At 36.4% G+C, this 288,358-nt stretch overlaps 2 protein-coding genes across 2 annotated transcripts; both read right to left on the reverse strand.

Moving 5' to 3' along the window:
• Positions 1-8,370: 8,370 nt before the first annotated feature.
• Positions 8,371-11,608, reverse strand: LOC148043590 (uncharacterized). Its single transcript, XM_087725476.1, has one exon. The coding sequence runs from the start codon at positions 10,500-10,502 to the stop codon at positions 8,853-8,855; it is 1,650 nt and encodes a 549-aa protein (XP_087581602.1). The 5' UTR covers positions 10,503-11,608; the 3' UTR covers positions 8,371-8,852.
• A 16,364-nt stretch (positions 11,609-27,972) lies between these two features.
• Positions 27,973-172,988, reverse strand: NYAP2 (neuronal tyrosine-phosphorylated phosphoinositide-3-kinase adaptor 2). Its single transcript, XM_014054690.2, has 7 exons — positions 171,708-172,988; positions 163,580-163,802; positions 93,139-93,440; positions 71,029-72,126; positions 60,786-60,995; positions 52,322-52,425; positions 27,973-32,054 (listed from the first exon to the last, which is right to left on the reverse strand). The coding sequence occupies exons 2-7, from the start codon at positions 163,783-163,785 to the stop codon at positions 31,827-31,829; spliced, it is 2,148 nt and encodes a 715-aa protein (XP_013910165.2). The 5' UTR covers positions 163,786-163,802; positions 171,708-172,988; the 3' UTR covers positions 27,973-31,826.
• Between the last annotated feature and the right edge of the window lie 115,370 nt (positions 172,989-288,358).

The following is a 288,358-nucleotide window of genomic DNA, read 5'->3' on the forward strand; positions in this document are numbered from 1 at the left end:
AGACATCTTCTTGGGGGTCTAATTCTCACTAGATATCAGTCCATCAGCCTGATGATGCTAAGCCTTCTCCCTTTTCCATTATTGAGTGCTAGCAAGTACTACTGCTTTCATACACCATACATTTTCCCCTTTTGAGGTTTACCCTACTGAATCATTAGGAAGCTAATTCACATGCTTTTCTTGTTCATAAGGTAGAGTCTAGGAAAGGAAAATAATGCTTCATCTCATAAAAAGTGAATGACTTCCATCCTAAGTGTTAACAAGAAATTATTTTTTAATTCCACAGCTTGTTTTTTTTATGATGTTCCTACTTTTAAAGCCAATGAATAGTTATATAGATGTGCTGTTCAACAGCTTTTTTGCTTTCAAAACTCATGATGAAGGACCTATTGTTACAAAGTTAGTAAGATAATTATAGTAGTTGAGATTTGTTTCCTTAGATACATAACAGAACCCAAACATTTTGGTTGCAATTTTGTGGCCATGGCTTCAGAGTTATATTTGATTAAAAATGCAGTGCTGCTGGATTGCTTCGAGCCAGGGAGTGCCTGATATCACTAAAAACTGCTTAGAAGTGCTACTAAGTATTATTACAACATATTCTATTTAAAGGGATATTTAATGTCAACTATAAACCTAATACCATATATCACTTACAATATCTCTGGTGGCCAGAACAGAAAAAATTGCCTTATCTGGTATCAATCAAAAACTAAATTAGTGGGGAGAGAGGAGGGGGGGAAGGAAGGGAGGGAAGGCGGGAGAGGGAGAGAGGGAGAGAGAGAAAGAGAGAGAAATATTAAGTACTTTAGAAAGCAAAGCTATTGTGATGAGGAAGGTGCATATTTATCTTTACTGCAGCAACAATTTAAAAAAATAACCCTAGCTGAAAGACTTCTTTCACTTTCTAAATTTTCCAAAGAAAATCAGTATTAAAAGGATCCCTTGCTCTGAAGGATTACAGAGCAAGGATAGATAACTCAAAGTAGAAAAAAATCTTAGCAAGTGTTGAAGAACTACTATGTATTCATCAAGATATAATAGATTTTTTTTAAAAAAAATCATCCTATGGCTTATTTTATTTGGATGTCAGGAGCTGCCTGCAAACTATATGCAAAATCTTAGAAACCACAGTTTTGATATACTTAAAAGCATGAAAAGGGGTATAAGTGACTGGTTAGATACTCAGCTGTTATTCCTGACTTTGGTCTAAGAACACCCTTAATTTTCCATTTACAATAAATATTAAATTGCCTCATTTTAATGCTAGACTATGTGTTTTTAATGTGAGAGGTAGTGAGAACAAGAAAACACATTTGCATAGTATGTCTGGAAAGTCAAGAAAACAGTTGTAGGACTGGATTAGACATGCCTTATTAATGGGTAGACTATTGTGCTTGCTAATACTGGAATTGTTGCAAGTTCATAACATCTGCCTTGCAGGAGAGGTGGTTTTTTTAAAATCACAGTCACCTAAGGCCACCAGTCTTCCCTCCACTTCTTAATTTCCTTTTAATTAGGGGTGTCATGCATCACCCTGGGCTGGATGCATGATGTGCAGGTCACACCCACCCCAGCTCTGCAAAGGGCAAAGAGGTTGTGATACATCACATGATGGCAATAGGACTTCATGAATTTGACACCCATGCTCTAAATCCTCCTTCTCCTGAACAATCCAAATTTCAAACTGTATAGGAATATTTTAAGTTATTTTTTCAAGATTGGTAGTATTTTTTTAACCAAAATCAGTCGTTAATGTTTCAGAATACAAGGATTATTTTTTTATAGATGTCTCATTTTATTTAATTGTACATTCCCCAGAACCACTTCATGTGATGTTGATGGCCATTAAAAAAAGATTATTATTATGAGTGGTTGCACAGCCAGCCAGATGTTAAAACTGGATTTGGCATTTTTAATCCATCTATTCAGTCCTTCCCAAGGACCTAGGAGAAACCAATGTTGTTTGATGATGGGAAAGATATAGGTTGTAAGCTGTTCTAGGTAAACCTGCCTTTTGCAATTAACTGATGGAGATTTTCTCAATGTGATAGTGTTCAAGTGGTGCTCCAGTTACTTACTAAATATATAGGGGATTTTGCATGGGATAAAATCATATAGGATATGTGCTTATATGAATGTATATCATTATATAAACTGAATACAAAAAAGCACGTAGTGAAGAACTATGCTTCCAAGACCTACTGTATATATGATACCAACCACTAGCATGGAGTGACACTGATTTGCACATTCTTAACAAAAAACATATTGTTAAAGTTATTAATATGAATTGACCAATAGATTGTTTAATATGTGTTTGCTATTGATGAAAAGAATGCTCCTAGACTTATTTAAAGTTGTAATTTGGTGAATACCTTAATTAACTACACCTATATTTTGTTAATGATAGCCTTCTGTTCAATAATGCTGAAAACTAACAAAAATGAATTACAGAAAATCATGAATTGGAGATCAACAACAGTTTCAATACCTTTCCAACTGTTTCCATGAAGGTAGATGTAAGAGGAATATAAGAAGAAATTTGAGTATGACTTGATTGGAGAACATTTGGACATTTTCATGTTGTATTCAAAAGCAAAATACCAACCTGCTTAAATAGGAAACTGTTTAATGAGGATACAGCACCTGTGCTGGCATATGGTAGCAAAACATCAATGTTAAACACAAAAACGATACAGACATTGAAAGATACAGAAATAAGTAAGGAACAGCAAATGATTCTTTAGATCAGCAAATGCAATATGACATAAAAAGCTGTAGGGGTATGCAGCTCTCTCTGTATGTGAGAGAGAGGGGAGAGAGAGAGAGAAGAGAGGGAGGGGAGGGAGGAGGAGGGAGGGAGGGAGGGAGAGAGAGCTAGCTTCCAACAGATAGGAGTATGCAACATAATGAAGAGTGTAGCGCACAGAATTGGCAGTTGGCTGGTCACACCATAAATAGATCAATGCTGGACAGTAACAATCTTCATTGGATACCAATTGACCTTAAAAAACTCAGAAAAAGCTCAAATAAATACTGGGTGGGTGAGTATTAATGGGAAAAGACTTGCAGTGTATCAAAATAGTTGGAAAATAAGCTTGGAGTTTCACCGCTATTGCAAACCGGAAAATAGCTGCAGAAGCAATTCCAATTGCGGTGGTGACAGAATACAATTCTTAGGTGGAGTAATGTTCCTTATAAGTATTCTGTATTTCTGATCTCTGGATTTTATTGGTCACTTGCTCTGGTCATTTCTATAGAATGCCCAAAGGATACATTAAGTTTTTGTGAGCACAATTTAATTGAGATCAACTACTCTACCTAACCTTGTTCTCTCTAACCAGCTCTGTCTGTGCAATCAATGTTTTACAGACACTGTATTTATAATCTCCCTACCCATCTTAATTTTTCTACTTAATTTTCAGGACAAAACTTTCAATTTGAGTTCTAGGTCATGTACTATTTGTGCTCTCTGCTTTCCCCTCAAAGCATATTATATAAACAAGAAAAAAAGGTTTTAATTTCTCTTTTTACAAAATTGTTTCTATAAAATTTCCATTTGCACTATGGCAGAGTTTTAGAATAATCCATTGGAACCAGACCTTCTTGTCCATCTCTCATTGAACTACAGCCCAACTTTTCCTCCTGTTCTCTGTGAACCATAGAACTAGCAAAGCTACATTTTCCCTCCTAACTTTTCAACTTTTCAACCTTTTTTTCTGGTGACTCTTTTACCTCAGGGCTAGTTTTCTCAATAGTATAGGATTGTTTTCTTATGAGAACATTAGTGCAGTTTCACAGAACTGTTTTTTAATGCCTGGCAATCATCACAGCAGATATCCCTTTGTTTAGTCTTCTCAGTTTTCTTAACCAATTGTGGAACTGTGCATATGGAACAAACCATACTGTTCCATCTTATTTCCAGGTACAGATCATGACTTCAGATCATTTTCCTCTGAGGACTTTTATTCTTTCTTCCATCTTATTTTTATTCTATTCTAAAGTTTCTACTATTCTAACCTTGATTGTCTCATTATCAGAGTTCCAAATAGTATTCAAAAGTAAATTAGAGTCCAAGGCAAAGTATTGCTCAAAGTTCCAATTTATTAAGAGAGCCATGTTGGCACATCTGGGAAAACCCAAATCTGAAAGCTTCCTGGTTTTCCCCACCTAGATTAAAGTTCAAGATCTTGCCCACACACTCACAAGTCCATTATATGGTCCAATCTTCCACTGCCACACTATCAGTTCCACCCATCCAGTTCCGGTCAGGTGCAGAGGTATGACGACAAAGGATGACCTTGGCTTTCTAGAAAGAATTTTGTTATGGCTATATCTTATCTCACTCCTACAACCCCCCCTCCCATTTTGCCATAATAGAAAATGCATATTAGAATAATATAAAGTGTGGCAGGCCAAAGATCCAAAAGAAAAGATGGCTATAGGCCTATATTATTATGAGTTATTGTGATTTTAAATTTATTTTTATAAGTCATCTTTAGTTATGATTCTTCTGTTTATAATTGGTTCTTATCTTGACCTTCTTGTTTGCTCTTGACCCATTAAGACATGGATTTCTATGCAATCTTAGTCTTCATTGCATCTTAGTAGAATCAATAGAACTCTCTCATATTCTGTTCTTCAGGTTTTAGCCTGAAATTGGTCTCTTATTTAATAGGGGTTGTCAACCAAATTAATCTCCTTGGACATTCCAACAGAAGAAAAAGATTTCAGTACCATTGTTATACAAGCAACATGTCAGAGTGCTTCATTTTGCATTTTATCTTTACATACACACCATAAAGAAATAGAAGTGTAATGGTTTTTTTAAGAAACAAGTTGAAAATTGCATTTAAAAACTATATTTAAAAAGTTTGAATAGTTGTCTTAATTTTTTATTAAAGGAAGAGCTTGATCATATTTTTGAACCACAAAGAATAAACGATTTCCAGAATAATAGCCAAAGAATCAGGAGGCAACTTAAAAACTAATAAATGACTGATGATTGGGTATGGGTTTTTTTTATTCCTGTTTTTTTGTCCACTGACTCTGTAAGCAGGAGAACGCAGAGAAATCTGACACTTCTAGGATATGTCTATTGTATTTTAACCAATAGATGAATGAATTAATTCATCTGATCATTTCAGATGAATTTGTCCTATTCTTTGCATACATACATCCCCCTTCATTCCTTTTAGAAATAATGTGCTCATTTAATTTCTCTAATGGTTCAGAGATCTTCTGTATTTAAATATATGATGGCAACAGATGGTACTGTCTCTATGCATATTTAGCTGCTAAGTGAACAGGGAGAAGCATAAGTCTTGATGAACTCTGCTTGCTTGCTTTTTGAACAACTGGAAAATAGATCCCAACATAATGGGAACTTTGGCATCTTATTTGTGAAACAGTTGAACAATTGGAAATTATTCCAAGCACTTAGCTAATTTGGTGTTGTGACAGTGATGTTTGATAAATTGAAATGCAATTAGGTAATTCACGAATAAAAAAACCCCTCTACTTGTTTTATAAGATGTTTCAGCATTTTTCAAAATAGCCCAAACAGATTTTTAGTGGGTTACTAGTGTTTTAAAATTTTCCTATGTTTTTTTACAGTAAAGACAGCTCAACCTCTCTTGGGTTTAAGATAGCATCTTTAAAGGGCATTGTGTACTTAGCTGACACAAATAAAATATTTTAATTACACTAATAAGAATTTAAATTTTGTTTCATGCTCCATAATGTTAAATTTGGCATGCTGCAGAGAGGAATCTGCACAATAGGTTTTTCTATAATTCATTTAGACTGTTATGTTCATGTCAGTTTGACCTTGTAAAGAACACATTGTACTTTGAGAGTCTAAAAATGACATTCTAAGCAAATGTTCCTGCCTACAAACTCTTTCTATAACTTTAGTTTATAATTTGTTACACTGCAAAAGAAAGGAAAAGCTAAGGCCTAGTGTCTCTCTGACACATAATTTTGCCCTGTAGCACATACACAAAAAGACTAGTTTTGAAAAAAAAATGCCTATGGATAGAAATATGTACATCCTGTGCATTAGACAAGACAATTGTTTGGTAGTCAGGAAACATGGTTAAATATTCTAGAGAGAAAGCAGTGACCTGTGAAGTTGGCAAAGCTTTCTCATGGATATAGAAGAGGTCTAGATTTTCTGGTGTTTAGGGTGGATTGGAGATTTTCTCTGAATTTTGAATGGCATTAAGTTTTATTTTAAGGCTTACTGCACAATTTTTATAACTTTCCTAACTCAGAATAGCATAAAATCAGCAATTATGCTCTGAAATGCAGTGGTACAGTAGGCAAGAACTCTGAAAAAAGGTAAAATGTAATCCTAATGCTATTGGTTTTATCACCTGTGCCTTACCTGGTCATTATAAAAAATATTAACATCTTTCTGTGTTGTCTCCAAATATTAAGTCTCAGTCTGTCATATATTGATATACACTATTTGGACATCCCATTATATAGTAAAATAACTCATAAACCCCACATTGTTCATATTTCATATTTAAAATATATTACATATAAATACAGTGCTCATTAGCATGTTAATCAAGATTAGTTTGAGTTTCAAAACATATAAATAAAGATTCATATCTTTTCATAGAATTTGTATTCTTTTAATATTTATTTAAAAACTATTAAAATACTTTTAATACTGTACCAACAATATTAAAAAAATATTTTTAACAAATCCTAATGCATTTTGATCTTGAAAAAAATGATAAGATTCCAGTTTAAAGTAGTAAAATATGTGTATGATTATTTAAAAAAGAAAACAGTAAGCTTCAAGTACTGTTCATTTATTTCCTACATACAGTATATTGATAAAAAGTAAATATATTTACTAAACTTTACTTAAATTTACTTAAAATTTCTAAGATAAATATTATAATGGCTAACATGGAAATTTACAAACCCTTTAGATCCAAAATATATTAAACCTAAAATACTTTCTTTTATTTACAAAACATAGATGTTTGATTAAAAAAAGTCAGCCCATAAAAAATGTGACTTTTTCATCAGATGTCAAAATAACAATTATGTAACACTTGTCTGATGACATCACCATGCATGTGTCATCACTTCAACATTTTCAGAATTTACTGTGAATGCCATTGTTTAAAATGTGTTGTTTCAACAATTAGAACATTGTTTTGAGTTTAAAAGAGCTTCCTTTGAAGATCAAAACACCTGTTTCAAACTCAGAACGGAGTTATTTCAAATTTGAAATACTTCCAGGGTGGTGAGAACAACCTGTTATAAGCACGAAGAAGTGTTTTGAACTTGAAATGGAATATTTGGAATATCAAACATTTAAATTTAAGATGGTTTATCCATTTCTACTTTAATGGGCTTCCCAGAGAATGGCCCAATTTTTACCCTTCATCCAGGGGTGGGGTTCAGCTGGCATTATTGCTGGTTCACTCGTGTGCATGTTTCACTCGTGTGGGCACTTCGCACATGCTGGATGCAAGTTATACGCACATGCATCGTTCAATGGAAATTGTTCTGTGCGTGTCCAGAACTAAAAAAAAAGATGGCAGTGGTGATGGCGGTGACCAGAGAACCAGTTCGGGAGTGTGGCCAGCCTGGGTAGCTGCTAGTTCTGTGACCCAGGCCAGCATACCACTACCGGTTCGGCCGAACTTGTAGGAACCCACCTCTGTCTTCATCTATACCAGTATGGTAATGGAGTTGCTGGGAAAAATAAGAAAAATAATAACACTTTCCATCCTAACTAAGCCCAACTATTTGCTTTCTCTGATGCTATTAAAACTATCCCATTACTATTAAGAATGCTTGCAATATATATCTCACATTTAATAAAACCTGGATTTAACTTCATTTACTGGTGAAAACATTTCCATGGATTTCAGGATGTCGTGTACAGTTAAAATTATTCATCTTCCCTTTATAATTCAGTTGTAACTTTCATATGTATAGTCTTTATTATAAAAAGTACAATGAAAAGTATATTTTTGAAAGTCAAGAATGTAATTTAGCAATTTAAACACCTGCAGAATAGCATGTGTCAAGCAAAAAAAAATGCATCCTATGTTTCTGAAGCTTAGTGTCGCCAGTTTTCTATAAACCTAGGGTAAGTAGTCATATAAAGACTTTTTTTCAATCATGGCAATAAGAAACAGACATGGCAGATGTGAGAAACAAGACATATCCTAAGAATATATCAACCATGTGGAAAATAGAACTGATGGCCAGACACACACAGGAAAAAGTGATCATAAATAGAATGAAGGCTTTGAGAGATAACTCTGCGGCTTTTTCACACTTCTGATGGGCCGCTCATGCTTGTAGCTGAATGGGAAGAAGAAACACCGGACAAATCCTTCTTGTGATGAACTCTGGCCCCGAGCAATGCCCGGGAGGCTTTTTTATTAGTCCCAAACAAAGGAAAGGTGTATACAATATTACATCAACAGGCACATGACTAAATAGTCCAATGATAAATATACAGCGTGGCAAAAAGCTTCGTCTCTGGGCAAAAGAGGGGGTGCGTGGCAAGGGGGGCTGCTTCTTCCCCCCGGCAGGAGAAGAGAGATAAGGAATAGGGAGGGGGAAGGGAGGAAAGTGAGCAGCTCCGCATTCCTGCCTTTGAAGTGCTAACTGCTACTTTGAAGTGCTAACTGCTAGATAAATGCTGGTACAGAAAGGCACACTAATTAATCAAGAATGTTTTTGTTAGTATCCATCTTTGGCCTATATTTTCCAGACAGCCTTGGCCGTCCTATATACAGAAATAGCAATGGGTCTCAACATCTCCTCATTTTTGTTTTAAAATGAGAAGGAGGAAAGCAAACATATCAAAATGCAGATTCTTCATCATCACTGGTTATAGCAAACACCTTTACAAACGAATTGTTGTCCAACTCATGGTCGTCCTCAGCGTCCAGAAGGGACTTAGTTTCGTGGATAAGCACGTTCTTCCTAGCTGAGGAAAAAAGGCCTTTGAATAGCTGAAATAGGGAGGGTAGGCATTGAATGCAGCAGCAAAGGGACACCAGCACTACTATAATACATATAATGGAGGAAAAAATGCTTCTTAACCAGGAGCCATCCGGTAGCCAGGACCACAGACCATCCCACCAGGCTGGCAGGACGTCTTCTCGAATCTGGGAAGCCAACTCCTTTAAGGAACTGATCTGATGCTTAACCAAGTGAGAGGTGTCTGACAGGTTAAAACAACACATGTTTTTGACAGATTCACAGCCTAGATGATGTACCAGTAACAGAAAATCAATGGCAGCACGGTTGTCTAAGACAGCATGTCTGATCTCTGCCTGTTCCATATTCAAGGCAGCTATGGCTGCAGATGTGATGTTTATAGTTTTTGCAAGGGAACAGGCAATGCGATGGGCTGTCCTGTGGTTATGCATTGCTAATGCCGGGACACCAACTATAGAGGTAGCAAGGGAAAGATATTCAGCCTCGTTAAAAAGATTAATTGAGCTGTCACATGTTTCATCAAGGACTACCGACCTCTGTGGTCGTGAAGTGAGGTCCTGTTTGGTTGGTAGAACCGCAGTGAGGCGACTCAGACAGCAACGTGTATCTGATAGATTAGCAGGTATGTAATTAAAAGTTTTTTGACCACATGTGAAAAACCAACCAGCAGGAAGCAGAACGTGAGCCCGGTTATAGGAAATGTTCTCGTAGGTGGAACAGTTGGCAGGAAAGATTCCCGTGGGCATACAGGATTGTGTGAGAGAAGCAGTACAATTTTGAATGCGTGCACATGTAACGTTGGGTCCACTAGCTACAAAGGGTGTGGTGAGAGACATGGCATCAGCTGGGAGCCGTCTTGTGAAAGGGCCCCACACCATAGAGTCACCGTAATTAACTTCCTTCCTTTTTTTAAACATTGCTAGCTGGGTGTCTTTTAAAATAACAGAAAGAGGTGTGCAAACTGGTATTAAACAATTCCCTAATAACATGTTCAGGTCCACAGCTTCGCTTAGGCAAAAATTGGATACGTTTGCCTGTTCTGCCAAACGCATCCACAGGTTGTATGTCATTCGAGTGTGCAGACTGTGAGAAGCAGCTGACCTTTTCACCCTGTGTGTGAGAGATCTAGTAGGCACATATAATGGTTCCTGTAACTTGTAAGAGGCACGATGGGAAATTTCACAGCGTATAAAAAGTGCAAGCAATACTAAAACTATGCCACACAGTGAAAAAATAACATAATGATATGAGAAAGTTCTAAAACTAAAAGGTTTCATACACTCCTGCCACCGCGACAGGGGATAACCTGGAGGTCTTCTTCGAAATAAGGGACATCCTTCTGGTGGTGAATACGGTGGAGGGTGTCCTTCCCCGTTTTCCTGGTCGGGGCAGGAAACAGCCTCTGTGTTCTCATATGGTGGAGGGTGTCCTGGCCTGTTCTCCAGGTCAGGCCAGGAGGCAACCTCCACAAGCTGTACCTCATTTGGGGACTGACGGACGATCGCCATCCCTGGAAGTGTGTGGTGGTGATTTAGGAAGAAAAGGTCTTACGTGTCTTCCTGGCACCCAGAGCACCTTGTCTTTTAGTTGAATGGCAGCGTAGCCCCGTCCCCAAGTGATCAGGTCAGCAGGTCCTCGCCACGTCAGGTCAGGCAGGCAGCGATAGTAGACAGGTGGACGGGGGGTGTCTGCAGTAGGTGGAGCTGCAAAATGACGAGTCGCTGCTGAGGATGGTGGGCTGCCGGTAAGATTTTAAAAATTCAGGGTATAAAGGCAGAGGTTAAGCGTGTCTTGCACTGCTGGGAGGCCAGGGGGCATTTTTCCCCTATTGCCAATATATCTGTCCAGGGCATGTTTTAATGTCTGGTTGGCGCGCTCAGCCAACGCCTGACCCTGGCTGTTATAAGGAATGCCAAATTTATGTACAATGCCCCATTGGTTACAAAAGGCAGCGAAGGCTGCACTTGTGTAAGCAGGGCCATTGTCTGTTTTTAATTCTTTTGGGCGTCCCAGCGATGCAAAGGTCCGAATACAATGATTAATAACATGTTTGGTGGCTTCGCCCCTTTGGGGGGATGCCATAATGTAGCCTGAATACGTGTCAATGGAAACATGTAAATTTTTCCAAGGGGCAAATTGAGGATATTGAGTAATATCCATTTGCCAAATCTGGCAACACTCTGTCCCCCTGGGGTTTACCCCCATAGGGAGAGAGTTTGCATGCTGGCTACAGGAAGGGCACTGCTGAATAATAGCAGAAGCCTCATTTGCAGTAATGCCAAATTGTTTCATGAGCGCTTTCTTGTTCTGATGAAAGTAAGAATGACTCTCCCATGGAGTGGGAGCTGTCAAGGTTAAAAGAGAAGAAGAGTTGGCAGCAGCCGCTGCTGCAGTGTCGGCCACATCATTGCCTTCCTGGAGAGGCCCAGGGAAGGGCTGATGGCTTCGAATGTGGGAAACATGAAAAAAGTGGGTGCGGGCAGAAATTAACTTCTGCAAAGATAAAAAGAGCGAGAGTAATTGTGGTTCCAATGAGGGAGAAAGATAGGCCTCATAAATTGATTTCACAATCTGAGTTACATAGAGGCTATCCAAAATCAAGTTAAAGGGTGTATTTGGAAAAGTTGAAAAAGCCAGAATGGAGGCAGCAAGCTCCGCACGCTGTGCAGAAGTCTGCGGGGGGGTGATTTTTGTACACCACTGACCATTCTCCTGCCAGGCACAAGCACCATAGGTTTTGCTTCCGTCAGCAAAAATAGTCATGGCCTGAGGAAGTGGGAGGGGGGAATATGGAGTGTGCCATTGCAGGGGAACAGTTTTCAAAAGAGCCAATCTTGGGTCAGGGGGTGCATGGCAAGAAATCTCACCTGGCCAGTCAGCGAGTGCAAATTGAAGGTTTTCCGAATTAGCAAGTAAGGTCTCCCAAGTTGATAAAGAACAAGGGACAAAAATTGTGGAAGGTTCAATTCCTGCCAACAATTTTGTTCTGACACGGGCTTTTGTAATTAGAGCTGCAAAAAGTGCAGGTTTCTGAGAAATTGTGGATTTTGGGGTGTGAGACAAATGTACCCATTCAATAATTAATAATTTTGAAGTTTTTTGTACCACGGCTCCTGTTGGGAGTCCAAGAGTGTTACATATAATGAAAGCTAAGGGGGTGTTATCCTGAAAACGATCCACCCAAATTTGTGAAAGGGCCTCATTTACCTCTTTTAAAATTTGCTGATGTGTTTCATCTAATTTAATAACATCTGCAGGGTTTTTGCCCATTGTTAATGCAGAAAACAATGGAGCCAATTGAGGGGTTGTGAGCCCCATATATGGGCGTGCCCAATTAATGGAGCCCAAATATTGCTGTAACTGTACTAATGTGGGAGTGTGTGGCAAGTCCAATTTTGGCATTGCAGGTGCAGCATGAGAGGCCAAAAGCTTATGACCCAGATATGAAAAAGGTTGTGCTGTTTGAACCTTTTCTGGAGCTATGTGCAGGCCATTTTTATGGAGAAGATTAGTTAAAAATGGTAATGTTGCTAAAACCGTGCCTGGGGGCCCACATGCTGCCACCAAGATGTCATCCATAAAGTGGTAAATTAAAAAGTGAGGATGTGCCGTCCGATACGGCTGCAAAGTTTTGTCTACAAAATATTGACACAAGGTGGGGCTGTTGAGCATTCCCTGAGGCAGGACTGTCCATTGAAAGCGAGAAGCAGGTTTGGAGTTGTTAAATTCTGGGACAATAAAAGCAAACAGTTTGCGATCTTTTTCATGGAGTGGTATAGAAAAAAAGGCATCTTTTAAATCAATAATCATGAGATCCCACCCTTGGGGAATCAAATTTGGATTGGGGAGGCCGCACTGCAGCGCTCCCATGGGTTGGAGAATTTTATTAACAGCCCTCAAATCATGCAAAAAACGCCATTTACCAGATTTCTTTTTTATGACAAACACAGGAGTAATATAAAGGCTGTGGGATATCTCTTTCCTCTTTCTCTCTTCTCTTTCTGTCTCTCTCATACTCTTTCTCTTTGTCTCTTTCAGTCTCAGTCACTCTTTTTTCTTTCTTCCTCTCTCCCACTCTTTTATCACTTTCTCTTCACTCTCTTTTCCATTCTTCAGTCACTTTCTCTGTTACTCCCTCAAACACACACACACACAAACACACTCATGCATGCACAAAAGCATTTTTCTCCATTCCAATTCAGATCCTATAAATCAATTGCTCTGTGAAACATCTGTGAAAAAGATTCAGGTGCTCAGGCATGAAAATATCATCAAAGCAACAGAAAAGAAATCAGAAGAGTCAGTAAGAAAGGGAGAACTCCTTGAGACATGAACTCACGATGAGGAAAGACTAAGAGCGGCATCGTAGGGGGTAATGGAAGAGAGGTGGCCAGGATGACCGGAAGAAAGTAAGAAGAGCCAGGCAGATTCACGTGCCAAGAGATTGAAATAAGAAGGAAGATAAGAAACAGCCTTTTTTGTGAGGCTGGCTTAGTTTGCCGACTATGAGTCAGGTTGGAAAGCAGGCAGAAGCTTCCTCTAAAGGGATGTGATGCCGGGGAGCTTCAAAGGCTGAGGGTGACAAAGGCATGCATATAAAGGAAGAGAAAGCCTTGGATTCAAAGTGTGAATTTAGTGAAGAGGTTTCCAAATATGGCAGGGGGGGGTCCGGTCCCCCCATCATGGCCTTTTCATGAACTTTTAGGCATTCCATGACAATCTGCCAAGTAGAGAGTATTTTCGCTGGTGCCCTTGGGGGCTGGTGAAAATACTTCCCTAATTTTTCCCAAATGGCTGTTCGAATTGAGCCTTTTTCAGGGTATGAGGGACAATGTTTATAGATGTATTTGAGAAGATCAGTAAGGTCTTTTTTTGAAGGGATGGGGAAAGAGTTCCCATTGTTTTTTAAGATTAATATTGAGGATTTGGACAATTCTCTAAGTTCGAAAAGGTGTGCAACCTGAGGCTTAGAGAATTCTGCCCCCATTACTCACGAATCAGGGAGGATGCTCCGTCTGCGACGGCCGGTCCTGGTATGCAAGAGGCGTTCCTTCGCCGATGAGTAAGAGGACTCCAAATGGGACGGATTGATCAGCAATCACGTCGGAGGTCACCAGTTGCGGCTTTTTCACACTTCTGATGGGCCGCTCATGCTTGTAGCTGAATGGGAAGAAGAAACACCGGACAAATCCTTCTTGTGATGAACTCTGGCCCCGAGCAATGCCCGGGAGGCTTTTTTATTAGTCCCAAACAAAGGAAAGGTGTATACAATATTACATCAACAGGCACATGACTAAATAGTCCAATGATAAATATACAGCGTGGCAAAAAGCTTCGTCTCTGGGCAAAAGAGGGGGTGCGTGGCAAGGGGGGCTGCTTCTTCCCCCCGGCAGGAGAAGAGAGATAAGGAATAGGGAGGGGGAAGGGAGGAAAGTGAGCAGCTCCGCATTCCTGCCTTTGAAGTGCTAACTGCTACTTTGAAGTGCTAACTGCTAGATAAATGCTGGTACAGAAAGGCACACTAATTAATCAAGAATGTTTTTGTTAGTATCCATCTTTGGCCTATATTTTCCAGACAGCCTTGGCCGTCCTATATACAGAAATAGCAATGGGTCTCAACATAACTCCACATAGTTTGTTGCCTATTCATAATTTGAGTAACAGTAAATTATTTTAATCTACATTTTTTTCAGCATTTTGAAATTGAAGTTCATGAACTCAGTGAATTGCTAGAGTCATTTGTGCCATGGTATATCATGTGATGATGGATCATGCAATTGGGCTTGACAGTATTCCTGATGTTAGAGTAAAAGCAATATTGCTCTTTTCACCTACATTTCCTTTAGTTCCTGCTGATGGGAAATTCAGGCATTGTTATTCTTCTTTAGTATACCGGATAAGTAGCCAAGGATCACATGCATATATATTTCACTGCTGACTAATTGGAGGAAGAGGACATCAATGGATTCTGACATATTTTAGTCCATTAAATACAGAGCACAGGAATCTCTTTCCTATCTTTGTAGGAACGAATGCTACTTAACATATACTAAATTACATAATAAAATATAGAATATTGTTTTCAGAAAGAGTGAAATTAGAAGCTTCAGGATGCCACTTCTGATAGCATCAAATCAGCCTATTTTCACTTTTATTGCTCATTATGGGTCCTTCATGACTTTAGTTATTGAAAATCGTATGCCTTTCAACCCATTTTGGATCCTTAACTTTGAAAGCTGATTTGGGCTAGTCATGTGGAATATGGACACATATCAGAGAATGGCAAGTGAGTGAGAGTGGTGAGATATATGTTATTTGTGAATGTTAGAAATACAGTATTCAACCTAACCAGTAGCAATGGATTATCCTGCACATATTCTACTTAAGGCAGAATTTATTAGAAACAAAATGAAATGTCTTTCAAGCTTTTTTATTTTAAGCCAGATTCCTGATTTCCTTTGCTGAGAAACCACATCCAGCAGTAATTCTGGAAACCACAAGAAAACATTCAATACTGTTGCTCTGACACTCAGCTGGACAAGCTGGCAAAGCCACTGTAAAGTTGTAAATAACTAAATTTGTGGCTCATAAAATAAGTCTCCCTCCAGATGTAATGCAGAAACCACCAAATGCCTGACATTGTCTTGAGATATAAATCTCAGTTGGAGAACCATAAAAGAAATTGCTTTGAGATCATTTCTGATATAAACAACGTTGATAGTCATGATTTGCTTCAATAATATCAGTTTGCCAGAGGCATTTTATACACACACACACACACACACACACACACACACACACACACACACCACTCGCTCACAGCACTCATACATACTAATAGACAAATCAAAGGAAATATTTAAATTGTATCACATGAAATGTGAAATATAAATTCTATGCTTAATTCCCCACTCCCCAACACCATATGATGCCGTTGAAAGAGATTAATAGCAGAAAACAACTTATTTTATATGCTGTATGATTATCTTTTTAGTTTCATTTTAATATCTGTCTGTGTAAATAAAAGCAAATAAAAAAGATTCTTCTTCTTAAAGGACTGCTTATTCACACAAAACCCTTTCAGTGACATATCAGCTGTAATCTATTCCAGATTCCTGCTAGAGTAATGGGTTCATTTTCTTAGATGTTTAACCAGAAGGATGGAAGTTAATCTGATTTTCTAAAACTATGTAATTTTGATATCTGAATGCAAGAGGACAAAAATTCATTCAAAGTACAATAGTTCTCTCTCCTTTTCTTTTAAAGGCATTTCCTCTTTCCTAAAGTCTGGTTTTCAGCTATAGCCAATAGAGGAGATATCTTCTAGGTTTATGAATTCTTAGAATTGAAAAGGACCATTTAATGCCATTAACTTCAAGGACTTCCTCAGTGCTGGAATCCACTGTTAAGACATCCCTAACAGATGATTCTGTAAGCTCTTCTTGAACATATCTAAGGAAGGGAAGCTCACTGCCTTTCTTGGAAACAGATTCCACAGTTGTGCTTCTTTATTATTAGGAAACTTTCCTATTTATAGCCCTTGAGCTGTTTCTCAGACTTTACTCCCATAACAAAGGCCTGTGGCAATGGAAGCAGACTCTGAAGGGAGTCTGCTTCAAATGCTGCCAGGAAGAAAGGGTAATTTCTTTCCAGGGATTCCATTTTGCAGTGAAATTGTGGAAAAAACAATGAGGTTTCTGTGGTGTACACCTGCAGGCTGATCGCACTAACATTCAGATGTTTGTGGCTGCATGTATCACAATCAGCCACAATGGCAGCACTACTCTCATAGTGGCACCTTCAGTTATCATACTTTTTATGATTTATGGAAATATTAAGATCCCTCCAGGTTCTCCTTGGACTCTCAGCAGGCTTCAATACCATGAGCCATTGTATAGTTGTGGATCAGCTCAGGGAATTATGAATGGGCAGCACATATAAGGAAAATCTCTATAAAATGGTTTATAGGTGGTATCTGTCCCCAGCAATATGTCCCCAAACTGTTGGAAAGGTAAACAAATACCTGTCATATATTATCACATCAGGGGTGGGTTTCAGCCGGTACGCACCAGTATGGGCGTATCGGTTGGTGAAATTTAGCTTGCCTTCCCATAGCTGATCTTCTGGAGGCCCCATACCAGAACACTCTCTCTCCCCTGGCCTGCCCCCTCTGCTTGTTCCCCCTGTCCTCCCACCCAGTTGCCACTCACTCGTTCGCCCCACTGCACCGCACCAGGCTTGCCCCGCCCACCTACTTCCTTTGCCGAAGTGGAAGATTGTAGCACATGCTCCCTTCTCTTTGACAGCTGTCTCATTTCTAATGGGGGAGAGTCCATGCGTTTTTTGTTCCTCTACATGGATCCCCCCCATTAGAAACGAGGTGGCTGTCAAAGAGAAGGGAGCAGTGGGGGCCACTTGGGCTTGTCCAACAGCCAAAGAAGGAACAGGAGGAGAGGATGTGGCTGTTGGACAAGCCCACACGGCATGCACTTCCTTCTCTTTGACAGCCACCTCATTTCCAATGGAAGGGGAATCCATGCATTTTTTCACCCTCTGCATGGATTCCCCCCAATTGGAAATCAAGCAGCTGTCACACATGCACATGCACATGCACATGCACCCACTGCATATATAAGGGGGACTGGATCCGCTGGGAGGCTGGCAAAAAAGAAGCCTTTGTTTCTCTGCTGCCGCAGCTCTCAAAAAAAGGAGACGGGGATGATGGTTGGTGCTCGCTCCCTCGCCACTTTCCCTGCCAGCCACCCAGCTATGCAGGGCAGGCAGGCTGCAGCTAGTGCGCTGCGGCAGTGGCCATCATCCCTGCTTCCTTCCTCTGCGATCCACGGCAGTGAAGAAACAGCAGCTTCTTTTTTGCCAGCCTCCCAGCTGATCCAGTCATTACACATGTGCCTTGCATTGGGGCAAGCACGGTATGTCTCTCTGTGTGTGCATGTGTGTATGATGTGCGTGCCTTCCGTGGTGTGCCCAACACCTTCGGACACCCACCAGGTCACCCACCGAACGGCAGAGAAATTTGGCTTCAGCAAAAGGAAGTTTCACTACATTTTCCAAGTTCGTCATGCTTACCCGGTCACATGACTGCCAAGCCATGCCCACCCAGTTACATGACAACTGAGCCACTCCCACAAAACAGGCCACACCTACAGAATAGGTTCTAAAAAATGACCAGACAACATATAGAGTTTAAGCCAGAATTATTTTTATTAGGTATTATATCAGATGGCTATGATAAAGGGACAATATACCTAATATTACACATCTTGACCGCAGCAAGAATTGTGTATGTGCAGCAGTGGAACAGTGAAAACACTCCTTCAGAGGAAGAGACAATAAGCAAAATACTAGTCTGTGCGGAAATGGGAAAACTAACGCTAAAAATAAAAGATAAAACAGATACAGAATACTATGCTACATGGAATAAATTCAATCAATGGTTAGAAACATGAGGTAGAAGTTGGAATGTGAAAGAATCAGGATAGGTGGAGATGGAAAGACATACTATGTATGTATTATAAGGTAGGTATTAAAATGATAGATAAGTTGATATTCTAGAATATGATGGTCAGAAATAACTGAACATCACTAGCACTGTTTAAAATAGTTTATATGTTATTTTGTTTTTATCTTTGTTTCATGGCAAGTGGAATGCCAGGACAATTATGCTGCAGTCAATATATTTATATATAAATTATATATATTATGTATATGTATATGTATATGTATATGTATATGTATATGTATATGTATGTGTATGTGTATGTGTATGTGTATGTGTATGTGTATGTGTATGTGTATGTGTATGTGTATGTGTATGTGTATGTGTATGTGTATGTGTATGTGTATGTGTATGTGTATGTGTATATGTATGTATGTGTGTGTATATATATATATATATATATATATATATATATATATATATATATATATATATATATATATATATATATATATATATATATATATATATATATTAAAAGAAGAATGGGCAGCACAGTGATTTAAATAGTATTATTTTTAAAAAATCTGACTTTTATAGTTTGAAATTTTCACATGAAACATATTTCTGAGGTGTTAGTCTGGCTCCCTATAATTGAACATTATTTAAATTTAAATTCCTTAACTGTCTGTCTAGAGTCTTTTACTTTATAAATCTGCAGCATCAACAGCAGTGCACAGGTATTGTAAGATAATCTTCATGAGCTTTGCAATTTTCTATGACTGATATTGTTCAATGAATTCTGTCACATAGATTATTATGTCATATTCAGTCACAAGGCTCAGTCCAAGAACAAGTGAAATTATATCAGATTATAATATTTTCTGAAATTTGGGGAATTGGTGGAATAGTTGAAATGTTCAAACTAGATAATGGCTGCTCTCATGAAATACATCTGCTAAGGAGGTAAAAGAAAAAGTAAAGGTTCCCCTCGCACATATGTGCTGGTCATTCCCAACTCAAGGGGGAAGTGCTTATCTCTGTTTAAAAGTTGAAGAGCCAGCGCTGTCCGAAGACATCTCCCTAGTCATGTGGCTGGCATGACTAAACATTGAAGGCACACTGAACTCTGGAACACTGAACTAAAGGTGGCCCCTATTTTTCTACTTGCATTTTACATGCTTTTCAACTGTTAGGTTGACAGAAGCTGGGACAAGTAATGGGAGCTCACTCCGTTATGAAGCGCTAGGGATTTGAACCGCCGAACTGCTGACCTTTCTGATCCACAAGCTCAGCGTCTTAGCCACTTAGCCACCGCGTCCCTCTCTGCTAAGGAGAGGGACTACTATTTACAAAGTGGCAACAATGGTGATTGTCCTTAAGAAAACACTCATTTATCAGTCAATAAATTAATGAAATTGCTCTTATCCGTTTCCTATAATTCTTCCCCAAAAGTTTCCTCTCAAATTACATTCCCCCTCTTTTTTCCTGAATAGGAAGGCACCCTTCCAAATAAAGCACTGAATTGCATGTACCCATTATTTTATTTTCTAACAAACCTGTAGAATCTATAGGAAGCCCAGAGGCATTGCTTGGAATGCTAGAAACTGAGGACTTAATTTGCAATATTCCAACTTCCCACTGTTGTTTGTTTTTAGTTAAAAGACATCATTAAAAAACATTCAGTTGCGTTGGAAGCCAGGTGGACATAAAAGAAGTTATGTAGCGGCATACTGGTACCTATAGGCACTATGCTGAAAAAACCAAATGTTACTACATATATCTTTCCCTTGTGGCCCAATAATCAAAAGTAGCCATGATGCCTGTTATATTTTAACCACTCAGAGAAAACGAGAACTACTCTTTTTGGTACCCTTTAGTATCTGAAATTAAAAACTTGCAAAAATCCCAAATCACAATTCATAAAGTATGCATTGTGTGCAAATACGTATAGGAAACTGACTAGAGAATATACAATATATGCCACTACTGATATAAACCTTATGCTGGGGGTTGATATTTCCATATTGCTAAATTTATGGGGTTACATAATGAAGAGTGGCAGAATGCTTCTCTGCTGATTTTTGTAGTACTGTGGATCAGAAATAAAAAATATGAATAACAATGTTACTGACAGAGGTGAGTCTTTGCTGTAAGATATGTGGATTGTTCCGATTAGAAGATATGGGATTGTTCCGATTAGAAGATATGGGATTGTAAAATGTGTAGGAGACTGTGTAATTGGCTGGATCAGACCAGAATTCCCTTAGTAACTGCTGAAATCCTTTACTGAAATCCATATTTATGTTTCTAAATAAGGAGTTGTCACTCTTCACACACTCTTTTTTCCTTTTGACCGATTCTTCATTTTCCATAGCTATGTGGCAGGCTTTCTATAATAGTTGTACTGATTGGATTTGGCCAGTAAAGATGACTAAAAGATGCAAAGCTTTTGACTGATTTTTAAAACGAATTTTTTTTTTTGCAAACCAAATGTGAAATGTTAAGAATTCAAATGTAAGAAAGAACAAAATTCACAAATTCACAAATTGTTACATATACCTAACTAGTTAAAGAGCTTCACAAACAGTGCAATGCACCAATCTTTTCAAGCAATTTGTCACTTTTGTACTTTGTATTTAAACCATTGCTTTTTTCTAAGTAGCACTCATGAGATCTCTGAACAGCTGGTCAGCCATAAGTATAGTCCAAGTGTTTGTAACACAGAGCAATATGTACACCTTTCTACAATGGAGGCACTGCTGCTTTTTGGTGATAGTGGAGTTCTACATGCCTGGAAACGGCTCATTAAAAAAACTGTTAAAAAAAACAGTTTTTAGTTCTGTAGGAACAAAACAGGAAGTTCTAAAGATCTGTTCATAAATACAAATACCTCAGTTATAATCTTACGAAGCAACTTTGCTATTGCCACATAATGATACGTGGAAAATAACAAAAGCATACCAGGGCATTTCATTAATTGCTTCTGGATCAAAAGCAGATTTTAGCCTTTTTGTGACAGTCTTAAATAAAAAAAAAGAGCCAATACATCAAACGTTAAGTGAAGTCCAAACAAAGAAAAGCTAAAATCATTAGACATATGTGCCATTTAATTTGACATAGTCTAATATTTTATGGTTAGAACATGGAACATTGCTTTTCTTGGAAAATTTAGCATAAGGTATTATTAACACCAGGCCCTCATGGGGATGTTTATTCCAAACATGTAGAGATTTATAGTATTAACCATTAGCTCATTTGCAATCTATACATAAGAATACAAACAGATGTGGAGTTTATAAAACAAAACATCAGGAAACATTCAGAAACACAAATGACAATATTGAATTATTCAGGTCTTTTGATTGAAAATAAAAAAAATAACATTATTAATATGTTAAACGCTAAAGACAACTATAATTAGTATTAGTGGTTACTTATAAAAAATTAAACATTAACAAAATCTTTTAGCATGCCTTTACTTTGGAATCCCTAACCTTTTTTTTTTTTTGGCAGTTGGGCATTTTTAGTGTTTTGAGAGCATAGCATAGCACAAAGCTGTCATGGCTGATATTTGTTATATTGCTATGGAGAACTAGTTTGTTGGAAGTAGTTTATCAACAAAAATATTAAATTATACTCAAAACTTTGGGGTCTTAAGAATAATTTTTCAGAGATAGAAAAATATTATAATTTCAGAGAAATTGTGATTTAGGCAATCTTGGAGAAAATTATATACTCTGTTAATTGGTAGATATCACATTATTTCTGCCTTTGGAAAAGGCTTGGTGAACATTGAAAGGTTAGTCTCCTCTAAGACTTACAAAATCAGGTTGTGGTATAGTTGTATGATTTTTAATATATGTTTACTTATGTATTTTTTGCTTTTGTTTTTACATGTGAACTGTTCATTTTTATTTTATGTCTGTGTGAAAATGGATTAATAAAAAACTATTGGAAGCTCTATTATTGTATTGATTAAGTATTTATGGAAATATGCTCTGTATCAGATTCTTAAAAATGCTTAATAAATCTGTCATTGACTATTTTTGAAAGGGCTTTGTAGTAAGGGAGAAGCAAGATCATATAATGGGATCCATAAAGGTCAGGTTTGTGTCAATGTTTAAAATGTGTATGGTAATTGTTGTGTTATTTTAGGATTAAAAGCTTGAATTTGTAGACATTTGTATGAATCCCCTGTTTCTTTTCCATAACTAACTAAAGCAAAAGGCAAAAAGTTATTATCAAACTAATACATTTGAAGGAACTTTAAAAATATTATACCAGAATGATTAATTATGGCAATCTGTAATAGATGGGGAGTGATAATTATAATGCTGAAAGAAGACATTGGAGACCAAATCCTCTGTTATTTCTCAGTTATTATTAATCTATCTAGGACTGGTTGCTACAGAATTTTCATTAAAGGTAAGATTTATCTCTAGCAATTTGAGTGAGGGATCACAGACTAAGAAAGATATATCAATCCTTCATGTAATATTCTATAACTAAAGCTGTTCTCCAAAACTTAGGAGCAAATTATATGCATTATTACTTATTATTTCCTCTTACAAAAGATTCTTTCCCAAAATTAAAATTACAATGTCAACATTCTAGGTCCTTTCTTTAAAAAGGGAGAGGGTGAATTAATTTAGTACTGAAAGAAATATGTTTCATAAGGAGCATAGGAGACACAGGAAATTCTTGCATGCAACAAAAAGTATTTGTTGTGCATAAGTAGTAATAATATTAGAAAAATTTCAAAGTAGTGAGAATAGTAATATGTTTTCCTCTTCTTTCTTAGGTCTCTTTCTTGGTCCTTGTTTAGTTTCCTCAACTGTTGATAAATAGCAAATCAGCCAACCAACAACAATTGAAATGACAATCACGACAAAACTACTAATCTTTTGATGAGGCAAAGTTTAAAACTATATTCAAATCCTAGACAAATAGGATTAGGGTCACATTCAGAGATAAAACAACCTTTATTTATAAAAAGTTTCACATGGGTGTTGCTTAGTTGTTGTTGTTTCTTTGGGAATGGAAAAATGAATATGTTTATAACAGTGGCAGAATTCAAATAATTTAACAACTGGTTTTCTGCCATAATGACCAACTGGTGGGGCGTGGCTATGGTGGGTGTGGCCAACGAGTATGACAGGCAGCACTCGGCCTTCTGCACCTCCCCATGGGAGCAATAAGGGGTCATGGGTGGTGCACCCACTGCTCCCTATTTTGGGCCTAGTAGGTCTCCCTGCAGCCTCCTAGGAGCCAAAATGGGGCACGTGGGAACTCCTAGAAGGGGCGAAAAGGGGAGGGGAGGGACCAGCCAGTTATTTAACAACCAGTTCAGCCAAAGTGGTGCGAACTGGTTGAATCCCACCATTGGTTATATAGCTATGTTGCTTAAACAGAAGAAAGATCCTCTGGGATCTTTAAAATGGGAAGAAACCCATTTTAAATTTCAATGGTAGCAAAATGGTTAGCGCTAGATCAAAGCCAAGAAACCAAGAATGCAATATGTTTGTGTCTACTATTATTTATTCAAAATTTTGCCCAAAGTAATGGCTCATTTTCAAATATGTATCCAAAAAGGAGAGTTTTTGTGGAAAAGTATTTTTTTAAAAAAAAAAACCTTCTATTTGGGAAGCTTTGTCTTTTAAAGTCCATTCTCTGTACCATTTTCTTTAAAAAAATGTTATGGAAAGTTGCATAAACAATGATACATCATGAGATACTAAGAAAGACAATTAATACAGATGTTCTAGCATTTAAAAATGCATGCCAGTAAACAGTTTGCGGGTGATAAGAAGCTCAAATTGAGTTCCTTGATGGAGCACCATGGGGAAAAACTATATTAAACATAAGCTAAGATCATTGGTAGCTTATCTCTTTAACACCAACTTCATCTCTATGGCAGTATAGCTGAGGAAAATGGTTTGTAATGTTCAAATCCTGTCTGCCTTAATGCATATAATAATAATGAAAGTGGAAATCCTTGCACTTTCCAAGTTTCTGTGTTTCTGGGAGGTCAGGTAGATCATCACAATGGTGACATATAGAGATAGGTATAGTAGGAACACAGGGAAACAATATTTGTAAGTGAACCTGCTATCTGATCCTCATTACCATCTATTTGGCTGTTGGAACTTCAGGGGCCCTGGCCTCTAGCTGCTGCTTGTAAAGGCCGTTTTGTTTAGTGACAATCCTGCTTTGTATCACTGAGACCTAGCTGGGCTTAAAGAGGCAATAAAAGGGTTATGTCCCTTAGAATTATGCCCGCCTAGCTTTTAGATTTGATGACAACCAGTGGTGGGATTCAAAATTTCTTGCTATCAGTTCTGTGGGCGTGGCAAGGCTTGGTGGGCATGGCTTGATGGGCGTGGCTTGGTGGGCATGGCAGGGGAAGGATACTGCAAATCCGCAATCTCTCCTCACCCCACTAACCTGCTTTCCAGCTGCGTTCTCCTGTGCAGGGCAACAGAAGAAAATCCAGCCAATCAGCTGAGACTCGGGAGGCAGAGAATAGATGGGGGCGGAGCCAGCCAGAGGTAGTATTTTTCAGTGTCTGAACTACTCAAAATTTCTGTTACTGGTTTGTCAGAACCGGCTGAATGCCACCTCTGGTAACAACCAAAATCTTGGGGGGGGGAGGGGTGTGGAACAGTTATAGTTATCTGTGAATCTTTGAAATCTCTCATAAGCTTTCAGATAGCCATTCTGACCCTACCTTTATTAAATCTGTATAATTCTTGCCATCTTGATCTTGCCCCACTGGATGTGACTTGACATATGTATATAACAAGCCTAGTGGGTAAATTATAAATGGCCTTCCTTTACAAAAATACATTAAAGATTACATCCTAACACGTTTTATCTATATTATGACTTGGCCCCATTAGAGAACACAGCTTGAGTGCTGACATCATTCATCAGAGATCAAGGATTGAATATTTAAACTATTGCTTTTATTATAATTACACTGGTGCACAAATAAATAAACAATAAGTTATTATAAAATATTATCAAAGCACTAAAAGAAAGCAAAACTGGTTTTCAAACAACATCTTATTACTTGAAAAGTATCAAAGTACATTTAATTACATCTCACCTAAAAATAATCAAATACAAAAATGAAAAGAAATTAATATGTATTCATACTGTGTATATAGGAATGGTTAATATATGATTACAGTTATTATCTATCTACTTCATACACATTTCAGGTAAGTACCTGACATTTCTAATGAAACATGGAAAATAAGATGACATTCAGTTTTAAAGTATTGGTAAACATATTACAGTGGAATGGACATGTTATGGTTTCATTTTATTTAAAAACCCTGTCACTTATAAAGGTTGGGCCTTTGGCCCCTGTAAAAAAGAAAAACAAACAAACATTATTTAATACCATCAGTTAAAAATTAAGAAAAGAGGAGCAATAAACATACATTTGCTAATATACGTAAACACATTTTTAGTGCAAGAATTAACAAGACCTGTGACCTTACTGTGCTTTCTTGAAATCACAGTGCACTTGACACAAATTGCTACACTAGAATGCTTAGTTTTAGAAATGTAAAGCAAAGTTAAGTGCATACCAAATATTTTCCATATATACAATTAGTGTAAGCGTGTGGATAGCTATGCATGACTTAGATGTCATAGGGATTGCATATATCAATACAGCCATTTTAATGTGTTCACATTGCTAATACTGTTCAACCTCCACGCACTAAAATGGTAGAGCATAGAAAATGTTCAAATAGCATTTGGTTAGGGGGAATCCACGTTATCTCTCCAGGAGAAGCATCCTTTCAAACTTGGAACAGACATGTCTGTGTTTTCAAAAGAGGTGAATTATTTGAGCTTTTCTATTACTGACAAATATCTGAAAACTTTCAGAAACTATTTCATCATTCAGAAAATCTTTCTATGGTCCAAATGGATAAAACTACTTCTGCCTTTCTGCCATAAGTATAACTTGGAAAATCAGGACTGTTAACAGGTACGGGGCAGGGGGGAGAGAATTCCATGCAGAAGAGGCATTCATTTACCTTTTAAACTGCTTTCTTGTTCAAGATGAGCCTTCTTAGGTATGGAAATGTGTAGAAATCTCACTTCTGAATGATAACAAACAGTTATCATTCACTCACAAGATGTTTGGTGGTTCAGACCTGATCAAGTAATTCAAATATAATGTATGCAGATATGGTTTAAACTATATATTATGTTAAACTTGGGCTTTTTGATGTGGACCTAGAGTAGAAAAATAAATCAAACAGCTTGAAAGAGTTGGGACACCTTGTCTTGGGAAGAAATCAGTTCTGATTTTATTTTCAATTTTCCTAAAGTTCACAGATATGAATGCATGGGTGATTTTCAGAAACCATTAATTTGTAATTACTACACATGGAATAAGATATCATCTTCTTTGCAAGTATATCTACTGGGCAATTGCCAGCTTTGTGTGGTTTGGGGGCTCAAATAGCCCTATGACTGATGCTGATTGGATTTAAAAACTCTTAATAGGGTCAAAATAATTGAAAGAAGGAACAAAACTATGAGTGATTGATTCACAGAAAGGAAAGGGTTGGGTTACAGGTGTTATTTTTCAAATTTGAAAAAAATAATTCCAGAATTAAGTCCAAAACAAGATAATATTATGTAACTAATAAAACTTCATGAACATTGCTGTAACATTTACTTGAGTTCACCAAATTTGAATGGTCATGTGTTCCATTTGTTTTGGGAAGAGTGTAGACCTTCAAGAAGTATACCACAATATGTGGCGTCATCAGAATTGCAAGGAATTCTTGTCTATTGATGGTGCCAGTACTGAAAGTGGAGTTATTCATTTTACTTGCAATCAGAATAATGGATATGAGAATCAGGAACAAAAGAAAACTCTGCATTGTCAAAATGAAGATGAAATGTACCAGTTGAATGTTTTATTAGTAAGAAAACCTAGGTAGACTGAAGAATGCCACTTAAATACAAATGATATGCAATAATCTATTCAGGCTGTGTCTGGAGTGACAGTGATATGTAAAAAAGACATATAAGTGATAAAAGCCATATAAAATTAGTGGCTATTTTATAAACATTGATGTTACATTAGTATATGGATTTACTATAGATGAATTAGAAGAAGATGCTGAGAAATGTTATGGAAGATTGCATGAGATGCTAGTTGTAATATCAAGAAAGGCTATGACATTGCTACTAGGCAACTGCAGTGACAATGTAAAAGAAAATGAAAAATCACATGAAGTTTTCAATTGTCTCAACATAGTAAGGCAAGGAAGCTTTTTTTGTTGTTGTTTATCAGTCCCACCTACTTCAAGTACCATAAATGGAAATTCAACACACATGGATATCATTGGATGAATAACTCTGGAATAAAATAGTGTACATAATGAAGTACACTATCTAGTCCAGTGTTTCTCAACCTTGGCCACTTGAAGATGACTGGACTTCAACTCCCAGAATTCCCCAGCCAGCGAATGCTGGCTGGGGAATTCTGAGAGTTGAAGTCCAGACATCTTCAAGTGGCCAAGGTTGAGAAACACTGATCTAGTCAGCCTGGGCACTTCTAAGTGCATCTTCAAGAACAGTGCACAAGAACCAACAATGAATTATTAGTGTGACATATAAGAGCCAGATTTAAAAAATAGTATAGAGAGTTGGTGTGCCAGTAAAATATGATATGAAAAACGTTAAATCAGAATGTGAAACCAAAATTAGAAACAATTTTATTCTATTATGCAAAAGAGAAATTGGAGAACTATATGAATAAATGACACAAAGGCAAATCTATGAAACCTGTGCTTGCTGCTTCATGATGTCCATGCATGTCTTGATTTTATAAACCAAAACCACAATGTCAGTTCTTCCATTTTTGCTTGACAAAATCTTGTGTGCTTCAGAAGAGTTAGTTCTTATGGCAAAAAAGGCAGTTATCTAAAGCTGCTACTGGCACATCTGCAACCAGGTCATTTTTAGTATTATAGCATTGTAATACTATACAGAGCATTATAAATACTCTGCCAAGCAAGAACAATGCATTTTCCAGTATTCTTTTTACCTGCTTGTGTTCTATCACTGAGGAAAAATATGCATCTCAATATTCGTGTGTTGTGGACTAGGAAGTGGAAAAAGACTCTCAGGGAGCCATTCTCCATGTTGTCACTGGAGGCTCCATGGGTGAGGCGGGTGGGTTGACTGATAATACTGTAAGATTAAGAAAAAGGATGGAATGGGTGCTTGACAGGATCATTTGCAACAGGTTGGGAACAACATATGTGGTAATGGTTGAGAATATATAAACCTATCTTTTCTTCTCTGGATCAGTGAGTAAAATGGGTATATAAAGAAGAGCTGGGGACAAGCAGGAAACATGTAGAAAGGAGCCATTGGAGAGCAAGAACTTAGTTGGGAAGAAGGGAAGAGTTGAAGCTTTTTCTCTCAGGCTCAGTTCCAAGTCAGAACAAACAAAGGAGACATAATGCTCGACTTACATCTGGTTGCTCTGTGCTCAATGGATTTCTGAGTAATTGCAAATCTAGAACCAGGCCAGACTTCTTAGGACATACAGTAGGTAGACAATTTATGGCCTTCGTATAGCTCCCAGCTGTCCTCAGTATCAGGCAAGTTTGCCTACCTGTGAGGCTTGTTGGGAATCAGCAGCTTCTGCAGGACTACATGTTGTGTATTGTTTATTATACCTTTGGGGAACAAGTCCTCAGACAATTCTGTAAAGACATTCCGCATAACAAAATCTTGTGTGCTTCAGAAGAACGGATACATTTTGCAGGTTTTCCAAATAAGCTATTTCAACATTTTCTTTCTTAAGAAAATAAGAACATTTTAAAAACTTAAGTAACATTTTCGTTTTTGGAAATGAAAAATTCCTTTGATATGTCTGTAACAGTTTTCTGACATGGGTCATGAGTGCGCCTGAGCAGGTGAACTACATACCCATTTCGGTTGTTGTATATGCACAATGTGACAATATGGATTTAAACATCTGTCCCTGTGTTAATGATATTGATAAAACATAAATAATCTTGCTTAAACAACCTACTATACACACTTATAAACCGTTCACTTTTTAATATCTGATACAGAAAGCATCAATTTGGACATTAAAATATTCATTAGTTATAAAATATTTAAAAACTTTATTTTTATTTCAATCTGGAAAGAAACTACTATTGATAAAGTAATCATTGATTTCAGCAATATAGTACAAAATAACCTAGTAAAATTTTATGGATTTTTTTTTCTTTTTGGTCTTATTGTTCAGCATTTGCACTTGTGGCATGCTGTCAATATCATTTTAAACTAAAAAGCCAATATGATAATAAATTCCAATGACACTTTTTTTCTTTTCAGAGAATATAATATTCTTACAATGATTGTTAAAAGAGGACCCTTTTCATGCTGCCAAACGTTTAGAAGCATAGATAAAAATTTAAATATATAAAATATATGTGATCACATCAACTCTACAGCAATATGGATTCTTTTTAAATCTTATCCTACACAGTGCCTTCTGGAAGATACTTTAATGCACAAATCTCACCCTCTTATCCAGAATATAAACCATCTCTTTCTCCTGTTAAAACCAAGAGGCCATAATTCTTTGGTCATGACATTATAGTCTAGTAAGATGGGTGTGATGTCACAGAGGACTATGACCCAATTACAGGATCAACCAGGAATATGACATTGTGCGACTTGAGAGAAATGTGCTCTACAGATCCAACCCAAGGGTCAGATATCCCAAGATGAAGTCAACCTTTCATATTGACTTTAGTGAGACTTTACACTAACTCATTCTACCTAGACATGGAATGTAGTATCTTACAAAAGGAACATGAACATTGTGAATAGATTTTTGTTACTTTTATCTTCAATAACACAAAACAAACAAATTGTTTTAAGCTTCTAAAAATGGACAGAAAACAAATAACTCATGTGATGTACAATATTTAGTCACAGTGAACCCTGGTCTCCGCAAATCATTTCAATAGAAGAAGAAAAGTTCTCCATAAAGGTAGTACATGTACAAGACATATACATGTTTAATCATCCTAACTTATTGGCATTGCTAAAGATATTTACCCTGATCCAGTAATGTAATCTATGTCAAGAAGGCTACTTCTATGTGCAGATGCCCCTTGCATTTATCTTTATTCTAAGTAATGATCAATGTAAGTAACGATCAATGCTTTCAAGAGTCTCACGTCCAAATCCATTGGTCAATATGCAGCATTCTTGCATATTTTATGCACTGCAAAGCTAAACTAGCAAGCAGAGTTGCCAGCTAAATTATAATCTGTATGGGAAGGGTGAGGTGACTCACTTCCAGGCATCTTCTTCCTACCACTAGTTCTCTTTAAGGAAAGTGAGCACAAGGGTTGTGCAAATATTTGATTTAGAGATTTGATCTAGATGCATTTTAAATTATCTGTTCAAATAAATTTAAAATTGACTTTATTTTTGGAAATCATTTGAAACACTAAACTGGATCAAACTGACAATGTGGACTGAATCAACAATTAAAATCAGTTTTCTAATCCATGCAGCTGAACAGTGTTTGGTGGGAATGTTCCTTGTGCAGCATCTGTTTTCAAAGGTTTTTAGAGGATATCCATCAAATAGCACAATCAATTCTCCAGCCATATGAGAGAGGCTGGTGTAAGTGATTTTGCCCATCTTTCTGAATAAATCAATATTTTTGAAATCTGTAATTGACATTTTGTGTACTAACAAACACACTTTTTTTAAAAAAAAGTGCAGAATAACCACATTGAGCATCCAAGCAAATACTGTTTTATCTGCATTATTTGCACTTAGATTCTAAGACTTTTTATAGAAAATGCATCTACTGAATCCACGTGAATCTTTATTTAATGACTTCAGCCCTAGCACCAGTTTGTGTTGAATATTTTACTGTTAAACCAAAAATGTACATCCACATGCTTTTGTAAAGAGATTAAATTGGCCAGATGAGAAAATAAATATATATATGTAACACAGAAAAAAGTTAAAAGAGTACACAGTTAAAACATTTCATACATATTTGCATTATTTGAAAAAGTGTATTAACGTGGGTTTTCTTTTAAAGAGATGTGGAAAATATTTACATCTTACTCTTTTTCTTGGTCCAAAAGAATCCTCAGAAAAGGTGCATGCCTTCATTTCCGTGGGAGACATAGACTGGGGTCTGATGGAGGGTACTATTTAAGTAAGCTTTCTCCCTAGGTAGTTCTTCACCAGAATTTAGATTCTAGCAACTACCTTTCTAGAAAGGTAGTCCGACAGTGCAGTCTTCAGGAATGTATGGAAGATAATCCCCATGGGCATATCATATTGCAGTATCCCAGAAAACAGTTTGTTGCTTGGAATATGGAGGAGGGCTGTATTTCTTGGTTCCTGTGCTTTTTTTCCAACTTGGCAAGATGGGCATGCTGTCTTGTTTGCAAAGTCCTTTCTCTGATTTCTGTCGTGCCTTGATTTCTTTGCACAGACAACGTTTTTTCTCAATCATTTCCAGCATCGTATGGTCTCCATGCAACCACTGCATGCATGTCACCTATTTAAAAAAAGGCACAAGATTTAAACATGGTTGATGAATGGTATTGGCCTCTTGAGTCAAACCAGGAAACAGTTACTTGAGGAAACAAAATATTTAAAACAGTGAAATAAGATAAAGTGAAGGACAACATATAGAAAAATGATTTCAGATGTATAAATGGGTAGCTGTAATTTTCTAGTCTTCATGTCAATATTATTCTAGATTAGCCTTCCCCAAACTGAATCCTTCTGACTTCAAGTCTCATGAATCTATTGATTGTAGTACTGGGAGGTATGGTTAAAAATGAATCTAGATTGTAGTGTAGTGTAGACAAAGAATTTAATAGAGTAGAGTAGAGTAGAGTAGAGTAGAGTAGAGTAGAGTAGAGTAGAGTAGAGTAGAGTAGAGTAGAGTAGAGTAGAGTAGAGTAGAGTAGAGTAGAGTAGAATAGAATAGAATAGAATAGAATAGAATAACAGTTTTGGAAGGGACCTTGGAGGTCTTCTAGTCCAACCCCCTGCTTAGGCAGGCAGCCTTATACCATTTCAGACAAATAGTTATGTTTCAGACAAGTGATTTTACATACATACATACATACATACATACATACATACATACATACATACATACATACATACATACATACATAATTCATTATACACAAAATCTGAACTAAAATAAATAAGACTACAGGAGAGAGAATGCCTGTTTGAAAAATCTTGCACTGGAAAGAAAATGTGTGTTGCTAAACCATAATATGTTCTAAATGAGTTTGGGCAAAATATCTGCCATAGATAGAATATGATGTATTTATACATAAAAAAACAATTAACAGAATTCAGTGTTTGCTCCTAGTAGCACAGGTATCTAATTCATTTGCCAGTTATGTCAGATTAATTGTTGATATTTGTACAACCAAACAACTTATCTGAACATTTCAGGTATCACATGTATTTAATGGAGAGTTACCAAAACTTTCCTTCAAAGAGTGCCCAGCTGCAGTATAAATTATCATATGTTGTGTTAATTGGCTTAAGCGGTCCAGTTGGTCAGTGTGTATGTAACTAACAATAAGAATTATTTGTTTTTCAAAAATAAGCACACAGAATCTTCAGAATGAAAATGTATTAAACACCCACACCCCCCCCCCCAAGTAATGCTGTATATAAATATTGCTATTTACTCTGGGGATAAACTAGTAAGGTAGGACTTACCTATAGCTGCATGTGTTGCAATGAAAGTTCTCAGTTTAATATATATTTATTTTACTGTTTTTCCTGTATTGGGGTATAAATGTTTGTAATCTGAACTCCATACTGACTGGAATTTCTTTTAGGATTCTTAAGATTTTACTCTCTCCCTTTTCTCTCCCAACCATATCTTCATCTTCACCATATTAGTCATGATATTTTACCAAGGTTTTATTCTGCAAAAAAATCTATATCACAGGACAATTACACAATAATGTTAAAGCTAATTTGCTGGAACTTTGTTCCCAGTGTTGATTCCTCGATTTCCCAATTGTTTTCCTGTTATGAGCAAAACATTTCTGAGTCTTCTGACTCAGAAAGCTCTGGCTTCTGATGATTCTTGCTTGAGTTCTCAAAGTAAAGGAACAACCTACCCAAGTTTTTAAATTTCAGACACCATAATTCAAACAAGAAATTAAGTATTAGCACAAAATATTTCTTTGCTTATAGTGAAGTGTTATCTACTTATAAATATTCTCCACATTAATGCTGCAAATGCATGTAGACAGCCATATCTTAACATGTAATTTCAATCTTTTAATGTATAATTAATCAGCCAAGTTCACTGATTAGCTGATTTAATTTTATGTCCAGAATCATGCTTTTATTGCTAGTTCATTGCAATGAAATGTTACTTCATACGGTCTGAATTTCAAGGTATGATTCTTCTTTGTTATCTTCAGCAGTAAAATCATTGAAAATATGTCATAAAACAATTACCCTTCACTAGCTGTAGATAAACATGCAAACACAAAGCAACTTAAAAATATGGAGACACTTCTGGATTGTATGAAGTAAATAAACAAACACCAATTCAGAGAAAATGTGGAGTTTAGTGCAACAACCATATTTGAGTTGCAAAAATCTGGGCAATTGACAGTAAAGTGTTACAATTTTCTGTACTTCTTTGTTTAGAGTTGATGCCAACTAGAGTAACACAGAAGCCCAATAAATAAATAAATTAAATGCTTTCTCTGACTTCAAACCATAAGAATGTGCCCAGAATAATTTTTTAAATTTAGTGGTGCAGATCTCTGCATTATGTCCCAGGCATGACCTTGAGTCAGAAATGATGGAAATAGAGTATGAATAGTTACAATTAATCACTAACTAAAGTTATCTTATTTTCATGTGGGACTTGGCTTTGTGAACTCTTGATAACATTTGCCAATCATTTGTTGAAAATAAGATGTTTAGGTACTAGCCAATACTTACAGTATACAATACAACACAATAGGAGAGTTGGAATGGACCTTGGAGGTCTTCTAGTTCAACCCCCTGCCTACAATAGCAGAGTTCTACTATTCTACAATAGCAGAGTTGGAAGAGTTAGAGAAAGAGAGGGGGGAGAGATCCTTTGCATTTTCTCATAGCAGTTAATGTTGCACATTGGGTTTATACTATTGATAATTGCATGAGTACTGGAGACAACATTCTCATGCAGTTAAAAGTAGCGCACAAGAGCATTTCTCTGAATTATATTTTGGAGAAAAAATGCTAATTAGTTGATTACAATATTAGTCCTTTTATATTAATTCAGGATAGAGACATTTGCATTATAAGATGCAATAATTAAATCCTATTAGAATCCATTTTTATAAACACCTGTTATCAATAAATCAATTTGCAATTGAAATTTTAAAGACTAAATGGAATAAGGAACTTGTACAAAAATGGGAAACAGTTTTAATATTAAAAATCTAGATAGATTACAGTTTATTCAATAAAAGTTAATATTTCAGACATTAGATACCATTATGTTTGTATTAAAAAGAAATTAATAAATCCTTGTATTACTGAAGACGAATCAAGAATAACACTTCATTTGAATATTGTGTTTTTGCAATATCCTAAAATTATTGTGTTATAAGGAGGTAAAGATATAAATTAATTTGATTCTGAAGCAAAGTTTAATATTGTCAAATATTCTTTTTAGCTCTATTGACAACTGTACAATAGAAGAATTTGTATCGGAAAATGATTTGCTTATCTGAATAACGATGGCTCATCAACTACTTGAAAGAAAGTCTTCTCACTTGTAATGGTCTTTATGTGTTTGCTTGCTTGTTAAGTTTTCTTCTGTTATTGAAATGAACAAAGTATATGGGAATCGTTGGACAATATATTATCCAGTCCTTTAGGATACTAAAACTTAGCTTGGACAAGGCTGCGGATGCTCATCAAGAGAGATGCATATAACATTAAGTTTGATATCCTTTTGGTATCATAGTTTTTTTTTAACTTATTCTGTTTAATTATTCTGGATTTCAATCTCGCTTTGGAATTTTGCTGTTTGTTAAAGTTTCTAATGTGAATTTTTAACAATTTATTATGTTTCTATTTTGAATTTTTTTTAAAAAAAGATTGAAATGAAGGGAATAAAACGAAGTTTACCAGACAAGATTTTCAAATCATTTTTGTCATCTTAAAAGCAGGGTGTTTTCTTAAGTAAATTGGGGCACACTTTTTAACAAAGAAAATTTATTTTCTAAGTTATTAAAGTTGTGGTATTTGCATATGGGATGGGGATGATGACCTAATTGTCATGATATCATCACACAAATATTGTGACTTATATACTGTTCTTATTTGTACTACAAGACCATGATGCATAAGTGGATGTTTTGACATCATTATTGTTTGTCATGAATACTGCTGTTTAATGCATCATGAATTCACAGAATAACGCTGACTAGAACTGAAGCAGCTTCTTGAATGACAGGCAAAATATTTTCAAAGGAAAAAAAGTCCAATTGCTTTTTGGAGAAAGCATATTTGGGACAACCATCTCCTTGATGATGGGGAATCTCCATAGAGATTCAGTTTATAATATACTGTGTATACAATATACACTCATTTTATACATTTCATTTCCAAACTTCCTGAAAATATTTTCAGTTTTAGAATGATGTTCAAGCACTTTCCAATGTAAAATTTTGTAACATAATGACTGCTTCAGCATTCAAGAATTATCAAATTTTTCATTAATCTCTGGAATAAATCTCATTCAACTGATAGGGACTTGGGTTATGTTTCCCACATTTGAATTCCACAATTGGTTTAGTAGAATATTTTGTCACAATTTGTATTGTTCTTGGTTTCCCAAATCCATTCCTCTATGCTATTCTAAAAATTAAATAATTCAATAATCTAGAGACTACATCTAATTTTCTGAAGCAAGTCATCAACAGGATTTAATCCAGAGACGGAAGATCTTGTGCTGTTGTTATGTTTTGAATAAAGGCAAATATATTTGTCTGAGGATAATGATGCAAGATCAAATCTGGGTCAGTCGCTGGGACCAGAGATTTACTCTTCCAAGCTTCCATGGGCTCCAGCAAGAGTCTGAAAGCTTGGAAGAGTAAATCCCTGGTCCCTGTGACTGATCCATATTTGATTTTGTTATATTGTATGAATGTGCATCCGTGTTGTTACATTGTGTGTGCGCCTTTGGATGGATAGATGGATGGACGAGTAGATGGATGGATAGATGGAGGGAGGGAGAGAGAGGGATGGATGGAGGCATGGAGAGATGGATACTCCTCTTCTCTCATACCACCTATCTCACTACCTCTTTTTGTGAAGGTTTGGCCTCCTTCCAGCAAGAAAATACACGAGATTGCAATAATTGATTGCACAATTCTGAAAAACCATCAGTCTACCTGTAAAAAATCCTGAAGGACAAATAATATAATTAAAATTCACTGAATGGAAATTATTATCCTTAAAAAGTAAGTCTGCTTTATATTAGTACTGATAGTTCCTAATAAAGACTGGGAGACTTCAGAGCACTAATGTTCCCACTATGAAGTGTGATGTTACTGATTATCTGCAGGTCCAATAAGTAGAACATGGACACTGGCTGGCCAAGCTTTTATCTAGGGCCTTTTGGTGTCCTGTTGGAGGAATGAGGTGTTGAAATAAAATTACAGAAAATGCTCAGGGCAAAATATGCTGTATATCACTATGGAAACATATTAGTAGGGCAACAGCTACTTTTCTAAATAATATTTACTTAGTGAGTTACTATGGAAAGAGATAGGCTGGGGATTGTGACAAATTCCATCACATTTAGATACATTTTTGCTCAATATTGATATAGTCTACCCAAAGTGCTAAACAGTGACAAATGATCCCAAATTCAAAATTAGCTTGGTAATTATGTTTGTTTTATTATTGTTTTCATTTGGATTTGTTTTTAACTTGCCTAACAGTTTCTGAGTTTTTGGGATGTCAATACAATACAATAGCAGAGTTGGAAGGGACCTTGGAGGTCTTCTAGTCCAACCTCCTGCCTAGGCAGGAAAACCCTATACCATTTCAGATAAATGGCTCTCCAACATCTTCTTAAAGATTTTCAGTGTTGGGGCATTCACAACTTCTGGAGGCAAGCTGTTCTACTGATTAATTGTTCTAACTGTCAGGAAATTTCTCCTCAGTTCTAAGTTGCTTCTCTCCTTGATTAGTTTCCACCCATTGCTTCTTGTTCTACCCTCAGGTGCCTTGGAAAATAGTTTGACTCCCTCTTCTTTGTGGCAACCCCTAAGATGTCTATACAACTACGTTTCTTTTTCTTTTTTCATCCTGAACTGTCAGAGAAGAAAGAGGAATTACAATGGCTATCTGTTGAGGTTATCAGTGATATTCCTGAGATTATGGTTCCTTGATTTTCATGTTAAGGCATTCTTCATTTCTCCTAGTTCTTAGGAAAAGTAACAGCATGCAATCGGTTAGTCAACCACAGGTAAAATATGTAATGAAGTGTTAGCCCAATGAAGCTGAAACTAGCTTCAAGTTAAACAATGATCAGGCCAGACATTTTTTGTTTTTATTTAAAATATAAAAATGCTTAGCTATAACAATATGCTGAATTGTTTGAATAATATTTCTGTCTTTTAAATGATACAGCAAATAATTCCATAAATTACCGTATTTTCACGACCAAAAGCCGCACCGGATTATAAGCCGCAGTATCAATTAACGTTAATTTTTCAAACTTTTTCCACATATAAAGCGCACCGGGTTATAAGCCGCACGTTTCCCGACGCTTCTGGACATCTGTTGCAGTCGCGAGGAGCGGAGAAGAGCGTGAAGGTTCTTGGCGCTCCAGGAAGCCCCGAAAGCAGCTAGGAGAGGCGCACGGCTTGGTTTATCCTCCCTGGACGTCACAGCAGCAGCCCCAAGCGCACCGATCTCTGTGTTTTTCGCATCGGGGCATGCTCTTGCAGCACACCCCGATGCGAAAAACACTGAGATCGGTGAGTTTGGGGCTGCTACTGCGACATCCAGGGAGGAGAAACCAAACCGCGCGCCTCTCCCAGCTGCTTTCGGGGCTTCCTGGAGCGCCAAGAACCTTCGCGCTCTTCTCCGCTCCTCGCGACTGCAATAGATGTCCAGAAGCGGCTTTTGGGGCTAATGGGGATTGGATTTCCAGCTCGATAGCCCCTGCTGCTTCTGGACGTCTATTGCAGTTGTGAGGAGCCGAGGAGAGTGTGGAGAAGAGCGTGAAGGTTCTTGGCGCTCCAGGAAGCGGGAGAGGCACGCGGTTTGGTTTCTCCTCCCTGGACGTCGCAGCAGCAGCCCCAAGCGCACCGATCTCTGTGTTTTTCGCATCGGGGCATGCTCTTGCAGCACACCCCAATGCGAAAAACACTGAGATCGGTGAGTTTGGGGCTGCTACTGCGACATCCAGGGAGGAGAAACCAAACCGCGTGCCTCTCCTGCTTCCCGGAGCGTCAAGAACCTTCGCGCTCTTCTCCACACTCTCTTCGGCTCCTCACAACTGCAATAGACGTCCAGAAGCGGCAGGGGCTATCGAGCTGGAAATCCAATCCCCATTAGCCCCAAAAGCCGCTTCTGGACATCTATTGCAGTCTCAAGGAGCAAAGCAGCTGGGAGATCTTTTTCCACATATAAAGCGCACCGGGTTATAAGCCGCACTGCCGGTTTTGGATCAAATTTTAGGATTTTCAGTGCGGCTTATAGTCGTGAAAATACGGTATATGCTACTAAAACTGTCCTGTTTGTGTGTAACCTTTAAGCAAGCAAAACAGTGCATCATAGCGCAATTATTTTTGAACCAAGATACTTCAGAGGGGCTTATTTACAGAATACATCCAAATTCCATGATTCCCATAAAATTTGGAAAACAATTTATGGCATAAAAATTAACATAAAACATTTTATCACATAATACAAATGTCATAAAACATTTTATCATATTTGACACACAATGTCACCATTTTTTTTTCTGTGGTTAGCTCCTGATGTTTCACTCTGCCATACAGTTCAAATCAGGCTATTTTCAAGGCAGATATGTCTCTGAATATTTATCTATATTTTAAAGAACTTGAAGGTGGTCCATTAGCAGCTGTGCCACTGTGGAAAAAGTCAGTCTTCTAGTACTTGCCAGCTCTTTGGCTAGTGCGATCTGCAGCATGTCCATTCTACTCCAGCTGGTTGGATAGATTGAGGCTCTTGGGAGAATACAATCACAGGTGAGCATGACCAGGAATGCTCATCAGTGCCTCAAATACATAGCAACTACTAAGAACTTTCCCATATTATCCCAACTCATGGTAGCAATTTCCCTCTTCTTTTTAATCTACCAACTAAAACCCAATTAGTAGGTCTTTCTATGTGATAACTCTGACTATGGCTAAGGCTGACTATGGCTAAAAATGATTAAGAACAAAGCCTCGCATGGAAGCTATAAGCAGTATTAATATAAGTAGCCAGTCTTTGTCCAGGCACAGGTATTTATATAATAGCAGAATACATGATACATATTAGGGCATATTATGCACTGTGTCAAGTTATAAATTTTTATTAATGTGTGAATTGGTTTGTTATTTTTCTGTTCTGTTATCATTTGTTTAGTAATGGGATATCATAGAAATAATGTAACGTAATGAATATATACATTCTCTCAAGAAGGTGCCAAGTGAAATCCTTAGTTTGTTGTTTCTGTGCTGATTGTCTCCTGATGTCATGTGTGCTTTCTTTATCTGAAAATCTCATCAGGACTACTTTGGTCTTGCTGGTTTTAATATTTGTTTTAAATGCATGTAGGTTTTTTCTTCAGGTCATCTGAGAATATATGTGAAACACCATTCTGCAGGGAGCTTAATTGATATGGTCTGAATTTAAAGGGTTATTGTAGAGGTTTAAAAAAATAGAAAAGTAATCATATTTTAAAATTCTCATTTAAAATACACAAAGTTTTATTTTCATTGTTCAACAAGACAAAATGAAGATTATAAATTATCAAAAGTGAGTGCTGGCATCCATACTTGATTATAACTTGCATACTACATATAATGTATATGAAGAATTCAAACATTTCAATGATAGACTATGAAGAGACACATGTACATATACAGATATATAAACAAACTATACATACATACATGGGTGAATAGATATACATAATTATGGGCATACAGTATACAGACAAAGTACTATACAAGTGCCATAAGTGCAATATACTGTATAAGGCTATACAAACATTTGAGGGAATCTGATGAAATCATGATCACCATGGCAACAAGGCTAGAGCAGTCTGTGATGTAACAAAGTGATGGTGATAAAAACAGAATCTTTTCACAGTATGCTGTGTAGTGTCTCCCTCTCTCACACACAGATAAATACAGAAAATCCACTGTATTTCCATATCAAAATGATTAAAAAAAACCCTGCTGTATTTCTTAACAAAATGGAAATGTATCTGAGATGAAACAACTGATGTTCTATTTATATCATATTCTCAATTGGCTCTTTATTTTCCTTAATAAGACAGGGGACAGGGCACATGATCCCATTTTTTAAACAAGCTTCGGCTTTATATCAGTTTTTATTCTTGTGTTTTTAAATGTATGAATAATATTCTACAAAATTATTGCCCTGAGTTAAACATAAAGGTACACCAAAAAAGAAAGAAAAAAGGCACAGCATTTCAAACAGAGGTGAGAAAAAGGAATTTGTCTGAAAGCAATTCAACAATATTGTGGGAAGTCATTTATTTCTTATTTTGCTAAAAAACAACTTCAAAATGCAAGCAACCTAATTTTCAATCTTCGTTTTGTAAACGACAATACTTTAGACTGTGTAAAAGAGGAAGTCTTAAAGCATCGCTTTGCCAAAGCAAATTAAAAATGGGTAATGCACCTTAATCAGCATATTTTGATTTTTTTGGGAAAAAATGATTCCACAAATGAAAAATTTCACTTATCCAGGAAGTTAAATCTGACCTCAAATTAATCAATGAAACAATATACCTACATGGTCAACAGCAATAATCTTAATAAGCTGCAATTCTTTACACATTTATTTAGTTGAATTGAATCAATAGGACTTATTCTAAGAAGATATTCCTATAATTGCACCTTTAATTATTATACATTGTTTCAAGATTACACGTGTCTGTATATATGCATATTAGGTTATAAGTCTCCTAGCAAAGCATATATATAAACATTTATGAACAGAAAAAAAATCTAAGAAAGTGTTATTGAAATTATTTTAAGATTGTATACTTTACACAACTGTATTTAAGGTTATCTAGGGCTGCACTATAAACCATGAAGAAGAAAAAGATTGAAGAAATTGAATAAATATTGCTGAAAGGCCAACTCAGGGATTAAACATTAACTTGTTTTATGCTCTGTAGAGTTGCTACTTATGATAAAATATTATCTGTGATTCCTTGCTATATATTGTCATAGAATGTTCAATTAATTGTAACTTAAAAGAAAAAGAGACACGCCATAGATTCCAATGAATAGTTTTTCTAATAAAATAATTGATGGATTTCTGTCATTGACAAAAGGTTAGGCATAACAGGATAATTTTCTAAAAATGCTTTTAAAATATTTATTAATTGGAGGTAATGGGTAAAAATTAGCCAATATTGCTGTCCTTTTTAGTCTCCATGTATCCATTTAAAGATCTGAAAAATGGTTTATAAAACAACAAAGCTGTGAGTAAATAGGCTACCTTTACCTCATGAGGAACCTCCCTAAAAAGGTTCATGATCATATATGCCACATCTACATGCAGACAAATTATGCTACAAATATTATTGAAACTGAATTGAAGCCAGCCCACTCCCGCTCCAGGGCATAAGTTCCCTTCCATTCAGTGGCTCGGTCTTAGAATCATGTCTGTTGTGTCTCTAATTTGTTGGTTGATAAAAACTACTATCTGAAATTGATTTAAATCTTTAAATATTGTATCTTGCTGAGATTGAATAGTTAGAAGTGCAGAAGCAGAAGTTAAGGAATCACAGGATACTTACAAGTAGTTTAATAGCTATTTCTATGCATTCTTATTCTCACCCACACACCTTTTCTGTCTGCAATCTTAGGTATGTGCTGAATTCTTGTTTTCTTGTTATATTGCAATTTATACTGTACGGTTATCCCACTTCTGTCCTTCAAGAGCCCCCAAAGTTATGCTAAATATAGCAATTTTCAAAACATTTGCATTCTACTTTCTCTTGTTTCTAGTTTCTATCTGACTGGCTAATCATAAATCATTTAAGAGGCTTCTGTGGGAATTCTTATAACATTTTCACAATGCCATAGATTTGCATGTGGCCGGTCTTTTCTACCATGAAATTCTTGTTCATACCAGCTTGAAATTAGTCTCAGTTATCTTTATAATCTATATTTCCAGGTTTTCATATGATGGACAATTGCAGGTGTAATATTAGAATTCAAAGGACTTGCAATCCAAAGATACATGGGAGAAGTGTACATTATTATTTCAACAACCAAAGTAGCCCAGCTTTCTTGTGTGTGAAACTCTATTTAGTTCTTTTTTAATCATGTCCATTTAAAGATGGCAACATTCAATCGTAGTGCATTCCTCAAAATTTAATGTCTTCAACATATACAGGGAAAGGGGATAGGAAAGACTCCAAGAACAGACCAGCTGTTCATGCTATCAATCAAAATATTGGTGATGTATTTTTATGAGTTGTAGAAATTTGCTTTATTAGACCAGCTAATTGTTAAGAGGGCTCTCCTGGGACACCCAGCAACCACATCTTTATCTGCATGGCAGACAGTATTCTCTATGTGCCAATATTAGTCACACAATTCCTAGTTGTTACATAAAAGGAGAATCAGCTTATTCTATTTTAAAATGAGAAGGGAAGTAGAGGAAAGGAAATCTATGTTGACACTTTTATGAGGAAACATATCTAAATCGGGATCAGTTGAATAGAAAACTATAAGGTAGTTAAATGCTTGCTGCTGTGGTTGGAAGCAGATTTTAAAATGCTAGGTTAAAAACTAAAATTTTAGTGTACAAGCAGTTGTCTTGGGGGGGGAGTAGATAGTATTAAAAGAAAAAAGACCAATTGCTCCCTCTCGTGGTTATTCAAAATATTGTATAATATCTTCTAACATCATAGAACCTTAATTAAAATTACATTGAGATTCTGCAAAAAGGTTGGGCAGATTCTAAATTTTAAGAGCATATAATTATTATGTTAAGAGAATTTTAAGGAGCTCAATCACAAATTTATGCCTGAACTATGTCTGAAATGATAACCTTGCTTAATGGGTGGGTTCTATACATATTGCTAAGTTGTAATAAATATATATATATTTGGGTTTCTGTCGTGATGGACTCTTGTGATGAGCTGATTGACAGATAATGGAAGCTGTTAGCTTCCTCCCATAATTGGGGCTTACCAGGGGTTGTGACACTAAATATATATATATATATATATTCACAACCCCTGGTAAGCCCCAATTATGGGAGGAAGCTAACAGCTTCCATTATTTGTCAATCGGCTCATCACAAGAGTCCATCACGACAGAAACCCAATATTTTTACTGTTTCCTTTGTTACACATTTTGTGTTATATTTGTTTTTGTTATTTATCAGCACAAATATAACACAATATATATAATATACATACACACACACACACATACATACATACATGTGATTCATCATGTTATGTGGACATGTGTTTTATTGTATGTTGTGAAATGAAAATCTATATTACAGAGATCAGCAAAAATATGAAAATCCAGTCTAAAACAAAGACGATATGATGGAAATATCAAAGACGGGTATAACCAAATTCATTAATTTTTTAAAAGATATTCCAGAAAACCCACTAACTGGTTATATCAAGAAAATGTGTCATGTTGCCACAATGAATGGTGCTTTATTTAATACTGTAAGTAATAGATTGTGATATATAACTCTATGGGAATTTTTTTTCATCTTAGGTTTTATCAGAGCGACTTATTCTTTGCAGCTGTTTCACATTTTTAACCCATATTGATTCTGTTATACAGATTCTGTAGAACTATCTGTAGTACTACGGATAGTGAATTACTGTCTCTTTCCTTTTCTCTTGTCTTGACTCTCATCTTCTGACCCAACAGATTTCTCTATGAAGTTTTCTTTAGAACATTTCAGGAAGATCAGGCTATATTGATAATGAACTGATTAGGTTTTCTTCATTGCTTATGGCACCACCAAATTTCACATTTTCACTCCATATTTCTGAATATTTAAAAGAAACCATAAGCTTTTTTCATTGTTGTCTGAAGTAATAAACAAGTACAGGTAATCCTTGACTTACAATCACATAACCTTGTCATAAATATGAGTGAGTTTCCAAGCATCAGAATTCACATGACCATGGGGATGCTGCAATCGACGTAAGTGTGAAAAATGGTCGTAAGTCACTTTTCAGTGCCATTGTACTTCTGTATGGGCACTAAATGAAACTGTTTAGTTGAAGACTACCTATACTGTCTTTCTTCAGGCTACCTATTGCTTCAGCTGCAGGGATTCTCAAGTAACCAGTATTACCACCAGGCATTGTGCTGTGTGTTTGTGCTGGCAAAAGCCAATTAATCTGGGTTGCTAGAGTGAAGTCTACTTATCCTCTGTAGATATGGCTAATTATAAAATGAAAAGTAGGACAGTCACACACACCCTCTTTAGCCACTCCTTAATAAGTGCAGAAACTCCATTCATAACAATTTATTTGAAATTCTTGTCTCATTGAAGCATTTTTAAAGGAAAGTGTCTTTTATAAAATTAAATAAAAATAGGGACAAAAAAAACCCCAAGCTTATTTTTCTGCCATGAACCAGTTAAAAACATCAAAACTTAAGTTAAAGAGAAGTTGACTTATTCATTAATCCAGGTAGAAAGCTTTTGGATTCTTGATTCTTAAGGGAATGAGCTGAATCATACAAACTCAGCTACATTTATTTCAAATCCAATTTCTTTAGGTTTCTTATTTTTCAGATGTTTAGTTCATCTCCTATTTTCACATCAGTTTGCAATTCTTTCTATGCAAATGGAGATGCGTTTCTATGCATATTTCTCTTAATATGTATATGTTCACTGAAGATTTCCCTCCTAATAAAATGCCTCTTAGATATGTTTCCAATCATTCTTTTCAATCTAATTTTAGCATCTCTACCAATTTTTGCATATGTTTTTGACTGGCAAAAAGCATGCATATTCAGAATAAAAAAATTATAATTTTAAAAACTGAAAGCTGAAGTAAAAGTGAAATTGGTCAATAAGTTAAGATTTCTCATTTCCTTTCAAGGACCTCATTTTGTATTGTAAAGGACAGTTACATTTAATTTTTACAGTTATTTTTAGGCCCAGGTAGTTTTACTTCTCTTGGCATTGCTTTGCTAGAACTAGTATTTATTGAGAGCATGCGATTCTACTTGTGCGACTATTTGATAGAGATCATTGCATTAGTTCAATTTGAACTGTTGGTTGAATCATTCAAACTGGAACAATTTCTTTCATAATGATTTGGAGTATAAAAGTGCACATGGGCATGTGCAAAGAAATCCATATCAGGTCAACTCAATTTAACTCAATTTGGATACACTGAATATGAATTTAACATTTATATTTAGAATAAGCATTTTAGTTGAGAAAATTGATTCAGTATGGAGATTTAAGCTAATTTGCTTTCAACTGAAACTCCAAATCAAATATTCACACACCCCTAACAGTCATGCTGTTCAGTGAAGCATTTGACAGTTTCAGTAGCCACTGACACATATATCAATAGAATTAGAAAACAGCAGGAATGAAATTCCCTGCTGCTTTTACAAATGAATCCCACTTCCCAAAAGGCACTTACAGAATAATTCTCAAAGTGTTAAGTACTAAGTCAACCTTGGCTAAACTCAAAAAGCTATGTAGGGTCAGACATGGTTGCCATTTAAATGGAAGTCATGAGAAAGTCTTATGGTTATAGCTTTGATAAGACTCTAGAAGAAGTATTCCAGAAGATTCTGGCAAATCCCTTGCCAATAAAAACACATGCTGGACTCAATGGAGATTTTGAGTTTTAAGATCATTTTTGCTCATTTTCCCCTCCAACCCTGGCATCCTTTAGATATGTAGATTTAATTCTCAGAATTTTGGCAATGACTATGATGGCTGAGAAATTCTGCAAATATAAAGAGAGTTTAATTTTTAAGAAGCTACGCTTCTGATATGGTATAAGATTGATTCATTGAATGGGCTCATATTTCCATTGGGCATTTGGTTCCAGAAATACTGTCAGACTGGTGAAGGTCTTTAATTACTCAGTGATGGGGAAATAAAGAATCTAAAACCTCTAAAACATTGTTTTTGCTTCTTAGAAATTCCTTTCCCAATCCTGGTTGCAGTTGGTATTTTCATGTCTCTAAATTAAAAACCATTCAGTGCTTTTGTCCAGCACAATATGACTGCTAAAAGAACCTGTGCATTCAGAAGCAGAAGAATAGAGGTGCCTCCTTCTTTGAAAGTGGAGGGAGAAATAACATTTTTAAAACAGCTATAATAAAATTTGAATATGAAAGAAGTGAAAAGCCAGATAAATTATTCTCTTTAGAAAATGTGGTTTACACCTCAGAAATATGATAGGAAAAGCAGCACTATTCATGTGGATGGTGACTTTTAAATTATGATTAATGTTTAATTATATTTAGATACTCTTTAAACTTCTAGCTCAATAAATTATTCCTGTAGTACCATGGTGCTCTTGTTAGTAGCGATAGTATTGTAAACAGCTGCTTGAAAATTTAGAGTCAGTTTTATGAATCATATTCATTTCTGTAATACATTTCTCTCAATATACACATTTTCCTATCCATTTTTCTTAACAAACATGTCTTTATGCTATCCTTTTTTTCATTTGCTGCTTGTAGGTTGCTATGAATATATTACAAAATATATAGATTTTGATCCAGAAATTGCACCATAAAATTAAGGGGGAACCAAAGAATAACTATGTCCATTTTTGCATTAATTCCAAAATAAGAACTACAGCACTTTGCAATAAATTTCTCCTTATTTGATACCCCATTTGAATAGTATATGAAGTTCTTCCAAAATAAATGCAGAAAAGATCCCATGCCAAGAAATAAATATGCTTGAAAATATCAACATTAATAAATTAGGATTTGATTTTTCCTCATTTTTAGGCAAGTCTGAAATGTTGATATGTTCTGAAAATACAATAATTACAAGTTGATTGATAATATATCAAAATAAGGTGGCTGTTACTAATTAATATTATTATTTATTTAACTAATTATTTAATAGTTATAACTAACAACAAGAAAAATAAGGAAAAGCCAACGGACTTATAATACAATAAGAAAATTTCTGTCATGATCAAGATAAAGTTTTAAAGTATTAAATGACAGGACAGCAACATTTCTTATCATAATTTTATATAAGTGTGATTTATGTCATAGTGACAGGAATAATGGGATTTCTACTACAAAATACCTGGAAAAACCAAGTTGAAGAAAACTAATTTATAAAAATAAAATCCTGCACATTCGATATTTGCCATAAGATGGAGCCATTGGCCCACAACAACTATTGGAAACTCAAAAAAAAAATTACATATATTTACCAATAGCTCTAGAACGTAGACTTATATACCTCTTCACAGCAGTTTACAGCCTTTTCTAAGAAGTTTACAGACTCAGCATATTGCCCCCAACAATGCATTCTGACACTTTTGGAAACCAATCAATGATCCTTTTTGTTCATTATAATTCTGAAGTGTTTCAAAAAATAGCATAGAACTTTTTCAGTTAGGGGGTTAAATCTAGTATTAATCAGGTTCTAGGGAGACCTTTCCTAACATATATCTTTCCAGAAAAAAAATCTTTGTTCAGTTCTGAGGTGGCAAACTTCTTGAAGTGAGAGGATCTGGTTACAATGACTCACGGCCTCATAGCCATATTGTTGGGTTTGCACAATGCACTAACATGTGACAGCCTTTGAACAGAAGTTACAGTTGGTTTTTAATACAGTAGTCAACATTTTGACTGGAATTCATGGCAGGGATAATTTTACCATTTACTATTTGGTGGGCCAATACTATACGTTTTTGGATACAATTTAAGCTTATTACCTGGATGTTAGTTTCAACTTATAATGGTTCTGTATCTCTTGGTACATATCAGGCAGACCGATGATATAAGATTGCCTTAAATCAACCTGTTTGAGTACATCCCTCAGGGAGAGGCTGCTAGTAAGGTTAGTGGGTGATAAGGCCAGAAAATTTCTTCTACATAGCTCTGTCATTCTCCCCCGGATGCCAGAGTGGCCCACTTGGTGATGATCTTATAGAAATTGGTAAAAGCGTCTGAGAGTATCTTGAGACATAGACTATTCTACCATTTGTGTTTGGCGCAGCATAATTGTCACTTATCTATTTCTATTTTTGTAATATGTATATTTTAGGATGGATGTTAAGTTTTTGTTTGGTTGCTGTTATAAGTCACTGGGATTCTCTAAGAATTTGGGAGATGATGATGATGGTGATGATAATGATGCATCAGTACCCATATAATAAATCCACATCAGCATCTAGATTTGACATATGAAATTATTGATAATTACAAAGCTGGTATAAACAAAAATGCTGGAAATTATTTATATATATAATAAAAGAAAGCTAAAACAGAAGGGAGCTCAAGCACTTTTTAACTTCAAGCTTAATAATCTACAAATGTGAAGTCCAGTTAGTAAAGGAGGAAAGCTGGTTTATATGTGAATCGGTATCCCTGAATCCTTAATACTGGGTGAATGTATCAATTTGTAAGGTTTTTTTTTTTATCCCATCTAGAAATAGTGCATCTGAGTTATCATTAAAAATTTCAGATGATGGTTCATTTACGGCTATGACATTCAGACATATAAACTGGCTGTTTTAAATTAATCTATTTTTACTATTCTTAATGGATGTTATAGGCCAACCACATAAAACATAGCAACTGTAATGCTGGATCTCCTTTGAATTCCTTTCGTCCATTGCCTCTATAAATTAGTTAAAATAGGAAAGTATCTACCATTTTAAGTCTCATCATAGATTTTCAAAACAAATGTAAATCAAAAGAGGGATTATATATTGCCTTCATACTTTGGATTTAAGGAAAGACATTAATAACACTTGTGAAATAAGGCCCTGTTCCACCAGTTTTTGCTCCTATAACATGCTATTACATTATTGAATATGCTATTTCATAAGTTAACTCTTTCACTTACATAAAAATGTCATTGATATGATCTCATATCAATAAAGCTAAGTATGTCTTTTTTTTTTCCTTCATGTTGTATACATGGTTTGATGCTTCTCTGCAACTTCTGCAGATGCAGAATTTCAGCATATTGCAAATAGCCATTTTTACACTGGGTATATATTTTATTAAGTATCTATTCTATCTATCTACATCAATTGGCTACATATCCAATAAAATATATAGCAAAACACTAAAGGGATATGCTTACTGCTGTAATTTTATGGCATGACTGTTCATTTCAAAATAAGGAATGGATATGGGTGACATACCATCATGGCAGGAAGAATGTTTTACAGTAGTTATTACATATCAGGTTTAGTACAATATCACTTTGGCAGTCTGCTAAATAGATCCTGCTCCGGTCTATTCTTTCTCCCCAGATAGTTTAAATTGCCTTTTTCTATCTCTTAAAGGGATAATTTGAGGGATATTCTGCACAAGGTACAAGTTTGTAAGATAAGACTATCACATCTAAAGCATAAAACAAAACTTCACTTCAAATAGCAGAAGAGCTAATTGGGATAAAGAGATGTTCGCCTACTTCTTTTCCTGCTGTGTTAGTTTGAAGGGTTTAATGAAGAGTTTTCAAAAGTTTTGAGGACTGCAAAACATCCCAACCAAACCATTCTGTCACTTTCTTCTGCTACCTCTAGGTAGTCCTCAACATATGACCACAACTGGAACTGGAACTTCCATCACTAAAAAATGAGGTTTTAAAGTGAGTCACATTTTGTTTCTACAATCTTTTTGCTGTGATCATTAAGTGAAGCATGTGGTTGTTGGGTAAAGCTGGCTTCTCCTATTAGACTTTGCTTATTGGAAGCTTCCTGGGAAGGTCACAAATTGTGATTTTATTGTGCACTGCAACTAATGTAAATACATGCCAGTTGACAAGCACATGAATTTTTATCATGTGTTTGCAGCAATGCTGTGATAACTGGGTGAAATCATCAGTCACTTTTTTCAATGCCATTGTAACTACAAGAGATCATTAAACAAATGGTCATAAGTTGAGGTGTACTTCATTCAAATTTTCAAAACCTAGGGCAGTATTGTACTTATATGAGCTGGTGGCAAACAGACTGAAACTTGAGACACATTTGGGGAGAGAGTAACTGCTTTCTGTTATGAGCAGAGAGTCTCAAATGCACTATTTATCTACAACACATGAATATATTTATTGGGAGTAAATTACACTAGAGGGCAATATAACTGTAGAGTTGAAATGTGGACTAATATATAGAAAGATTCATAAACCACCTAGAAAAAGCAGCTGAACAATTAGATATGGTCTACAAGTCACATTAATGAATAATTGTATTGAGGAAAAAAAACCCTAAATGCTTCTTGATAAAAATTGAATGAGACAACTTTTCTTTCTCAGCATGTAAAGATTGCTTAGATAAGCTGCAGGATTTTTTTTCCTTTTTTCCCTAACAGCTCTTATTCAAAGAATTACATTTCCTTTAACGTATAATTTTTTTCAAACAGTTTGAAGACCATACGAATTTGCATACTGGCACACAGCAAAACTTGCCCAGTATCCAAATATTAAATAACATGTATTCTTCCATTGGAACCCCACTATTGAAGGAAAATACAAAAACATGTTCAAAGAACACATCAATCTCCCTGTTATTCATAGTCCATGAAAATTCCATTAATATCTAGACAGCTTATTGTAAAATCTTTGCTATTTTATAAAAACAGAATATTATGGATCAGTCCCAATACTATTATATGTGATTTAGGAGTTTCGAAGGAACAAAATTACTTCTCATAAATAGAAAACAAGCCTTTTATTAAGTTGTGTGTTTTTGAGTATGTATGTGCATGGATTTATGTGTGCATATACAGTATGTATATATGCATACACGCACAATCATGGTGTGTGTGTGTGTATATATATACACACAACACACACACAATTTTTTAAAAAAATTATTCATGCACTTATCTCAAAATGACAGAATACAAAGAGATTCAAGTTCAAACTGTGTATACAAAGTCACTGTCTAGTACAAAATGGTATAGACAAGATGCTTGAAAGAAATATACATTATATAAAACACAAATTTATAAAATGCTGCTTTTAAGCAGAATTTTTCAGAAAAGAAAATTACTTTAAAAAAAATGAAACAAGATATTCAACTAACTACATATAGAGTAAAAAAGGATACATATTCATATTACAGAATGGAGACAAATAAATGTTAAAGAAGAGACCATTGCAAAGAAAGCTTGATGCTAGAAACGATAAGATTTCTTTGCTTATGAAAGGGAGACACACACACACACATATCATAAAAACAGAAATCAAACCAAAACACTCAGAAGAATAATTTACAATAACAGATGGTAGACAAACACAGAAGGGAGAACATTTGGCATGTTGCATCACAGGAAGTCATTCACGATTGGCTAACGATGGTACCTGGCTCGGTTGCAGTTCACTGGCTTGCCTGAGAGGAGGAACAGAGGGAGGAGGAACACCTGATGTAGAAGCAGATCTCCCTAATCTGCAGCTTGATTTCGGTTCTGGAAAGGAAAAAGAATGGATTAGAGAAGACTTCTGCACTCTCTTAAATTAAGGGTCCAATCTGGATAAATTGTAGCTCCAGGGCTTCATGCAGCTCTTCAACTTTTTAATCATGGCTGATGATTCCTGGCAATGTTTCCTGTCATTTCAAGTTGGATAAGCTGTGAAAACTCTAGTCGAAACTCCAAAAGAAGCATCACGTGGATGTGCTTCTCTCCCAACATCTAATCCTGCCTACTCATGTAATCAAGTGATGTCCCTCAAATATTAAGGCTGATTTTTATTTTAGACAACTAACCACAGGCTTTCAAATATAGGGCAGCACTGTCTGTGTTGTTTTTCTTCACATTTTCTTCTTTTTGAATTTTTGATGTGTTTCTGCTTATTTTGCTGTAAAAACTGTGTTGCTGAATTTTCACATTTTGCATTGGATTTTATTGTACGCTCAGAGGAGGATTCAGGGTTGAAAAAAGGTTTAGGTGGCCTTATGTGTCCTATGGGGAACTCACTTCTGTTGCTAAAGAAGTCAGAATTTTCAAACTTAGCTAATACATTGCTTTAAAACCTGAGTCTCACATGTTGATCCAGTGCCTCCTTTCTCAGTTCCCCATCCTGTGGCTAAGAGAAGCCTCAGATTCACCTTTCCTCAAACTGCTATTGGAGAAGAGTTAATGCAAGAATTTTTTGGCCACTTTCATCTCTAAAAAAGATCTATCTTTCACTATTATGCTTTATTTTTAATTGACCAAATATATGCGTGTCTATGAAATCATCAGGAGTCAAATGTAACTTGAGGGAGACTGTATCTTTCAATAGTGTATGATAACTGTCATACATAAACGAAGTATGTGTAGAATTGGTAGCTGTGAATGTTTAATGAAAACAAAGGGTTGATTCTTTATCACTGTTAACCTGAAGGAATTCGAAGCCCTTTTCTACCATAATTTCCATTGTCTATGAAGATTCTCAGTCATCCAGGTCATAGTTGTCTCAAAGGTGCTTTTTTCAAAAGGCAACTGGACTATTTTTTGAGGAAGAAGATATCTTGCTTCATCAACCTCTTGGATGAATATCTTCTTCCTCAAAAAACAGTCCAGTTGCCTTTTGAAAAAAAGCACTTTTGAGACCTAATTTCCATAGTTTTCTTTCATTCCAATAGAATATGAAGTTGTCAACTTAGTGCTTATCTTTTAGTAGTTACAGTATATCATAAATATGTATGGATTTGGTAGCTGTGCATGTTTGATATTTGACCACCATCTAAGGGCATTGTATACGCTGATCATAAAAAATAAAAATAAAAATCCTACAAATCCTTGCCTACCACAATTTCTGAGTTGTGTACAATAAAATCAAGCCTTTTCAGCTGGGCATGCACATTGTCCTAAAAGATTATTATGTCTATAATAACAAAATCCTTTCATCTGACAGCAAAGAAAGAGAGAGATGATGTTTGTTCGTCTTTAATTTCCACGATGATATGCCTGTAAAAATGTCAAGTTCTCTCATTTAGAAATCTCTTGTGAATACTCACTCCTCTTATTTTTTTTGCTTCCAAAATAATGAAAAAATAATCTTATTTATTAGTATAAATTAATTGCTTACAAGAAGAGAATAGGACAAATGGAAATGTTTTATTTCTACTAACTCCACTTTTCTTTTCAACTCCACAAATGCTACTGTTCATATGATGAATGTTATTATATTTATCCTGCACAACCTGGGAGCCTCCAGATAAGTTCTACCATTGCTACTATTGACCATCACTAGAAACAAACATGCTGGGGAAGGTTGTAAAGTGTATTCATTCCTATACAATATTCAAAATCCTTACTTATGTAACTAGGAATGAAATGCTGACATTTGCATTACAACAATCTCGCATGTAATTTTTCCCCCTTCTGGTTTACTATCTCATTTTCAGGATATTTGGAAGTTTATTTTATTGGGTTTTTTGTAGTCATTATATTACTGTGTAGAGAGAGATTGGTGTGGTTTTTTCTGTCCACCTCTCAAGCTTTCTACAACTTCTTGGCTTCTTATACTTCCTCCCCATAGAGAAGTTCCCACTCCTTTGATTTAATTCGTTCTCCAATAACTTGATCAGTTTACCAACTTAAAAAAGGTACGTCTAATCTAGAGCTGTCCTATACCTGGCTAGATATTATAAACAAGAAGCATTTTGTGAAAATTGGAATGTTGTTTATACTTAAAAAGGCCAGTGACTTGCTAAGGACCTAATTTAAACCTTTAGAAGTTTCAGAGTTCAAACTGTCAACTGTGTGTTGCCAGTTTCCAAAACTAAATAGTAACATCTAGACCAAGGGTGGGCAGCTTGCAGCCCATGGACCAGTTATAGCATTCAGTATCCTTTTTTGCAGACCTTGGAGCAATTTAGAGAGAGTTGAGTGAAAGATATTGATTCCTTGGGAGAAGCTGAAGTATTGAAGAGCTGAAGTGTCAGTCCTAAATCTTAGGGTTTCGAATGGTGTCTTGGTATAGCAGTTAAGGTGGTGCTGTGAAACTCCCAGCTGGATGCATCACGCACTGGCCAGGCCCACGCCTGTTTTAGCAGAGGGGGGGAAAGTCCTGATATGTCATGTGATGTTGTCATGACGACCTAAGTTTGACACCCCTGAGTTAAGACATCAGGCTAGAAACTGGGTGTCTATGTTTTCTACCCTTGCCTTAGGCACAAAGCCAACTGGGCAAGACAGTCCTTCAGAGCCTCAGGAAGGAGGCAATTGCTAACCACTTCTGGAAAAAAAACTTGCCACGAAAATTTGCCATGCAGTCTCTGAGGATCAGAGTTTAGAAAGACAAAAAATAGTAAATGCATATTTTTCTTTAAACTCTTCACCATCACCACAATTCAGATGCATTTTGCTGTTTTTGCATGTTTAAGAAGATAAAATTGATTCTATAAACCACAGCAATCATGCTGTCACAATACTACACAGTGGATATGCACAACATTTCCAACATGCATTTAAAAAAAAACATAATATCATTGCTTTCCCTTCCAGAGACACATCCTACTAATTCAATTTGACATAGGAACCATCCCCACATGACATGAAACAGGTAGGTCCTTGTAGTCCAGCTCACTAGGAAAATTCAGAGTTGTGAATATTTTTCATATTGCAATTATTTTAACTAATATTGCAATTAATATTTTGCAGGAAAAATAACTTAATAGGATTTCCTTTTTAGAAAAAAAAAGAATCCTATATTTTAACTTAGGACTTACGATTGTAAGATGTTCTAAAGGATTAAAATCATAGTAATGGCAATGATAATAGTTATAGTAAAATAACTGAGCAATGATGTAGGCAATCAAATAGACTGCATTTTAGGAATACTTTTTTATTTGTCAAGAAAAATATGTAGCATTCTTTAAAATAAATATTTATGACATTGTGACATTATGCACTCATTTTGAAACATTTTCTACACTTATTACATAGCTCCCTGAAGAACTTTTTATCTGCAGAAATGATTTTACTCATCTCCTAAGTACCGTATGTCAACAAAAGTAGGAAGGTTGGGGTTGATTCTTCAATTTTCAGCTGACTCTTTTATCCAGCATGTGGAATAGGCCAGACATGCCATTTTTATACAATGGGATATGAGGCTCTGGCTTTCTATGTAGTGATAGAAATTAGAATCCATCACAGTCCATACAAAGATCAAAACTTCTCCACAACTGCAATCGAAATTATTATTTTTGGGAAAATACTCCTTGCAAATCATTTATATTTCATGTATTTGATTCAGCAACATTGAACAACACCAATACTGGGATTATATATATACACCAGAGGTGGTATTCAGCAGGTTCTGACCAGTTCCGGAGAACCAGTAGTGGAAATTTTGAGTAGTTCAAAGAACCAGTAAATACCACCTCTGACTGGCCCCACTCCCATCTTTTCGTGTCCCCTGCGTCCCAGATGATCAGGAGGAAATGGGGATTTTGCAGTATCTTCCCCTGGAGTGGGGAGGAAATGGAGATTTTACAGTATCTTTCCCCTGGAGTGGGGTGGGAATGAAGATTTTACAATATCCTTCCCCTGCCATGCCCACCAAGCCACACCACACCCACAAAACTGGTTGTAAAAAATTTTGAATCCCACTACTGATATACATGTATCTGTATATAGGGATAGTGGGGGTATAATCATATATATATATATATATTCATTTATTAACTATTCATAAGTGAACTAAAATCACATTTCAAAGAAGAAATGGGAAAGAAAGAAGAGCATCCTTTTCTTTTCCACAATTTTATTGTAACATCTAAGTTTAAGAATCAGGTACAATAGACCCCTCATTATTTTCTGTTTTGCTAAATGATTTTACAAGCATTTTGCAAGCATTCTGTTTTGCTAAATGATTTGCTGAGTGATTTGGCAAGGTCTGGAATATTAAGTTATTAAAAACATCGAGATGTAGGCAACATAATATTGGAAGTACTGGTATTTGGAAATGAGATGCAGTGCATGTTTCCAACAGCAGATGGCAATGCAAAATACCATCTCCTAGCAGCTATAAGCTTGTAGAAATGTTCTTCAAAATATCCACCATTAAGCTCACTAAAGAATTCCATTTTGTGAATCCCTTATGGTTTTCACTGAAAAATCAACAGTATATTCTTAAGGAGGTGGCATGTATACAAAAAAAAATCACTGAAATCTATTTCCTTTCTGAACTCTCTGGTGGAAGATGTCTTAAAACCATCAGAGAAGAAACATCCTTGCAACATTATTGAAGAGCTACAAAATACAAGAATGAACACAGCAGTCAAGGGCAGCAATAGATTTGCAGATTCAGTAGGGAATTAGTTTGCTCTTGGTGGTACAATATTGTAGCATGTCACTTATACCGAGAAAGGAAAAAATGGATCTAATTGGCCGACATCACATAGTAGCAACAATCAATTCTACAACAGAAGGATAAGATGAACAAAACTCAGAGCACAGCTGTATTTTAGGATAGATGAAGATTTGGAGGGAAGAATGGCCTCTTGCTTTCAATTTTCATAGTAATGGAAACATGAAAACTACCATGAGTTTCCTTTATTCCACTGCGTAAAACCAGTCTCAGATGCCTCCGTTGCTGAAAACTTTCTAATCATCCTTAGAGCAAGCAAGGATAATGTTTATACAGAAGTAGCTGATTTGGCAAGTAAACAAGAAGTCTATATATATATATATATATATATATATATATATATATATATATATATATATATATATATATATATATATATATATATATATATATATATATATATATATATATATATATATATATATATATATATATATATATATATATATATATATATATATATATATATATATATATATATATATATATTATGCCACAGGTCTCCTCCTTATCCTTATTATATATATACTGGGATTCGAACCTGTGCTGTATTGCATCTTAGGCAAACGTCTTAGCCATTATGCCACAGGTCTCCTGTATATATGGATAAGGAGGAGACCTGTGGCATAATGGCTAAGACGTTTGCCTAAGATGCAATACAGCACAGGTTCGAATCCCAGTAAGGGTATGGCTAGCTGATGAGAGCTAAATAGCTTGAAATAGATCTATACTAGTCTCCCTTTATTTATTTATCAGCACAAAACACACACACACACACACACACACACACACACACACACACACACACACACACACACATATATATATATATATATATATATATATATATATATATATGCATGCTTTTTATACTTCTAATCTTTAGTTCAAATTCCACATGAAAAAACTTGATACTGTATTTCCTATGGATATATTTTTATGGATGTATGCAGGTAACAAAGCTACACAATGTTCTAGCTTCAAAGAGAAAATGGCACCTGTTAATAATCCTAAGTGTATTTTTTCTACAATTCTGCTGCCACTGGATAGCTTGGGATCCCAGGAAAAGGTGCAGCAACTTTAAGCATTGTCCTCTGGTCCATTAGTACCCCCATGCACATGCCACCCCCCCCCTTCCCATTTAAATCTGAAGCAATGCAAACTTGATAGACACCATTAGACTTCTACTTATTTAGTTTTATTTAGCTCCTTGTGTTTCACAAAGCATGATCATAGAATTGGGTCTTGACTGGGTAATTTCAGTTCAATGCCTGAGCCCAGTGGTTAGACTGCAGTTCTGCAGGCTACTTCTGCTGATCACCGGCTGCCAGCAGTTTGGCAGATCGAATCTCACCAGACTCAAGGTTGACTCAGCCTTCCATCTTTCCGAGGTGAGTAAAATGAGGACCCAGATTATTGGGGGCAATATGCTGACTTTGTAAACCGCTTAGAGAGGGCTACAAGGCACTGTGAAGTGGTATATAAGTCTAAGTGCTAGTGCTATTGCTACCTTTGAGGTTGAGCTAGAAGTTGCAGCTGGTCCATAGCCATGGCTGGGTTGCTGCTAATTTGCTAAGTCTGAAGTGTTTGTAATGACATACAATGCCTTATATTGTTTGTATAGTGTGCACTTCCTTTTGTGCCTGCCTAGCAACTAAAATCTAGTGGGGATATATTCCTGAGGCTTCTTTATATGCCAGCAATGAACTAGCCATAAGAGATTATTCTGGTTGTGAAATTCCCTCTTGCTCAGAGAACACTTCACTGGTGCTGAGAATGTTAAGGTAATGTCTCCACTGGACTTTTTGTTAAACCGGAACTCCACTGTCCTAACTCTTAAACTGATCAACTTTTAAGCAGTTCATTTTTTAAGGCATTTTTATTACATTTGTAAATGTATTTCATTTATTGTAACTACTTTAATTTATTTCCCGACTGGTGATCAATTTTGTAACACTAAAAAGCAGATGAAAAATATCAAAGAAATAAAAATCATTTTCTCCAAGATCTTCTCCACTAATAACAACCTATGACAAAATGCATATGCACATAGAATACATAGATGTAATCTGTGTTTCATACTTCTTCAACCTAATCATGAGAAGACTTATTACAAAATAAATAGTTATCATAGTATCAGAGGTGCTACTGTTGAGGAATATAATGAGTAAGTAATGTGCTATCCAAATTAATTATAGTCAATTTCATTTCATTTTGTGAATAATCTCAGTTCATTAATAGACTTTTTTTCTTTCATAGATTTGGATTCTAGCCAGTTTTGGGAAGGAAGGAAGGGAGGGAGGGATAAAGGAAGGAGGGAGAGAGGGAATATGTTTGCATGCACATTTGTGCACATTAGCAAGTGAATCTACTTTATGTTGGTGTTTTAATTTTTTTATATGTTTGCTTTCATTCAAGACTAGCACTTCTAGTCAAGACATAAGTGTAGTTCAAGCCATTATATTGGACTGTATCCCAATATATCAAATCTTCAATCTATTAACAAACAGGCTAATAGCAACATACTTTGAAAGTGCATTCACTGTTTATTCCAATTTTTAATGTGAATGATTTTGCTGGGTAGTGATAATGACTTTATCAAACAGTATATTGTGGACCATTTCGTGCTCTCCTGAAGATATTTCAGATTAAAATCTAGTTTAATTCAGTTAATATGGCCAATGGTAAAAGATAATAAGAAATTATTATATATTTATTATAATATAAGAGACATAATCCTAAAGCTAAATAATAAGATATAACAATGCAAAACTTTTGGAATGCACTCAGTCTTTAACATGTAGCATTCTGGCCACTAGAGAAGAGGACAAGGAAGAAAGAAAATCATGGAGATGGCCTTGAAAGGTCTATTCAGAAATCATTATATGCAAAAAGGGTGGAAACATTCCTTAACCACTGGAAAGGAAAATACTATAATTAGAGACTCAAAAGAGATTCAAATGGCTTCTCCCTAATGCACTGGCCAACACTGGCCATATAAGAGCCAACAGAATTAAAACACAATCAAACTTGCAATATAGGGTTAGAGTTATCTCAATAAATCTATCTTCCTGTGTAATTAGTTTTCTGAGCTGGACAAATATGACAGAGCAAAATGGCACAAGTCTAAAGCAGCCAAATTTTCACATGTTTTCAGTCCAACATTTCCTGTGAAAATGCCAACAATAAACAAAATATGGTGAGTTTTCATTTTAAAAATATTAATGTATCCCATTAAACCGAGAAGAATTAAAGTAGCTTGCAATTAGATAAGTATTTCCATGTTCTTGTTTGGCATATCATTTTGGCCAAAGAAAGATAATTATCCCCTGATTACATTTAGTTGAAGTACCATCCATGTTGAAGCAATCTTGATTTTTGTGAATTTCACAAATCTCTTCACTAGAAATCCATAGTACTATTTGTTTATTGTACTGCTATGCAAAATGGGTCTAACTATACCTACCTGAACTATTATTTCCTGCCAACATGGTTGGACTAACAGAAGACCTTCCAAGTCGGTTAGACACAAGTGATGGTCCTGGTGTTCCATCCCATTCCTGAGCTTTGATTGGCTCTCTGGAAGATGACCCATGATGACATCCTTTGTCTTTGTTTTCCAGCTTTGGTAATGGTTCGGTACTGTGACTTCTGATCTTTAGTTCCTCTAACGGTTCTGCAAAATATGCAAAGTTCATACTCCATTACAAATGCAAATTAATTGCATCCATACACTACTTTTTTCCAGGCCAGTACGCTACTGCTTGAGCTCTATTGTAAATGTACTGTAGAAAAGACCATAATAAGAAAAAAAAATTAAACAAATTAATCAAGAATTATAGTTGCTTCATATTACTTGTGACCTATTTGGATGGAAAGACTGTAGGTAAGGTTAGAAATCTATTTTATTTATTTTGTCTCCTACCTTTATTATTTTTTTGCAAACAATTCAAGGCACATTCAAATATTTCATGAAATCATCTGGGAAGTATAACTCTTATGTACATTTTCTCACTGATGTATAAAATTGAAGCTGGGGTCAATTCCTGATAGTATTTCCATGCCACCTGTGCTGTGAATATCTTCAGAATAATTTTTATTACACAAGATTTTTAAGTGAAGCACAATAAATACTAACTAAATTGTATTAAGCTCATATCAAAAACCACAAGATGTCTCACCAATGGAAAGAATTAGTCATGAAATTATCAAAGAAATAGGACAGTGAAGAAAATTCTACAGTGATCAGGTTTCCAAATTTCTACTGAAATTTCTACTGAAATTTCTACTGAAATTTCTACCGATACACTGTTAGAAATAGACCCTTCTTACGCAGGGAATCGGAGATGCCATAAGATTTAAGTTTTAGAAGTTATAGTTATAAAACAAATAAGTACATAGTTTATACTGCAAAATAAAATCGAATATTGTTTTATATTCTTCTCATGTTTGGAAGAACAATGATTGGTGAATTCCGACTTTATAGAAAATTTACCATTGCTTCCTATAAATCAAAGGAAGATAACCATGTTCTTAAACCACAGCCTTATAGAAAAAATTAAAAGCATTCTATGTGGGAAAAACACTTTAGATAGATGCAGAAGCACCATTAGAAAGTGCTCATAAAGCTCATAAGACTTATGTTTTTCAGTATACCACCACATTATAAGTTGTCAAAGCAGGATGCATTTTTCCCCGTCTCTCAGTCCCTTCATGTGGAATTGCTCATAATTCAAACATAGCAAAATACACTTGTAATGAAGAACTAACACCAATTATAGGTAAAAAGGATGAGGAGATATGAGAAAGGTACAGAAGCATGGCTCATATTGGAAACTGGATGCTCAGGAATCAAATAAAGAAGCATTCATATGAAATCTGTGATACCAGGGTTAAGAATTATTCTATTCAATGATTCTATGTAAGAATCATCTAAGTAAGGTTCTACATTTAGGCAAGAAAAACAAAATGCACAGGTACAGTAAATGTTGCACCTCGTTCAATAGTAGTAACTGTGAGAGGGATATTGGAGTCCTAGTGGACAACCATTTAAATATGAGCCAGCAGTGTGCAGCAGCTGCTAAAAAAGCCAACACAGTTCTAGGCTGCATAAACAGAGGGATAGAATCAAGATCACATCAAGTGTTAATACTACTTTATAATGCCTTGGTAAGGCCATACTTGGAATACTGCATTCAGTTTTGGTTGCCACAATGTAAAAAAGATGTTGAGACTCTAGAAAGAGTGCAGAGAAGAGCAACCAATATGGTTAGAGGACTGGAAGCTAAAACATATGAAGAACGGTTGCAGAAACTGGGTATGTCTAGTTTATTTGTTTATTTGTTTGTTTGTTTATTTCATTTGTATGCCGCCCTTTTCCCCAAAGGGGACTCAGGGCGGCTCACAACTCAAACAAGGGAAGGGGAATACAAACAATTTGACAATAACACAAAGCAATACATAATTTAAAAGCGCAACAATCATACCATTCGAGATAGAGGGCAACGATTCTTTAGCCCCAGGCCTGTCGGAACAGCCAGGTTTTAAGGGCTATGCGGAAGGCCTGGAGGGTGGTGAGGGTGCGAATCTCCACGGGGAGTTCGTTCCAGAGGGTCGGAGCAGCCACAGAGAAGGCTCTCCTCTGAGTAGTCGCCAGTCGACACTGGCCGGCGGATGGAGTTTAACGAAAAGAAGGACTAATGGTGACATAATAGCAGTGTTTTGATATATCAGGGACTGCCACAAAGAAGAGGAAGTCAAACTATTCTCCAAAGCACTTGAGGGCAGGACAAGAAACAATGGGTGGAAACTAAACAAGGAGAAAAGCAACTTAGAACTAAGGAGAAATTTCCTGACAGTTAGAACAGTTAATCAATGGAACATCTTGCCTCCAGAAGTTGTAAATGCTCCAACTCCGGACATTTTAAAGAAGATGTTGGATATTCTTTTGTCTGAAGTGGTGTAGGGTTTCCTGTCTAAGCAGGGGATTGGACTAGAAGATCTTCAAAGTCCCTTCCAACTCATTTTCCAATCAAAGTTATTTGTGAGCATTTGAAACACAAACCAAGATTTCAATTTTCACCCATGACAACGCATTCTGCCTGTATTACAGAATTTTTACAAATGCCAATAGAGGAAAAAATTGAAATAGAAGGAGATGAAATGAAACAAAACGAAATGAAGACCACACTGTTATTTGTTTTATCTGTTTTTAATTTTTTTTCCTTAATTTTTATTTCTGTAAGCCGCCCGGAGTCCTCCGGGATTGGGCGACCTATAAATTTAATAAACAGTAAACAGTAAACAGTGTCTTAGCCATTGAGCCATCACGTCCCTTTTTGCGCCTTTTTGCACCTTTTTGCTGCTGTTGTAGAGGCCCCTTATGTTATGTAATTCTGTATCTGGAGGATTATATGACCTCTCGAATTTCCAGTAGTCTGATCAGCAGGGAAAACAAGTCTGTTAAGATATATCTTAAAAGTTGTTTTTTCTTTTCTAATGCAAGTTCCCCCCCCCTTTCTTATTTTTTTATTCTATGCATCCCAGAGTTTACATATTAGGGCAGGTTATGAAAATTGCAAACCAATGAACAAACAAGAAATTTTAGTATAAAATTAGATCTAAGCCTTTTAAACCAGTTTTCATAATTATAGATCCTTACTTATGGGCAAAGTAAAGGAAAAGAAAAACACACCCATCATTTTTTCTATGTGGATTCAATACTAATGTAGATTTACTTCCCACCATTGTTTTTTAAATTGCTAAATGGTAACAGCATTGGAAACCTGAATTCCCTGTTGCTGAGGGAAAAATATGATTCACCACAAAAGGAAAAAAGAAAAAGGAAGACTGTTTAGAAAAAAAATCTGCAAGACAGTCTTTTTTTTTTTCAAAGTAGAATAGAAACATTAAAATATCAGACTTTGCTTTGGCAAAATGTATCTTAGTAAATTTTGACTTAACTCTGCACAATAACAGCAGGCAGATACATCAGAGCGGTTAGAATGCTTTATCTAAAATTCTTATTATTCAAATGAATGTACTCTACCTGATTGATCTGGCACAAGCTTTCCAAGAAATTATTAACTGATATAATGTTATTGTTATAAACTGCAGAACGCTTTTTAGTAAGCAAACAAGGTATAATTGAAGCATCTCTAAATGAGGGCAATTCTCAGCTAGTCTTCTCTAAATAATCCACAATGTATCAGATAACAGCTTTTGTATTATTCATTCATCTTTCTCTGCTATCTGTTATAAATCCAAATATATCAATACTCATGTTAGCAGAAAGCACTATTTTATGTGAGGTTATATGTAGGCCAGTGTTTTAACTAGCTGTACTTCCAAGCAATGCTGCTTCATAACAAGGTCAGCCTGTTTGAGGTGTCATCCTATCAGGCTGACCAATTCTTTAGTCTTATAAATTGTAAATCTCTCCCATACCCCCCAGCTATTAACTGAATGGTTCCTCAGCATTCTTTCGGGAATGAATTCATATAAGCACTTATTAAATGGCAAATTTCTTAGATCATGGATTCTTGAATGGCAAAATAGCTGCTTCTGGGTCAATATCATGATTTTGTATGAGTTTTGTTTGCAAGTCTGTCTTTCCATTGTAGTAATGTATTTGTAGTTCTTCTCAGATCATCACTAAGCTTTTTCTCCAGCTATCTTGACTTCTTTGTGATTTTCTTTTAAAAGAGTGATATAGTAATTGTGCTTCTGGAAATCCTTTTTAAGGATTTCAACAGCTTTTAAACTCATTTTCCAAATAACTTGTCCAGCTGTGGAATCCTTCTTATTGCTCTAAGATTTGAAGGGGGGGGAGACACGTTTTTGTTGTTTGATGGTCAGTTTTAGATTCCCTTAAAAGATGAACTCCTTATATTTTAGTCACTTTAGTTTATTGTTCTTGTTATTTCCACTTCCTCGACTAAGTTTTAGCCACTGATTGTATCAAATATACCCATTGTATCAAATACATTCAAGTATAGCTGATTCTCTTGTGTCTTCTACCTTTTGAAGGAAAAAGTTATCAGCAAGGAGAGTCAGGAATTTCCTGGAAGGATAATCTATGCAGATCATTTTTACTAAACAGATGTCAGGGTAAAGCCTTTCACTGTTACAATTTCATTTCTTTGTAAGATCTGCATCTATCCACATTTTCTCCTTGGTTAGGCAAGTAATAATAGAAATCAACAACACTATTGATTTTATTTGTCCCTTTACTTATTATATCCCAGATATTATCAACTGCAATGCAAGTATAATCATTTGGATGTCTGGATAAGTAGTATATTTGCTATGAGTATTAATTAAAAATTGGAATGAAAATATACACCATGAACACCAATGAAACACCAATTGTGTTTCAAAGGCCAGGCATGCAAGCAAAACAAATCTCCAGCTGCTTCCTACTGTGCTTTCCTGCCACCCAGATACTTTATATGTGGCACTCAATCTTTGAGTGGATTCTTACATTTTCCCAATTCCTATTCCCTGCCATGTGCTATCCAAACTCTTCTTTATTTATAAACTAAGCCAGCTGTGGCTGCTACTAACTCTGTCTTATCAGTCCACCATTATTTATATCAAGTAGCAACATCCCCTCCTCAAAGAACTTAAGTGTACTTAAGTTGGATTGCCATTTTCTTATATCTACAATACATTATAAATGACCATTGTAATGGAATAACAAGAACAGCTCTTTCATATATAATGCAGATTGATTATAATGTTGAGGAACTTTCAAATTCATTAGCAATTGGCAAAGATCTACATAGCAGCTGCAAATCAAATTTGCAATTCAATAACACCCAGATGCATACATATTTAAGGAAAAAACGCTGCTCTATAAACTGATAGTTAGTGTGGCCAACAACATAGACTTATATTGGGGTATCTTTGATCCAGTTCCCCGCTATATCACAAAATTATTTGGGTGAGCTTAGATCAGTCAGACTTTTTCAGCTCAATCCAATGAAATAAAATTAGGGTTTTTTTTTGAAGTCTTATCTGAAGCTGCATCTTCACTATATAAATATAGATAGTGAAAAGTAGAAAGCATTTCAAAAAGATAGGTGGAATTGGACCCATATCTTTTTTGGGGGGGAGGGTAACATCTTTTACCACATTGTTGGAATTATCTAACTTCTGTGCTGTTTACAATATTTTCATTTCTTCTTTTTTATTGTTATAAGCCTCCTAGAGTAGCCCCATGGCAAGATAGATGGCAAATAAATTTAACAAACAAATAAATTAGTTAGAACAATTAATCAATGGAACAACTTGCCTCCAGCAGTTGTGAATGCTCCATCACTTTTAAGAAGATGTTGGATATCCATTTGTCTGAAGTGGTGTGGGGTTTCCTGCCGAAGCAGGGGGTTGGGCTAGAAGACGTTCAAGGTCCCTTCCAACTCAGTTATTCTAATTTCTATTCTAAATGGCAAAAAACTGTTAAAAAGGAGCATGTCCTCATGGAGAAAGAGATATGAGAGAGCTAAGGAGTTGGCCAATTAGAGGCATTTTACCCCAGCAAACCTGAAGTTGATGCTACCTAAAAATGATAAAATATATTGACAGTGGAACCAGTTCCATTCAGTGCTTCTGTACTGTATGAGATGAGCTTCTTCTTCATTGGATAGCGCAAGTTTTAACAACTGGCTAGATGACTAGGTTAAATATTTATCAAAGCTCACTCTGGTTTAACACAGTTTTTTGGTGAGGTATATTCAAACAATATGCCAGCTGATAGGCAGAATCAGCTGATTACCTCAACATGTTATTGTTGTTATTGTTATTGTTTGTAACTGTTTACAATGATTATTCTAGTGAAATCCTGGAATAATTACTTTGTAATAATTTTTCCAAATTTGTAGCTCTTCAGTTGTTATTTTTTTGCTGGGGTGGGGGCAGGGAGGGACACTCATGTTTTACTATTAGGCCATCATATCTTTGAGGATTGAGAACTGAGATATTAATTAACATTAATATTTCATCATCACCGATACAATGTATATATTTTACATAAAGTATGTTTTCAGTGATACAAATGGAGGACTGAAAGTGATTAATTTATATATGTAGCTACTCCTATCCTTAAAAATGACAAAAATAAGTTATGCAAAAGCTAAAATATCAGACTAGAATTCTGAAGTCAAGGCCATAAGACCCCTCCCCTAAAATCCCAGTCTATAGGGAATTATTATTTGCAGACATTTTCCAATCAGTTGCCAGTGCATACGAAATAATGGAATCAGCTTAGCTAGTAAAATCCTCAGCACGTTTGCTCTTAATGCAGTAATGGAACAAGGTGAATGCATGAATAGGGAACCTGAGGGTCACAAGTATAGAAATAGATGATTATGGTAAGGCTATGGCTTGGGGAAAAAAGAATTTGGGAGGGGGGTTATTTACTAATTATGGAATAGGGTACTACATGTTACTCAAAATAAGGGCAAATCTGCTGATCGACATTGTAAATGCAAGCAAAGACATTGATTAATAGACATTGATTAGGTCATACGAGACCTAAGAGATGTTGATTTAAGGTAGACTTATGGGGAAATACCTATAAAAACTGAACTGTTACATGAGTGCTCTTTGCACAGACCTAGTGGTTGTGATCCCCTGTGTCCCTTTTCTGTGCAGAATAAAGCTTTTGCAAATCTCCATCTAGGTCTGTGGTTTATTGGGCATTGCACAATGAACAGAACTACTTTATGGGACAACAATTTAATGAAGAAAATCTTATTACCTGACTTGTGAGAGACACTACATGGTACAAAGAATTAACAAATGAATACTAAACCATTTCAAATGTAACTTAAGCTTGTTTTGCAGGAAAAGTATGCGCCTAATGGGAAAAATGTATTTTATTGTTTGAGTGGAGTTCTTTTCTGTCTTAAAAAATGTATATGGAAACTGATGATTGTTTAAAAATGAATATAGGACAAAGGAAAGTCTCATATTTCAATTAAATCTCTGTTTATTTTGAGAGTTTTAAATTGTATGAGTTTGCTTAAAATAGTTTTAAATTAATACATTGGATATTGCTGTAATATAATCAATACACATTTTATTAGCAATGGATTTGTGTTTTCCTATTAATAGAAACTATTTTCAGTAATATTTTCTGTCATATATACTTCATCATTTATTTGCTACACACACACACACACATAAAACACACACACACACAAACACACTGCTTTGTTATTATTCATTATTCTATCCAGATTTGATTGCATCCCACAAAATCACAACTCTGGTATTGTTTTCTACTAATTGTGCATTTTAATCTGAACACACACACATACAAATGAAGCGTGATTTTTTTTACACATGATGGACTACAAGCTGCCAAGTTACTGTACAAAGATGCAATATTTTTCTGTGAAATATTTTTCAGTAACTCATTCTTTCAGTTTGACTCTCTCTTCTTGTATTCTTCAATATAAGATAACCAATTCCCACAGCACTATTCCAACATTCCTTCCCGTCTCATGGTTGAGTGGGTTGAGTGCATCTTAACATAATGAGAGTTAAAAGGGACCTTGGAGTTCTTCTAGTCCAACCCCTTGTTCAGGCAAGAAACCCTGTATCATTTCAGACAAGGGGTTGTCCAATCTCTTTTTAAAAACTTTCATTGTTGGAGCACCCACAACTTCTGAGGACACGCCATTCCACTAATTGATTGTTCTAATTTAGGAAATTTCTCCTTACTTCTAGGTTGGTTCTCTCCTTGATTGAGGGCCATCTATTTCTCTTGTTCTGCCTTTGGTGCTTTGGAACACTGCTATCATGTCACTGCTTCTCCATCTTTTCATTAAACTAGACATATCCAATTGCTACAATCATTCTTCATATGTTTTAGCTTCTAGTTCCCTAATCATCATTGTTGCTCTTCTCTATACTCTTTCTAGAGTCTCAGCATCAACCAAAACTGGATGCAGTTTGATTTTGTGATAGGAAGAATAAGTTACAATTTCTTCATCACCACTTAAAAAGAAAATCAGTAGTTGGTGAGACATAATCAATCTCAGTTTGAAGCATTCAAATGACAGTATTAAGCTAGGTCACCAAACTATCCCATATGAAATTGTGAGGGAACTTTCTTACATTTGCAGAAGTGTAAAGAACAGGAGTGAGAAATTTATAAAAGAAAAAGATGTGGCTTTATAACATATACATCTTTTAAAATTTGGCTACCATTCTAGAAAGAACACAAAAATGAACAGTTTATTGGGTTCAGCATGTTTTCTGTGCTATTTTTTTCCTGTCCAAAAGACGTACTTTATTGCTGGTTGCTTTTTAAACTACAGAATTAGAAAATAAACTCTCAAAAATATGTCTGGGCTCTACTGCCTTCAAAATAGCTCAAAGTCATTCATAAATGGTTTTATAGGATCTCCAGGGAATAGTATATCAGACATACTTACTTTGTAATACTATTAAAGACTTAGTGTTCAATTCCTATCTGTACTTTATTCATTTTTCCAACAATCTGTACCAGAACTCTCTCTGACATGGAGAAGATAATCAGAAACAATATAATATGAAAGACTGGGGTGCTTTTTATGTTTGCTGTGTTCTTTGTGTATTCCTGCTTTCTTTCAAATTAACTCTCCCCCCCCCCCCAATCTAATCTGATTTTGAGGACAAAGACCTCCAAATCTAAAGAAGCAATTAAGCCCCAAGCCATTTAAGGAAGCCAGTCCTTAAATTTATTTACTTATTTATTTGCTAAAAAGCATCCTAAAATGCAATTGTTTCTTTTCATGGTTTCATTAAAGTCAAGGTTTAAATTTATATTTAAAACCACAAGAAGAAAACAAAGGAAAGATGACAGTTTAGTAAAGGTAACTCAGTACCTGCTTAATATTTCAAAACAGATCTGGCAATCCTTCAAGAAACCCCTCTGCTTATAAGTTAAGCTTCATGATTGATTAAATGTGTAGGGCCCTGCTGCTTTCTCTGATTTGCTTTGGATGACAGTGTAAATCCACAGGAGCCAGGTTCTGATCAAAATCACTTGCATAGATAATTTCCACCCACCCTTTGCTTTCAAAATCCCCATCAGTATTAGGCAAATTGTGTGTGTGTGTGTGTGTTTTAAACATCTATGTTTAAAAAACAAAGAAACTTGGCTTAGAAATTTTTTTTTAATGTTTCAAATATTTTATTTGTTACTCATTCTTTTCCAGCTCCTTCTTGTACTTGGATTACATTTGTGGACATGTATTTATGGAATTCCCATTGATGGTGGCCATAATTTGTACCATAGGTTATGTGTCTTGTAGTTGAAACTGACTTGCAGTAGTTTGTAAATAATATATTATATCAATGGTCAGAAATCATATTTATGAATTTAGAGAAAATTCTTGAAAAACATGGGTTTTTTTTCAAATACTCACCATTTGATAATATATCAAATAAATGATATATTTTTTCATTTTAACATGAGCCAAATTATTTCATTGCTATTGAAATTCAGTAGGGAAATATCTGCATTAAGGGCGAACAAATTGCTGAATTACTGTCAGTTTTAATTTATATCACAATCTATGTCCAACCTTCACTTTTGGATTATTAGAAATTAAGTTCATGTTAGAAAGGGGTATCAATATGCATGTAAGATACAAGTTTCACTGTTGTATATTTCACAGAAAAACAATTATTTGAAAATAATAATAAGTAACACTTACTTTCTGCAGGCTCTTTAGATTTTCTTCCACTGGAAGATTTCCTCAGTAGGCTTCGTCCTGAGGTAAAAAGGCTGGTTAATTCCTCCAGAGGACTTGTTGGTGTTCTAGAACGTGAAGTACTCTGTGATGATGACCCGTAGGTATTGACAGAGGCATTTATCATTTTCCCTCCTTCATGCAATATGTTTCTGGCAGTAGAATGAGGCACTGATGGAGAACTTCTTGAGAGACTTCCTGAATGTACAGAATCATAAGGAGGAGGTCTTTTGAGACTTAAAGGAGTAAGTGACCGACCCATACTCACGGGAGAGGGAGAGGCTGAGTGGCTTTTGGAATAGCCATGGGGAGACTGTGTTCTGTATAGGGTAGAAGGATGAGGAGGTGAAGAGGAGTGCCCTGGAGTACTAGTTCCATGAGAAGCTGTCTGGTCTTTCTCTAGTTTTTGATGACTTGGAGTATGAGGTGGCAATGAGGATGGAGAAGCTCCAGTTTGCTGTTTAATATAGCACACATTTTCCAACACGGGAAGCTTTGTGACTTCCAATGGTGTTAAAGGAGATTCATCAGAATTTGGGGAACATTGCACTGGTGCAGGTGGGAATACCAAGAGAGGTGGTCTATGAGAAAGCAAATTTGGAAATGGTGGTGGGATATCACAAATCACACCTTTGGGAGTGGATGGCACTGAGGACTTGGTGAAATCAAGGTCAGGCACTGTGGGAGTAGCACACTGAGAGGAACAGCTGTGATGGTCAAACTCACATGGACACTTTAAATCTTGGCCTCCATCCTCAAAGATGGGATATTTCATTTCTTCATATACTGCCTCATTTTGATCTTCCTCATCTTTTTTGAAGTCTCTTAATATATTCCCAACCATTTCAATATAAACTGGCTCTTCTTCCTCTGTATCCAGAGCAGGACTGCTGACTTGAGTCAAAGAAGCATCTCTACTTAGCACAGACTTTATGGAGCCATGCTTTTTGATATAAGTTTCATCAAAAGATGCACTTAGTTGAGTGTTTGGATTCCGCTTTGGCTTTGGGGGAGGAATCTTCTTTGTGTATTCATCACTGTGAGGCCTTGGCTTGGTGGATACTATAAGGCAAAGACAATACACATTAATCAGAAAATTAATAAAAATTGTGTATTTTCAAAATACTTGTTGGAAAATGCCTATCCTGTTTTGATGATTATGTAAATTCTCCAGAACTAACTTGTGTGCTGAAATATATATTGGAATTGGAATTGGAATTTGCTTTATTTGTATGCCGCCCTTTTCCCTGAGGGGACTCAGGGCGGCTCACAATTCAAGGGAGGGGGATAAACAAACAATTTACAGAACAAAAAAGCATACACTATTAAAAACACAACAATCATACCATTCGGAGTGGGGCTACAGGTCTTTAGCCCCAAGCCTGCCGGAACAGCCAGGTTTTAAGGGCTGTGCAGAAGGCCTGGAGGGTGGTGAGGGTACGAATCTCCACCGGGAGTTCGTTCCACAGGGTCGGAGCAGCCACAGAGAAGGCCCTCCTCCGGGTAGTCGCCAGTCGGCACTGGGCGGCTGATGGAATTCGGAGGAGGCCTAGTCTGTGGGATCTTATTGGTATTGATATTTCATGAAACACGATGGAAATAACTCACCAAGTTCACTAATTGCTTAGATGTGGCGATGTTTAGTCAAAAATGATATTGCCTGTTCATACTTTATGAACATAAAAATAATCATATGGTGTCATCCATGGTATCTAATCCAGCATTCTGTTCTACACTGAACAAGCAATGGAAAGAGTACATACACTTAAGATCAAGTCTGGCTCATGCCAATTCCCCCCTCCCGTGGCACCCTACTCCCCCTCCCCGGTAATGATTCATGTTAAAACTGGAGAACATAAAAACCTTCCAAAAGTGATGTTGTTGTCTTGTTATTTTTTTTTCTCAATAAGGCACAGGGAACATCATGAACATGGGCCTAAATAGCCTACTTTTAGGGAAGTGAATGCAATTTTTTCTGTAGAATGACCTAATTGTACATGCATTTTTCAAATATTTCCAAATCTTTTCCACTCATAACCTATGTTGATGGGCTAAATTAGTAGCTAAATACATTTTACTATATCCACAGACAGTTAACCAAAGGGATTGTTCAATCAGGGTCAGCTTTATGGCAGAACTAGAGATTAACCGGGCACACCATTGTTTTTACGTTGGACACATGTGACAAATTTGGGGAAAAATCAGCATAAATTCAAAAGTAAATGGAAAGGCTAATTCAGAATCAAGATTTTGTAGCAGGCATTGGTCTTTTGTTACCATGAGGTTACTGGACTATGTTTTTTCCTTTAGGAAGAAGATGTTTCACTTCTCATCCAAGAAGCTGTTTGATGAGAGTTAGAACTGATGAAACTTCTTGAATAAGTAGTGAAACATCTTCCTCAAGGAAAAAAAAACATAGTCCAGTTGCCTTTTATAAAAACACCTTTGAAACAGCCATGACTAGGATAACTGAGAATCTCCATAGAAATGTAGAACATCACCTTTTCTCCTATGCAAAATATATTGAACAGATGCCTTTCTTATGTGAGTCTAAACTATGGTGATATTCAACTACTGGACTCAGCCAAGACTTAGTTTATGCCCAAACAAATCAGATAAGTGGGCAATTAGTCTTCATTCAACTCCCACAGGTTTGGATTTCATAAAATGGAAATTAGAGCAATCTTAATGCAGAATTTGATATAAGATAGATGACCACATAAATGTTTTAAATAAAAAAGCAAGCAAGAAAGCAAGAAAGCAAGCAAGAAAGCAAGAAAGCAAGCAAGAAAGCAAGAAAGCAAGCAAGAAAGCAAGAAAGCAAAGCAAGAAAGCAAGAAAGCAAGAAAGCAAGCAAGCAAGAAAGCAAGCAAGCAAGCAAGCAAGCAAGCAAGCAAGCAAGCAAGCAAGCAAGCAAGCAAGAAAGAAAGAAAGAAAGAAAGAAAGAAAGAAAGAAAGAAAGAAAGAAAGAAAGAAAACTTGACTGCTGTCTGAAACACATTTCCAGTTCATGGAGTTTTCTATACTACGCAATAAACAGCATGGCTTAATAAGTAAGCTTTCTTTAGATGTCACATGCCTCCTTCTAAGAAAGATTGTATGAAATGACCTTCAGGTTTATCCAAATCTGCACCTCTCCATTCTTTGAAAAGGTCCTTCCTTTCTTTAGCTCTCCTCAGCTTGCCATTTAAGCATTATGTTTAATGCTTTATAGCATGTTGAAGATAGAATGGTTTGAAATGCACTGTGGTAGCACCTGGCATTTCCTCACCTGGTGCACAATGTCATTTTATGCCACGCACAGAAAATGCAATACAGTCAGTAGCATAAAGGTTAGCTGATTGTATCACCATGCTTAATATAAAAGATCACTGAATAAAATAAACATTCTTCCTTCATATCATGTTATTAGACTCATATTCCTTTTGTGAATGAATATATGAAGACCTTTAATTAAACAAAAGAAAAATGCCCCTTTTTAGGGAGACTGGGATATAAATATTTTATAATTTATTTTAAAAGATCTGTGATAGTCTTTTGCTGTTATTTAAGCTCTATAGGAATAGTAATATTAGGAAGAACAGAGGGAAAGCAGAAAGAGGGACAAGGGAGCATCTCTTATTTGGAAAAATGTAGTCACACGCTAATGAGGAGGGAAATTGGGGCATTGCCCTAAAAAGGAGCTTTAAAAAGACAGATACGGTAAAAAGGGAGAGGAAGAAGTTCATCTTCTGGGATGAACTTGACTTCTGATTCCTATTTTCTCAAGGACCCCTTCCTTTTTCACTTGGGGATGGTATTAGTTGAGATATCAAGAAATGTTTGGCTTGTCTTGGGATAATTCTTCTTGATGTGCCTTGATTCCAAAATTCAGTATTCCTTGAGTTGATTCTAACAGAGATGTGCCTGAGCAAGGATCTGATTTGTGGGTTAAGGCTGGTAAACATGGGAGGTTCAATAACATGCTCCTAAATTAGTTGGGGTATCCCAATAAGATATTCACAGGGGCTGTACATCTGTAAAAAAAAACCCAAAACATGTGAATTTCTGCGCTCCTAAGTTGAAACAGGACACAACAATATTATCAGTTTGTTGGTGATACAGATCTTTACATCTCAAAGCCAAACCAAACTGGAGGTACTATGATTCTTTGCCCCAAGAATAGTCTCCCTAACAAAATCTTCAGTTCTCTATTTTTAAAAAAATAAAGAATGAAGAATCCATCAAGTAATGTTTCTCAGTTGCACCCCAACCCAAGAGCAATCTTATGAGCAGTATTCTGGAAACAGATGAATTGGAATCGTTCTGAAAGGCATTGGAAAATTGAGGAGTTACTCTCTATTTGCTATTTCTGCATTATTTTTTTATTCTTGCTTTAATATTTGATTTTCATCACTATAGTATGCTCTTCATACATTGTTGCATGTTTAAACTGTGTAGGTTACAGCAGTATATAAATGAAACAAACAAACAAATAAACAAAGGAGTACAGCAATTCTGCACACAGCAATCATGGTAACAAATTATGAAATGTTAATGATATTAGTAAGCAATGTTTCTGCACATTTCTGAAAACTTTTAGCATGGATGGTTCAACTGTGTATATGAGACTTTTGGTATGTGTCTCTTTGTAGGATATTTAGCGTCCTATTGGCAATTAAACAGTGAAACAATGAAACAGAGAGATGGCAATCTCTTTGACTGAGAAAAACATACAATGTTGTGTTAATACTTTGACATTTCAGTAAAGGGCAATATTCTTTCCATGCTAGCACATAAACTCCCACAAATAACCCATCCTAATCAATAGCCATGTTCAATGATAAGTCACACTCTCCATGGTTTTCTTTTAGATATAGAAACCTATCCAAGATGATTCCTGCCAAATTTCAGCAAGAATCTGTGAAGTGAAGAATAAACATAAATAAATCAATAGCCACCCCTGCACTAACATGTTTGCAAAATACCAATTTTGCAAAACACCAACTTTCTTTTTTTAACATTTCTTTTTTTTTATTTTCCATTTTCATAACATATAATCACATGTATACTATTACATAGCCAATATCATGTTATGTTAATTAATAATTACATCAGTTCATCTTGCCATCAACTCCCAGAAAAAATATAAAATAAAAAGAAAAATCAATTATTGGCTCTTCTGCTCTCCATACACCATATTTATGCCTTATCCAACACTTTCTTCTGCCTTTCTCCTCCCCCTCCCTACCTACTTTCTTCCCTCCATCATCCTTTTCTACTCTACTTCCCATTCCTTTCTCCTTCTCCTCTCTCCCTTTTCCACTCCTCCTTATTCTCCTCACCTTCCCCCACTTGCCCTCTCTCCTATCCCTTTCTTCCTATCTTTCTTCTCTCCTCTGCTTCCCACTCTTCCTCTCATTCACTTGGTGTATTTCAGCTTCTGAGCAAACTCCATTCTGTGTTGATGGTATTTATACTTCCATTTCAATATACATAACATATCTTTGTTTTAAAAAAATAAGAGAAGACAGTATACATGTACAATCATATTACTTTAAAACCTAACACCCCTCCTCAAGCCTAATATACTTCCCTCCCTCCCCCCCTCCCCCCACCCTTCCCTCCCCTGACTTCCCACAACCAATACAAGGTATAAGTCTTTAACAAAAACAGTCTAAAATATATTTGAAAAGAGAGTAGAAAATTAATAACGTCTTTAGATTGAACTTAGCTCCTCCTTGCTAGGCTAACTAAACAATTTATATCATTCCTGATCTTAATCATAAGCTATCTGGAATTTCTTAGTACCATATTTATTTTGAGTATAATCAATCCATTTTTTCCAGTCTCGTTTATATCTCTCGTTTGAATAGTCCTTAAAATATGCAGATATTTTAGCCATCTCGGCTAGGTTTGTGACTTTCAATGTCCATTCTTGGATAGTAGGCAAATCTTCCTTCTTCCAGTATTGCGCCACCAACAATCTAGCTGCTGTTATTAAGTGCAAAATCAAATTAATCTCTAACACCAACTTTCTTAAGTACATATTTTCTACATTCGTGAATAGACCATATATCTGAAATAAATATTCCTTTCTCCCAACTATACAAAAACAATACTAAGTTCAAATTACTTTCTTGCAATATGTTTTTTTAAATTGTACATATTATATAATTAATTATTAAATAAAGTACAGCCAGACGGCTGTCTGGAAACTCTAATAATGAAACTAAAGCTTCAATATTGCATTTTGCAATAAAATAAAAAAACTCCTGATGCTTGGAAAAATTGGAGACAATTGAAAAATAGAACTGACAGAACACCAAATGACCCAAGCAGGAGCTTATAAGAACACAAAAAATAGTTTTTCAGATACTCCTGAAAAAAAATTGTGTTTCACATTATGAAATACAATCCCATCCAGACTGGAACTGGGATTCTATCTTAAAGAATGGTAGCATTCAAACTTTGTTCTCGTCATCTTTAATCCAGATAGAATTTTCAACATCTTTCTTTTTTTTTTTTTTTTTTTTACAAAAATGGTTTTACTATGTACATTGTTCTATGTGTATAGAAGGGTTAGAGACATGGGGAATATGAGCCCCACATACCTATGTTTAAAAGTTAATGTATAATTTGGGTCCAAATTTATTCAGAAAATTTTATGTAAAGGAAAAAGGTGTTATATTTCACAAGTTGCGGTAGCACCAGTGGTGGGTTCCTACCATTTTGGCCGAACCAGTAGTGGTTTGGCAGCCTGGGTCACTGGAACCAGCTGTGACCCAGATCTGCCAAGCCCCCCAAACCGGTTCTCCTGGTTGCGCCTAGGCACCACCATGTTATTTTTTTGCTTCTGTGCATAACATTTTTCTTTCCATTGTGCATGCACACGTAGCGTGCAGTGCAGCCATGAGTGAACCACCTATGAGCGAACCAGCAGTTGTGATTGCCAGAAGCCACCATGCTGAGATGAATGAAACTGGTACATATAGAGGTGTGCCATAAGAAGCACAGTAATAAATTGGCTGTTATAAAACTACCAATGTATCTATCCCCAATGTATGACCACAATCAAGCCCAGAATTATGGTTGTAAATCATGCCAGTCACTAAGCAGTCACCATGTGATCACACCTGATTTTACAACCTTTTTAATGGTAATCGTTAAGCAAATATGGACATCACTTGAGGAAATAAAAAGAAGCCAACATTTTAAGGTGAGATAGGGGAACAAAGGAATCAGACAATTTAATTTAATTAATGTAACTTTTAAAATTTAGGCATCACCCATCTCCATACTCTAGGATAGGGTTGTCAAGCTCACGGACCCAGGCTAGATGCATCACGTGCTGGCGATGACCACACCCAGGTTAGTGAAGGTGGAAAAAACCCAATATGTCATGTGATGCTGCCGTGATGACATGAGTTTGACACCCCTGCTCTAAGAGGTATACAATAAGACCAAACAGAATAGCAAATACAATATAATATTTATTTTTAAAAAATGGAATGAAAAGGAAGGAACAAGAGCTAATTCCAAGTCCAGATAACAACCATGACACCCTCAGACAAATCTGACAGGAGGCCTAACCATTCTAACCCTAATTAATTTAAAATTGCAAAAGGGAAATGAGAGACAAAGCATTCCTGTTGGAGTGCCAGGAAGGTGACTCATGAGTAAGAGATAAAGGGAGACTTTACAAGGCTTTTCCCGGCATTATGTCCTGCCATCATGTTTGCTTGCAGCTTGAGAAAATTCTGTCCATGAAGGAAATGAAACCAATGCTATCTGGAGAGTTAACTTAAGCCAAGGAAGTGAGGAGCACAACAGCGGAATCGTGCTGGGCCCATAAACAGTGTTAGGTAAGCTCTCCGTTCGGAGAGCGAGTACATTCAGTGAAGCATTGTGAGAGTTGTGTTGGAGAACACACAAACCAGCATACAGAGACACTGCAGTTTATTTTACTTTCGTGGAAATAGAGGTATCAGAATCCATCAAACAGTCCAAGTCATACACGGTTAAGACGTCAGTCATCAATGTCTTTCAATTAAGGGATAATCAAAACAACATAGTCCAGTAATCATATAATCAGTCCGGTTCACTAAGTTTGCTAACAGTTGCAAAACTTACAATCACTCACGGCACTCAGATCAGATCAGCTGAGCATCTAACGAACAAAGAGCTAACAAGTCTGGCTCCCTCTTATGGCCGATTGAGGAAAACAGCACCCAATCATCCAATCACATTTTACAGTATGGCTTAAAGAAAAAGGTACAACATTGTTACATGATTCATATATTGCCAACCCAACCGTTAGAATTATATTCCTAACAAGCTGTGGAATAACCAATGAGTAGCACACTTAGATTTAGGTTGATGCTATCAGAAAGATGCAAGAGAAATGTCTGTGTTTGGGGTTTAAAATGCCCTGGCCTTTAAAGAGCTGCTTGGCTATGCATGACAGGGGTAGGCTACATTCCCCACCCCCAGCCCCCCAAAATCTAAGTGGGGCGCTCATTTCTATTGAGTTCAATAGCGCTTTTTCTTATTTATGTATTTCATCTGGATGTGAATTGTATATCCCTATGATTATTTTTAGACAATAAGATTATTCAGACTTTGATACTGAGATCAAGAAAGTCAGTTAAGTTTGTTCATAACGAGACATGACTTGAGTGGAGAAAATACTCTGAGATGCCCTGCTGGTGAGAGAGTTAGTAGAATGAGTTGAAGGAAGTTTGGATAGGAATGAGAAAAGAAATTACTGAGCCCAGATGTTTGGAAGTTTCTCTGGGGGATACAATTTTCTTGAACTCAGAACTGTTACTATGTGATTAAACAGGGCAACCCAAAGAACCAGAAAAATAAGTGCAACATTTTTTTTATCCTAGCAAACATGCAAACTCTCTTTCAGCATCCAGGGGTTCAGGGTTGAAAAGAGCTTTGGGTTGCTCCAGCTGAGCTAGCTGTAAGTAAATTTAACTATAAGGCATTTTTCAAAGGAGATATTTTTGGAGTTCAAAGGAACAGCAGAGTTTTCAAACAAAAATATGGCTTCTGTAGTTTAATGTAGATACTATACTTATCTGTTATCAGAAATCAGGGTCCCTTTTCCCCCCTCCTCATTGGGTGACTGGAAATATGAAATTGCATTCTGCTATTTCTTTTCATGATTGTAGTGTATAAGGGAAAAGGACAATTAAAAGAAAAATAACAGGTTTGCCATTTTCTATTCTGCCTCAGCTATTTACCAGCTTTTGGAACTACTACAGAGATAATCTGCTGTGCAGTTCAACTCAGGAACAAGTACACAGCACAAGGGACAATTAAACAGCTACTCTTAACCAGAACACCTTAATTCTCTGTTTTCCTTAAAAGCCCAATAAAGTACTGGTAATAATCATGAAAGGCAAGAGTTACTGTTTTCCTTGCCTTCTACTGCCATCTAACAGCAATTTCAGAGTTTTGATGCCCAGATGTGGAAGCATCATAACCATGCCTGATATGATGACTCAGGGCATGGCACGAAAGCAGCACAACCAGAGAACAGATCTAGCTCCCCTTTATTGCTCCAATTGTGCCCCCAAATGTTCTCACATTCGCTGCAAGTCCTGGAGCAAAACTCTCACATGCACCTAAAGAAGCCTCTGGCTGCAAGTCCAGTAAGCCAGGTTAACCAAACAGCAACCAGAGCCAGCAGTCTAATAAGCCAGGTTAATCAAATATTAATCAGGGCCAGGAGTCCAATAAGCCAGGTTAGCTAAGCAGTAACCAGAGCAAGAAGTTCAGCGAAGCAGGCAAACTGGCAAGCCCTACAAGACATAGTACAGCAATCTCCAGGCTTTGGCAAGACTCCACAGATTCAATGCTTCTTCATAACAAATGCCCCTTCCACTGGCACCTCCTCTTACATCTCAGTTCCCAGGTGTGGCTTCTGAAAGGGGCGGGGCACTCTCCTTCCTAATAGCTGGCTCAATCTGCATTGATCTCGCCTTCTCTATTCCCTCCTTGCTCTCGGATCAGGAGGAGGTAGTCCTTGCTCTTCTCCTGAGCTCTCCCTGTCTGCAGGCCTTACTAATTTAGAACAGCCTTGCCTGGACTGACTCTGCTCTTCCCCAGCTACTTCCAAGGTTAATGGAGCCGGCCTCTCCATCTCTGTTAGTTCTTGTTCAAGCTCATCTTCCCCCACAGATTCAGACTCCGACTGGAGCATGACACTTGAAAAGCAGTTACCAACAGGGCTTCTTTTAGTACTTCACCAAACATTCTGAGGCTGGCTGTTCAATCTTATGTTTTGATATGACATATCCTTCCTCTGATATGTTTAGGTTATATGAAACTGGCTTCAGCTTTCTCTTAATTAAATGCTGCATTTAGAGTTGTTTAGATTTATTGTATTTATTTAATACAATATTGGAATTTCTTTTTTCTACATTGTCCTAAGTAGTATTTGTTTTAAGATAAGTAATGTATCCTTAAAGTATTAGCAAATAGATAGTAAGAAAGAACTATCATGTTTGTTCTCCTGAAAAGGGAAAATAATTCCTAAAATTGTTAAAAACAATAATTCTGCCTGTGAGGTAATTGTGTGTGTGAGAGAGAGAAAGAGAGGGGGGAGAGGGAAGGAGAGTCATACGTAGAATATGAACTCTAGCTGACCTTTGAATTCTATGAAAGTAAATTGTTAATCATATGATTATCAACGTGGGTTATAGTGAGGCAGAAGAAAAATGTATAAGGGTTTCTCATGATAACATCCAGGATTGAAAGTCAGGTAAGCTTTGCTATTTGTTTCATAGAGACACAAATGAGTAGATGCAGTTGCTTTCCTACTAAACTGAGAGATCTAGACCAGAGATCTAGACTCGTATTGTCACAGCATCATCACGTGACATATCGTAACATTTTTTCCCTTCGCTAAATTGAGCATGGGCTTGGCCAGTGCCTGAACTATTTTGTATTAAATTTTGATATTTTGATATTTTGAATTATCAAATAATTTTGTATTAAATCAGTGTTTTGTTTATAGTGAACTGATTTATTAACCCTTTTGACAACATTCCTTGGAAATTAGAAAACCAGAATTAGATTAGAAATTAGAAAATGAAAATTAGAAGAAATGTAAGGAATTTTTTTTACAATAATGTTTCTTCTTTTTAAGATTAGTTTAACATTTATTTATTTTTTATCAAATTTATTGACTGCCATCTTATCACAGGGTAACTCTGGGCATGGACATACATCCTTCCACATACATGCATAAAATTTCATAAAATTCTGCCAAATTTCAGTGCTAAAATCTTAGAAAGTTCTAGAAACCACAAAAATAAGGTTGACAAAACAAGTGCATTTTTGGAACCTGCCCAAGAAAGTATCTACACTTTTAGGTCCTGGAGATCTGCAGAAACACAGTTTAGAGTACAAAACCATTATCATTATTGAGAGTTATCCTGCAGTAAAATGATCGTCCCATAAATTTAATAAGTAAAATAAAATAATAAATAAAATAAAGACTGCTTAGGAGTATTTATAGAATATTGTGCCTTCCTAACTTCATATCTACTTTGTTGATCATGGGACAAAATTCTGGAGCTAATCAGAAGCACTGCTAATCTCCCTTTGAATCTACAGTACATGGTGAATGTCTGCAATTCAGGATGTTCTACTAAGGGGAGTAGGGGAAGTGACAATCAAAATTGTGGCCATGGCTTCATTACTGAAATCCCATCCCATCCTGCATATCATCTTGACTTTTTTTGAAAAACCTCTCCTGCAGATGTTTCTGCAAATACCCTCCCACATCTAATGGTGTAAGTAAACTGCTCCGTTGCTTTATTGATGTTGCTTCTTCTCTAACATATCAGTAGTCTACCACTCAATAGTTGCTTCACACAGCTCTGAAGCCAAGAATATAAGTGTGTGTGCATTATAGTAGGGTTTGTGATATAACAACAATCAAGACTGATACTTCCTTCCAAAGATGACATTCAATAATAAAATAACAGAGTTGGAAGGGACCTTGGAGGTCTTCTAGTCCAAGCCCCTGCCTAGGCAGGAAATCTTATACCAATACAGACAAATGGCTATCCAACATCTTCTTAAAGACTTCCAGTGTTGGGGCATTCACAACTTCTGGATGCAAGCTGTTCCACTGATTAATTGTTCTAACTGTCAGGAAATTTATCCTCAATTCTAAGTTGCTTCTCTCCTTGATTAGTTTCCACTCATTGTTTCTTGTTCTACCCTCAAGTGCCTTGGAGAATAGTTTGACTCCCTCTTCTTTGTGGTAACCCCTGAGATATTGGAACACTGCTATCATGTTTGGCCTAGTCCTTCTTTCTATTAAACTAGACATACCCAGTTCCTACAACCGTTCTTCATATGTTTTAGCTTCCAGTCCCCTAACCATATTGGTTGCTCTTCTCTGCACTCTTTCTAGAGTCTCAACATCTTTTTTACATTGTGGCAACCAAAACTGAATGTAGTATTCCAAGTATGGCCTTACCAAGGCATTATAAAGTGGTATTAGCACTTCACGTGATCTTGATTCTATCCCTCTGTTTATGGAGCCTAGAACTGTGTTGTCTTTTTTGGCAGCTGCTACACACTGCTGCCTCATATTTAAATGGTTGTCCACTAGGACTCCAAGATCCCTCTCACAGTTACTACTATTGAGGAAGGTACCACCTATACTGTACCTGTGCATTTCGTTTTTCTTGCCTAAATGTAGAACTTTACTCATTTCACTATTGAATTTCATTTTATTAGATAGTTCCCAATGTTCAAGTTTGTCAAGATCCTTCTGTATCTTTAGCTTATCTTCAGGAGTGTTGGCTATTCCTGCCAGCTTGGTGTCATCTGCAAATTTGATGAGGTCCCCATTTATTCCCTCATCCAAATCATTGATGAAGATGTTGAAGAGTATTGGACCTAAAATAGAGCCTTGGGGTACTCCACTGCATACTTCCCTCCATGTAGATGCAGTTCTATTGAGGACTACATGTTGAGTCCGGTTGGTCAGCCAGTTACAAATCCATCTGGTGGTGATGCTGTTCAACCCAAATTCTTCTTCTTTATCTAGTAGTAGGTTATGGTCTACCTTATCAAATGCCTTACTGAAGTCCAAGTAAACTATATCAACGGCATTCCTCTGGTCCACTAATTTTGGCACTTTGTCAAAGAATGCAATAAGATTAGTCTGACATGATCTGTTTTTGACAAACCCACGTTGGCTTTTGACAATTACTTTGTTTCCTTCTAGGTGTTGGCTAATTTGTTGCTTGATTAACTTTTCCAGAATCTTTCCTGGTATTGAGGTCAGGCTGATAGGTCTAAAGTTTCCTGGATCTATTTTTTTCCTTTTTTTGAAGATGGGAACCACATCAGCTCTTTTCCAGTCCTCTGGTAGTTCCCCGGTTCTCCAGGATCTCTGAAAGATATAGTTCAGTGGTTGTGAGATCTCATCTGCCAGTTCTTTCAGAACCCTGGGATGTAATCCATCCCATCCTGGTGATTTGAACTCATCTAGGGTAGACAGGTGCTCACTTACCATTTTCTTCCCTATTTCAGTTTGTGTTCCTAATCTGATTTTTGTGGTGCTGTTTTTGATAGGTTGGACTGTTTTATAGAGCCGAGGTGGCACAGTGGTTAAATGCAGCACTGCAGGCTACTTCAGCTGACTGCAGTTCTGCAGTTCGGCTGTTCAAATCTCACCGGCTCAGGGTTGACTCAGCCTTCCATCCTTCCGAGGTGGGTAAAATGAGGACCCGGATTGTTGTTGGGGGCAATATGCTGACTCTGTAAACCGCTTAGAGAGGGATGAAAGCCCTATGAAGCGGTATATAAGTCTAACCGCTATTGCTATTTATTCCTTTGTGATAAAACATGCAAAAAATGAGTTAAATAGTTCTGCTTTCTCCCTGTTGCTTGTCACCTTCTTGCCACTTTCTCCCCGCAATGGACCAATTGTTTCCTTAACCCTTTTCTTGTTTTTAACATGTTAAAAGAAGCTTTTTTTTGTTATTTTTTACTTTTGTGGCAAGCCTTTCTTCATTGTGAGCCTTAGCTTTCCTTACATTCATCTTTACAGGCTCTGGCTATTTGCTGATATTCTGCCTTAGTTATGTCCCCCTCTTTCCACTTTTTATACTTAACTTTTTTGTCTTTCAATTTGTCAGAGAGGTCTTTATGCAGCTATGCTGGTTTCTTTTGGGAGCTGTTATTTTGGGAGCTGTTATTTTTCTTCTTCATTGGTACTCTTGAGTTCCTTCTGCATAGCAGAAAGTAAGTATGGATTAAGACAAAGGATCAAAGAGAAAAAATAAAAATGTTATGGGATGGTAACATAGATTAAATTTAAAATTAAAAAAAAACATTCTAGAGTTTGGCAGCTCCCAACTTTTAGTTGAGTAGATGAACATAACTTCAGTGGAATACTTTGTCAGTGATTGTTTCTTTAAGCATACAGGATATCCATGCTTCTGACATTAGTGATAATATTTATTAGCTTTTGTTCTGTCAGTTTATTTTTTTATTGCTTTTGATTCTTCCAATTAATAGTGCCTTTTTCAAGGATTCTTACCTGGAATTGTATGTATACAAGTTTTAGGTTCATTGCTAATGCTTCCAGTAATTTCTCTGTTTTTTCTTTGTCTATTGTGAAATTATTTCTTCTCTTTATAGTCCAAAGGAAGCTCAATTTGCTCCAGCACCACAATTCAAAAACTTCTTTTTTATTTCATTCAACATGTCCAGTAGTCCAGCTGTTATGTCTAGCCATATGTTACAAGTGTGGGAAATGATATTGACAACATATACCTTTATTGTTATCAGTATGATGTCTCCAACTACATGATCTCTGTTTATCATCCCTTTGGCTAGGAATTATTAGACATACGGTCTAAAACATCTGGAGGGCATCACATTTCACAGTCATAATTTATCACACTATATTCCATTAGTTGTCTATGCCTTGTGTTAAACTTCTCCTGAATTCCAATTTATCAATGGGTAGGAGAGGGAGGAGGGGTGCTTATGCTTATAAACTACTGTATATCAGAGAATTTTCAGCTCACACTATGTAATTGCATGTTTTACCACTGGAAAACATGGCAGTCATCTCTTCATCAAAAGTCTGTTGAAAGGCCCCCATGACCCAGATACTGTAGAGAGATGCACATAAAATGCCTTGATACAGAGAAACCTTACAAATGAACTTCATGTCCAAAATGAATTTCCCACATTTTGGCATGAGTATTAATTCACATATTTTTTCCCTCCTCAGTACAGAATTTGGCAAGTTGCTAAGAGCTTTTACTGGTTAAATAAATAAATATAATACAGTTCAGCCATGTTTCTTCTATTTTTTTTCCAGTAACTCTGAATTTGAAAAGACCATTTCATTTTTTTTCTTTCATCTTGGGTTTGTCAATAGAATTAATATGGTCTAAAGTCACTGAGGGCAATATTCAAAGTTGTGAGAATAGAGTTTTACTTGTATAACAGAACAAGCTTTTTACTGGTAGTTCCTCCATCTGCCTGTCCAGATTTAACCCAATAGGGTCTCTAGACATTCCAAACTAGATTTGAATGGGAAATTTATTTTGCTAACTCTCTGTTTCACTGGTAGGGGTAATAGAATTAGAAAATAATTTTATTGTTTATTTTGTACATGAATCCTGCTGTAACCAATCTATTTATGGTAGCATAAATAAACCCTGAAAGTCATGAAAAGAAAAATAATAGTGTGGTAAGAGAAACATATGCTACAGCCAATCCATGTAGATAAATGGAGCATTAAAAATATTAAGATTTATGGAGACAATCCACATTCTTAGGGACGCTTTTCACATCAATAAATTACAGAGTTATCCACCCATCCTTAAATCAGCAAAATGCTATGGTATGAAATTCTTGGGCCCTATTCAATCTCCATTGTCTCTCCATCTAGTCATCACCATTAAACTACATTTTCTGCAAAATAATGGGGGCAAAACCAAGAAATGTGATGGGTTTGATACTGCTTTTCAATGGAAAGACAACTGTAATGCCAGTACAGCTAAAAATGATTTAAGCCTGTTTCAGTCATGGATCAAGGACAAGATGAAGCCAGAACAAACATGATGCTAGGATATATTTTTGAGTACTTATGAGAACATGGCCTTAGGGCAATTACCAGAAAAAAACAGTAGGGCCAGTAATATTCTAAAGTCAGAACATTTTTTTAAAATTATGTTTAATGTGATGTCATCAGATGATGCTAATATTATTATTTTTAACCAATTGCACTTCCTAGCTAAACAAATACCAGTGGTAGTGTTCTGCTTTTAAGTTGAAAACTTATATTAACAAGTGACTGATTAAAAATAGATTCAGAGCTAGAAAAAGAGTAGCTACGGATGAAGGCTTTGGCTGCCATTCCTCCTTACCCTATCAATGTCTTCCTCTATGGAGATTACCCTATCAATGTTTATTTGTACAAAGAAAGCAGACCCATTCAGCTATTACTGAGTAAGAACGGGCAGCATGTGAATTCTTTTGTTAAGTGACAGTGACACGAACTCCTTGTACTCAGTTGTATATTACCTGCCTGTGGGCTCCTCCACACACAGCTGCTTTGCCATGCTTTTTCCCCAATTTGAAACCAGGATGAAATTGTTGGCAGAAATCCCAGTGTAGCTATAATGCACAACTGGGCCATGCTGTGGGGCTGCCTATATATTAATTCCACAAGACCTAATAAGGGTAGTTATTTATCATTTTCTCTGAATTAAATTTGAAAGAGCACTAATGGGGGAAAGAGTGGAAAAAGCCACTACCAATCATTATAGAGGACATATATCAGGATGGTGCTTGTAAAGTCTGAGCACTCTATCCAATTATTTTTTTAATTGCTCCCACAAGATCTCAGAGTCTATTGGATGGTAACAACAACGCCATATTTCCTGGTTACAAAATACCTGAATTTGTGACAGATATAATTGTCACATCACTCCCCCCCCCCCAAAAGACCTTTTGGTGTGGTGAAAAGTAATGTTCCAATATGGAGTTCTTGAGAATCTCCACATACTTTCTCCTAAATGATCTATTAAATGGTCAACCAACTGGCCACCAGGTGGCAGTAAAGAGGTAGAGGAGTTTTCCTTTCTCTCTGTTGCCATCTGATGGGTTTAAAATGTGTAACCATGAGGCAGTCCCTTAATAAATGATGTTGAAGAATTTGGAGTTTGACCCAAAGGTACTGTTCAAAAAGCAACTAGACTTTGTTTTGTCTTTCCTTGAAAACATTTTGCTTCTCATCCAAGAAGCTTCTTCAGCTAGAGCTGGAGAAGCTTCTTGGATAAGAAGCAAAATGTTTTCAAAGAAATCCTTTACTCCATCATTCACCCAGTTACCACACAATAATATGAGAAATAGTTTTTGCAATGGCTATACCAGATAAAGAAAGTTTGTGCAAGAAGCTGACACCTAATTACTAGACTCTCAAAATACCCCCAATCGTAGTTTGCTAAAGCAGAATTGAAGAAAAACACCCATTTACATAAATTATGAATACTTCTGGAATTTTTTTGATGTCAGCTATAATGAGAAAGATTTTGAGAAGCTAATTTCATACATAGATACAATACTCTTTTTAGACTTATTTAGATCAATTCCTTCGTTGTCTAATAAAAACAAATATAGCAGGTGTTGTGCCCACATCAGAGGCCTTACAGCTGCATATATCTCTTCAACATTGGATGCAAATCAGATGGATTGCTACAAATTATTATTATATATTTTTAAATATGATAGAAGGCAAAAATATGGGCTTTGTGGGAAATTGTGAATCAGAAAATGCAAATGCTTATGATTTTTGTTAGCATATTAATCTCAATTTGCTTAAAGACTGCACAAATATTTGAGCCACATTATTTAATGGGACCAAATTAAATCTAAGCTATTTTATAAAGTTTGAAGTATATAAACAAGACTAAACTTTGATACATCAAGAAAAAATAATATTTATTGGCGTGCTGGAAACTGTTGGGCAAAAGCAATAAAACATTATACAATACCCAGTCAAACTTTCTTAAAAAGAATTATTACATCTAGAAAGTAATTTTATTAATGGTACTATGTTTAATTCAGTTATAGTTAAATGGAAATGAAATGAAGTTGACTTGAACCTACATGTATATATATGGATTTTATTACACGGCTATTTTGTCAGAGTTACCGCAAGCATTGGATGAATAGTTTCACTTGCTTACATCTTTAAGAGAACACTAACTACTGACCAAACTATATTCTTACTTAGAAATGAGAAATTGATATCTTAATATTATGATGTGCAGAACACACAAATATTCCATCCTGCATAACTGAACAATAATCACACATTGAACAGAGGTGAGAAATTCAGAAAGCGTATTTTGATCTGCTTTTCAACACTGTTAAATACAACTTCCTCATCAGGAATCACTAGGATATCTTCACTACAATATTAGTAATTAGTTTCTAGGCAAAACATTATTCTTAAGTTGCTAACTGTATGTCAAATATTTTAACACTGCACAGACAAGTCTTCACACAGTACCCACAACTTCCTTGAATACCAATGAGTATGTATATGGAATTTAAAGCATAGAAAAAGCTGATAATAAAAGAAGCGAAACATGTTCAGCCCAACCATAACTTTTAATCACAAATATGCAACTTTCCTATGTTGTGTTTATGTTAAATGAGGATTTTTTTAAAAAACCCAGGAACATACAGTATGAAGTATAACACTGCAAATATTGCTTTTCTAAATAATGCAAAGACTTTGACTCACTAAAGCCAAGTCAAATGATTTTTCAGAAAGTCTCTAGAATAACAAAAATGACATATAGTGGAACAAATGTAAGGAAAAATAATATATTCTAAATTGTGAAATGTTAACTTAGAAAAAAAAACTTCAGTTCTAAGGTATAATTTTATTTGCTTTATTATACCAACCCCCCAAAAACACTTAATTTATAGGTACATTTTGCTATATCAACTTTATTGTGCCTTTATGTTGATACTGAATTGCCTTATTATTGTTCTATCTTGATTCTCTTGTTTTAATATTTAAGCTTTTGCATAGAAATATAATACTATAGTGTTTATGGAACAGGTAGAACCTGTAAGAGTTTATAGCTATACATTAGCTATACATTTATAGCTATTCAATACCCCTATATTTCAATGACCTAAAAGAAAGAAATACCCAATCCATAAATACACGATGAACTGTAGATGTAGAAATGAGCAGGAACAACCAAACAAAAATAAAGGTATTATATTTCTATGCAAAAGCTTAGATATTAAAACAAGAGAATCATCCCTCTGCAGTGATATATAATGAGCAAACAATGGGACACCAAAAATTGAATGCTGCCCCTACATTCTAGACCAGTTGTAATTTCCAGTTGCTTTTCAAGGCAGCCGTGTGTGTGTGTGTGTGTGTGTGTGTGTGTGTGTGTGTGTGTGTGTGTGTGTGTGTATGTATGTATGTATGTATGTATGTATGTATGTATGTATGTATGTATATAGTGTTACCCATCTTATGAAACATAACTCTGGGTACCCGCAACAACAGGAAAAAGAATTAAAAGCAGTGGGGAAAAACTACAGAACCTCTCAGGATAGCTAACCACTAGCTAACCATAATTTATACCCATCATCCGCAAAGAATATTTTTGGTACTAATGTCACCACTGCTTCTGAGAAAACCCAGATCTTTAATGCTTTTTGGAAGGCTGGAAGATAAGGGCCTACCTCTTCTGTATTTCAGGGGAAAGGGTCTTCCAAAGGATAGGAGTGGGCTTCCAAAAAGGTATGATGCCATAAGATAAGGATTGGGTTACCAAGAAGGTAGGTGCCATAAGATGGCAATATTTAAAGGATCTGTCCTGGATGTTTGCTCAATCTTTCAGACTTAGTGGAACAAGAAAAATGCACTTGAAGATAACCTGATCCTTTGCCATTTAGGCCTTTAAAGGTGATAACCAGTACCTTGAATTGCACCTGGAAAGAAACTGGAAGCCAGTGCAGCTCCCACTGCAGTGATGTATAATGAGCAAACAATGGAACACCAAAAATTGAATGCTGCCCCCACATTTTGGGCCAGTTACAATTTCCAGTTGCTTTTCAAGGCAGCCCTGTGTAGATTGCACTAAAGTAATCTAAGCAGGATTTGCATTGTTATCCAACGCTATTATTTCTTTTTGAAGGGTTTGCATTGCCTTATTGATATCATATAATGAAGAAAGCATCACAAACAACTGTCTTGGCTAGATTATTTTTCATAAAATAATCTTGCAGTATCCAGTGTTCTTGGTCTCCAACACTGGTTAGAGGCTAAGAAATGTTTCAATTTGGACACACTATGCATTAATTAAGCATGACACTCAGTTGGATCCACAACTTACCTTGTTGATTTTCTGCAGCGAAAATCATCTTAACAATGACAGTATTAATACCCTGATGTTGGTTCTAAAATTATCTTTATATTACCGGGGAAGAAAGTCTATGTTCTATGATATAATAGGAAGCATTAATTGCTTGTTTTCTCTTTGGTTGAAGCCAATCTTTCCCCTTCTTTGAGTTTGGAATTCTTTTTAATTGCCCTTGTGGTCAGTACCTGCCATCCTTAGGTGAGAAGGGGTGAAGTACATCACATACATGATGACATCATAACACAGTTACCTACTTGTATTAGTCATTGAAATGCAGGTTGTCATACTTGCATTTGCTAGCTGGATCTTATGTGTCACCCTCAGTGGAGGGTGAGGTTACAAGGCTAACCTGAAAGCTATATTTTTAAAAAAATATTTGGCATTGAACTTATAATAAATGGGTTTTTATCCTTGTCATATTGTTATTTTTAAAATGGGGAGATTGCATTTAAAGTAAAGGTTCCCTTTGAACATATGTGCTACTTGTTCCTGACTCTAGGGGGTGGTGCTCATCTCTGTTTCAATGCTAAACGGCCAGCTCTGTCCAAAGATGTTTCCATGGTCATGTGGCCATCATGACTAAACCCCAAAGGGGCACGGAACACTGTTACCTTCCAACCAAAGGTAGTCATTATTTTTCTATTTGCATTTTTACATGCTTTTGAACTGATAGGTTGGCAGAAGCTGAAACAAATAACAGAAGCTCACTCCATTACATGGCGCCAGGGATTCGAACCGCCAAACTGCCAACCTTTCAAGCTCAGCGTCTTAGCCACTGGTTAGTTTGGAGGTGAACAAGAATGACAAATTCTCACGTTTTAGTGATAGCACTCTTACTATTTTATACCAAACCATCCATAAATCGATTCTGTTTTTCAGAAGTGAAAAAAATTTGTTCTCAACCAAACTTGCAGGTTTTTTTTTATCAGACCTCTTATTCCATGCTACCTCTTCTTTCCTTTAGTCTTCTCTCCTTTTCCACAAATCCACCTTTCCTTTTCACCTATTATTCTTATTTAATCTTTTTCCACTACCCAAATAAATCCAATATTTTACATGATAGCGCATGTTCATATTTACCTTTGGTATCTTGTTCTTATTACCTTTTCACTGTTGAATTTTAAATGATAAGCTCCCTTATAGCTAAAAGGGATAAGTTTTGTTTAGGAAACTTTGCCAAACAAATGTATCTTGGTATGGCATTTACCTTTAAAACTAGCATCTTAGCAGCTGCATTAACAACAACAATAAGAAAAAATCATGTCTATAAAAACTTCTCAATAATTTTTAAATTTGTGAATTCAGCTTTCTTCTGCTAAATGTATGCATACTGGGTAAATGAAAATCGTTTGAATTATACAACCAATATTATTCTTGGCACTCCTGTACTTTTCAGGAATTGTCTTTCCCATCCTTCAAAGTGGCAGGTTGTGGGCACAGGGGAAAGAAGAGGGAACATATTAGTCACATAAATGGTTTTTTTTTTTAAAAAAATTACTTTTGGATCTCATCTACATTACTGAATCATCAAATTGCAAACATTTTATTTTATGATGAATATATGTCAGTAAGTGAATCGCATATCACATTTTACCCCCCAGGAATAAAGAAATAGGAGTTCAGCATTTACCTTCAGTCCTGTCCGGCAACTTTATACTCTTACTTGTTGTTCCAGCATTTACAGTTTCAGAGGACGTGCTTAGTTTGGTACTGGGGTCTCGTTTGGGTTTTGGTGGTGGTTGCTTCCGGGAGCAGCTACTGCTATCGTCATCGGTGCCTCCGACAGAATGAAGCGATTGGGATCTTACGGTAAAACCACTTGAACAAGGGTGGGGCAGTCTGTCCTGAGGTGCAGGCATCGTCATAAATCCCATACGAAAATGTTTGCCTATGTAGCTTCCCTCGTTTGCTTTCCCCACTTCACCACCTAAGCTGTAAAGAAAGCAAAAGCATACAGATAGATATTTTACCAATCAATCAATGAAATTTAGCATGCTTATTGGCCAATTCAAAGAAGACATATTCTGGGGGGGAAAGCAAATAAATGTCATAATAAAGCTAAATAATTATGGTACGAAGTTGATGTGGTCGGTCCATATTTTATAAATGGTACAACAAAACAGCCACTAAGGGACTATCGTTTAATTTACTAGATTTCATGATGCTTAAAGTAGATAGTTTTAAATTGTTCATAATACTTGTTCTAATATTTAGGAAAAGCATTGCTTCATTATAACATAAATTTGTACACACCTCTTATTTCATGCAAACAATTCCATGTAAACAATGACCAACAGCTAGTACTTTGTTTAAAAACCATTCTGAATGGTTATTAATTTCACTTAATATGATTTGGATGCAAAAGATGAAAATTACAATTGCAAGTGGAATGTGAGATCACTTATATTAGGCATGAATTATCTTTTCAGGCATCTGCAGTTTTCATTGCTTCCTTCATTTTAGATAAATTTCCAAATCCTGTCATGTTACGAATTCCTTCCATTTTATTTTTGTCCTGATCAAGAAAATGGGCAGGTAGACTACAGAGTGATGAAAAAATATGTATTTTTTTTCTTTAAAAAAAAAACATTCCCCACTATTTGACAACTATTGAGCAAGCTCAAAAACACCATATTCAAACATTTTAAGAAAGAGAACAAAGTTTATAAAACACAAAACTTTTTTGGGGGGTTTCCCCCCAGAAAAGTAGAGAACAAATTTCAACATATCACCATCTTAAAAACAGTAATTGGAACCACTAAGTGATTATGTGAGTTTTGGCTGACTTTACAACCCTTTTTGTTGTCCTCATTAAGTGGCTTCCTCCCTTGATTTTTCTTGATGGAAACTGACAAATTGTGATCAGATGTTTTCTAGATGCTACAACCATCATATATACATGCCTGTTTGAATCTGAATCACAATCACGTGGCCACATGGTTTCTACAACAATCCTAAATGCGACAACCAGTCATACGTCACTTTTTAAGCAAGTTGAACAGTCCCTAAACAAATGGTTGTAATCCTTGTAATCAAGGTAATCCTTCATTACCTATAATTAAATACTCATAGCTGAATATTTAATATAAGTATCATTGCTGTTAAATAAGCAGGAACATTCAGAGGGCTTTGTGGCACCTACATTTCCAGTATTCCAATATTGATTAATTTAGGTTTTTTTAATGTTGTATTTTTTAAAAATAGTTTAGGATTTGAGCAACACTTGGCACACATTTTCCCTGCAGTAGGTTGCTGCCCAGTCTGAGAGCAAAATGCCTACACAAAATAGTTACAACCTTGTTACTCTTCCATTTATTAAAATGCTGGAATTCTGCCAATCTCTGCTTGGTATAAAATGGAAAGATTAACCTTACACTTCTTTCAAACAACTCATCAATTGGATTATTCTTTTTAAACTAGAAAAATTTAAGCTGAGGAAGCATGGATGCAGCACCTGTCACATCAAATAATCTCTCGCACACAGACACACTTGGTTCTTCTGCATATTTGTATCAGAAAGCTCTGCATTTTTACCTAGGATTATGCCATTTATTTGATTTAGCCCCCACCCCCATTTTTTAATTTTTTTAAAGGCGATGTTTAAGTAAGCATTTTTCAATAGCTGTTGTAGAGTGGCCATGAACTAAATGATAAACTGCCACAGTTCTTTGTGACGTCGGTTTTCCCATTAGATGCTATGATTAGCAAGATTTTAAAAATATTGAAGACTGCCTCCCCCATACTCAGTAACATGTGAATAGACACATTAAACTCAAATTGGCTTATTTCTGAGTAGGCCCATAATAGATTTTACCTGTAATTTTAAAGGAGAAAACCAATATCTTAATGGTAATAGGACTAAACAATGAAATGAAATGTAACTGAATAGAGAACAAAAACCAATGAGATTTTTTTTCTATTCTTTTTAAGCAACACCTCAGTGGTGAAGGTAATGCTCACAATTTGGGAAGTGGGTGGGTGGGATCAGATTATGATTGTGCAGGATACTAATAAATATAATTGTATAAAATATTCCTTAAATACTCTTTTTATATCTTCAACTGAAGCACACTTAAAACCTTAGTCACCAATTTCTTTTCCCTCTTTTTTTGTTGTATCTTGTACTTTGTATCTTTACATTCCACTGAGAATCAGCCTGCTGAAATGTTAGTAAACTCTATAAAGATATTATAATATAGCCATGCAAAAAATTTGGCATGTTTTCACTGATTTCTAAATCATACGGCAATTAGTTTCAGTTCCTCATGAATGTTAATGCTAAAAGAACAAAAAATAGGATGTTATAATGAAAGCTGAAACTACTTTTGTTTCACCTTTAAAACATATAAAGGTAAAGGTATCTATGTCTAATCATGTCTGCCTCTAGGGCATGGTGCTTATCCCCATTTCCTGGCTGAAGGAGCCAATGCTGTTTGAAGATAATTTCTGTGCTCATTTGACCAGCATGGCTATCTTCCAAAGTTGCTGTTACCTTCCCACCAAAGTGTACCTATTAATCTACTTGCATTTGCATGATTTAGAACTGTTAGGTCAGCAGGGGCTGGGGCAAGAATGGAATGGAAGCTCATCCCATTGCGTGGTGCTTGGGTCTTGAACCCAGGCTGTCAATTTTCCAGCTGACAAGCTTAGCATCTTTAACCACTGAGCCATCACATCCCCTCTTGAAACATATATTCTTCATATCAAGATCCCATCTTGCAGAGTTTTCTTATTTGGCATTTTATTTAGTAATTTAGCACTTTAATCTAGGAGCAAAAATGTGATACATAGAAAAATTTGTCTTTCTCCTCTGAATGAGTCCATACCAATCAATAGAAGAAGTGAAAATTCTTAGATTAATGCTACACACACCATATAGAAGCTTATATAGTTGCATATTCTGACAACTATTTTTTCCACAAGTTTCCATTTAGAAATTTGTGAAAAGTACTGTTGGTTTTTTTAGTTGACCATAATTGAAACAGCTATAGCTTTTATCTTATTTCTACACATTTTCATTGTGCCCAGAAATCATCATTAAGGGTCAAATATATATGAAATTTCCTGGGTTTTTTTATATTGTTGGTTTTGTCTTGAACATTGATGTAAGGAGAATTAGTTGATCAGAGGCCTGTCTGCTCTTCCCCTTTTATACCATAGGAAACAATGCAAGATTAAGACGTGTTTTTCTGCAATAGAAAATGAGGCCAGATAATATAAATGGTTGTGTAGATGATCTCATTCTGTTACTTTTGACAGAACAAGGTCTGTGATCTTCACTATTCAAAAGATAAGCTCTTGCTTATTTCAAAATTCTATTACAGGAATTTCAGCATTCTGAAAATGCTGCACAGCTTATTGATATATATATAGAAATATAAGTCCAGAATATTTCCTTAAGAGCTTTCCATTCAGACTTGGTCAGGTTCAAATTGTATAAGTTGCAATGAAGAACTGTCTGAAATCCAATACAGAATAACACATTTTGAAAAGAAGTATACTAAAATGCAAAAATAAGAATATATATTTCAGATAGTTCATTGTCTAGTAATCCTATTGATGAATATTTGCTTTGGAATTGCATTTTTGATCATGGTGAGAATAGTTATTGTGGAAAATAATTTTCATAAATTTCAAGCTTTGGGACTTTGGCTATCCTAGACACTTAACCAGCATGCTTTCAGATTTGTGCTGGATTGAGGTTAAAAATCTATATAGAGATTTTTTCCATGAAAAAAGAACCTTACAATACCATATCACAAATCCAAATTTTATCAAAGATAAATTTATTTATTAATGGATACAGAGAACCTCCATGGCCCTGACCAAGGAATTTCAACAAAGGTTCAAGACATTTTTTAAATATTATAACTTGAGTTACATATGCATTTTCTCACTTTGGAAAAAGAATATAAGCAACTTCTCCTCCAAACTAATTAGCACATTCAGATTTTAGGTAGCACAGGATACAATCCATTAGGAACATTTTCCTGTGTGAACCCCACTGACAGCTGTACAAAAATATGGAAATTCGTGGTAGATTGTGCTTGATGTTTTCCAATTCAATTATTTAAATCTAATGACATTTCTTTCTTTCGTTGACAAATTATCTGAGAATTAAGAACTCAAGCTTCTTTGAAATCTCTCTTTCCATTAACAATATATATAAAATATTATACTGAGCATATATTTTATATGTGTCTATACTTATGCAAACATAACTTTTTTTACTTAGTGTCAGAAAAGTTCTTTCAGGATTAGCATAAATTGGAGCTGTAAATTGGAATGTGTCTAAAAATTGAAGCTGCACTATTTTTAATCCAGTCAAGACAAGATTCTTTAGTCCATGAAGAATCCCATTAATGGGAGGAGAAAAATAAGAAGGCTTACATCCTAACAGCTGCACATAAGCTACTCTTGAAAAAATATACTGTATAACTATATTACAAACTGATCTTTTTTTCAGTCTTGTGCACAGCTGTGTGCAGATTAGTACATATGCATAAAATACATCTTTTTAAAATGCAAAGTATTTTGAGTTTATTTAGATTATTTTTTTTCTGAATAAGGCTCTTGATTTATGGTGTGGCTGTTGGTTTTCTGTGTCATCGGTACTATTCCTTTCCCAATGGAAATGTTTGTATGGCAGAGTACATCTTTACTCCCAGTCTTAGTTTTAAAACAGATTCACGAAGAGCCCTGGACCTCCTACATTTAAACCATATAACTATATATTTCAACCAATAAAGAGTTAAGCACCTGGCCATAGAGTGCCAAATAAAATGGAATTATATTTCATTCCATTGCAGAAGGGCATCTATACGTCTAGGATGGAATCTAGTTCTCATTTATTTCATTGCCAATTTTCATTGGCTAATCTCAAAAAAACATTAGCAGGAGATTTGATCTGGTAGTATTTAGAAGAAAAACTATCAATAAATCTCTAAATTATGGTCTGATAATAAAAAACAAGTTCCACACAGGGCAGTGGCAAACCATTTCCATACTATTACTTCAAAAATACCATGAATATAATTATCAAGATGTCACATGCAAATGAAAGGAGACTTTGAAAATTTCTTTAGTTACAGCTACAGAAAAGTATTGAGATTTTTGTAGTGATACTATAAACCAAAGTGGAGGAATGCAGATATTTTTAAGGGAATAGTAGCAATAAGATTATTAACAATAATCTTACAATAATTACAATAACAATAAGGAATATGGTGGCTCAGTAGCTAAGATGTTGAGCTTGTCAATCAGAAAGGTCGGCAGTTTGGCAGTTCAAATCCCTAGCGCCACATAACAGAGTGAGCTCCCATTACTTGTCCCTGCTTCTGCCAACCTAGCAGTTTGAAAGCATGTACAAATGAAAGTAGAAAAAATAGGAACCACCTTTGGTGGAAAGATAACAGCATTCCATATACCTTCAGTGTTTAGTCATGCCGGCCACATGATCACAGAAAATGTTTTCAGACAGTGCTGGATCTTTGGCTTTGAAATGGAGATAAGCATTGCCTCCTAGAGTCTGGAATGTCTAGCACATACATACAAGGGGAACCTTTACCTTTAACAATAAGATACAATGAAAAGTAGAAGTTCTTCTTTGTAGCCTCAGTTTGGAGTAGGAAAATCTACTCCAAACATGAATGTAACAAAGCTCCAAAACAAAAAGTAGAATCCATTCAACTGCCCAGCTCTGCAGAACTCTCCTGTGCTAGCATGAGGTTTTGACTGACTTTTTGGCAACACCAAGATGCCAAAAGTTGCCCGTGAAAAGTTTTTGCATTAGGAAAATTTCTGCATGATCTCTTTGGTGCTGTCAAGGTTACCTGATTTAGGGGGGAAATGTTGAAAAAAACTACCAAACCAAAAGCAAAACATTGAAAGCTCCACATTCAATGAAACCTCTGAGCCCGGGATGACGAACCTATGGCATGTGTGCCACCTGTGGCCATTAGTCAGGACACACGAGGTGCTGCCCTGTCATCTGGCCAGCGCGCATTGGCCAGCTGAGTTCAGCCTTTTTTAAAGCCATTTTTCGCCCTCCCCAGGCTCCAGAGGCTTTATAGGAACCTGGGGAGGGCGAAAAAAGCCTTCAAAAAATGGGGGGTCGCACCTGTAGTGCGCACATGTGCACTGGGGGGTTGCACATTGCATTATGGGTGCAGCACACCCACACATGACCCCCCCCGCGTTCGCCCCACGCATGGCACGCGAGCCAAAAAAGATTCGCCATCGCTGCTCTAAGCCTTGAGTGGGTCATTATCTGTGATCCTCTGTTGCAAATAAAATGAATTATCAGCCTGAAAAACTCATAATCATGGAATTCCAAGCTCATGTAGAATAACTGCACAGTCTGACACATTATCTATAGGGCCATATAATGCTTGCCTCAAAGTGCTACAATAGTCTTCGTTGGCTGATGGAGGAATTTTCTCTCCCATATCTTAAAATTAATTTTCAAATAAAATTGATCTTCCTGGCTGTCAAGGAGCATCTTTTGGTTAGAAAATATTAATCATGGTTCAATGAACCAGAACTTTTGTGAACCTTTTTCATTTATCACGTAGGTATCTTTGCCGCTGTGCTTAATTTCCATCCCTCTTATTGAATGTTGTTTAAGGGCTGTCACTGCATGTTTCTGATCCAACATCAAAAAGGCATTAAACTAAATAAAAACATATTTTCATTTCTTATTTCTGAAACAAAATAAGTTGATTTGAAAATGCTCACTCCTGAAGAAATTCTTATACACAATGAATAATAGCAATAGTTTATCATGCACCAGTGCTAACATACATTGTCCCAATATACCTTAATATCTAGCATGCCCACTTTTTTACTACATCAATCCAGATTCTGAAGACTAATCATACAATATAAAAGTCATGTACTGAATTGCTCAATCTTACATAATTGCAAGCACCAGAACATAACTTGTAAAACTGAATGAGAAAACTCTAATATTAGTCACCTACTCTTGTCCTCTGTGCATGTGAATCTAAAGACACATGACTTTAATATGCTAAAATTACTCCATCCAATATTGTAGATCAGCATTGACAGCTTTCAGACTTGTTTTTCATCCATGCCTAAAAGGCTGCAGGGTCTCGCTCACTAACATTCAAATTTTCCTTTGAAATATGTGCTGGAGTTATATTTATAGAACATCTTTATTCATAACAAAATCATAGCTAGTGCTACAATGGAATATTTAATCCTTTATGCCTAACTTTAATACTGGTGAGTTTATTTCTTGATAGAAGGGACTTTCAATTAGGACTGTCACATGAATAATTAAAATAAAATCTCTGTTTCTCTCTCTGTTTTTGTGTATATAATGGCATTTATTTTATACCATCATACTATTCTGTTCTGGGTAGGCAACATGATCCAGAATGACATGATATAGAATACAGGCAATGAATAAGACATAATAAAACAAAGATGCTAAAAATAAGTGATAAGAATAATTAAGCAAAATAGTTAAATATGATTTGCATCACCCTTATTCACCATTTTTCCATATTTTTTATTCTTTATGTTTCTTTCTACCATATCAACATACCATTAATATGTGATCTTTATTTCTTAAATTTTTCACTTTTTTGTATTCAATTCCACAATTTGTCTCAACCCATCCACTCTTTTTCCATATATCTATTCTACAATTCAATCTTAATTCATTCTGGGAATTTTTTCAAAGTAGTCATTCACTTTCCAATCAATATATATTGATTCACTCATTTACTCTTCATACTGCCTCTATTTCCAATATATTAGTCCTACTGCTTCCACTTTGGATATTTTTTTAAATCATCTTAAATATTTTAATGTAAAATTTAAAGTATATAATGATGTACAGAGAGATACTGTATACACAACACAGATGCCCAAGCTATTGTTTCTGACACACTAAATAATTGCTTATGTACTTATCAAATCTCTTCTATTGTATTTAATATAGTAAAATTCAATAGACAATACAGAATCAAAATACAGTAAGAATTTCTAATAAAATATTCCCTCAACTAAATTGGTTACTTTATATTATGCATTATATGACCATATTGTAATATTTTCCTTCCCCACTTCTTTTTGGAGAAGGGGAATAGATATTATATTCACATTATTTGAGTATACAAATATGCCTGCTTTTGTAAAAACAAATTATTTTGAGACATTTTGAAAAATACATCCAAATCAGTTTGCCCGTGTCTTGTTTTGTTTATATAGATTTTTAATATAGATTTTTCTTTGACATGCATGGATTTCTTTTCATAGTCAGTAAATAAAGTTTTTACATGCCTGTTCTTGAAGGTGATGCTTTTATTTTATTTTATTGGGGGGAGGAGCTTGTAATGCTTTCATAAATATGCTGTGTCTATAATCTTTTACAAATCATTACCATTTTATAGATAGACAAATGATAGGTATAGAGCTTCTCAAATATAGCAAAATAATATAATCTCATTAAGTATCATATTTTACCTCCTGAAAGAAAAAAAGAAGTATTTCTTTCTTATATCTTTTGGCACCACATTGAATTCAACATCATCCCTGTAGCTTGAAACTGTTTCAGAGAAAGAAATAGGAATTTGCCCCCCACTCTTTTAAATTAATTTTTAAAGGAAGTCCAGGCAGCCTGAAATAAACATTTGTAACATTTATTTCTTTGCAATTAACTTTGAGTGAACTATTCTGCACCTCCTGGAATGGTTTGAAATATAAAAGACCAGCCTTTAAATAAATAGCAATAGCAGTTATATACCGCTTCATAGGGCTTTCAGCCCTCTCTAAGTGGTTTACAGAGTCAGCATATTGCCCCCAACAACAATCCGGGTCCTCATTTTACCCACCTCGGAAGGATGGAAGGCTGAGTCAACCCTGAGCCGGTGAGATTTGAACAGCCGAACTGCAGAACTGCAGTCAGCTGAAGTAGCCTGCAGTGCTGCATTTAACCACTGCGCCATCTCGGCTCTTTCTCACTCGTGTTCCAATAAATCCCAAAGTCCCATAAGGGATTGCTAGAAGCTCCACAAAAAGAATCATTTTTGAACTTCATAACTTTAGAATAGAATAACAGAGTTGGAAGGGACCTTGGAGGTCTTCTAGTCCAACCCTCTTCTCAGGCAGGAAACCCTGCACCACTTCAGACAAATGATTGTCCAATATCTTCTTAAAACTTCCAGTGTTGGAGCATTCACTACTTCTGGACGCAAGTTGTTCCACTGATTAATTGTTTTAACTGTCAGGAAATTTCTCCTTAGCTCAAAGTTGCTTCTCTCTTTGACCAGTTTCCACCCATTGCTTCTTGTCCTACCCTCAGGTGCTTTGGAGAATAGCTTGATTCCCTTTCTTTGTGGCAGCCCCTGAGATATTGGAACACTGCTATCATGTCTCCCCTGGTCCTTCTTTTCATTAAACTAAACATTACCCAATTCCTGCAACTGTTCTTCATATGTTTTAGCCTCAAGTCCCCTACTAACTTGTACAATGCTAGTGTTCAAAGTGGTGAAAAATGTATGTGTTGCAACTAACTATGTGCTGTCGAGCTGCTGCTTTGCTGTTATAAACACTATAAAACACATATTACATTAGACATGCATAGTCCTATGATATTTTTCAAACCTGTTAAGATTTTTTTGCAGGGGTTCCCTATGTCTTGAAAATTAATTTAAAGGTTTCACCTGAATAAAAAGTTGTGAAAGTCTGGTTTGGATTATATATGTGTGAATGCTGTGCTATTACTTCTCTCTACATATACACAATTATCCTCTGATCTATCCTCTGAATTGAGAAAGGAGTAATTTATTTGGAAGAACAGAGAATTTTGCCTGGAACCTAAGAGAGCAAAGCCAATTCAATTCAAAGCATTTTTCCCATTCTGACTTGGGCACATTTTGTACAGCTGGGACACTTTTAAATCAAAACCTGATAAAGGTAATCAAACCATGCAAATGAAGCAAAAATAGTCATGTTTGAGCCGTACTCGGAACAGATTTGGTATTTTCTTGAACCATCTCAAAATAGAATAGAATAGAATGTAACCACTAGTTCTATTATTATGTGGCTCTGTTTTGGCACAATTCATTAACTGTCAAATTATATGATTACCAGAGAAAAGAGATATGTTTGATTGAGATTAAAACTGATTTAACAAGATGCCCATTGGGTATATGGCTATAAATAAAGGTCTAATAAATCAAGATGGTAGCTATAATCAAATTCCACCATTTTTAAATCCATTAGCCAGCCTGCTCTCTAGAACATCTTAGTCCCAAGTGAAGTCAGTTCCAATTCTCCTGACCTTCCATAAGATCTTAAAGAACTGGCTCTTCTAGTTGGCTTGAGGTGCCAACAGAGTATTGTGGTTCGTTGACTGCCAGCGGAGATGGCAGTTGAGTCATAGGAGTCAGAAGAGATGGAGGGGGTGCCTAGGTTCCTATCAAAGCTGGCGGAAGGCTCTGAGGAACAGGAGGTCTCAGAGCCTGATGAAGAGCAGGGCCCATCTACACATACTCAAGTGGAGAGACAGCTGTTTTTGAGGCCTGATATGAACAAGAGGGAGGAACAGTTGGGCCCTGTCCCAGATGTGCATATGCACAGAGAGGTATGGAGAGGAGAATAATGCAGGACTGAGGAACAGCTATCTAGGAGAAAAAGGAGACATTAACAAGCCCCTTCCTGGTTGGGATATAAGGAGGAGAGGTGTGGGAGGTGTGGGTGTCAGAGACTTCATGCTCCAGAACGGTTCTCTCTGGTAGATTTCTTGCCAGGATTTACTTGCCACTAACCAGGTTGGTCAGAACTCTTTGTGCTGTGATTGAAATGTTAATTGAGGCTCACTGCTCACTGCTCCCTACTCCCTACTCCCTGGGGAATTGTTACAGCTTGTGAATCACCTATGGATGTGTGACCTGGAGCTTTGTCAGTTGATGCTGTGAATTCCTGCCTTTCTAAATAAAAAGGGTTTTTTTCTCATGAGTAGGCTGTTGAACAGGGCTCATGAAGGCTGGGTCAGAAGAGGGGCTTCATGTTGGGAGTGGTTGATGAACAATAGATCCCACCTTTTCCCCCTTTCATCATATGCCCTTTCCCCATCTTTTTAGCTAGGTTGATTTTACAGTATTTACTGTACTGCATTTATATTATTACAAATGATATAGTTTTATGTTTTAGTACTGTAAGCCACCCAGAATTATTGTGTGTCAAGATGGGCTGCTAATAAATTTTACAAACAAACAAACAAGCCACTTGTGGTGGACCAAACAGGAACATGACCAGATGAGTTAATTCTACTTAATTGTAGGCTACCTTAAAAGAATTTTGCAAGTCTAAACATGCAATTCTTCTCTACGTTTTTTACAGCCTGATTAGGAAGTGTAAAATTAGGAAGGGTCTCTTCCAAGGCTCTTGCCCCACTTACTATTCTAATATAAACTACATTGTCTCTTATCTGAGCCTTCCCTAGACAGTATCTCAGGCACCTACATCCCATTATTCCACTGCCCTGATTTTTCTTTTCACCAGGCCTGCAGATGTACCTAAATGTAATCCAGCTCTCCAATACATTTAGTTTAGATTATATTGATACTGATAATTCTAAATATCTTTGAGGCGGGGAAGCCTTGCCGTGCCAGTCTCAGTCCTTCCTTCTCCTTGTTTTCTCCCTTTAATGTCTGAAGAGCACTGGACCACACCTTGTTCCCAATTACAGAAAGAAAATGCAGAAAGCACCTACATGCTGCAGGGAGATTTGTACAGGTGGCAACATAGAGAAAGACTCTGCAGGCAAAGAAGTGGCGCTACCATCACAATAAACTGCAGATTAGCAGGCAACTGATGGTGAAGGAGAAGCAAGCTTGGAGTTCAGAAAACCAAAAGCAGACAAGCTGAAAGGGGAAGCAAAGCCCAGCAGCCTTACCACTCCAGCAGAGATGCTGAGAGCCTATAGCCATTTAGCAACTGGTGAAGCATCTGCCTTCCACCTTACTGCCCTCAGCAGAGACTGGGAAATTATGCAAAGCTAACTTTGCCACAGCGCTGTAGTATAGCTGCTGATGGAAACACTAATTTGTTGGTGGCTAAAGACTGTTAAAAGCTCAGGCAACAAAAGAGAACAAAATTGTTCATTGCATTGTTTAGAAATTATACAAACACACTGGCACAGACATGGGCTTTAGTATAATATAAATATAAGTAAATTTAAAGCTTAGGAAACAGGAAAATTTGTTAAACCTTTTACATAAGAAAATCCTCCCTGTAAACACAGAGAAGATAAAAATAATCTCTTTGTTAGCAGTCTGTTAGCAGGCCCAAAAAGAACCCCTCACAATCTCAAAGATCTTATTTTCTCCCAAATGTAACCATTTTTAATATTACATCTTACCATCTAACTCTTAAAATACCAATATAAAAATTGACTTTATCACTTTATCAGCTGTCAATGTGATATTAGGGCATATATGATGCCAAGTAGACCAATTCTGCTTAGTCTGCTTTAGCTGCCTGTATGAAAAGCCCTTTTCCTGAACCTCACAGACATTCATATATTGCAATTGCAACTGGAAGTGCTTAAATGATTAATAGTGATATAGCTATTATGTTTCATAAAACAGCTTATCAGATTAAATCTACTTCTATTTTATTTTTTTGTCACCTTGGAGAACAACCGAGTGTACTTTCCTCAAAATTCAGTTGCCTTCATTTAAATGACATTTTGTTAGACTATATCCTTTTTGCAAGCTTTACTTACTTTACCTGTAAATTTTATTATCTAGTTCTAGTAAAAGATAAAAATGATATAAATAATTTGTTCAATTGCAATTATTATTAATGAGAAACCGAACTTCAGATCCAAATACAATAAGATACGCTGCAGATCCATTCTAAGTGAATCAATTTATTTTCTGTTCCAAAATATGTATCAAATTTCCTTACCAAGTCCTTGATAAATATTCATAATTTAAAATTATTTTCATTTGAAATAATCATTATAGTCTCATCCATTTCAAACCTAAATATAAAGTAACAGAGTTAGACCTGCTAAAAAGACTGTTTCCCATTTATTAATCTATTTTTCAAGAAATATTCACCAAACTGTTTCTATTTGGAGATTTTTTTCCCTGTGATCTGGTTGTCATTAATTTGGTTGGTTTATGTTGCTATTAGCACCATTTACCAGTTTCCAGTTATTCAAAATAAGTTTTTAAAATTTATTTTTCATGCTGGTTGGGTTTTTTTTGTTTCTTGCTTTTCTTGGTTGCTAATATTTTCTTTATTTTTCTGATTATTCTATTTTTATAAGACTTGTGTAATTTTATTGTAAACCTCCCTGAACGGGGCAGTAGATGGTCAATTGGGAGAGGTTCAGAAATTGAAGATTAAGCCACCATATTTCCAGTTCTTAACAGTTCATTATGAAAAAGACAATATAAGGGTTATTATTACTAGCTTCCCTCCCATGTGAGTGACCACTATCCCATCTTTGCTAGCATTCTAGGAAAGATGCTGAGAGTTATACTTTTCCCATTAATCACTCTTATGAAGATGGACAATTATACTCCCTGATAATGGAATGGTGAGGCTACTGATGCACAGCAGTTGCTGAAGAACGAAGCCTAGCAATTATTTGCAGAGATCTGCAATCCTCTTTCCTATAAACATTAATTATGAAAAAGATCTGTTACCACAAGCAAAAATGCTGACACTTTGGAATATGTATGTTATATGTGTGTGTTTGCTGGAGAAAAGATTTATCTTATAATGATACCATGAACAATATAGTGACTTCTTGTGGGCCTTAATATAGTAGAAAAGCAAATACATATTGACAAATACATAGTTTCAAAACATCATTTATTTCTACCAACCATTTCTTTTATTTACAATGCTGTTTGTATTTGTAATCTGACTCCTTTAAGGAAACTCTTAAACATGAATCTGCCCTAGTACTTTGATGTGGTGAAGTCCAGGGGTGAGTTGTTACTGGCATTACTGCCGATTCGACATGCAAAAAATGTTGCGCCTGCGTGCTCGCATTCATGCCAAACGCACACTCTGCACGTGTGCGCATTTGCATCTAAAAAGGTCTATGCATGCGCAGAACATTAGAAAAGGTAAAAAAGGAAATTTTTGCAATGAAGAAAATCAAGATGGCGCCACCACTGATAGAACCAGTTTGGAGCATGGCAGGAACGCACTTCTGGTGAAGTCTTTCAAAAGTTTTTCCAAGATAATTTTTTATATAGTAAGCAGGATTTTGTTTGTCTCAATTCCTGAAACACATTCCTCTTTGAACATTAGCATTTGAATAATCATTTGGTTATGACAGTTGTGGTCTAAATGTATGTATTTTTTTTAAAAAAAATCTACTGATGCTTCTGCAGGTTTGGGCTCAGGAAGATGTAAACTGAAGGGGGAGCAGGCAGTCTGGAAGATGAATTAACAGCAGAAAAGATAAATAAGTCAATAGTACTGCTCTAACTTCCTGGCAATATAGCTTTGTGTGATAGAGCACAGAGATAAATGGATGTAAAACTTCGGAAGCAAAGCATAAAACAGAGAATAAAAATTATGAAGTACTTCATGGATGGAAAACTATGTGCAGTGTTATCAAAAACAAAACAAAACCCTGCAACAATACTCATTCAGTAGATTTATAATATTGAGTATTTGCACTGCACGTTCACCGATAGCTTTTTTGGTTGTTGTCTGAAAATGCAACGCCATTGAAATCTAGATCTTTGATATAAATAAATGTCAATGAAAATCTGAAGAAATAACCAGGGTTGTAATTTAAAGATAACAGCCTGGATCATTTTGAAAAGTTGGAAACTAATGAGCCTGAAAATTTAAATTTGGATCTAAATTTTATTACAACAATTTTTCAGCTATGGCTCATATGATTCGCACAATGTTACTCATGTAAAAAACTTTGCATCTGCATCTAAAACACAGCTGATTTATGGTATATGGCTTCCAAAGGTACTCAAATACCAGCCCAAAATTGCACTCAGAAACTAAATCAGAGATTCCACTAGGTAGTAAAGCTGATACAGAGGTAGTATTGACTTACCTTCCCTTCCACTTTGCAAATGTGAGTGTGTATGTGCACAGTCTTTGGTGCATGCATTTTTGGCGAAAAAAGGGCCTAAATGGGATGCCATAGAGCTGGGGCAAGTGGGCGATTTCCTCTACTGGGTGGGCGAACCAGTAGAATACCACCTCTGTTGATATACTAGTCAGATCTGCAAGCTGTTACTACAGTGAAATTTAATATGCAGGGACTCATATTCTCATATTCCATTGGCCACAGGCAAGAGGTTTCTACAGATTACTATTTGCTCCGCCAACAAATTTTGATGCTGAGGTTGCTGTAGGGTCAAAAATGCAGGAGATTACTACTGTTATCCTTCTAGGTCTCAGTAATTGTAGAGAATATTACTTTGACAAAAATATGACCATTTTGATTGTTTCATAAGTTAAACATGGTACCAAAATCTACATAAATGACAAATGTGCTTCCAAAATTGGACTTCACTCAGATGAACAAAATAGAATTCTAATGGCATTGTAGCAAACACAAATTGAAATTATGTTAGATGTTGTATTCTAGTTGATGGTTTTGGACCAGCAGTTATGAAAACCTTGCAGGAACTTGCTAGATATGAATTCTAGATCTCTTTTCGCTTCCGTTGTTGGAAACATACCTAATCAGCAGTTCCTTTTTAGTAGCAGTAAGTTCTGAGGGATCTCTGAACTTTTTGGCTGAGGAGCTTTATTTGTTTAATAGGCTCTTTATATTGCCAGCTGCCCAATTAATTAAAAGGTTGGGAACTTTGGCAAGCAGACTAATTTTAGAACGGAGAAAGAATAAGGACTTCAAAAAAAATGTGACATTGATTGGTGAACATAATTCAGAGGTATTTAGGGAATCTGTTAGCTGGGCATTTTGACTGCAGAGCTTGCATGCAAATTCTGATCATCCAGCATTTAAGTACAATGGGTACCAGCTAAACTCCATATCATATAGTTGTTTGCAAAGAAACATTTGGAAAGAAAACATTTGTAGAATTCAATAGATAAATAAAATCTGGGAGCTTATAAGACCTCCCAGTATAAGCATTATCAAAGAAGCACAGGATTATGAATGCCATGGTTACTGTTAATTTTGCAGTCATTTGAAGATTTCCACTCTAGATGGCTGATTTAATAATTAAAAGTGCTGCCAAGAATGAGTCCTGTCTCTCAAAAAACTACTAAATATTTAACACACAGCTGAAACTTTCCAGGAAACATTTCATGTGAAGAGTGTAGAGTGGTTTGTGTTGAATTTTTTATTACAAAATGGTGCCTAAACCTTCAGCTGCTAAAAGTGTAAAACGAATGCTGGCTTTTCTCCCAAGACATCTACCATTACATCCCCCTGATTTGCTTTAGTTTTCGCCCCCTATTGCTACTTTTTTAAAACTACTACAAATTAAGGAAAGGCTGTTAGCTTTCTTTTACTGTCTTGTAAAATAATGTTCTAGCTTGTTCAGTGTGTATTTGTAATTCCACTTAAAAGAACCCAGGAGAAAACAGCTAATATGCTAGATTGAAGCTTCAGTTTGACCTATGTGGGTAAATCTCTGCATAATGTAGAGAGGCATATGTCTTCAAGTACTGTAATTTTAAAGCTAAATAATTATTTTTAATTGAAATTTAAATTATTATTTAAAATTTAAAGCTAAAGACCTGAATATTAAGGTATTTTTAGAGCAATTTTTTTCTGTTCTTACATGTTTGTCAGCAAATGTTCATAAGAAGCATAGCTTTGCATGTGCAATTGTGATAGGCTATGAAAAGCAACAAGATTTCTAATAACATCCCCCCTGAGGCTACATATATACTCATGGTGCACCTATTAGTTTACATTCATTTTGTACAATTTCAGCAATAGCTGTAGGGTCAGTTGAAGGTTTGAAGGTGCCCAAATGAAATTGTTCCTTGGTGGATTCATTTCTCTGCCAATGAGCCCCTTCTGGATTGTCTCTCTGGAACATATGAAAGCACCCCAAGAAAAACTTGTTTGTATCCACAGAAGTTTCTACAAATAGTTTGCAAAATGTTTTCAATGCCTTGGAAACTGCAATCTTCATACAAAACCTCTAGGAATCAATGTGAACGTCATTGGTTCCAGTATACCCAAGTAGATTTATTGATGTTGTAAAATGCCTGAGTTATTCCACAGGGACAAATGAAGACTTTACTGGTTTACTGACCTATTTTTACAAGAATCTGAGAGGTTCTTAAATCACAAATGTAGCAATAATTTGTATGAATCTAGTTACCCTAGATATTTAGAAGTAAAAAAGAAATATTGAATGACTGGTTTATCAGTGACAATGATGCCAATTCAATTACACAGTTGATTAATAATCAGTAAAGCAGAGAGGAAAAAGGCAGTACTTCTTACTGCATCATTTAAAGGCAGTACTTCCTACTGTATCAGAAATTATATTTTATTATCACAAAATACATTTGACTTTATAAATTATGACTGTTTCTATTCTCTTATGAATATTCTTTATCTATTTTCACGTTGAAAATAACAATTGTATGAAAAGATAGTTTTGTTTCTTTAATCAAAGAAAGTGCTATTTCTTCTTCTTCTTCTTCTTCTTCTTCTTCTTCTTCTTCTTCCTCTTCCTCTTCCTCTTCTTCTTCTTCTATATCTGTCATCAGACGTTGACGATCATGTTGGCAATCCTATTTTTATCAACAGCTGCACAAAAAAGTGCTGCTGAGGTTTGTCCAAACCAGTCCCTTATATTTTGAAGCCATCATGTTCTTCTTCTGTCTGGACCTCATTTGCCTTCAATCTTTCCCTGCAGGATTAAGTGAAATATGGCGAGTGTTGCATCATATGTCCAAAATATTATTTTGCTGTTTAATGGTTTTGATGATTTCCCTTTGCTTTCCAAGGCAGCTTTCCCACATTCTCATTTCTGAATTTGTCAACCAGCTTATTCAGTCGTCTGTAAATCCACAATGTACTATTTAGTTGTTGTTTTTCTTCTGTTCAGTCATATCTGATTCTAGGAGACTGCTGGACAGGACCTAGCAATTTTCTTAGTAAATTTTTCACAAGCGGTTTGCCATTGCTTCCTTCCTAAAACTGAGCGAAAGTAATTGGCTCAGGTTCACCCAAAGTGGGAATAGAATTCATGGTCTCCCAAGTACTAGTCTGATGCCTTAACTATTACACCAAAGCTCTACTATTCAATTATGTATCTTATTCCACCTATGTGACTTGCAAACTTAATTAAGAGAAAATGATAATCACTTTGTTTTTTTAAAAAAAAAAAACAATAGAGAGGCTTTTTGCATAGTTTGTCATCTGCTGATTGATTACACTGCTCACATTACTTTAACACTCTTACAATCTTGTTTTCTTTTGATTAATAGTATTTAAGTTTAAGCCCAGTAAAATAAAAATATCCCTCCAACATGGAATGAATCTTGGGTCTACAGAAGAAAACACTGTATGGTTTTCAGTACTATTTCTTGCAGATCCTGCCCACCCTCTACAAGGGAATGGGAAGCCACTGCCATCCTTCACACATTTACCTGAAAATAAGTTCTGTTGAACTGAATGAGATTTGGTTCAGAGTAAAGATGCTTAGAGTTGCATTAGGAATGAACTTCTGGCAATCAAGCAGTAGCATTTGTCTTACTAGATGCCCCAAAGACATAGATTAAATTGCAAAACTCTCTCTATATATAATAGATTTCATACACAAATAGACACTTATAATAAAATGGGCTAGTTCATTCAAATATCTGCATATTAGCTGCAGGGTATTGTTAGGATTAAAAATTGGTAGATATCTTAAACTAGGTCAGACTGTTAATTTAATTCAGCATTAGGAAGTATATGGTACTTCTGCTCATTGATGTGTTCATAATAATCTCCCTTGGTGCCCAACCTCACTTGAGTTTTTAAAATATATAGTCTAATTAAAAATAAATAAATAATAGGAAGTTGGCCTATCAAAAAACCCAGCTTCCAGTATTATATTTATTTCCAAGAATCTCTGGTTATAGAATATAGCATATATATATATATATATATATATATATATATATATATATATATGTATGTATGTATGTATGTATGTATGTATGTATGTATGTATGTATGTATGTATGTATGTGTACACACACACACACACACACACACACACACACACACACACACACACACACACACACACACACACACACACATATATATATATATATATATATATATATATATATATATATATATATATATATATATTTATTTATTTAGTGTCACAACCCCTGGTAAGCCCCAATTATGGGAGGAAGCTAACTGCTTCCATCATCTGTCAATCGGCTCATCACAAGAGTCCATCACGACAGAAACCCAATATTTTTACTGTTGCCTTTGTTATATTTGTGTTTTATTTGTGCTGATAAATAATGGCATAATGGCTAAGACGTTTGCCTAAGATGCAATACAGCACAGGTTCGAATCCCAGTAAGGGTATGGCTAGCTGATGAGAGCTAAATAGCTTGAAATAGATCTATACTAGTCTCCCTTTATTTATTTATCAGCACAAATAAAACACACACACACACACACAAACACACACACACACACACACAAACAAACACACACACACACACACACACACACACACACACACACACACACACACACACACACATATATATATATATATATATATATATATATATATATATATATATATGTTATATTTATGCTGATAAATAAATAAAGGGAGACTAGTATAGATCTATTTCAAGCTATTTAGCTCTCATCAGCTATATATATATGTATATATTAGTCCTGAAGAGCTAAATCAAAAGCTTGCTAAACTCTCCTTAATTCCAAAACAGAATGACCAAAGTAACTAAAGAAATAAACTCTTGACATAGCCATTTTGTCAATAGTAGCTATTTTTTCAAATACATTTTTAAACAAAAACTGTATCCTATATATTCTTCCTGATGTGACAAATTAGCATTGTTTACTATCAGTGATAACAGCTTATAGTTATGGGTGGCCTGTGGGCTCCATGGAACAAGAGACTTGGCTAGATGGCTCCATTTTTAAAAAAATTCCTTTCACTTTGACTGTATTTTAACTATTTGTTACTATGTTTTTTATATTTGCATTCCCTGTTTTTATATTTTTTTTTAATCTATTTGTTGGGAGACAAATGACATCCAGAGTCACATGTAGTGGTCAGATGGGAGGCTATATAAACAAACAAATAAGTAAACATAGTCAAATATGACTGGATATTTGGCCAGACTTCAGCAAATCTCTTCTACATCATTACTGGTCACATTACTGGTCACAAGAGATGGAAGCTACCACCAAACCTGGAGTGAGATGGGGAAATATCATCAACACTATCTGAACTTAGGAGGAATGTGCAATCAAGATGACTTGATTCCAGCTTATCCAAAGCATTTGAAAACTCAGTTAACCAAATTTGCTTATGCATAAAGGATACAGCTCTTTTCAGTTTGTGTGTTTGTGTTTGTGTTTGTGTGTGTGTGTGTGTGTGTGTGTAAGAACTGACATAAACTGAAATTTCTGTCAGACAGCAAGCTTTTCATGTTGGATTAATTTGATGCTCATGATTTCCTGACTCAACAACACATAAATCATGCCAGCCATCACACAGTGACAACAGTCCCTGCAGTTGTTCTTTTATATTGCACCACATGTAGTGGGAGGTGAATGCAAAGCAGCTTGTGTTTGCATCAGACTCAGGAAGAAATAGTTTTCAGATATAAATTCACCTTGATTCTTCACAGTGAAAAATACATCAATAATTGCACCACACTAAGAGAAAGAAAAGATCTGTATTTTAGCTTCATATGTTGTAAGAAGAACATACAAGAGGTTTAAAATTTTCTTTATATTATGTTATATTAATTTTTCTTTGTTTCTGTTATATGTTTAATAAATTACAACCTGGAAAAAAATTTAAACTTAGGAGAATATGTATTCTTCAAGAGTGCATGAATTTGAGACTTGAAGATGGCAAAATGTTAGATGAGACTTAAGATTCAGAAGCAGCAAGAATTGGAGAGACTTTGTTCAAGATTTAATTTGCAAACCAGAGACACTTAGGTGAGATAAGTGGCGCAGAAGTTTGATAAATAAACAAATAAACTCAAGCACCCGTAAAAATTGTTATAAACATTGAAAGAGTGGTTATATATTCGTGAAAGTATGTATCTGTTCCAGAACTTGTAAATTGGCTTGATTAAATGTGTCAATTTTAATCCCTTGAATTAGATTTATTAGCAAGCAGAGGAAAAATCAAACAATATGACTCCGTGTGGTCTAGGTTTAATTCATTGTTCCAAAGTAGTATTATAACAAAATGTAATGTATAATTTCAAATATGATTGTGTGGGAGAACTGATTTTCTTTTATATTTAGAATTATATATGATTTATTGTGTGTATTTAGTTATGTTCAGTTGTTCAGGGAAATTTTTAATTTTCATTTATTTTTTCCCCCTGGCTTTGTTTTCTGGGGCAATGGGGATATCTTTCTCAAAATCTTTCTTAGGGTATTTTTTTTAATAGGTTAAATTTTGTAATGGAACTCTCTGACCCTGGAAATGAAAATGAATATTTCCAAAGTATTACATAACACGAACAGATATACATGTTGATGATGTCAAGTAAACAATCACCATCCTCTCCATCAAAGCAAGACTTTGTTAGACAGAGGATCAAAAGGAGTATGAAGACGTGCCTTACCGTGCAATACTCACTGATAAATGGGCCCTGAAACATATCCAGTTTCCAAGATAGGTTCTAAGAATCTTGGAAACTGGATATCTTAATATTGGCAAATTTGAGAAATAGTGAGTTAGGTTCTAACTCACTATTTCTCAAATTTGCCAATATTAAGATGTGTTGACTTCAACTCCCAGAATTCTCCAGCCACCAATGTGAATTCTTTAAGCTGTATATTCACTTATAGAGTAATATTATAAGTGCGTTGTTATGTAATTACTTAGCAAATAATTATATGATAATATTAATTATAATGTTTTGACATTTAATAAAATGAAATCTTGGTTCAAGGACTTCACCACAGAAGCACTTTCAATTATTGTCTACGGACCTCTTTTAAGGCAAAACCCGCAGAGATGAGAAAGGGAAAGTATAACTGTGCTGAAAGTATGTGAGCTAATGCAAAATGGTGCCTAATTTACTTTTTTTTTAAAAAAAAAATCACAAATAGTTTAAAAAGTAAAATTGTACTAAATATTGAAGAGGCTATGTATCCTGATTACTTTCTATTCTAGGCTGGAAATCTTGTTGGTGTGTCTTGTTGTCAAGGTTATCCTTTTTTGGGGGGGGAATAATGTTTATGTTCTGCAGGGGAAAATATTCTTTGTGTGACTTTCTCTGAATTGAATTGAATTGAATTTTATTATTTGTATGCCGCCCTTCTCCGGGAGGACTCAGGGCGGCGAACAATTCAAAAAGGGAAAAGGGAACATACAACGAAATACAAATAATTAAAATAAGCAAGAATCACACCAACCATAGAAGTCGAGAGGGGAGGGAACTCATCAACCCCAGGCCTGCCGGCAAAGCCAGGTTTTGATGGCTTTTCGGAAGGCCTGGAGAGAGGTGAGGGTCCGAATCCCTGCGGGGATTTCGTTCCAGGGGGCCGGAGCTGCCACAGAGAAGGCCCTCCCCCGGGTAGTAGCCAGATGGCATTGTCTAGTAGATGGAACCCGGAGGAGGCCAACCCTGTGTGATCTAATGGGTCTGTGGGAGGTAATTGGCAGCAGGCGGTCTCTCAAGTACCCAGATCCAATACCATGAAGGGCTTTATAAGTTATGACTAGCACCTTGAAGCGTATCCAGAGACTAATCAGTAGCCAGTGCAGCTCGCGGAGGATAGGTGTAACGTGGGTGTACCGAGGTGCACCCATGATCGCTCGCGCAGCTGTGTTCTGGACGAGTTGAAGTCTCCGAATACTCTTCAAGGGCTGCCCCATGTAGAGCGCATTGCAGTATTGCTGGTATATCTATCTGTATTATCATTTGTTTGTTTATTATTTATTTATTCTTCAAGTGTTGACTGCTGACAACTTCTTAGACTAGTCCCTATCATTTTCTTGATAAGGTTTTTCAGAAGTGCTTTGCCATTACGATCTTCAAAGAAAGGGAAGAAGAGAGGGATATTTGCACCTTCCTGAGAAAATATGCTTCATCCAAGATCATCCAGGTTCTATGGATCTAGAACTCATGGTCTCCCAGTTCCTAGTCGGATGCCTTAACCACTGCATTAACTGGCTCTCTATCATTGTGAATGTATTATGATTACTCTATACACATTTGACTATGTTATAAATAAGCCTTGGCATATAATATATAGACTAACAGCACACTTTCTATCTTATATCCACTCACACAATAAAAAGGACTCAATATAAATTAAGGTAGAAAAATAACAGTAAAGCAACTCAAGGAAGTTTTTTATTTTGGTAGACCTCACAGCAAATGGTGGGAAACAATTTGCTGGGTAACTGCAAAGAATCTGGATATAGTATAGGGACACAGATCAGACAAACAGATGAAAGTTAAGAAATAATAAATAGAAAAAGAGAACCATTTTAATGTAGTGGTTAAGGCACTGGGTTTGAAAACAGGAAACTGTGAGTTATGGTCTTGCCTTAGACCAGTGTTTCTCAACCTTGGCAACTTGAAGATGTCTGGACTTCAAGTCCCAGAATTCCCCAGCCAGCATTTGCTGGCTGGGGAATTCTGGGACTTGAAGTCCAGACATCTTCAAGTTGCCAAGGTTGAGAAACACTGCCTTAGATATAGTGACATTGGTTTCAGTCCTAGGAAGTAGGCAGGGGGAAAATACTCTATAAAAACATAGGGACTGGAGCAGGCCGTGGTCAGGACTGGCTTGAAGAGACAATCTCTCTCCCTCCAAAATGTATGGATTTGAGTAAACATAGGGGCCCACACAATTCCCAAAACAGCATCTGAAGAAATCTGGATCTTTTTATCTTCTTGCCTTCCAAGTGAAATGCCCTAAACGTGCATTCTGGCAGAAAAGAAATTAGCAGACTAGTGCTCCCCCAAGGATTCTTGAGAGGCAGGCGTGTGAGGAAAATAAAACTCATTGGGCTGGCTACTCATATCAGCATCACAGAGCACACTAGAGCACTTCACTCCTCCCTCCCTAGCCCACATTTCTTGTCCAGATGTAAAAGAAAAGTTACAATAATGTCAACAAATCCCTCTCTTTAACGTCCACAAACCCTGTGATCTATCCCCGTGATAATAAAGAAATAAAGGACTGAAATCACAATGGTATTAACCCCACCCCTCTTGTATCTATGCATGTATGCATGCATAAAGAACTCTGCAGACTGAAAAAGCCAGAGCACCAGGAGATAATCTATAAATGGATGATTTATTTATATATTGATTTTCCCTTACATATAATGGTTATTCAAAAGCAATTCAGAGGTTATTCCAAATTTCCATTAACAAAATTTAAAATTAAAAACTAGAATGTTTTTATTAAATTTGTATAAGGTTGAAGCTGTTGTAAGAAATGTCCTTCTGGGTTCAGCTCCAAGTGGGAGAAAAGACACTGGAGACATGGAGGCTGCTTCAATGTTGGGAGGAGAAGAAGAGAAGGCAGGGCTGAGATGCTGAAAGTCCCTGGTTTTATGTCCTCTCTGGCCTTTGATCTTGAACTTGTATTCTGATTGGTTGTCAGACTCCCAAGGGGCCATGCAGGGGCAACTCTCTAGGCTGTGTTTTGAATCCAGGTTTGGTTGAGTTATCAGATTCCATGTGGTGAAGGCTAATCATGCCTTAATCCCATCCCCCTGGAGCTGAAGAGGAGAACTCTTTATTATGTAAAGGGACTGGCTTGGGCATCTTAATGGCCCATTGACAAAGGGAGGTGGGGGCAGGAAGCTGCAGGGAGCTATTCTCTCTTTAAAATATGTTTCTTCTTTTTCACATCCAGAGAAATATTCTGCCTTTTCCATATTTCCTAGGATATTTCTTTTTTCTGGGAGAGGGCTGGGTGATAAAATCCTACAAGTCAAATCAATTAAGATCTGGAATATAATAGTTGTAAAAGATAACTATCCTTCTATAGATAAACTCACTGAAATGAATGGAGTGAATGTAATGTAGCAATCATTTTTCTTTGACAGACAGTTTAACATCACTGGCCAAAAATCTGCCTATCAATGATATCCAGGCAATGTAATAGTTATTGTAGTCAATGAACTTTTGCACTGTGAAATCTACATAATCTTTCAAAATTCATCTAGGCAGTGGGTGCATATTAGGATTAATTCCTCTCTCCAATGTTAACAGTTGAAAGAGCACTAAGGAATGGATTAGGGATTTTGGCTTAAAATCAGCAGAGTTCTTAAATCCCGATGTGGCGTGCATATGAGATAATATAAAATGCTGTTTAGGCACTCTGCTATGCAGCTATATAATCCTACAGATGTTAACTTGAGACAGCCCTTCTACATATAAGAGGAAGAGAGAAAAACACATATTATATCATAACTTTACAAACTGATAGCAAATTTTCTATTTTGCATTACATTCTGTTTGTTGGATATTAGGTAAATAGAAACCTAAGAGAAAATGGGACATGCTATTTCAAACTGAAAGATTGAAAAATTTTACTATTACTTTGAATTGCATAAGGCACAACCCATAAGCTTCCTTTTATTGAATGCATTATATATAATAACTACTGTTTGAAGGTTTAATTGGAAGATTAATCACTGAGGGCAAATTGTAACCTGAGAGTTGAGATAATTGGTGGAGGATTATTTTAGTTCTGGTACATTACTGAAAAAGAAAACTAGTACAGATGACTTTGTTTATAACAATGAGAGGTATTACGTAACACATAATTCCCATCTTTGCTCAAATATTTCAAAAGGGGTTTACTATTATTTAATATGTGTTTCAATGAAATCAGTAATTTAAATACTAATCAATGAATATTTTTAAATTAAATATCAGAAATGCATTGTCATATAATAAGGTAAGAAACTGTTTTCTTATATGACGGGATTTACAACAATGTATTTTCTTTTTCTTTGATGATTTGTACCAAATTTATTTGTTTAAGAGCGTCATCTGCCAACTCATTTTATGAAATATAATTCAGAGAAGTTCATAGCAAGAGTAAAAAAACACTTTTCTGGCACCCTGTTACTATAGTTAATAGGGTTTAGTCCCATAAATATACATATATTTTGGATATGATTTTTTTTATTACATACACCAGTGGTTCTCAAGCTTTTCTTCATCAGGCCCTCCTTTAAATATCTTTTGGGGCCACATACCATGGCCACAGACCACCAAGACTTAACTCAAGATTTAAATCATAACATTTTTTCAAGTCTTTGTGGACATTGTGATGACATTGCACCTGCCCCAGGGCTCCACAGACCACAGGTTGAGAAGCACTTTTCAATTTGAATATCTTCAAAGTACTACACAGTTCAAGGAAGCAAAACAGTAAACTGAGAATTGAGTATCTTTTATGCAATTGCTCCTCTGATTTTCATCAAAGAAGAAAGCAATAAGTCCAAACAGCCCAAACAAGTATCTACACCTTGGATGGAAAGGTTTGCAAGGTGTAGTAAATGAGCATGGTTTGTGATAGAGCTTGTTTGCTTATTAAAGAATGGTTTAACCTTTTTTATTTATTATTTTAATATTGCAGGCACTAACTATTGCTTTAATTTCTCCAGGCAATTTACAAAGAAAAATAATAATATACATTTGAAAACAAAAGCACAATAAATGCCAATATTTTAATTTTAAAAAACCCTAAAACACTAACATTAAGAGCCTTGGATTCATAAATATGCTTTATGTCAGTGGTGAAATGTAAAAGATTTTGCCATTGGTTCTCTGGGTGTGTCTTTGTGGGCATCTCTTGGTGGGGGTGATGTGACTGGGTGGGCGTGGCCAATTTTTTAATTTTTAAAGCATTTTTACTACCTATTTGCCCGAACTGGTAGTAAAAATGCTTTAAGAAGTGGAAAAAAAGGTTCAGCTATGCCATGTGATTGTGGGAACCTTTTCCCCCCACTTTTTAAAGCACTTTTTTACTACCGTTTTGGCGGAATAGGTAGCAAACAAATCTTTAAAAAGTGGGGAAAAATGATCGCATGGCACAGCTGATTGTCATGGAACCTTTCCCCCCCCCCCTCACTTTTTAAAGAATTTTTTTCCAGCATATTCGCCTGAACCGGCAGGAAACAAATGTTTAAAAGTGGGGGGGAAAGCGTCCGATGATCATGCGGATCAACTGTGAGCCATGCAATCATTGGAAGCTTTTTTTTTTCACTTTTTAAAGCGTTTTTTTCCTGCCGTGCTGAGCTGCACGATCCTTGGAAGCATTTTTTTACTAGCAGTTCGCAGAACCAATGACAATTGTCCCAACCAGTTCACGCGAACCGGTGCAAACCGGAAGCATTTCATCCCTGTTTTATGTCCCATGCTGCAGTTAAGAGGGACTTGCTTCAATACCAGTGCCTATTTATTCAATGATATGGATGCACCATAAACAAAACTAATGTTGTTGTTGATACCAAACTTATATGTAGTCAGACCCATGTCTAATTTTTTACAGTGCCTAGATGTCCTAGAGATATTCAACCTGAAAGAACTGTAGCTAAGTCTTATCAGAATATTAATGACATCAGTTCCAAACCCATTAACTTGTCCAAACCATTGCTTTCTTATGTATATTAAATAATGTGGAAATGACACAATAGTGAAGCATAGTATGAAGCATAAAAGTATTAATGTTTGTTTAAATGGATATAGATGAGAGTTTACTTTTTAACGAGGATAATTCCAGAAATTTGGACAGCTTGTAGGTATTGGAAGTTTTACAGTGGTTCTAATGTTTCTTGAAGGCTTTCAGTTGTTTCTCATACAGAAGCAGAGATTGTCCCAGGGGCTGTTCCTGTGGGAGCTTATTCCTCCTTGTTCTTTTGCATTTACATATAGTCACTGTAAGACGTCATCAAACAGTTGGGGGTGAATCTGTAGGGTGGTACCTGGAGCAGTGGTGGGATTCAAAAATTTTTACTACCAGTTCTGCGGGCATGGCTTGGTGGACATGGTGTGGCTTGGTGGGCATGGCAAGGGATACTGTAAAATCTCCATTTCCACCCCACTACAGGGGAAGTTTACTGCAAAATCCCCATTACCTTCCAATCAGCTGGGACTTGGGAGGCAAAGAATAGATGGAGGGGGCAGTTAGAAGTGGTATTTACCGGTTCTCCGAACTACTCAAAATTTCCGCCATCAGTTCTCCAGAACTGGTCAGAACCTGCTGAATACCATCTCTGGCCTGGAGTTGTTGAGGTTTAGGGCCCCTCCATGAAGCAGAAGAATCTTATAATTTTAGTAGTCTAACCACATGATTAGTTCACTCACTGGGTTTGTACTACAATTGTCATGGTCATAGGGTTGCATGCAAAAATGCAGGTTTTGGGTCCCGCTAGGTGTTGGAATCGCAGATTCATTGATGACAGCTCTTCGTTCACCAACTCCAAGGCTTTTTACTACTATCCCCAATTAAGCACTGAAAATTATCTGGCCACTTTAGGGGCTAGAAAGCATGGGAGATGCTTCCTGTCTGCAAGATGACTCTCTATTAAAGACAGCCCCTCATGAGTAAATGACAAGACGTGAAAGAAGAAAAGATCTTCATTATCGGCAACTGCTGAGTGAGAAAAGCTTCAGCCATGTGTGCTCATTGAGAAGAGGCTTCAAACCACACAGGGATTGCCTTCTGTTTCTGGAAGCAACTTTGGCATCTGGCTTTATGCTTCAAGTTTTGTGCTTTCTTGCTCTTGATTCTTATTACATTCTCAATCTCAGCATGTTCCTTTGGCTTTTCCCTTGATCCTTTCAGGACATTTTTCAGATTATGGGCTGTCTAACATAGCTTTATCTCTCTTTTTCAGCCAACACAGAGCTGCTGTCACTCAAGCGGCCTACTCCTCTCTCACCTGCCCATGCAGATACTGTCCTCCTACCTTTACTTCACTTCCCTGCCACCTCTTCTCCAATCAAGCGCTCTCTCAGTATGTGGCAGCTCTTCTACAAGGTTCCATAAAGAACACTGCAATTGCACCAGGATTAGCTCTCACCCTCTCCTTGTAGCACTTCCTTGCTCCCTCCTACTGCATCTCCTACCAAGTCCTCTCTTCAACATGTGCTTTGCACACAATTGCGTACACTGTGTTTTCATTGCCTACCTGGGTGCACAAACATATATCACCTCCAGTAAAGCAGGGTACAGAGGTAAGGAAATCTGTGGCTTACATATTGTGAGGTATTTGGTGATTGTGTGTGGCAATAATTCTGTGGTATCTTCAATGTTGTGAATAGGATTTTAGGTTCAACTCCAGTATGAGGTTCACTGATTTCAATATATAATGCCCTGTGAGAACTGGCACCAGGACACCTTTAAGATTGCCTTCTTTTTTATGTCTCTTCTGAGAGGAACTGTCTCTGGTATTTCATTTCTCAGTTTGAGAAATGTGGCACTCTAGATTGTAGTGAAAAAAATATCCCTAATTGGTAAGGAAACCACATTTTCCATGCTAAAAATTCTTTTTCAGCATGTGTGAAGTAACACATTTCCTGAGTGAATAGGTAATTTATGATACTGTTAAAGTTTATACACATCTTTTTTTAATCTTAGAAGCTTCCCTTTTTTGATTGACACATCTGGGGACTCATATTTCTATCAGATTTTTTTAACTGAAAATGCCAATGAATTTGTTATTCTTCAGTGTATTGGCATTGCCTGTCACAGTTCTCCATGGTAAACAGTTACTAGTTTATTGGTAAAGAGAGTGATGCCTATTCTTTAAAGTACTATTGTTATAACATTGACTATCTGGGACAGTGATAGCAAACCTTTGTGACTCGCATGCCAAAAGTGGGGAAATGCAGGGGGATCGTGCACGGGCATGCCACATCCATAATGCTATGTGCACGACCCCAGCATGCATGTGCACATGACCAGTGCTCCCCACCCATTTTTGGTGTGCTTTTTTTGCCCATCCAGTCTCCAGAGGCTTTATAGGAGCCTGGGGAGGCAAAAACAGCCGCCGCCACCGCCGCCCGCAGAGGCCCTCCAGAGGCTTCAAGAACTTCCGTGAAGCCTCCAGAGCACAAAAAACCAGCCCAATGGCAAACTGAAAGTTTGGGAACAAACTTCCAGTTTGCTTGTAGGTCCAGTTTTAGCCCTCCAGAAACTTCAGGGGCCTTCAGGAGGCTTCCCTGAAGGCTCTGGAGGGCAAAAAACGACCCTACAAACAAACCAGTAGTTTGTCCATAAGACTGTTTTTTGTCCTCCAGAGCCTTCAGGGAAGCTTCCTGAAGGCCCCAGAGGGCTAAAAACGGCCCTATGAGCAAACTGGAAGTACGTTCCTGAACTTCTGGTTTGCCCATAGGGCAGGTTTTTCATGCTCCGGAGGCTTCAGGGAAGGTCCTGAAGTCTCTGGAAGGCAAAAAATTGCCTCAAAAGAAGGCCGAAGTCACGCGTGCCATAGGTTCACCATCATGGATCTAGGCCTTCCAAATCTTGAATGCAAAGATTTGGGCCACAACTAGATGTGAGCAGAGAGATACAAATCTCTATTTCCTTACTTCCATCTAATGGCTGTTTGAATTTTTTCCAGCTCAGATATGATATGCTTCATTAATCTATCAAAATATTTAATATTTCACAATGAGGGTTCAAAAAGTTGCTAATTAAACATGTATAATTTTCAGTGCTAAGAATACTTGCAAGCATATTTAGTGTAATATTTAAGATACTAGGCTAGAAATTATGAGATTGCAAATTTTTCTTAGGCACACTTGCTGTGTGACCTTGGGCCAATCCCTGGGGAAAAGGCAATTACAAACTATTTCTGAAAATCTTCACCCAAAAACTGGAGGGACTAGTCCAGTAGTGGTTATGAACCCATGACTGGACTAGAAAATGATGAAGCCATCTTATTTTTCTAGTGGCTAGCAGAAACTCTTCCTTCATTTTGTTTTTGTTTTTTTCTTAAATGGTGAACTATGAAATGTTGCATAATCCCTTGAGGTGACTGTTCTATGAAGAAATGATGATGTAAGGGATTGTGCCATACATGTAAGTGATATGTTTTGTTTCTTTGAAGAAAAAAAAAGACTGCAGGTTACTGAAAAGGTAAGATACCTTTTTCCTGAAGTTAGTCAGATTTTCAAGTCTCCTTCTTGCCAGCTACCTCTTTCCAACCTCTTGTAACAATCAAAATGGCAATTTTGCCTGGCAAGAAACAGGAAACGCAAACTTTTCATACAAATACAGTGAATTACCAATAGTCATTTATTTTTCTCTCTCTCTCCCTATGTGATAAGAGATTATCACAGCTTTTACAAAGTACAATTTATTGTAACCCTCTCATCTCTTTTGTAATGGGATAATAAAGTATCTATTTGTTAGGCGATGAATTGTTCAGAAATCAGTGCATATGTCAAAAGCAGTAAATATTATACTTCACTTGTTCATTTATTTTGTCTTGGGAAATGACTTGCTTCATCTCATCTTACATTAGTGAAAAATGGTTGGTCCAATTATCTGTAGTACACTAAAGTGGTCCCCTTTCCACTATTATAACAAATGGCCTCACAGAGGGAAGGAATCCTGGTATAGAAAATATGCCTATGGCCTTCCAGGACTTTTACATTTCTATAAAGTAAAACAATTATCCTCAAAGCAATAAATCCAATTGTACTGTAAAACAAGAAGAAGGGAAGGAACAGTATCACAGTTAATAGGATGTAGTGTTTCTTGTTTTTTGTTTTAAATGTGGTACTTCTCATGCTATAGAGTTGTCTAGTCCACATTTTACATTGTAAAAATATAAACATCATAACACTTTCATTGCACTCATACACTCAAAAGAACTGATATTTTTAATTTATAGATCATGAGAATATCTTTCCTGTAGTTTAGGAAACTTTGCAGAACTACCCTATTAAAACAGTCTGAATTATACTGTATTTAAATTAAATTAAAAAGCACATTTATTTGATGGTATTCATATTATGCAATGCTGAAAGGTGAATTTGAATTTAATGGTGTTTTTTTTCAAAATGTGATAATGATACAAATTTTTCAAGGGATATTATGTATTTATAGATTCTGACACTTTTCAGATACATAATAATATATGTGAGTACATGAAATTGTACAAATGAGTACTTTAGAGAAACAAAGTTGTAGGGTCATAGCCAATTTAATTATCTCTTTTTAAAACATTAAGTGCCTTTGGTCCTTCAGATTACACAGTGTATGCCAGTAACAAATAAATCATTATACTCTTCCTGTTAAAAGTGATGCAGGAACGAAAGATTCAGAAATCTCCTTCAAATTTCTGAAACAGAATATTTTGTCCCATTATGGTACATTGCTTGCTATCACTTCTACCTTATTCATTGTTGAAAAAGGGAGATGATCTGGTATTTCTCCCAATATCAAACATCTCCTTAATTATTTTGAATTATTAGAATAATTTCTGAATTTAGCAAGCTATAAAGAAAGGATGCATTTTCCTGACAAGGTCCTTTACTCTGGATAAATGTGTCATCGGGTCATAATAGTCATCTGAAAATGAACTATGTAAATCACATCTTTCTCATAATTTTGCATGACCTCAATTTGTTTTTCGATTGAGTCGTTTTACATATTCAGATACCAGCTGAGTAATCAAGTGATGAGAAATCAAATGACAAGCTACTTTTGATTAATTATTTTGTTCTAAGAATCTTGCCTGAAAGTACATGATTAGAATAATCTCTTCATGATAAATATTCCAGTGAAAGAAAGGAGGCTATAACACCCCAGGAATTAACCTAGGAAAGATGAAATTATTAATAGTTTATGGAATTTCTACAAGCCTTCTTGAACTTGTCCTAGGTAAAATGATCCATGCAAAGGAAGATCAGTCATCAATGAGATGTCTATTCATAAATATACCCTGTTTCCCTGAAAATAAGAGCTACCCGGATAATAAGCCCAATAAGTCCTTTTCCAAAAATATGCCCTCCCTGAAAATATTGCAACACAGCAGCAGCCATGAGGTGACCCCACTCGTTGCCTCCTGCACCTCAAAAATAATAAGACCTCCTCAAAAATAAGGCCAAGCACTTATTTCAGGGGGTCAAAAGAAAATAAGACCCTGTCTTATTTTTGGGGAAACACAGTACTATACATATTCACAAAGACTTCATGGCTTGGTTTTTAAGAAATGGGCTTCTTGTGCTCTTAAAAAGACAGAGAGTCAATTTGCAATGAAGGAAATGAATATTCCTGATGTATGCACTGGCACCTCTTTCAACAAGGTTCTTTGGACAAAAGGAACAAGAAATATGTCCTATCAGCCTTGTGTATACTTATCCCAATAGCATACTGAAGGTGATCCCACACACACCAATAAACTGGGTACACTGGTTACTTACATGCCAAGTCATCATTTTCAAAAGTCCAAAGATTGTTAATGTGGTTGAAACTAAATTTAAAAACACCTACAAAGAAAATAGACCTGCAAGACAATACTACAAAAACTGAGTGCTGCCACTTAGAATCCCTAGTGCTGCATAATGGAGTGAGCTCCTATTACTTGTCCCAGCTTCTGCCAACCTAGCAGTTCAAAAGCATGTAAAAATGCAAGTAGAAAAATAGGAACAACCTTTGGTGAGAAGGTAACAGCATTCTGTGCGCCTTCGGCATTTAGTCATGCCAGCCACATGACCATGGAGATGTCTTTGGGCAGGGCTGGCTCTTTGGCTTTGAAACGGAGATGAGTACCACCCCCTAGAGTCGGGAACAACTAGTACATATGTGCAAGGGGAACTTTTTTACTTAGAATAGTCATTCCACCAGTTCCTTTTGCCCTTTCCAACATATCCCATGTTCTTCCCCTCAAACTGTTTCCACTCTTAAAATGTAGCTGCTGTTCCTGAGAAGTGGAAAGGTTCAATTCTGCTGCTTATATGTTTCCCCTTAGATTTAGAAAAAGCCAAATAATGCATATGATGTTGCAGCACTTGTTATTCAACTTGCAATATCCATGTGGTATGCTAATACAAAGATTCTGACTAAGAGCCAGCACTCAAAAATATGAGATTGCTATTAATCTAGATGGCATCCAGTTATCTTTTGAGTTTTGCAGAGACAAGAAAATACCTAGAAATAGGGAGCATTTTGCTGTAGTAATTCTCTTTGCTCAATTTAACACAGATTATGGGCTTCCACATCAAGAATGCTGTTGTAATGGAGAATAGTTTTTTTCTTGCTTTTCTGTGTATTACACTACAGATTTATCTATATCCCTTTACTGAAAAGCCTAAAAAATGTAGGTCCGCTTCAAAAAAGTGATTCCTAACTCTGGGGCTGGTGGCAGTACTATATTGTAATACCATCAGAACTGAAGGAGCACTTAAGTAGAAATCTTGGAGATTTCTACTGAGGCCTTTGATAAAGCAGAATACAGAATAATAGAGTTGAAAGAGACCTTGGAGGTTTTCTAGTCAATCCCTCTGCTCAAGCAGGAGACCCTATTCCATTTCAGACAAGTGACCATTCAGTCTCTTCTAGTCTAGTAATGAATGGAAGTTTTCTTCTTCTGTCTAATTTAACAGAAACAGAAAAGTTCTTGCATCTGTTCTTGAAGTTCAATATGGTTGAAAAATTGTAGGACCTAGTGCATAGTCCAACGGCCTATGAATGTTATTTGATAGCTACTGCTCTGGTTGAATCTTCTTCTGGTGAGATGCCAGCTCAGAAATCTTCTTTCTCCTGGAATGTGGGCTTCAAATCATTCAGATATCTTTTGAAAATTCATCTCTTTATCCAGGCTTTTCCAGCTTTGAAAGACAGGTGATTATCTCCCACTCCTTTGAATGAATATGTTTATATTTACTTACTAAACAGATTTATATAGCCACCAAACTCACATACAATGACTCTGGAGAGCATCCTTCATTACTTATATTATATACCTTAATATGTAGCATACAATTATATATCTGTTTTTATTGTAAATGGATTTAAGAGGCTGCAGCCAGTTTATAAATACATCAAATTACTGTAATAAATAAATAATCAATGAATCAAACCATCAACAAACACATGAACGCAAAAAAGGCTAATTGCATATAATTCAATCCAGTTTAACATTCATACTTTCTGCACTGGAATCTACTGGATTTCCTTAAACATTAAAAAAAAATGAATTCATATACTAGATAATTTAGACAAAATAGTAGAAGATAGATAGATGATAGATAGAGAGATGATGTATGTATTATGTATGTATGTATGTATATATGTATGTATGTATGTATGTATGTATGTATGTAAGGATGTATGTATGGATGGATGGATGGATGAATGGATGGATGGATGGATGGATGGATGGATGGATGGATGGATGGATGTAAGGATATATGGATGTATGGATGGATGGATCTATGGATCTATGGATCTATGGATCTATGGATGGATGGATGGATGGATAGATAGATAGATAGATAGATAGATAGATAGATAGATAGATAGATAGATAGATAGAATGATTAATAAATACTTTTCTCCTTCTTCCCACCCACTCCTCTGTGTAGGAACACAGTAATTAGCTTTATTCACATTACTAAAACTTCACATTACTTTTAGGTATTTTTGTTTGTTTGTTTTGATTTCATTGGTTTTTATCTCCTTCATAAACACAGTAGGCAATTCTGTCCATATTCCTGCTGAGGCATATAAAGAGATATAGTAAATGACAAGGTCCCAGGGATTAAAAACTAACCAGCTTCTAGAAAGTCCCTTCTGAGCTCTTGCGGTCTAGGAGACAATTTGCTACAAGTCAGTTACTTGGTGGGCATCAACTATAATAGGCCAATTGGGACCAAATCCTTCAGCTATTTAGGTTTAAGTCTATCCTGGGGCTACTATCAGAGCAACTTAGAAAGATGATTATACACAAAATGGGCCAATATGGTTGCAGTTTTGTCGCTTGTAATGAAGCCATCAAAAAGCTGAGCTTAATTAGAATTTCAGCTAACTTCCTTCTGAAGAAAAGAATAACAAGCATTTATTTAGGTAAAGAAGGGAAATGAGTTTACATCCACTTTCCTTTACTCTTCATTAATTCTAATCTCAAACTGAGGGATATTTGCTCAATATGGAGAAAACAGACTTATCACCAGTCTTAAGGTTTGTGCCCACACTGGTTGCAGGCAGAACACAAAATGGCAACAAAACCACATCAATTGCCAAATGGTATCCTTCAATAGCTCCAATAAACTGAGAAGGAAAAGGGATAAACATCTACAGCATATGGCTTATGTCTAGCCAGAGCAGAACAGCAGTGAATTTTAAGTGCAATTGCCAGCCACTTTTTTCAGTCTAGGGTAGAGGTCCCCAAACTTGGCAACTTTAAGATTTGTGGACTTGTGCTCCAGAGCTGGCTGGAGAATTCTTGGAGTTGAAGTCCACAAGTCTTAAAGTTGCCAAGTTTGAAGACCTCTGGTCTAAGGTTTACAGCAATAGCAGTAGACTTATATACCGCTTCATAGGCCTTTCAGGCCTCTCTAAGCGGTTTACAGAGAGTCAGCATATTGCCCCCAACAATCTGGGTCCTCATTTTACCCACCTCGGAAGGATGGAAGGCTGAGTCAACCCTGAGCCGGTGAGATTTGAACCGCTGACCTGCTGATCTAGCAGTAGCCTGCAGTGCTGCATTTAACCACTGCGCCACCTTGGCTCTTACAGGTAATCTTCAATTTAAGATCAGTTGTTTAACAACCATTTGGACTTACAACAGATTCAAACTTCCATTACTTGTCCCAGCTTCTGCCAACCTAGCAGTAAAAAATGCATGTAGGAAAACAGGACCACTTTGGTGGGAAGATAACAGCGCTCCATGCACCTTCAGTGTTTAGTCATGCCAGCCACATGACCATGGAGATGTCTTCGGACAATGTTGGCTCTTTGGCTTAGAAACAGAGATGAGCACTGCTCCTAGACCGGAAACGACTAGCATGCATGGGGAGGGGGGAGGAACCTTTACCTTACCTTACCTATATTCAAACATCAGAAAACCCCATTTTCATTGTTAATTTGTATCCTATCCTATCCTATCCTATCCTATCCTATCCTATCCTATCCTATCCTATCCTATCTTATCTTATCTATCTATCTATCTATCTATCTATCTATCTATCTATCTATCTATCTATCTATCTGTCATCTATCTATCTATCTATCTATCTATCTATCTATCTATCTATCTATCTATCTATCTATCTATCTACCTAATATCTATCTATCATATATCTCTATCCATTCTATCTGTCTGTCCATCCATCTGTCCATTCTATCTGTATGGCAGCCATCTCAACAAATGGCTCTGGGCAGTGAACACAATTAAATTAAAATAAAATAAAATAATTACAATGATAAAAAATTAAAACATAAGGCAGCCAAGAATCATCAAACCCAAATCACTAACACAACCAAGAAGTTGGTCTCTGCGTGCACTTGGGACCCCAGGTCCAACCTCAGAACCAAGTCTTTAAGATCTTACAAAAGGTCAGCAGGATTTGAGCCATCCTAATCTCTGGAAAGAGAATATTGCACAAGATGTGAATTATGGCAGAAGAGGTATCTCTTCTGGCCCATCAGTGGGTATTCTTTTGCTTATGGAACCTGAAGCATGCCCATCCCGCTGGACTGGATCAGAAAGGTAGAACCAAATGGGGAAAGTTGGTCCCTGAAGCAACTCTACACTTTATTTATTTATTTATTTATTTATTAGACTTATATACCGCTTCATAGGGCTTTCAGCCCTCGCTAAGCAATTTACAATTTTTTTTAGCAAATTGAGTCAGCAACTTGCCCCCACAATTGGGGTCCTCATTTCACGCACCTCGGAAGGATGGAAGGCTGAGTCGACCTTGAGCCGATGAGATTTGAACCGCTGAACTGCAGATCACAGTCAGCTAAAGTGGCCTGCAGTACTGCACCCTAACCACTGCGCCACCTCGGCTCATACTTACCCATGAATGGTTTAAAGATGATAACCAGCACCTTGAATTGTACTTGGAAGCACACTGGCAAAATGCAGCTCACAGAGCAGTGAAATTACATGCACAAATAAGCAGCACCATTTATACCAGCACTTCTGCATTCTGTACCATCTGAAACTTCTGAATGCTATTCAGGGGTGTGTGGCTGTAACCCAGTTCAGAAGTCAAGAGGACACAAGTGACAATGAGCAGAGCTTCCTAGTCCAGGAATAGATGTACCTGGTGTACAATCTGAAAGTATGCAAATATCCTCAAGCATTACTCCCCCAGGTAGTACACCAGGTGTATGTGAGTCAGTACCACCCCACTGAAGACTGACAATGGAAGATTCCCAGCACCAGAAAGTCCAAACACCCAGAAGATTAGTTTTGCTTGGGTTGAGCTGCTGCTGAAGCCTGAAATATCTAGGCCCCCACAGCCTTCAGACACTGGGGCAGAATGTCCATGACAGCTTTCTTGCAGCTTGAGATGAAGACATAAAGCTGAATATCATCAGTATATTGGTGATATACCTCACTCTAAACCATGAGGTGACCTCATCCAATGGCCTCATGTAAATGTTAAATAGGAGGAGAGAAAGGACCAAGCCCTGCAGCACCACACAAAGTACTATTTTCCCTGCAAAATAATGTTGAGAGATGAGAGTCATTCTTTTATTTTTTTTTAAGCTGTAACAGAATGGCTAATATGACGATACAGCTTCTTTCAGTGACCTTGCAGATAAGAAGCTAATTTGCAAGCTAATTAATGAAATGTTAACAGATTCTTTTTCTATTTGGATCTCAACCTTCTCTCCACTCCCCAAAAGTGGCACAAATAAATATGCTAAAAATAGGTAGCTCCATATTCAGTGACATTTGCAAGGAAATGTAGCTGCTAGACAAATAGGGATGAAGGTCTAATTGATTTGAATTGTAAATTGAATGGAGGCTTTTCTGAAGTTCAAATGCTACATCACAAATCAAAGAAACCATTAATTCCATTATGCAGACACTTTTCAGAATGGGTTTCCTTGATGAAATAGAGTAGCAACATACCCAATAACAAAGACCAGACAATTAGTTATGTTTTGTTAATATAAACATTTATATTAATATAACATTATTATAAAACATAACTAATGTTTTATAACATAAAACATAATCTTCATACCTGATCAGGTTACCCCAACTTAAAAAAAAATCATTAATGTAGCAATTGTTCTGCAATTATAAGTCAACTAGAACAGCTGCTACATAAACACAAAGACACAACACATTTATTTATCAACTTCGATTCAGCCTGACACAAACTGACTTAGGTTGACTTACCAGATTAAAACAAACAACAATATACACAATTCAGATTTAAAAAGAGCAGTTATCAAGAATCCAAGTAATATATTTACACCTTACAAGAGGCTTCAATCACTCTAACCTAAAGCCTGGAAAAAGAGCAGATCTTTATCACCCTCTGAAATGCCATCAGGATGAGAGTCACTGAGATCTCAAAGGAGTCTCATTTGAGAGGGCAGACACCACTACAGAGAAATCACACTTCAAGACTCCCAACAGATGGCATTGCTTGATTTTTGAAATGTTGATCATGTCAACCCTGTTGGATTAAATGTGCTGAGCTGATACCATGGGAAATAGATGGTCCTTCAAATAACTAGGGCCTATGTCATGTGTAGATCATAAACCTCATTTTGAATTGCACTTGGAAGCAAAATGACAATCATTGCAACTTGCAAAGCATGGGCATTATATGAGCTTGTTGAGTCATAGCAATAGCAATAGCAGTTAGACTTATATACCGCTTCATAGGGCTTTCAGCCCTCTCTAAGCGGTTTACAGAGTCAGCATATTGCCCCCAACAATCTGGGTCCTCATTTTACTCACCTTGGAAGGATGGAAGGCTGAGTCAACCCTGAGCCGGTGAGATTTGAACTGCTGAACTGCTGAACTAGCAGTCAGCTGAAGTGGCCTGCAGTACTGCACTCTACCCACTGCGCCACCTCAACTCTTTTTGGGTAGTCATGTCACTACCCATGCTGTGCATTGTGAACCAATGTAAGCTTTCAAAGGCAGCCTTGTGTAATAGACAAGGCATAACGTGACTAGGTGATGAGTGACTGGCTGAATAGTCTCCCAATCTAGGGAAAGGTGGATTTGGCACACCAAATGAAGCTTTGCAAAAGTCAAAGATGCCCAGAACTGCCATCTTCTCATGGAAATTGTGAGAACAGGAAAACTCTCAAGTTACATGAATAGGAAGCATTTGAATAAGAAGTGCTACTCCATCCAAAATTAAATATGGAATATTTCCAGATCTTCCATCTGGGGGCCCTAGCATACATAGCTGCTTAGTATTGGTTGGACTGAGTCACAGATGGTTCCTCCCCATCCAAACTTGCACAACTCGAGGCACTGGGAAGGAATCTTGACAGTCTCATTTGTTTGGCCTGGGGTTGAAAGGTGTAGTTGGATATCATCACCCTACTGATGATACCAAATCTTAAAGTGGGGGATGACTTCTCCCAATGATTTCACATAGTTATTGAATAAAAGGGAGGAGGAAGTCCCCCTGTGACACCCCACAAAATCCCTCCACAAGGAAGGATTTAGGGAAAAATCTCTATTTATCTAACAAACACCAACCAAAATCTATTGGAGACTAGAAACTGAAGATAGAACATCTTCCCTATCCACAACCTCTGGAGTTGATGCAGAAGGATACCATTTTTAACAGTATTGAAAGCCACTGAGAGATTAAGGAGCACAAGAATGGATCCAACATTTCCACCTTGGCTTAACCACAAACCAACTACAAGCAGGACAAGACTATCTCAATAAAAAACTGAATCAAAAGTATAAAAACAGTCTACATTTTCTAGATTTTGCTGCTTTTTTTGGAAGTGTATTTATTGGTATTCCTGTATTTCCACACTAACATATGCCTATGGCTCAAAACTTAAATAATTACCAATCTGCATAAGCTCATTTTATTTCTTTGCTTTCTAGTTCTTTCATGAAAAAGTCTCCCTCGAATAACCTTTTGATTTGTGATTTATTTCATCCCTTCTCGAAAATGAACTCCATATTATCAGTTACAGAAATTACCTATACAATAATACAAAGAGGCCCAAGAAGAACACTAATTTAGTGTTAGTGTTATAACTAGCATTTTTTTTAATAAAAATCCATCAATAAGGCAAAGTCTTTATAATTCCTTTCTGTTCTGCTTTGGTCAGTTTTATTATAGCACAGTATCACATTTGAGGAAGGCCAATCTGGAATGTGTCCACATCGCTGTCATGTGAAAGAAAACTTCTATCCACATGACAGAATGATATAACTGTAATGTACCTTTGTATCATTTATACAAGGTAGCCAAATTTAATTCCTATGGCAAAATATGTATTCACTGCAAATTGATTAGAGATTTGCTTTGTGAAATATTGATCTTTTCTCCTACACCAGCTCTATATCTTTGGCTACCTTTTAAAATTCTGCACTGCCTTTCTCTCTCTTTGATCATGCACAGTTTAACCTACTGTCCACTTGATGACAAATGTGCCATTTAAGCAATGGCTAAAAGATATGTCCAAATTTCACTGGCAAGGCAAGAAACTGAGAATTAAATGCAAACTGTTGCAGGGTGGTAAAGGAAGAAAAGGGTTAGGACTACCAGATTTGAAATCGTATTTTGCAGTTTATTGTTTAGTATGAATGAAAGATTGGGTGACTTTGAGAAATAAGAGGTTATTGGAACTGGAAGGACAGAATTTAAGATTTGGTTTGCATGGCCTATGATAAAGTTAAGGCTAATATAGAGTTTGGAAATCATTTTATTATACATGTCATAGTGATAATTTGGTACAGATATAAGGCAAGATTGTCTTCTGAAATCCCATAGTGGCTGTCATCCCTAGAAGCTTTTTTTAGAAGACGGATTATAGTTAAACAAATAAAGGTTAGCTTTTGCTGATGTGTTGATTTTTTTTTCTCCTCAAGGAGAATTTAAGTTGAAAACAAGAGACAATCTTAAATTGAAAGAGTATGCCATTGGTTTTCTTATGTCTAGTTAATGAAAATATTTTAAATTTGAAAATACTATGAGTTTGAAAATAGTGACTGAATTTTCTGGGGAGTTGTGTAAAAGTTATGACAATATGGCAAAGATGTATGAACTGACTCTATGATAAAGTAAGCAAAAAGTATTGGATAAAACATATAGTTGGATTAATTTGTAAATATGTGCAAGAAAATATTAAAATTTTCATTGAATTATAATCTTAAAGGAAATGTTTATAAAATGATGCATCATTGGTATTTAACACCAGATAAATTGTCAAAATGTATGATAGCATTTCAAATAATTTTTGAAAATGTAATCAAATTGAGAGTATATTCTTTAGTAAGAAAGTCAGAAAATATTGGCGTCAAAGATGAGCCAATGAAAAGAAATTTACAGTTGAAACCAAAGGTTTTTCTTTTGAAATTAAATAGACAAACAGATTGAAAGATCTTATATAACGTTATTTTTAAATATGATAACAGCAGTGAGACTCCTATATGCATAAAAGTAGAAGGACTTAAAAATAGTAACAATATAAAAATGGATGGTTGAACTGATGGAATTGGTGGAAATGACAAAAATTGGCAACTTTGATTAAAGAAAAGATCAATTTTATTTCTACTTAAAAACAACTTGTGGACTTTTTGTGAGAAAATGAAAAAAATGAAGATGTGATTTCGGGATTTTATGATTAGAACTATGTGGGATTCTATATTATAGTGGGAATAATGTTGATTTTAGGGTGTTTCACAACTTTCTTTGGTATATATCAGTGTACCAGTGTATCAGCTGCCCTCTTGTTTTTTAGTTCTGCACATGCGCAAAACAATTTTAATTGAACTGTGCACCCAGCATACGTGCGCAAAGCGCATGAGCAAGCAAACTGGCAGTAAAGCCTTCTATTTTCTTTACTTTCTGTTCTTGGTTTTTCTTCTAATTAATCCTTTTTTTCTGCTTGTTTTTTATTCTTTCTTTAAAAATTTATATTATATTAAAAATTTGTATTATATTAAAAAAACCTACTATCCAGTAACAATAAGAACAGGAAAAATTAGAAAACAATTTATGTCAAATTATTTATATCAAATAAGTGTTTTCTCATTTATTTTGCTGATAGAATTAACAGCTTCTATATTTGACTAAATGCACCATTAGCCTCCTTAAACCCCTCCTATCCTTACATGAAACACAAACCCCCAACCAATCAGAATACACCTCCACCCAATCAGAACACACCTCCACCCAATCAGAACATAGCCAAGCTCCCACCCAATCAGCTCAAACCCCCAATGGCAGTTAAAATGAAGAAACAGCCGAGATCTCACATTGCTCCTTGAAGCACGAAGCCTGAAGATGACGTTTCGTCGAAACGTCGCCAAGACACCTCCAATTTTACGCGGGAGAAAACCCGAACAACCAAAGACCTACACACACACACACACACACACACACACACACACACACACACATATATATATATATTCATTAAAGCAATTATATTATGTAAAACAGAGGCATGCATGAGAGTTTAGCCACTATGTAAGTCAAACTAACTAACTAACTAACTAACTAACTAACTAGCTCTGTCTTCTCAACCTATTTCTGCATCTAAGTTATTATGGTACACTAAGCAGAATCAGATTTAGAAATGTCCATATTGTTCATTTCAATTTCCTTCAATTTCAACAACAATTAGGAATAGATGTTAATATTTATCTTCTGGTTCTATTGGCTTTGATGCCAATAAGCTAAATAAAGTTTAATTAAAGCAACATTTGCTTAGTGTGATGTGGATGCTGCCTTGAAGCACTGTTTAAAACAAATAAATACACAAAGCTTCTTAATTACTTGATGCGCATCCCTTAATATTGCCATTGCCTGGAAAGATTTGACTAATGTTTCAGAAATTAAGCCATAGTGTGGAATTAACCAAAAATGTGAAATATTGCATATATCCTGATATTCAAGTCAAAGTCATAATTTGTTGCATAACATTTAACTTTTAATATTTTTAAAAGGAGAGCTCACACAATTTCATTGCTACTCATACGATTTGTAAACAAGGAAATTTTAAGATATGCACAATCTTGAAGCGCTTGAGCTATCTAGCGGTACTTTGCTTGGTCTACTTCAATATGTATTATGAACACATTACCATGCTATCCAACGTATATCTATTTTGTACAGATTTGGGTTATTTTATTTTATTTTAGCATTTTTATTAAGATTTATAGGCCGCCCTTTTCCCTGAGGGGACTCAGGGCGGCTTACAATCACAGGGGAGGAGGTGCAGTATCAAAAGACAAAACAAAATGAGAGCAAAAGAAAAATAATAAAACACAACTTTCATTCAACAATCAACACTCGGGCGGGTAAATTGGGAACCTATCCCCAGGCCTGTTGGGAGAGCCAGGTCTTGAGGGCTGCGCGGAAGGTCTGGATGGTGGTGAGGGTACGGATCTCGACGGGGAGATCGTTCCACAGGGTCGGAGCTGCAACAGAAAAGGCTCTCCTCCGTGTAGTCGCCAGTCGACATTGACTGGCGGATGGGATTCGGAGGAGGCCCAGTCTGTGCGATCTAATCGGTTGAAGGGAGGTAATCGGCAGAGGAAGCTTTTTGTTTCATAATTTAAAAGAAATCCAGAATTAAGGAAACAGGGAATCAACCAGAGAAAACAGTGTGAGTATTTAATCAGCTTTCACATTTGCAAAAAAAACCCAGGTCTTGTTCACTAATTATGATAAAGAAGCTATTATGAGAATTTCCTTTGAGACTTACTCAAGTCTAGTGCTATTGATGGGGTTATCTCCTAGCTAGAAGAAGAAGAAATAAGGAAAAGAAAACCATTAGAAGCCATATGTGAAAGAGCTTACCTTAATGGATATCAGGCTCAAGAAACTCTATTCCTAACTAAATTTTGCTTATTTGTTCTATAATTCTATTATCAACTTTAAGCCAATCTTATATAGAAATAGTTATTAGTTATTAATCATGCATTAATATTTTCATATAAGCATACCATCACAAATAAGTGACCTCTGGACAATCTGGATAAAATCAATGTTAAACTAGAGTTTTTATATGTGTGTATTATGCAATAGTGACAGATTTTACTTTCCTGAGCGCCAACCTCACCGCAGATTTAATTTCTGCAGCCAAGAAATTAAAAGATGCTTGCTCCTGGGGAGGAAGGCCATGGCAAATCTAGACAGCATACTAAAAAGCAGAGACATCACCTTGCCAATAAAAGTGTGTATAGTCAAGGCTATGGTTTTCCCAGTTGCAATATATGGTTGTGAAATTTGGACCATAAGAAAGGCTGAGCACCAAAGAATTGAGGCCTTTGAACTATGGTGCTGGAGAAGACTCCTGTGAGTCCTAGTAATCAACCCTGACTGCTCTTTAGAAGGCCCGATCCTGAAGATGAAACTCTGATGAAACTTTGACCACCTAATGAGAAGGAAGGACTCATTGGAGAAGAGCCTAATGCTGGGAAAGGTTGAGGGAAAAAGAAGAGGCAACAGAGAATGAGGTGACTAGATGGAGTCACCAAATCAGTAGATGTGAGCTTAAATGGTCTCTAGAGGATGGTAGAGGACAAGAAGGCCAAGAGGAACGTTGTCCATGGTGTTTTGATGGATGCATAATTGCATGATTTTGCAATTAACAACAACAAATTATGTAATAAAACACTATTCTCTATCATCTATCTATCTATCTATCTATCTATCTATCTATCTATCTATCTATCATCTGTCTGTCTATCTATCTATCATGTCTGTCCATTTGTCTGTCTGTATCTAAAGCCAAATCTTATTTCAGAAGGCCTATAATGGTCAATAAATATCTTCCAGCCCAATCAACCTCACAGGTAGATGTGAGGGAATGTACAACTGGAGGAGAGAATATTTTATGTGGCACCTTGAAATTATGGAGATAAATCTAACAAACAATGAATCGTATTATATTAAATATAATTTCAACAAATGATTGCTCAAAATGTTTAAATCTTTTCTCACTCTAAGGATGTACAAAACACTCATAATGATATTCTCTATAACCGTATTCTTGAATATGATCCATATTGATTAATTTACCAATCTAACCCATAGATGAGATAGTGCAAGTAATGTACACAATACCAAAGTATCTTCTGGCTAATTAGAAAGAAGCCCTACTAATTATACTTAGGGGAAATTTAATAGGCATAAATTAACTAGTTATCTCTCTAACTAGAAGCTCTCAAAATGGCCTGGGATGTACTGAAAGAACTTTGGAGTTACTGAATTTAAAACCCTGTTATTCCCCTGAGAAAATTCTGGATTTTTTTTCCCCAACTTCTCCCAGTCTGAAGTTAACATATTAATAACATTTCTGGTGAATGAAGGGAAGAGTTTTCATAGAAATGTTTGAGCTTTGTGTGAAGAAAATGAAGGTATGAAATAGTAATGTTGTTCATACCCCCCCCCCTTCTCTCTTTGGGTAGGGAAGTAAGTAGGTTAGTCAGTTGATTCAAGATTTCAATACTCTAAGACTCTCTTTAGCAAGCAGTGTTATTCATATAAAACACAATAGTATTCTCCTATTGTTTGGGGCATAACTTGTACAATAAGCACTATACAAAGGAAGCTATTCAAAAATGAAAAGCAAAACTAAATAACATATATTTCTTTTTGTATTCTTATAAATTAGTAGTCTCCAATAAAGTAGTTAATTGTCTTTATTCATGCTGGCTAGAAATTATTACAATTAATGCATTACATTTGGAGGATATATGTTTGGGGGTCAGAGGTAGGGACTATACTGTATACAAAAAGATTTATTTATTTAATTTATAGAATTTATTTATATAAAAACATAGCCTCTATGTTTTTCCCAAGAATATATGAACCACCTGTAAAATTAGAGCAATTTCTTCCATGCCATTATCTAATTCCCAACAGCAACCTATTAGTATAAATTGTCCACCATTATGTCAACTCACAAAGCATTCCTGACCTGCTCTTGAGTTGCCATAGGCAGGGGGGATGGGAAAACCGAGCCTAATAGCTGCATCAAGGAACCCGCATTTCAGTCAAAATAAAGCACATTCCAGTGGCAACAATGAGTTTATCTCCAGGAGCACCAGAGGTGGGTTCCTACCAGTTCGCACCTATTCGGTAGAACCAGTTCGTCAAATCTACCAATTAGTTAGAAGAGGTTCCACCAGTGGCCCCGGAAAGCAGGCCACACCTACAGAAGAGGTTCCAAAATTTTTTGAAACCCACTACTGGTCCTTGGATATGATTATTCTACACTATCATGCTCATATTTATAAAACTCAGTGCCTCTGTGAAAGGTAAGGATGACTACTGCGTTTGTGGTGCAATCAGAACATTGCATGTGTTGAAATTGTTTTAAGGCAAACCAAAGATGCCTTTTAAAAAACAAGTTTACATCATATTCTTATGCATGCCAGTGCTGTGTGTGAGGTAATTTAAGGTGGTTCTGACAAGTGCCGTCGGCATCTTCATATCCTGTCACATGGGTGGTAAGCCACTCCCATCCAGTCACATGGACAGCAAGCCACTCCCACAAAGAAGGCCACATCCACAGAGTAGGTTTGAACAATTTTTGAAACCCACCACTGAGGGGCACCCATAGTCGCCGGAGGGAGTGACTTCTACAATCAGCAAAATTGCTTCATTGAGGAATGTGACTGATGACATATCTTTGGGGGGAGGGAAAAAACAGGGTCAGAGGCAAGGTGCATGAGGTCAGAATTGGCTTCGCTTGGATCATGCTGACATAAAGCTCTTAATAAATAACTGCATTTCTTTTGAAGCTTCGCTTGAGGCTCATGATTTAATTAGGGCATAGGTCGGAACCCTGACACATTAGTTATAAGGAGACTCAAATCACAGGTCTTCTAGAATGATATACTGAAGTACTCAGTGAAAGCTCAGTTGATTCTTCCAGCCAAGAAAGTTCCATAAGCTTCTAGTCCATATCTCTTTTATCAAATCAGGTTCCTACAATTTTCTTTTATCAGACATTTTATCAGAGTCCTGGTAGTGCGTAGTTAGAATGCAGCATTGCAAGCTAACTCTGCCCACACTCTGGTGTTCAATTCTGATGTGTTTGAAGTTGACTCAGCCTTTTCTAATTCTGGTTATCTTCCTTGTATTTTGTTTCTCTTCTACTTTGGCTGTCTTTTGGGACTGACTTCAGCTTGCTTCCTTTAGTTGTCACATCATTTTCTTTGGTCAAATTACCTTATGAAAACAAAACACCAACTTACTCTTTTTTCCATGTTGAAGTTTGAAGATTTTATGTTTTCTGAATTTTTAAATATAATTAGGTTGGATAGTGGATCAGATGGGAATCCATTTCTCATGTATCAGAAGATAGATAAATGCTGGATAGATACAATGTGTGTATAAAACTGGAAGTTTGGTTATATGTAGATTTTAAAGATTTTAAAAAAACTTTTGTGTAATTGCAATTTATTAAAAAAAATAGATTGAGAAAAAAAACCCAACCTCAAGTTTGGATATACTTATGAACCAAAGAATTAAAATAGCTTGTATTACCCATCATTATTTTCTTCCATTGACATTCTTTAATCATTCAGGAAGCAGTTGAACATATGCTTCAATATTTAACTCAATGAATACGTGAATGGAAATAAATATCTTCAATATCTTATAATGAAAATAAATATCTTTTTCCCAGAATCTCTTTTTTTGGGAGTGGGATGTATGTTACTGGTGAATATCAGCATTATTTGATTTTGCTTTTAGTATTAAGAATTGTCTGTTTTAGATTTTTTTTTTAAAAACACAGTCATTTCCTAGTGTCAAGCAGAAGAGAATTATTGTTCCTGTGTTCAGAATATTGAGATCAATTACAGTAACCACACTTTAGGAAGAACATTGAGAAATTGGATCAAGTCCAGAAAAAAAAAATTAATAAAAGGTCATTTTTAGGAGGAATTGTTGGAGGCATTAATTGTTTTTAGTTTGGAGAAGACTGCAGTGAATATCTGTCACGTAGGACAAGAAACAATGGATTAACATTCCAAGAAATTATATGTCACTGGGAGTTTTAAGAAATCATAATGGCAGGACCTATTCACAAGTGGGACAAATTGCCTTCCTTAAAGGGGTGATTCTCCTTTGCTAGAGATGTAGAAATAGTGGCTTGATAGTCATCTTTTGGAGATGCTGTAAAAGTGGATTCCAATACCGAGCAAAGAATTGAACTAGATTATCTCCAAGATTTCTCTCTTCCCAAACTTATTTTATATGATTCTATAATGGAAGAAACAGTACTGGTGGTAGTTCCACTAGTAACAATGCAATTTAGTATTTAACAGTTCATTAAGCCCCACAGAGTTCAGTGTTTCCCGTATTACTCCATTACTTCTGCATTCTTACTTCCAAAATATATAATCATTTATTGTTGTGTTGTTGTTAAGTGTTTAAACTTTTGTTACCATGGTGGATTCTGGACCCCGTTGCAACCAGTATGGTGCAATGAGGCCCGGCGTCCACCACATGAACATGTGCAGTACGCAGTGCACATGCACACACACAGCACGTGCATGCGTCCTTACCTCCTGCGATGTTCTGCGAAGCCTCCACGATGCCTCCGTGACGCTCCAGCTACTTGGTGGAGCATTGTGCAGGAGTCGTATGTTCTGTGCGTATGCATGGAAGCGCCGAAGAGTTCAAATACAGGTAAGGACGGCGGCCGGGCGGGTGGGTGGCCCTCTGGAGCACCGTACTAGAACGGTACCTGGTGCTCCCAGCAGAGACCGGTACACCCGTACCGGGGCGTACCGCCTGCAACCCACCATGATATACACTCACACACACACACAAAAATAAAAATAAAAAGTAGATTAACCGCAGGGCAAGTTCACAGTTCTCTATACTCACTCAGTTGGGTAACACAGTTCTTTTCCCAATCTCTACAATGCAAGTCACAAGTAATGAAATTGTCTTTTAGCTATTAGTGTGGCATTTATGAAAGCAGCCGATCAACATTTGGCAAGCAAAATGTTCAGAGCTGCTGTTTGCTAATATTATAGCAAATAAAAGGTGCCATTTTGCTAGAAAGATTCTTTTATTAATGAGAACATTTTTTCTGAACTCAGCATGTGGTTAGTTGGCAATCAAGATTTTTTTTCAGCCTCCTTTTCTTTCAACAAAATATAAAATTAATTTAAAATGTAACATTATTTTATTATATTAAAAATTAATTTATATTTTGTATTAGAAACCTGAATGTTTTGAAATTCTAAACTGTTTGAAGTTTTCAGACACTCAGGTCACTTTGCCTGTGCAAATGCATATTTTGTCACTGAAAGTAGTGACAAAGCAGTTTGGTGTAGTGGTTAAGGTGCCGGTCCAGGCACCAGGAGACTGAATTCTAATCCTGCCTTAGCCATGAAAGCCAGCTGGGTGACCTTCAAGTCAACCACTGTCTCTCAACCCAACCAATCTCACATGTTTTCTGTTATGGGGAAAATAAGAGGAAGAAGGATTATTAGGCATATTTGTCACCTGTGATACTTATAAAGTAATAAAGGTGGGATAAAATAATCTAATAAATAAAATAAAAGTGCTATGGACTGATATTTCCAGGATAAATATAGTATATATGTTTTAAGTTACGTTGGCTACCTGCAGAGTTTGTACTGAGTAGGATTTAATTATGCTTGACCACTTAATACAGCAAAAGATCAACGTTTTGATGTGATCATCTGTAAAATGTATAATACTCATAGCATGAGCAAAGCTAATTTTGGTCCCACAAAACACATGCTCATTTTAAAAATTGCTTTAATTCATTCAAGACTTGGGATGGCTTACAGGAGTATTATGCTAAGGAAATAAGGAATAAGCAAACAAATAAGGAAAAACCCACAAAAGAAAACAACCATGCCGGAGAACGAGGGATTGAAAGTACACAATATTCTGAAAAGTTCACGCATCATCCTTGCTCACACTCCTAGGTCTTTAAAGCCTTCTTAAAGACACAGCTAGACCATACAGTTTTTGGCACTATACTTCTTGGGAATGTATGTGAGTATTCCAATCATGTGACCGTAGACAATTATATGGACTTTTCACAATTATGCCACTAGAAGAATGATTAGTGGTTTGATCTGATGCTCAGTTGTCCGGTTGTAAAGGATTTTAAAACAGAGAAGCAACTATGCATGAAAGAATCGTGTATTGAGGGATTGAGGTAGGGGACACTAGATGGACTGCTTCCTCTCATATAATTGCAGTCTGAAAGATGTTTCAGTTAGGAAAAGAAGTCAAACACATAAATATAGGAGAGAGAATACTTGACCTGGTAACAGTACTAATGAACGAGGTTTTTAGAATTTTACCTGAACACAGATGAAATATAGGTCAACAGTAATGTTATTATTAAACATTAATAGACATGTAGAGATCATGTATTAAACATTAATAGACATACAGTTCTAAACTACAATATATAACAGATGCATTTTACTTCGTAAGTTGTGTGCCCTCTCAAGTACTGGTTTTGGACATTACATTCTTAAGGTTTTAGAAAAATTGTAGTAGGCTCAGAGAAACAAAACGACTAGAAAATACACCTTTCAAGGAGACAGTCAGTTTTTAATACTATGAAGTCATGATGGTAGGGGGAGGATTTAATAGCATTCATGAAATACCAGGAAGAATGTCACACGTTGACAAAAAGCCAAGTTGTGTTCTCTCATACACAACAGTGTCATCCCAGAGTAGGATGCTGGTAATAGCAATCCCAGTTCAGTATTGGAAATATTGTAAGTACAGTAGAACCACTTAAGTGTCCAAGTGATCAGCTCCCCTTCACTGGATTTGATCCAGCACAGGCTGGATATATAATGGCTGTGTTGATTTGGATTCCTGAACTCAATGAGAGTTGGATTGATGCCATAAATAACTTCTTCAACTATATGGCTTTTATACATGAAAGGGGTTCTGCTACATTAACACTTCTCACATTATGCAACAGGTGGCTGACAGAGTCTCAGTATCAAGAGACAGTAAATTGAAAACCAATTTCTGGTTTTCATAATACACTGAACCATTAAGCAATTAAATAAGTTACATATGTACAATAGACTAAAACACAAATATTTATAAAGCCTAGTTATCAAGTATGAATGCATCTGCTAAGTGTTTACTTGACTTTTTAAGCACATTATATGAATAGAACACAACCACAGAATAACCACTTTTTAAATGAGATGTACTGTCCAGGAATCTATTAACCAAGGCAATAGGCAATAAAATAGAAATCATTTTATTTGTCTTGTGACTGTTACTGTAATGACTTGTCGTGTGTGTGTGTGTGTGTGTGTGTGTGTGTGTGTGTGTGTTGCGCATTTGTGCTGATAAATAAATAAAGGGAGACTAGTATAGATCTATTTTAAGCTATTTAGCTCTCATCAGCTAGCCACACCCTTACTGGGATTTGAACCTGTGCTGTATTACATATTAGGCAGTATGCAGTTTGTTCCCTCCCATATTTGGGCATACCAGGGGTTGTGACACAAGATAGATAGATGATAGATAGATAGATAGATAGATAGATAGATAGATAGATAGATAGATAGATAGATAGATAGATAGACAGACAGACAGACAGACAAATAGATGATAGATAGATAGATAGATAGATAGATAGATAGATAGATAGATAGATAGATAGATAGATAGATAGATAGTTGTTTGTTTAAGAAGGATACGATTATTGATACTGGAGCTTTTTAATTCAAAGATGAAGCCCCAAAATATTGTGATTCATATTGCATGGGAATATCACTAGGAGTGAAATATTATATCCTTTATGTGTTTCCACTACAATTCAAATATTTAGTAAAAGCATATAGTCCATTGTTCTTGAAGCTGCATATGCCTTTTTTTTTCAAGATGCTTCATTCTAATGCTTTATCTTTGTGTTTATAATTGAGATTTTCTTTGGCAGAGATATGCTAATGACATAAACAGCTCTCCATTTAATGACTGATACCACAGCAGGCACCATGGGCAAATGTTTCATTTAACCAATACTTTGAGAAACTTTAATGAAAAATATTATTAGACTTTCACTAATGTTATGCCTGATTCTACTAGGAAGGGACAGGGAATATAAAAATTGTAGCAGTCCATATAGAGTTTCAATGTCATCAGCAGTTGGCATTCATGCCAAGATTTTAACATCACCACAAGGATCTAAGTTTTTCTTTACATCAAATGTCTAGTTCAAAATTTGCTGACTGAGTTGCATAGGCATTTTAATTTTCCACATTGCCTTATTTTTCATGATCCATGTGACATTGCATCAGGGTGATACAGATCATTTAAATTTTGAACTTGTCAAATTCTAACCAGAGAGTACTAGGGCCCACTGTCAGATAATTCTGCCAGGTTTTTCTAGATTTTCTTAAAATGGAAATCAGTCCCATTCATTATTTTTTTCATAATGCTAATGCTTCATTTATCTGATGGTTTAAACAGTATTTGTTCATTTGCTACTGAAACATTTGATTGTTCAATGGATTTCTGATATGGTGAATTGTGGCTTTCCTGTTCCTGAACTAAATAATGTTCTGCTTTATTCCACCTCTTGGCTTCCAAAAATTGTTTATACTTACTCAGAAATAAGCCAGGAGTAGATTAATGAAAATAGTTCATACATAGATAAATATAAGGGACACTTAATGAGGCAGTAGGAAGCAATGATGCATGAGCTCATCAAGTTAAGACTATGACTAAAATGATTGATAATAGATAGCAATAAAATGTTTTGGACATTGGCTGAAAACACTAGTCTTAGTATTGCATATAATCGCATATAATATAGTCACACTCCATAAGATTAATTGTGGGAATCATTTAACTAGAATTCCAGTTAAATCCACTCACATCCCAAATTGGCACCTTTGGTCTTTCTAGATCCACTTTCTCTGGCATGCCTTAATTATTTCAATTGGTATTGTGTTATTTCCTTTTTTAAAAAATCTATGGGAGCATCAGGTTAAAATGTTCCTTCCAAATTGGTAAATGTTAGTGATATTTTTTTTTCTATGGTTCAGTATGATGATTATAAAGAAATTGCTAGGGTTGTCACAGTTCAGTTTGGGTTGCATATGGAGAGACATATGGATGCAAGCATTCTGGAAGGAGGCTTTGTCATTTAGATCATGTCAGTTATTTATAAATACAGTGAATTCATAATTGAAAGGCATTCTGCAAAAAGCAGCAAATCCAAGTTAAACTATCTAAAATCTCTAGGTTGTGAGATCTATGCCATCCAGATAGACAGAACATGGAAAAAACTCTGACCTTTCCTTCTATTTGTATCATGATTTGTTCATAGGTATATATTATTTGATTAAAACAAATAATCAATTAAAATTGACACAGAAGATAAAAGTATTAAAGTAACAACTAAGGAATTTGTGTGTTTTAGTCTGTCTATATCTTTTGACATATGATTCCACCTACCTCTTTGCAATGACATAGAAGCTTAGGCTACATGTAAACTGAGAAACTAATGGACGCTAACAGGTTTATCCTATTATGATAATTGTTGGATGAAATCCTATGGTTGTATTTTATACCAAATATTAGAGTTCATATACCTCCTAGCCTTTCCCCACCCACAGCACCCCCACCCCTAATATTATATGGTATACAGCTCAGTAGTGGGATTCAATTTTTTTTTACTACCGGTTCTGTAGTGGTGAGCATGGTGTGGTATGGTGGGTGTGGATGGTGGGTGTGGCAGTGGGAGGATACTGTAAAATCTCCATTCCCCTCCCACTCCAGGGGAAGGTTACTGCAAAATCCCCATTTCTTCCCCTATCAGCTGGGACTCAGAAGGCAGAGAATAGATGGGGAGGGGCCAGTCAGAAGTGGTATTTACAGGTTCTCAAAGAACTGGTCAGAACCTGTTTAATACCACATCTGATACAGCTGTTTTGCCTTCATCATAGCATTAGCACCATCTCACAAATCCTGGTTTGGTTTTTAGCCTAATACAAAACTATTTGTATTGGGCTAAATACTGCTGTGCTACTGTGATGTTGCTGTGCTACTACAGCCATTGCAAGCTGGCCAAATGCTTACATTTTTCACTCTGATAGATTACAGGGTCGTATTCCTGGAAGACTTAACTCACAGCATGCTGTCATTGACATTCACTCAGCACAAATCTTAGCCAGTGGCAATTTTTAAATTATAAAAGTGGTCTATGCATTTTTATGTTGTCATATCATCCTATCGCCTCATCACCACCTAATTACTGGATTCGGCATCTGGCTGACCTCTGAGCTTGGGGACTAAATAGAGTCAAGGCTGATTAATGCTTGAATGCGAGATTAATACCAAGGCTATAGATTAGAATGAGAAATTAAATATTGGTCCAAAAGGCAATGGCAGATTAAATCCACAGTGTTATCAATGAAACAGCATGGATGAGTCCATGAAATCATCATTAAGTAATGTTGGCTCAAAGGACATTCCATCCTTAATTTTATAATCTAAAACTTTGAAGAAATTACTTATGTTAAAATAGGCTATTTACTCAGATTGGAACATTATGGCCATTTGCAGCAGGGAATCAAACTATTCTCCAAGGCACCTGATGGTAGAACAAGAAGCAATGGGTGAAAACTAATCAAGGAGAGAAGCAACTTAGAACTGAGGAGAAATTTCCTGACAGTTAGAACAATTAATCAGTGGAAGAGATTGCCTCCAGAAGTTGTGAATGCCCCAACACTGGAAGTCTTTAAGAAGATGTTGGAGAGCCATTTGTCTGGAATGGTATAGGGCTTTCCTGCCTAGGCAGGGGGTAGGACTAGAAGACCTCCAAGGTCCTTTCCAACTCTGCTATTGTATTGTATTGTATTATTGTATTGTATCTCTGGAGACAGTGGAACTTAGAAATAATAGAAAATACTTGTAGCTTGGGTTTTAGATTTTGGCAGTGGTTTGCTCTCCAAACTTGTTTCAATTTAGTTTCTTAACATTTCATTACCGGACTAGGTAACATCATCAGCAGAATGTCACTCTTGTCCTATTCTCCTTAGTTTATCAACGTCTCATGTGCCAGTTTGGTCAGTTGGTTGTGTGATTGGTTGTTCTTTTGGAGCTATGTTTAAATTCTAAGCATCTGATTGGTTCTCTTGTTGATCAGTCTTTCGAATGGTCTGGTTTCTTACATATTCATATGTTGGATTTAGATCAATATGCTTGTTAATTGCTCCTTTGGTAAAATACCAGGCTTTAATAAATTCATGGGTGTGGTGGGTGCTAGCATGGCCAATGATTTTTGTCCCTTCTCAATCAAACTGGGGTTGTTTATTATCAGTGTGGTTTGAGATCAGGGATTTTTGGTCATGCTGTTTAATTGCTAGTTTGTTTGTCAACAAGCACAAGAAAACAAGTATGAAAACACATGAAAAAATGGCACACATAAATGGATATAAATAAGCAAAACATATAAATGGGACAGTAGGACAGGGATGATAGGCACACTGATGCATTTATGCACGCCCCCTTAAGGACCTCTTAAGAAATGCATAAGGTCCACGGTAGACAGCTTAATGTTAGTTGATGTTCATGAACCCTTATTTTCAATTGCCTTCCTGTTTGTTCAGCATAGAATTGGTTTCAATTGTTGCAATTGATTTTGTATACTATGTTGCTGTTACCTTACTTCTGTATTTTATCTTGGACTTTAGATAGCTCTTTTCTGACTGTGGTTTTGTGAGCTATCATTAAACAGCGGAACTTAATTATGTGTAAATATATTTAGGACTAGATTGCCACTGGCCAGGACTTAATAGTTTTTCTATTAATGTTCTCATTATACCACTAGCTATATTTCCAGATAACTTTATAACCAGAAATAAGTCTGTGAAATATGAAAGATGCTCAAGTGCAATCTCATATAGGCAGTCTCTGAGTTAAGAACTTTCAGCTTACAGAAAACTCATCCTTATGAATAAATTGCCATAAAAGCCTATTATATTTTTTTTTAAAAAAGGAGTTAAATATAATGGTTCATAATAACAAATCCACACGCTACTTTATGACACTCGTGAAAATACTGTGCAGCTTGAGCGGCTCACTGGTTCAAGGAAGAAGCCAGCCTGCCATTTCAATGATCATTTTTCTCTTATTTACCCTCGTAACTATCGCTCCGAAGCATAAATCCTGCCCAAGTGCTGGCGATGCATGAAAGAAAAGGAAAGTGATCACAACTGAAAATAAAGTGGAAATAATAAAGTCATCAGAGAAGCAGGCAATAGCTTTTGAGAAAGAAAACCAGGATAGAAAACTCCGAACTGAAAGAGTTAGCAGAAGCATTTTGTTTCAGTGAAGCAGAAATGGCAATGTTATGAGGGGAAATGCTAATACAGAGAGGCTCATCAAAATTTAACGTACAGTAACCAAGGGCCTCAAATGCTGCAAGGCCATATATGATGAGAAAAAGAAAATCTTTGGATGCCTGCTTCATGATAAAAGTAAATTATATGCTTTAAACTAATATTTGACTAACGGACACTAGATAAGAACCATGTGTAGGAAGTTCTGACTAACCTACAAATTCAACTTAAAGACAGACTTTACAATGGATCTCATTCATAACCCATGGATTGCTTGTTCACATCCACTTAGGACAATGTTCTGTTTATTTTCATTGAATTTAGTCTACAGTCAAGATAGGATTGCATAATTGTCGCTAAAATTTTTGGTGTTTTTCTTCCTGCATGATGTCTATCTAAAAAATATATTTCCATTGCTCCTCCCTCTTTAAATCAGCTTTATAATTTCTTTAATTTTTAACACTTTCCTATCATTTTCATTATATATATATATTTGATGAAAAAATGACAGTGTTAAAGATAGTAAATAATCACAATCACAATCACAATCACAATCACAATCACAATCACAATCACAATCACAACAACAACAACAACAACAACAATAACAATAACAATAACAATAACAATAACAATAACAATAACAATAACAATAACAATAACAATAACAATAACAATAACAATAACAATAACAATAACAATAACAATAACAATAACAATAACAATAACAATAACAATAACAACAACTCTGCCGTTGCCGGTCCCAAGCCCGGATGAGAAAGGAGGAGAGTTGGGGTAAGGTTGGCAATCTGGCCCCATAAAAAAAAACCCGCCAACCCATACAATATGGTGAAAGAAATGAATAAAAATTTTATACTGCATCGGTCATCGCACGGGTTAACAAGGGCCGCGGCAGATGTTGGGGTCCCTGGACATCTGTCGACAAGTGGGCTACAAGTGGACCAGCTAACAAAATGTCAAAAATATAGTGCAGATGAAAACCGTGCCATAATGGCCTGTTACTACAACTCAGAGCCAGAAAAAAGAGGCTATTTAAAGTGAATGTATGAATTATGGAAACAACAATATCCAGATTCAAATGTTAGTGAACAACGACTAGCAGATCAAAGGCGATTTATTATACGGAATAAAGTGTTTAGTGAAGTTGAACATGAGGAAATTCAGGCAAATTGCAAAACCCAAAAAACAATATCACAAGCGGAAATAACTGATATTCAAGACACAACTAAAGACATTATAGTAGAACTCCCAGAAGAAGCTCTCGGGGAGGAAATAACATCACCACCACTAGAACCAGTTATCACTGAACCAACTGATGAACTAACTCAAAAACAAAAAGAATTGAAGGATAAGATCATGGAGCATTTTCTGCTTAATGAGGAAAGGCAACGTTTACCATCACTAAAAACTGTGCCTAAGAAAATTTTGGCCCCTATCATGAAAATGGTTAATGCAGTGTTTTCAACAATTGAATCGGGATCCATCTTGGAAACAAACCAGTTAATGTACAGCACAGCTGTAATAGTAACTAATGAACTAGGCATTAAAATCAAAGTACCTAGTCACACAACAGAAAAAGCATCAAAGCCAAAGTGGAAAATCCGATTAGAACAAAAAGTCAAAAAATTAAGGGCAGATGCTAGTAACTTAAAGAACATGCATGAGCAACGGCTCAAAAACAAAAAAATCATAGATCGACTAATCAGAAAATATAGATTGGATACAAGAAACATCAATGAAGCTGTAGAGATTGTAAAACAGCAGATAACAGCAACAGCTAGAAAAATTGAAAGATATGAGGCACGAATCATCCAATATAAACAAAATCAGCAATTTCGATCAGACCAACGGCGTTTTTATCAAAGTCTTAATGTGAATGGTGACACCAAAAGTGAAAAACCAGAAAAACAGGCCACAGTTGAATTCTGGAAAAAAATTGTGGGAAAATGCAAAGGACTACAACAAGGAAGCAAAGTGGATACATGACTTTGAGAAAAGCATTGTCAACAAACAAATGCAAGTATTAGAAATAACAACTGAGATGGTCAAAAATCGGGTTAAAAAGGTAAAGAATTGGACATCACCTGGAAAGGACCAATTACATGGTTTCTGGCTCAAATATCTGACCAGTTTACATGCAATATTGGCCAGGCAACTGAATGAAATTTTACAAAAGGGCCAAATTGATGAATGGTTGACAACTGGAAAAACATACTTGATTCAGAAAGATGCAACTAAAGGAACAACACCTGAAAACTACAGACCAATAACATGCTTGCCAACAACCTTCAAATTACTCACAGGCATTATTGCAGATAACATGATGAATTATTTGGAAACAAACAACATCTTGCCAATAGAGCAAAAAGGCAACAAAAGAAGGAGCAGGGGCACAAAAGATCAGCTCCTAATTGATAAAATGATATTAGAAAATTGTAAGAACAGAAAAACGAACTTGAATATGGTCTGGATTGATTACAAAAAGGCATTTGACTCACTGCCACATAGTTGGATCATAAAATGCTTAGAAACAACTGGCATTAGCAAAAATATTACATCCTTTACTGAAAAGGCGATGAAACAATGGAGAACTGAGTTGGCAGTAGGGAATGAGATCTATGGAATGGTTAATATCAAGCGAGGAATTTTCCAGGGTGATTCACTTTCACCTCTTCTCTTCATCATTGCAATGATCCCACTATCAGTAATCTTAAAAAAAATGAAATTAGGCTACCAAACAGCCAAAGAAGCTGAAAAAATTTCGCATTTACTATATATGGATGATTTGAAACTCTATGGAAAGTCAGAAATAGAAATCCAATCATTGACAAACACAGTCCGAGTATTCAGCACCGATATTTCAATGCAGTTTGGCATGGAAAAAAGCGCCACTGTATCCATAAAAAGGGGCAAAATCACTGCATGTGAGGGAATTGAAATGCCCAATGGCCAATTAATTAAATGCAAAGAAAATGAAGCCTACAAATACTTAGGCATTCTGCAGTTGGATAACATCAAGCATGGAGAAGTAAAAACTGTTGTCAGGCGAGAGTACACCAACAGAGTTAAGAAAATTTTGAAATCTAAATTGAATGGTGGAAATACAATCAAGGCCATAAATACCTGGGCAATACCAGTTATAAGATACACAGCTGGTATAGTTAACTGGACACAAGCTGATTTGGACCTTTTGGACCGAAAAACCAGGAAACTAATGACAATGCACTACAGTTTACATCCACGTGGTGATACTGATAGAGTATACCTGCCTCGAAAATCAGGTGGCAGAGGATTATTACAAGTGAAGCAAACAGTTGAAGAAGAAAAACATGCACTGGCTGATTATTTAAAAGAAAGTCAAGAACATCTATTAATCGAAGTAAAGAACAAAAATCTACTGAAGGCCCAACAGACGAAACAAGAATACAGAAAAGATGTGATAAAATCAAGAATGAAGAGTTGGCAGAACAAAGCACTGCATGGCCAATTTCTGGAAAAAATAAAAGATAAAGTGGACAGTGAACAAACTTGGTTATGGTTAACAACAGGTACATTAAAGAAAGAAACAGAGTCACTAATCCTGGCTGCGCAAGAACAAGCTATCCGCACAAATGCCATTAAGGCCAAAATCGAAAAATCCTCTGATGATGCCAAATGCAGACTTTGCAAAGAAGCTGATGAAACTGTTGATCACATACTCAGCTGCTGTAAAAAAATCACGCAGACTGATTATAAATTGCGGCACAATTCAGTAGCACAAATGATCCATTGGAATTTGTGCAAAAATTTTAATATTAAAACAGCAACAAACTGGTGGGAACATCAGCCTGAAAAAGTCACCGAAAATCAGATGGTCAAGATCTTGTGGGATTTCCGTATACAAACAGACAAAATACTGGCGCATAATACACCAGACATCACACTGGTTGAGAAAAACAAGGTTACAATCATAGATATTGCAATACCAGGTGATAGCAGGGTCGCCGAGAAGGAACATGAAAAAATCGCAAAATACCAGGACTTAAAAATCGAAATTCAACAACTATGGCACAAACCAGCAGTGGTAATTCCAGTGGTAATTGGCACACTGGGTGCTATTCCAAAAGCACTGGAATTACATTTAAAACAGTTAAAAATTGACAAAATCACCATCAGTCAAATGCAAAAAGCCGCACTGCTTAGATCTGCACGCATATTACGAAAATACGTTACGACGTCCTAGGCCCCTGGGTGGGGCCCGACTAGTAACCAATGCCAAATCTGGTGAACCAACTGGCCGCTGTGATACAGTTGTATAATAATAATAATGCTAGTGCAAATATTCCGACAGTCTTCAATGTTCACTTGTAAGATGTTAAGGCAGCAACTATTAATTACAATTTATTTCGCCTGCTGCCCAGATCTTCTCACCATCAAGTATTACAAGTATTACTTGTAAGTATATCAAGTATCAGTAGAACACATACGTTAGAATGTTCTTCCTCTTTAGCAACATCTTTCTATATATTCTGAGGAATAAGCAAAACAAAATCTTATGTGCTTTTTTACGGGAAAATAAATGCTGGAAACTGGCAAATAATGATAAAAATCAGAGGCAGAAAATTATTGGATACTGCAAATGACTGAGGTGACCTGGTTGACAAGTGACCAAAATCATACGCCTGCAGAAGGTAAGGGATGTGGGTGTTGTAACTTCAACATTGTTCATAAATAGCTTTTGAGGATCTTGGTTAACTTCAAATGGTAACTAAGTAATTGATCTTTAAGCAAGAACTACCTGTTAATTAAGTACCCTCACAGCCCATCTCAGTTTAATAAAAATTAATTAAAAATATTCTGTAAATGTCATTTTAGTGCATTGATGCGAATAAGCACTGAAATGGACAAGAGTGGTATAGAATGTCTGGAACTGGTATAGGTGGATGGAGGAAAGAAACAAGGATCAATGAAAGAAGCCAATAAAACCCAAAAATAGAAGTTAAGGAGAATTAACATATGTATGTATGTATGTATGTATGTATGTATGTATGTATGTATGTATGTGTGTGTGTATGTGTATGTATATGTGTGTGTGTGTGTGTGTGTGTTTATTTGTGCTGATAAATAAATAAAGGGAGACTATCAGCACAAATAAAAAAACACAAATATAACAAAGGCAACAGTAAAAATATTGGGTTTCTGTCGTGATGGACTCTTGTAACGAGCCGATTGACAGATGATGGAAGCAGTTAGCTTCCTCCCATAATTGGGGCTTACCAGGGGTTGTATGTATATATATATATATATATATATATATATATATATATATATATATATATATATGTGTGTGTGTGTGTGTGTGTGTGTGTGTGTGTGTGTGTGTGTGTGTGTGTGTGTGTGTGTGTGTGTGTGTGTGTGTATATATATATATACACATACATACATACATACATACATACATACATACATACATACATACATACTCAAGAGAGTTTAAATTTTATATATATATACTCAAGAGAGTTTAAATTTATTAGAGGTAATCACCCAATATATCAGATAGATGAGTAAAATAAGAGGGTTAAAAATGGTGAAACTCAAATGAAATATATTAGAAGGGGAAATAACATAAGGAGAATTGTACCGATTTGAAACTGTTATTAGAAGGAACAGGAAATGTATTGTGTAAATGTAGTGTACGTCCAAGTTCTCTCTGTGTGTGTATTTTGTATGTTTGTAAATTAAAAAATAAAAAGAATGTCTGCAACTAAAGTCCTGTTTTTAATTTTGTACTTACTACCTTTAATAAAAATAATAATAAATACAATAAAATAATATATTTAATAAAATATAGATATATGCAGGAAACCATAATATATTATTACCTATAAGTATCAAGATTCATGAATTGATTATTATGTTTAAGAAAGGCCAGCATCATATCATTTGAAAATTGTAAAATATAGATTTACCTATCAGGTCTGCATTAAAAGAACATACATATTGAATGTAATCTTTAGCAGGCAAAACTCTTGAGATATTAGTTTGGTTTGTTTATAATGTATTCATAAAAAATAGTCAGAATCTTTAAATCTCTGGATGACTTATGTATCTATTGAGTTTGCTGTCAAGATATTGACGGTTGATGGGCAAGTTCAGAACCTCTGATCCCTCTTTCATTCTTTATCTTAAAACCAAACTTGTCCTTCCAGCAAAAACATATCTTTGCTCCTGAAAGTCCTTCAAATAGACTGATATTTTCTATTAAATAGGACAAATGGCCCACTATAAGGATTGTTTTGCTGCTTGAATGTTATCTCTTTGTCCACTCTTGTCTACAACTGACTTTCAAGAGTATTTTAGTCCCCTTCCCACATTTTTATCTTTCTAGTAGCCCCTAACACATTTATTTATGGAGCTACAAGAATAACATGCATTCAATTGCTCACCAGGAAGTAGTGTTAATGTTTGCAACTTCCAATGCTAGGGTCAAATGGTACAAGGCTGCAAGGTTAATGGAGCTAGGAAAATTAATTTATTGGATGTGCATTATTTCATTGCATTTTGTAAGATATAAACACAAAAAAAAACAATACCTTTAGAGTGGGCATGTGTAATGGTACAGTGGTTGTCAATAGTTAGCCATTATAGTAATGTAACATACAGGAATCATATAGCGGTTCAGAATGTTATGCTAATTTCTATTTCAAATTATATTAAGGTAGAAATTATTTCAAGACCTAGCAGGAACAGCATTGCAAGGATGTACAAGGAAACATAATGATAAGACCTGATAGATAAATGAAAAATATTAGTTTTTTCTACCAATATCCGGAATGGATGGTGCTTTCTTTATATTAATAGGCAGAAATACAGTAAAACTTTTGACAACTAAGTTACTTCATGTGTAAATGATACACAATACAGTAGATGTTTTGCACTAATAAAAATTACTGTCGTTTTAAATATAAAAGTTACAGTTTTTCTTTGTTTTTGTTTTGGAAAGCCAAGGCATCTAATACTAACAACGCCTTAAAATTACATCTGTATTCAGTCCACAAAATCCATGTTAATGTTAACTTTGAACTGCTGCAGACCTCAATGCTTAATGATCTGCCTAATTTATGGCTGTTTTTTTCTTTCTCAGCTATGCATTTTAAACAAAATATAGTCATTCTTTTTCAAATTACTTCCTTTATAGTTATCTCAATAAATCTTCCTCCACTTCAGTTTAGTAGGGAAGTGACTTTAAGAGAAAGGGAAAGAGGGAGAGAAGGAGAGAGAGGGGGGGAGGTTGGTTGATATGGGGGACAATGTGTTAGGCAAATAATGTTTTCAATAGTCATTTCTTCCTGGCCTCTTAGAAATGAAAAGTCCATGGAATGCAGGTTCCTCCATTTCACACCAGGTAATACATCAAGCCTGGAATTCACACCATAACAAAAACAGCCATTCAACTTCCAGGCCTTATTATTAGAGAATCAGTGATGGTAAATTTTGTGGCTAAAAATAATTTAAATGGTCTTTTGCAAACCTTGACCCAACATTGTAAAAATCCTTGCTTCATTTAAAATAAAAAACAGTTACAACTACATCCATTCGATCACTTGCATTGTTGTTATATTTTTAATATCTTCCCATTCCCATTCTACTTCATTTGCTTTCTTCCCGTAGGTCTACTGGTAATTCCTAAAACAATCTAAAAAGAGAAAGCTTCAAGAGGAGTTTTCTTTCTCCAATTTTTGTCTTTTTGTCACTTACAGTATTTGAAGAAGACAGTTGTAACATGATATAGGTTGATCTGAAAGATTAGCAATGGAGTCTACTAGGTGATGGATCTCCAACAATCAATCAATGCCAAACCTCAATATAGCAACCAAGAGGTCCCTATACCTAGATTCTACCCTATCATAGTCTTCACAAATGGACAGACATGAAACCAAGAAACTGAGATTTGGAACATGAAGACAATTATTTAAATTTCCTTACTTGCTTTTTATCAGGTATGTTATCAAGTATTGATACAATCTGTAACTGTTTTCTTGCATTTCCACAAGCACACTTAGCAATCCCTGTTGAGTTTTAAGACTTGTTATTTCTTTTTCTATCTGAAAGAGACATTACAGGTAAATCTTAATTTAGTGACCATTCAAAGTTATGACTGATCTCAAAAAAGGACTTATGACCCAGATTTGAACTTCCAACAGCAGCAGTCACGATCACATTTTGGGTACTCGGCATCCAGGTTGTTATTGTTGTTAGTTGCAAAGTCTTGTCCAACCCCTCGAACCCCATGGACAGGCCTTCCTGTCCTCTACCATCCTCTGGAGTCCATTTAAGGTCACACCTACTGCTTCGGTGACTCCATCCAGCCACCTCATTCTCTATTGTACCATTCTTCTTTTGTCCTCAATCTTTCCTAGCATTAGGCTGTTCTCCAGTGAGTCCTTCCTTCTCATTTGGTGGCCAAAGTATTTGAGTTTCATTTTCAGGATCTGCCCTTCTAAAGAGCAGTCAGAGTTGATCTCCTCTAGAACTGACTGGTTTGATCAACTTGCAGTCCAAGGGACTCACAGGACGACCAGCAACCAAGTACTCAGCAGCTTATATTTAAAATTCATCAGTATTATTGAAACCCTTAAGTAATGAACATCCATGTGCATATATAACAATCTAATGAGCATCATGATTTACATACAGAATTATATGTATATAGGTATATACTATATTATTTTAGTGATGTTGTTTTAATTGTTCATTGGGAGCTAAAGTTTGATATCAGATGCGCAACTATATAAATGCTTTTAAAAATTTCAAGGAAATCATGGGGATATCCTTTGTATGGCATCCTAGTAACCATATTACTAGTATGAGAGATGTGGAAGTGGTGAAAAAAGATGGTTACAGTGCAAAATTTAAGATTGATCATATTTAATTTCAATTTGCTTATTAACAATGAATTACATGTTATTTATATGACTGTACCTCATATACCTAATAATTGTTTATCTTCTGCCCCATTGAAAAGAACAGTTTTAATGAGATATCAAAAGGCAGACATTCAGACTCATGCACACTCACATACATTCTTGCCTTAAGGTTGCCTCTCTCTCCACTAAGGCCCAAGTTCAGTTTTCTAATTTTGTTCCTCACATGGCTGTAGGATACTAAGCAATGATAATAGTGCACCAGACAGCAGTGTCTGGAGATAGCCTGTTTCACTGTTTTGTTTCTAATCCATCAAGCACTCAAAAAGACATCCTCTCTAAGATCTTGGAACTTGCTGACATTGCTAAATTGACTTCTTTGATCAGAGAAAAGACAATGTCTGTTTATTGTTGACCGGAAACCCCTTATAGACTTTTTGCATGAAACGGGGGCAGGGGGTGGGGGGATTAACTCAATATCTATGTTTTTGATGATTAGACTACATAGATTATAGAAATGAGAGAGTTATATCTACAGAGTAAAAACTAAGTATATCATTGTACTTCAAACTGTTATAAAAAAAGATCAGAAGCTATTTATTTGTATTCTTCATTCTTTTCTATTTTTCTGTTATTCTGCCCCCCTGGTTTTTTGCACTTTTAATTTTCTCTTATATTTTTTTCCTTTTCTTACTTTTTATTAATTTGTATTAGGTTTTATCTTTCATTCTAAACATAATTCCCTTCTACCCCATGGATGGTGTGTGTATCTGTGTGTGTATTTGTAAATTACAGAAACAAGAAAATCTCTTCAAGAAGATTATTTTGGGTTTAAATATTTATAAAAGTTATGGTTGCTCTTATTCATAGCTTCTAAAATATAAACATGAACATTGTTTTTGGCATTGAAGGCTATTTTGTAAATATGTCAAGAGCACAAAGGCTCTGGTAAACTTGCATGTAAAAAAATTTTTTAGATCCCACACAGTGAACATAGCTTAAGATTCCATACAATGGACATGGTTGGAGACACTATTATATCTATTACACATTTGATAATATTATACTTGAATACAGGAAGAAAAAAAACACCAGATCTTTGGAACTGACCACCTCAGTTTTTAATCACTGGAATCTATGTTGAATCCAGACAATATGGTAAAACCTAACTTCGGTCTAGGAAAAGCTGCTCAGCTTATCTTTGAAGTGATTCCTCTACTTTGTCTACTTTGGAAATTGTCTTATCTTTTGGAAAGAAAATATTTTTTTTGATTTCTATGTTTTTACAAGCAAATTAATAAGTTAGCATTCAACTTATTCAATAACATGATAATGTACACACACAGTATTCTGAGCATAAAGGCTATATTGATCAGGAGAAAGAATGGGACATTCTGAAACATATGCAGAATAAGCTATATTTCATTCATTTCTTTTAACTTTATTTCATCTAAAATTTAAAATGGATGTAATTGTTGTAATTGCCTTTTCTATATGCCCTAATATGCTAATCAGAAATATGACACACCTACCAGTGGTGGGTTGCCATTTTTTTTACTACCAGTTTGGATGTATGGCTCTGCCCTCCCAAGCGGGTGAGCAGAGCTTCTTGCCGCTGCTACTACCAGTTCACCAATCCAGGCCGAACCGGGAGCTACCCACCTCTGACATATACCTATTTGATAAGAGAATTCCCCCCCCCCATCCAGAAAATTAACAACACAAAAAAGAGGAAATAATAAACCTTATACCTTAGAGTGCATAGTCATAACTATAGCTGAAGATGTTGCAAAGTTCAGCATTTAATATATCCAAATGAAATTTAGGCTGGAGAATAAATCTGTCAGGAAAACAGCCAAATAGAATTCTTTGCTTCTAATAAAGGTACACCTGATGCAATTCATGTAACACAATCGTTTATAGACTTCAGAACATTGTACGCATTCATTACTGCACATGCTCTTAGACTGATGAAAAGTGTCAGATGCCATTGGGTACATAGGTTTCATATTCTAAAGCAGCACAAGGAGAGGAAAGGAAAGGAAAGAAGGAAAGGAAAGGAAAGGAACATAATGTTGACATATAACCTTATGCAGCTGTTTTTCTGCATATGAAAATGATGCATATATGGCTTTATTTGCATGGTGGATTTAATGATGGTTAATGCTTCCAAGACAGGCCAAGACAGGCAATACAGTAATGAGGCAAAGTTTTGCTTATCTCCTAAACAGCCTTGCAGCTTCAGCTGGGGGAATGGTGAAAAGATAGAGGTGCTTTATGAAATTTGGCCTCATGCACTTGAACAACTGCTATGTTTTCTATGCCTTGAAATCCACAATGAACATGGTGTTTGAAAGCCAAGATCTCCCCAGTCTATTGCTGATAGACAACTGTGACTTTCTGCTGGTAGCTTTGAATCAGATATACCTAGCCAGCATTTCTTTATACACTTTCAAGGCTCTAAATTGGAGCTGAACCATATACAATTATAATAATTACAACTGACAGGATGAGAAGATAGTTGTTCAGATTCTCTTGCAGAAAAGCTAAGCATTTCCTTCTTTCATGCCATTCAATGACAAAGATAGGGAACCCATGACCAGCTAGCTACCTAGAGCCCCCAGTTCTGCTTTTTACTTGCCCTCACATTCCCTCACATTTAGCAATAGAAATAGAAGTTTGACTTATATACCGCTTCATAGGGCTTTCAGCCCTCTCTAAGCGGTTTACAAAGTCAGCATTATTGCCCCCACAGTCTGGGTCCTCATCTTACACACCTAGGAAGCATGGAAGGCTGAGTCAACCCTGAGCCGGTGAGATTTGAACCGCCGAACTGCAGTTAGAAGTCAGCTGAAGTGGCCTGCAGTACTGCACTCTAACCACTGCGCCACCTTGGCTATTGTCAAAATGAAATAGCAAATCACCAAATTACAACAGTACTATATTGTTTTTCTCTGACTTAAGGAAGAGAAAAAGCAGGGACAAAATAGCTAACAGATCCAAGTTCTAGTGCCTCTATCCAGAAACATCATAGTAACACACCATATAGCAATCATCAGCTGCATTAAAAAGAAGTGTGGTTTAAGTTGAATAGATAGACACTCTTCTATCAGTGACCTAATCCATTTGCCCACAGCAGCACTACATAACAAAGATGATTTATTGGGCTACCAATTTCATGATCTATCTAATTTAATCTTTGGCCACAGAAAGCTGCTCTTTAGGCTACCCATCTCATAAACTTACTTCCTGATTTCTATTCTAAAAATCCACTGAAATAAGTAAACCAATTATTTACAGCTTCACATTTAATCATTAAATCTACAACCGTTCTTCCAGACCATGTGCAATTTGTATGCTACAGATCTTTAACAAAGCCATAGTTTCTAATTTTATGCAAAAGACCAATCCTTACCGTTTTATTGCTTCTTCTTGTTTCCGGCGCTTTTCATTCTTTTCTTTCAAGTAAGCCAGGTTGGTTTCATTTCTCATGCGATCGTTCTCCCGGGCAATGTCAGATGCATTCTGTATAACTAAGCCATCATAGGCCTTCAGGCCCATATCTTCAATGTACTGGAGAAAAGTGCCCAGAGTGACCTCCTCCTGATTAGAATTCATCATCTTGTGGGAAATACTTCCTGTGGGTTGGCAAAAGGAAAAATGTTCATGCACACATACATTTTTTTCACTGGTTTTCTGTCCTTTGTCAAATCAGTGAACAATTCAAAATATGTCAGGTTTTTCAACTGTAATTTTATTTAAGGCTGAAAACAGTTTGAGTAATTATTAGATTTAGATTTATTTTATTTGTATGCCGCCCTTCTCTGGGAGGGACTCAGGGTGGCGAACAACTCAAGGGGGAAAAAGGGAAACATAGAGCACAATACAAGTAGTTTAAAAAGCCAAGAATCACACAACCACACAGGTCGAGAGGGGAGGGGAACTCATCAACCCCAGGCCTGCTGGCAAAGCCAGGTTTTGATGGCTTTTCGGAAGGCCTGGAGAGGGGTGAGGGTCCGAATCTCTGCGGGGAATTTATTCCAGAGGGCCGGAGCTGCCACAGAGAAGGCCCTCCCCCGGGTAGTAACCAGGTGGCATTGGCTGGTAGACGGAACCCGGAGGAGGGCGAACCTGTGTGATCTAATGGGTCTTTGGGAGGTAATTGGCAGCAGGCGGTCTCTCAAGTACCCAGGTCCAATACCATGAAGGGCTTTATAAGTTACGACTAGCACTTTGAAGCGTATCCGGAGACTGATCGGTAACCAGTGCAGCTCGCGGAGGATAGGTGTATTGGATTTTGTATTTTAAATAATGAGGATTATCCATTCCATGTTTCTTTGTATTACTGATCTAATAGAATTTCAAACTTTCTAGCTTATTTTTGAGTGTGCTCCAATTTGGGTTGCTGTTAGCTCTGTGAGCTCTGTTTTAAATGAATTGCATCAAATAAAAGTTTTATTGCTATATACCGAATTGGTTTTTTTCCCCTTCCTCTCTATTCTCTCCTACTTTGCTTGATGCAAAATACTGGAAATTTCAGACATTTGTTCATTGACTATTCCTTTTCTTTTTTGTCATCAAACACAACTGATTTAATTTAGAACTTTTATAAGGTCTAAATTTACAACAAGCATTTTCTAATGTTGTGACCTCTTTCATATAAACACACATACAGAGAGATAAATTTCATGGTTTTGTTTATTCTTTTATTTATGTATTTATCATATTTCTACACTGTCCATCTCACCTAAGTGCTATATGCATTAATATATGAAACTTGGCTGCCACCCAAGGAAGTATTCCCACCAAATCCATATGTTCCTTGGCTTAAGATAAATTCCATGCTTCTGATTAAAGTTGATTGTGATCCATGAAATCTCTGGCAATAGTAGAAGCATTTCTAAAGTGCTGCCAGATTGGTTTGGTGTTTATTTATTTCATCTTTACTTAGAAAACAAGTTTTAAAAGCAACCCTTAAGGGTTGTATTGATACATTCAAGGGAATGTATAGATAATACCCTCATATAAAAAGTTTTACAGCTTCTAATTACATTCAGCCATTATAATCATATTTCATTTTAAATGCTTGGGGAACACCTCAGTGTAAGTTCATTTATAGTTTTGATAACAATGATATTGAGGCCTATATGCTTAGTAGTGAAGCAAACATGAAGTTAGAAGGATTGTTTGCCTTTTCACCATATCCTATGCTGCTGAAAATCAACAAATTGTATTCAAAAACATTTCAGAATTTGCAATGGCAAAGACAGGACTGAATCAAAGATTACACTGCATGAGTAAATGGCAAATCTTACAATAGTTCCATCCGTTCAAAAGAAAAAGAAAAAAAACCCACAGTTTTTTTGCCCTAACTGTTCCCAATCATTTGGTGAAGAAAAATTTATTTTTGAACTGCTCTGTTGAAGAAGATAATTTCAGTGAAATTCTCACAGGTGGGATATGGTGTAGTTCTTATGAGACAAACCATAAGATGCATGAATATGCTGAATTTCATTCTAAATCATCTCACCACCAATCTGTGACCTGCTAGATTTGTCAGAATTCAATTAAATCCCATGGGAAGACATAACTACACTTTTTTCATTGGCATTAAGATTGAAAGGTTTGGACCGCAAAAAAAGCCTTAAAGATAAGACAACCTAAGTAGCAGAAAACAATAGCAGCATTTGCTCTGTCCGCCAATTCCAACATTAAAATAACCTGAAAAACGCTACCAAACGAAATGCCAAAGAAATGTTCGGGTATACTAGCCATAAAGTAAGAAAACTCTGAAACAAATTAAATTCAAGCATGCTGAATTTAAACCAATGGCAACAAAATAAACTATAAATTAGGAAGGGTCATTTAACCTAGTCCTAAGAAAGCATGTACATCAGCAACCTTGTTTGTTTTTAATTTCTGCATTAATGATGTGACTCTTTGCTTTAATTGTTCTGGATTTATATACGTAAAATTGCAGATCCATAATTCATTCATATGGATATGCATTACTTCAGTTTCAAAGAAAAATTTGCTGTGGAGTACTTGAGGTATATCTGAAACCTCATGCAGAAGGATCTTTTCCCATACATTCCAAAGCATGTTTTTGCCATTAAGCCTAATATTTCTATTGCATACTAGCCACTTTCCCTAACTTCGTGAAAGTGAGGTGCCTGAACAGCTACATATATGAAGAGAGCTAAATTAGGCTGGAAAAAGAATTGCTGCTTTCACAACTTGGGAAAATGTGCTTTATACATGCTACTGCTTCAAAGCATCTCTTTTGAATTATTGAAACAAACTGTAATTTATACTTTTACTTAAAACATTATATTTATAATGTTTTATAACATTGGTTCTGGGAAGTCAGGGGAGGGAAGGTTGGGGGGTTGGGGGGAGAGTGGGAGGGAGGGAAGTATATTAGGCTTGAGGAGGGGTGTTAGGTTTTAAAATAATATGATTGTACATGTATACTGTCTTCTCTTACTTTTTTAAAACAAAGATATGTTATGTATATTGAAATGAAAGTATAAATACCATCAACACAGAATGGAGTTTGCTCAGAAGCTGAAATACACCAAGTGAATGAGAGGAAGAGTGGGAAGCAGAGGAGAGAAGAAAGATAGGAGAGAGGGATAGGAGAGAGGGTAAGGATGGGAAGATGAGGAGAATAAAGAGGAGTGGAAAGGGGAGAGAGGAGAAGGAGAAAGGAAGGGGAAGTAGAGTAGAAAAGGATGATGGAGGGAAGAAAGGAGGTAGGGAGAGGGAGGAGAGAGGCAGAAGAAAGTGTTGGATAAGGCATAAATATGGTGTATGGAGAGCGGAAGAGCCAATAATTGGTTTTTATTGTTATTTTTATTTTTTTCCGGGAGTTGATGGCAAGATGAACTGATGTAATTATTAATTAACACAACATGATATTGGCTATGTAATAGTATACATGTGATTATATATTATGAAAATGAAAATAAAAAGATATTTTGGATAAAAACATTATACTTTAAATTTCCTTGCCTCCTCTATTAATTTTTGTTTGATGATGAGGGAAAAAAGATGAAATGAAGAAGGGGAAAAGACTAGACGTATAGAATATTGGAGGATGGGCTTGAATCCTAAAAAGACAGCAGCAATTTACAATAATGTTGTTGTTGTTGTTGTTGTTGTTGTTGTTGTTCCATTCAATCACACATGATTCTCAGACATTGCCTGCACAGGTCCCTGCAGTTTTCTTGGCAAGGATTTTCAGAAGTGGTTTCCATTGCCTCCTTCTTAGGACTGACTGAAAGTGGATTATCTCAAAGTCACCAGCTGGTTCTATGCCTAATATGAGACTAAAATTCATGGTCTCCTGGTTTCTAGCCTGATGCCTTAATCACTACACCAAACTGCTGTAGTTTGTACCGTACAAATGTTATACTAAGCAGTCTAAATCCAAATGTAACTTGCAATGCATGTTAAGGAAGGCCATATTTTCGTCAATGCCAATGAAGTTAACATAGTGTAGCACTAAATAATACATAATATTAAAGCAGACTCAGTTTTCCAGAGTTTTCATATTGTCACAATCATTCTTACATTCTTTAAAGTAAACCAGTATTATGAACACCTTTATATTAAAAGCACTAATCTGATCTTTGTATACCTTCATCAACCAGTATTTGAAGTGAATGAGGACCCTCAAGCTAATCTTGTAATCACTTTGCTATGTTATAATCCTTTATATTCTAGGAAATATTACTGTATTTAGTCTTTAGTAATTTGATTTCAAGATTTCATTGCCTGTACATAGCAGATTTGTCACTGAGCTGATTGTGTTAATAACATTTGACTATTAATATTTAAAGAAGGTTACGTGTTTTTCAACATATCTATTATTATTGTACTTGGTCTTTTACACTGTTTTAAACCTATTGTATGGAAGTAATATATACAATATTTATACAATACAAAATATACAGAGAAATCATAATTTCTCTGAAACTATGTCTTTTAAGGTTCCAGCCAATCTTTACCTACAATCAGGGCATTTCTCACTTTTCCTGACAAAATTTCTTATCTCCTGAACTGCATTTCATGTCTGTCAAATATGTTCAATTATGGGTTTTTTAAAGAAAATGTCTGCATTTTGGAATTGCAAGATACTTTTTCTCTTCATTATGGCAGAATTTAGGATTGCCCTGTCCATTCTAGTTTCTGGATAACCCACTTTTCCTACAAAACAAATTGCATTCATTACTTCTTCATGCCATTGGACAGATGAATGGTGAATCAGTTATCAATTCAACACTGAATATCAACAGTTTAAAAGTGAATGCCATGCAGCTTATGCAAGCTTGTCATTTGATGATAGAGAAAACATCCAGCCATCTAACTTGCTACAAGTCAGAAGTTTATGTATGGAGGTCACCGTTTTCTTTAAAACACAGCATGGTTTAAATTTTTTACTACTTTCCCTTCATCTCTTGCTTACGGTCATGATGGAAATGCTGTGATAGAAAGAAATGCCTTAGAATCATTTGGACAAAAGATGTTCTATGGAGAAGAAATGAAGTTCTCAGAAACTGTCTTTTTACTTTTTATTTTTCCTGTTAGTTTATTCAGCTTACACAGCAAGGTCACTGCATGATACATTTTTTAGGGAGCCTGTGAATACTCCCATGACTAATTGCAATGGGATGATAACAATGCATGGGCAATTTCAGTAAATGAAAATAAATAATGGATTGGGTTTTTCAATCAAATATCTCTGATTTCCTGAAAAGTGATGACTTAATATAATAAAAAAATCCTGAAGAACTCAGATGCTTAAATCACTCAGTAAAAGCACAAAGGGGAAACCCATGACTTATGTCAGACTAATTAAACAATAATGTTCCAGTTCATTTAAGGCTATAAATATATATATGTAAAATATGTGTATTATACCTGATCTCATTTAGCTGCTCTGGTTAAGTCAGCTTTCCACAATTTAGTAGTTTCTGGATGAATTGCTAATTAAATTCCAAGAATGTATTCCTTGGTAATTCTGTGAATTACAATCTCAATTTACAGAGTGATGAGTTGGAGACACTAAGGCTAAATCATAAAATTTTGATGATTTATAGAATGGAGAAGTGCCAAGGGGTAGAGTGAAATTATCTGAAAAGATAGATAGATAGATAGATAGATAGATAGATAGATAGATAGATAGATAGATAGATAGCACATAAAAACAAATTAGAGAGCTAGTGTGTGACCCATCTCAACTTCTTCTTTGTGTAGTCTTTCCCCAAGAATTTCACTGTTGAAGGAAATTCTTTGTAAACAAAAGGAAGTAAACTTATGCTTGTCCTCTCTACTAACAGCATTGTGGAGGAAGAGGCATCTTCAAGATACTACAGGAAAAAAATATACTGTACATCTTCTATTTTCTTTTATTATACCTCTGAAAGGTAGTTCAGGTTACATCTGATGTACAAGTCAGAGTCATCTAATAAGTTTCATGGCTCAGTTGGGAACTGAACCTGAACCTTCCCCAATATTAATTCAGCATTATAATCTCTACATCCAATTGTCTCTCATGCAAATTTTGCAGAATGATGCTCATTTGTCAAAATGGTTCTCTGCATGACTCCTAGCCATTTTCAGCACACTTAAGAAAATCCTCATTTGGAGTTTCTTCAGATTTGCATGGAAAATTCCCTAGTCAGCTTAAGAAGCCTTTTGACCCGTATGGTTAGCCACATGAAGTTCCTTGTGTAGAGTTTCAAGTGGTTACCATGATGCAATTTGTATATCTGGTTTGAACTGTGCTGTACTGGAAAGAAAACTACATGTGGACAAAAGGATAGGACAGGTTGTTAAAAGATAACCTATTCCGGAAGTAAGAAATTAATTTCCTATCACTGACATCCCTGTCTTGAATTACAATTGCATTTCCCCTCCCAGATAAATGGAAGAATGTAAAAAGGAATAGGTTTTCAAGCTTACACAAGTCAGCATGCAGATTCCCTTTTATCTTCTCTTTGATATGTTCATTTTTCAGCACATGTAAATTCTAATGGAACAATGACATCATCAAATAGCAGATGCATTCCATTCCAGTTGTAGCATTTGGGTTCTGTTTGAATGATTTAAATGCTTACAAGACATTTAAGTGCTATACAGACAGACCACATTCTGTTTATACCAAACTGCTGACTGCAGCACCACTATAAGTGTATCACACTCTAGATTCTCCTCTCTTTCAGGTTGCTGCCTTTTATGCAATGGCTTTTAGAAGACATATAATTTTATGGATAGGCACATTGTCAATGAAACTCTCATATTGTGTCTGGATCCTTCCTTGTTAATTTTTAAGTGGATTTAATTTTTTTAAAGGAAATTACTTCTGTTTCCACATGGTAGGCATGCTGAGAAATATTATCTAGGTGCTAAAATTACTGATAATGACAAAGATAGAGCAAAGTCTAAACTTTTCTGCAAAGTCTTGGTAAGTTCATCCTACCTAGAAACTTTCTATGCACAGTTGCAATAATTTATTATATTGGTGTATCTATACATGTAAGAGCATATGCACTGGTATATATATGGGCATGTTTATGTGGTTGTGTTAGCATATGTGCATTTACATATATGTGTATTTTTCCCAACAGGATTTCAGAGTAAATGAAGAAAAGCTCCCTTTACAGCTAAAAGAAGCCACTTGTGTGAAAGTATTGGCAATAAAGAACTTTACAAACTGCATATATTAAGGATGGGTACAATTTGCACAATAGATTCTCTTTCCTGCAGGCCATAGACCACAAGGCTTGAAGAGTGTGGATCACTGATACTGTTATTATGGTGGTTTACGTGTCAATGGTAAGACATTTATTCCATGATGCCTTTTCATATGTGTCTTAATCCCAGACACAATTTCCTAACAAGAAATAACATATAACTAGAGTCTCGACAACCAGAAGCAGCCACAATTGATAAATTAAGCTTATAGATAACTAGGTCTGCATGGTTAGGTTTAAAGAAAGATATAATATATTTGTTTAAGTATATGTAATCATGTTCTTAGAGGGGCATATAGAGAAGAGAACAAGGTAAAGTGAAGATATTTTGTCTAAGAGAAAGAAATTTAAATGTGAAATACTAAGCGTATGCTTTATATAAGAAATAATTAATATAGCTATGAAAGATATTTGCAGTGTGTTTCATGAAAATAGGAAAAAACATTTTAATAATTTAGCATGGCTTTTACAAACGAACACTCCACCCACCAAATTTTCTTATAAGACAGTCTAATGCACAGAAAAAGAAGGGAAAAAATCCCAATACATTACATTTTAGTTTGTCTGGTGTTTAATTAATATTTTTAAAACACAGAAAGTTTTTCATTAGATACTTCTAGACTGTAAATAAATCATTTTTGCTGATATACATCTTTTACAGCATTTCATTTCATTAGCATGCTTCGAGGTTGTTTTAAATAAATGGATGGATGGATAGATGGATGGATGAATAATGTATGTGCAGGCATACATGCATACATATATATATATTTATATACATACCAAGATTAAAGTCCTTGGGGGACTGCTAAGTGCAATAATTAAAGGTGACTTTTATCTGTAAAAGCCCTTTCTTATGATTTAGCTCAGTGCAGTCTGAAGGGATATTTCAGCACCATTTAAAAAACAACAACAACAACAGATTTTGCAGACTGGCTCAGTTTTTCTTCAGTTAAAGTGCTTGAGATCTCCTTGGCAAAGATATCCAAATTGTAGCATTCTGCATCTCCAGAAGTCCGTATGTTCAATTCAAAATGCAGGTCTTCTCCATACAGGATTTAAAAAAGGCTTTTAAAGTTTGACTTTTAAAAATACAGTATTGGGAAGAGAGAGAGTCTGGCATCTTAAATCCACCTTGAAAGAAAGGACAGTTAAGGTATCAGGGGGCACCAGTGGTACCCTGCTTTGAAGTCCAAAAGAAATGAAATGGGAGGGTTTTTTGCCCACTTCACCACACAGAAGATTACAGCACCAGCATATGTGATGATAGAGAGGGGGTTAAGGTGCCTCATTGGAGTGGATGCTGTGGAGACCAAGAGAACGAAAAAGAATGGATAGAAAGCATTGTATCCAAATGGCTTCGTGCAGTTGTAAAAGCAGTCCTTGTTGCCATCTAAACACGGAAGGTTGTAAAACAGTCTTTCTTGCACTCTTCCACTCTGTCCCCCCCTCCGCCTTCTCGCTGTGTGTGTCTCTCTCTCCCGCTCTCTCCCTTTCTGTTGATGCTGTTGTTGATTAATCAGGGATTCTCAAACAAAGAGCAAGCCTACCTTCGGCTTTGAGCAGTGATCTGAAGCTTCACTTTTCCTGCAATCCGTTTGCATTCAGTAGCCAAGCAGCCAGCATTCTAGCACCTTGGACAGTTCCTTTTTTTTGCTTTCCTCAGGCCCGTTGGGAAAAAAATTGAGCCAGGGGAACAAGTGAAGAAATGGCAAGAGACCGGAAAGCAGCAGCCTTCGACTCCAGCTTGCAGTCCCCAGGGGCGCAGCTGCTCATTAAAACCTCCTATACAGACGACAGATTCTCTCTCTTTTCTCTTGGCTACACAGAAGTCTGACCAGCAAAATAATCCGGTGTGGGTGTGGGTGTGGGTGTGTAGAATCTGTACAAATCCACCCTCTTTAGGTAGGGCAAAATATGAAACAAGACTGTTCCATTCTTATCCCCCACTCCTCCCAAAACATCTCTCCACGGAGAATGGACAAGTTAACCTTTAGTCCTGGAAAGCGCAGCCACTTAGAGGGAACATTTAAGTCTCGGCTTGAGATTCACATATTGATGTATCGTTTGCACTCACCCTCGTTGTAAAAGCCATGCAAAGCTCACAATTACTGCTGACGCAGATTAGGCTGCTGCTTGGGGAATGGTAGGAGGAGCTTTTTAACCTCATCAAAACAACTTCCCACCACCTGCTCCCAATGCATGAAAACATATCTCCCCTACTTGGAATGAGTAACCATGTAATCATATGATTTGTAAGGCATTTGAGTCTAGTGCAAGACTTCCTGTAGGTGGATATGAAACAAATGGAGCTGTGATCTACATGACGTACCACAGTATTTTATAACACCACTTTACTTCAACTATTAAAAGCGGAAATAGTTTTAGATCAGTATCAGAAGATACGCGTGCATGCACACACACACACACACACACACACACACACACGCAGGCAGGCAGGCAGACAGACAGAGAGATAGATAGGCAGGCAAAATGTTCAAGTACCCTTAATCAACAATTTATTTTAGTTATTTATTTAGTTATTTCATAATGAACATGAATCCACTAATCAATTAAAATCTATGTTGTCTTACTAGCTTTTACCCAACTTTTGGCATCTTCTAGATGAATACCTAAATGTAGCTTTCAGAATTCTCAGTCATCATGGTGACTGGTAGTTCTGGAAGTTGTGATTCCCATACATGTTGTGGGGAGCATCAGGTTGGAAAAGAGAAGTCTTTGGGGAAGATAGGATTCATGTCAATGAGGAGCTTCATGCTGCAGAAGGAGCACAGTCTGTTTTGTTGAGCACTGGCTTCTGTTTATATGGGGCTTAGCTCAACAACTTTGATGTTTCTTTTTGTATTTTAAAAAAAATCTAATGTTAACCACCAAAAGTCACTACAGTGACATATTTGACCATATAAATCAAACAAATAAACAGGTAAGAAATGTTTGTAGACATTTCTTAGCTGGAAAATGCCTTTGGTTCATGTGCTACGCCTATCTAAGAATCATTTCACCCAACAAATTAAACAAACTCTGTAATATATATGATACAACTAAAACTCTCTCTCTCTCTGTGTGTGTGTGTGTGTGGTGGGATGTCATGCTGCTTTATGAAATTGCTTCAAAATATAATGTCTTTGAATTTTCATCATTGAACTCATTGATAGTGACTGGTTTTGGCTTCTATGTTTTCTCTCAAGAGTCTTTGTTAGCTGAGGGACCAGATTATTGCAAAACATGTATTCTACATTAAGCAACAACTCCTTTTTATTACAAATATATGATCTTAGCATTCATTGATTCATAAAAAGATTCTAAATATGTGTGCATGTTCACATGTGTGGTGTGTGGCAGGACCAACTGTGCTAGTCATAAAGATAAAGGTTCCCCTCGCACATATGTGCTAGTTATTCCCTACTCTAGGAGATGGTGCTCAACTCTACTTCAAAGCCAAAGACTAGAGGCTGTCCGAAGATATCTCTGTGGTCATATGGCTGGCATGACTAAATGCCGAGGGCGCACGGAGCGCTGTTACCTTCCCACCAAAGGTGGTTTCTATTTTTCTACTTGCATTTTTATGTGTTTTCAAACTGCTAGATTGGCAGAAGCTAGAACAAGTAACGGGAGCTCACTCCATTATGCAGTGCTAGGGATTCCAAACCCCAAACTGCCCACCTTTTTGATCGACAAGCTCAGCATCTTAGCCACTGAGCCACCACATCTCATTAAAATACGTATGTTATGTTCATTATTTTTCTTTGCCCTTGGATTCTATTTGCCTATTCATAGCTTGCATACTGACCAAAATATACAGTTCAGTGAAAACAAAGAGGATACTTGGATGAGAAATACAGAAGATCTATAACAATGGAGATGGTCTGAATGAATCATTATGGGAAAAGGAAAAGTTCTGTTACCACATGAAAATAGTTCTACCACAATTTTAGTCTGTAAGCACAGCATATATGTATTGAATTTCTTCCTATACCTTTCAGTTTCTAGTATTTGCTTTGATAAGTTGATACAGATATAATGGTATCAAGGCACAAACTGTATTATGATAGATTTTATTGGCCAGGTTTAACTGCATTTCACTAAATACAATTAGGATAGAGCCAAAGCTTTCAGAAGGGTATAATACTTCAATCTCTAATTCAAACGGCCACTGTTAGCTAATATGAGGTTGAATTATAAATGCATACAATGTAGTAAATCTGACTAAATCATCCTGATTTCTTATTAAAGTAATATGTTCATCCAATCTATATTATATATTATATAATAAGGAAGTGTCCCCTCAGCAACAATTATGAGATGCCTGTAGGTTAGCCAATATCTAGATTGGCTCCACATATATACTCCAGATTTCTTACTTTCCTTAGTTTCCCACATTCTTCTCAAAGAAGGAGCAAACAACTTGAATTTTGACCACAGATGGATCCTAAGCTTATTTATCTGGAATCTTAGCCATCACTAGTACCCAATTATTATTTTGAAATTGGTGGCATAGTTTCCCACTTTGTACATGAATACACACACACACACACACACACACACACACTACACATTCACACACATGTGGACAATGTGTATGCTACCCAATTTCAAAATTGTTCTGGGAAACCAGAAACAAGGGGCTTAATATTCTTTTTAAAAACTAATTTTTCTGGTATATTTGCCCTAAAAATGTTAGCCAAATACAAGACCCTTTTTTCATCATTTGCATTTCATAACCTTGCCTTTTCCACAAAGCTAAAAATTACCTACCAGTGGAACAGTGTTCAAAATGTCAAATTAAATAATAGTTACATTTAACTGCTATATAAAATTTTCTTTAAAAATAACATTGTTATATATTTCTTTAGCTGTAACAAAGTATGGATCACTTGAAATTGGTTTCATGTCTAAAAACTAAAAGCTTATGACACAATTGAAATAATATTTATAAATGCAGAAAGTCTATATTGAAAGAAACTTCCTAAGCTTTCTAAATGATCATAGATGCATTAGTTCTACCATTGAAATTAATGGGGTATTCTAAATACTCTCAGCTACCTCTGGTCTAGATCATGACACTTGAGCATAAGACATTTAACCAGTGTTAGGTATATCTATGGGATTATTTGGGCCAAGATTTTATTGTAGCAGTTGGTGAATGTTGGATACAATGGATAGCTCTGATCTCAACTTTGTTGAATAAGCAACCATTGATAAATGGAAATATATCTTGAATGGTCCTAAAAATATCAGGTTTTGATTCTATTCTATTATATTCTATTCCTACTCCTACTCCTATTCTTTTAATAAATTGTAACCATACATGCTCATGTGTAAACATAAATAAATGTTTATAGTGTATCTTCAGTTACCGAGGTCTCTTCCTTCTCCATCCATAAGCATTTTTTCTCAACCTCAAGAGGAGACCAAAAATTTTACTGAACATGCTTTCATTTTCCCCTTATGCCATGCCTACTCTTATAGCCATAAACAAGAAATTTAAATTTTAAATTACAATTTGATACAGTGCAATTTAGATTTTATGTTTAAATTGTACTTATTTATTTATTTATTTATTTATTAGACTTATATACCGCTTCATAGGGCTTTTAGCCCTCTCTAAGCGGTTTACAGATTTTTTAGCAAATTGAGTCAGCAACTTGCCCCCAAAGTCTGGGTCCTCATTTCACCCACCTCGGAAGGATGGAAGGCTGAGTCAACCTTGAGCCGGTGAGATTTGAACCGCTGAACTGCAGATCACAGTCAGCTGAAGTGGCCTGTAGTACTGCACCCTAACCACCGCGCCACCTCGGCTCTAGACGAAAAACTGGTACATTTTACATTTAGGGATACTTTTGTGTGGAAATATACATTTTATGTGCTTTAAAATACATTACTGTAATATTTAAAATATTTTTGAATGGTAGATTTCATGCACAAAAAATCAGAAAAGCATAGGTTTCAAAATACAGTTGAGTTTTTCATCTATGTATTACTTCTAAATACAAGTTCAACTTAGATTTTTAGATTTAGATTTATTTATTTATAGGCCGCCCTTTTCCCTGAGGGGACTCAGGGCGGCTTACAATCAAAAAAGGAAGGGGAGTGTAGGACAATACCAAAAAGAAATGTGCACAAAGTAAATTAGACAATAAAACTCAACATTCACTCAGCATTCGGGAGGGGCGAAAATAAGATTATCCCCAGGCCTGACGGGCTAGCCAGTTCTTGAGGGCTGTGCGGAAGGCCCGGACGGTGGTGAGGGTACGAATCTCCACGGGGAGATTGTTCCATAGTGTCGGAGCCGCAACAGAGAAGGCTCTCCTCCGAGTAGACGCCAGTCGGCACTGACTGGCAGATGGAATACGGAGGAGGCCAACTCTATGCGATCTGATGGGACGCAGGGAGGTAATTGGCAGAAGGCGGTCTCTCAAATAGCCAGATCCACTACCATGGAGCGCTTTATAGGTGGTGAGTAGGACCTTGAAGTGCACCCGGAGATCAACAGGTAGCCAGTGCAGCTCACGGAGGATCGGTGTTATGTGGGCGAACCGTGGTGCGCCCACGATCACTCGCGCGGCCGCATTCTGGACTAGCTGAAGTCTTCGGATGCTCTTCAAGGGCAGCCCCATGTAGAGCACATTACAGTATTCCAGCCTAGAGATCACAAGGGCTCGAGTGACTGTTGTGAGGGCCTCCCGATTCAGGTAGGGCCGCAACTGGCGCACCAGGCGAACCTGGGCAAATGCCCCCCTGGTCACAGCTGAGAGATGGTGGTCAAAAGTTAGCTGTGAATCCAGGAGGACTCCCAAGTTGCGGGCCCTTTCTTCAAAATCAAACTAAACAAAAATTGCTTGGTAACCAATTATCAGAAAATTCAACTTTCTACTGAATCAGGTGATACCCCTATAAAGCAATTGCTAACATTACTACTGGTCAAACCTATTTGTTTAAATATTAACTACCATTATGTTTTATACATAGTTTTTAAAATAGCCATTGTACATACAGAATAATGTTTGATTGAAAATACTATACAAGTATTTTTATTATTTTCTACTAAATTACACATGATGCTAGCAGATTCTACTAGACAATGCAAAAATATTTTACCCATATTTACCATTTTATATCTTCAGGAAATGTCATTTGGTTGTTTATTTAAAGTAGATTAGATTACAGAATTTTGGCAGCTTCCCAAGTTCTGTAATTATTGAATGGAATATTCTAAATGAAAATGTTCTGATTTAATTAAGCACATTTTTAATCTACTCAAATTTTGTAGAAGCAGCGGTTCACCATCAAATGTTAAAGTACAAACCTAACATAATAATAGTACTGTTTCATAAAGTTAACTTTTAACCAATTTATTCTATACATTATGTACAATTACAATAAAGGCTATACTACTATACTAACCAAAGAGCCATTCTTAAATGTTTTTGATGTTATTTATTTGGAAACAAACCCCACTTATTTCAATGGAAACTGCTTTCACATATGTATGTTTAAAGTTGCAATTCTATACTATAATTCTATATAAGAATGTTCCTATAGCATAATGCTACATGACATGGGTTTGTAGCTTCCCTTCCAATGCTTGGTTGGATTTTCAGCCTTCCTCTTTTGGAAGGGGTCTACAAATACAAAACATAAAGAAGCAAAACAACAAGGCTACTTAAAACAGTGTAGTTAATATAAACCATATCCTCTTTGAACCAATTATAACTCTTAAAAAAATTAAAATTATACAATTCAGTTTCATTATTGGAACTTATGTCCATGGATTTCTTTATTGCCAATTATGTGACTGTTATATTTTATTAAGGTTCATATTAAGTAGAAGGATAAGTTAAAATAGTAATAGCCTAATAGTAATGATACAGTTGAAAATGCGGCAATAGATTATTCTGAGAGAAAATTAATGTAGCAGTATCTCATATCTAAGGACAGTACTGTTGAAACAAACATTTATGCGAAGTGCTTTAAATTATATAAACTGTAACACAATATGCATACCTCACAAGCCTATACATTTTTTTATTTCTTTAAGAAGGGATTCTTTACAAATTTGATCAAAATATGGTGGTGAACACCTTAACAAGTGAATTTCCTGGTCAAGGAGTGATAGATTATATGTAAAAAATAATAATTCATACTAAAATACAGCAGGAAATGTAACAACTAGTAGAAGCTTTTAACATCACTATGTTCCATATTGCACAAAGATGTTTAAGAAACAATATAAAAAATGAAACGATTGCTGCTGGTCATATATCTGTTTTTCAGGTGGTTATTTTGGGTTTATTTTGCATCCAAACAAAGGGCAATTTGCTAGAATTTACATTCTTTATTTTTATTGTAATATATTTCTAATATTACCAGTAAATCCTAAACAATTTAATCCTCCAAAGGATTAAAATTTCAATAATGTAAACAAGAAATATTGTTTATGCAAACAATAGTTTTAAGAAAACCTTTCCAAAGAAACAGCACATTAAAAAAATCTTTTGTGAGATTGCATGAAGTACAACCTCACTCCAGAAAAAGGTTGATTTTAAACAACACCTGGAAGGCTTAGCTGAAGAAGGCCATCATGCAAAATTACTAATACTGGATGCTTCCAAAGGTAATCTGAATGAGATCATGAAACAAAATGAATCATCTGTTAGATATCCAACTATGCTTTTTTCTAGAGTTTGTTTGATCACTGTTGCAGTATTGTTGTTGAATAATCCAGTAACATAGCCTTCTTTGAGATAATGCTTGCAAACATTTAACCAATTTTGTTGTATATATGATGTACAATGACAATAAAGGCTATACTATATATTTTATCTAGTGACAGTATATTCCATACCTTCCCACACGTGGCTATCTATGTGCATTTGGAAAACACGTTATAGGTAGTCCTTGACTTATGACCACAAGAGCCCAAAATTCCTATTGCTCAGAGAAATATTTGTAAAGTGAATTTTGCGCCATTTTGCAACCTTTCTTGCCTTAGTTGTTAAATGAATCACTGCAGTTGTTAAGTTAGGTGTTAAGTGAATCTAGCTTCTCCATTGACTTGCTCGTAAGAAGATCACAAAAAGGGGATCACATAACCCAGGGACATTGCAATCATCATAAATGTAAGTCAGTTGTCAAGAATCTGAATTTTGATCACATGATCATGAGGATGCTGCAATAATCATAAGTGTGAAAAACAATCATAAGTCACCTTTTTCAGTGATGGTGTAATTTTGAATTGTCACTAAATGAACTGGCGGATTACCTGTATATATCCACCTGTAGGACTTTCTATCACTAGATCTGATGAAGCCAACTAATTCACATAGTTTTCAAAGTAGATAGAACAAATTCATGGAAGGGCAGACTAACAATAACTATTGGCCTCTTTTACTGTGTACATAATGTTGAATCACAAACAGCAGAACTGCACCAGAAACACCTTTCACTAGAGAGTAATAAGTAAATAGAGTTATTGCCTTCCAGTTCATACCTACAAACTTCCTGAATGTATTTGGTAGGCTACTGTAGACAGATAAATGGTCTTTGAGGAACGAAAACATGATTTAAGCCCCAAAAGAATAGAATATTAGTAAGAACCCTAAACAGACTATGGCATATCACTTTCTGGTATAAGAGAGAGGGACAGAAAACTGTCAGGCTGTCAAGATTCTGTTACTATAAATTATAACAATAAAGTTTCAGTATTTCTCAAGGAATCTGTTTTCTGACCTGACATGCCTGGTAGAGTTGACAGTTACTGGGTGAGTTTGGATCCAAGATAAGTGGGCTTTGGGCTGATCTCATAAGCTTCTTATCCAACACATCTCTGTGGCTTTTTGGTATTGTTAAGCAAATTCTGCTTGTGTTGAACAACTGTGGTATTTCCTCATCTTCTAGCTTCTATCTTTCAAAACTGGAAATATCAATGAGCAACTTTGGGTTTGTGGTAAGCAAAGCATTGGTTTGGTTTTTGATTGCCTCTGCTTGTTCATCAAGTTATTTCTTATTGCTGTATTTCCTTTTGCATTCATTCTGGGGTAGTCAATCAATTTAGCTAACATGAAGCCCTTAATAGAATGCAGAGCAGCGGTGGTATTCAGCCAGATCTGAAAGGTTCTCGAGAACCTGTAGCTGAAATTTTGAGTAGTTTGGAGAACCAGCAAATAGGCTGGATCCACCCCTGCTGCCTCACAGACTCACAGCTGATCTTCTTGTGTTGCCCTGAAGAGGAGAACGGAGCTGGAAAGCAGATTAGTGGAGTGGGGAGGAAATGGGATTTTACAGCCATGCCCACAAAGTCATGCCCACAGAACCAGTAGCAAAAAAAATTGAATCCCACCACTGATGAAGAGGACATAGATACTGGTACTGAAGGACAGTGGGCTGATCCATTTCCAAAGACAACAATCTGACAAGTGCAGCCCAAGCCCGGTCCAAGAAACAAACATAAGAAAATGCCACAGACCATCCCTGATTCTCATGAAGATAACATGAGGAAGAAAGGGAACACATTTAGATTTGCAAGATTCTTTTACTGTAACTCACTGTTTCTCAATCTTGGCAATTGCTTATTGTTTTAATTTTAAAAAATGGTTTCAGACTTTATCACTTCTCAGTTCAGACTTATATGTTTGTTTTTGGTCTCATTTATTTTTGGTCTTGTCTGTCCTAGAGGGCTGACATAGCAAAAGAGTTCCTGGCAATTCAAAATGATGTACACTTATTATACTATTGCTTAAAATTTTAGAACGCAAGATATTAGAATAGTGACTACCAATGCAGTCTACTTGTCGGCTATGGGAAGTCTTGTAGGAAAATAAGATGTATATACCTAAGTTCAGCATCTTAATTTCTTTATATATAAATTTATTGCATGTAAAACTATTAAACATAAATTTAAATTTATTACATATAAAATCTGCTTCCCACCATTACTTGACCCTCTTAATACCGCTCCTTTTTTCAAGACAAGCTTTTAGACGGAGAGATTGAAATAAGATAATTGATTTTGTAATATTCTGATTTTCAATGGACTGAGTGTTAAGACTAAATATGCAGGTAATCAGTTTATGACTACAATTCAGCCCAAGATTGTTGTTGTTAAATGAGATAGTTGTTAAGTGAGTTTTACCCCATTTTTCAACCTTTCTTGCTACAGATGTTAAGTGAATCACTGCTGTTGTTCAGTTAGTAACATGGTTGTAAGGTGAATCTGGCTTCCCCATTGGCTTTGCTTGTCGGAAGGTCACAAAACATGATCAGCTGACCCCAAGACACTACAACCGTTATAAATATAAGTCAGTTGCCAACGGCTGAATTTTGATCACATGACCACATGAGGATGCTGCAACAGTCATAAGAGTGAAATAGGTCATGTCACTTTTTTCAGTGCTGATGTAACTTTGAATAGTTACTAAATGAATGGTTGTAAATTGAGAATTACCTGAATAGAAAACACTTAAAAAATATTTCTACAAAAACAATATCATGTGAGAAATGAAACACATTTTCTACCTCTTGTCTTTTGTAAAAACATATATTTTGCGGATTAAAACATTATCTGGACATTATTAAAAACCAAGACAGAGTTTACTGATAATCATAAGGGAAAGCAGAATAAAATAGAACCTGTTCCACTTGCCTGTTTCTATTTAAATAAAGTCAGCCCGGTCTCTTCTTGAGGCAGCCCCATTAACAAGCTAATGTCCCACTTGTTTTGTTTAGGAGAATGTTATGAATCTTTGAATCCTCTTAAGATAATAGCCAACTATATCAATGAATATGCTGAAACTGCCACCACTAAAGGGGAAAAAAACAGAATGCAAATTTTGCAAACCAATTAACCTCCTTACAATTAAAAACATCTCTATCTACTCGTGCACCCATTAGTGATATTCTAGTTAATAGTCTGTCAACATTTCTATTAGATCTTTTCTCCCCACTCCTTTATTCTTGCTCCTGTTTTAAAAATCTCCACTAATCAGCCTGGAAAAAACATCCCTGTGGATTTACAAGACACCTCATACAGGCTTTCAAAGAGCTGAATGTGGAGGCACATAATTACAATTCATTGCCTACATATTTTTCAAGTAATGAATTCAGAAATTTGCTGAGCAATTTGCTAGTTGAATTTATCTCTTCCTTTTCTCCACATTAGAACAGACCATTTAAATGTCTACCTTAAATTAAAATAATCTATGCATTGTTTATTTATTTACTGCAGTAATAACAAAAGAGTCCATCACCACTTCGTAGCTGCAGCAAACAAACAAATCAGGCTGCAACATGTGATGTATCCAATCACCCACTGATTTTCCTGGATGATTAGCCCTCCCTAGCCATACATTACTATCCTCTGTACACTTATGTAAGAATAAATCTTGTTCAGGTCACTGGATCTACTCCGGAGAAAAGGTAATTAAGATTGTAGCCTATCTCCAATTCACTATGCACTATATTGCTTTTTGATGCAAGATACTTTTGAAAGTTCAGTTGTATTTTCTCAAGCAAAAAATGAATAAAGAAGGAAAACATTATTTATAAAATATGTAATTAGAAGATGTAAGTTATTATTTGGAACTAAAATGCCTGTTATAAAGGACAAGATTTCAAAGCTAATAGCAGGGGCGGGCCATTCATCTTCCCAAGGGGCCAAAGGAGAAACCTGGGCTGTTGTGGAGAGCTGCTGCTGCCTCACCCTCCTCTGCCACTATCCCCCTGCCCTTCTGTCCACCATCACCTCTCCACTACCGCCCCATCCCCACCACTAGAACCCCATGTCTCCATTACCCTACTGTCCCACCCACCACCATCATCATTCTATGCCACCCCACCACTGCCATCACCAAGCTGGGATTGCTCACAGGCCAAACCACACTCTCCATATCTCTTTAGCATGTTCCAATTCAGCACAAAATTACTATGCTGAGTCTGGCCCCTGGTGTTGGCAGTGATGATGGTGTTGGTGGGTGGGGCAGCGGGTCAATGGAGGAAATGGGGTTCTGGTGGTGGGGATGGGGCGGAGGGGGAGGGGGAAAACAAAGCAGTGGTAATAGCAGGGTGGCAGCAGTAGAGAGGTCAGGATGGTGGTGGATGGCAGGGCAGCAGGGCAATGGCAGAGAGGAGTGGGGTAGTAGCAGCACTCCACAACAGCCTAATTCTTTTCATTTGGCCCCTTGAGACAATGAATTGCCCACCTCTGCTATTAGCTCTGAAATCTTGTAACTAAACTTAAACACAGACTAAAATTTTGAGTGACTAAATCTTAACCATGCAAATTGTAAAGTTCCTTTTAAAAGCAAAAGAAAGGTTATGTTCCTAGTTTAAAACAGAAATATGTGCTTATTGCTTGGTAACTGGTTTTTTTCCCCTCATTCATATTATTTGCTGAGAAGCAGGAAATCCTTTGACATGCCAAAGAGAATTCATTTGGATAGTTTGAGATAATGTAAATCAAAACGTAACTGGTCCAATGTGGAATGTGACTGAGCTCCATCATGTTCACTTCTCTCTTCTACCAATTTTGTTATTTCTAATTTTTGTACTTTTGATTTGTATTACTTATCTTAGCCTAGAGAAAATGAAGTTCATTAGCCTAGATTATTCCATTTAAGTACCAAGTATGTATTTTGATCTGTTTAACTGGATGTAAACCATCAGCCAGTTTCTTTAGATATTATCATCAGAAGTGCACATGGGTGCACTTTTATAAACTCTTAAATTGTATTGTTCCTGTTCCAGGATTTCATATTATACAGCAGCACTTTTGAAGCTGAGATTTTAACTCATATTTAGCACAAACCATGCAGTTGCCCGGGTCAATTGTTCAACACTGGATCTATATCTTAGGGAATATTTTTCTTAAATTAAAGTCAACTTTTATTTAAGATATATTTTATTGATTATTAACATTAGATATTAGAACATCAGCTTTAAGCCAATTTTATGATGGAGAGGGCAGGACCCATAATTTGCTTAGGACAATTAGGACTTGTAATGTTTATAATATGAATAACCAAATTTATCAATTTTTTCAACACCTATTCAGGTGAGAGCATATTTTTATTGGAGCCCATTTTAGGCTGATTTGATAGTTTTTACAAACAATTTTGATTAGCACTGAAGAAATAACTAATGAGTTCTGAGGACCGATTTAATTTATAGGTATTTTAGGGTGACCCATTATTCTATGTTCTCCAATCCTGACCTTTTTCTATGCCTACACTTTCAGATATTTGAAGCTCTTTTATATATTCAACTTTCTAATCATTCTCTTCATCTTCTGTTTCATTTTATCTTAATCCTTATAGTAGCCTGAAATTACACAATACTCAAGATGGCATCAAATCAATGCAGAATAGGATGAAACTGGAATTATTTACTTCATGACATCTACAAATTCCTCTTCCACTAATACATCCCAAAACTGCATTTGCCCTTTTTTGCCAATACATCAAATGGTGTTTCTTGTTCCATCTGAACAACAGTAGCCAATTCAAGTATTACTCTCTTGAGTAATATTTCATGAGTAGTATTGCCATTTATAAAATGGCAAAAAAAACCAACACTTTAAAAGCATTGTTCTAGAGTTCATTATGTTTTAATTTAGGCTTTAAGGTCAAAAAAGTAAAGCTTCTGAATATTGACAATAGAAGACCTATTTATCTTTTCAATTTATTTCTCCGATTGTCACAAGTGTTTGAAATGCTCTTAGTAGCCCCATCCAAATAGCTAACATTTTTTTTAGTCCCCCATTATGCAATGAGCTTAATGCCATTGTGGGCCTTGAGAGACAAAAATTATAGAAGAAATTATATAAAGAAGATTCTATCTAAGAGCTACTCTATTATGGCAAAAGAGAAAGAAAGAAAACCATCAACATTTGTTTGATTTTGCCTCTATATTCTACTTTTAAAATGAAAGTTCTCCAATCAGCTTACCATTAGCAGGTCATAGAACTGAACTGACGATATGTAGCTGTGAAGCCAAGAATTAAATTGTAAGTAAGCAGCAGATTTTCCAAGGATACTTGTTTTTGATCAAGTTGCCATTAAATGTGGAAACACAAATCGGCTATCCTTAATTTCTGTTTGCTACATAAACTTTATTATGCAGCTTAATGTAGCTATTTCATGTCTGGTCTTATCTGTTGAATCTGAATCTTGGTCACAATGCATGGCAGATTCAAGCTTGCTCCACAACTGCATTTAAAGTATCGTCAGATAAAGAAAATATGCATAAAACATGAAAACGCATTCAAGTCAGCTTTAACTTAGATTGTTATCTATCCTCATGGTTTAGTTACTATTTAAATTCACTGGGACTTAAATAGCTATGTGAAGCTACTGAAAACTAATGGAGTTTATTAATTGGCAATAGCTGTTAAATGAATATCTGTTCGTTATAGTTGTTTTTTTCTCCTTTCAGAATGAGTTTTTTCCTTTAATATTCTTTTTATCATGTCAAAGATAAAAGTCTACCATATGACCAAAACTAATATACATTCAAGATGTAAGTTTAATTTCCTTGCACAGCAAGCAACTGATATAGGCCTGGATTTAAAAAGCCAACTTCCTTATCTATTACTAAATTAGTTATTTGCTTACCTGCAGTGTTTCCTGGAAGAAATTTCAAATTTCCAGATCAGGCTGATACACCCCTGTAGAATTATAGCTCTGACCCCAGGACACTTTTTAAGTCTAGGGTACTAACTAGATTTTTCATGGTAATTCTGGTAAGCCATATGATAATCATGGTGTTTACAACTTAGGTCACATATTGGGCTGAACAGGTGGAATTCTTAAAAGGGACTTCCCTGTGGTCATATAAGATTATATAATTTAAGGTTGGTTGATTGTTACTGTGTTGGTATCAGTTTTGTTTTGCAATACAATTATAACATTTTCCCTTTGATTTGTACAGCTATGTGTCCATATATCTCATCTATGTATGAATGTTTTCTATTATAAATTAAATTGGTGATGTCATATGCATATATACAGATGAGACAAATAATAATATAAAAAATCTTCTAAATTTCATCTCATTTATATTAATGTCACAAAATATATTGCTCAAAAGTCTTTCCCGTTGTCCATTTGATGAAAAAATTAATATTTGTTGGAAACAAAATATTTTTTTCAACAAATAGCACATAACAATTCATGGCTCAAATTAGGTATAGAACTCTTCTTTCAGTGTTGTATAATAATGTTTTTTTCTGCCAATTCTTTTGCACAGGGAATATAAGAAGGATGACCTTTATAAAGCCCAATAGAACGAACAATGAAATGCATTAACTACACATTGATGTTTTAGGTATCAGAAAATTGAAATGGACTGGAACTGGACACTTTCTGGACACTGGAGAAATAAAAAGAAGAAATTGTATTTTTCAGTGTCCAGAAGGGTATAACAAGAATACAATGACTAAATAATATCAATTAGCCTTTTGAATAAGTCTTTAATATGACAATTAGCCAAGTGACTGATGTAGATGAAGAGGAGATTGATGACTTTTATGGCCAAATTCAATTTGAAATCAATAGAACATGCAAGCAATACATGCTGATTTGACTGGAATGTCAAAGATGGAAACATTAAAGAGAAAAAAATGTAGTTGGGTTATATGGCTTATGGAACAAAATAAAGCAATTCTTATAAATATGACATATAAATTTTGTCAACTAATTATTACTTAATTGATTACATAGGCTTCCAACAACTGCAAGGTTTCCTATAATAACCATGTACAGCAACATATGGAGCACACAGATCCGGTTGACTATATAACTCATAGAAAGACATAGAAAGCTCAGTTGGAATGGCCATGGACTGACTATGGAGTAGATCACAAACTGCTCATGTGCAAGTTCCCAGTTAAAGTGGGATAGTAATCCAACTAATTTCTATAACATGACTTCAGCACATACCCATCATTTTTAGGAGAACATCTGGAATTGCTTCAAAGTCTTGACTTGGTAGAAAGGGAACCAGAGGAACTGTGAAATGAATTTAAGGAAGTTGTTAAAAAGAAACTTGAAACATCAAGAAACAAACAAAAGCAAACTGGTTACCAGAACAATCAATGTGATCTTAGGAAGGAATTGAACAAAGAATTTCAGAGGGTCTGTTAAAGGAAACAAAAAGCAATATTACAGCAACATCTGTAAAGACACTGAAAATGGGAATATGGAAAAACAATGAAAATCTTCTCAAAGATATCCAACTCAGAAGGACAGTGAAGATCTAGCATTTAAACATTACTCATCATTCCTGCACTTAGTAGAACACTCCTAAAAATACCACCATGGCAACCCCCCACAAACAAATCAATTAAGAGTTCTCACTTGAGGCACAGATGATGAAGCTCAAATTATTACACTTTGGATACATTATGTAAATAATTGGCTTTGTAAAGGTTTGCAATGGTAGGAAATTAGGAATAAACAGAAAAAAAGGGGGACAGTCAGCAAGGTAAATGGACTGTATTACAATGAGGATGGTGAAGCAGTACCAACCTGAAGGTCCAGGTTGGGGACAAATTGTCTTGAAGAAAATGTATCTGCCATTCCTAGGAGCTATCAAATTAATGGCTTTAATTAATTATTGTTAAAATATATTAAAAGGTAAAGGTTTCCTCGCATATATGTGCTAGTCATTCCTGACTCTAAGGAACAGTGTCCATCTCTGTTTCAAAGCCAAAGAGTCCAAAGACCTTCTCCGTGGTCATGTGGCTGGCATAACTAAATGCCAAAGGCGCACGGAACGCTGTTACCTTCCCATGAAAGGTGGTTCCTATTTTTCTATTTGCATTTTTACATGCTTTCATACCGCTAGGTTGGCAGAAGCTGGGACAAGTAATGGAGTTCACTTCATTACATGGTGCTAGAAATTTGAACCGCTGAACTGCTGACCTTTCTGATCGACAAGGTCAGAGTCTTAGCCCCTAAGCCACCGCATCCCATTAAAATATATTACTTTTCAATAAATATTTTTCAGCACAATTAAAAACAATACAAATAGTAATGGAAAAATCATAAATAGCATATAAACTCTAGCATCTATGTCTTTCTTAGATTCTGCTACTGAATTACTAATGTTCTTTACCCTTTGTTTTGTTTGCATTGGATTCTGCTTGAATTAGGTATACAAACCATCATGAGAAGTGTATATTTTAAATTAACTGATAATGCCAGTCCAAAATATTTCACTGAATGGATCAGACACAGGATATGAAACCGGAAAAGTGACAAGCATTTTCTGCTAACATTCAGGGCTCCAGAATGGTAGCAACATTATTACTTCCTTCTTTATCTCTAGCTTCTCATTATTCATCTATCTCATGCCACTTCAGTGCCAAGATATTCTGTTTTCATTAAGCTACAAATATCTGCATGGCGTTAGAATACTGGCAGCAAAACCAAACACTTTTGGCAAAGAGTTTTATCTCATTTTGAAGCAGAGATGTGATTAGCACATACAAATACTTAACAAAAACACTCGAGAAATGGTAGATTCTGAACCATTATTAGTTTCTAGTAATTAATTTATTATAAGAATATGTTTAATATTTTGATGAGAGATATATTCTATCTATACGGAATCCAAAACAAGTATTCTCAAGCCTACAACAGTATATTAGTCACCAAAGGTTTCTAGTAGATCATCATTCCAGGACTCTAAGAAAAGGATTACTGGATCACAATGAATATGCATTAGCGATGATACACAATTATTTTATTGTTTAACAAGAGTATTTGATCACACCTTTTCTGCCCAGTTTATTCTAAATTTCATCCAATTTTACTAAATGTCTTCCAAACTTTTTAAGATTCCTACTGTGCCTTTGAAAAAAATCCATGCATGAATAAATAGTAATAACAAGGCAATAAAATCCTATCATGTAGCACTATTCTGATACTTCCATTTAATTACTTACATTAATGTAATGATTGCTAATATTAGACAACCTTTATTATATACAAATATTTCCACTAGATTTATCTAAGCTAAGCTTTGACAATTGCTCTAAATATTGTTTCCCAATCACAGATGGTTAGAAGGAATGTCAAGATGCTAATATACTAAATGTGCACTTAATAAAATAACAAAGAAAAACCCTTGGGTGAAGCCCAAGAACAGAAGGCTGAAAAGAGGAGATGGCCAAGAAGAAAGGAATCACTCAGGCATATAGGGAGAAAATAGCTCACTCAAAGAGAAACCAAAATGACTTTTCCCCCTCGGTAGATCAATTCATGGGGGACTTCAGCTAAAGATATTTCTTCATGAACTCAAAATGATATGGCTTCAAAGCATCGCATTCTATTCTTCTCAGAAATGAACCTAAATTATTCTAGCCACCAAAATAGATAACCAGATTATTTGTATACATTACAGTATGCTCTACCTAGGATTTTTTTTTTTTTTTTTTTGGAATATAGATAACGGTTAGAAGAGAATGTGATAACCAGGATACTAACTAGAATTGTAATGTAAAAACTATTTTACCCAGACTCAACCAACTTTCCATATGTGTTGGGATTGAAAGTCCCAAAATTCCAGTTTGATGTTTGATCCAATATATCTGGAGGGATTTAGAATGTAATGGTCAAAAACACAAACATTCACAATTTTTTATTACTTTGCAACAATAAAGAAATTTTGATAACTTCGCTTTGTGGCAGACCAGGTCAGTAAAAAAAAAAAAAGATTTACTAAAATTTTACTGATACATGCTATAATGTAATAAATTTATTTAGAACAGAACAGATGTCTGAGTGTGATCAGACACACAAGGAATTTCTGTCCGGTGCATAAGCTCTTAGTGTACATATAAACAGCAAGTAAGTTATAATAAGAAAATATGGAAATATGACATCATTTTTTCTTCTCTATTCATCTCTCAAAATCTTTCATACACTTTCTTGTTTTTCCAGCTGTTTTCTGAATGGTTGCCACAAGCAAGCAAGCAAGCAAAGCAGAAGTGCAGAAACAAAGACTTAAAAAGAAAAAAAAACATAGTTTTAAATTTCCTTTGAAAAAATAAGTACATTTACAAAATTCTGTCTTATTCTATGATTACAAAAATAAATAAATAAATATCTTCACTGTTTTATATTATCCAATTTTTGCCATATATTTTCTTCAATATCATCTCAGTTCTATTCTAAATATTAGTTTTAAGACTTTTCATTTAAGATGACATTTAACAATATATATGAAATGTCTGTGGTAGTTTCCATCTCTGTTTCTAGTTCCCTGCTGAAAATGCTGATGCATTTCCCTTATATCTGATAGAGTTCATGTATAAAAATGAAGAATAGTTCCAAACAAGAAAGAAAAGGAAAAACATTAAAATGAAGGGGATTGGTAACATGACAATCACATACCACAATGTCATATACTGTAACCTGCATTAAATCCAGATTGTGTCCAGATACATGTCTGTTGGTGTGTCTGTCTATGTATCCATGCACACACATATACCGTACATATACCCGAATAGGTATTTCATTAGCTTACCATGTATTCTGAAACCTCATGTAGAATATGAAAATCTCATGGGAAATCTCAAGAGATTTTGCAGATTTTTTCAATAGTGTAGGAAATCTGATGTATCATGAAAAATTGTATGATACCTGCCAAGTCTAACAATTCATGTGTAGCTAAATCTCTGTTGGAAATAAATCATGCAAAAACTGGTTTGTACCCTACCAAAGCATTTTTGGGAGTGTAATGAATATTATTGCATGTTGTTCAAACATTTACTTGTTTCTAATTCTTTGTGAATAGAACATCATTTGCTTGGTTCATTTGTGAGTAGCTGCTTCTTCAGTACTTATAAACTCATATGTGTGTCATTAGTGTCAAGCCATCTTCTTTTGGCATCTTATTCTACTTTCTTAAAAAAGAAAGTGTCAGGATTCATCCCCTCCACACACAATGTCTTGCTTTTATATTATATATGCAAAGTATTATCTTCATTATTAATGATCTGCTTTTATTTTATATGGTATTGAATTATACTTTCAACACTTTCCTCTAGCACCACAATTCAAAAGCATCATTTTTTCTTCAATCAGCTTTTCTGACGGTCCGGTTTTCAAAGCCATGTTACAATGGGTAATATCACAGCATTAACTTACCTTTTGTCAGCACCTCTTCATTGAGTAATTAGGAAAGAAGACCACGAGACTCCATAGGTAGAAATCAAATGTAATTTTACTAATTATAAATGATTAGAAGCGTAGCAAAGCGAAGACTGACTATTTAGGCGCGAAAGCGATTGATATATAAAATAACCCATTCCCCACCCCTTGGCATCCCTGTTACAGTCCAATCATAATTCTCCTAAGTGTCAGGTGTGAGATAACTTCGAAAGGCATCACCAAGATGGAATGTCGGTGCCGTTAGCCTTGGCGGGAACCTCCTCCGCATGCGTAGTCCGACAGGCAGCAGAACTCCCAGAATCTTCCTCCAGCACAATTAGTAACCCCTCCCAAATACCATGCCCTCCCTCTCCGTTTCATGGCAGCCGAAGCAGCAGCAAAGCAGAGGCTGACACCTTTGTTGTTAGTGTGCAATTTCTGCCACCATAATATTGTGATGGGTCATAATATTTTTTCCCAGGATATACTGTTATTTCATGGTTATGATCACAACCTTTTTTTTCATCCTGTTAATGCTTTATTTTTATTTATTTATTTATTTATTTAATTTGTATGCCACCCACTCTCAAAGAGACTTTAACATCCTCTGCATCTAGAACAAGTCATTAAACATTAGGTTTTAACATCTTACCAATATATGTGACCAAAGACAAAGGTGAATCTTTTATGACCATATACACCGACAATAGATTATTTTCCCCCTCCCTTAATGCTTTGTGATAATTGCCTGCAAATATATTTTTATACATATTTGGCAGACCCATAGATAAGGGCAAACATGTAGTAAGTGAGATTGCAACCAATCTAAGTGGAGGCTACAATTCAGCACCAATATGGCTATCTACCAAAAGGAGATATTCATAAATTCCTTAGATTAAAAGAATTTGTTAAATATGCTAATTATACATAATCTAGAATGATTATATTTCAGTCGTTCTATTTGTATGCAGTTATGTATGTATCTACACACACAGGCATGCAAGACAAATGTAATGTGATCCCAATAAAATGACCTTATCTGCAGTTTCAATAGGATGTGAACTATGACTTTTAATCAGCTGAATTGTCCAATGTGGGGGAGCAGAAAAGGCCAAATTAAATACTGGTTGAATTAAGTTACAGGGTTATTATGAATTCAAAATTATTGGACAAGACAAGCACTGTCTATAGAAACACTCACTGAAAATTCCAAGTTACTCATTAACCTAATGGTTATTTTTATTTTTTAAAGCCTTACAGCATTTGAACAACAGAAATGTGGCTAACAGCCATGCTAAGATGCACATTTTAAACAGGAAAGCTCAAATTACATTTCCTTGTCTTAATGGCAACTGACACCATAGAGTACTTAAAGAGCCCTGGACTTTCTAGCAACAGTCAGCAAGATTCAGCAACCTCTTGGCAGTAATCCAACTTGTAAGAACCATAGAGAAAGAAAGATTGAAAGAGAGAACAGCATAAAATTTGTATTCATCTTGAAATGACACTCACAAGCAGGAGAGAATAGAGCTTGGACAAAACTAATAGCTGTGTTTTATAATACGTTTTAACAATGCTGAAAAATGTTTCTATCTTTTGACAGTTTGCTGCATACCTCGCAATGTAATTTAATTTTATTTCCTTCAATTTCCATACTTGGTTACCCTCAATTGATGGTACTACCAGGTAATATTAACTTAGCTGTAATTTTATCTGGTGATATCATCACCATTGTTATTTGACCCATAACAGAATGAAGTCACCCGCAGGACTTACACAGGATGAGAAGAAAGAAAAATGTGCATCTCCCTCTCAACTGAAATCTGTGCATGCATGCCTCTGCATGGCAAATTATTGAAATGCAGATGACAGCTTTCAGTCAAGAAACACCATTAACCCCGGATGGGCACTGGATCCTTTCCAGACCCGTTTCTACCTATTCCATTCTGTCATGAAACCAAGGGAGAATATAAATACATAGATATAACAGCTTCTACTAGTCCCTTGTGATCCTTCATAATTCTTTGACACAGATCAAATAAAAACACAATTAAGATCATTGACCAAAATCCCATAGAATAAATAAAAATAAATCAAGCATAACAGATAAAAAAGCATTCAACAAATTCTCATAGGTAAGCAAGTTTATTTCTGTAGACTAGATATTCACTCTATCACAGTATGTATCCATGTCATTAAGCAGAAAAACATTTTCAGTGGAGTGAATGACTTTGAGATTTCTGTCTGCCTTATACAAATTTACAATAAGACCTGGAATAGGTGTTTTTTTTTTTAAAAAAAAGATGTCTGTATTAGTTGTCACATGAGCTGTGGTGAACGTAGTGGTTAGAATGCAGTATTGCAGGCTAACTTTGCCCACAGCCAGGAGTTAGATCCTGACTTGCTCAAGTTGATTCAGCTTCCATCTTTCTGAAGCCAGGATAATGAGAACCAGATTGTTGCGGGCAATATGCTGACATTTGTAAACTGCTCAAATAGTGCTATAAATAACTATGGAGAAGTATATGATTCTAAGCACTATTGCTATTAAATCAAAATTAAAGACACAATCCCCAAAATATTCCATGGATTCAATGCTACCCGATTTGTGTGGGCCTAGCCTTTGTGAAACTGGAATATTTTGAAATATGAAAGGATGGATGAAAAGAGACCATTAAAGTGAACAGCTCATCTATATGAAGTATTAAAAAAAACCAGATATTTTACAAATATAGCAATAGCAATAACAATAGTATTTAGACTTACTGTATATACCATACCATAGTGCTTTACAGCACTCTGTGGGTAGCTTTACAATATTAACATATTGCCTCCAACAATCTGGGTTCTCATTTACTGACTTCAGAAAAATGGAAGCTGAATCAACCTTGAACTGATCAGGATCTAATCATTCTAACCAGAATGCAAGTTTGACGTAGCCACTATGATTTGGTCCATTCAGAATGGAATGAGTCAATCTACACGCTATTTGCACAATGTGTAGGTCAACAAAATTTCACCCATTCAATGAAAACCTGGTGGACAAAAAGTTTTAAATCAGTTTTTATGAGCCAACAATGTAAATTCTTAAAGAGATCCTTACTATTCAACTTCATCAAACATTTATGCCTTCCCAATAATTATAGAAACTTGTGGATATAGGTCTCTGCTAAAGTTTGCCTAAAATTTGACTTTGGACAAAGGTAATTATTAATTTTTCTGAAACCTTGTATTTAGCAATAAAAATAAGGATTGAATATTTGAATGAGAAGGTGTATAATACACACCTTCTACACAAAAGGAGTAGGTATTTTTTTTCCTTACATTCAATTGTGCCTTAGAGCCTACTTGGACATGTCCCTACAGTTTTCTTGGCATGGTTTTCAGAAATAGTTTGCCATTGCCTCTTTCCTAGGTTTGTTTTTATCCTAGTTTTATGCCTAAGGAACTAGATGGTCTCCTGGTTTCAAGCTTGATGCCATAACCACTGCACCAAACAGCCTATCAAATGTGGATTATTGTTTTCCAAATGCTGCATCAATTCATGGTTGTTACTGACTACTAAAAACCCATGTTTATTTTGTAAACTGTAAACACACATAACATTCTTGCTGTTTTTTTTTCAGGGTTATGCCCTTCTGAATTTCAGTTATCTTCTTATCTTTTTGGAATTTCCTATCAATATATACAATACAATACAATACTAGAGTTAGAAGGGACCTTGGAGGTCTTCTAGTCCAACCCCCTGCCTAGGCAGGAAACAAATGGCTATCCAACATCTTCTTAAAGACTTCCAGTGTTGGGGCATTCACAACTTCTGGAGGCAAGCTGTTCCACTGATTAATTGTTCTAACTGTCAGGAAATTTCTCCTCAGTTCTAAGTTGCTTCTCTCCTTAATTAGTTTCCACCCATTGCTTCTTGTTTTACCCTCAGGTGCTTTGGAGAATAGTTTGACTTCCTCTTCTTTGTGGCAATCCCTGAGATATTAGAACACTGTTGTCATGCCTCCCCATGTCCTTCTTTTCATTAAACTATACATAACTAGTTCCTGCAACTGTTCCTCATATGTTTTAGCCTCCAGTCCCCTAATATTGAGGTCAGGCTGATAGGTCTGTAGTTTCCTGGATATATTTTTTTCCCTTTTTTGAAGATGGGAACCACATCAGCTCTTTTCCAATCCTCTGACAGTTCCCCGGTGCTCCAGGATCTCTGAAAAATATAGTTTCCTGGATGTATTTTTTTTCCTTTTTTTGAAGATGGGAACCACATCAGCTCTTTTCCAATCCTCTGACAGTTCCCCAGTGCTCCAGGATCTCTGAAAGATATAGTTCAGTGGTTCTGAGATCTCATCTTCCAGTTCCTTCAGAACCCTGGGGTGTAATCCGTCCGGTTCTGGTGATTTGAACTCATCTAGGGTAGACAGGGGCACACTTACCATTTTCTTTCCTATTTCAACTTGTGTTCCTAATCTGATTTTTGTGGTGCTGTTTTTGGTAGGTTGGACTGTTTTAACCCTTTGTGTAAAGACAGATGCAAAACATAAGTTAAATAGTTCTGCTTTCTCCCTGTTGCTTGTCACCTTCTTGTCATTTTCTCCCAGCAATGGACCAATTGTTTCCTTAACTTTTTTTTTTGTTTTTAACATGTTGGAAGAAGCTTTTTTTGTTATTTTTTTACTTTTGTGGCAAGCCTTTCTTCACTGTGAGCCTTAGCTTTCCTCACTTCATTCATATACCATAGACTTGTCGGATTTAAAATCTTATCTCCATTTTTTTTGTCCATCTGATGGATTTCCTCAAAGCGGCTTAAAAAGTCTCCATTATAAGAAAGATTTGCTTTGTAAAAAAAATATTAAAACCCCCTACCTTCCCAATGGTGTTAACATTCCCAGTTGTCCCTCATCTCATCTCACCTCAAACAAGCAGCTGTGATTAATTTATTTTTTGTTCCATATCTTGGGCTCACAGGCTGTTGTTCTAAAGCTAAGTAGCTGTTGCCTGTAGAAACATTAACAATACTCATAGAATCCCACTTCAATATACATTTATACAACTGTAACTGTTTATCTGCTTTAACTATATTCTGTCCTAGTGAAATCTGTTGTCAGTTTGCTAGAACCTATTCTTTGTTTTCCAAAACACCATTTTAAATGAAATCATACAATAAAAGATTCCCATAGTCATTCAGGAGACTTAAGTTTATCTTAATTGTTGGGATATCTTAGAATATTGACTCATGCTCTTATACAAACTTTCCTATCAATTCCATGAAACTCTCTTAACCTTAAAGTAAAGGGTGTACGTGAACATTTTTATTGAAGAGAGAATAACCAAAGAGATAGACATTAAGCATGCAGATATAGGAGATGACCAGGCTGAGCATGAAGGAGGAGTCAAATGCATCATCAGTCTCAAGTCCCTTTGCACCCACAATGTTCCATTGATTTATTGTTCTCACTGTTTCTCCTTAGTTTCAGGTTGTTTCTCTCCTTGTTTAGTTTCCATCCACTGTTTCTTGTCTTCTGGTGCTTTGGAAAAGATATTGTCCCCCTCTTCCTTGTGGTTGTCCCCACAAATATTGAAGCACTTGTATCAACCCCTATTAGGGGTCCTAACCCCTAATCCTCTTTTAACTAGTCTAGACAAACCCAATTCCTGCAACTATTCTTCATATGTTTTGAGCCCTTTAATCATCTTGGTTGCAACTTTCTGCACTTTTTCCAAAAGATGTTGGGCTTGCATTATGACATTCTATCTACCATCTTGCCAATTTTTATACTATTGGGTGTAGAGAAGTCAAAAACTTTATTACAACCATGTCCAAAAAGACATCTCCCTAAATCATATGTTGACACCTCCCTAAATAACACATATCTCTTTGTGGCTCACAGACAAAGATTCAACATCTTTAAAGAGCTGCTGATAGTTGTTACATGAAAGTCCAGCATGTTTAACATCATATAGTCAGCTTCATATTTAGATAAGTAGTCCTACCAATGATACATTTAACTGGGTAAGGAGAGCCTAACTATGGTTTCTTAAATCTAGATTATTGTAATATTAAGTAATCCACAAATTGAAACTAGGGCAGACTGTGGCAGTAGGGTGACTGAGTAGTCCACTTGGGTATTCAAAGGTTTGCTTTAATAACAAAACAGTTTCTATAAGTATAACTTTTTTGTTAGGTAAAACAATATGAGTGCTTAAAAGCTTAATTTTTTTGTCAGTAAGGATTATAAATAACATGTTGTTAACCTGCAAGGTTTTAAATATTAAGTCTTTGTATCAGATAATTACTAAGGAACCCTTAATTATCCTATATTTTGTTCCAATTTATGTTTGTGCCAGTAGCCAAGTGACAGGACATTTATAATTAATAGTATTTATTGCAAATAATACAATACTTTCAGCTTCTGAATTACTCCGATATGAATGAAGAATATTCATTGTAGATAATATGTGCACATATATTAGTTTTATGTGTGCGTGTAGTTTATTAACTACAAGTATTTCAGAAGTTAATATTGGCATAGTAATAATTTAATTTAAATTGAGTATTCATAGTAGGTTTTATTTTAAAAAGGTTCTTTAGATTCTGAGCAGTGAAAATGCACTCAAACTACATTGAAATTAATAAAATGTTGCTACTGATTGCAATACACTTTTTCCCTTTTTGATGCTATTTGATATTGTACAAAATGCATAAACTGGAGGCCCAAAAAAGTCTGCATCTAGTTTGGAAAGTTTGATGTGTCAGAAATTAATTTAAACAATGATAATATGATAATATTAATTATATGTATATATAATTAAAATAAAATGCAAATTGAAAAATTAAATTCAGTTTTAGTCCTGGTTGTACCACCCAACTTACAGTATGGAATATAGCTACAACATGTTACTCAAGGACCAAGCATAGTCTCAAAGTTATGTGCTGCTGGGTTAAACACTACTTCATATTGCTTTACAGTGGATTGTTATAGTCTCCAACTTTTTTGGTCCATGGACCAGTGTCATGGACTTGAGGGAGGATAGTTTCAGTTTTGCTTGCTTGTTTGCCCACCACTCACCTCCAGTTGTGTGGCCAAGTTCCTAACAGGACCTTTGGGATCGCTGCTATAGAGCACTAACATTTCATGAGTAACTGAGCAGATGCGGGAAAAGGGGGAAATATTTTCAACGTGATTATGATTTCATTTATACCTAGGGAAAATGGTTCAGTTTCTCAAAAGCAGGATGTTATTTTTCCCTACTAAATTTAGTTGATATGAGTTCTCTACAACCCTGCTGTGACTATCATTACGTTAAGCTAAAATTAGAAATGTGCAAATCAGCCAAAATCAAAATCTCTTTGATTTCTCCCCCCACCTCATCACATTACTTTAGATTAGTTTGGATTAGTTTTTATCTTCTTCTTTAAAGCTTCAATATAAATCATATTTTAAAGAAGATAATTGTTTTCTTAATCCTAAAACTATTATTCTAATGCCTCTTTCACTAAAGGATAGTTGATAATTGCAATTTTACCTCAACTTTCTGAGAAGGTGCTAAACTGGGAAGGACTCTTCTAGGAAAAATAAATCAACAAAGAATAATATGTAATGCTTTAAGAAATGTAAATATGGTTATCTCTTATTTCCCATCCTTAGTTGCATATAGTAGTATAATCTTAAAAATGTCCATTGCATCATCAACCTAAAGTTGCTAGTGGTAAAATACTTAAGGGTTGGAAGATAGAGGAAAATTTGCATTTTCTGAGATAACTTGCAAGATTGCCCAGTCTGATGATTTCTAATTCAAGCAGTACAAAACAATCCAGAATCTTTGTAAAGTATTTGGTAAATGACATTGCTTCAACTAATTGTTATAAAAAAATTGATAGCTGCATTATTTTCTATCTAAATATCTATCTTGGCTTTCAATTTTCATATTGCAATAAACAAAGGTAATTTTGTAAAGGCTTACATGTATTTTAATATCAAAACCCAATGATCCATGCAATCAAATAAGTAATAATTTGCTTCTGCCAAGATCTCTTTAATAAAACTATTTATTTGAGTTTTAGTCATGGCTATTTCTCCGTTGTACTTATTTATGTTTATATTAAGCCAAATTGCATTTCTTCACCATCCAAGTGCTAATCATAGTGCAACTAAAAAACCAGAGAAGGAAGTTTGAGGGGGGGATAAAAAAGCATTTCCATATGTATTGTTTTGTATAAATCATATTTAAAAAATCAAAGAAGAAATTCAAAATTCTCATCCAAGAAACTTCTTCAGCTCTGACAGGATAGTGGAATCCTTCCATTCCCACTATCCAGTCAGAGCTGAAGAAGCTTATTGGAGTGAAATGTTTTCAAAGAAAAGAAAAGAAAACAAAAAAGCATAGTTATCTCCTGAGAAAGCACCTGGAAGATTGAGAATCTCTACAAACTTTTAGCTATAGAATTTGGGATGAACATCATTTGGATGGTATTGGAGTAAGAATGCATTTCCAAAGGAAAAAACTGCAGAAAACCAGGAGCACTACTCAGGTGACCCCGAGGACACAGATAAACCTCCATGTGTTCAATGACCCGCTAAAAGGATGCAAATAACCAGCTGTCTGCAAGGAATATAAATCCTTCCATTCCCCACTATCCTATTAGAGCTGAAGAAGCTTCTTGGATAAGAAGAAAAAAGTCTTCAAAGAAAAGAAAAGAAAAAGCACCTCTGGACTTACAGAATTAGTAGATAATCTATATATTGTTTATAAAAAACACTGTAAGTACTGTGAATGTTAAAGAAGTAGAACTTTCTAAAGACCTTTTAGAGTCTCCTTGGAAAGTCTGCATTTTGTTCCTCTTATCACTTCTCCAATTTATATTGAAGTCAGGGGAGTACCAATGATCTCATAATTTCACCAAAGTTGCTGGAATCTCTACAGTCCGAAAAACATTTAGGGGCTACCATTACATATAACATAGTAAATAGTCAATCAATTCAGATTTGATTATTTCATTTTGAGGTCACCTGCATGCTATAATAAATGAAAAGTTAAAGATGAAAAAACAGTGTTTCAGGAAAAGAAATTATAAGTATTCCAAAAATATGTTTGATTTCATTTGGGTCAGGGCTCAAAGCTTCAAAAGGAAAGATTGACTATGATCATGTTGACATCCAAAGCAAAATTCTGCAGAGGTTCTCTGCACCGCTCTAAAGCAATAAGCATTAAAAAAAATCTATCATTTCTTTCTCAAAACCAATTTTTTCTGGAGTTCAAATTCTTTGATGTGCACTTCAAATGCACACATAAGAAAGTACTTTTTCATTAATTCCAAGAAGCGATAAAAACATGATTATCTGGAACTGATAATACATTGACAATTGGTGTCAGTTTTTCTTAAATTTCCTGATCATCTGTAATTAAAGGAAGAAGAGCTAAAAACTTCCCAGATGCTCTATTAATTATTTAGAACTGTTTAAAATCTAACTGGCAAAATTGACTTCACAGGTAGCTCTCAGATTGGACTCCAAGACCCATTGTTCATCTTGCAAAAGTAAAGAATTTGTATTGTTGTGAAAAATAAAAAATATATGGTTATATAAAGTTTGCTATAAAACTGTGCTGCTGTTATAGGTAATTAACTATTTCTTCTCATCATTTCCCCTTAATCTGTTTAGCACACGCTATATATTCATTACTATACTTTAATAAGATTTTCATTGTGTATGATATTAAAATATATTACTAAAAATTAGGATAGTTTAATGTTTATCTCTGATTTCCTGATGCTTCACAATTCCTGTATCAGTTTAGACCAGTGGTTCTCAACCTGTGGGTCAGGACCCCTTTGGGGGTCGAACGACCGTTTCACAGGGGTTGCCTAAGACCATTGGAAAACACATATTTTCGATTGTCTTAGGAACTGAGACACCAATTTTATGGTTGGGTTAGGGTTAGGGTTGGGGGTCACCAGAACATGAGGAACTGTATTAAAGGGTCGCAGCATTGGGAAGGTTGAGAAGGTTGAGATAGTGGTAAAGATACATATTTTATTTTCAAAGAAACAGTCATAGAATACAACACCCTAAATTTATTCAGATTTCACACTAGCCTTGTGATCATTATTGTTTTCTGTTGGAAGCTAAATCTTAATGGCATAACTTAAGTGATTAATGAAGGAATGAAAACAGTCTTGTTTTAGCTTGCTACCTGAATAAAATAATTTGTTCTACAAGTATTTGTTCTTCTGTCCACTTAAATTATTTCTGAGAGAAAAACATGTTGCTAAGGTGCATGGAATGACTATGTTTGCCAAATAGCATGCATATTTTTACAGCATACAAAAATGAAATATAATAAAATCACAGGCAAGTAGTCCTTGATTAACAGCCATTTAAAATTCTTCTAAACTTATGATCCATTTTGAAAGTTGTGATATTCTGCATCCCTAAGGTCACTTGATGATAAGTAAGTAAGTAAAATCTTTATTACGGTCAAAGACCAGCAATACACATTAGCTTTTACACTATGTTAAAAAATACTGACGTTAAGATATAATTAAAAGGTATTGATGTTAAAAATGGAAAATAACATACATGTTCTTAGATTGTTCGGGTCACTCTCTGGTTTAACGCTGTTAAGTATAGGAGTAAATACAATGGTCCAAAGAGATATGTCCAGATAATTGGTACAAGATGACAACTATACTTCTGTAGCACTTGACCATATTTTTGGCAGTTGGCATTTGGCTGACATCGATACCTGTTTGCAATGTCCCACAGTCATGTGAAACAGATTTTTGGCACTTTTCATTCATTGGTGAAAATGGTTTGCTTAACAACTTCCCTGTTCACTTAACAACTATTGTGTTCACTTAATGAATGCTGCAAAACAGATTAAGTGGATGTGGTAACCCACTTAATAACCATCACGACTTATAACAGTCATTCTGGGCTCAATTGCAGTGGTAAATCAAGAACTTCCTGTACCCAAAAAGTATATGAAATACAGCTGCCTGTACTGAATATATCCTGATCTCTTTGTCCTGAGTTGTATAAAGATTATATATTTAGGCATTAGGAATTTATCCCACTATATAAACAAGTATTGTAAGTGGTGTTATAATTGACATATCATTATTCTATGACATGCTGTAAAACATGACTGGCTGGGTTCCTTTATATGTATATGTTTTCATTTTCTAAAATTATAATTTAAATTGTAATTTATATTAAAATTATAATTTTAATTTTAAAAATATATATATTTATAATACATTTTATATATAAATTTTTAATTTTAAAAAATATGGAAAATGAAATTCTCTGTTGCAACTGCTTCCAGTTATAGGTGATTCCATTATATATAAACCCTTGCTTAAAAGTCACACTTATATGATATTGCTATATAGTTTGGGTATTGAAATCTCTGCAAGAAAACACCAAACTCAAAGAACAACAAGAATCCTCTCTCTCTCTCCCTCCCTCCCTCCCTTCCCCCCTCTCTCTCTCTCACACACACACACACACAGAGTTTCGCTGTAGCGTATGCATGCATGAGCATATTATGTACATAAAATAAAATGGGGAGAAGAATGAATAAATGTTCTAGTTAAAATAAATGTTCTATAAAATTGGATTATATTTATTTCAGTGATAATTGAAATATTACATATATATATTTCAAATATTTCATACCATTGTATAAATGGCTGGCCTGGGTAATTTTACACCTCTCAAGTGGGCCTTGAAAGTATGAGAACCTTTTCCTTCTTTGTGATTAATAGAAGTGTTGTACCATGCCACACAAAAGGGTAATAAGAATCTTTGCTGGTCCAAGGGACTCCATTTTCTGCTTATACATTTTGCCCACAATATTTCAATTTCAAACAGAACGCTAATGTGAACAGCAGAAAATGTGCTCCCCGTATAAATGTCCAAATGAGAAGTACCATGGTGAAGATAGGAAAAGCATATACAGTTTGCTTCATCCAGACACTCATGAAGAGAACTGTTCTCTTCTCTTTGACTTCCTATAACTGACTTCCTATAATGTAACTGAGCTTCATTTTGATTGGGCTTTCAACATCTTCTAGATTCAGAGCAAATACTTTGTTACAGCAATTCTTGAAGCACAGATTAGACCATCTGACATACTTCAGTCCCTCTAATCAAGATCTCAGTGGCATTCTTTCTCACAGTATTACTCTGGATCACTGTTTGTTTGTTTTTCTAAATCTACCTGCTTTTCTTCAGCCGATACTGCAGTATTGAAAGTAGCCATAGCTTCTTCTTTATTATGCTCTAACCCAGCCTCAACCTCTTCGTTTATTAGACCCGATGAACTTGCAGCTCAACTATTTAGCTGCAGGCAACCATTTGAACTGACTGATGCTTTTATATATACTCTATATGCTATTTGGTATATGGAGAAGAATGTGAACAGGTGGTAAACCTCCCAAGAGCCCCTAAAGAACAATTTGCATCTGACAGTTCCCAAGCCAATGACATTGGGAATGACATTGGGAATGATATTGTGTTTTAAAACTTTTATATCTCAAAGGAGTTTTTCTGTGTCATTGCTAGACCACTTTCCAGGATGTTTAGTGAAAAATGCATGAAATCTAGGTAAATTTCCAAAGCAGTTTCTTTGTCACTTTTATTTGGTATTGAAAGCGAATATGCTTTGAAATGAATTATTTTTTTGAAATGCAAAACAACTACTATTTCTTCAAAAAACACCTCAGGGGCTTGCAATGAAAGGATTACTATCACAAATTCTAAGTGTTAAAACTATAATGCAAGCCTACATATTGAAGCTTTGAAAATATAACACAAGCCCCTTCATGATCAGATCATCAGCTTGGAAACTAGGCCTGCCTGCTATGGGCACACTTAGAAGGTAGCTCATTCTTGGCTTGATCCTATTTTGTTCCTGTTTCAGAACACTGTAGATCTGTCCTTCCATTTTTTTTAGCATAAAAGCTAAATATCAAATGTTATAATGTTTCTAATTTTTATTACAATAGATCAGAATTTTCAGAAATTTCACCAATGGTTACATTTCAACACTTCCAGGCAAAGAGTTAACATTCTTTTATAATCTTAAATATTATAGTGCTCTTATCTTCATTTTTCCAACTGAATAATAAACAATACTGAAGAAAGCTAATCCATTAGAATATGAAGCCAAGCAGATAGGTGGCATTCACTAGAATGACCCAATAGCCAATTTTGCAAGATCTTGTGTTTAAATAGCTGTCAGAAAACCATCCACAATTGCTAGGTGTTAATATAAAAATGAGAAGAAAGAACAGGGGCCTCCAAAATGCCAATTACGGTTAGAACGTGGACAGGAGATTGCATAATCAGAATAGTCTTCATTAAAATAAAATAGATTGCATTTATTCATTTATAGCATGGTCTCCCAAACTTTGAGGTAAAGCACTTTTAGGGAGATGCAGACAGAATCCAGGGGAGGTATTAAGAAACTTTTAGTTACATTATTACTATTAATCCACCTTTCACAAAGTTTAATTGCATAGTATACAGTGTTCATTTCAGTGTTTGAATTTTTAAGACACATGTGTACATTACACTAAAGGAAAATGTGTTTACATTTTAGGAATCCTTGGTTTATATTTGCATACTACAATTTCTATGTTGCTTTACGCAAGCAAATACAAGTTGCTTACCAAACCCAAATGATAAGTAAAAATAACTATAAACTTTACAACTTCCCAAACTCATAAAAAATAAAATATCACTACCATAATATCCATATTGTCTACCATGCATTGTGGAGAAACATACTGGTTAAATTTTGAAGTATAGTTAAATAGAGGCAAAGATTTTCCTGCCCACCAGGTTCTACCTGCTCCATTAGTCACTCTAGATTGCAGACCTGCTCCTACACTAGAACTGTGATGGCGAACCTATGGCACGCAGGCCAAAGGTGGCACACGGAGCCATTTCTTAGGGCACATGAGGCGTTGCCCTTTCAGCTCCAGCGCATATGCGCACGCTGGCCAGATGATTTTGGTCTTCATTTTCTGCTGGTTTTTGAGGGAAAAAAACAACCCAATGGACGAACCGGAAGTTCAGGAACGGACTTCCAGTTTGCGCGTTGGGCCATTTTTCATCCTCCGGAGATTTTAGGAGGCTTCCCTGAAGCCTCCAGAGGGTGAACAATGGCCCTACAGGAAACCTGGAAGTCAGAAAATAGGTTGTTTCCAGCCTCCAGAGGGCCCATAGGTGCAGGGGAGGCTGTTTTTGCCCTCCCCAGGCTCCTAGAAAACCTCTGGAGGAAGGTGAAAAATGGGTCCACAATGCCATTACGTGGCAAAGGTGCATGCATGCATGGACGGAGGTTGCGCCTATGCACAAGCTCCTACCCACACTGCCAATGCTTTTGGCACACGATGAGAAAAAGGTTAGCCATCACTGCACTAGACCATGGAGAAAAATAACAGCTCCCAAAAGAAACCAGCACGGCTGCATAAAGAACTCTCTGACAAATTGAAAGATAAAAAAGTTAAGTATAAAAAGTGGAAAGAGGGGGACGTAACTAAGGCAGAATATCAGCAAATAGGCCGAACCTGTAAAGATGAAGTAAGGAAAGCAAAGGCTCATAAAAGTAAAAAAAAATACAAAAAAAACTTCTTCCAACATGTTAAAAACAAGAAAAAGGTTAAGGAAACAATTGGTCCTTTGCTGGGAGAAAGTGGCAAAAATTAGATTAGGAACACAAATTTAAATAGGGAAGAAAATGGTAGGTGAGCACCTACTTACCCTAGATGAGTTCAAATCACCAGGACCAGATGGATTACACCCCAGGGTTCTGAAGGAACTGGCAGATGAGATCTCAGAACCACTGAACTATATATTTCAGAGATCCTGGAGCTCTGGGAACTCCCAAAGGACTGGAAAAGAGCTGATGTGGTTCCCATTTTCAAAAAAGGAAAAAAAAATAGATCCAGGAAACTGTAGACCTGACCTCAATACCAGGAATGATTCCGGAAAAGATAATCAAGCAACAAATTAGCAAACACTTAGAAGTAAAGAAAGTAATAGCCAAAAGCCAACATGGGTTTGTCAAAAACAGATCATGCCAGACTAATCTTATTGCATTCTTTGACAAAGTGACAAAAATAGTGGACCAGAGGAATACCGTCGGTTTAGTTTACTTGGACTTCAGTAAGGCATTTGATAAGGTAGACCATAACCTACTACTAGATAAAGTAGAAGAATGTGGATTGGACAGCATCACCATCAGATGGATTTGTAACTGGCTGACCAACCGGACTCAACTTGTAGTCCTCAATGGAACTGCATCTACATGGAGAGAAGTATGCAGTGGAGTACCCCAAGGCTCTGTTTTAGGCCCAGTGCTCTTCAACATCTTCATCAATGATTTGGATGAGGGAATAAATGGGGAACTCATCAAATTTGCAGATGACACCAAGCTAGCAGGAATAGCCAACACTCCAGAAGACAGGCTTAAGATGCAGAAGGATCTTGATAAACATGAACATTGGGCACTATCTAATAAAATGAAATTCAATGGTGAAAATAGTAAAGTTCCACATTTAGGCAAGAAGAATGAAATGCACAGGTAAATTATAGGTGGTACCTTGCTCAATAGTAGTAACCGTGAGAGGGATCCCTAGTGGACAACCATTTAAATATAGCCAGCAGTGTGCAGCAGCTGCCAAAAAAGCCAACACAGTTCTAGGCTCATAAACAGAGGGATAGAATCAAGATCACTTGAAGTGTTAATACCACTTTATAATGTCTTGGTAAGGCCACACTTGGAATACTGCATTCAGTTTTGGTCACCACGATGTAGAAAAGATGTGGAGACTCTAGAAAGAGTGCAGAGAAGAGCAACAAAGATAATTAGGGGACTGGAGACTAAAACATATGAAGGACGGTTTCATGAACTGGGTATGTCTAGTTTAATTAAAAGGAGGACTAGGGGAGACATGATAGCAGTGTTCCAATATCTCAGGGGTTGCCACAAAGAAGTGGGAGTCAAACTATTTTCCAAGGCACCTGAGGGTAGAACAAGAAGCAATGGGTGGAAACTAATCAAGGAGAGAAGCAACTTACAACTGAGGAGAAATTTCCTGACAGTTAGAACAATTAATCAGTGGAACAGCTTGCCTCCAGAAGTTGTGAATGCCCCAACACTGGAAGTCTTTAAGAAGATGTTGGATAGCCATTTGTCTGGTATAGGGTTTCCTGCCTAGGCAGGAGGTTGGACTAGAAAACCTCCATGGTTCCTTCCAACTCTGTATTGTATTTTAATGTACAATTAACTAGGCCCTACCCTGGACTTAGTCAACTTCTGCATCAATAGTTAGTCTGTCTTGCCTGGGTTAAGCTTCAGCCTCTTTTTTTCCCTATCTAATTCCTCACAGTGTCCAAGAACTGGGCATGACCTAAACTATATCTCCTGTTTTAGCTATGATGGATATATAGAGTTTTGTACTGCCTGTAACACTGTACTGGAAGGCATATCTAAACATCTTCATGAAGTTATTAAATGAAATAGGAGAGACGATCAAACCTGGAGCACCCCATATTGGAATGTGTGAGTGCCCAACTCCTCTTTCCTTACACCCATTGACTAGAAACAAATACATAGGAAAGGAATGAAACTATTGAAAAATAGTGTGTCTTTCACACCTAACCTTTGCAGACAGGAGGATTCCACAATCAATCATGTAAAAGTACATTTCTTCTTTTATTATTTGTAAATTAAGACAAACACAGAGGGGCATTTATACTTATATTTATTCCTAAGTATATTTATATGCAAATTTGTGAACTTGTGTCTGATTAATAAATTATTTTTATTTATTTATTCCAGCTTGGACATCTCAATGTGATGAGTTGAAAAAGCAGTCTAGATTACTGGAGTTGAATGAGCTGTATTTTAAACAGAATTTCTACATTCTGTTATTTCCAGTGCTTGCTCTGAATTTTTTTCCTAATAACTGGAGCAGAAGAAATTGTACTTTACTATAATGCATCCAAGGGAATACTTTTAAGATACCTTATGTTTTCAACAAAATAAGGATAAGGAGAAATATAAACCATACTTGTTTCCAGGATGAAAAGCTTGAAATATTACATTGAAATAATTGATACAAATTTTAACTCTTGACAAGTTTAATATTTAAGGCATGTGTATTTTTTATTTGACTTAAGGAAACCACATGCTTTATCTGCCTCATGTATTTTTTAAGATTCCCAACTAGCGTGTACACAAAATCTGTTTCCATGCAGCTGTGAATGAAATGTCAGACCTTATCATAAAATACATGACTTGCAATGTAAACAATGAGGGGCTCTCTGCCATCGTCCTCTCTGAAATTAGCTAGTGAGGCAAGCTTTTTAACTAATTGATAAGCATTGTTTTGTTTTCCAACCTGAAGGTAAAAACATAGATGTCACTGTACTTCCAGATCCCTGTTCTGCTCCATTCTGTCCTTCAGACATTTAACACAGAGATACACGCAAAGGATATTTCTCTTGAGATGTAAAAATATGACAGCTAATAAGGGGAAAGGAGGGGAAGGGAGGGGAGGGGAGGGCAAGAGAGGAGAGGAAATTTAAGGTAAAAGCAACAGCAATCCTGTAAATAATTTTTCTGGAACTATGTCATAGTAAATAGAAACTACCGTAAATAGGAAGGTCCAGATTCAATCTGCTGTCAATGTTCAAGCATAGAAAAATGGGAAAAACATATATTAGGATCAAGAATCCTTTCTTTTAACAATTTGTAGGACAAGGAACAATTTAGTTAAGGAAAAAAAGAGGTTATGTACTGCTGACATCCTCAGCCTAATTTCAAATCCCCTATATAAAGAGGTTAGTTAATATTGCTGGTAAGCGAGTCAGAACCCTTTACTTTAGTTATAAAGAGACAAATGATGTCTGAAAAGAAAAAAAAGATTAAAGAGCGAGGTACTTCTCCTTGCTTTTGGTTGTGATGCAGTGCTGTGCTAACTATTTGTTGCTTGCTTTGACAGATTAAAAAAGTGTAACTCCCATTGCTCATATCATCTGTATTTTTTAAAGGACAAAGGAAGACTTTTACCAAATGTCTTAGTCATTTCCAAATTTGTGTGTATAATCTTGAACTATATGGTATTTGGACTTTTGAAGTACAGAAACCTGAATTTTGCTGGCATTCAGTAGAAATAAGGTGAGATCATCCCAATTCAATAATTCAGTACTATATGATGTATTATTGCAAATGGGTTGTAAAGCAGGGCATGAATATATTACTGAGTACTTTTGGATTGTCTATATTGTTGAAGACAGTTTAAGAGGACAAAAGAAAATTAAATGGAAGAATGTATTCACAATTTTCAGGTGAATAAAAAAAAAACCGTATATATTTAAAGTGTGGATTAATTATTTATGTTGCCATTCTGCAGTTTTCTCTAGTTTTATGAAGAGATTTAGGCAGATTTAAGATTTAGGTAGACTACACGATGCTCTGAAATATTGATCAGAAACAGATGAATAAATATTGACTAATAGGCATAAGACATTAAGACAATGAGAGAAAATAGATTTGGAATGGAAATACTTAGGAGGAAATTTGTTGAAACAGAGTAAATGAGAGAAAGAGGAACATAAAATTTGGTAATTTTCTGAGTATGACCACAGTACAATAGAGGGAAACATAAAAGAAGGTGCCCAGTCTTGGTTGGCTTATTGTTACCTAAAATCAGGTTATAGGAGGCTTTTGGTTATGTGACATTCTTTGATTTACAAACAAAATTGAACCAAATAGAGATAAATATTTAAAATGATATCTTCATGCAGGGGTGGGTTTCAACCGGTTTGCGGCGGTCCCTGCGATCCGGTTGGTCGCCGAACCCGGAAGTAAGTAACTTCCGGGAACAGCGAAGGCTGCCCCCGCACCCGCGCGCCCGCGCGCGCCCGCGCCCACTCCTTACCCGGTTTTGATGAATTCTGCGCTTCCACGCATGCGCGAGGACGGCGCACACGTGCGCGAGGATGCCGCCGGCCTCATTCCAACCGGTTGGAACGGGGTGAGAAACCCACCCCTGTCTTCATGTATCCGTTTAAGGACACTAAGGGTTTTTATTCAGTCTTCCACAGCCTACTGCTTTCCATAAATGCTGAATTTAACTGTTAACCAGTGGTTGGATATTCTGATAGCTGATCCAATATATATGAAAAACATAACATTGGAGAGAGCTGTGTTAAAGTATACACACACTTGTACATTTGATTGAAACATAGTCAGTTTACACATGTGTATTGTGCTTATCTTTATCTCTATTTGTTTTAATTCCTTAGGTTATCTGATTCCAGGCTCATCATACAAATTACAGTCTTTACAGAATATAAACATGATATAGCCTACACCATAGTTTTAAATTTTAAATTAAAATTGTGCCTTGGAGAAATAGATAATTTTCAAATGGCATCAGGGTATGTTCTAAATCTATATCCAATGACAACAGAGTCATTTACAACTCAAAAAAATTAGATCCAATACTGAAAGCATGGAATGATTTAAGGATAATGACAATCACCCATACTCTTAAGGAAAAGAAATATTGTATAGTTTTATGAATGATGAAAATAGAGGTAGGGAACGTGAATAAAAAGTGTTCCTTCAGAAATATTATGTATACCAGAAACCAATAAGTTACTGATGATTATTATACAAAGACTAGGACATAACGTATTCATGTCCCATAGAAACCAGTTTTTCTATGCTGATGCCGAAACACCAAACATATGGACAATGAAGAGTAGAGCTGGGCCTTGCAGAGCTAAGCTCAAAGTTATCAGCAAGGTGAAACAAATGAAGCTACTGTCATGCTACTGCCCTCTCCTGGGTTATCTGCAATGTAATATTGTCTTTGTTTCTCAAATAACAACCTATGAAAAATTAGTTCAGCCATGTAGGTATTAAAAGATAGCATTAAATATATATAACAATGCCCTTGCCCTACAACTTCTTAGCCTGATTGCTAAAAGGAATGAAAAAAGAAATTTAAATTACCCAACTTTCAAATGGTTTTGTGACAACGGACAGCCATAGATAAAAAAAGTTTTATTAAAGGTCCATTTCTTCGGTCTACAGAGTTTTCAGCACACGTATCTTTATCAGCACCTGTTTCCAAGCCTTTGGGGGGGGGGGGAAGAATGAGAAGAAAGAGTGCCATCTGTGTATCATTTTAAACATTTAAAATTATTTTAAATGATTTGGTAGATTAGATCTGTGTATGTCTGGGTATGTGTGTTTGGGTGTCTAAGGATATGTCTATGTGCTTCTGAAAATTTGGACATTTGCTTTCTTGTTTAAGAAACAAGATTCCCATACCCATTGTTTATAACTTGGTTTTCAGTCCAGTTGAAAATGCAAAAATGCTGGCATTTAACATGAAAAAGTAGCCTCTTCTACACTGTTTGTTACAATGACTGAATTTGCAGTACTTATTTATATGCCATCACAATTGAAACAAAACTTTGGGGCTTCTCTGCATTTGTTAATTGTCTTAAAAATAAATATTTCCATCTATTTGGAAAATATTTTGCAAATATACAATTTGTGACCCAAATGTACAGAAACACATTGGAACATAATGGGTATAGATTAGGTATGCATGTGTGTATGCTGGAAATGGAATGGGCTAGGTGGGGTATACTAGAAATATTTTTGTTCCTCCTCCTCTTTCTAGTTGAAAAAAGGTAAAATTGATGCTTGTTAAATAATGGATTTCTGGACATTCGAAGGGTCCAGCAGTTTGAAGCCAAAGAGACTTGAGAACTGATTGGCTGCCAAACTGTAATATTTATCTATACCTGAGGCACAAATGATCATGCCTCAAGTTATCATGACTACTGCAAATTTCTGGAATAACTTTGAACTTTGGTGTTGGAGTATATGCCTGAGAATAACATGAACTGCCAAGAAAACAAACCAATGGATTATCAAACAAACCATTGCAGAGTTCTGGCTCAAGGCACAAGTAACCAAGCTCAAATTATCTTACTTCGGAAATATTACGTGAAGATCTAGATTTCTGGAAAAGGCTTTAAATGCTGAGAACGGTGGAAGGAAAGAGAAGATGAAGAATGCATCTGAGCTATCATGGGACACAGCCTATATGCTTACAAATCTCTTCCCAACACATTTTGAAGCAAAGTGCACATCTCAATATATTTATTTCTTTTACTAATTATTGCTGCACAAGCCTACTTTAAAAAAACAACCTTACAAAATCAGGAAACATCATATATTTTTAAAAAATCATTTAGCAAATTGTTTAGCCGACAAGCATCCTTGCATGAAAAGTAGATAATATTCTTCCTAATTGTTATTTTTTATAGCTATATGATATCCCATAATAGTTTATTATGCGGATATGAAATGACAAAAATGGCTGTGCAGTTAAGTTCATAAGAGTGTTTTGTTATATGAGATATGAGCGCTTAGCAGACTGCCTTTACTTCATAAAAATCCTTCATTATGTGACTTCTTTTATGCTCACAACAGCAATGACAATGATCCTCTCCATTTATGTCTGCCTACTACTGGATTTGGTTTGAAGATGGATGCCAAATTATTAGGTTATGTATTTCTTTCTCTTTTTCCCTTGGTCTTTTTCTATCCGCAAGTTTCAATAGAAGAATTTGTTTGCCTTTTTATTCATTTACTTATATGAAGAGCACTGCTGGAAGCCATTAAATTGAGGCACAAAAGTGCTTCAAGCAATCTTATATATGCAAGATTTCTACTTCAAGAGGGTGGTACTACACTCATAAGACATACATAATATGAAGATTATCTCAAAGTCTACCTCCTGCTTAACATAAAAGGCAGGGAGTCCTTATGAACACAATCTTGAGCATCCCAAAGGGAAGAGAAGCCAGCATAAAAAAGTAGTAAACAAATGAATATGAAATGAAAAGTATGCCATGTTCCCGAAAGACTCTGTCTATAAACAGTATCTCAATATTTACTGAAACTACATCAAAGACAACCCCTTCCCATGGCAGTAATAAGAATTTTCTTTAAATTGGAACTTACTAAATGTACAGGAAATAAAAAGTAAATATTGAAATAATACAATCATAACAAACAGGATGCTGGCAAGGAAAAGGCATAACATGGTCAATTTCTACAAAGGATAGAGGAGAAAGTGAATAAAGATAAAACCTGGCAATGCCTAACAACTGGAACATTACAAAAAGAAACTCTTGATTTTGGATGCTCAAAAGCAGAATATTTGAACTAATGCAGTCAAAGTCAGAAGTGAAAAATCATCAAATAATTCAAAGTGCAGATTGTGCAGAGAAACAGAAGAAACTGTTAATCATATATTATGATTTCACAATCAAGTAGATTGTGAAAACCTATTACAAACAATGTAACACAGTTGCCAAAAATGTTTCACTGTAACATTTGTAAAAATTATCGGGTACCAATAATGAAAACTGTATAAGTATTATTTTAATAGCTCTGAATATCTGGTTCTACTTCAATCATGAAATCTTCTTATATATTATTTATTTGAGGAATCTTTTATTTTCTTCTTCAGAATATTTGTGCCACTTGTTTTCGGTTTCAGTATTCTTTCTCCATCTTGTTTTTATCATACTCATCTTTGAACAAGCTTACTGTTTGTGCAACAAAGTAGCATAATACCTTACTCATCTAATTCAACAAAGAGCAGCAAGAGGTTCACTATAATGTGATTAGAAATTTATTTTATATTTGATTCAATGTTTCTATGCATTGATATTTTATTTTAAGCCACAAACTGTAATAAAACCAGATAACTTTACGTACAAAAGAAAAAGATTAAGGAAAAATTGCTTTATGGAAGTTATTTTAACATACTAATATGAGTTTTGGGGAATCTTTCAGATTGAAGTTTTGACAAAAGAATGATAGATGTTGTGAAATTCTATTCACTACTTTTGATGGTGCCTTATAAGAGTTTGCATAACAAGTTCACAAACGTTCCCTCTTATGACAGATTTCTTTTAATCATAAATGATAGTATTATAAAAGATTTATTTGATTGGCAATAATAGATAATTTCTTTTTCACTTCTTTATAACATTATTCAAGGTGTGTGAGGGAAGAAATAATACAGATTTTTTTTGTTTTGTATTTTAACATTTGGAATTCTAAAAATATAGAAATGATAGACTTACTAAGAATCATTAAATGTTTAAAGTTCAAATCTCTAAATTTATGTGGAATGGGAGAGAAATAAAAAAAAAAATCTAAGTGATTATATCCTCCCATCTGCTGTGATGTGAACTTTGGGACTTAATGAGAAAATCCCATGGATACTTCTTGGTGATGAATTTGTCAGTTTCCTTTTCTTGTATAAAAGGAAAAGAAAGTAAAGTTAATTTTTCAAACTGACAGTCATTTGTAAAAAGTAATTTGACCATGGAGAAAAAGAAGATTACTCTTATTCTCCAAAGAACATGGAAATCTTTTAAGCATTCAGTGAATAGAATGATGAAGACCATACTGAAAGATACCTATCTTCAGGTATGATGAGATTTTTTAAGAAAAACAACAACAGTGGTCTATGCCACTACTATTATTTGCATGATGGCAAAGTAATAAAAACGGATATGATAGGCGGGTGCAGAAAACCACAATTACTTTATCTCTATTAACTTTAAGTTGCCTAACATATGGTTTTCAACGAGTTCTTTTGTATTCTTTTGGTAGCATAAGAAGTGTTTTGGCACTCAACTTGATACCTTAAATGCTGTTATAGATATGCTGTACTGAAACTTACTCTGTAATGTTTGTATTTATTTAGGGGACATTTTTATTGCTGTTTAACACTTGCCATATTTGCCAATCATTCTTCTCGAAGAAAACAGGTGTTACCTTTGCCAGATAAACAAATGAAATGAGAAATTATTACAATATGGAAAATACATATGTAATATGTATTTGTTTCCCCGTAGATTCTAGAAGCCTTAATTCTATTGCCAGAAGTAAAAGCCTGTAAAAGAGCTAATGGACAAAGGTTAAAATGTTTTAGTCAAGGGCTCCATCAGATACATTCCCTGTAATTTTAGGATAACATTTGGCATAATTTAAATAGATTTGCTAGATACTGTAATTACATCTTGCATTTTATATGCACAACTAAACCTGGGAGAAATTACTAGCTTTATCTTATTTTCTGATTTAAAGCTGAGCACTTTAGCTTATTTTCAAAGAGTATTTTAGCTGGATAATTTTGTATCAGGTAGATATGGTTCATGACAAAGGATATATTTATTTGGGGCTAGAAGACAGACATAGTCATGGGAAATTACTTGGTTCACTATAAAATCAAGACCAAACTACTATGCTATATGTCTAGATTGATTGTGTGCCATGGTTTAACTATAATTCATTTAAAAACCATTGCTTGACTGAATTCATACATACTAAGACATAAGTCATTGTTTAGAAACCATAATATGACCATGTTTATACAGCAATTATAGCTAAAACAATGTGTGTGTTTGTGTGTGTGTGTGTGTATGTGTGTTTTAAAATGTAATGTGATGTGCAAACCCAGCCTGTAAGTACTATTTTTGAAGATCTACCTTCTCTCTCATAGTCTCTGTGTGTGTGTGTGTGTGTCTGTCTATCTCTGCCCCTCTCTCCCTCTCCTTCTCCTTCCCCCGCTCTTTCTCTTACTGTTTTCCACCATCTCCCCCTCTCTCTCCCTCTTTGTGAAGAATATTCTTGCCAACTTTCCATACATGTAACTAGAAATAGAATTTATTTTTTTGTTCATCCAAACATTGCTTTTCCTGAGCTTTTTGCCTAGGTGTGCTTTCTATCTTTTGAATTATGCCTTAGAGTGATTAATATCCTAGCAACCAAAACTACATTAGAAAAAAATATGATAAAGTAGCATTTTAAAAATACATGGTTTCTTACAAGATAGATTGTCCTAAGTTTCACTGGCTGGAATTGGGCTGGAAGCCCTAGCAAATATTTAAATGTCTCAGAACTAAAATCCTAAACTAAAATCATATACAGAACATTTGCAGTAGCAAGATTTAAAAGTATGCCTTCACGCTTGGTTATTGCTAGTTTACTAGGTATTTCTTCCTAGGCATCTATACTTAACTGCAATGATGCCAAAATGATTAAATAAACATTATGCTGTCACAAGGCAAACTACACCATTTCTTACTTGTCACATGGAACTATTTGACTTTATATTACAACATTGTGCACTGTGCTTTTTTACTCCCTGCCCCACATCACAAGTGTTCATGCTTGTTCTTACTGCTGATGGATCCAGTTTCATATTACAGTAGGTGACTGAATTGTCCCATTAGAAAAAAATATGGCTTACAATAACATATATCAAAAACTGGATATGAAACATTCACTCACATGATAGATGGCTTATCTACCATCTTGGATCTTTCCACAAATGAAAAAACAGGTCTTTATGGCTCTATCAATAGGGTTGCAGTCACCCAAACGTGGTGGGAGGGAGGGGAGAGCTTATTTAAAAGGAAAGGCTCAGTAACAGAGAAGGAAAATTTCCTAGATCTCATTAAACTAAGGTGACCAGACGTCCCGCTTTTGGCGGGACACCCCCGCTTTTCAATGCATTTTCCCGCGTCCCGCCCGCCTTTTTAAAAGGCACGCTTTTTTTGGCGCTCGCAGCTCCCGCCCATCAGCTGCTAGCTTGCTAGGCTGGCTCATCGTTCTGTTCTCTATCCTACCGATGAGCCAGCCCAGCAAGCTAGCAGCTGATGGGCGGGAGCTGCGAGCACCAAAAAAAGCGTGCTTTTACCTACCTACAAATTTAAGCCAGCCCAGCCTGCCGCTCACTGATTGGATTGGCCTGGACTCCAGCCAATCAGTGAGCTGGCTGGGATGGGAAATTTTCAGCACGCCTGCGCGAGTCTCCATTTCCTTTTGCCAAAAGACGAAAGAGGTTGCAGCTGCGCTGACTGGTGAGTACTAAGAGCCGCGAGCGGATGGTGTGAGATCGCCGCCCGGTAGCCGCCAGAAGCCGCTTCCGGCCGCGGGCCCCTGCCCTGCCGCGTCCAACGTGTCTTCAACAGCAAGCGGGTTGCCCGCCCGCCTAGCTGCGTTGCCCACACGCGCGGGGATTCAAGAAATCCGGCTGGATACTTTGAATCCCCGTGCGTGTGGGCAACGCAGCTAGGCAAGGGGGGGGAGCTTCGCTTGAGATGACCATGCTATGCCCTCCATAGCCTGGTCATCCCAAGCAGAGCCCGCCTAGCTGCGTTGCCCACACGCGCAGGGATTCAAGAAATCCGGCTGGATACTTTGAATCCCCGCGCGTGTGGGCAACGCAGCTAGGCGGGGGGGAGCTTCGCTTGAGATGACCATGCTATGCCCTCCATAGCCTGGTCCTCCCAAGCAGAGCCCGCCTAGCTGCGTTGCCCACAGGCGCGGGGATTCAAAGTATCCAGCCGGATTTCTTGAATCCCCGCGCGTGTGGGCAACGCAGCTAGGCGGGAAGGGAGCTTCGCTTGAGATGACCATGCTATGCCCTCCATAGCCTGGTCCTCCCAAGCAGAGCCCGCCTAGCTGCGTTGCCCACACGCGCGGGGATTCAAGAAATCCAGCTGGATACTTTGAATCCCCGCGCGTGTGGGCAACGCAGCTAGGCGGGGGGGAGCTTCGCTTGAGATGACCATGCTATGCCCTCCATAGCCTGGTCCTCCCAAGCAGAGCCCGCCTAGCTGCGTTGCCCACACGCGCGGGGATTCAAGAAATCCGGCTGGATACTTTGAATCCCCGTGCATGTGGGCAACGCAGCTAGGTGGGGGGGGAGCTTCGCTTGAGATGACCATGCTATGCCCTCCATAGTCTGGTCCTCCCAAGCAGAGCCCGCCTAGCTGCGTTGCCCACACGCGCGGGGATTCAAGAAATCCGGCTGGATACTTTGAATCCCCGTGCGTGTGGGCAACGCAGCTAGGCGGGGGGGAGCTTCGCTTGAGATTACCATGCTATGCCCTCCATAGCCTGGTCCTCCCAAGCAGAGCCCGCCTAGCTGCATTGCCCACACGCGCGGGGATTCAAGAAATCCGGCTGGATACTTTGAATCCCCGCGCGTGTGGGCAACGCAGCTAGGCGGGGGGGGGGACTCCGCTTGGGATGCCGGGTCATGCTGTTGAAGACGCGCTGGACGCAGCAGGGCAGGGGCCCGCGTCCGTGAGCAGAGCCAGCCACTGCTCCCAGTTGGGACCCGACGCCCTTAACTTAGCAACCCTGCATTGCTCGTAATCTTGAGGCTCCACGCGAAAGGGCCGAACGCAGAGGAAAGGAAGGCGCATCGGGCATCCAGATCGCAGCGAGGAGAAGGAGGAGGAAGGTATTTATTATACTTGTATTTATTATACTGTGGATTTGGTCTGCATCAACCTGCCGCCTCCCCTCACCAGGCAAATCGTGGTGAAAACTCTGGGTGAGTCTCGGCAGAGAGCTTGGCGGGCAGCTGGCTGGACTTCTAAGAGGTGGGGGGAGGAGGCAGTGGAAGAAGCAGCAGCTCCTTGAAATGCGGGAGCAAGCCTTTCTCCATTCAACAGATCCAATATACAGAGTTTTATTTTTTGGCCCTAAAAATATTGTCACTGAGGATGACAGAAATTTCTTCATCATTGCTATTGGCCTCAAGTAGCAAATAATTAAACATGGTTTTTAGTGTACTTAGTTAGCTATCTGCTTTTTAACATTACATGGTATCAGTTTCAAGAATGCATGCAATCCTGAAAATTTGTAACAAACTTGTTGAAGGGCCTATGAAATATTTTCTAGTTTAGTGTAGAATAAGTATTCTTAATAAAAGAAAAAGTCATTTTTATTTAATCAATTGCATTCCTGTTTATAATGGCATTAATTAACTAAACTGGAAATAAATCTATGTTTTGCTAGAGTTTTAAAATTAAAAAACCTTACATTTTGTTGCTATTATTTTAATCAGAGTTTTGCCAAGTGAAATTATATAATGGTTCCTCATGTCTCTGTAATTTTCTAAATCTCATCCAGAAGTACCACAGAATCTGGCATTTTCAGCAGAATGATGCTGATGCTAATAAAACATCCTGATTTTTGGTGAAAGGATGGAAAGAGGAAGGAAGGAGGAAGAGAGATCTAAAGAGCAGAAAGACAGAAGGCAGATAGGCAAGAGGAAGGAAGGAAGGAGAAAGAATGGAAAGGAAGGAAGGCTAGAAGGAAGAAAGAGGGAGGGAGGGAGGGAGGGAGGGAAGGAAGGTGAAAGGAGGAAGGAAGGAAGGGTACTTCCACTTGTAGGCCTGGGACTGAATGCAGGAGGAGTCTCTCCATAGGATCAGCTGCTCCTCTGATCATGGTCTATGAAAATGTTACTGCCTGCCTGATGCAAATTTAGACAGATGGTGCTTTGGGCTGCCCCTCAAATCCCCCCTTTACTCCTCCCCCTGTAGAATTCAGCCCCCTGAGTTTTGCCTTTGAGGGGCATGTGTGGTTATGGCGGATGGCAGAGTCAGCTGGAGGTTGAGAGGGGATTGGGGCTTTTGTCCGCCTGTGGAGTTCTCCCCATGCACAGGATGGGATGTTGGCATGAAAGGGATCCGGGCACAATCTCACCTGTTCCAAGTAAAGTTGCCTTTTGCAATTGGCTACCGGTAATCCTCGACTTACGACCAGGATTGATCCCCCAATTTCTGTTGCTAAGGGAGACGTTTGTTAAATGATTTTTGCCTCATTTTGCGACCTTTTATTGCCACGTTAAGTGAATCATGGTGGTTGTTAAGTCAGGAACATGGCTGTTTAGTGACCAAAATTACAATGGCATTGAAAAAAGTGACTGATGACCATTTTTCACACTTAGCGACCATTTTCACACTTAGCGACCGTTGTGGCATCCTCATGGTTACGCGATCAAAATGTTGATGTTTGGCAACAGATTCGTATTTCTGATGATAGTTTGAAATGGTGACAGTATAAATTATTGCTGGTGTAATACTTAACAATGGTTTTTAAGGATTTCTTTTATTTATAGAATACCTTTTTTATTATTTTGGGGGGATTTTTACTTTTAAATTGTTTATACAATGTATTTACTACAAGAAATGTTCCTTTTTGCAAATGTGATCTTTGCAAATCTTTGTGATGCAATATGTTCAGACCAGGTTTATGTGTCTCAAAGTGGCTGCTATTCTATGGGCAGGCCAGGTTGGTGCAAGGCAGCTTTGCCAGATTTGGTGTGTTTCACCCTCATTGAATTTTATATCGTATAAAGAATGGAAGGAGGAAGGAAGAGAAAAAAGGAGGAAGGGAGTGAGTGAGGAAAGAAGAGGATGGAAGGAGGGAGGAAGGAAGGAAGAGAGGGAAAGAGCAGAAGACAGATAAGGTGAAGGTAGATATGCAAGAGGAATGAAGGAAGAAGTGAGGAGTCTCGAGGAGGGGGAAAACATTTAGTGACCAAAGTTACAATGGCATTGAAAAAAGTGACTGATGACCATTTTTCACACTTAGCGACCGTTGCGACCATTTTTCACACTTAGCGACCGTTGCAGCATCCTCATGGTCACGTGATCAAAATTTTGTTTGGCAACAGATTCGTATTTATGCTGGTTTCAGTGTCCTGGGGTGACCTTTTGACAAAAAAAATTTTTTTTTAATCAAGCCCCCCCCCCCCCCCCCGGTCAAGGGTGTCCCTCTTTTCCAATCTGAAAATCTGGTCACCTTACATTAAACAGGATCTCTGGTGGTGCAGTGGTTAGAATGCACCCTGACCACAGCCTGGAGTTTGATTCTCACCGGCTCAAGCTTGACTAGCCTTCCAACTGTCTGAGGTTGGTAAAATGAAGACCCAGATTGTTGAGGGAAATAAGCTGAGATTGTAAATTGTATTCTGAGGAGGCCATTCATACATATCTCAGCTATCTCAGAGCAGAGCCAGTGCAAGAGATCTGCAATTTTCTCATGAGAATTTCTCTGAAATTTGAAAGTAATCCCAAAACTAAATTCTTTCAGCAAATGGAACAAGGAAAACTTAACAAGCACATCATTGCAGATCTATAGAATTTATAGAGGAAAAATCCTAAACTTGGTAATTTTTGTGAAATACAAATAAAGGCATCAAAGGCATCAAAATACACAATTTTTGGACCTGGTGTGGCCTGTGACTATTTGTGGACTAGTCTTGCTTGCCGGATGCAGTAACTTATACATTTCTGGTTATTTACTAAAATAAAATCTTTTCAGCTGAACCTTTCTCTTCTTGGCCAAATAAATAATTACAAGGGTAATAATTTAAAATTGTTTCCAAAAGGGAGAGATAAATCTTCTAAATCATTCAAGAGTGGATTTGCCAGGATGGAAAAATCTAAAATAACTGAGCTTTATTGATCAATTATTTATCATGCTGAATTCCTTTTCAATCTTTAAAAAGATAGAACTACTCACACTGAGCACATAATAACCATCAAATTAGTTCAGTGAAATTGCTAACTGACTTTTATTTCTCCCTTGCAAAGAGAGTTGTACTATACATAAAGCGGGCAAGCCTTTTTTTTCTGGTCTGAAGATATAGTGCCATGAAACTTTGTGACTATAAATGGCTATTAAAAGTGGAACTTTTTATTAGGCAGCAGTAAGTTCCTTATCGGCCCCCTTTCAACAATGTTAAAGTAACAGGAATTTTCTTTTTAAACTGGAACTCTTTTTTTGTTTCAAGCTCCCACTCTGTAGGTTTGATAGTGAATGTCCCAGTTTATCTTACATTCCTGGGTTTTTCCTCATCATCTGTCACTGAAATGGCTGCTCAGAATGACATAGTCAGCAAATAAATGTGATAGATAGATAGATAGATAGATAGATAGATAGATAGATAGATAGATAGATAGATAGATAGATAGATAGATAGATATTAACTAGATCCACGTCGTAATGTTTGTGATCAACTAAAGCAGAGGTCTTCAAACTTGACAACTTTAAGACTTCAACTCCCAACTTGAGAGCTGAAGTCCACAAGCCTTAAAGTTGCCAAGTTAGGAGACCTATGAACTAAAGTAGCATCTGCAGCTGATGATTGAAGGAAAAATAGTATTCCGAAATGCAAGGCATATACAGTGTATGTCTCACTTGTTTAGGTTATCTAGATTGTCTAAAATATATATTAAAATCACAGCTTTGTTTTGGCCTAACTCAATAAGAGAGATTATTTTTTAAGGGGCATAAATCTCATGATGAAATTGAAGAAGTATTCAAACAGTTTCTGAAACATTTCACCAATCTGTAGACAGAAAAATCGAGTGAATGGCTTCTCTGATTTTCTCCAGAGGAAGGTAAAACTCTCCAACCATTTTTAAGTGCAAGGCTGCTCTTTAATGGTGCAGTGGTGCAACTGAAATAGGCCATAGGAGGAATTTCCTAATTAGAAAATTATCAGCCACTATGAAGGGACAAACAGACAGAAGACTAGCTGAGTGCATCCATGAACACCAACTAGCAGTCAGAAGACACAATGAAAACTTCTTAATTGGTCCAACACATGGATAGACTTAAACATCGTTTCAACTGGGAAATATGTGCATCCTAAACCAAGTCAAGTCTAAAAACACTGGACAATTCCTGGAAGCCTGGCACTCAGATAAATCACTCATCAACAGACAGAGAGAGATAAACAACATCTACCTACCATAGAAAAGAGGCAATAAAAAACCCAAAAAGGAAACAAAAAAAATCAAAACACCTCATCATCAGCAATCAACAGGCTGATGGCCAGAGAGTAACACCAAAATTAACATTAAACCAACAATCAAGTAGTAAACAATATGCCAATCAAGTAACTTCCAACTCAAACAAGGTATCGATCAACAATAGTTTAATCAAGAAAGTACCAAGACCAATCCTATCAAGACTGACAGGGCAACCACTAGTATATAAAATGAGAGCAAACCCCTCTTTCTTCTAGCACTGATGATATTACCTAGTTTGGTTATGAAACATCTGCAAGAAAACAACCAAGCTCAGAGAGCATCAACACCCACAGAGTTCAACCCTAAGGTACAAATATTCTGTTCCACTGGCAGAATTTCTTTTACCAAATTGAATAAGAGCTGATAGGAAAGGGTGAAGGAAAGCGTAATGCTTAGTGTCTGTGTAGATTTCAAGTTATGGTTTTCCAAGGTACTTTTCCAAAAGGCAACTGAATAACAGAAGAAGCTTCTTGGATAAGAAATGAAATGTTTTAAAGGAAAAAACCCCAAGAAAGTCCAGTTGCCTTTTGGAAAAGCACCTTTGGGTGTACTGCTTAGTCTGTACTAGGTAAAACAATGCTGACTATAACTGTGATTAAGTGTGATCACTTAAGATGTGTAAAGGAACACGCAAATAATTTGTGGTTTCCTAGTTTCTGTGTGGCTTGGTTGCCATGCCATGCTCTCATAAATCCTTAAAGGTGTAAGAAAAGAACAGCTACAAAATGATTGAAAACAATTCAGAATTACCAAGCAATTGAAGATTATATTTAATCATCTGCAAGACTTTTTCTGCCTTGCATCTTTTCTGTGTATTAACACCAAGCGAGAAGGATCTGTTTATTATTTTATCCTTGAAAACACATATTATATATGAAATATTCAGTATCAATAATTCTTTACTGTAACAGTTTTGTTCTTTTATTCACTTCACTAACCACTGATTTCTGTAACAATTCTAGGAAAGGCGGTTTGGTAAACAAACATTGTTCTCATTCACCCTACATCAGTAAAAACAATAACAACAACAACAACTCTGTATTTTTGTAAAACGTTTCTGCATTAAGATCTGTAAATGTTTAAAATGGAAATTTAAACTGTTTTAATAATTTGAGAGTATGAAGGAAGATAGAGAAAGGCAAGTGTGTTGTGCTGTCACTGAGAAGTGGGCTTCCTCTTTATATTCTAAAATGCAGTTTTGTGGGACCGTATAGATGTGAGAGCCATGTGTGAAAACAACAGTAATAATTTCTGGTTTGGATAAGTGTTTCTTTTTCTACCCCAGCATCTTCTGTGGTTAGTCTACCACCATTTAATCTATCCTTTCATGGATCCATATGGCAGTCCATCTGTCTACAAAGGTTCAATGCAGAAATATTAAACAATAACAAATTATTTTCTGTATAAACACTTGATTACATTATAGGGCCTATTTAATTTTGAAATGAGAAGTGAGGAATTAGAAGTCAGTGAACAGGGATCTAATACCTCATGTCATTTAATAAAATGAATATCTAGGTCAAGTGGGATTTTTCCCTTCTCTTCTATGCAGTTTTTTCTGTGATTGTTTCAGAATTGTTGAAAGGTTAATATTGCATCATTTTAGTCAATTATTTTTCAGATACAAAAAATGAGATTTTTCCAAAGATAGTAAGCAAAACTTTAAATTAAGAATATATTCATGAACAGTCTGAAAATTCACAGATTATGGTTGCAACAGCCCTAACAAAATTAACAGAATGAATTTATTTTCTTGCATAATACATTTAACCATAGCCACACTATCCTAACAAAAAACCTTATTCAAGATAAATGCTAATCAACCTTAGCATGTTATATGAATGAAACTGCTAGAACTTTACCAAACATGATTAAATATGTTGTGTGGATATAATCTTTAGAGTGTGGGAGACAGACAGACAAGCAGACAGATATTAGACAGATGATAGACAGACAGATAATATATAATAGATGAGAAAGATAAAGAGAGAGATGCTAGGTAATATTTGATAGGATTAAAAACTAGAGAAACATAAAGAATTTGGGAAAAAATAAGATCAAAAGTAAAAACTGAAAAGCAGCAAAATCAAGAGAAAGAAACAAGAAGAAAAATATTTAAAGAAACGATTTATAATTTACTTTGCAGCAGTTAAAAACATAAGTATTACCATTTTCGCCTTCTCAAATTATATTGTCAGTGTTCCAAATAGCATCCAAAAAGGAATATAGCTCATAGCATTTTACTCCATATCACCTGACCACAGGGAAGATCCAACAGGTTCCTAACATACCTAGCAGACAACTTTGTTTCCCAAAAAGAAACAAAGAAGGGGAGAAGGAAACAAGGGGATCAGCCATATTAGACTTAATTCTCTCTAACAGAGGAAATAATAAAAGCATTGAAGCCATAGGAACCCTGGGGGCAAGTGACCATGCAATATTGGGATTCAACATTATGCAAACACAAGTAGTAGAACAAAGTCAAAGTAGAGTTTTGGACTTTAAGAGAACTAATTTCAATAAACTTAGAGACAGCTTGGGAAGAATTCCATGGATGAGAATCCTCAAGGGGAAAACAACTCAAGAAGCTTGGGAAATTTTGAAAAATGAGATTACAAAAGTCCAGTCTAGCACAATACCAATGAAGAAGAAAAATAACAGCTCCCAAAAGGAATCAGCATGGCTGCATAAAGAACTATCTGACAAATTGAAAGACAAAAAAGATAAGTATAAAAAGTGGAAAGAGGATTAGGAACACAAGTTGAAATAGGGAAGAAAATGGTGAGCACCTGTATACCCTAGATCAGTTCAAATCACCAGGACCAGACGGATTACACCCCAAGGTTCTGAAGGAACTGGCAGATGAGATCTCAGAACCACTGAACTATATCTTTCAGAGATCCTGGAGCACTGGGGAACTACCAGAGAGCTGATGTGGTTCCCATCTTCAAAAAAGGAAAAAAAATAGATCCAGGAAACAACAGACATATCAGCCTGACCTCAATATCAGGAAAGATTCTGGAAAAGATAATCAAGCAATGAATTAGTGAACACCTAGAAGCAAACAAAATAATAGCCAAAAGCCAATATAGGTTTGTCAAAAACAGATCATGCCAGACTAATCTTATTGCATTCTTTGACAAAGTGACAAAAATAGTGGACCAGAGGAATGCCGTCAACATAGTTTACTTGGACTTCAGTAAGGCATTTAATAAGGTAGACTACTAGATAAAGAAGAATGTGGGTTAGACAGCATCACCACCAGATGGATACGCAACTGGCTGACCAACCGCACTCAACATGTAGTCTTCAATGGAACTGCATCTACATGGAGGGAAGTATGCAGTGGAGTACCCCAAGGCTCTGTTTTAGGCCCAGGACTCTTCAACATCTTCATCAATGATTTGGATGAGGGAATAAATGGGAACTCATCAAATTTGCAGATGACACCAAGCTGGCAGGAATAGCCAACACTCCAGAAGACAGGCTTAAGATACAGAAGTATCTTGACAAATTTGAACATTGGGCACTATCTAATAAAATGAAATTCAATGGTGAAAAGAGTAAGGTTCTACATTTAGGCAAGAAAAACGAAATGCACAGGTACAGTATAAGTGGTACCTTGCTCAATAGTAGTAACTGTGAGAGGGATCTTGGAGTCCTAGGGAACAACCATTTAAATATGAGCCAGCAGTGTGCAGCAGCTGTCAAAAAAGCCAACACAGTTCTAGGCTGCATAAACAGAGGGATAGAATCAAGATCCCATGAAGTGTTAATACTACTTTATAATGCCTTGGTAAGACCACACTTGGAATACTGCATTCAGTTTTGGTCACCACGATGTAGAAAAGATGTGGAGACTCTAGAAAGAGTGCAGAGAAGAGCAACAAAGATGATTAGGGAACTGGAGACTAAAACATATGAAGAACGGTTTCAGGAACTGGGTATGTCTAGTTTAATAGAAAGAAGGACTAGGGGAGACATGATAGCAATGTTCCAAAATCTCAGGGGTTGCCACAAAGAAGAAGGAGTCAAACTTGTCCAAGGCACCTGAGGGTAGAACAAGAAGCAATGGGTGGATACTAATGAAGGAGAGAAGCAACTTAGAACTGAGGAGAAATTTCCTGACAGTTAGAACAATTAATCAGTGGAACAGCTTGCCTCCAGAAGTTGTGAACGTCCCAACACTGGAAGTCTTTAAGAAGATATTGGATAGCCATTTGTCTGAAATGGTATAGGGCTTCCTGCCTAGGCAGGGGGTTGGGCTAGAAGATCTCCACAGTCCCTTCCAACTCTGCTATTGTATTGTATTGTACTGTATCCCTCTCCCATTTACCCACAATAGAAACAGAATAGTAGAATAGTAAAAAGTGTAGCAGGTCAAAGATCCAAAAAGGAATATGGCTGCAGGTCTGACATATATATCATGGTTCCCTTCTTCCTATAAACAAACCTTTTAGATTGTTTGACTTTATTTTTGTCCATTTTTAATGAAAAGTCTACAAAGCATTTCCAGTCTTTTATAAAAGTAGTCGCTGTATCTTCCAGAGGGTGGATTTTCCATTTCCTAAGATCCCACCCTTTTCTGTAATATTTGTCAAGGCTTTGAGTATGATAAACTGGTATGTCACCAAAGAACTTTCATCCTTTGCAATCTTTAGGGATCATCGTTCCACATTAAAAAATAATAGATATCCACAGATTAGTGCTAGCTATGCAGATTTGATCCAGGGTCAGGGTTTTCTTTATTTAGCAAGACCACTTTGTATTTCCACTTGCAGAATTTGCTTTTGATTTTAATATAGTTAAATTAACTTCAGCTTACTTAATACTTTTTGTGCTCAGTATTTCAGTTTATGATTACTATGGTCTTTCCAATCTAATTTCATTTTTATTTCAGATGACAGGTGATCATTTTTTTAAAAAAAAAAGTTCATGGTGCAATGAAAACTGTACATGCAACATTGTATGTAACACACATTAAAAAAAAACTATACAGAGCTTTAATGTCAGTGTCATCATCACTATCTAGTTTTTGTTATTGAAACCTGTAAGCATCCTTGCTGCAAACACTATGATTAAATTTATTGGAGCCCTTGGTTATGTTTTAGCCTTTTACACTTCTGAGGCAAACACATCTAGTTTTGATGACTGAACCTGGGAAGTGTATAGTTAATTCCGTTGACTGTATTATTATCGTTAAGATAATCTCAGACCTTGATATGAACCTGACCTATTTTTATAACTCTCTGCATATTTATATATCTGATCTGTTTCCTTTGTCTGTGCCAAAACAGGAGAGAGAAAGAACAAGCTTTTAAATCAAGAAATTCACAAGCCTATTCTTTTACTAATTCAAACTCATAGTAAATACTGTAGGCATTAAATATACAAATCCATTCAATTTTGAAGCTTATGGATTAACACCAGTTATAATTATTACTTCTATCTGATTTATACCAATTCTGATTTTTTTTAACATATTCCCCAAATTTATATTCTCCATTTATATTTTCATGATGAACAGAAGCTTTTACATAGAAAAGCCAGAATATCTGACATGCTTCATTTTTAAAAAATGGATAACATCTTTGAGATATGAATGGAATTCCAAGTTCATAGTATAATCATTTTAAAGATCTAACCTAGGTCACCTGTTGTTATTCTAAAAAATCTACGGTATATGTTATTATTAATTGATTCTATTAACCCTGCTTTGTTTAAAGTGACTTTTTAATAAATGAGATTGAAATAGGGAAAGCTAAATGCAACTATTAAGCAAGCCATTAAATACTTGTTTTTTCTTATGCACATGACTTAATAAGGCCCTAATAGTATAGACAATCCATTTTATCCTTATTAATTTCTGCCACTGAAACTTAAGCTAAATTGCCATTTTGTTATTTGATTCTGAACAATTTTAAACAAAGTAAATATTTCCTATTTAATTTATCTAATTGAATTATAAATGTAAATTTGACTGTTTCTTATATTTTCTCATTAATTACCTTTTCTATAGCTGTAAAAAACAAACAAATCAACATATTTACTTGCAATGTAATACTGTTTTTTATTCAATATAACAGCATCTAGCTGTATACATTATTGCAATTAGGTAAGTAAACAATTAAAAACTCCTGTAATGTGTGCATGAATATCTGTGTAAACATGTAATATATAAACATGTATCAGTGCAGATGAGTTTTTATGTAAATGCTAGATACTTTTTTTGATTTTAACAACATGAAATGTTGAAGGATTTTATGATTATGATTTTATATAGTCAAACTGAAGGCACTTATTTATTTGATTTTTATAGCTACCCATCTCAACAAGTGATATTAAGAAACATAATATATAGAACTATTTTCCTCAGCCTGATTACCTTCCTGATATATTTGCTTCACAATTGTGATAATTCTGAGCCAGAATGTCCTTTGGAGTGACGTCTGTGAAATTAGGGATTAGAATTCGAGCATATCTGAAAAGCATATGATTGAAAATAGATGGGTAGAAGGGAAATATACTTGCCAAACAGTTTCATTCTGGCAAAGAGCACAATAGTGAAAGTAAGATAAGGGCTGAAAGAGGATAAATAATTCTGGAGATTGTTTGCATCGACCAATGTAAATTGGAAAGAATGGTAAAAGAATAAAAACTTTCAGAAGTTTCAAGCCAAAAATAAAATATTAAGCTAAACTAATGTTAAAATTACAGCAATTTAGCTTTGAAATATACTTTCTAGATTTGTAAATGTATAAATTTTGGACATTCATCTGGAAAAGAGATTATTATATATTTAGTTTGGTTTCCTATGTTACACTCCTGAAAGCAACTTCCAACAGAATTAAAGCAAGCTATTTTAAAATAATGTTGTAGTCAATCATTAAGATTGCATTATAAAATATACACTATACAAGTAAACCCTAGGCAACATCATCTAGAACATCTCAGTTCACAGTCACAAAACTCAAAGACACTCTTTTTATCTAATAATTACTAATTACAACAAAATGCTTCATAAGGCTCAGTTTAAAAAACAAAACATTTCTAAAATACATCATTCTGAAGTAAAATCCAGAAATATATGGTCTGTCTTGAAAAAATTGTCTGTTTTCATGCTTGGACAATCAAATATAACCTTTTGCAGTATGCCCCTGTCAGGTTCTGTAATGGAATGTGTGCGGATGACCTTGGGGGATGAGAGAAAGAGATGCTGTCTAGCCAATGATCAAATGAGGGAGGAGTCCACAGTCACTTAACAGTCAGAGAAAGAAACTTAAGAAAAACCAGATCTAACTGATTAGGTAGCCAAAAGTAGCAGTAGAACTTTGTACCTTGAGAAGCGTCCAGAATGCAGCCGCATGAGCGATATTTGGTGTACCTAGGTACACCCATGTTACACCTATCCTCCGTGAGCTGCACTGGCTACCTATTGGTCTCCGGACGCAATTCAAGGTGTTGGTTATTACCTTTAAAGCCCTGCATGGCTTAGGACCAGCATACCTGTGAGACCGCCTACTGCCACACTCCTCCCAACAGCCGGTAAGATCCCACAGGGTGGGCCTCCTTCAGATGCCATCAGCCAGACAATGTCAACTGGCGGCTCCCCGGAGGAGAGCCTTCTCTGTGGCTGCTCCGACCCTTTGGAACGAACTACCCCCAGAAATCCGGACCTCGCCCACTCTCGCGGCCTTCAGAAAAGCTGTCAAGACCTGCCTATTCTGGCGGGCCTCGGGCTGTTGACCCCATTGTTGAGGTCCAGCCCCGAACTGAAACAAATGTATCTGTGTTGTTTTTAACTTGTTTATTTTTATTTTTTATTTTCTTCTATTGTTTTTCTCCCTCTCGCTGTAAGCCGCCCGGAGTCCTCCAGGATTGGGCGGCCTATAAATAAAATTAAACTTGAAACTTGAAACTTGCAAGGTTCTGTTAATAGCCTTACAAAAAGTAGATTAATGTAACATTTCATGTAATTTTGTTTCCTATCTGGTTTACCCAGGAGGGCTGACAACTCCATATTTAGGAGCACACAAGCAATTTTTTGTAGATAATAATATCTAATATAATAATAATGAAGATAATAGCATCAAAATAAAAAAGATATCATTAAAAAAGGGAAACAGATGGTCTTCAGTGTCCTATATTATGTGGGAAAGTGACACTGTGTGGGAATGACTGTAGGACACTTGAGGAATGTCCCAGAGGTGCTTTTTTCAAGAGGCAACTGGACTTTCCTGAGGGGGTTTGTTTTTTTTTGGAAGACATTTCATCCAAGAAGCTTCTTCAGCCCTGACTGGTTGAAAAACCAGGAAGTCCAGTCATCTCTTGAAAAAGCACCTTTGGGACAATCAAGACTTGGATTGACCTGGGAGAATCTCCATAGACACCTGAGGAAAAGTCAAAGACTATCAATCTGTATGTAAAAGATATCTCAATCCACAGAAAGAGGAGGGATTAGAAGCATTTCAGAAGAAACACCCTTCTAGTTTTCTGGAAAGTAAAAGGAGCGGAGGAGAGAAATATTCAAAGGACTAAAGCAAACACTTTGCCCCATTTTTAAAGGCTGTTATATATATACACACACACACACACACACATATATATACACACACACACACACACACACACACACACATATATATATTATTTATCAGCACAAACACAACATATATATATATATATATATATATATATATATATATATATATATATATATATATATATATATATATATATATATATATATATATATATATATATATAATATTTGTGCTGATAAATAAATAAAGGGAGACTAGTATAGATCTATTTCAAGCTATTTAGCTCTCATCAGCTAGCCATACCCTTGCTGGGAATCGAACCTGTGCTCTATTGCCTATACATACATACATACATACATACATACATACATACATACATACATACATACATACATACATACATACATACATACATACATACATACATACATACATACATATATATATATATATATATATATATATATATATATATATATATATATAAAGTCACAACCCCTGGTATGCCCAAATATGGGAGGAAGATCACTACTTCCATTCTCTGTCCTTCGGCTCGTCACAAGAGACCATCCAGACAGAAACCCAATATTTTTTACTGTTGCCTTTTTGTTACATTTGTTATATTTGTGCTGATAAATAAATAAAGGGAGACTAGTATAGATCTATTTCAAGCTATTTAGCTCTCATCAGCTAGCCATACCCATACCCTTACTGGCTCGATTCCCAGTAATGGTATGGCTAGCTAGCTGATGAGAACTAAATAGCTTGAAATAGATCTATACTAGTCTCCCTTTATTTATTTATCAGCACAAATATAACATTATATATATATATGTGTGTGTGTGTGTGTGTGTGTGTGTGTGTGTGTGAGAGAGAGAGAGAGAGAGAGAGAGAGAGAGAGAGAGAGAGAGAGAGAGAGAGAGAGAGAGAGAGAGAGAGAGAGAGAGAGAGAGAGAGAGAGAGAGAGAGAGACACTTTTGTGATTTGGCCACACGGGAAAGAAAAACTGGACAACTTCCTCACACATTTCAACAGCCTACACCCCAAAATACAATTCACCATGGAAATAGAAGCAAACAACCAACTTCCCTTTCTGGACGTCCTACAAAAAACCCAATGGCTCCCTAGGACACACCATCTACCAGGAAAAAAAAAACCAACCGCTACTTAAACGCACAATCCCATCACCACCATGCACAGATAAACTCTATAGCCAAGACCCTCATCTCCAGAACCGAACACCTAGCTGAAAAAGACCACTTGAAAACTGAATTACATACTCTCACAAATGTATTAATCTCCAACATATTCCAAAGAAAAACAATTACCAACCTAATCCAAAGGGAGACTCCTCCCCAAGAACCGAGACACAGAACAGGACAATGGCATCGCCCTCCTCCCTTACATCAAAGACACCACAGATAAAATCAGCAAAATTCTCCACAAACACAATATCAAGACAGCCTTCAACACTGACCAAAAAATAGCCAACATCTTAAGAAACCCCGAAGACAAAATCCAGCTAGAAAACCAAGGAGTCTACGAAATATCATGCAAAATCTGCCCTGCAACATACATAGGACAAACGAACAGGAGAATGAATGCATGCATCACAGAAAACAGTAAGAAAAAAAGAAAAAACTTCCTCCTTTTTCCAGCACCTTAAAGCTACAGGACATGAAATTAATTTTGAAGGAACCAAATTAATCTCCAAAACAGAACACTTCAACAAGAGAATAATTATGGAAGCTATCGAAATAGAGAAACACTCCCACAACATGAATAAACGTTGACGATACCTCCCGCCTACCAGACATCTAGAAACCAGCCCTAGTCAACAAACTAGCCCCACACATACATACATACACACACACACACACACACACACACACACACTAAGGCACATGAAATCCTATGTTTTATGCCACCCATGATATTTCTAATGAATATTTTGACTCCTGGTAGCTGCTTCTACATTTGACTGCTTCTATATACTGCCTTTTAGTACAAGTTACTGTTCTGCCTTCCTCTTAGCAAAACTACTGTATATGAGCAGATTTAATTGGAGAAAGCAATTTTTGATAGGAAGGGTTAGCAGTAAAAGGAAGCTAGGCCACCAAAGAACATGATGGATGGACATCATCAAAGCTGACACCACCCAGAATATAGAAAAACACAAAGAAGCAGTGTATGATTGGAAAATGTGGAGAGACCTGGCCCACTGAATCACCAAGAATTAGACAGAACAGATATCATCATAATCACCATCACCATCATCATCATCACCACTACCATCACCATCACAATTGCATGAATGGGAAAAGCAGTATCGTCACCTCTGTTTAAACATGATCTCTTTTTAAAAGCTGTCCACTTGGAAAATAAAGAACCCAAATAAGATTAGATGAACAGCAGATGGAACAGATATAGAGTCTCTACCTTTCTTGTTATGGTGAAGTGATTCTTATTTTTTTTTAACTAGGTAAATCATTATTTCTTTCTTTTTGGTTTTACTTAATATTACTTAATCATATTATTTAATATTTTATATTAAAATTTTATATCTTCTTTTGGCTTTTCCTTTCAGTATTAAATTTTACTCTTTTTCCGTCTTTTGTAATGATAAGTAGCCATTTTGTTGATTAGCAATTATGACCAGCATTCAAATAATCAAAAGTAATAGAAATTTGTATTTTAATGATAAATTCTATAGTTCTTTTGAATTTCAAGTTTTTCCAGGGAGTTTCTTGCAGAGCATTTTTGAATATTCAGTGTAAGAGAGCTCAATCTTCTTTGGCACCCATACATTTTATTTTGATGTCTCCTTTTATTGCCTGATGTCTACAAATCTAACATTTACCCTGTTTCAATCATATTTGAAGCAAATCTTCTTGGATGACTTTTGACAGCATATCCAAACAATATCTTAGAATAACAATGCTAATAAATAGCATTACACAGTCATTCTTCTATTCTCTGCTCTACCCATATATCTGCTCTATCTAATCATATCAGCAAGCTCTGTGGAGAATGGCTTTATGAAAAATCAAGCTAAAAGCTCTGTAAATACAGATCTCTATGGTTTTTTATATGTTTGCCCAGGTGACTGAACTGAATGGCCAGGTCTAGTGATTTGTGAATAAAGATGCTGGGCCATTTTGTCAGTTGTTGATCTTTTGATTCCATATTCATAACAGCACAGCAAAATCTTCAACAGTCTAATGACCAGAGCATGTCTTGGTTCTTACATGAGTAGAAGCTACTCCTCTTGGAAAAGTAAGCAGGACTGGACTTGGATTTACCAAGAAATACAAGAATAGGCTGGGAAAAGGCAATGCTAAATTCAATAGCAGCTATAGAATAGCTGTAGTCTATAGAATTTGAAACCTTGCCAAACTATTAAGTACATTGTATTGTATTTTATGTGATTTTTTTTCCCTTGAAATTTCTTGATACGGTAAAGCAATGGTTTTTTTTGATGATTTGTACAATGCAACTCAATGGTTATTGTTAAGGCAAGTACAGTTTTACAGTTCTTCTAGAAGAGCCTAGAAGAGTTTTGCTAAATATGACACTGATAGATTGCAAGTTCTTAAAATTTGTCAGTGATACCAAGAGATGAATGCTAAACTTATCTGTGAAAGCTATGAGTGTTCTGGCAACTATTAATCATGCTTTTATTATATTTATTTCATTTTGTCCACTGATTTGTCCCATGATAAATATTTCCTGTGTGGATGACATAAAAGGGGGAAACAATTTAAAGCAAAACACTTTGATGTAGTGGTTAAGGCATTGAACTAGAAACCAGATCATTTCTAGCCTTACCTTAGGCTTGTAGCAAGCAAGGTGACTTTGGGCCAGACATCCTCTCTCAATCCTTGGAATAGGAAGACAATAGTAGACCAGTTCTGAAAATGTTGCCAAGAAAATATCAGGGACTAATACACTTACAGGCAGTTGCCAGGAGTCAATGTGGGTTCAAAGACAGGGAAAATAAAGCTAAAAAATGAAATAAATTGCAGCAACAATACATTATAGCAATCAAAATCTATTTATAACACCTGGCATACATATCATAAAATGATTGGGGAAAAGAAAACTATCATTGCTGGCACAAACTGGATAAAACTATGAGCATTGCTCCTTGGGTTAGCCATTCCATATATTAGGTGTTATGAGTAGGAAGATTCTTCCTCCATTTTCAGGGATATGAAATACTTGTCATAAGAACAATAATATCCTTGAAGGTTGTCATAAACTTACAGCTGGTTCAAAACTTAACAGGTGAATTGCTAATCAATACATTGTATCTCTCTTTGAAATAGCTCCACCAATTTGTCTTCTACATTCAGTTTAAGATGTAATTTTCCATACTAAATCTCCTGGAAGTAGCATTCCATAGGTGAATTGACTGATCTCAAAAAAGGTAAATAGGCATAAACTGGTTAGTGAGAGATCATCAGGAAATACAGCGCTTTAGAGTAGATTGGGATATTAAACACATCCATGAAGAAGACAGTGACAAACTATATTCATATTTCCATGACAAAGATATATTGATTGTCACCAAAAACCAAACCTATTAAAAATTATGTTTGTAAACTAACATGAATGGGGTTGGTGATATATACAGTAAATACAATAATATATAAATACAATAATAAATACTTTAGAAATTATACAATTTTGAAAAAAATTAAAATTATGAATAGCTAGTTTTCACAATTGGAAGAACCATATGAATATTACAAACCTGCCCATTAATTAAAATATGCTGGAATAGATTCTTTGATGACATTTCTTAGTCTATAAAGTGTAGAAGAATGCAGAGATAGCTTTTTCTAATTTTCAAGATTCTTGCATTATACTCTATAGCAATAAGTGGAATTCTAGTTCCAATAGATGAGAAGCTACATAGATCAGTGCTGAAGTATGGAGTCCTTGGTCTCTTTGGGTCTGGTTGTTTTGTTACTCAATTAAGCGCTAAAAGGGAGTGGAGTTTGTTCTGTTTATATATACATTTTAAAATATATATGTGTATAATGTATATATGTGTTTATATGTATAAACAGAATGTATACATGCACATATGTATATAAACAGAAAACAAATTCCACTCCCTTGTAGGATTAAAGATATTACCTAGTTGGCAAATGACATTTCTGCAGGAAAATAACCAAACTTGGAATTTTAGTATTTTTTCTGTTGTCTATTTATCTGACCTAGACTACTTCAAAGGGTTAGTAGTTGGCACATTGGTAAAGTTCCCCCGATGCCCCCACCCATGTTATTCCCAAACTGTGCAATCCATATACCTTTGGAGTGTATGCTTTCTCTCCCTCCCTCTACTTTGATGTGATGATTATTACATCAACCTGATGGTTATTTTTGAATTCTTGGATATTATACGTAGGTAGAACAATTTTCATGTTGCAGAAGAAATCCATTATACTGCATGCATACATTCATACATGCACATATATACAATACAATAGAATCAGTACAATATAATACAATAAAGAGAGAAGTAGCACATATCTTTTAGAGAATCTGGAAACAACAAATTCTTTTTTCAAGAACTGTGTTACTAAAATGCAGTTACATGTGTATTTTATAAGCTTTTTTACCTGTTAGTACTTAACTAATTCTGGGTAGCCATGCCTAGCATTTTATTCCCTCTCACCTTGTCTTGCAGTCAAATTGACTTGCATCATTGTATTAAATTCTACTCTGAAGAAGAAAAATGTAATACAGCAAATCTCATCATATAATGCTGCTCACTGAGTACAAGTTTTTTTTAAAAGAAATTTCTTAATATAATAACCAGGCAACTGACTATGTCCATTTTCTCTCTGTTTGTGATTTTAAGACATCAGAGCAGGAGGTCCTTTATCATTCCAGACAAGTGGCTGTCCAGTCTCTTCTTAAAAGCCTTTAGTGATGGAGAAGTCCAGCTTAATTGTTCTCACAGTCAGGAAATGACTCCTTAGTTCTAGGTTGCTTTTCTCCTTGATTTTTTTTCCATCCATTGTTTCTTGTCTTGACTTTTGATGCTTTGGAAAATAAGCTGAACCCCTCTTCTTTGTGACTACTCCATAAATATTGGAACACTGCTAAAATGTCACACCCAGCCTTGTTTTCATTAGACTAGCCATACCCAATTCCTGAAATCGTTCTACGTATGTTTTAGCCTCCAGGCCTATAATCATCTTTGTGACTCTTCTCTGTAATCTTTCCAAAGTCTCAACGTCTTTTTTATGATGTGGTAATCAAAACTAGATGCAGCATTCCAAGCGAGGTCTTAATAAAGCTTTATAAAGTGATGCTAATTCTTCCTGTGATCCTGATTCTATCCCTCTGTTAATGCAACCTAAGGTTGCATTGGCTTTTTTGGCTACTGCCGCACACTGCTGGGTCATATTTAAATGTCTCTCCATTAGGACTCCAACATAGCTGTAACAGTTACTGCTGTCGAACCAGATTCATCCAATCTGTACCTACCTGTACATTTGGTTTTTCTTTCCTAAGTGTAAAACTTTACTTTTCTCTACATTGAATTGCATTTTGTTTGATAGAGCCCAGTGTTCAAGTCTGTCAAGATCCATCTGGATCTTGAACCTATTTTATGGAGTGTTGATTATTCGTGCCAGCTTAGTGTCATTTGCAAATTTGATGAGTTTCCTTTCCATTCCACCATCTAAATTGTCTGTGAATATATTGAAGACTATTGGGCCAAAATTGGATCCTTGGGGTACCCTAGGATTACTTACTTGCTTACTTACTTACTGTACTGCTTCTTTTGTGTCAGAAGACACATAGACAATAGAATTGGAGCCTGAACTGGAAATTTAAGTGAAATATTTTAAACTAATGTGTTAAGTACTATACTGAGGTCACTGACTAAAGAATATAATTTATCACAGGAAGCAAACATCATGAAATTTTAGAATTTCATAAAAACCTAGAAAAAATTAAGGTAATAACATGCACTTATTATGATTATCTGCTGATAATTTTGTATAGTGTGACTCACAAGATAAATCTGTTCTAAACATTGTTCTCCAAAACATTAGTAGTATTAGAAAACTGTTTTTAAACCTGATAATATAATTGTTTGGTGAAAACAGAAACTTCTGTTTACAGTTCTCACCTTATTTATCTGCGACAGAGTTCACACACACCCCATATCATAGATCAAATTCTACATAATTTTTATTTCATACAAGAAAAACTGAATGAAATATTGATACATTCTATATCAAAATGTATGTAATTATCTCCAGCCATTATGATAGCAATTCCTCCCTTTCTTAAAACAATTCTGACGTTTATGTTTGAACAATACTTATATCTCTAAGATCTGGGTCAAACCAAGTGTTAAACCATATTAAATCACAGAGAACTCTGATTGGTATAAAAAAGATTCTGCCAGCTTCAGTGACCTCACATGTTGCATGGAAATCAACAGAGCATTGGTTGTCTGGTGCAGCTGTGTTGCCATGGTGATGCAATCATATGAGTATTCCATCTATGGAGGTAGGGGTAGCTCGGAAACCCCCTCATAGGTCTGAAAATAGGAATGCAGTAAACAAATGACTCATCTGATTATGAAGGCAGAGTTTGAGGTGCAGTCCTTTGACAGATTCAGTCACGCTGATAATAACAAAGAAAAGATCCTTGTTTTGATACATGGAATTAGTTCAGAGGGTTTTTTTATGTAAAAAGGAATTCAAGATATTGGGTTTAGACAAAGGCTGAATGGCTGCATGTAAGTGCCCCTTGGAGCACCCTGCAACATTTCACATTTCATTGGCCAAATTCCCAGCTGTGGGATTTTGATGATAAAGGATATTAAGCTCAAAACATGCTCAGTTCTGCTGCTAGCAAATCAGTCAGAGGAAAAAGATAGCGAGTCTTAGGTTTCTTAGATTAAAGCATTAATGCTTGCTTAACTCTTCATGTTCAGTGCTGTTTACAAAGCTGTTTATTTATAGTACATATTCCACATTCCTAGTTCTAATGTATGAGGATAGAAACAGCAGTTTTATGTAACTGAAAGACTAATATATAAATTAATGCAAAGTTGCATGAAATACACCTCACTTCTTCAAATGCTATCCTTTGCTGTTCTGGATAATGATGATAACTTATAAACCAGGAGGCAAAAGGAAATTAAGTATAGTCAATGTTGATCATATTCACTATGGCCTTCCAACATATTTGATGTATTTATTTATTGAGCATTTCTATCTTACTGGCAAGAGTTTTCTGGGTAATGCGCAAATGTTAGTGCTGTCTGAGTATAGTAGAAAAGTAAATATTTATCATCATGTCTCTGTTCCATCAATACTACCCTGAACTTCTGGCCTTGTCAGTTTAAGCTGGAGGAGGAGGAGGAGGAGGAGGAGGAGGAGGAGGAGGAGGAGGAGGAGGAGGAGGAGGAGGAGGAGGAGGAGGAGGAGGAGGAGGAAATGCTGCAGTTAAAGATGAAGGTGATAACACTTACCCATCTGGCAGCTATGAAGAAGAGAGCAAAACAGCATGATGAAAAATACAAGAAACTCAATATGATTATCAGGTACCATCTTTCTGTCTTAGTCAATAGATTTGACTAAGATAGAGGAATGTGTCTGAGCTATTCAGATGGATATTGTTTGTAGGGAGCATCAAAACTGGTCCTGATGAATTATGGCCTCAAGAAAATCCAGATCCAGTGTGTGAGAGAGGATTGACAATTTTGGAGAGTTATTCTGGAAGAGGAAATTAACAAATTTTAAACTTTATGCACAGACATGCAGCTGATTCTTAAAGAGCTAATGGCAAACCACACTTTCTAAAGAAAATTAAAGAATTGAAGGGGAAAGGTATATATTGTTGCTCTAGTTTAAAACTATTGCTTCAACTGTTAGGTGTATGGAAACTCTTAAGTAGTGGAATGTTCATTATTAGATGCATCCCATAGTACTGTTGCTGATTAAAGGATTTCAGGGTTAATGCTTTCTCAAAACATGCCAGCTCATCAAAATTTCCTCCTATTAGGTCTTGTGGTTCTTTATCCACTGCTGACAAGCACATCCCCCTGAATATATTCTGCCTTCCACCGCAAATCAAATGGCACCACAGAATATTCATATCAACATTCCACAGGGTGAGGCATCTATGCATAGAAAATAAATGGCTGAATGACCAATAAAGCATTTTCTTCCATCACTGTATATGTTTTTGTTCTGTTCAGATACTGGGCTACAAAAATTTATTTCTAAAAATCCCACTCTGGAAATTGTGCTGAAATTTTTTTTAAAAAAATATATATTCTGCATGTCCCAAGTTAGGTTGGTGTTTTTTTGTTTTTGTTTTTAGCAAAGTGGCTACCTCACAGGCATCATTTAAAATAAAGCAGAATCCACAATAAAATCCATCAAGGATATTGCTTAAATGTTTCAGCAAGGCAGCCTAAATGAAAATTGAAGGTTGTAGGTTCTGTATATGATATGAATAGAGTGACTTTTCAGTATTGTTCCCCAAATAAGAAAAATCAACTTTTACTTCAGGAAAGAGATAAATAATAACTCATATTTTCTGACATTTGATGCAAGAAGTTCAAAGATACAAAAAGTCAACTGTTGCACCAAGAGTCAGGAAGCAGTGAGAGTTTTTATGAAATATAGACTAAGGAAAGAAAAAGCACTATGTGATATGTTCTCTTTCTTTTTAAAATGCAGAATACAATAAGCATTGCACAATGAGTGACATTACACAATCAAGAAGGTAAAAAACAAAAAACAAATTTATTAGAATCCTACACTGAGAAGAAAGAAAGCTCCTGCCTTCATATCCATGTATGTATAATTTTTCCGCGGTATTACATTTGAAGTCCCTACTTGAAAGGAAGAAAAACAAAATTAAGTAGAACTCAAAGTTAATTCCCTGACAAACTCAAAGGTTACAAGGAAAAATAGAGACATACTGCAGTTTTCAGGATATTCATGTTTCCATCAATCAAATATGGATAAGTTAGAGAACCTTCTGATGCTAAGAAAACTTTATTGCTTCAAATATTAAATGTTCCTGAGGAGATATGCAGAAGACCTCCTCTTTTTAATCACTCCATGACAGAGGAGGCTTTTGTCTTCTCTTATTTCTTGCCTATTGGACATGTCAGGTGTTGCCCAGAAAGTGCACCAATATGAAGCTGCAATGGAAGTTGTTTAATTATAAGCAGTTTCACTTAGTTTATGTATTGGTTAATGACCAAGTTTTCAGGTCCAGTTGTGGTCACTACATGATGACTACCTGTATTACTGTAGTGTAGCTGATAAATGTAGTTACATCTTTCTTACTGTTCAGTCCTGTTTATAGGAAACAACTAGATTATAGTTTTATTAAAATTCTGTATATTACATAAGAGTGATATAAACTATGCTCCAGTTCCTAGATTCTGCTGTGTCTCTTATCTTTTCTAGAATATAGAAATTACTTTAACCAGGATTGATTCAATAATTTATTATATCTCCAACTAATCTTTATTAGTGTAAGTAACAATGCAAACAAATGAGAAGTTTTAGCTAATATTCAAACAGATTTTGAAAGTTTTAGAAAATGAATTAAACAATTACACTGTATAACACAAGCCATTGGAAACCAAACATATTTCAATAATTCCAGCATTTTACACTTTTCTTACCTAGGTTCTCTGATTTTTTTTAAACAACATGTAGTTTCAGCCAATGCAATCCTAGGTTGCATTAACATCTGGATCAAATCAAGATTATAAAAAAATGATACTACCATTTTTTAATGCCTTAGTAAGACCACACTTGGAATACTGCATCCAATTTTGGTCACTGGAATATAAAAAATGATGTTGAGACTCTGAAAAGAGTGTAGAGAAGAGCAACAACGATGATTAGAACCCTGGAGGCTAAAACATATGAAGAATGGTTGCAGGAATTGGGTATATATAGTTTAGTGAAAAGAAAAGGGGTAAGGTGATAAGTATTCCAATATTTGAGGGGCTGCCAGGAGGAAGAGAGGATCAACCTATTTTCCAAAGCACCAGAGGTAAGACAAGAAGCAATGGATGGAAACTGAACAAAGAAGAAACAATGTTAGAACTAAGGAGAAATTTCCTGACTGTAAGAAAAATCAACCAATGGAACAGCTTGCTTTCAGAAGTTGTGGCTTCTCTAAGACTGGAGGCTTTTAAGAAGAGAATGGACTGACATTTGTCTAAAATGGATAAGATCTACTGCTTGAGCAGAGGATTGAACTAGAAGACCGCCAAGATCCCTTCCAACTCAGTTATTCTGTATTAGACACTAGATAAGATAAAATGCATCTGAATGAAGCTCGGGAGTATATGTATTATCTTCTGAGGGCTGCAGTTTAGATGTTGGATCATAAACTCATAGCTAATTCTTCAGCTACACAAGGAAACTAGAAGAAATCCTTCTCTTATTGAATTAAGTTTAATTGAAAGAAGAAAATCCTAACAAAATAAGCTATACATGAACTACACATATTTGCAAAGAATAACATTTCCTTATAGCATTTTATATATACCAGCTCAATCAAAACTATTATAAGTGATTGGTCTAGTGAGTCTCAGTGATTTAAAAGTCATTTGGGATAGCTTTCTAAGCAACACTTTACTTAACTTGGATTGTCATTCCCTCCTTGTGACAATTATTATGAATAATTTAATAATTTAAATCATTTAAAATTAAATCATTGAAACAGTTTTGCTTTCAGGGAAAAAAAATTCAAAGGAAAATAGGAGCTGAACTCTGCTTTGTCTCCATCATCTGCTACTGTAGTATTAGCTACTATTATATATAAGAGAGCTCCCTCTAGCTGGCATGCCATCACAGAGTTTGCATTCAGCTTAGGAACTGAACAAAGAAAGGAACATATTAAAATGCATTTATTCCATACATCATGAATGTGTAGCAAGATACAGTACGTATTAGTGTATACATGACAATTAAACTTACATGGTAAGATGAAAACTTTCCTTACTACCAACTGATCTACAGTTTTCTTCTAGCAGGCTGGCAGGCACAGCTTGTCTTTCCACAGAAAGGATACCCCACTATTCAGGAAATACACTAGCAAACTGCTTATGCTTATGGACTGAGACTTGTTGCAGTGGAAAATTTAACACACTGTTCATTGATTAATTAAGATCCTGAGAATGAATTACTTGTTTCAAAAACTGTTTAGAAGAGTCTGTTTTATATAGCCTCATTTTTCTAATAGAATAACACTGATATTTGGGAGACTTTCATATCTAGAGATTTTTTGCTAAGGACTTGATTTGGGGGAAAGGATAATAATAAAATACTGTTTGGACAAATATATCTAGCCACCACTAATGTTTTTTTATTTACTTCCTTCACTGCTGAGCTAAAAAATTTCATTGCAGCAGTTATATTGTGGAGATCTTACAAGGAACAATAAAACTGCCAGTTATTTTTGTGTAGTTCCATTATAGGAAGCTCTCATGGATTAATTAACTACATTAATCTATAGAATTGGCACTTTCAGGGATATTTCTTCGGTGGCAGCTATTTAGTAAGTAGCTTTAATTAAAACAAATAGAGTATGCAATCTCTATACTTTTCTCAGTAAAATTCAGATTTTTATTTGAATGCAAAAATAGCTTTTCATTAAGGCCTTAATGAGAACACAAAGTCTATTATTACTTCTAGTTTGCTTAATAAGTAGTTTAGCCGGAAGCAGAAGTATAGTCAAATGATTTTTAAAATCTGTTTATAAATATTTGTATTATTTTTGTAGCTCCAGCAGAGAATGATCTATATGATATAAAATCCATTTCATATTTAAATAAATTAATAAACAAATTTGTTTTCTGCCCATGTTGCTTTGAGACAACACTGGGAGACTTGTAAACAATAATATAACTATATAATAGCATAACATAACATAGCAGAGCAGAGCATAGCATAGCATAACAATTCCACCACACACTTCCTAAATGAACAAGATGTTTTTATTTCTTTATTTATTAAATTTATATGCTGACCATCTTGCTATCCAAAGTTACTCTGGGATGCTTACAATGTAATTAAAAATAGAAACATAAAAACAATTATAAATATTAATCTTAATATCATAGCTATTACAGAACGTGAGAGCCAAATACATGTATGTACAAATTCATTTTCAGCCATGAAAAGTCATTGGGTGATTGGGTCAGCTCTTCTTTCTTAGTCCAATTTCCTTTATGAGATTCCTGTTGTAAAGAAAAATATAAAGGAGATGTACCTTGATCTCCTGACCTCTGAATTGGAAAAACATTTCTACCCAGGAAAAGTGCTGTAGCTCATGATTATTTTGTCCATTTTTATTTCCATTAAGATTAATAAGCAGGAAAACGATTCATGGAAAATATAAAAAGTTTATTTGATATTTCTATATTCAAGGTGTTTGGGGGTTATTTTAAAAGGAAAAATTAGAAAAGAAAAAATAATTCCATAAACTATTTTTTATACACAGAAAGCTATAATAGTTGTAGCACTGAATATGACATACTGCATGCATAAACTATAAGCATTGAATACTTCTTGAAAGAATATTTTGATTTATTAAGGAAAACAAACAAAACCAGGTCTTGATGGAGGTCTAAAGAGCAAGAAAAATGGAATACAGGGCACAAAAACAAATATAAAGGTAGGAATCTGGTTAGAAACAATAAGATAGTAGCAGCTGTTAATTATTTGACAGTTTTTGTGAAAAGTGCAACAATCACGTAAAAATGCCCCCTGCCATTCCATCCCACCCCCTGATTCTCACTGATATTCTCATCTTAAACAGATGAGAGATCAGTGCATATTCTGGATGCATTTATTTGCTTACTTTTAGCAGAAAAACATTATGTAAAGTTTCAGTATTTTATATTTTTAACATCTCATAATAAGTGGTGTGAGAGGGAATACAACTAGCATTGTTTTAGGCCTAAGGAGGTTCACTCATGTACTCTTTTATTTCAAAAGAAACTTTGGGATTAATATTTCAAGAATTCTAGCAAGCAGAACCATCATGCCATCATGATAGCTGTTACCCTCCTATATATGAAGTACATCAGGCTAGTGAAAACTGATTGTTGACTTTCTTGCTAAACTGTGTATTAAATTGCAAAAGAATGGGGGAAGGGAAGACAATGCATTTGAATCTTTGCATTAATTTCTCTATCTAGAAAATCCTCTATCTAGACATTCTACTTCAATCAAAGGATGGTGAGTCATTCCTTCTTCCTGTAACTCAATTTCCTTTAATGTGCATATTAGAGGCATAAGTTTTGCAGCAAGGACTTTTCTATAAAGGCAACCCCTGTGATTAAGGACCTTATCTTTTTCTAGCTTGTAATACATGTACCAGTAGTAGGACAATACATCTGGAACCAGCTCTTCATTGCAGACCAAAAGGTGTAAGCATTTCCAGAGAAAGATTATCAGTATCCATTGGAGTGTAAATGGTCAAAAGTCATGTGCCCCTTTATATGATGATGATTAGAAGGGCACTGAAGGACATCACTTGGTATCTGATTAATTGGTTACATCACAAACTGCTACAGAAGTTCTTAGTCCTCTTTGCTAATACTAGTGAAAATTCTTTTGAATTTAACTTGTTTCATCGGAGGTGTTTGGAGTAGATGGAAACATTTGAAGAGTCACCTGAAGAGAAAAATGAATCTCAAGAATAATTATACAGTATATGCTGAAATGGTTTTTTATTAACCACTCCTCTATAGAATATTTAATATTTCCAGAAAACACTGGAGACCAGAAATCAGATGTGTGACACAGTCCTTGAAGTTTCTGGGACTGGTTGACTTAATCACAACAGCTTCCGGCAAAGAAATGCAAGTTTGTGGAAGGATTGGCTGCATGCCCATAATAATCATTGCAATGGAATCAGAATTAATGTAGAAACCTAGTACAAGTGAAGACATGGGAGCAACCTTCGATCAGTCCAAAATGCTTTATAGATAATAGCATTTGAATCTGTCTTTGCCAATAGTAGAATGCAAAAAGTCATTCTTGGCAGCTTATAAATATTGTGAAAGATTATAAACAAAGTTGGTACATAGTTTAAAGATGAAGTCTGGGAAAGAACCAAATGAACGAGTTAGGATCATAGATATTCAGACTTTAATTTTTTGGAGTGGTGGAATTCGGCTACAATGTAACCCATCAGTCTCTGCTACTGTCAGAAAATGTAAAATGTACAGCCATGTTGCACTTTTGAAGCTATGCTGCACTTTTGCATAGGAAAATGTGGGTGTCAGCAACTCTGTAACATGCTTATTTCTGGGATTGTTAAGCAGGTGCAGTAGGATATAGTAGTTAAGATTCTGGACTGAAACTCTGAAAATTCAGGTTGTAGCCCAGAGGTGTCAAACTTGTGGCCTGCATGCCAGATGCGTCACACACTGGCTACACCCACCTCTGGTTTAGTGAAAGGGAAAAAAGTCACGATACATCACATGATGACGTGACATCGCAAGTTTGACACTCATGTTCTAGTCCACCCCAATGAAACTTACTGGATGGTTTAGCGCTAGTCACTCTCTCCATCCAACTAACCTCATTGGTTTTATGATGAGAAAATGCTGTTACAGATAGTGCTGACTTACCAACTGCAATTGGGACTGACCCTAAAGTGAAATATCAGGTAATCACGCCCAACTTACAACATCACTTCTATCTGTGGCTATGAAGCAAATCACTGTGGGTTGTTAAGCATAATATCATGTGATTGCTATTTGCAACTTCCTTTCAGTTTCTACAATGACTTTGCTTGCTGGAACTGGGCTGTGAAGCTCACAAATAACAATCATGTGAGTATGAGATGCTGTGTTGTTGTAAATGTAACTGGTTTCCAAGTTAGTGACTCACTATCACTCAATTGCAGGGACACTGAAAAAGGAGATTTATGGTTGATCCTTGAGTTGGCTTTAAGTTCAAGGACCAACCATAAATCTCCTTTTTAAGAGCTATTGTAATTTCAAACAGTTGCTGTAGGCGCAGTTAATAAACAAGGACTACCTGTGTGCTTATTTGAACTCCTGCAGAAGCAGCATATAAATAAATGAGAGGGTTTCTTCTTCCCTTTGAATCTGAATAAAAGTTCAGCCACAATGAGGTTTTCTTTTTTGAAAAAAAATCTTTTCAGTGCTGCCATCCATGCTGTGAGACAATTCAGAATAGCAGGCTTTATAAAGCCATTTTCATATAGATCTATAATAGAGTTTTTTATTTTCCTAATTCATGATCTCAAACTCCAGCACTGAAAAAAATCTGTTAAGTTTTATTTTTCTCTGGTGAGAAATCCCTACCAGTTAGATACACCTATTTATTTCTTCTTAAAGAGAACCTTTCTGAAACTTGGAAACAAAGCAAAAAATAGTTGAGGGGGGTGATGCTAAAAAGTCTGCATTAAGGACAGGGAAAAATAGAAATATTAATATTAACATTCATTAACATAAACTTTAAAACTACCTCTTAGGCTAAAAACTATGAATTTGGGAGGAAATGGGTACAAAGATCGGCAACTGTTAATATGAGTTATATGAGATTTTTATTGCAATTTTTTAAAGAAATAAAATATCAACAGGTTGAAATATATTAATAAGGACAGCAAAACAGCTGATTTATAGCCGACTCCAGAGTCTCATCCTGCATGGCTAAGAAGTTGGCCATTTCCCTTGGCATGTAAACAAAGCAATAAATTCTGCCAATTAATCTGAGATAAAGTCTCTAGTAAAAACAATAAATGTTTGGGTCTCCCCCAAGTATTTTCATTCTTTCTTTCTTTTAAGGCAAGGCAAATCAACCACTTCTGCAACAGAGAACTCAGCACATCATGGCTCAGAAGGTAGCATCAGCCTCGGTCATTTTTATTTTGCAAAAGTCTCTCCCTAAAGAAAATAAGAGAAGTTCCTAGAAGAACTATTTCATCAAAAATGCACATGTGAAATATTGACCCCCTCTCCCCAAAAATCCATCAATTAAAATATAAATAAAAAAAAACATTTGCATTGTGTGGATATTCAAAAATATCCCCAGGAAGGCAGGTAAGAACTGCTTTCACAGTCAATTGAGAAATCCATTTCGATTGTACCTGAGAAATAAAGAAAACCAAAACAAAATCCCCAAACAAACAAAATCTATGAGGAAGAAGCAGATACTGTAGATACTGAATGTTGAGAGACACAACCTAAGATAGGTGAGCAGCAGATATGTAAATAAAAGCACTTCAAGCTATAACAGGACTGTCAAACTCACGGCTTGCAGGCCAGATTTGTCATGCACTGGCCACGCCCACGCCCAGTTTAGCGAAGGGGAAAAAGTTGTGATATGTGATGTGATGACACTATGATGACGCAAGGTTGACACGCCTAGTCTGTAACATTTTGTTGCAGAGGTCCAAATATTGCCTAATTTATAAAGTGACACAAAATTAAACAAATTATTGTGGGGGTTGTATTACTTCAATTTTGACTTTTAATACACTTTGCCTTTTTTTAAATAATAGGCTTGATTTATGTGTTTTGCTCTGCTTGGAAAGAGAAACATAAGTGGCCAATCCACTGGAAGGCAGCAGAGATAAACACCGTAGGTCCACTCTGGAAAAAGAATAATTTTCTTTTGAGTTTCTCTTCAATAAGCGGGGTCCCCATTGGAATACCAATGAAGTTGTACAGCTGGTCACTCTGCAAAGCCTATTAGAGGAGCTTCATTAGCTCTTTTGTTTGATTTCACTAGGGGCTAAGCAGCACTCGTTCTATCTTTGTCACTATTAATGCTTGTCTATACAATCTAAATATAGGGTCGTATAGATATACAGTTTATTGCCAAGGCACAGCTGTGAAGTTACTGCTTACAAGCAAATGAAACAAAAAGAACAATCGAAAGGATCAGGCATCCTGATAAAAGCTATTAGAGGCTTAGACTGAATGGGATACAGTTTTTTCTCTCTCATTCTTTTTTTAACTTCCCACATGCCAATATATCATCAATGGATAAAACAATGCTGAATGTGAGCTTTATTATCAAAGTAATAATTGTTTTTTTGCTGCCAAATTTGTTTCTCTTTTTATTACAAATATGGACCACTAATTGTTGCAAGAATACTCTCTTGCAAAAGGACTATTCCCCTTTTTATCCATTCTTCCACTCTTTTTTCAAAATTGGCTGAATATAGCCATTACAATTGGGAAGTATATACCATGAAATCCGTGTTTGTTAGTCAAAGCAAACCTCCTCCACTTACAGAGCCCACAATCTGCATATCATTTTACAGTTATTTAGATCACACAAATTATTTTAGATGTAATTCTGTGATCTTTCACATTTACTATTAAATCTCGAGATATATAGGTATGTATGCTAACGCTGACTCTGCATTACAGAACGTATGATTTATAGCTTTAAAACCCATATTGCAGAACTTAGAATGATATACAGTATTACATATTTCTTCTGGGTTGATTTGCGATACATATTTTGTCAAAACAAAATCACATGTTGTTCACATTTTTTTTATAGTGGCAAAATTATTTCACTTTGACTTTAGCTCCCTATTACAACCTATTGATGAATCAGAGAACTGCACATTTCAAAATTAAATTCTATTTCAATAGTTAGAAGGATTGCGTTTAAATTCAATTAAAAGAAAATAAAAATCTTAAATCTCATTAATTTAATAATTGATGGTATAGATTTAGCAGTAAATGATGTATTACATATTGTGCTTCTCACAATGTGAAGAAATAAGTATTGGTGCCTTTTGCTTACATTTAAGATGTTGTATACAGATGTTCCAATAACTAATCAAAACTAACTTCACCATAGATTTTTATGTAACTGTATTTCCAAAATTTCTCCAAATAATAGTATTGATAAGAGTCCACTAGAGTCTGTCTTCTATCAAAGATTTGTACAATAAATCATTTGCTTGTGAAGATACATTGCATAGGAACATACATTATTGATTTCTAGGACAGGAAGGGTAACAAAAAAACTCTCTTCATTCTTGGTTCCACAATCATGGATCAAAAGTATGTTTCTTTCTACTTATAAACTGCTTTTCTATTGAAGTGAGAAATATTATTCCTTATGATCAGTGTTTAATGAAGTTAAACAATATTAGACTAAATGATTTTCTATCCGAAACATAATATACTTTTGTTATTTTCTTTTTTCGTTATCTGATTATGTTTCCATTTCATTTCCTTCCTTTTCTGCCTACGTTTTTCTGTTTTCTAGTAGTTAGAAGCAATAAAAAGTGTCAGTTCGAGGATAGACATTAGCCCCCTTCAGATATTAATATACCTAGAATGAGTGTTCCAGTAGCACATTATCACTCTCGTAAGTCTCATCCTCCATGGAAATCACACAAATGATTCTGGTTCCCTGCAGACATTTTTCATTTAGTGTAACTGCAAGAAAAAGGGGGAAAAAACCATCAGCACATGTTGCTTCATGTGAGTCTGGCCTTAATAAGAATAAAACCAGTGAGGAAATACAGATAAATAACTGGAACAGTCATGTGTTGGATATTACTGCATAATAGCAATAGTACTTAGACATATATACCAATTCACAGTTTATTACAGCCGTCTCTAAGCAGTTTACAAAGTCAGCATATTGCCCCTAACAATCTGGGTCCTGATTTTACCAACCTCAGAAGGATGGAAGGATGAGTCAACCTTGAGCAGGTCACGATCGATAACCTCCTAAATATGTATAAGTGTGTGTGTGTGTGTGTGTGTGTGTCTATGTCTGTGTGCACGTTTGTATATCAGGAGGGGGTTCCTGCCAGTTCTAACCTCTTCTATAGAAGAGGTTCCACAAATCTACAGTGCCATTTAGAACCGGTTCCAGCTCCCTCCCCCTGCCCGTCTGCACATCATCAAGATGAAGCGCGAGAGGAGGAATTCTGGGAGTTGAAGTCCACAAGTCTTAAAGCTGTCAAGTTTGAACACCCCTGGTTTTTTTTTTATAAATTTTTATTTTAAACACATAAACACATCAACAAAAACAAACACATGACTTAAGACAACATAACAACAAGAAGTTCCATCATATATCATACAGAAACCGTATCGGTTTCTTTGCAGTTAGTGTTTTCCCTTCTATATCTTTCTATCTTACATTCATTATCTCCTTATTCGTTATCCATTTTTATGTACAATTCTATATTTATTTATACTTATTTATACTTAGCTATTTATAACCAAATATTGTTTACTTATATTGTGCTATATATTCTTACTATCGTTTATTCTCTTACATACAATTCTAGGTATACATTCACATGGTTATTCTTTTTCTTTGCCATTCTTATATTATTGTTATTCCATTTAAAAGATTATAAGGTACAATTTGGATTGTTTTGTTTACTATCCCTAGGGCCTGTTATGACACCACCTTGTTTTCTCTTTCTCTTTCTTTTCTTTTCTCTCTCCCTTTCTTCTCTACTTCCTTCCTTCCTCCTCTCCTTCTCCTACTTTCTTCCCTTACCTCTCCCCTACTCTTACCCTCTCTCTGGTTTTTTTTTCTAAAGGGTTAGGTGTGTAAGAGTCTTGTAACATGACAGCTGTAAGACTTGCACACTTCAATGCCAGAGTTCCTGAACCAACATGACTGGAGGAGGAATTCTGGGAGTTGAAGTCTACAAGTCTTAAATCTGTCAAGTTTGAACACCCTTGGGGGTTTTTTTTTCTAAAGGGTTAAGGGTGCAAGGGTCTTGTAACTTGACGGCTTTAAGACTTGCGTGCTTCAAATGTCAGAGTTTCTGAGCCAACATTTTGGTTGCTAAGCAAGAGCATTGTTAAGTGAGTTTCATCACATTTTACAAGTTGGCCACACCCACCCAGTCACATGGCTAGCAAGCCACTCCCACCCAGTCACGTGGCCAATAAGCCACTCCCACCCAGTCACATGGTCGGTAAGCCACTCTCACAGAGCAGGCCACACCTACAGAAGAAGTTCTAAAAAAAATTGAAACCCACCACTGGTATGTATATATATGTATATGTATATGTATATGTATATGTATATGTATGTGTATGTGTATGTGTATGTGTATGTGTATGTGTATGTGTATGTGTATGTGTATGTGTATGTGTATGTGTATGTGTATGTGTATGTGTATGTATATGTATATGTATATATGCTTTTGGGTAAGCATGGTCATTGAACAAATATGTAAAGGTAGGTTTTGCATAATGTGCAAACCCAACCTATATAGTATAGCTACCTAGATTTTGCTTGATAGTTTCAAGGGAACAAAACAAAACGAAGAACTAAAATTATAAAGGATTCTTTAGGCTAGTTTCCCCCAATGTAGGGCTTTCTGAATAGAATTAATGCCAACTCACAAAACCCCTACATAATATGCAACTGAAAGTGCCATGATAGACAAGATTATTTAGGCTGAAATCCCCCCAAATAAGCAGTTCTGCCCTGAGAATTATCCATTTTCACCTTTCAGCAAACCAATTTACTTTAAGGAACAACACATTGAGCATGAAAAAATCTAGTATAATTACAGATAGTTCTCAAAGTACGGCCTAACAGGGACTAGAATTTTTGTTGCTAAGTAAGGCAGTTGTTAAGTGAGTTATTCTTGACTTTATGACCTTTTTACCATGGTTGTTAAGCAAATCATTGCAGTTATTAAACGAACCACATGATTGTCAAACAAATTCCATTGACTTTGCTTGTTGGAAACTGGCTGGCAATGTCTCAAATGGCAAACAAGGGATCCTGTAATGTTGCAACCACCATAAATATATGCCACTTGTCAAGCAACCTAAATTTTGATCCTGTAATTATGGAGTTGCTGCAACAGCCATAAATTCAAGGACTGGTTTTAAATCCCGTTTTTCAGTGTGGTTGTAACTTTGGATGGTCGCTAAATGAATGGTTGTAAGTCAAATAGGTAGAGTCCCACATAAATTCATCAACCTAAATTGGAATTACTTAATTACATAAGACAACATGGAGAAGGAAAGGGCATTTTATAGGCAATAGTTGCTGAACAGCAGAATTTAATTCATTAATTTAATTTAATTCTTAAAATAGTGACATACATATAGGGGCGTAAGAAACAGATGTTTTCCAAAGTATGGAAATAGTTTTTCCTTTTGTTTAACCTGTCTGATTCCCACAAGATATTAATCTATAATATTTGTATTCTATTTTTATACATAAGATTTTCTGATCTCCTTCACTACATTTTATTCAGCCAATGTTAAATAAACTATTGTTAAACAAAGACCTCTTTTACATCATTAATAGTATATTTTAAATACAATTTCTTCATCAAGAATGATTTTTAAAAAATTGTGACAAAAGTGTGAGCATTGGGGCATATATTGTTCTATTATTGCTAACAAAACATCTTGAATTTTTTCCATGAATCTAAGTGTTGGTATTCTTGCTCTCTTTTATGTCAGCAGCATATAAAAACTGTACAAAAATGGTAATAACAACCTGGAAGGAGTAGCGGGATACAGAGCACTCACAATATAATCATTTTAACTAATCAGCATACTTCTCCTCTCAGGAGTCATATTCATATTTAAAGCTGTCAAAAGAAAATGACCAAGGAGGAGACTATGTCAAATTACACCTTAAGGGCTATCTATCACCTGCTCTTGCTGAATTAAAGTGGAAACAATTCACTAATTTCACAGAGTGTGTGGATCCCTCAAACACTTATGAAGATTAGTACCAGGAGGAAGAAATGTATACAGCAGAAACATACTGAGAAAGGGCACAAATACTTTGGCTCTACTCTGATACAGAGATTTATTTAAGAATACAGTATTTAATCATTAATATCATCAATGGATATGGTAGGGTCTACTGTTACGACTTTAATGTATTAAAAATCCACCAGGGAATGGTTTTAAGCTGGAAAGTAATGCTTTGAAAATAAATGACATTGAATAGTAGTTTGTGGTAAGTGTGCAACTGAGATGGTAAATATGCTGCCTAGGTTAAAAAAATTAAACTTAGATTAAAGTTGACAATCATATTAAAAAATAAGTCCTCATCAAGCCATGTGTGGGTGATTTCATAAACATAGCCATGTATGGCCTTGCCTCCTTCTAGCATTATTTTAAATTTTTCACTCGAGATACAATCTTGATATTCTATGCAAGTACTAACTAATCCATGACTAGTTAGGTGATCAGAGATAATGTCATTTCTTCAGGGAAGAATTAGATTGAAAAAAGGAAAATACACATTTAGCAAAAATATATGAAACATTTAAAAATATTCAAAATATTAACAGATAACTTCAGATCCAGAAGCAATCTACGTACCTGGTTAAAATAACTGAATAATAACTAATAAAATTCAATTTCCTTATATATTTACTGAGTTGAAAAGTGTATTAAAAGTGCAAAAACATCTATGAACTTAATGAGAAACAACAAATAAGAACTTCACCGCCATTTTGTATTGGTTTATCATATGAACTTCCACCAAAAAAAGATACAGTTTTTGTTCAGATGGATATACCTCAGTGAAAGGAACGGCAGTATAAGAAGACAAATTTACTTAGGAAACAGAACTCTGGCTTTGCAAAACAGCAGATCCTATGCCAAAACAATGCAGCAACTACTGGGCAAATTGCCAGTTAGACAGATGCTTATGTTTCTATTCCCACACTCAAATGTCTGGCTACACAACACACCTCTTAACCCTCTCCATCTTGACTGACTGTGTTCGAGAAGATATATAGAATTAATTCTGTAATTTTTTTTATTTTTTTATTTTTTTAAAATTTTTTATTAAAGGTTGTAAAAAAGGCAAGGCTTACAAAATACAAAAAGAGAAATAGAACTCATTACATGTTTACAACGCAAATGGCAAAAATTCATACATATATATACATAGTTCATCTCACCTTGCCTATCTACATATCTACCTAAGGTAAGTAAGTAAAGGAAAAGGAAAAGAAAAGAGGGAAGAAAAAAGGGGGGAAAAAGAAACAGTATGAAGCTAGATTACTAATTCTATGCAGGTATTCATAACGGATTTTTCCTATCAGATCTTCAAAGTTTTTTCAACACTGTAGTCTATTGATATTACTTGTAGGTGAATTCTCACCTCTAATATATATCTTATCTCATTTGTTACTTAGTCTTTGTATATCATAATTTCATTTTAAATTGTTCCTTAAGTTATTTTAAGTTAATAAAATATCTAGTTTATATATCTTAATTCTCATTGTCTTTCTTATCAAACCATTTGTATAGTTTCTCCCAGATTTTATAGAAGTCTGTATCTTCTTTTTCATTAATCAGCATTGTTAGTCTATTCATTTCCGCTATTTCTAAAATTTTATTCATAACCATTGTACTAGTGGGGACATTTTCTTTCTTCCAGCACTGCGCATATGAGATTCTTGCCGCCATCAAGATATGGACGAGTAGATATTGATTGGTTTTAATTATTTTTGGATCTATTATCCCTAATAGAAACATTTCTGGATTGAGGTTTAATTTAATTTAATATGAGATTCTTGCCGCCATCAAGATATGGACGAGTAGATATTGATTGGTTTTAATTATTTTTGGATCTATTATCCCTAATAGAAACATTTCTGGATTGAGGTTTAATTTAGTTGACATAATTTCATTTAACCACCTTAGTATTCGCTTCCAATATGTCTTAGCCACCGGACACGTCCACCATATGTGGCAGTATGTGCCCAGTGTTATTTTACATTTCCAGCATTTGGCCGATGATTTTGTGGAAATTTTTGCCAGTCTTGTCGGAGAGAGATGCCAGCGGTAAAACATTTTATATATATTTTCTTTGTAGGCCATCGACATTGTCAATTTCAAGTTGACTTGAAATTAATTCTGTAATTCTATAGCATTACAGAACATCAGCTTTTATCCTTGGCATTTTGGTTTTCATTTTTCTCCCAGCAACTACTGTATATGAATATAAGACACATTTCACAGAAACGTTATGATTTGGATCAAAAAGAAAATATTTCTAAGAGCAGGGCTTGTGCTCACAGATTAATTATTGAAATTAGAAATTGTAAAAAAAAAAATTAGGGCTGTGCACCTCTGTGTGAGTCATTAAAAAACACACTTTTTTCTGACTTGTAGATAAGTCCTGGGGAAAAATGCCACTACTTTAGGTAATCCAGGTGATTTTTTAAAGGCACAATACTTTAACGATTCAGATTATTAAAACAACACCATCTTATTTCAAGCTTGCATAGAACCCTGAAAAAAAAGAGACATGTATGCTTTGATTAACTGCAGAGAGATGCTGCATTCATGAGATAACCAAAGCACTTCAAAGCATACATAGCTTAACAAATCAGTAACATTCAATTAACTGCAGAGAGATACTGCATATGTGAGATATCCAAAGCACTTCAAAGCATACATAGGCTTAACAAATCAGTAACAAATAATAATAATAAGCCTGATACAAGTATTACATTTACTGAAAAAGTGTGAATACGTGCAAAGAATAATAGAATTTGGGTTGCAAAGAGAACTCTGTTACTTGCAAAATATTTACCTTTCTTGAGCTGAGCCAATAATTTTTTTAAACCAAGCATAATATTTTTTCCCTGTGAATTTTGCAACGTAGCTTTAAAAAAAATCCTCAATCTCTTGGTATACCAGCCAGCACAGAATAAGGAAACAGAAACAGTTCATTATGTTTCTCTATATTATAATTTCTATAGGGATATTTGTAATCATTATAGCTTATCCCTGCTGTATTAATACCCAGGAAGAATGTATAATTATTTTGTGAGTTTCATTCTATTGCAAATAAAACTATCACCGATATGGTAACTAAATTTTATATTCTGAAAACAAATCAACAACTGATGCAACAGTTTTTTCCTTTTTAATTATATTTTATGTAGTTTACTGATCATTGATTGAAGTATAATGACTTTTACTATGAAAGCTAACTCATAATTAAACCAAAATTATAATTACAGAACTTCCAGTTAAAAATCAAGAGCAAATATCCCTGGATGCTTCCTTTTTCAAACTATTATTTCACCAGATTATTATAGATACAACAATCTTGTTTGGAATTATTTTTCAATTGTTCTACACTTGATGAAAGAAATAAGGATTTTTTTCTTTTGGGAAATTATGCATATAATTTAAAACAAATTTTTGATTATAATGTGATTAATATATACTGTTCTGTCCTAGTTGAATCATTAATGAAATTAGCCACCAGAGGGAGTCAGGAGTACATTCAATCAAAAATTAATACTTTAAAAAAAAGGTGATTTCTAATTGATACAATTTCATCACTGGAAAATGTTCATGAGAAACAATTATGAATATTAATATTGTGATAATATATTTTTAGATAGGTAGTAGTTGTCTGTAATAACTTCTGATCAGATCTCTTTCAAAATATTTCAAACAATAAATGAGTCATAAAATGAAGGAAATGACTATTCACAATTAATAATTTTTAAAAAAGAAACCATCCATATTCTCTTTCTAAAGAGTTCATTACTATAGCTGGTTAGGCCTTAAATATTAAGGTTTTCAAGGCTATGGAAGGTATGAAACATAAAAAAATTGTTCATAGCCTAGGTTTATTTGCTTCTGGAAAAGGAAGGACGAATGGATGGACGGACAAAAAGAAGGAAGGAAGGAAGGAAGGAAGGAAGGAAGGAAGGAAGGAAGGAAGGAAGGAAGGAAGGAAAAAAAGAAGGACAAACTTGGTTTCAGTGTTTTGTGGTATTCTGGTCTTCTACATTTATATTTCTTTCATGTCTGCAGTAAAGAAGCTTATCTAATCATGATGAATATGATGTTTCTGCCTTTAGGGGGGTACTGAAGGCAAAACAGAATTTCTGAGTAAGAAATCTGACACCTCTTAATTCCATGGCACCAGTCTCGTCTCCACCTCTTGATTTTAAATCTTATATTTTCATTAACATATTGGAATAAAATAATTTTATTCCCCTAACTTATCACTATTCAATATCACAGAGCACGTCAATGTATGTAAAATTTTACCATCTATCACTTCACATATAAGGGCAAATGACCTTGGTTTATTTCAAAACCTTTGTAGGCATAACTTTATGACTGGTAGCCCATTTTCCATATAGTTCTTCTTTGTGAATTATGTTTAGCTATCAAGATGCCTTATTAGCATTTTATTTGTTTGTTTGTTGTTACATTTAAAGTTAAATGTATTGAATTTATTTGTTGCCTATCTTGCCGAGGGGCTCATCTAGGCAGCTTATAACAATAAAAAAGAAGAAATGAAAGGTGTGTAAACAGAAATAAAATAATGGAACAATAAACTAAACAAAGGAACATAATGGGAATAAATATATCAATAAGATAACAAAAAAGATGGACAAGTGAAGAGCAGAGAGCAAGAGGAAGGAGTAGAGTCTGCTGTCAATCTAGCAGCCACCTCCAGCATGCAGTTCCCCCATTTGGTCACCAGGCCAACCAACAGAGACAGGCCTTCAGACTCCTATGGAAGGGTAATAGGGTAAGGGTAATAAAAACAAAAAAAACAAAAAAAACCAAAAACAAATAATAGGGTGCGGGTAGATCTTACTTTAGAGCACAGGTGTCAAACTAGTGGCGTCACGTTGCTGTCATATGATGTTTCGTGACGTTCTGGGGTGGGGTGGGCATGGCCTGCATGTGACACATCCGCGGTGGGCCACCAGTTTGACACCCCTGATTTAGAGGATAAGATGTTCCAAAGTGTGAGTGCTGCAGCAGAGAAGGCTTTCCTGGATCCAATAGTCCAAGGTCTTTGACCCCTTTTGGATCTGTAGTAGGCCCTCTCTGCCAGCACAAGTACAATGGGTTTGTTTTAGCGGGACAAGATGTTTTATCAGGTAGCCTGTACTGATGCTATTAAGGGCATTAAGGGTCATAAGTAACATTTTGAACTGCACTCAGAAGAAGATAACCAGAGAAGTTTCCATAGCAGAGATGTAATATTGGCCATTCTAGAAGCCCCAAAAACTGTTCTTGCTACTGCATTTTGTACTAGCTATACTTTCCAAATGGATTTCAAGGGTAACCCCATGTAGGGCACATTGCAGATATCCAGTCAGGAGGTGACTGAGTCTTGAATAATTGAGTGGAAGGAGTCATAATCCAGAAAAGGTTCAGAAACCACAGCTGTCCAAAAGCTCTCATATTCACACTTGCCTCTTGCTCTTCAAGCCAGAGATGTGAGTCCATGAGAAGACCTAGGTTGTGAACTTGATCTGAACAGAGTAGTGTTACCCCATCCAGAACTAAGGATAACATATATGGATAAAGGGGAACCAAGGAAGCCTAGGCAGAGTCCTGAAATCCTGTTGCAATGTTGTCAGATGTAACTTTCCTACCTGCATTTCTTCAACTGCTCTGTTTTCTCCTGGTGATGTGTAGGAGGAAAAATCCATATGATAAAATCACTCAGGATACCTCACTAATCAGAACAACTGTAATGGTATGTGGGAATTACCTTGGGAGACCAGACCCAGAGACAGTGAAATAAGAAATTGATAGTTTGCAACTGAATAGTGGGGAAGGCAAGAGACTCAGAAGAGACTCTCCCTAATTTCTCTGGGGGCAGCGGGAAATTTCTAACTTGGAAGATTCCGTTAAACTAGACTTATATTATATCCCCTAAAATTTAAAACCACTTGTGCCTAAACAAATAATGAATCAAATCCAAAATATCACTTGCTTCATTTATTAGACCTTCTCAGTGGTGAGATTTAATAATTTAACAACTGGTTTGCCCAGGGTCAGGTTAGCTGTCATGGGAAGCATGGCCCATCCCTGTCCTCCAGTTCCGTCATACATGCGGGATTAGCCTCCCACAACAGCCAACCTGACCCTGAGCAAACCGGTTCTCAAATTACCTCCCACGCTATCAAAGTGGATCCTGGGTGCTGTGCTGCAATGGAGAAATGGGAAATGGAAAGGCCAGCACAAGGGAAGGAGGAGGAGCAGGGAGAAGAGGGAAAGTGGACTTGTCCTTCCCTTGTGCTGGGTGCTCCGTTGCACATTTCTACATTGCAGCCCAATGCCCAGGATCCACTTTGATAGCGGTGCGTGTGTAATTTAACAACCCATTCTCTTGAACTGGTACAAACCAGCTGAACCCACCACTGGAGGTGCAATAGCAATATGGTTGCTATGATAGCAATATTATTCATGTATTACTGGTCTTCCTGATCCTTTTGGTCAACCAGACCCTCAAAGGAAGCAAGAAAGATTCCATCTAGCTTTTTAATATAAATGACAGAAAATAGAAACTTATAATGGTCTGATACATGGAACGAGAACACATTGTCTCATTAGCTTAAACTGAAGGAAAAGAGTACAGACTTTCCTATGAAAAAGCATACCAAATGGTCTGATCACAGATGGCACTATCTGAACATTACGAACCAACATGTTCTACATTGTGGTCATTTTTTTTTCCTCTTTGGTATTATTCACAGAAGGCTCTTGCAAAAAAGAAAAACTGGCAGATTCGTTAAAAGGATCAACAGAAGGGAAAAAAAAATCTAGAAATTTGTTTTATTCATCAATTTATTTTAAGAACGCTGCATTTCTCTGGGACGGATGCTTCTCCCACCAAGAGAGGTTTAGTTGAAAGAATGAAAAGCTAACAATTATAACAACATCTTATATTTATAACCAACATATATTTGGGTGGAAAATGACATTTATATATTAAGTGCAGTATCTTTGTCTTGGGTAGGAGGGATATGAATTAATAAGTAATAAATAATAATAAATTTAGCTACTTCTGAGAAGCGGCCACAGTCATAATCCAAAATCACTTTACATAAGTAGATGGCAATGTAAAACATCATCATAATAACAATAATAACAATAATAACAATAACAACAATAACACCAATAACACTAATAACAACAATAACAATAACAATAACAATAATAACAATAATAACAACAATAACAACAATAACAACAATAACAACAATAACAACAATAACAACAATAACAATAATAACAATAATAACAATAATAACAATAATAACAATAATAACAATAATAACAATAATAACAATAATAACAATAATAACAATAATAACAATAATAACAATAACAACAATAACAACAATAACAACAATAATAACAATAACAACAATAACAACAATAATAACAATAATAATAATAAATCAAAGCCAAAGTGGAAAATCCGATTAGAACAAAAAGTCAAAAAATTAAGGGCAGATGCTAGCAACTTCAAGAACATGCATGAGCAACGCCTTAAAAACAGCAAAATCATAGATCAGCTAATCAGAAGATATAGATTGGATACAAGAAACATCAATGAAGCTGTAGAGATTGTAAAACAGCAGATAACGGCAACAACTAGAAAAATTGAAACATATGAGGCACGAATCATCCAATATAAACAAAATCAGCAATTTCGATTAGACCAACGGCATTTTTATCAAAGTCTTAATGTGAATGATGACACCAAAAGTGGAAAACCAGAAAAGCAGGCCACAGTTGAATTCTGGAAAGAACTGTGGGAAAATGCAAAGGACTACAATAAGGAAGCAAAGTGGATACATGACTTTGAGAAAAGCATTGGCAACAAGCAACTGCAAGTGTTAGAAATAACAACTGAGATGGTCAAAAATCGAGTAAAAAAAGTAAACAATTGGACATCACCTGGAAATGACCAATTGCAGGGTTTCTGGCTCAAATATCTGACCGGTTTACATGCAATATTGGCCAGGCAACTGAATGAAATTTTACAAAATGGTCAAATTAATGAATGGTTGACAACTGGAAAAACATACTTGATTCAGAAGGATGCTTCTAAAGGAACAATACCTGAAAACTACAGACCAATAACACGCTTGCCAACAACCTTCAAATTACTCACAGGCATTATTGCAGATAACATTATGTATGGATTATTTGGAAACAAACAACATCTTGCCAGTAGAGCAAAAAGGCAACAAAAGAAGGAACAGGGGCACAAAAGATCAGCTCCTAATTGATAAAATGATATTAGAAAATTGTAAGAAGAGAAAAATGAACTTGAATATGGTCTGGATTGATTACAAAAAGGCATTCGATTCATTGCCACATAGTTGGATCATAAAATGCTTAGAAACAACTGGCATTAGCAAAATATTACATCCTTTACTGAAAAGGCGATGAAACAGTGGAGAACTGAGTTGGCAGTAGGGAATGAGAACTACGGAATGGTTAATATCAAGCGAGGAATTTTCCAGGGTGATTCACTTTCACCTCTTCTCTTCATCATCACGATGATCCCACTATCAGTAATCTTAAAAAAAATGAAATTAGGTTACCAAACAGCCAAAGAAGCTGAAAAAATTTCTCATTTATTATATGTGGATGATTTGAAACTCTATGGAAAGTCAGAAATAGAAATCCAATCATTGACAAACACAGTCCGAGTACTCAGCACCGATATTTCAATGCAGTTTGGCATAGAAAAATGTGCCACTGTATCCATAAAAAGGGGCAAAATCACTACATGTGAGGGAATTGAACTGCCCAATGGCCAACTAGTTAAATGCAATGAAAATGAAGCCTACAAATATTTAGGCATTCTGCAGTTGGATAACATCAAGCATGGAGAAGTAAAAACTATTGTCAGGGAAGAGTACACCAATAGAGTTAGGAAAATTTTGAAATCTAAATTGAATGGTGGAAATACAATCAAGGCCATAAATACCTGGGCAATACCAGTTATAAGATACACAGCTGATTTGGACATTTTGGACCGAAAAACCAGGAAACTAATGACAATGCACATCCACGTGGTGATACTGATAGACTATATCTGCCCCAAAAATCAGGTGGCAGAGGATTATTTTAAGTGAAGCAAATAGTTGAAGAAGAAAAACATGCACTGGCTGATTATTTAAAAGAAAGTCAAGAACATCTATTAATTGAAGTAAAGAACAAAAATCTATTGAAGGTCCAACAGACGAAACAAGAATACAGAAAAGATGTTATAAAATCAAGAATGAAGAGTTGGCAGAACAAAGCATTGCATGGCCAATTTCTGGAAAAAATAAAACATAAAGTGGACAGTGAAAAAACTTGATTATGGTTAACAGCAGGTACATTAAAGAAAGAAACAGAGTCACTAATCCTGGCTGTGCAAGAACAAGCTATCCGCACAAATGCCATTAAGGCCAAAATCGAAAATCCTCTGATGATGGCAAATGCAGACTTTGCAAAGAAGCTGATGAAACTGTTGATCACATACTCAGCTGCTGTAAAAAAAACCATGCAGACTGATTATAAATTGCGGCACAATTCAGTAGCACAAATGATCCATTGGAATTTGTGCAAAATTTATAATATTAAAACAGCAACAAACTGGTGGGAACATAAGCCTGAAAAAGTCACTGAAAATCAGATGGTCAATATCTTGTGGGATTTTCGCATACAAACGGACAAAATACTGGCGCATAATACACCAGACATCACACTGGTTGAGAAAAATAAGGTTACAATCATAGACATCTCAATACCAGGTGATAGCAGGGTCAACGAGAAGGAATATGAAAAAATTGCGAAATACCAGGACTTAAAAATAGAAATTCAACGATTATGGCACAAACCAGCAGTGGTAATTCCAGTGGTAATTGGCACACTGGGTGCTATTCCAAAAGCACTGGAATTACATTTAAAACAGTTAAAAATTGACAAAATCACCATTACTCAAATGCAAAAAGCCACACTGCTTGGATCTGCACACATATTACAAAAATACAGTATGACGTCAGCCAGCGCGGAGAAAGAAGGGCGCTTTAAATAGCGCTTTGAAAGAAAGCCGATTCAACTTAAGTTAAGGGTTAGGTTTAGGGTTAGGTTTAGGGTTAGGTTTAGGGTTAGGTTAAGGGTTAGGGTTAGGGTTAGGGTTAGGGTTAGGGTTAGGTTAAGGGTTAGGGTTAGGTTTAGGGTTAGTTTTAGGGTTAGGTTAAGGGTTAGGTTTAGGGTTAGGTTTAGGTTTAGGGTTGACGGCGTGCTTCTGTCTCCGTGCTGTTGTCGCCCTGTTGATGACATCAGCGACGCAGTTTAGTCAGGCGCGGTTTTGTCGTTCGCCCTTTTGTCGGTGAACCCCTCATAGTGATATTCATACCTGCTCCTCAGAAATGGAGACAGAGGTTTACTTCAGGTCAAATAAATGGATGAAGGAAAGTGTGCATTGGTTGATTATCTAAATGGCAGCCAAGAACAAGCATTGTTGAAAATTAAACTTTGGAACTTACTGAATGTACATAAAACAAAATATGAATATCAAAATAATGTAATAAACCCACAAACAGAATGCTGGTAATGAAAAGCACTACATGGTCCATTTCTACAAAAAAAATCAGAGAAGAGTGGATAAAGATAATCTAGCACTTTCTTACACCTGGGGCATTAAAAAAAGGAACCTGAATGCATAATCATGGCTGTGCAAGAACAAGATATTTGAGCTAATACAATCAAGGCCAGAACTGGGAAAAAAATCATCAAATGATTCAGGGCGCAGATTGTGTAAAGAAGCAGAAGAAAAAGAAGATCATATATTCAGCTTGTGCAAGATGATTGCATAAACTGACTATAAACAACGACAATCACTAGCACAGTTGCCAAAGTGTGAATAATTGATGTGGAAATACTGGAGCATAATACAGTAAAAAACAAACAAAAAATGGAGAAAAACAGAAAATAACTGAAAATCAAATCAAGTTTGGAAGATTATGACATAAATCATCCATGGTGGTCTCAATGGTTATTGGCAGACTTCGTGCCATACCAAAAAACCTTGGACAGCACTTAGGAAATCTATACATTAATAAAATTTCCATCTGACAATTGCAAAAAGCCGCATTGCTTTGAACTGCAAATATACCGTACTATGCCAATACATTAGAATATCCTAGGAGGTTCTTGGGAAGAACCTGATGCATGTGAAGGCTGGTACCAGCTAAAGAACTGGCAACTGTTATTTCATATTGTTGTGAATATAATAATAACTAGCTGAATACTCGTGCTCTGCTATGAAACTATGTGATTAGGCTTGATAAATCAACACAGCTTGAAGATTAATGAGTTGTTACCATCGACCTGTCCTCTCCCCTCTCTCTCTCAGGCTTGTTCCACAGAAGCCTCCCCTATCCTATCCCCTTCTCTCCCTCAGCCTTTCCCCACAGAAACCTCTCCTATCCTATCCCCTTCTCTCCCTCAGGCTTGCCCCACAGAAGCCCCAACTATCCTAGCTTCTCTCCCTCAGGCTTGCCCCACCTATTTTATCCCCTTCTCTCCCTCAGATTTGCCCCACAGAAGCCCCACCTATCTTATCACCTTCTCTCCTTCAGGCCTCCTCTCCAAACTCTCAGCCAGAAAGTTGGATGAGTCACACGTTGGCCACACCCACGTCCACATCCAAGTTTTCAGGTTGAGAGGGGTGAGTAGAATGTCTAACTCTTTAGCATCAGAGTGTGTTAATAATATATGAAATACTAATGCTCTGATGATCATTTCAAAAAATCCTTTGTTTACTAAGCACCTAGAAGCCAAGAGGAACATACATGCAAATTTCAAGTTTGTAGGTCTTACAGTTCTGGAGATTTCATGATTCCTAATAATTTACTAACCGGTTCTCTGTCCTAATGACCAGGTGGGTGGGAGGGGCTTAGTGGTCATGTGACCAAGTGGGTGTGGCCAACTCAACATTACTCAGGTCAATGGGCACTTTGCCTTAGCTGTTACAATGTAATAAGGGTTAACCGGAGAGGCAGTTTCTGTAAGCAGGGCAATAAAAATTAAGCTAGAAACAACACCAGAATGTTTCCTTCCTGCCTTCCTTACAGGATTATCCCTGTAAAGCAGAAAAAAACCAAAAGAAGATTTCCTCCAACAACCAATTCTCTGAACCTCTTAGAAAGTTAAGAACCGGTTCTCCCGAATAAGACAGATTTTTATATAATTTCATTGATTTTACATGGGAATGCATTATTAAAGCCTTATCCAAGTGCATGAATGCAGTTATATAGCTACTCCTTGTGTTTCAGAACAAGCACAAAGCTTCTTAAGATCTGTCTTTCTGGACTTTTCACCCTGCCCTTTCTAATTTCCTGAGCTGAACGAAGAAGTCTTTAGTGGAAGATTTAAGAACTCTCTAGCTGTACAAAGTAGGATGTGTCAGGAAATTTAGCTTAACTGGTAGCAACCTATTGTAAGACAATAGAAGTCTGGCAATAGCTTGTACCATATATTCCCTCCTAGTGTAATTACTTGATTCCAATTCCACATAGAACAATTTATGCATATTTTTCAATACAATGTTTGATACACCTATGCAATTGTTATTGTATCTAGCCCACCCTGATTTAACTTGGAGTACTTTTTCCAAGGTAGTCCTCGACTTACGATTAATATTTTAGCCAAATATTTCCATTGCTAAGTTAAATGTTTTGCCCCACTTTTTGATCTTTCTTGCCACAGATGTTAAATGCATCAGTGTAGTTGTAAATTGGTAACATGGTTAAGTAAATCTGACTTCCTCGTTGATTGATCAGGTCATAAAAGGTGATCATATGATCCAGGATACATGCCAGTTGCCAAGTTTTGAACACATGACTCTGAAGATGCTGCAACAGTTCTAAGTATGAAAAATGGTCATAAGTCTCTTTTTTCAGTGCCGTTGTATGGTTAGGCTAGAAACTAGGATACCATGAGTTCTAGTCAGAATTCTAATTATGGCACAAAGCCAGCTTAGCTTGGTGACCTTGGGCTAGTCACTTCCGCTGAGTTTTAGGAAGGAGGCAATGGCAAAACACTTCCAAAAATCTTGCCAAGAGAATTGCAGAAACTTATCCAGGCAGTTATCTCAACTCAACACTGACTGGAAAATGACCGTTGACTTACCTGAACAGTCCTTCTATGTGCGCTGCAAGGGGAATCCAAGCATGGGTTAACTTTGTCCATTAGCCTTGAGACTGAGTTATGCAAATTGCTGGCCACGCCTCCTCTGACTGGGCTGGTTCAGTTTTGCACGAAGGATTAGCCGGCTTGAGAGAAGCAAAATAAGTCTAGAAGTCAAGGTAAGTCAGAATGTCATAGGAAAAACGGAAGTCCAGGCCCAGAACAGCTGAAGCCGAGGGAGCGGGGGTTGGGATTCCCCTCGCAGCACACATAGAAGGACCATTCAGGTAAGTCAAAGGTCGTTCTCCTGTGCACTGCTTGGGGAATCCAAGCATAGGACATGCCAAAGCAATAGACTTCAGGGGCGGGAGCGAGGCTGGTCTGGGGCTGCAGCTGAAGAAGCTACCCTTTGCAGCACGCACCGTCCAAAGGATGCCTCAGCCGAGGCATAAACGTCCACCTTGTAGTGACGGATAAATGATGATGGCGATAACCAGGTCGCTGCCCTGCAGATGTCCTCCACCGAGGCTTGCGTCGCCCAGGCCGCCGTTGTGGCCGCACTCCTGGTAGAATGGGGAGTGATGCGACTGGGAACCGGCTAGGGCAATACACACCTTTAACCAGCGACCGATGGTATGCAATGATGCCTTTTGGCCCATGGTGGCAAGTTGGAAAGACACGAACAGGGCCTCCATCCTTCTAAACAATGCCGTGTGTCGCATATAGCGGCAAAGTGAACAACGAACATTGAGATGATGCCAACGCCGTTCTAGGGAGGGGGATGGCCATGGACATAAATCCAGGAGAGTGATCTCGTGACCTGTGGAACCACAAGTTGACTTTTAGAAGAAAGGTTGGGTCCAAACGTAGTACAACCCTGCTCGGATGGAAAATGCAGAGGTCATCCCGGACAGAGAGCGCTGCCAAATCGGACACACGCCTGGCCAATGTGATGGCTACTAAAAAGATCGTCTTAAGAATCAAATAGGCTTGAATGCAGCCGCCGTAAGGGCATTGAGTACTAGGAAGAGGTCCCAAATGGGGTAGCGATGAACGATAGGTGGACTAAGGTTCGCCGCTCCCTTCAGGAAGGCCGGCACCCCCGGATGTTGAGATAGGTGGTGGCCTTGCCCACTGCCAATCACGGTAGACAGAGCTGCAATTTGATGGTGGAGGGTATTAGGTGTTAGCCCTTTGTCCATGCTCATCTGTAGGAAGTCCAATACCTGCATTAAGGTTGCCCCCATTGGGTCCGCACCTGCTGCTTGACACCATCTGCAGAAGGCGCGCCAGGTAGCCTCATAGATGTGGGTTGTTGACAGGCTGTGAGCTGCCTGGATCATGGTGATGACCTTATCAGAGAAATGCTGCTGACTCAAGATCGCCCGCTCACATACCACACGGCTAACTGTAACAGCTGTGAATTAGGGTGGACGAGGGCTCCTTGTGAGAGGGGTATCCGGTCATCCTGAATTCCCCATAGATGTGAGATGGACAGATGGATGAGGTCAGCATACCAGGGGCGCTGTGGCCACATCAGTGCGACCAGCAGTACCTCCGCCCGTTCCGCCAGAATCTTCTGGATAACCAGCGGTACAATTGGCAGAGGCGGAAAGGCATAAAGGAGACCCTCTGGCCAAGGACTGTGGAGGGCGTTGATGCCTTCCGCCCCAGTACCTGGAACCTGGTGTAAAATCATGGCAGGTGTGTGTTGTCGGGTTGAGTAAACAGGTCCACCTGCAGGTGATCAAAGTGGCAGGACAGTTCTCGGAACAGGCCTGGGTGCAAGCGCCACTCCACATGATCCACCATGGACCTGCTCAACCAGTCTGCTTGGACGTTCACAGTGCCTGATGTGTTCCGCTCGGACTGACAACAGATGGTTTTCCGCCCAGTGGTGCAGACGTTCTGCTTCCATCATCAGGGATTTGGACCTCGCGCCCCCTTGGCAGTTGACATGCGCCTTGGAGGCCATGTTGTCGGTGAGTATCAACACATGGTTGGATGTAACCCGGTCTCCAAACTCTCGGAGGGCTAGGCAGATAGCCCATAGCTCCAGCCAATTGATGCTGTTGCTCAGCTCCTGGACAGTCCAATGACCCTGTGGCACTCGGTCCAGGACATGGTCCCCACCATCCGAATTGGCTTGCATCCATTGTAACTACAATTCGCTCCAGTTCCTTGAAGAAGCAACCCTTGAGGATGCGGGACGACATCCACCAACGGAGAGACAGGGACACCTTGGTCGGTAAGTAAAACCTGGCCTGAGAGTTACTGGTGTGAGCCCTTTGGAATGGGAGGAGATACCACTGCAGTGGTCGTGCATGGAATCTTGCCCAAGGAACAACATCTATGCAAGATATCATCTTCCCTAGAAGTTGGAACAATACTGCAAGGGAAAGTGACCTCTGACTGAGCACTTGACTCACCAGGGACCACAGGCTCTGCTGTCTTTCTCTCGACAGAGACACCACACAAGTCTCCAAATTGATGACCGTCCCGAGCTGCAGAAGAGACGTGGTCAGATGCAGGTGGCTCTTTGGAAAGTTCAGAACAAATCTGTGATCCTGCAGGGTGTCGATCGTCAGCAGTAGGTCGCAACAAGCCTGGACCCAGGAAGACAATAAGACTAAGATGTCATCCAGATAACAATTGACTCTTACGGGAACTGACCTCAGCAAGGCTGCGAATACTGCTAGCAGTTTGGTGAAGGTCCACGGAGCCAATGATAGGCCAAATGGTAAGGAAATGACGCCCTGCAAGGTGGAAGCGCAGAAACCTTTGATGGGCCAGATGTACTGGCATGTGTAAGTATGCCTCCTTGATGTCGATGGAGGTGAGGAGATCGTCTTGGTGAATGCTCGCCAGAATACTCTTGAGTGATTGCATTTTGAATTTTTGGTGCTTTAGGTAGAAAGTGAGCCGTTTCAAGTTTAGGATAGCCCGCCATCCTCCTGAGGTCTTGGGAACTAGGAAGAATATGAAATAGAAACCTAGACCCTCCTGCCCCTTGGCACCTCTTCTATTGCTCTGATGGAAATGAGGTGTTGGATTTCCGTGTCCATCAGGCGCCGCTTTACCTGGCACCTGGGCACCGGGCATTTGATGAAATGTCTCAGGGAAATGGCCAAGAACTCCAGAGTGAGGCCCAGCCTCATGGTCTGAAGAGCCCAGGCGTCTGAGGTTGTGGTTTTCCATTGGCGAACGAAGGTGGTTAAGCATCCACCAATAGGACCACCCTCTAGCGAGTTACCGGTACCTACAAAAAGATCAGTTGTTGACGCCATGAAAGGGCCGCCGGGCCTAGGCCTGCTGTTGGTGCTGGTTTTTACCTCTGTCCCTAGTATTGGCTCTGTCCTGAAACCTGTCCTGGGACTGAGAAAAGTATCTATTAGATAGAACGCCATAGGGGAGGGAGGAGTACCCTGACTCCCCAATACGAAAGGGCTGTCTTTGAGGATACGGTTGTTGCCTCTGATCCATGCACCTAGCAGTCGAAGGAAGTACCTTTCGCTTTTCCCTCATTTCAATCAGTATAGGATCCAGCGCTGCTCAGAATAGGGAACCGCCTTTGAAGGGGGAAAGCAAAGTGCCATTTGGATCGTACGTCTGCCTGCCGATGGCGTAGCCATAACAGGTGAAGAGACGCTATGTTAGATGCCACACCTTGGGACGCGAACTTGGCCACATTGAGCGTGGCATCCTAAGAGAATTCTAAGGCCCCCACCAGTTTGACCACATCCTGATGAAGGTGCAAGTCCTCTGGACCTAACCTCTCCTGTAGTTGTCTTAACCAAACTAAGGAAGTTCTATTGAAGAATGAGGCCGCCGTAGCGTCACCAATGCCCAGGCAGTCACCTGGTGCGTTTTGCAAATAACGAGCTCCGCCTTTTGGTCCTCAGCCTTCAATCCCTCCGAAATCTCAGATGGAATGAGGGCTGGGGAAACCAAGGCCACTATTGGCAGGTCAACAGTGGGAAACTGCAAAATGGTGTCCAATTCCGGAGTGGAAGCATAAAGCTTTCTATCACCATTGCTAGGGGGTGAGACTGCGGTGGGCAGTTTGTTTTTGGATTATGTCCAGAAATAATTTGGGTGATGGAATAGCCTCTTGTTCTTGTACTTGTTCAGCGAACAAGCACTATGTGGGATCAAGGCCCACCTCAGTACTGGCCTGGGTGCTTGCTCCCCCCAAATTGGATGTGGCCTTGGCTTTATAAAGTAGAGATTTAAACAAGGCTGGTCTGAAGAGGCCCGAAAAAGGAATTTTATCCTGAATCAGACCTTCATCATCTGATAACTCTAAATCCCAAATCTCACCTTCCTCCCCTAAAACAGTCCCCTCCCTGTAGGTGGAAGACAAGGGAGAAGGGGGATCAGCCTGAGAGGTGGCTAAATGTCTGGCAGAATGCAGCACTGCAGGCTACTTCAGCTGACTGCAGCTCTGCAGTTCGGCTGTTCAAATCTCAGGGTTGACTCGGCCTTCCATCCTTCCGAGGTGAGTAAAATGAGGACCCGGATTGTTGTTGGGGGCAATATGCTGACTCTGTAAACCACTTAGAGAGGGCTGAAAGCCCTATGAAGCGGTATATAAGTCTAACTGCTATTGCTATTCCTAGAGCGTTGACTCCTATGCTGTAATTCTGTATCCACTCGCTTAGATATGGCAGTGGCAATCATGTCCCTGAGCCCAGGGGAGAGGTCAAATTCTGAAGTATCCTCCGGTCTGCTGCCAGCAGCTGTGGGAGTAAAGGTGACTGAGGCCCCTGAACGGGAGGGGGCTGCCCTGGGCTGGGCTCAGAAGGATCAGATGAGCCCTAAAGGCCTGAGTCAGGTCCTGCAGTTGTGAGATCCTGAGGGAGAGGGAGGTCTGGGGACCAACCTTGAATGCCAGTTAGGCCGGAGGTAGAAGGCCCTTCAGGCAGCAGGATGGGAGGTGGCCTGGGGGCTGAGGAATCCCTAGACCCGTTCTTGGTCTTACTGGTGCGCTTAGCAGCCCTACCAGGAGGCACTGAGGTGGCACAGGATCTGTGGCTGGCAGCCTTGGTGTTGGTCCTACCCACTCTAGATGAGGCCCCAGTGGCATCAGAGGACAACTGAGGACAGGTGGAAGCCCCAGTGTTGCCCCTGGTAATAGAACAATCCGCCATGTAAGCTAGGTTGAAAGGGCTCAAGCTCACGTTCACTGAAATACCAAATGCCCATCGCAATCAAAGCAGGAGGCTGTGAGAGATCAAACTCGTGCTCCAGTAGAATGGCGGAGAACCGACATCCATGGAGCAATGAATCTGGTGATTTTACGTCACTGCGGGCGAGAAAATGAAGCCACGCCCAGCCAGACTGTTTGTTGGTGCGAAAAGGGCTCCAAAATGGGCCCCACGCCCAACCGCGGGGGCAGGAGATTCAAATCGGCGAGGTATAAAGGCTGCTGCCAGAATGGAGAAAGTCTGCCTCGTATCTTGCCAGTGACTGCAGCCGCAGTTTCCAGAGGCTCTCGAGGTCGAGGTAATACAGGGAGCCCAGCCATATGGCATCGCCAGGCAACCTCGAGGGGAAGGAGGGGGGCGACGGACAGTGGCTAGACCGGGTGGTGCGGGGCCGCGAACCGATCTCCAGTCTCCCTCAGCAAGACAAAACGAAAGCGGCAAACCAATCTTCCCACAATGAACAATGGCATGCCCTCGCCTCCAATAAAGAGGTTCCCTGGTCCCGAAGGCTCCGGGAATGCTAAAATCCAATTGCCACTTCAAATTTATTTTATTATTTATTAGACTTATATACCGCTTCATAGGGCTTTCAGCCCTCTCTAAGCGGTTTACAATTTTTTTTAGCAAATTGAGTCAGCAACTTGTCCCCACAGTTTGGGTCCTCATTTCACCCACCTCGGAAGGATGGAAGGCTGAGTAGACCTTGAGCCGGTGAGATTTGAACCGCTGAACTGCAGATCACAGTCAGCTAAAGTGGCCTGCAGTACTGCACCCTAACCACTGCGCCACCTCTCTTTTCTTGAAGAGAAAACGTAGAATTTACCGCTCCACGAAAGGTGAAGGGAATCCAAGCTGAATAATAATGATGATTTTGTGTCTCTTTAGGCTGGACTGAGTTAAAAAACTGAACCAATCCAGTCAGAGGAGGCGTGGCCATCAATTTGCATAACTCAGTCTCAAGGCTAATGGACAAAGTTAACCCATGCTTGGATTCCCCAAGCAGCGCATAGGAGAACACACATGATAATGACTGTGATGTTATCCACTCAGTTGTGTCCAATTCTTGGTGATTCTATGGGCCAGGTCTCTCCACATCTTCTGATCTTGCACTAGTTTGGAAGGCATACATACACACTATAAAGGAGGAGGAGGAGGAGAAACGCTGGATTGAGAAAATAGTGAGAAAAGAAGGATTGATGCCAGCAGAGACCCCGATTTTTGCCAACTTTTTGCAAAAACTGGAACAATAAAAGCTCGGTCTGGAAACACCCACAAGAAAGCTGTGACATTGAAGCTCAGTGCTTAGCGCAGTCCACAGCAGATTACATCCTGGGTGGGCGCCATCTGTCCCCTGTGGCACATTAGAAGTGCTGAAACGAGGCCGTTGGAGGAGGAGGGCGAGCAAAGCACAGTGTTGAAAGAACAGCCTATTTATTTGCTTGATATGTGGCAGTTAGGAAAATGCATTTTGAAACGGCGAGGGCGCCTGGTTCGCCTGCCTGCGATTTGGCGCACGGCGCCGTTGACTCTGACGACCCCCCCTCCCCGCCCGTCACCACCAGCACCACCACCACCCGCCCCCTCTGATTGCTTGAGATGGCGATGGTAACGGAGTTCAGCCTCTTCGCAGCCCCAAAGCCAGCCTTCTGCAAGAACTGCGGGAAGGCTCCGGATGTCGTTTCACCCAAAGCCTCTCTCCGGAGCGCCTCGCCGCCTGTTGCTGCTGTTGCTGCTGTTCCCGTTGCGGTCTGGACTTCTCGAAAGGCTTCTCTCCCCCCCAACCCTTTGACAACCCCATCCGTCCCTTTGCGGGGGTGGTGGGCTATCATGCTGGGCTGAGGAAAAAAGTCAAAGTCCCCGGTTCCGCTTCCTGACAGCGTCTCGCCTTCAGCCACCCGTTCAGGAAAGGCTCTTCCGCGCCCGCCTCAGGCGCAGATGGCCGGGGAGAAGACGCGGAGGTTCACTCGCAGCTTGCTGAGACCCAGCAGCATGGCAACTGAGCTTCGCCAGAGCGCCGCCGCTCCCGCCACTGCCGCTGCCACTGCCGGCGCCGTCGGCGCCACGAGCAGCGCCAATCGCAGCCGCTTTCCCAAGAGGGTGAGTTCAGCTCTTCTCTTCCGGGGAGCGCCGAAAAGGCGCGAAGCAGCGTCCGAAGGAATCCGTTAGGGAGGCGGGGGAGATTAAGGTCCCCTCGGGCAATTGCCCTCTCTTGGGGCGAGGTCGCCAGGTTGCGCACGGACGCGGTTGTGGGATGGTCGTTGTGAACGGGGAGGGTTGCAGGTTGGAGAGAGGGCCGATGACAGAAGACCGCGCTCTCCAGTACTGTCCAGAAAAGCAAGTTAGCAACTGGTAGGCAGGTTTTATTTCCAGCCTTCGTTGGACACCAACAGAGAATTGAGTTTAGAGGGTTTGTGTAGAAAACCTCCTGGCCTATGTCTGCAATCCAGGGGGTGTATTGCACATCCCTCTGATGATGGGAAGGCATTTTCCTTCAGTCAGCCTCCCTGTTCTTTTCAACAATGCCAACTGCTTAGCATTATTATTGAATTATTATTATATGGTTATTGAATATATTTTAAATAGGCATATGTGCACAACACACAGCATACCCGGAAAAACACAGAATTATCCAGTATGTTTTTAACAGCAGAAAGAATGAGGAAGGTGACATTCTGTGGTCAACAGTCTTAAGTTGCTCAAAAATGAGCCACACTGCAACGCAATCCTAGGTATGTTTTTGTAGAAGTTGTATAGAAGGAACTTCCTAATTGCCAGTTGAGGTGGTGAATTCTCCTTGGCTGGATGTTTGAATTTAGGAGTAGAGAGCCATCTGTTGGAGAACCTTTAATTTGGGATCACGCTTTGGGCTGGAAGTTGTCAAAATAACCCTCCCTTCATTGTCATCCTTCATTGTCTCTCTCTCTCACACACACACTCACACTTGCAAGGCCTTAGTTATCATTGTTCTTTCTGTTTTGCTTTTGTAACATTATACTTCTTTCCAGCAGCAACCTCTGTATCTACTGGAGAAAAATAAACAAAAATAAATAAATTTGATGAAATTTAATTATATTACATATATTATGACATAATAAATATATGGTGCCAAATCTTTATGGTTCACTTCATTATTAAGCTGGCAATACCACAAAAATATTTGTGATAATTTTGGGGGGCATTTAAGGTGCAGCAAGATTCATCATATTCATTAGCAATCCAATGCCATTTATCTTATTTTATCCCAAATGCCTCCCAGTATCATTGTTTTCTAGGATAACAGAAAACAAGAGTTTGAAGGTACCTTGGAAATCTAGTCCAACCGTCTCCTCAGGCAGGAAACCATATACCATTTCAGACAAACAGTTGTCTCTTCTTAAAAACTTGCAGTGTTGAAACAATCACAACTTATGGAGGCAAGCCGTTCCACTGATTAATTGTTCTGTCAGAAAATTTCACCTTAGTTCTAGGCTGCTTCTCTCCTTGATTAGTTTTCATCCATTGCTTCTTGTCCTCCCCTCAGGTGCTTTGGAGAATAGCTTGACTCCTTCTTTGTGGCAACCACTTAGATATTGGAACACTGCTATCATGTCACCCGTAGTCCTTCTTTTCATTAAACTAGACGTACCCAATTCCAGAAATTGTTCTTTATATATATTTAGCTGTCAGTCCCCTAATCAGGTTCCATTCTGGTTTTCCCCAGTTTTTATCATTCATCTTTTTCTTACTTATAACCCTTAGAAGTAGGATCTTAAAATGGTAAGCAATATGCTGAATGATTATTTTTGACACATTTTAAGATGAAGAATTAGCAATGCAAAGGCAAAACTACTGTTGTTTGCTAAGCATTCCAGAATTCACCTGTAGTAAACAATGGCCTTGAAATTGAACAAATTAAGGTATTAAATATCTTGAAATTGCCTTGCAGGCTTTCAATGAGAGAAGTGCTCATTTATGTAGCCCAAATCATCTTTGGTAATTGGAATATTAATTTAGGGTAACCTATTTATCCCTGTTGCCTTAAAACTATTTTCTGCCAAAGTATGCTCTCAGTTTTTGTATAATGCACAGCCAACATTTTAAAGAATTATCTTCCAAATTCCAACTCAGTGCTTCAAAAATGTAAGCCTGGAGTACTGTAAACCTGGAGTAATTAACCTTGACTTCAATAGTTGTTTGTTTGCTTGGTTGTTTTCCTTATTGGTTAAAAATAATATTTTTCTCCATCATTTTGACTCTTCTGGCAGTAGAAGATAATTTCAATGCCAAATGGAAAGCTATATTCTTATGGATTCTCTTGGAAAATCTCTCTGGGGTACAAGCAGGCCAAAAGCGTGTTCTGATCATGGAAAAATAATTAGATCAGTCTCACATGCCCAGAAACATATTTCTAGGAAGCTATTCTTTTCTGTTTAAACCTGTAAGAGTTTGAAATCTGACAGCCTTGCCATTAGCTCTTTTAGAAGGTAGACCCTAAGAAAACACCCTATAACGCCAGTATGTGCCATGTGGCATAGGACCTATAAATACATTGCTTGTATTCTTCTTAATTATGAGATTTATTGAGAGCTTAAATCTCATTGTATTTATCCTCATATAGTAAAATATTCAAAGTATACTGATATCTTTTATATGCAAATTATTTTCTTCAACCAATCACATGTCAACCCACTGGGGGTCACTAGTTTTTGTTAGACTGACTTAAAACTAGTGGGAATTGATATCTAATTATTTTACTCACTGTATGAGTAAAATCAACTGATGGACAGAAAAGAAGTACACTTCCTGCCAAGGAGGGTTATGTTTCTCCCTTAACTTTCTATAGCAGTTTTACAGAGTTTCAGTGTTACCAATATCATCCTCATTGAATGTTTAGTTTTAAGGTTGCTTTAGCTTTAAATAATCATATGATTTATGGCTGTTTTAGGTTCACAGCTTTAGATTAATAGTGCTTTGTCACAATATTTTATATTTATATCTAGGAAGTCAATTTAAATATTGCTTTCTGACTTGCAATTATTTTGTTAGCTTAACTGTTTCTGTTTTATGCTGCTCATTTACAAAATAAAGACTGAATGACTTTTGAAAACAGTTTTTGGGAGTGTTAAGAGGTACAATGAACCCTTTCAGTTTTTGCATGGCTTAAAACATTATTTTGCCCCTTAAAATTCATTTACCTAATTGTGGGATCATTAGTAAGTTATTTGCAGCCCGAATCACACCTTTTACAGTGCTGCCTTATGGAAACACTTCCCACTCTCATAAGAGAACACATTTTCCATTCACTGCTGAAATGGACTCAGCCTGTTAACATAAATAACGATTATGTTCACAATTAAAAGTATAACAATATTATACTTTTACAAAAATCTTCAGAAATCTAGTTAGTTTTGGAACATTCTCAACCCAACTCTTTCTAAAACGGTAAGTTGACTGAAACAGTGCAAGGTTTTAGGTCAGAAATTTCTTATTATAATACATTCTGTCTCCTTTGAAAACAGAAATAAGTTTATTAGCTATTTTAAGATAATTGATGCTTTTGCATTTGAGACCTAAGTTTCAGTGAACAGCTGAATAATCACACAATCTTCATATTTAAAATGCTGGATTTTTATGTAGTTGCACATTTATAGATGTTGAACATTTAAAAAGAAGGAACTTAAAATTGTGAGGGTGGGGATCTCTTAGTTGTAGTTTTATATTCAGGTAGTCTTATGACACAATTAAGCACAACATTTATGTTGTTAAATGAGACATTTGTTATGTTAGCTTGGAACATTTTATGACCTTTCTTGCTATTGTTATTGAATGAATCACTGCAGTTGTGAAGGGAGTAATGTGGTTGTTACTGAGCCATAGTGCTGCAGTGGTTAGAGTGCAGCATTGCAGGCTAATTCTGCTGACTGCCGGCTGTCAACACTTTGGCAATTCGAGTCTCACTGGTTCAAGGTTGACTGAGCCTTCTCTCCTTCCGAGGTCAGTAAAATGAGGGCTCAGATTGTTGGGGACAATATGCTGACTCTACAAACTATTTAGAGAGGGCTGTAAAGCACTGTGAAGCGGTATATAAGTCTAAGTGCTATTGCTATTGTTAAGTGAATCTGGATTCTCTATTGACTTTGCTTGTTAGAAGGTGATCACATAACCCTGGACAATGCAACCATCATAAATGTGAACTAACTGCCGAGCATCCAGATTTTTATCATTGACCATGGGGATGCTACAATGATCGTAAGTGTGAAAAGCAGTCACAAGTCACTTTCTTCAGTGCCCTTGTATCTTTGAAGAGACACCAAATGAACTGTTGTAAGTCGAGGACTACCTGTACACAGCTTTCCTTCTAGATGTGATATAGACTGTTACAAATTGGAAAGCTAGCAACCTCAAACTGATGAAAGAAGGAAAGGATTCAATAGAACCTTGTTTACATTCTGAATTGTACTTTGTGGCGAAGTGGACTTGGAGTTAGATGGCTAATATATTTAAATAAATAAACAAACAAGCAAATATAAAGAATCTGGCAGACCACCAGATGGCACTGATCTCCTTCTAATGAGATGTACTCTTTTAAAGAGTTACTTTAAAGGTTTACTCCAAAATGATAGCAAAATATAGTGTCTTAAAATGTGCAGGAAAAACAATGACACATAGAATAGATACCTTCAACTTAGTGTGATTTTCAATTAGACATTTACCTGTTTCTTCCCAACTAACCGATCTGTGAGTCAGACTTTCCCTTTGATTCAATTTACCTGAATTATTTTCTCTTTTTCTAGACATTTAACTTGTGCTGAAAGGATACTGATTTCCTCTGTACATGAGTATACAGTTTCTTACTTGCACAGTTCTGCCTTTCATTTTCATAGGAAACAGTAGAGGGAGAGGCTGGAGTAAATTTGCCTTTTTCTACATGCCACAGCAAGCATCGTTCTCACATAAAAAAGTGAATTCAAATATTGCAAAATCTGAGTCTGACTGACATGAGAAACTCAGAAGGGCTTGTTTTATGAAGGGAATGAAGGACAGCATTCATAACAGCTCCCAAAGGCTCACTCCAAATGGTGTGAATAAGCTTCAGAGTGGGATATGCAGCTCAGTATAAATAAGCATAGAATGATGTATGTTGACACAGAAAAGCCAGCAATATATTAGTGGGATCTGATGGAAACAAACATCTTACACATGAATGGGATATACAGATAGTCCTCGACTTACAACCACAATTGAGCCGAAAATTTCTGTTGCTGAGTGAGATATTTGTGAAGTGAATTTTGCCCCATTTTACAAACGTTCTTGCCACAGTTGTTAAATGAATCTCTGCAGTTGATAGATTAGTAACCTCGTTGTTAAGTGAATCTGGATTCCCTTTGACATTGCTTGTCAGGTGGTTGTAAAAGGTGACCTTGGGGCACAGCAATGGGTCATACATATGAACCAGTTCCCAAACATCTAAATTTTTATCACATGATCATGGGGATGTTTCAAAGGTTGTAATTGTAAAAAATGGTCATATCCCTTTTTTTCAGTGCTGTTGTAACTTTGAACGGTCACTAAATTAACTGTTGTAAGTTCAGGATTATTCGTACTGCAACTGTTTTAAACTGTTAAAGACAAGTGCTATGTTAATTGCAATCATTCATTGCTGTCCCTGCAGGTGTTCAATGTCAGTGAATCACAGTTTGAGAAGAAAGGGATCTGACACAATAAAGGGTAGATGTTAATGTCATCCTATATATGACTTACAGGTTATGAAATAAAAAGCAGATTTAAACCCATCTGCGCCGTGTCTGCAATTTCCTCCAAAAAGCCCATTATTGTGAGCTACATTGGACCCCTTTCCTAGTATTCAAAGACTAAAGCTGCCCAAGGAGAATAGCTTTTAAGAATTACTAGAAAGCTTTCATGTGCAATTAGAGTTGATCCGTCTTCTAATGTTGGAGTTACAGCTCCAGCAAGATCTGAAACTGAACCAGGCAGATTTTAGAAAGCTTGACATCCTCACCTCTCCCTAGCCAGATCTTAATAGTATCTGCTATGTTTATTCTATCATCAGTCACTAGGTTATCTGTTGAATGAACTTACCGTAGAAAGTCGTAGTGTTTACCAACAGCAAGTGAAGGCCAAGAATTTAACTACTTGGGCCTACATCAGGGGAAACTAGCTTAGAAAAAAAGGAACTGTACAAAGGTGAGTTCCTCCTGGTTTCGCTCAGTTCAGCTGAACCATAGTGGTATAGTGGCCTGGGTTGCTGGAACCAGCAGTGACCCAGGCCTGCCACGCCCACGAACTGGTTCACCGGTCAGCGCCATTGGCGCCGCCATCTTGTTTTTAAGTTCTGCATATGCGCAGAACAATTTTAATTGAACTGCCCATGCCCGTAAGCACAAACCATGCGCACAGACGAACCGGCAATAAAGCCAGCCAGAACCCACCCCTCGAACTGTATAAATATGCAGTTTTTTCCCCCCAGCATTGCTCATCAGACTTCCTTCTCTCTATCATAGTCCTATTTCAGCCCACATTACCATATCCTTAGAGGATCAATGCCTACAATCTTTCTCGGTCCTGATCTGTCCCAGTTTATTTTAACGGATTATTCTCAACATATTAAGTAATATGGCCTGATTTTTTTATGTCAACAGAATAACCTGTAACCATAATAGATCAAAATCGGCAACAGATCCTGTAGTCTTGAAATATTGAATCAATAATCATTTACACTAAAATTACTAACACAGGTTTAACATAGTTTAACCTGCCTACTTCTTTATAAAACCTAGGAAAATAATTGAAAGAAACAGAAAATCCTGTTTCTGCCATGTACATGATATGACGCTGACTACTTCAAATTAATACTTCATCTTTTGCCCTATCTAATGTTAAGTGTAGTCCCACACTTACCCCAAAATATCTACTTCTTTATTAAGGAAATGAGGAATTTTTTGAACTAAATTGTTTCACTGTGTCCAATTTGACTTATTCATACTTAAATTTGTGTAGTGTTACATACAGAGCATTGATTGTAGATGATCTTTTATCTTTGTTAAATCAAATAACACAATCTGTTACCAGTTGGTCCTCAACCTACAAACCTGTTCCAAAGTTACCATGGCCTTGGCATCCTCTGTGGTCATCTGATCACATTTTGGTTGCTTGGCAACCAGACTCCATTAATGGCTGCATTTGCAGCATCCTCTGGTCATGTAACCACATTTTGTAATAATTATTTTGCCAAAATCCAGCATTTAATTCTGATTTTGGAAAAACAGTGCCCACACTGAACCATCTGCTTAACCGTTTGCTTAATGACTGCAGCATTCGCTTAACGACTGACACAAAAAATGATTGTAAAATCATGTTGGTCCCATGACCATCCTGTTTTATTACCATCATGTCTTATGAATATAATGACAGATTCCATTACAGTTGTCCATGGAGGACAACCTCTACTACTCTGTCATTCAAGTCTATAGGAGGTTACACTTAAAGCAGGTAAGCACTGTGGAATATAATGCCTGATCTGCTCTTGTTCATGTTTCTAACAGCAGATTGTTGTCTCTTGCCTTGAACCTTGTGGCAGAACTATACTTGAACACTCATCTCAAGAGTCTGTTTGTAACGAACAAGGAAAGCGGTTTTACCAGTGACTTATAACAATCCTTAGCAATGTAATGAATCACTAGTTTGAACAGTATTGCTTATATCAGATACATCTTGCATGTTTCCTGATGCAGTCTTGAATCATAATTAGAATTTTTCTATACAAAACATGTGTTTCTGAGTCCAATGCTTAAATAATTGTTGCGAAAGTTACAAAAATAGCTTTTGAAAATTGCAGTTACATGGCCTTTCCCTTTTTTGAGTCAAGTACTCTTTCTCCAATTTGGTTTTAACTAATTTCTGGTTTAGCAGATTACATTATCAAAATAAATTTCAAGAAGCTTTTGTCATTTTCCTATTATGTTACCTTCCCAAGAATATATCCAATATTTTTAAAAAACGTATTTTAATATATGCACATATACATATTTCAATTTCTGGATTTGTGAATTTGGAGCCAAACAGCAAAACTAGAGGCAAGAATGTAAATTTCCTAGCTTTTCAACTCAGTCAGTTAGTTCTCTCTGTTTTATCCAGGACTCCTTATTCTAGAGATAAATTTATTTTTCAAAGTAATGAAATACATGAGTGAGGAAACAAGAAAACTCAGTCTAAATATTAAAACATAACAAGTGTGAGGAGAAAGAGAAATCATCATGGGAAAGAGAACAAAAAGAGGACCTGGAACAGAAAGAAACAATCAGAAAAGATCTCAGTGTACTGTGAGTGAGTGGGTAGATGACTAATGTCTGAACCTCTGGGTTATTCTAGGCTCCAAAATTCCTTTTACATTTTGATTTGGGTAGTTCCTATATACAATATTGCTTTACAAATGTGTGACATTTTATATAGATATGCTTTGCCCTTTGATTTATACACATTTGGAACAGTTTCATGCCTGTTTAAATGTCAGAAAAGCATCAAAGTGATCTGTATGCTTTCCTTCAGTTTTTTATTCTATTGTTAGAAAAACAAAACCTGAGAAAACGAAAAAGAGAATGGCTTGCAGTGAAAAGACAGGAGATGGACAAATTATTCCATGCAAATAACCTGAGCTAGCTTAAATTTAATTTTATTCTAAGAACTGTTGAAGGAAAGGATGTTATCCCAAGATAGTGGCAGAATATAACAAGCTATTATGCTGCTGTACTGAGTTTCATAAAATGTTATGGTTCAAAGGAACTATCAACACAAGAAATTAGTGGGAATCACTTAAGATTTTGATCTTTATGTAGTGTATAATACTGCTGACTGTACCAGAGATGCTCTTTCACCTACACCGGCAGCCAGTACATTTCAATCCATGCTGCAACCTAATACGTTTTGTGCTAAAGCACGCCATTTAGAATATCAGCTGGGGATTAGGATGGCTATCGAGCTTCCACTGTCTTCCAGTGGAGACATACAAACTGCAGGAGTGCATAGCATTGTTTCAACAATACTGCTTAAATTTCTAGACCACCAATTGGCTATTTTTTATCATCCTGGTTCCCCTGTTCCATCAGGGTAAATAAATTGGCTAGAGATTTTGTATCACAGCCAAATTTCCACTTTGTCTGAAGGGATCCTGTAGCTTTTCTTTTGTTTAACAGAGTCCATTTTCTTGATACAAGTCAATGGTACCATGGACAGACTATTTATTTATTTGGATGTATATGCTGCATCAAACCTAGATTTATGCAGACAAAATAGTCAAGTTCTAAAGCCCTGTTCTTAATCAACCATGTTGTAAGACAATAGCAAACAATCTTTCTGTTGTTGTTATTTTATTTATATATTGAAGCTCCCAAGAGCTGTGTGAAGGATGACATCAACAGTTCAGCAGAAAGAATGTACTGAAATATTTACTTCCTTTTGTCCATGTATTTTTGGGATATATTTTGAAGGTATGTTATACCTGCTTGATTCTTATCCCCCATTTTGGATTTTCAGCAGCAACCATGCTATTGGTTTGTGCTGAATTTCAGCTCTGCAGTTTGGCCATAAATTTCCTGCACTTTTGTTAATGCAAAGTTTAGTTTTATAAGATATGTATTCAAAAGAAAGGAGAATATAGTACTAGTTTATCAACAACCGACATTGTTTTACTCAACAAATCATCACAAACAAGAACTCAAAAAAGAACTATTTCCAAAAAGATTATTGAAGATGAACATGAGTGAATTGATAGTACAAAATATGGTATGATGATGTTGAATCGGACAACTGGAGAAAAAACTGCTTTGAAATAAATGTTCCTGGATGGTAACTTTTGATCTCCTTGTGGTAATCCATTAGGAGAATTTCTGTCATAGTGGAGATGCTTAAGTTTATATAAGTGCAAATTCTCCCATGATTTATATAGTCATTTAAAATATTAAAAGGTAAATAGATTGTTTACTTATTTAATAGCAGAAGTATCTTTTGAACATGTTAAATATTTAAATAATTTAATATTTAATGGGGATAAAGGAACAATTTTGGTACTACATGTTAAAATAATCTATAATAATTTCTAGGATTTCATTTTTACTGAAATATGATTATATCTGTCCATATCATAGAGAAACTTATGCTGTTTCATAAACCCAATATTTAAAAATAATTAATTACAAAGTTTGTCTTCATAAGAAGTTATGGACATCTCGTGAATTATTACTTTATTTTGTTTTTACTTGTATTCCTGTCAAATTATTTGTAAGTTCTAATTAGATGAAATATTAAAAGTATATTTTCTGCTTTTTTGATATGGATAAATTTCTCATACAGGATTTTAAAATATAAGATACTGATAAGCACCAATCTGAATAGTAGGTAATTAACTAGGTTGAATTCAGATTGTATGCCGCACAAACTGAAAAATAATTGTTTTTTATTGTACAGTTTGAATCTGATTGGCTTTCCTCAGTAGAACAATGTATAACTTTACTCAGTGGTAGATACTTTCCTTATAAACTTCAGTTAAGCCTTTTTTATGATAATAGGCTAATTGAGTTTTGGGATTCATTGTTAGCCCTTTAGGGGAAATCCAGTCAAGAAGCTTAATAATGAATACCAGCTTTGTCTTTGTTATTAGCAGAATCTTATAAGTGTGAAAGTATTTCTGCTCTCCCTTTATCCTTTGAAAACTAGGAAGAATCCTTTCTGAAAATTTTCCCACCCATCCCTTTCCTTCTGTGAATAACTTTTACCTGACAGCTGTCCAGTCTGCAGCTCTTTCTCTTGTCTCTCAAGGTCATTCATATACACCATTACATTCATAGCTGAGTTTACATATGTACACCTACTGTAGCCATCATTTGTAACTTGATTCATACATTAAGTAAGCTGTAACATGACATTATATGACATGCGTAGCTGAAGCTAAATAAATCACTTACTGTATATGAATCCACTTATTATCTGATTTATATCTCCTCATATTCACGTCTTAATGTTCAAACTACCATACAATCGTACTCATTTCACATGCTCAAAATCCTGCAAGGCAGGCTATAGCAATATGTGAAAAGACAACAACCAGAAGTATAAACTGGGTTTTAAAGAGGCAGAGGAACTAGAGATCAGTGCTAACATTTGCTGGATTATGGAAAAAGCAAGTGAGTTGCAGAAAAACATCTACTTCTGCTCATTGACTAAACTATAGCTTTTGATTAGGTAGATCACAACAGACTGTGGCAAGTTCTTCAACAGATGGGGACACTAAGCCACTTTCCTGACTCCTGAAAAACCTATATGTAAGCCAAGAAGCAGGAGTTAGAACGTGACAAGGAACAACTGAAGAGTATGACAAGGCTATATATTGTCACCCTGGTTATTTAACTTATATGCAGAGTACTTCATGTGAAATGCCAGTCTTGATGAGCCACAAGTTGGAATTGAGATTGCTGTGAGCAATATCAAGAACTTCATATACGTAGGTGATACCATTCCAATGGCAGAAAGTGAAGAGGAACTAAAAAGCCTGATAAGAGTGAAAGAGGATTGGCTTGAAACTCAACATTAAAAAAACTGTATGATGGCATCCTGTTCCATCACTTCCTGGCAAATAGAAGGGGAAGACATGGAAGTAGTGACAAATTTTATTTTCTGGTTCTGCAAGATTACTGCAGATGGTGACTGTAGTCCTGAAATTAAAAGATGCATTGCTCTTTGACATGAAAGCTATGGCACACCTAGACAGCATATTAAAAAGCAGAGAAATCACCCTGTCGACAAAAGTCTATATAGTCAAAACTATGGTTTCCCAGTAGTAATGTATGACTGTAAGTGTTGAACTATAAGGAAGACCGAGCACTGAAGAATTGATGCTTTCAAATTGTGGTGTTGGAAAAGACTCTTGAAAGTTCCTTGGACAATAAGGGAATCAAATGATTCAATCCTAAAGAAAATCAATAATACTGTTTCTTGGAATGACATATAACGAAGCTGAAGTTCCAATACTTTGGCCATCAAATGAGAAGAGAGGGCTTATTGGGGGAAAAACTGATATTGGGAAAGATTGAAGTCAAAAGGAGAAAGAAACAGCAGAGGATGAGATGGTTACATAGTATCATCGATACCGTGGACATGAATTTGGTAGACACAGGTGTCTACTGGGACAATGGAGGATGGGGAAGGTGCCATGTTATGATCCATAGGATTGTGACTTATTAAACAACAGCAGCAGCAGCAGTAGCAACAAAAACATTCAAGCCTTGGATAGTGGTATTTAACCTATATATTAAACACAGGGTCATATTTAAGATGGTGGAATCAATAAACAAAATCACAATACAAAGATAGACTGCTTGATTTACCACTTTGTTAATTCTAAGTGATTTGGTTGAGTGATGTTGGCATAACGTACTAAATAGTTTGAATTCCCCCTTCACCATTTGATTTAAAGGAAATCATACAATAGTGCCAACAATGGCTGAATATGGTACAAACCTATAAGTTTGCTTTCTTGATTTTAGTTTCACATGACTGTTTACTCTGGTCACTGTGATTTGTAAGCCTTGATTTTTGGCTTCTTGGATTGTATCAGTTCAGCATGGTATGATCCATTCATCAAGCCACTGTTTAGTGACAGTTTCTCAATCAGCAATGATTTCACACAAACAAAAAACTTAGAGACTAATTATGATCTTGCTCTCACAAAAATACCACTATAGTTTTATTCATTTCAGATTTCTGGTAAGCATTCAAATGATACT

Source organism: Thamnophis sirtalis, unplaced genomic scaffold (assembly GCF_051295495.1).
Source record: "Thamnophis sirtalis isolate CommonGarterSnake01/CBP01778 unplaced genomic scaffold, rThaSir2_p1.2 scaffold_11, whole genome shotgun sequence".
NCBI lineage: Eukaryota > Metazoa > Chordata > Lepidosauria > Squamata > Natricidae > Thamnophis > Thamnophis sirtalis.

Bases quoted from the DNA above. Each gene is read 5' to 3' on its own strand.
- LOC148043590 (XM_087725476.1), bottom strand. From the start codon at position 10,502: ATGGCGATCGTCCGTCAGTCCCCAAATGAGGTACAGCTTGTGGAGGTT.
- NYAP2 (XM_014054690.2), bottom strand. From the start codon at position 163,785: ATGATGAATTCTAATCAGGAGGAGGTCACTCTGGGCACTTTTCTCCAG. The intron at 93,441-163,579 runs GTAAGGATTGGT...CTTTCTTTACAG, and splicing joins CAAGAAGAAGCAATAAAACG to CTTAGGTGGTGAAGTGGGGA. The intron at 32,055-52,321 runs GTACCATCGTTA...TTTTTTAAATAG, and splicing joins GTGAACTGCAACCGAGCCAG to GTGACATGCATGCAGTGGTT.